This window comes from Barbus barbus, assembly GCF_936440315.1.
Source record: "Barbus barbus genome assembly, chromosome: 3".
Taxonomy (NCBI): domain Eukaryota; kingdom Metazoa; phylum Chordata; class Actinopteri; order Cypriniformes; family Cyprinidae; genus Barbus; species Barbus barbus.
The window spans coordinates 19244784-19533141 of record NC_136731.1 but is presented as its reverse complement, the minus strand read 5'-3'; the positions used below and the strand labels follow the sequence as shown (position 1 = coordinate 19533141).

Sequence of the window (288358 nt, the reverse complement as noted above, 5' to 3'; positions counted from 1 at the left end):
ACTAATAAATAGCCAATATATTAATAATAGGTATGCTAAGCAACTAGTTAATAGTGAGAATTGGTCCCTATACTAAAGTGTTACCTTTATTGCTAGAAAATTACAAAATCATTCACTGTTTTTCACTGCTAGAAAGTCAAACCAAAACAAACAAGCCTTTATTCATGCCACAAATGAATAGAAACAGGAACGTAATTTTAAATGAAATCAGGTCACTTTCTTGCGCTGCAATTATAGAAAAACTAAACTAAATGAGCGTGAAGCGTCTTACTTTGGCACCTGTAACATTACTTAAAATGAAGTTGTATCCCATCAGTTTTAGTGTCGGCAGGAAAAGTCTGGAGATCTGAAACAAATTACCTGCCTTTGTGAGAGCTCTCAGTGTTTCAGTGTGATTGAGTTGTTCTCGCTGCCGGAGGATTTGGAGCAGTCACAGTTCAGCAGAAAGAGTCTTTCCTCTCACACCAGCCCTGAGATAAATGAGAGATCTGTTGGAGAGCAAATTAGAAAAAAAAGACAGTCTGGAATATGCAGCCACAGGCAGAGGTAAGCACAGTAGAATTCGAAGAGACAGAGAATAAGATAATGTCTAAAAACAACACAACTAATTTGCCTATGCAGAGAAATACGAATTCATAGAGGCCAATCTCAGGGGCATCTCTTTAGATGTACATGCACTGAATTTATACCGCATTCCTTTTACATTTCTGCTGTATAATGCAGGCGTAGCGAATGCAGCTGTCCCCCAAGCCGTCACATAAATCTTTATTATGTCTTTGGACTCAAAGTGTCAATTCATCACACACCCCATACATAATACATCAAAATACACATTAAAAGACAAGTGTCTGCAAGTTTATAAGCTCTGCTGGAATTTTAAACTATATAACATCGATATTACCAAGAAGCTACAAGATTATGCTTACATGGCAGATATCTGACACTTGATTCCCAGAGTGAAGAGTGTATTTCCCACCATTATTCCAATGCATCAAGGGAAAGACTGTTTACGAGCTGAACAAACAAAACATAGCTCAAGGGGCAGGGAAGGTAATAGGTGACGACTGCTCGCTCAGAAATGCCTCACACGCACAAATTCATTAATATGGAAATTGGGGCAAGGCCACAATCACAACGCCTTACTGATCATGTTATTAAATTAATTTCCTCCAAACAAGCTGCTGGTGCTGCTGAAGTAGTCAATGGAGATTCCTCTTGTCTGTGAATTTCAATGAGTCTTATCAATTTCGCATTCATCACAGCTAGCCAGTGTCACTGGGAGAACGGCACTGTGGTCTCCAGCCTGTCACCACATCCCAACATACACACTGCAGTCATCAGTCCACCGCTCACACGTCATTCGTCACCGCCGCATGCTGACGACGGGCCACGCAAGACCCCCGGAGGCCCTGTTCCCCATCTTTTCGAGTCTGCTAAAGATTCCACTCACGTCTCAGGCTCCTACTCTCAGACAGTTGGTTATTTTCCTGACTTCGCTGAGGGATGCCGCAGTTCTGTCTCTGAGAGCCCATTTCCCAGGCTCTTTAACGCCAATAGAGTGATAAAAGGGTGTCAAAACGGATTCTATGCCATGTTGAGAAAGATCAAATACCATTTAGGTCTGCTGCAACAGGTCTGCTGGTAGAACTGGACGCAGACATACTTTGTAATTAGTCTCCCTGCTGAAAATTCCTACATAGCTGGTTAATCAGCATATGTTGGGTTATGGATGCTGGAAGCCTCCAAGGCACACCCACAGACTGCCCAGTCTGTTCACTGACCGCCTGATGCATACTGCACATAAAAATTGCCAGCATTTTCTTGATCTGGCAAGCTCTAATATGACTGGCTTATATGCAACTATACTAGGAGTTATAGCTCAGTCCACTTTAAAGAAAATGTAGCAGGTTGCAACATTTTAAAACGTTTCAACTTACAAAAAGTAAGTGTTTATTCTGCCTTGAGGTTTAGTTGAATCAAATACCCAAGTTGTCAAAGTTGTCACTTACCGTAGTATAACTTAACATTTCAAGTTGACCGTGTACAATAAGGAAGGCTTTTGAGAAAGAACTAAATTGCGGTGCCCCGCACATGACATGCAGGAAAAATAAGTAAAACATTCGCACAATTTAATAATTTGTTCCCTCTGTTTATTAAATCATGCACTTAATAATTGGTAACACTTTATTTTAAGGTGTCCTTGTTACACGTTACATGTACTTACTATTGTAATAACAATAAATGATGCATAATTACATGCAAGTAACCCTAAGCCTACACTGTAAAAAATAAGTGTACATTACATTTAATGTACAATAAGTGTACATTTACATTTACATGTAATTTTATGTAAAGTAATTAAGTAAGTGTAATTTTAACTGTAAAATTTAGTAAAAACGCTACTGAAAAAAACTGTTAATATGTTAACAGTGAGTTCCTGTACTATATACAGGGAAAAACTGTAAAAGACCTAACCAGACATTTAATGTAATTTTACAGTAAAATGCTGTAAATTGTACAGTTTTTAGAAGTCAAAATAACAAATCAATGTATAATTGTAAATTGCTTATTTTTGTTTACTGTGTTGAGAGGTGCTGAAATCGCGTTTGGTCTCGTACTGTATCGCGTATCTTGTCAGTGTGTGCACTTGCTTGGCCATTTTTAGTTGATAAACAGGAAAGTGGGTCCAGCTGAATTGAAATGGTGATTTGTTGGGTTGGTATAAAAAAGGTTATTATACCGCGGTAGCGGTCGCGGCAGTCGTCGTGTGAAGACCTCTTAGTGTAAAGACCATCAACTCTACCGTGCGACTGCACCGGACAGGGACTCCGGCAAGGGATAGAAGTATCGCTTTTTATTTTAGTTTTTTCATTTATATGTTTATTATTGAAATGTTGTTATATGCATGTGTCAATTTTATTTAATTTCTTTATTTTCTTAAATATGTGGGTATATAGTATTTATAGAGTTGTAACTTTTAGTTTTAGTTACTTTTTCTTATTTGTAAGTCGCTTTAGACAAAAGCGTCTGCTAAATGACAAAAGTAAAGTAAGTAAGTAATTTACAGTCAAAAACTGTAAACTGATATTCCCAGAATTCCCTGCATGACACATTAGAATGTATTTTGTTTAAATAATCATGTTTTTTAATAGTTTTTGTTATCAGTTATGTACATTTGTTTTCATAATGTACATTTCTTAATAGATTTGTTAACTATAATAAGAGAGACTGAGTGTTGACTCAATTGTAGAATTGGCATCCAAATGTTAATGGCATAGATTTTAAATAATGTGGTCCTTCACTCATCTACATGCGGTTCCAAGTCTTTCTTTCTTCTGTGAAAACACACAGACAAAAAGCTTCTTTTGTCCATACAATGAAAGTAAATGGTGACAGTCTAAAAGTCACGCCGGACTCTACTGACTTTCACTTTTACACCACTGCTTGGCATGTTAAACCAGACAGGCTGCATGTTAACATTACTGTCTTCAATTACTGTATGTTGGACACTGCAAGTGGCAACAGAATTGTGACACTGCAATGACATCTGCATTAAGAGAGCTTTGTGTTGTGCATGTGTGACACTACTGTTACTCTGCTTCCTGTGTTTGGCTTCAGGTGACCTTGGACAGTAGCTGCTGGTCTGGGACAGCTGAAGCACAGTTTGCAATCGCTAGAGCAATTACTACAAAAACACTCACTGTTTACTCTCCTATGCTAGAGGCAAACGGGATCGAGGGACTGCTGGTAGAAAGAATGGAGGAGAAGAGATGAAATCTAGTGAAAGGGCAATGAAAGAACAGGCGATATGGCACAGGGAGAGAATAGAGAAGGTGCATGAGATGAGTAAAGGGAAACATTTTGCTGGGGGGCAAAAAAATTTGGAAAAATCCACTAGAGAGGATCTGATGTTAGAGTGGGGGGGGGGGGGGGGGGGGGGGGTCCAATAATCAATATTCTGTCATACTGAGCAGCCGAATTAAAAGCCCTTTTACATGGTACATGGTAACCCAATGTTTCCAGTTTATTTCAATGGGAGAGAGGCAGCAGATGGAACTGAAAATGACAATGCTTGCTAAGATCACGCATACACCATTCACACGTTTGGTTTGGAGTCAGTGAGGATCTTACTGTGTACAGTGGTGTAGTTCAAAATAATTCCTTTTTTTTTTTTTATAAAAAAAATTAATCCTGGAAAAATTGATCAAATGCATTTTGTTTCCACAAATGTATTAGGCAGCTCAACTGTTTTCAACATTGATAACAGTAAATGTTTCTTGTGCAGCAAATCAGCATATAAGACTGATTTCTAAAGGATCATGTGACACTGAAGACTGGAGTAAAGATTGCTGAAAATTCAGCTTTGCATCACAGGAATAAATTACATTTTAAAATATATTACAATAGAAGAGTTATTTTAAGCAGTAGGTGTGATTGTACCACTAACAGGTTTGATTTTGTACATGCATTTATTTTGTTAATCAAAATAATTTTTATACAAACCCCTATATCAGTCTCTTCCCCAACTTTATTTGGTTAGTATACATGGTTAGTAGGGGTGTGAAGTAATGAATTACAAATACTCACGTTACAGTAATTAAGTAGTTTTTATCAGTAATTGTACTTTTTTATATTTAAAAATTGTGTACATTTACTTTTACTTGAGTACATTTTAAGTGATGTATCGGTACTTTTACTCCTCTATTTTCCTCCGTTTGTGGTCGTTACATGCTTATTTTAATTTTAATTTTATCCATTAATGTGATTGGATAGAGAGATTTGGTGTTTCACTGAAAACTGTTGCCGTTACTCCTATTCTTAAAAAACCAAACCTGGACCCAGCAGATTTCACCAATTATCGTCCAATCTCCAATTTACTATTTATTTCAAAAATTATGGAAAACGTTGTTGCCAATCAGCTACAGACGTTTCTATCTCCCAGTGATCAGTTCGATGCATTTCAATCTGGTTTTCACTCTCATCACAGCACTGAAACTGCTTTAGTTAAGGTTTTCAATGATCTGTTACTCTCTGGTGACTCAGGTAATCTCTCCATTCTCCTGCTGCTTGACCTCAGCTCAGCATTTGATACTGTCTGTCACAAGTTATTACTTTCCTGCCTTTCTGCATAATTATAAATCTCCCACTACTTTACTCAGTCAGGGTGTTCCCCAGGGCTCTGTTCTCGGGCCATTACTATTTATTACTTACATCATGCCGCTTGGACATATTATCCGTCGTCATGGATTTCATTATCACTGTTATGCTGATCCATCCATCCATCCATCTTCTTCCGCTTATCCGGGGCCGGGTCACGGGGGCAGCAGTCTAAGCAGAGATGCCCAGACTTCCCTCTCCCTAGACACTTCCTCCAGCTCTTCCGGGGGGACACCGAGGCGTTCCCAGGCCAGCCGGGAGACATAGTCTCTCCAGCGTGTCCTAGGTCTTCCCGGGGTCTCCTCCCAGTGGGACGCGCCCGGAACACCTTCCCGGGAAGGCGTCCAGGAGGCATCCAGAACAGATGCCCGAGCCACCTCAGCTGACCCCTCTCAATGTGAAGGAGCAGCGGCTCTACTCTGAGCTCCTCCCGAGTGACCGAACTTCTCACCCTATCTCTAAGGGATCGCCCAGCCACCCTGCGGAGAAAGCTCATTTCAGCCGCCTGTATCCGGGATCTTGTCCTTTCGGTCATGACCCAAAGCTCATGACCATAGGTGAGAGTAGGAACGTAGATTGACCGGTACATCGACCGCATTACTGCAGAAGCTGCACCGATCCGTCTGTCAATCTCCCGTTCCATCCTTCCCTCACTCGTGAACAAAACCCCAAGATACTTAAACTCTTCCACTTGAGGCAGGAACTCTCCACCAACCTGAAGTGGGCAAACCACCCTTTTCCGACTGAGGACCATGCCCTCGGATTTGGAGGTGCTGATTCCCATCCCAGCCGCTTCACACTCGGCTGCAAACTGTCCCAGTACATGCCGAAGGTCCTGGCTTGATGAAGCCAACACGACAACATCATCTGCAAAAAGCAGAGACGAAATCGTGTGGTCACCAAACCTGACACCCTCCGGCCCCTGGCTGCGCCTAGAAATTCTGTCCATAAAAATTATGAACAGAACCGGCGACAAAGGGCAGCCCTGCCGGAGTCCAACATGCACCGGGAACAAGTCTGACTTACTGCCGGCAATGCGAACCAAGCTCCTGCTTCGGTCATACAGGGACCGGACAGCCCTTAGTAAAGGACCCCGGACCCCATACTCCCGGAGCACCCTCCACAGGCCGCCGCGAGGGACACAGTCGAATGCCTTCTCCAAATCCACAAAACACATGTGGACTGGTTGGGCAAACTCCCATGAACCCTCCAGCACCCTGTAGAGGGTATAGAGCTGGTCCAGTGTTCCACGGCCCGGACGAAAACCACACTGTTCCTCCTGAATCCGAGGTTGTTATGCTGATGATATTCAGATTTATACTGCCTGCAGACCTGACTCCATTCACCAGACCATATCACTATCTACCTGTGTTAATGAGCTAAAAGCCTGGCTCAGTTCTAATTTTCTCAGTTTGAATTTAAACAAAACAGAAATTTTAATTACTGGCCCCCCTTCACTAACAAAAAATATAGTAAATGCTTTCAGTTTCAACCTTGATACTACAAGTTTTTCCATCTGCTACTGTCAGAAATTTAGGCATTACTCTTGATCCTGCACTGACTCTGGATGCTTACATTAGTAAACTATCCAAAGCTGCATTTTTCCAGCTTCGTCGGTTAGCACAACTTCGATCATATGTTTCTCCAAAAGATGCTGAATCATTAGTTCATGCTTTTATTACATCATGCCTCGACTACTGCAATACTCTTTTTGCCGGATTACTATTGCACTCTATCTCTCGTTTACAATATATTCAAAACTCTGCTGCAAGAATATTAACCCATACTAAGCGATCTGCTCACATTACCCCAATCTTATTTAAACTCCATTGGCTCCCTGTATCGTCTCGCATTACTTATAAAATTCTTCTGCTTACTTTTAAATCACTCAATGGCCTTGCTCCCCTTATCTCTCTGATCTACTGTCTCCTTACGTTCCATAGGTTGTGAACTTCTTACTGTACCTAGATTTTGTTTATCCTCGATGAGTGGCAGATCATTTTCCGTCACTGCACCTAAACTATAAAACTCTATACCTCTGGCACTAAGGACAATAACCTCCCTCTCTGTATTTAAATCACAACTCAAAACCTACTTGTTTACCCAATATTTTCAGTCATATCATGTTCTTTAGACACTCCGCTCATCCTGTACTACCAGCTGTGGTATATATGTTTTATGTTTTCTATGTTTGTATCTCTATTTTCTGTACATAATTGTACCATGATATGCAACATCAATCATGTCTATTCCCAGACTGGGCAACTGTCTACTGTCCATTTAACTGATTAATTGATTGTGAAAGGACTGTTATCATTATGTGAATCGACTGTCTTTTCTGTTTCTGCTTTTGTACAGCATCCTTGAGCTTGGGAAAGGCGCTATATAAATTAAACATATTATTATTATATTATTATTTATGTTAAAATTGTAACAAATTATCAAGTTTACTTATTATTATTTATTTATTGCAAAACACTAAAACTGGCTCCGTTTTGGAGAGAATTGGGCTCTCATTTTAACCCACATCATTGTGTGTGATGCTGAACTATGAGTTTCTAATGGTGTTGTATTTGCACTGTTCTAAACATTAATATTTTATGTGCAACAACAGCATGTTGTCTCAGTGTCCTTACACATTATTTTAAATCTCTTTTTCAAACTTTATGATTTAAATGGTGATAATTGTTCTGAGAATAACTTTCATCTTTTCTTCAAATGAATATTGTTTCCGTGCTGTTTTGAAGCGTTTTAAAGAGTTGGCAGTCAAAATTAAAACTGTTGGATAATAGATATTGTTCATTCTTTATGACAAACAAGATTTTTTAAATGTGACCATGGACCACAAACCCAGTCATAAGTGTCAATTGAGATATATACATCATCTGAAAGCTGAATAAATAAGCTTTCCATTGCTGTATGGTTTGTTATGATATATTATATTAGGGCAATATTAGGCTGAGATACAACCATTTGAAAATCTGGAATCTGAGGGTGCAAAAAAATCTAAATATTGATCAAATTGTCTATAAAGTTGTCCAAATGAAGTTCTTAGCAATGCATATTACTGATCAAAAATTAAGTTTTGATATATTTACAGTAGGAAATTTACAAAATATCTTCATGGAACATGATCTTTACTTAATGTCTTAATGATTTTTGGCATAAAAGAAAAATAAATAATTTTGACCCATACAGTGTATATTTTTGGCTATTGCTACAAATATATCCCAGCGACTTAAGACTGGTTTTGTGGTCCAGGGTCACAAATGTATAAATTGCAGTGTAGAGCGGTTATTATGAAGGGGTAGAATCCACAGCTCAGTACTCACTACTCAATACTCATGAGTACTTTTAAATAGGCTACTCTTTTACTCTTACTCAAGTAGTTTTTTGGACAAGTACATTTACTCTACTCGAACTACATTTTTGGAAGGTGATGGTACTTTTACTTCAGTATATTTTTTCAGTACTCTTTCCACCACTGATGGTTAGTAGTTCTACACTTGTTCAATCTCAACAATTTTAGAATAAAGTAAATAAACAGTGAAATATAAACTCAACCTGGATATAAACCCATTTCATGCATATTACATTTTTTCATAAATAATCAGAACAAACTCACTCTGATTTAACCCTAGCCATAAAACAAATTAGCATTTACAAAGTATTATTCTTAAAAGTGTAAACTAAACAAATACATAAAACATTATATAGTATATCACTATTATTTCACACTCTTGGCAGCAAATGTGTAATAATTCTTTGAAACCTGAGAGTGCCCTGATGTCTGTAAATGCTGATACAGCTGTGGTTCCTTTCATTTCGTGTGATGCAACACTCTGGATGGATTTCAATCAGACAAGCTCATTGTTTTCATGCCCTCTCCTATCTATCAGCACGGATGCTGGCCTGGCTGATCTGAAGGTTGTTCTCAGTGCGGCTTAAAGAGGCAGAGGTGGAGGAGGTCAGCACTCTCACTGGTGACAGAAGGAGATGTACAACCCCTCAATCTAATCTCCAAAAAGGACACAAGACTCTCTGCTGCAATCACAGGCTTTAAATCCATCTCTCCATCCTGACTTTTCCCGTACCGCATGAAGGAGAATAAGAGATGTGGGCGGGGCGACGGGGGGGGTATTAGCAATAGCCTGGAAAATCTTCATTTCCAGTTTCAGTGATTGAAACAATTGATTATACTACTGTATCTCCTCAAGAAAGGAGAAAAACACAGAATGCCTTTTCCATGGATACAGCAGGGCTTCAGCTGAGCACATAAACTCAGAGAAACACCCCAAAAAGCATTCATGGATGCCATTTTCATAATTCATTAGCTTATATTTGCAGATAGAGTTACTGTGGACACCTGCATGGGGAAGCTCCTGTCTGACTCCTGATTGGGTGGGTGGATGGATGGATGGATGGGAAAGGAGAGGTAGCATCAACTACGAAAAGGAAGGGGACTCAGTGGAACTGAGACTTGTTCTGCAGGGCAGAGATCCTTAGTGGCCATACATCAGCTTGAAACAAAATAAAAGATTTAGCATTCTGTCCTACTTACCATCAAACATCCTGGCATTTCAGTTAAATTTTTAATGCAGGCATATGTTTATGCTAAAACCGCACCCTGCTGCTTTCCCTCCCACTCTAGTTCCTCCAAAGACAACAAAATTCCCATCAATCCAACCGAACTCAGATAAAAAAAAGATTTGAGGACAAAGGACCGCATGCATGATGCAGTGTGACATGATTGCAAAGGCTCACTGCTGGTCGTGAAAGTTCAAAATATCAATAAAACAGCAGCAGAATTATGGATTGGGTTATTTTCGGTTGCTGTAACTCAACTGGTTGAGGATGGCAGCAGCAAAGCCAAGGTCACGTGTTTGATTCCCAGGGAATACACAAACTAATAAAATGTTTACCTTGAATGCTCTGCATACTCTGGGTAAAAGTGCTTGGCAAATGGATGAATGTAAATTTATGAGGGTCTCTTGACATGAGAAGAGGAGCTCTCCCAAAAGATGAAAGACTTTGATTTGGTGAAAGCTCTGGCACTCACACAGACATATACCACACATTTCTGAATGAAACATTTTGATAGATTTGACAGAGCGGGGAGAATCACTATGAACCCACTTCACCTCTATATTTTCATGTATTCCAGAGTGAAACAGAATATTCAGTTAGACAAAAAAATGTGATTTCTTTCCCATTGATAATTGATTGCATCATAAAAAAATGGATGTTGCATAACAGATCCGACTGCAAGTTTGCAGTTGATTGTGGTGGAATGCTTTTCTGAAAATGTACTCACCCTCACACCATTCCTGTATGACTTTCTTATTTCTGTGGAGCACAAAAGATGATGTTTTAAAAATGTTTTTTTTGGTGAACTATCCCTTTAAAGGTGCCATAGAATGAAAAACTGTCTTTACCCTGGCATATTTAAATAATAACAGTTCTGTACATGGAAATGACATACAGTGAGCCTCAAACACCATAGTTTCCTCCTTCATATGTAAATCTTGTGATTAAAAAAGACCACTGAAAAACAGGCGAATCAGAACATAACACCGACTGTGACGCAACAGTCGGGATCACTACGCCCCCAACATTTGCATAAACCCGCCCTTGTTCTAAGCCGGCCGAACCATCAGAAGCTCTGCAGGTATTGTAAATAAACAAGCGCGGACAACAGCGAAAATAACAAAATAAATTTTATGTTCCAGGCTGTGCAGGGGGTGTGAAGTGCAGGGATGGGTTGGTGTCTGTATTCAGAAAGGCACAGAAAGCAAATAACGCGAGCCACTAAAGGGACATGGTTAGCTCCTTGCTAGCGGTAGCCTGTTACAGTACATAAGATTTCACTCTCAGTAAGGAGAGATGAGGATGATGGCGAATGACTTACAGATCCTGAGCACCACTGACAAGCATCTGATCTTGTGAAATGTGTGGTAAGTACTGTTGCTCCATAATGTAAACATAGTTTGTGTGATCGCGTCTCTTGAAAGTGAAACTATAACGCGATCGATGGATCGTTCAAAAGCAGTTTCAATGCCTCGCATATTAATAACGGCTCCCTGATGCCCGCGTTTTATAATACAGTATAATTACCCGACGATATAACTGCGAGAGAAAGTATTTAAATATATATTTTCCTCCCTGTGCTTCCTTCTTGCTGATGAGCCGTACTGTGAAACAGCCAATCAGAGCAGATCTCATTATTATTCATGACCCTGCCAAATAAGCCAATAACAGACCGTTTCATTCTAGGGAGAAATCCTAGGGTTGTAAATGGACATGTAAAATCGTTTCTGGAGATTTTTTGCCCTTACCTAAGCCACAAACCTTCTGTGTAGATATCAGAGAACAATTTAAAATACTGTATCAATGCATTCTATGGCACCTTTAACACTTATTTTTACAAAATAATCAAAAAAAAAAAAAAATCTTTGTTTAACATTATTTTAAACAACGTTTTTTTATTTCATTTATAAAAAGTGTTAAAATTAACCATCATTAAATTAGTATGCTAAGTATAGGTAACATTTCATAAAGTTACATTGCCTACAATGTATAAATAAATGTTTAACTACTGATTAGTGTACCTCAAGATAAGAGTTTACCAAACTTTAGCGGTGTAAAATATTGCACTTTACTTAGTTTTAAAGCCTTCATGATGAGGTTGATGTACTGTTATACTCTGCTACTTTTTTAGCATCTAATTGTCAGAACTAATTATCTGAATACAAAATAAGTAAGGTATCTCACTTTGCTATAATAATAAAGAAGTTTTGATATTTTAAACTGACGTTATGAGAAACAAATCAGATCAGAGAAAATTTTAATTGCTCAACAGATGGTGCTAGTAACAACATGTTTGTTACTTACAGTATCCTGAATGTAAAATGATTATTTTATCCTAAATGCACTATACAGTACAGACAAAAGCGTAAGGATAAATATCAGCCAAAATCACAAAGACAAGGATTTGTCTCTGTAATGAATGACAAACCATTCAGTCATTTTTATAGATGCACTAAAGAAATGTGATGTTGTGTTAATGCTGATTTCTCATTTTATTGTTGACGAAGATTGAAAACTAAGCTGTTGAGGGAGACTTACTTGACAAGCTTTTTGGCAGCGAGGAGAAAAAAGCCATTTGTGCCAATGAAAACAGAACAAAATGGAGGCAAATGTGACAATCAAAGTAGCAAAACACAGAGAAAGACACATCCAGTTTGGCACAAAATGCGGGGCGAGGGATGGCAGAGAGGATGAAGAGGAAGTGATGAGGGGCCCAAAGGAGAAAAGCGCCTGATGAAATGATTGCAGGATAGAGAAAATACAGGAAGAAGGAGATGGATGCTATAGAAGTACGAGTCCCATGCACCAGCACCAGCAACAGCACGCTCTGTAATCATCGTGCCCCTCATTCCCTGCTATTCACCACCTATATTGTCTCTATCAGGAGCATCAAAAACACAAACACACTCACACACACAAACAGTAAAGAAACACTCACACATTACCTATTGTGCAGAGCTTATTATTGCAAAAAAACCACAAAACACACACACACGCAGTTCAAAACCTCAGTCCTAGCCTTCCCGAGCCACTTTAGCCTGGTGAAGAGAAGCCGCCAAAAAAAACCAACCCGGCCTGCAGTTTCTATGGAGATTTCAAACTTGATCATTCAGCTACCATGGCTTGCTCAGACAGAGCCGTCAAAGGTCATCATTTATTATATATCTCATCAGACTGGTGTGTGTGAGCCCATTCGTGGGAGTCAATGACTCCCACGAATGGCGCGGGACGTGCTTTTACATCAATGAGAGGTGGTGTACAGATGTAACTGTGTTAAAGAAGATGTGCTGCTCAGATCTAGAAACGCTCTTCATTAACTGCAAGCCGTTCTATTCGCCGCGGGAGTTCTGCTCGTTCATTCTCGTGAGTGTCTACATTCCACCGCAAGCGCACGTGAGCACAGCTTTACAGAAACTCGCTGATCTGATCACAGAGAGTGAGCAACAACACCCGTACTCTGTTTTAATCATTCTCGGGGACTTTAATAAAGCAAATCTCTCCTGTGAACTGCCAAAATACAGACAGCACATCACATGTCCCACCAGAGACAGTAATATATTGGATCACTGTTACACAACAATAAAGGACACATATCACTCTGTTCCACAAGCAGCTTTAGGACTCTCTGATCACTGTTTGGTTCATCTTATTCCATCCTACAGGCAGAAACTTAAGTCTGCAAAGCCTGTATTAAGATCTGTTAAAAGATGGACTAACGAAACAGAGCGGGATTTACAAGCCTGTTTCGACCTGACTGATTGGACTGTTTTTGAAGCTGCTGCAAATGACCTGGACGAGCTCACAGAGACTGTAACATCTTATATCAGTTTCTGTGAGGACATGTGCATTCCTACCAGGACTCATCTATTCTACAACAATGACAAACCATGGTTCACTGCCAAACTCAGACAGCTCTGTCAGGCCAAAGAAGATGCTCACAGAAAGGGGGATAAAGTCTTGTACAAACAGGCCAAATACACACTGGAAAAGGAGATCAGAGTGGCAAAGAGGAATTATTCTGACAAGCTCAGGAACAAATTCTCTTCCAGTGATCCTGCTTCAGTGTGGTTAGGATTGAAGGACATCACCAGCTACAAAACACCACCCCCCAGCACTCTGCAGAATCAACACCTGGCAGACGACTTAAACGAGTTCTTTTGTCGTTTTGAACAATCACCCCACACCCGCCCAGAACACCCCTCCACCTAACCATTCACACCTCCAGCAACCCCTCTCTCCCCCACACCTACAATTCAAATCAGCGAAGATGATGTGTGCCAGGTCTTCAGGAAGAACAAAAGAAGGAAAGCACCTGGTCCAGATGGTGTGTCACCAGCCTGCCTAAAAATCTGTGCTGATCAGCTGGCCCCCATCTTCACACAGATCTTCAATAGATCACTGGAGCTGTGTGAAGTCCCCTCATGCTTCAAACGCTCCACCATCATCCCCGTCCCAAAGAAACACAAAATTATTGGACTTAATGACTACAGACCTGTGGCCCTAACGTCTGTAGCCATGAAATCATTCGAAAGACTGGTTCTGGCTCATCTGAAGGACATCACTGGACCCTTACTGGACCCCCTGCAGTTTGCCTACAGAGCAAACAGGTCTGTGGATGATGCAGTCAACATGGGACTGCACTTCATCCTGCAGCATCTGGACAGACCAGGGACTTATGTGAGGATCCTGTTTGTGGACTTCAGCTCTGCGTTTAACACCATTATCCCGGAAACCCTTCAAAATAAACTAACTCAGCTCTCCGTCCCCACCTCCGTCTGCCAGTGGATCAACAGCTTCCTGGCAGACAGACAGCAGTTAGTAAAGCTTGGCAAATTCACATCCAGCACTCGAACCATCAGCACTGGAGCTCCTCAGGGCTGCGTTCTCTCCCCACTGCTCTTCTCCCTCTACACCAACGACTGCACATCTAAAGACCCCTCTGTCAAGCTCCTGAAGTTCGCAGACGACACCACACTGATTGGCCTCATCCAGGACGGTGACGAGTCTGTTTACAGACAGGAGGTTAAGGAGCTGGCTGTCTGGTGCAGTCTCAACAACCTGGAGCTTAACACGCTCAAAACTGTGGAGATGATCGTGGACTTCAGGAGAAATCCCCCTGTTCTCCCCCCACTCACCATCATGAACAGCACTGTGACTGCAGTGGAGTCATTCAGATTCCTGGGCACCACCATCTCTCAGGACCTGAAGTGGGATATTCACATTGACTCCATTGTCAGGAAGGCCCAGCAGAGGCTGTACTTTCTTCGCCAGCTGAGGAAGTTCAACCTGCCACAGGACTTACTGAAACAGTTCTACTCTGCCATCATTGAATCCATCCTCTGCACCTCAATAACTGTCTGGTTCAGCTCAGCTACCAAATCTGACCTCAGAAGACTACGGAGGGTAGTCCGGACTGCTGTGCGAATCATTGGTACAACCCTCCCCACTCTCCAAGAACTGTACTTATCCAGAGTGAGCAAAAGGGCTGGCAAAATCACTCTGGACCCCTCACATCCAGCACACAACCTCTTTGAACTGTTACCGTCTGGTCGACGCTACAGAGCTCTGAGCACCAGAACGACCAGACACAGGAACAGTTTCTTCCCTCAGTCAATACATCTCATGAACACTCAATAAATAAACGTGGAACACACAACTAATTCATTATCTATTCACCACCCTCACTTATTTTATTTTTATTTTTATCATTTCTAATTTGCACATACTTGACCTGTACATACATAGTCGCCTATATTATATATTATATATTGTGTATTTGTTTGCTGCTTTGTACATTGGTTATTGGCTATTTCTTGTTATTTTGTTTTATTACCTGTGTCCTGTCCTGTTACTGTCTTTCTGTTGCACTGTGGAGCTTCTGTCACTACAACAAATTCCTTGTATGTGTTGTAAGTTCCACCCATTTGGTCCAAGGAAGGTATCCAATGGTGGATGAAGGTTTCCTGCGTGTTCGGTCTTTCCGGTGTGCAAAGTTCTTCAATTTAAATTAAACTCTAATCTGACTCCATTTTATCATTTAATCTGACTCCATTTTATTCTGACCTCGTATTTAGCTTGAAATACGAATTGATTGCTTGTCTATTTCTAATTGGTATTCTTCTGATATTTGATTATTCTAGTTAACTCTTGACTTTATATTTACTCGTTCATTCGGTTGCTCATGTCTTTAACAAGGATGCAACGTAATCTACTAGACTCAATAATTACAGAGTAAAACAGAATAAGGTCAAATGTAACAATTTATTATCAGTCAGGTAAATACTGTATGTATTATGTCAATTCCACAGCAATTCAAAGAGATCGAATCATAACAATATGCATACCTGACTTTCTAGAAATAGCTACATAGTGTGAAGCATTGAGACACACCACACTATGGGCTTCCTGTTACAGAATCGCCCTGATCCTTTTGCCACATTTCCTTAAGTACCTCAAACCAAGACCAACACCCCTGAAATGTAGGCAGGAACTCACAATTTGAATTTGCTTTGATCAAGCCGAGTTAGCACCTTTTTGGGACAGAAGGTAATTTGCATGAAAACCACTGGGAACTGACCCACCCTCTACAGTATGCAAAATATCTCTGAACTCTTAGGATCTGTATTCCCTTTTAGTTTACTTCTTACAAGAATGAGACCATTGTACCAGTCGCCCTGAGACAATTCAAATGATACCAAACATGACTGTAAATAACACTTGCATTAATGTAGAATATTACATTCTTCTATTGACCATTCTGAGTGAGCTGGGTGAGGGGAAAGAAAGTGGATGAAAAGGAACTGATGCATATTTCAGAGAGGCGTTTTCCCGCATTTTCTCTCAGTGGGATGTGGAGACAGATGTCTGTATGTTAATGCACTGTGTGTGTGTTGTCCATCTCAGAAGTTCAAAGTGTCTCAGGTTCTGTAATCCCTACAGTGTAAACATACTTGGCCAATAAAGCTCATTCTGATTCTGATTCTGATTCTGATGACTTTGTGAATGTGTAGCGCAGAGTGACAAAAAATCACAGTGAATACACAGTTCTGTGTACTGTTTATTAATTGTGTTTACCACATATGGTGACTTGTATAGCCTTGCCTTCTTTGAGGAGAAAGACAAACAATAGGGAATGGAAGGGAGGGGCGATGGATGGCAGACTGAGTATGGGAAAAGAAAGGGAGAGAGGAGGAGGAGGACGAAGGCATGAAGTGAAAAAATAAGATTCAGTGATGTCACTCAAACGCCAGGGATTCATTAGTCAGACAGCAATGCAGCAACTCAGCCATGAAACATTTCACACTGGGATATTCCATTTCTTCCCACCTCTCCTTCCTTTCTTCTCCTACTAGGTTTCCTTTCTTGACAGTGATCCTGGTGAGGGTCAGAGTTTCAAAACCGAACCTCTGTTGTTCTGTCAAAGAAATGCCCAAACGAGTGGTATAGTTTTGTTTGAACATTGAGAAGGCAGGTTGGCCTGGTCAAGAAATATTATGGCTTTTGGAGCTTGTCTGGGGGAGAGTGGGGTAACATCAGGCACTTTTAAATACAGGGGTTGGACAAAATAATGTGAACACCCATTATTATAACATCATTTGTGTCTGCTACAGTGAAAAAACATTGCAATCATCTTTTATTCATTTTTTTTCAGTGACTATATTGTCTAGTTTGTAAATCGGTAAAGAGTAAGTTGTGATCAGCAGTGTTGAGTACATGGCGTGGGTGAAATGGGTGACTTGTCAGACTTGCAAAAGGACAAATCGTATGAGACTGTTTAGCTGTTTAACAACCCAATTGTTTTGTGTTTTTGTCTTTACGATTATGACTGCATACAGAAAGCATGAAAAGATTTTCAGCAATCAGCAAAAAAGAATAGTTCTTGAAAACTGAAAGTGAATGAAAGAAACCATCAAACACTAAGAAGCATTGTGTCTAAACAACACAAAACTACTGCAGCAAAGTGACAGCAAACCTCAACCCAGACAGCAAGCAGCGTCGGCTCAGATCCGCCCCACATCTGGCCCATATGGATTTCACACGGGCCAGATGTGGGCCGGATCTGGGCCAAAACGATGTTGCTGTCTGGGAATATTCATCCCGAAGATCCAGTTTCCACAAAAACTGACCACAGAGAACTTCACAAAGTCAACATCCATGAAAGAGCTGCAACTTTAATCACAGACACCAATATTTAAAAAATAGAACCAACATGAACTTAAACATCTGTCTTTGACTAATATTATCAAACCACTGTGGCCAGTTTTGGAGGCTGGTAGCTTTATTAAAGGGGTCATCGGATGCCCATTTTCCACAAGTTGATATGATACGTTAGGGTCTTAATGAAAACTCTGTAACATAGTTTGGTTAAAATTTCTCAGTGGTAGTGTAAAAAAACTAATTTTTAAACCTGTCAAAAGCAGCTCTTGTCAGAGCAAGCAGTTTTGTAGTATCTTCCTTTAAATGTTAATGAGCTCTGCTGACCCCGCCCCCACTTCAGAGCCCTGAGGGACTGTTTACTTCAGCCGCATTCATTGTGAAACTTGCTAATTAGCACATTATTAAGAAAGGCGATTTGCAAAGATTTATTAAAAACCCTTATACTCACTTCTTCTGTAGGTGAAGCTGGATCACGAATGATTCGTGTGAACATAGACAAATTTAGGTAGATCAGGGGGCGCATTCCCTTCAAAAACAAACGTAATCCACTGCGTCTTCAGCAGCTCAGACGTAAATGACGACTGCTATGTTCATTATTACATCCAACAACAGAACACCTCAATCGCTTAATCTGAGACATCTTGTCTTCCCCTGCACCGGAGTCTGACAGAAATCTCAAAACAGACTGATTTTAAAACAGGGATTTAAAAAAAAACAAACACTTTTTTATAATTTTAGGATGGATGTGTACACACACTTCCAACATACATTTATGTTCAAACAACTTGTAAAGTGAATTTTGCATCCGATGACCCCTTTAAAGGCAAAAAGTGTTAAAACACCTTAATAATGAAATATTGCATATTTCCCAGGTGTTCATATTGTGTTCAACTCCTCTGTGTTGTCATCTATACAAAAAAAAATTGACAGATGTAAAATGAATAGCTACTTCTAGCTATGTTGATTTCAAGGTATCTTTACCCCTGGTTAGTGGATAAGCTGAGCTGTTTCTAACAGATCCAAATTGTTCCTTATTTTACAGTACATGCAATAAAAAGGAAATAATTTAGAATACTTGACTAATATATTTGACAGAAAAAAAAACACTCTTTTAGGCCTAAACTACAAAACTGCATAAAGCCTTTACTAAATAGAAATTTAATCTGAAATTGTTCATGTCATATTTATTTGTTTATATAAAGCTCTTCCTCCCTAAAAAAAAAAAAAAAAAAACACAAAATTATATGAGTATATTTTCCACAGCTTTGCCTGCGTACTCAACCACGGGTGCACAGCAGTCTGTCTTTATATAGGCCTAGTCTTTATATCATAGTAACTTTGTGGGTTTAACAGGTGTGTCTTATCCAAACATAAACATGAAAAATAAGTCAGAACATTTTTGTTCTGAATTCTTCAAGAGTGTTGCAATCATGGAGCGAGACACAATATGTGCTGCTGCATGAACCGAGCACCTACACTCCAGAAAGCTCTTTGATCTATATAAACACGCAAGATTCATTTAGAGGGAATGGAAAGAGCTAGTCTGTGTCAGTTTGAAATCATTTGAATGGATTTCCAAAAGCACAACTGGACTTTGCCCCTTCATGAAAGGTCATTTAAAGTAATTCAGAGTGACTGGCATCTTGAGGTCTTGACAGAAGAGCACATTCTCCCTGAAGAGCACATCTGAAAGCTACTGAACATACAAAGCTCTCCTGCTGCTCTGACAATCTGGAAAGGATTCACAGCTACAAACAACACCAAAGCAAATGGTTTATTGGCGATTGTTCGCTTCAAAGCATTTTGTTGTGAGCTACAAAGGCTTAAAAGAAGCTAGAGAAGCAGAAATAAAAATGGGAGGCATCTGTTAGCGGGCAGATGAGTGAAAGATTGAGGTCGTCCTCCTCCAGATCCTCATTAAGTATTGAGGCTCCAAATCGGAGTCTGCAAACCCTGTCGTTCCACACGGTGTCAAATGTCTGATCACTATCTCCAGCTGCAGGCTAAGGAGTCGAGCACAGGGACCTGTTTAGCTCAGAAGCCCAGTGTTCCTGTCAGACTGGAGCTCAGACAGCCCGCGAGTGACTGAACAATCACAGACAACTCCAGCGCAGACTTACGCGCAATTTCGTTTCATGTTATACATCGAAATTCACCCCTCAAGGCAGTTCTTCCTGGGGGGATTCTGTAGAGGCACTCAGGCTTGTTGTGTTTTTGACAAACTAATGAAATGTTCCTCTGACGCCGTCAGTACCGATCTCACCGCACGTTACTGCACTATAACGGTCTTCATCACGAATATGAAATCTTAGTTTGAGATTTCTGTGGGGCTCGCTATTTTTTATGGCATATGGCAGCGAATGTATTTCGCAGATATTGAACGGCACTGCTCTCTGCTGCTTCTTTATAGGTTGATTAAAATTTCATATTCGCAGCTTTTTATCGCCATATTGGTGTGCTAAATGGCAGATATGAATTATCGTTAGTCCCCTCTAAGCTATTTATGAGAAAGCTGTTAGACTGTGTGCTAGTGGCTTGTTGGGTGTGAACAAAATGTTCTCCCATAGAGTCATAAGTCCTAATGTAATACACTGTCCTATAGCCAATCTGAGATTGAGAAAATAGCCTTGATGGTGAGCTGTGAAGGAGCCTTTAGATTGGACAAGCTCACTTAAGAACAAAGACCTTACCGAATGAGTTGGTGATTTAAACCTTAATGAATGAGTGAGTGCAGTGCCATGTTGGTTATTGAGTTCGACATATCAATCTTGTTCACACCAAGCATTGCACATAAATAAAAAATAAAAAACTAAATAAAATAAAATTCCAATTGGCTACTAAATAAACAATTTACATTGTTATAGGTTTATAGGTCATCAGTCATAAATATATAATATTTAGATTTTTAGTTTTAGTAGATATTTAGTTAAAGTCTACCAACGTTAATCTACTCTGGTTTGATTGTCGGGCAATATCCCAGCGTTATGACTGGTCAGATCACCTGTCAATCAAACTCCCTGAAATGGATTAACTGCAGCTCTTTTATGGATGTTGGCTTTGTGAAGTTCTCTGTGGTCAGTTTTTGTTGAAACAGTCTTCATGGTGAATAGTGCCATTTGCTGTCACTTTGCTGCAGTAGTTTTGTGTTGATTGGACAATCCTTCTTAGTGTTTGACGGTCCTTATTCACTTTCGGTTTTCCATCACTATTCTGTTTTGCTAGTCTTACCATGCTTATACACAGTCATAATCATAAAGACTGTTGTTTTTAAAACACGAAACAACTGGGCTGTTAAAGTTACAGATGTGTCTGCTAAACAGGCTATGGTGATTCATTGTTTTTGGAAGTCTGACAAGCCACCCATTTCACCAAGCACTTATACCAAACATAACTTAACTGATACAGCAAACAGCTCTAAAAGATTCAAAAACAAACTGTTAAAGAAACACTTGGTCCATGCTAGCGTTTTTTTTTTTTTACTGAGCATGGCCAAAATGCCTGAAAAAAATAATTTAAAAAGACACTGCGCAAAAAGAAGTGGGCCAAATTGGAGTCCATCACAAAAAAATATCTGCTCCACAATATCTCGGAGCAACCTTATTCCACCAGTGTATTGCAAGAAGCACTTTTCTGCCAGTATCCTTTGGCAGGATACAATACCTCATTCTCCGTCCGCTGCGTTCACCTTTACTCTAAGCAAAAGCTTCAGGTCATAGTTCATTGCGGCGCACTGGAACACAGGTATTACTAAAACACAAACTGCAGGGATTCCGGGGTGGACCGAATGCTCGACAGTTCGGAACAATACAAACACCTCCCCTACAGCCTCCCGATGGGATAAGCATCTCATTCATTCCGCCTGCTCAGGGTCATTGTCGCTCATGCGCATACTCTGCAAATACTGCACGCTTACCGTCAATATTTTGACTCCCACAGAAATGGAATCACTTCTTGCTTTAATTACATTGGTTTGCAGCAGTAAATGGAACACATAGCCCAACCTCAGAGCAATGTAGCCACTCACTGTGGATATCAGCTTCCGCGCACACACACACACTCGCGCCTCTCATTACACGCCACGCGCCAAAAGAGCTGGTGCACGCAGGCAGGTGTGCTACGTTCCACTCTGCCTCCAAGGAACCAGCATATTTAATTAACCTCCCAGCTGGCCTTCTACCTCTCCCAACACACACACACACACACAGCAGACATATGCTTCTTAATTACTATGCACATTTCCGTGACTGCTAAGAAAACAGTAGATTGTAGAGCAGATAGCGACAAATACTCAACATGCAGTTAAATATGCATGTGTTAATTAATATGCACGTTAGCTTCTGCTGTAAGAAACCAAGGTGTGCGTAGTACGCCTCCCGTTCTATAATATAAAGTTAGCTTTGTAAATGCCACGGCGCTCACTTGCATACTAATAAGATAAATTGAACACAGAACCCCGGAAGCCCTAATGTTGTTATATTCTCCATCTGTATACCAGACCTTTTTCATCCTTACAAGATGTTATTGATGATCCCCATTTCTATTTGTGCAAAACTAGGTATTCTGCAGTAGGCTGGCTTCGCCTGCACACAGGTTAGCCTAATTAAACGCCGTTATGAAATATGGATGTTCGCCTTATAGTTATGCTCCTTCTGTTTCATATGGTAATGCGATTAAAGTGAATGAGAAGTGGGGAAAGTCATCAATAAGAAAACAGGGGATGAGGCGAGCGGTTTTATGAGCGGAAATCAGCAGAAGCAGAGGCCGTGTAAAGCAGGAATTAGCCTTTTAAAGCTTCTTCCTGAACCACCATGCACTTAAAGCAGTTAGCGGCAACAGACAGCGCTGAGTTTTCATGAATGCCTGCAGCGTCTAACCTCACATTTACATTAACATCTGCCACACTTCCCTCCGACTGACATTTATCTGTTATCCTTCAATCATTTTAGAACAGCTCTTACAGTAGCTGGGGTGAAACTAGTTATCATTGGGCATTTTTGATTAAAGATCAAATATCGTAATGTCCAAAAGACTGATATTAACACTGAAAAGTTGCAAGGATGGCGATGAATCATTTTCTGGTGTTCAGTTCACATTTGCAAATTGTTTCTTTTTAAATTAATTGTTTAAATGGATTCACAAATCAGCCTGAATTGGTGAGAAAAGAACCACTGAGTATGAGAATCACAGACTTTGAACAGTAATGTTCTAACCCCAAAAACTAATGACATACAGCAAACCTGTGGGTCCCCATCATAAAACTATAAAGCAGTTGCCATTCAAAAGGACTAATATCATGCATGAACATTTTGTAGCTGAATAACTGTGACAGCGAGAATTAGTGTCATTATTTTTCTCTTAATTTAGCCTTTCCATGCTCTGAGTAAGGACACTGAAAGTGTCCAAAATAAAGAAAACATGGGACACATGTGGTAAGTTCTTAGAAATGTCTAATCTTTGTATTTATGTTGCTTTCATGTGGTTTTGGACTTTTAAATCATTCTTAAGAGAATATTAAATTTAATGATTAATAATGTCAGGTGGTATATATTCATTACACCTTGAATACATGCGAGAGGACACATCTTAACCATAGTTTTAATCAACTTATTATATATTTTATATATGAAGTTTTAAAAATATTCAGTGCATCAGTGAAACAATAATCTTTCACAATAAAAGATTGTCAAAAGACTTTACGGTCACTTTTGATTTAATGCATCCTTGCTAAATAAAAATAATAATAAAAAATAATTATCTCTTTCAAAAAAGATTTACCAACCCCAAACTTTTTAAGGGTAGTGTTTGTATTGTATATTTTTCAATAAAATAAATTACATAGATCAACACACCAAAACTAACAAATTATAAAAAAAACAATACATTCTCCCTTCACATTTCTGAATTTTTGTTGTTTAAAAATTTAAAACTGGCAGGCTATAAATTGTGCTGTTGTCAATCAACGTGCATATTGTTTTCTGCCGGCTGTGCACGAGAAGATGAAGATGGATTTGCTGCAAGCGCCAAATTGTGTAAATAGACTTTGTTTTCAGAGAATATATCTTGAATTAAGTCAATTTTTTTAATCACACTGGCAGTTTGGTTTTGGTTAGCTGCACACCCTGAACCTTCAGGAGCCGAAAAAAAACAACAAAAGAAGCTTCCTTATTCTATTTTTCACAGTCTTCTTAAAGCCAGCTGCACAGGGATTGACCCGGGCTATACATGGATTAATGCTAATTGACAGAAACACTGAAGGAGAAGGAGAAGTAAAGAAATAATTTAGACATTAAATACTGTGCATTCAAAACCTTCTCAAGGGCCAAATTAATAAAAATGAGCAGCAATAATAACGTTCTTTGCGAGCGAACAAACGATGCTTCATTTCTGCTTCTCGTCTCGGAAGAGACCGAATCCAAAACACTTGGCACCAATTTTTTTGTTCTGCTGCCAATAACGCTGATTTGAATTTTAACATTAGTCAGAGGACACGGGCAGAGAGGGAATGGGGCAGGGAACGAGAAAGAGAAGAACGGGGCTGGTAAGTACAATCAGCCACAGATGAGAGTCATTTGTCTCAGTCTGAGAGACACTCATTCAATTATTCCCTAACTGTTTACTCTGGTGGGAAAAGAGACATGCAGGCAGGAGTATTGATTCATTTATTTATACACTACACCATTAAACAGCAATACACAAGCAAAATAAGATTGAATTAAGGCTTCTCACTTCCACTGTAGCCACGGCTGAATTTAAGGTAGTGCTTATCCGCCGGTCACAGACTTCCTCGTGCTCTCTTTCTCTTGCCGCGTGTCAGCACATGCTATGAGGGATAACAGTAAATTGTTAGTTGTGAGACCGCCATAAATTACTGACTCACATACAGAGATGGTGCCCAATTACACAGCGGGACTACCTGGCACTCCACATCTAATTGAGCTGCTATTTGAGCTTTTCAAAGTAATTTGTTATTTCAAAGATTTTTTGTCTTAAAAGTGTACAAAGCAAACCACACAGCCGGAGCCGAGAAGCCAGAAAGGAGCTTTCTGACAAGCTTTTACAGCCCAAATTAAGTTCTTGCTCATGTTGGCAGCAGCTCCCAGCAATGTTTGTTTTCTGTTTGTGCCCTTGCATTACTTACAAAACTTTTCCATCACATAGTCTCCGCAGCTAAGAGGTCCCACATCGTATGTGAGCCGTGCGGCTCTAAGTATAATTACTCAGTCCGGCAACGGCACAAGGCAACAAACCCAATTTTCCAGAAAATGGAGATTCTAAATGGAGGTTCAAGATGTACATCCAAATGGAGGGTAATAGAGCAGATGGGCTATGATGGGATTTGAAGTGTAGCGTCGACAACAACAACAACAGGAGGTAGAACAACAGGTTTGTTAAGCAAGTGTAACGGGAACAGACCCATGCAGGACTGCTTTTCTCTCAGCAACTATAAACCAGTACTACAAACCCGATTCCAAAAATGTTGTGACACTGTACAAATTAGGAATAAAAAAGGAATGCAATAATTTACAAATCTCATAAACTTATATTTTATTCACAATAGAATATAGATAACATATCAAATGTTGAAAGTGAGACATTTTGAAATGTCATGCCAAATATTGGCTCATTTTGGATTTCATGAGAGCTACACATTCCAAAAAAGTTGGGACAGGTAGCAATAAGAGGCCGGAAAAGTTAAATGTACATATAAGGAACAGCTAGAGGACCAATTTGCAACTTATTAGGTCAATTGGCAACATGATTGGGTATAAAAAGAGCCTCTCAGAGTGGCAGTGTCTCTCAGAAGTCAAGATGGCAAGAGGATCACCAATTCCCCCAATGCTGCGGCGAAAAATAGTGGAGCAATATAAGAAAGGAGTTTCTCAGAGAAACATTGCAAAGAGTTTGAAGTTATCATCATCTACAGTGCATAATATCATCCAAAGATTCAGAGAATCTGGACCAATCTCTGTGCGTAAGGGTCAAGGCCGGAAAACCATACTGGATGCCCGTGATCTTCGGGCCTTAGACGGCACTGCATCACATACAGGAATGCTACTGTAATGGAAACCACAACATGGGCTCAGGAATACTTCCAGAAAACATTGCCGGTGAACACAATCCACCGTGCCATTTGCCGTTGCCGGCTAAAACTCTATAGGTCAAAAAAGAAGCCATATCTAAACATGATCCAGAAGTGCAGGCGTTTTCTCTGGGCCAAGGCTTATTTAAAATGGACTGTGGCAAAGTGGAAAACTGTTCTGTGGTCAGACGAATCAAAATTTGAAGTTCTTTTTGGAAAATTGGGACGCCATGTCATCCGGACTAAAGAGGACAAGGACAACCCAAGTTGTTATCAGCGCTTAGTTCAGAAGCCTGCATCTCTGATGGTATGGGGTTGCATGAGTGCTTGTGGCATGGGCAGCTTACACATCTGGAAAGGCACCATCAATGCTGAAAGGTATATCCAAGTTCTAGAACAACATATGCTCCCATCCAGACGTTGTCTCTTTCAGGGAAGACCTTGCATTTTCCAACATGACAATGCCAGACCACATACTGCATCAATTACATCATCATGGCTGCGTAGAAGGAGGATCCGGGTACTGAAATGGCCAGCCTGCAGTCCAGATCTTTCACCCATAGAAAACATTTGGCGCATCATAAAGAGGAAGATGCGACAAAGAAGACCTAAGACAGTTGAACTAGAAGCCTGTATTAGACAAGAATGGGACAACATTCCTATTCCTAAACTTGAGCAACTTGTCTCCTCCCCAGACGTTTGCAAACTGTTATAAAAAGAAGAGGGGATGCCACACAGTGGTAAACATGGCCTTGTCCCAACTTTTTTGAGATGTGTTGATGCCACAAAATTTAAAATAAACTTATTTTTCCCTTAAAATTATACATTTTCTCAGTTTAAACATTTGATATGTCATTTATGTTGTATTCTGAATAAAATATTGAAATTTGAAACGTCCACATCATTGCATTCTGTTTTTATTCACAATTTGTACAGTGTCCCAACTTTTTTGGAATCGGGTTTGTATTACAGCAGACACTACACAACATTTTGGTGCTGGAATTTGATAGGCAAACACTCAAACACAGAAAAGCTGTCCCTAGGGTGGTACCTTTTCAAAAGTTACAACTTTGTTCGTACTTTATTTCACCCAATTAGTATATATTAGTACCTTGTGTGTACATATTAGTACCTAAATGGCACGTTTTAGTACCTTTTGAAAGGGTACCACCCCAGTGACAGCTTTTGTACCATTTTTTTCTGAGAGTGCTGATATTTCATAACAGCTTGTCACTGGGGCAAGTAACCTTAAAGGGACATCTTTGTACTTTAAATAATTTACCCATACAATAATTTACCCATACAAGGTTAACAGTAGTAAATTAAATAGGTAGTTCACCCCAAAAAAATAAAATGATTTACTCACACTCAAGCAATCCTAGGTGTATGTGACTTTCTTCTTTCAGATGAATACAATTGGAGTTATATTTAAAAAAAATGTCCTGGCTTTTCCCAGCTTTATAATGGCAGTGAATGGTGATCGAGTTTTTGAAGCACAAAAAAATGCATTCATCCATCATAAAAAGTTCATAAAAAGGGGGGTGGGAATAAAGCCCTTTTGAAATGAAGCGATGCATTTGTGAATGAAGCATATCCATATTTAAAACTTTATAAACCGTAATCTCTAGCTTCTGCTAACTGTCGAGTGCGTTCACAAAGAGAGTGGCTTTCTAACAGATGATGTAGGAAGTAGGCATAGCATAAGCTCCAGTGAGAAGTGACGAACATGGAGGTGCAGAGGAAAGAGTATCAAAAAAACACTGTTCACAAATTAGAAGTACAAAACGAGGATGTTGGAGGATTTTGAGCATATTCTCACCAGAACTTACGCCTACGTCCTCCGCAGTAAATATGGATATTTTTCTTACACAAATGCATTGATTCGCTTCAGAATGCCTTTATTAACCCCCAAAGCCATGTGTAGCACTTTTATGATGGATGGATTTTTTGGGCTTCAAAATCTTGACCCCCATTCACTGCCATTATAAAGCTTGGAAAAGCCAGGACATTTTTTAATGTGACTAAGATACAATCAGGATACGATTAAGATACAATTTTTGTAAATTTGTTCTAACAGTGAAGATCCACCTCTCCTAAGACATAAATGCAGCTAAATATTTTCATGTAAAGATGGATTTATCTTGGATTATACAGATTTATTTATTTTCACATCCAAAGCAAATTACTACAAACTAAAATACTATTAAAATAATCTAGAAAATGTGATTATAGCATATGTTTTTTTTTTTTTTTTTTTAAATGGTAGTTATATGCCTAAAGTAATGTTAGGCATATAAACCTGAATAGAAACATTTTCAGTTCAGCTCAATAGCACTTTCACCTATGTATACTGTTCCAAAGCAGCTTTTACGGAGGTTCTTACAACAGCTGCATACAATATTGCCTTTCAATACTCAGTGAACAAGGAGATAAAGGTGACAATGGTGAGGAAAACTTCTGTAGAAAGATACAACAAAAGCAAAAACCATTCGTGAATGCAAATGCACATTGAAAGGAAGGACAGAGTAACACTTACAAATATATTCACAAAATTAAAAGCAAATTTGTCTGTATTTCTTGCCAGACCGTTAATGGAATAAAATAATCATACTGTTTCCAACTAGCCTTTAGAAAGCGAAGTGAAAAATGAAATTCAATTATATAAAATTAAAATTACTAAACATATTTACCTGGCATTTTAATGAATTTACATATTGTCACGGGCTGAAGAATCACACCACCGTGCAAAGTGAGATAAATTTCCCCAGATGGTGTATTTATTGGGAAAAAAGGTGCAAACAATTGTGGTGAACGTGCAGGGTGTGGAGTTCCTCTTCTGCCCGGTGCTCGATTCCCCCTTTTCTTCCTCCGGAAGCCGTGCTCGGTGATTTGGTGCAGGTGGCGGGCTGCTCGGTCAGCCAGTGCTGATTGGGAAGGGCAAGAAAACCGCACGTTAGCAGGTTGTTCGCTGGAGGCTTTTTGCTCCCCCTCTTCTGTCTTTGTAGGGCTGCCCTAAGCTGCTTCAGCTGGGCCCGATCAGCCTGCAGTGATGAGAAGCAGGTGTCTCTTCTCCGTTGCCCGGGCGACGCTGATTGGTTCCCGGGACATGCGTCACAATATTACAAAACTGATTTTCCTGTCACATTTTCTGGGGAAACCCCAACAATCCCTTTGGGCCCCTGGACTCCATTTTGAAAGCCCTTGCGTCAGTGTATTAGAGTATAAACTAAACTAAATGAGAAAACAAAAATGATGTCTGATGTTATAGAAGAAGAAAAGCAATGAAACTATCCATCTTTTCAGCAGGCACCACTTCATCAGTCAAACTACGAATGCTACATAATAAATGGGAAATTTGGGCAGCGTTGTGTAAGCTGACTAGCACACAGAAATACAGACACATTACTGTAACTTAAAAATGAATTTTATGTGACTTAATATAAAACCTATTTCTGTCTGCATTCTGGAGTATTTTGTCTACAGAGACAATATTTGCTGAAAGTGTGCACACACTAAAAGCCTGCTGTGGAGAACAGAGTTATAATTCACATCACAGCAGATGTGTTCTCCACACTTGCCTGCCGAGAGGTATTTCCACCCGTTGTTATTCTGCCACTCCCCTGTTACAGCCTCATTTATAGGCTTTCCTGCTCAGGTCAGACCTGCGGCTATCAGGGTTGTGCCAAGGGACTGCCTGTCCACACCTACCAACACAGCAACTTCTGGGGAGGTGAACTACAGGAACTTGTTTAATCGAGAAGGAATAAATGTTTGTTTCAGGGTGGGTAAGAGAGCAATTATGCTTGTGGACATGTGGTAAAAAATCAACAGTACTACAGACTTTATTAATCATTGTTGTAAAGGCCACAAACACTGTCGTGCCTTTAAAACTCTGGAATCATGTTCAGTCTGCATTGTTTGTTAGTTTTTTTTGTAATATAATAAATAGTGGTATGTGCAGGTCAAGAATAGGATGCTGGAGTCAAGTCACATTTACCATACAAAATGTTAAAAAAAACCCTACAAAAGACAACCGTTTTGGTATGATATCGTTTGTCATTTATTAAGTCGTTTATGTCGTTTGCTCAATTTTGATTTTTGTCTAGTTCGTTCATATGAAACAATATCGATTTAATTTAGTGTCAATTCAGTTCAGTTCAATAACACAGCAAAGCTCATCAACTATAAGCAGCTCTACAGAAGGCAATAGTGTCATTATTCAAGTGGGTTCAATGTTCATTAAATTCAGTTAAATAACACTGTCAATGTTGCAACGTTGCACACTGTCATTATCCAGCTCAATTCAGTTAGTCAAATCAGATGGTGTCAGTGCAGTCCAATCAATAATATTACTGAATATAGTCTTTTTAAACCCAAAAAACACATTGCAAATGATATGCTATTGCCACAAGCTTAATAAGAATGACTTTATTGTCAAACAACAGGTCAACATACTTTAAAAGTGAACATAGAAATAAAGAGCACGTTTTCCAGTATAAATATCTTCATATCTTGCTTGTCAGGTAAATGCGCCTTGTTTAAAGTGATAGTTCACCCAAAAATGAAAATGCTGTCATTAATTACTCGCCTTCAAGCCGTTCCAAACCTGTAAGACCTTCGTTCATCTTCAGTACACAAATTAAGATATTTATGATGAAATCCGAGAGCTTTCTGACCCTCCCATAGACAGTAACACTTTCAAGGTCCAGAAAGTTAGTAAGGACATTGTTAAAATAGTCCATGGGACATCAGTGGTTCAACTGTAATTTTATGAAGCTACAAGAAAAGTTTTTCTGTACAGTAAATAAATAAATAGCAACTGTATTCAACAATTTATTCTCTTCTGTGTCAGTCCTTGACTGTTCACAACAGTACCACGAGTCCACGACGCATGTGTCGAGTTGAATAAAGTCGTTATTTTTGTTTTCTTTTCGCACAAAAAGTATTCTTGTAGCTTCATAATATTACGGTTGACCCCCTGATGTCACATGGGCTGTTTTAACTTGGGCTGTCTTACCACCTTTCTGGGCCTTCAACGTTACAGTTTGTGTTGCTGTCTATGCAGGGTCAGCTTTCGGATTTCATCAAAAATATGTTAATTTGTGTTCTGAAGATGACTGAAGGTCGTTGGTTCACCAGCATGAACCAACATAATCCAGCCTGGACTAGAAAATCTAATCTGGTCTTTCCAAAGTTTTCACGTCTGTTTCATGTCCCTAGAAAATAGTGCAAATTCAGCTACTTTGAAGAGTTCTTTTCACACCTGCAAAAGCATCTTTTTTCTTCCATTCAGTGGCCAGAAATGTAATATAGAAGAGAGAAAAGAATGAACAGACATTTTCATAAAATCGTTAGTCATTTCCTGACCCCTCTGCACTATTCTGTTCTTTCTCAGTCCCAAGGGCACAAGAAAAGATTGAACAGCAGATTTCAATCATACTGTATGTGTGTGTGTGTGTGTGTGTGTGTGTGTATGTGAAGCAAGTGAATGAGATGGGTAAGGAGATAGTGGAAGTGCAGAACAGGGTCCTTGGGGTAACGTGCTGTGCTGGCAAACCAGACTTTTGATAATAAATGAGGAAATTCATGAAATAAGTTTTGAATATAAATGCTTGAGATGATAGATGGGTGATATGGGTGAATTCAACCACAGTGACACGACATTTAATTCACAGAAGAACATTTCAAGAACTGCTTTTTGTATTTATCAATGCAGTGATTATTCAGAGCAGATTTCCGCACTGATAGCCACAGCAATGACCTAAATTTTACAAAGACCGTTTCAAGGAAAGAGGAAAAGTGCCACGAAAGCATCATGAAAGGCTTGTGCACTATTTCAAGTCTTCTGAAGTTATACAATAGCACTGAGTGAGAAACAGACCAAACATATTGGCAAAGTTTTTCCCTGTAGATAGAATAAGCAACTGAAAACCTGCTGTGACCAGATGGAGTAAGTGAATGCATTTACATGCACAACAATACACCACTATCAAAAACACTACAAATCTGTTTTAAGGGTTTACTTCACACAAATCAATAAAGCAGCAATGCAAGAAATTGTTTACATAATTTCTAATCCAAAATGTCCACGGGAAACATGTCAGGAATAATACAGTACTAAAAGGTGTTTACATGTGCTGATCAATTTTTGCTTAAGCTGTTTATGACCTTTACCCAATTAGAAAACCCTGTTAAAAGTGTTAACATGACCTTGCGCATTAGCAGATTATTAAGCATTAACACTGTAAACCTTTGCATGTAAAAGTGAGAGATCCGATTCGTGAATATCAAGTCAAGTCAAGTCTGCTTTATTGTCAATTCTTCCACATGTACAGCACATACATACAGAGAATTGAAATTGCGTTACCCTCAGACCCTTGGTGTAAACAGTTAACATTAAACACGTTCGAATACAGATAATACAGTTTAAACATATGTACATACAACTCTATAGCTATACAAGTAAGGACATTGAAGAAAAAAATAAAGAAATAGATAAAGTGGCATAAGGCGCATGGCAGATAGTGCAAACCATTTAAATAAAAACAAAACTGTGCAGATATATTTGTAGTGCAAAAAGAGCTTATCAATCTGAGAACATTGTAGACAAATAAAAAAAGATAGATAAGTGACATAAGGCACATGGCAGAATAGATGGAGTGCAAACCAGTTAAATAAACCAAAACTGTGCAGATATATGTGTAGTGCAAAAAGAGCTTGTCAGTCTGAGGACATTGTAGACAAATAAAAAAGATAGATAAAGTGACATAAGGCACATGGCAGAATAGATGGAGTGCAAACCAGTTAAATAAAACAAAAACTGTGCAGATATGTGTGTAGTGCAAAAGAGCTTGTCAGTCTGTTAAATTGACAGGAGAACAGTCTTTTTATGAGACTATCCGAGGAGGTAGTTTGCAGTCAATGCTGGATGAGGTAGTGATCAGTCCAATGCTGCACAAGTGAGAGGTGCTGGTCACAGTTTGTAAGTAGGTGGGGGTGGCTGGTCCTGGGGATGTGGGAAGCCGGGGGGGGGGGGGGGGGGGGGGTCTCATAGTGTCAGAGTTCAGTGTTGTATGGGGTAAAAAGAGGGGAGGGGGTCAGGGACGGGAGGGAGTTCAGCTTCCTGACAGCCTGATGTATGAAGCTGTCCTTCAGTCTGCTGGTCCTCGCCTGGAGACTCCGCAGTCTCCTCCCTGATGGCAGCAGACTGAAGAAGCTGTGTGTCGGGTGGGTGGGATCACCTGCAATGCGGAGGGCTTTGCAGGTGAGACGGGTGCTGTAAATGTCCTGGAGGGAGGGGAGAGAGACACCAATGATCTTCTCAGCTGCTCTCACTATTCGCTGAAGTGACTTGTGGCAGGATGCATTGCAAGCGCCATACCACACAGTGATGCAGCTGGTTAGGATGCTCTCGATGGTGCCTCTGTAGAAGGTGCACATGATGGGGGTCGGGGATCTGGCTCTTCTGAGTTTGCGGAGGAAGTAGAGACGCTGTTGTGCTTTCTTGACCAGTGCTACAGTGTTGTTAGTCCAGGAGAGGTCATCTGTGATGTGCACACCCAGGAACTTGGTGCTGCTCACTCTCTCCACAGTCGCACCATTGATGGTCAGAGGGGCATGCTGAGTGTGTACTCTCCTGAAGTCAACAACAATCTCCTTCGTCTTCTCCACATTCAGAGAGAGATTGTTGTCACTGCACCACCCGGCCAGGCGGCTCACCTCGCTCCTGTAGTTTGTCTCATCTCTGTTGCTGATGAGACCCACCACAGTTGTGTCATCCGCAAACTTAATGATCAGGTTAGAGTGTTCAGTGTGATGGTGTTTAGAGACCAGTGTTCAGTGTGATGGTGCTGGATGTGTTACTGCCAACCCGTACTGCTTGAGGTCTCCCGGTCAGGAAGTCCAACAGCCAGTTGCACAGAGAGGTGTTGAGCCCCAGCTGGACCAGTTTGTGTGTGAGCTGTTGAGGGATGATTGTGTTGAATGCTGAACTGAAGTCTATGAACAGCATCCTGACATATGAGTCTTTTTTGTCCAGATGTGTGAGGGCTGGGTGGAGGGCAGTGGTGATGGCATCATCGGTCGAGCGGTTGGACCTATATGCAAACTGGAAGGGGTCAAGTGAGGGGGGGAGGACAGACTTGATGTGGTGCATGACTAGCCGTTCAAAGCACTTCATGAGAATAGGAGTGAGTGCTATTGGACGGTAGTCATTGAAACAGGATGGAGATGACTTCTTCGGGACTGGAATGATGGTGGTAGCTTTGAAGCATGTGGGGACAACGGCCTGATTTAGCGAGATGTTGAAGATGAAGACATGTGAAGACATCAGTGAGTTCCACTGCACAGTCTCTCAGTACAGGAATGTTGTCTGGACCCGGAGCTTTGCGTGCATTGATCCTGCTGAGGGACCTCCTCACGCTGTCCGGGGACAGCGTCATCACCTGGTCGCCGGGAGGAGGTGGAGTCTTCTGTGCAGTGGTGCTGTTTTGTGCCTCAAAGCGAGCAAAGAAGGCATTCAGCTCGTTCAGCAGGGGGATGGTGCTGTCACAGGTCTGTGGTGGGGGCTTGTAGTCCGTAATGGTCTGTATCCCCTGCCACAAGCTCCGAGAGTCTCTGCTGTCGCTGAAACGATGGGCTATCCTCCTGGAGTACTGTCTCTTGGCCTCTCTGATGCCGCGGGATAGGTTGGCCCTAGCTGTCTTCAGGCCCTCCTCATCTCCAGCTCTAAAGGCAGCGTTCCGAGCCTTCAGCAGTCTGTAGACTTCCCCTGTCATCCACGGCTTCTGATTGGCCCGGACAGTGATGGACTTTGTGACTGTTACATCATCAATGCACTTGGAGATGTAGGCAGTGACAGTCTCCGAGTACTCTTGGAGGTCTGTAGTGTTGTTGTATGTGGCAGCCTGTTTAAACATATTCCAGTCAGTGGTGTCAAAACAGTCCTGAATTGCCTCTGACGACCCTTCCGGCCACACTTGAATCTGTTTGTGTATTGGTTTGATGACTTTGACGAGCGGTCTGTATGCAGGCATTAGCATGACAGTGATGTGGTCTGAGGCTCCGAGGTGGGGGAGGGGGAGGGCCTTGTAAGCTCCTCTCTGGGTGGTGTAAACAAAGTCCAGGGTATTTTTTCCCCTTGTTGGAAAGTCTATGTGTTGATGTATTTTTGGGAACACACTCTTTAAGTCTGCGTGGTTGAAATCCCCGGCCAAGATGAGAAAAGCATCTGGGTGGGCTGTCTGCTGCTCACTGGTGTGCTGGTACAGTTCATTTAGCGCCTCACTCCTGATGTTGTTGTTGGAGCTGGGAGGGATGTATACAGCAACTAGCAGTATAGCTGAATATTCCCTCGGTAGATAGAACGGCCGGCACTTAATAATCATAAACTCCACCAAGGGTGAGCAGTGTTTGCAGACCACAACAGCGTCGCGACACCATGCATCATTGATGTAAACACAAAGCCCGCCGCCGCGGATCTTACCTCCCTCAACGAGAGCTCTGTCAGCTCGATAGCATGTTAGCTGGTCGAGCTGTATGGCGGAGTCCGGTACGCTGTTGTTAAGCCATGTTTCCGTAAACACAAAAACACAACAGTCTCTTACAGTCCTCTGAGTGGAGCGGAGTAGTCGGATGTAGTCCAGTTTATTGTCCAAAGAGCGTACGTTCGCCAGTACGATGGTGGGGATAGCTGGCTTGTGTGGGTTGGCCGCTAGCCTAGCTCGGATACCTCCGCGCTTACCCCTCTTCTGCTTCCTCTCACGCCGCTTGTAGCGCCTCCGCTGTGGGCGAGATGCAGTAGTGGGGGTCGGTGATGGAGTAGGCTTTCGGAGCAGACCGAGGTCCCGCAGCTCTTCGGCGTGTGCTGAGTTTAACTCAAAAAATGTGATTATGCCGACATCGAGCAGAAACTCACGACTGTATGCGCGCTTACAGACAGGTAGACGAGACGAAGATGTGCAAAAACATTGCGACTTACAAGACAAAAAACACGAAAACACCGTTCTGTCGGGAGAGAGAGAAGCCGCAGCGATTGTTCGCGCCGCCATCTTTTTTGATATCATTGAGAGCAGTTTTGTGCCCTGGATCTAGGGGTGTCCCCAACTAAGGATTTTCATAGTTGAATCGGAATTTCGAATCTTGCCGATATTCGACTGATAGTTGAATCATATGTTTGGGGACGTGGTCAAAATACATTACCAAGAGTCAAGTCAGACACACTCATAATTACTGACGTTAACACACAGGGAAAATGTATAATGTTATGTATATGACAGTAGTTATTAATGTTCTGCATTTCTGTTTTGAGCTGCGCACGCTAAAGATGACCAGCAGAATGAAGCTTTTGAAAGCAGGTTTTTAATCAATGGGATTTAACTCATCATTTATCTCATATAGAATACGCGTTATTTATACAACATAACGTTAATAGCGTTTTATTATAATAGTGTTCTTATTATAATGTTATGTGTAGATGACAGTCGCAGTCATAGTTAATATTCTGCATTCATTGTTGTTTGTCTTGAAGAGATAATCACCGTAGTACTACAATGAAGCGCTTTACTGCAGGCCAGGACAATTCAACAAAATGCATCATATATGAGATAAATAATATATACACGATATATATAAACCGGCTGAAATGTTTTGAAATTGGTCAATTGTACCCTACCTGATCGAAAAAAATCCAGTCTTTCACTCTGCCTGTGTCAATTTGAGTCTTGTTAAAGATTTAAATCCCTGCCGCCAAAATGTTCCTCTGTCTGTCACGGATTATGGAAAGTGAAACTTAAATCAATCTGGTTGAATTTATTCACGCATGTTAAAATATTTATTTGAAGCTTCTTTCTTTTCAGATTCTTATTTACAGCATTATTTTAATAGGCAGTATATTAACTTATTGGGAGAAAACTGGTAGTTTTATGTGAAATCAAAGATTTGAGCACCATATTTCCAAAATGGCATGATCATAACACCCTGCGAATATTCGACTGTAAGATTGGGAGTCGATTCAGGCTCCTCCTATCGAAGCATCGAATCGTCGACTATTCAGGGTCACCCCTACCTGGATCAAGTCCAAATTCAACTGAATCAACCAGAGGCATTCTTACTTCTTTTTAGTGAAGTTTACTTTTCTTTTCAGTGAATAGTGACTAAAATTCATATTTCACCCAAAAATTAAAATCCTGTCATCATTTACTCACCATTATGTTATTCCTATCCTAACCAATAAAAGTTTTGTTCATCTTTGAAACACAATGTTTGAGCTTCCTTTCACCATATTTGATATGCTCTATTCATGAGCCTTAATCAGGGTTTATATGTGAATGATATAAATCTGTTCATCATTTAAAGCGACGGTGTCTCGGTAACACTTTAGAATACTGTTTCTTACTATAAGAATTAATGTGTTTTGCAGTGCAGTTTCCTTGAGTTAATAGTTTTGCAGTTTACTTCAGTTAAGAGTTAGAAAGAGTTAGTTCTAGATAAGAATGTTTTCTCCTGTGTGTTATCTGCCTTTTTCAGGGTTGTCTGTCGGCAGGGAACCAGTTGGATGCGGCTGCACTCTCTTCTTTTATGTTTATTCTCTCATCCAGCTGCTCTGGACTATCTGTATTTTTCCATACCATGTATAGAAGTGCTTCTTAATTTTGTATGAACACGCCTACATGAAGGCTTATGTGAGTGTGCTGTATAAAAGATGGGATTGCCCCTTCTTTAGTAGTAGAGAACAATAAACCACTTGTGCTTACATCTGGAGTGTTGTTGTCTATTCCAAGCGCTTGTTGCTAATCCACTCGACAGACGAAGAAAGCTGCAGTGACCCAGAGTAGAGTTCTTACAATTTGGTGACCCCGACGTGATGTCTCTGATCAGGTAAGACAAGTTTGGTTGACTACCTGATTAGTGACATTATTGTTTTGATGCGTAGTCGGATAAGACAAAGTATAGTTTGACTATCTGTATACTGACGCAGGAATACCCTCAGCGAGAGGCTGGGAAGAGCGCGCTAAACAAATAGTGATGCGTAGTCGGATAAGACAAGGTATAGTTTGACTATCTGTGGACTGACGCAGGAATACCCTCAGCAAGAGGCTGGGAAGAGCGCGCTAAACAAATAGAAAACGAAATCAAAAGTGAAAGTGTGGGTCGTCACGAGTTTCGGTCTGTCTTGTGGGGAGGCTAATATCTGTCATGGGAACCACCTATCCTAAACCAACTCCTGGCGAAACACCAAATGATTGGATGAATAGATGTAGTTGGGGGTTTTATACAAATCTCTGGGTAGATAATTTGGCGGGGTGGACCGAAGCCAATGGGATGTATCCTACATATCCGCGAACGGGTTCTTTTGACCCAAATCACATGGCACAAGCCTTTCGATTGACATATAAGGGCGAGGGCGACCCTGATTGGGACCAAAAGTATATGAAAGACGGGTATGATGTTTGGTTGAAGATGCAAACTGTGTGGAATGATAAACAAGGCATTTCGCTGCCGAAATCGGTCAAGAATGTCGTGCCAAAAAAGCCTAAGGGGAAGAGCGAGAAACAATTGTAAGTCGAGGCTGAGTCGAATTTGCAGAAAACCAAATTGATAAAAGCAACTAAACTCTATCCAGAATTACCGTCTATTTCCTCATTCCCGCCATGCGCGCCGCCGTTTTACCCTGCACCCGCGCCTAGCGTGCCCGCGCCTCTTACTTCCGCAGATCACCGCGCGCCCCCGTCAGCACCCGTTGAGAAAATAAATGAAGCTCATTTGTGGATAGCAAAACGGCAGGGTCATATAGAGATAACTCCGCCGTCCGTCTCGACTTTAAAAGATATTTTGAGCATGTTACCAGAAGTGGACAAACCATTACACTTCGTGGAAATGTTGATAAAATTGTCGCGCCACAGCCAATTTACTGGTGCCGATTATAAGTTTATAATCATGTCAAAAATGGGCAATAAGTACGATGAAACGCGCTTACTCGATGTAGTTCCCTGTCTACACGCAGACAATGACGAGTCCCATACAAGGGCGGTAGAGGATGAGGAAGAAGACGGGGAGAGTAAAAAACCCTCGAGCGCTAAGAGGACCGCGAGTAGAATTTATTTTTTCTGGCGAGACAACCCTGACGCTTTAGCCACCCTCCAGAAGCAGCTGACTAAATTTCTTATAGGTAAGAAGTGACTAACTGTAAACAGGAAAAGAAAGAACCCGTGCCCGTTTTCTTTAAGAGGTTTAAAGATGCATGGATTCACTTGGATCTGATGGTGGATTCGCATTACAGGAAAATGAGCCTGCCACTCATCGCGGACGAAGAGGGGTACTAGAGACAATGCGAGATTCCAGCAAAGCATCAACACCTGCCGAGGCCTAACCAACCACTTACTGAATGGCAGGTTGATTTTACACACATGCCCAAGAGGGGACCTTTCAGATACCTCTTGGTGTTTGTGGACAAATTTTCTAAGTGGGTGGAGACCTTTCCATGTGCCAGAGAAAATGCCAACGTGGTAGTGCAGTTTTTAACCAAAGAAATCATACCCAGGTATGGTATCCCAGTGTCAATAGATTCTGATAAAGGCACACCTTTTACATCAAAAGTGACACAGCAACTAGCTAAAGAGCTACAGATTGACTGGCGATTGCACGTACCCTATCATCCACAATCCTCGGCTTTTGTAGAGAGGACGAATAGGACCATTAAACAAAAGATAAGAAAAGCAATGGTCAGTATGAATACATCTGATTGGACAAGGGTCCTTCCAATTGTCTTAGCGGACCTAAGAATGATGCCTCAGCCAAATTTAGATAATCTATCACCCTATGAGGTGGTGATGGGCCGACCTTTTCCCATCCCTTGGCGCCACGGAATGGTAGGGATAGGTGTGGTAATAACTGATCACATGTCTGAGTATGCTGTAGGCCTAATAGACAAATTAACTGAGTTCTGGGAAAGGGTTAACATAAAACACCCTGCGGTCCCTAAAGCTAACTCACACCCCTTTGAAGTGGGTAATCAAGTATTGATAAAGAAACTAAAACCTGAGGGCCTTAATGACCCTTTGTACGATGGGCCTACAGAGATACTAGCTGTGACAAGAACGGCTGTTCTAACAGATCTTTTTCCACAGTGGATCCACGCAACTCGGGTGAAACCCATGAAATGAAGGAGATGAATTGTATATACTAACTTCTTTTGTTTTCCAGAGCAATAACCTGTATTGTCCTAGCTGGATTCATGGTACCCAACGCTTCAACGGAGGAGGCCAAAAGAAACCTCTTCTGGCAGTATGCCAACTGGACAGCGCGTCAACTGACCAATGCATCTTGTGTAGTGTGTCAGGAAGTGTTCAGCTCTGCAATAACCATATCCTTAAAACCCTTTTTATATAAATGTGACAGCCCGAATTTTACTGTGTTCTGTCCAGACTATGCAGGGAAAACATACATATGGTCTCCACAATGTAGAACGGAAGAGACCACCCCTGGTGGCCGATTGAATGTCAGCCGTAGTTATTGTACAATGAATAAAACAACCAAATATAACAAAACCAATCCTGTTGATGTAAAAATTAGCTTGGTTTTACCAGAAGGTTTTATGTTTCCTTATTGTTTTAATGGGACATCAGGTAAAAGCGTAACAGGTATAAGTGCTACAAATTGTAAACAAATAATACATGAGACAGATGGAGCACGTTACTGCCCAAGGTTCAAGAGGGGTTCGTGTGAGAAAAACACGACAAGGTGTACTGAAAGGGGGGAATTCTCCTCTCGCTGTTATACTTCTAAAAACCCTTCCTGCATTTCCCTGAACTTGTACTGTGAAAAACCCTGGCCAGCGCAAGGTGCAGTACTGGCCAATGACTGGTACTGGTACTGTGGTGAGGACACTGTCAACAACAATTACGAGATGAAGTGGACAGGTCTCTGTGCACCAGTAAAGCTACAACATCGTGTGACTGTTATGCATATACAATGTGATCAGTTTTTCAGGAGCAAAAGGTCAGCTGACAACGAGGACGTCCCTGATGAACATCAGATGAGGTCACACTGGACTCGGTTCTGGAAGTCAATGATACCTCAGTTCGGCGTCTCAGACCTAATGAAACAACAGGACATCATGCATTATCGACTGGCATCATTTGTTAACAGCACCACAGTTGCACTGGCAGGGGTACAAGATGAACTGAGAGCGGTGAGACAAGTAGTGATGCAAAACCGTTTGGCACTTGATATGTTGCTTGCTCAGCAGGGAGGGGTTTGTTCGGTAGTAGGTGATAAGTGCTGCACCTATATCCCATCGAATGATGAGCCTGAAGGGTCAATTGGCACAGCAGTAACAACAATGAAACAAATCTCATCACAGATATATGAGGATGAGCTAAAATCTAGAAATAACAATTGGAATTGGGGTATTCTCTCTAGCCTATTTGGCACGCTTGCACCTTATGTCTCAATGATAATACCGGTATTACTTATTTTGTTTTTATTGTGTATTTTTGGCCCATGTATTGTGAAATGTTTTACACAACGTATGTATACTATGGTGTCTGCTATCTCTGCAGGATATCGCCCGTTGCCACAAAAGGATAGAGGAGAATCCAGACTCTAGAGGAGAGTCTGGAAGAGGGGATTATAAGAATTAATGTGTTTTGCAGTGCAGTTTCCTTGAGTTAATAGTTTTGCAGTTTACTTCAGTTAAGAGTTAGAAAGAGTTAGTTCTAGATAAGAATGTTTTCTCCTGTGTGTTATCTGCCTTTTTCAGGGTTGTCTGTCGGCAGGGAACCAGTTGGATGCGGCTGCACTCTCTTCTTTTATGTTTATTCTCTCATCCAGCTGCTCTGGACTATCTGTATTTTTCCATACCATGTATAGAAGTGCTTCTTAATTTTGTATGAACACGCCTACATGAAGGCTTATGTGAGTGTGCTGTATAAAAGATGGGATTGCCCCTTCTTTTGTAGTAGAGAACAATAAACCACTTGTGCTTACATCTGGAGTGTTGTTGTCTATTCCAAGCGCTTGTTGCTAATCCACTCGACAGACGAAGAAAGCTGCAGTGACCCAGAGTAGAGTTCTTACACTTACTTACTGCATAACTAATAAGGAATTATTGAAGAACTAACAGGTAATGATTCATTAAAACCTAACTCACTACTGTTAACTACTAAGGAAGATGTGTTAACTAATCAGTATGTAATACAATTTTATGATTGTGTTAAGTAACAGTTAGCTAAACAATAACTAATGTATTCTGTCACACCTCCTGAAGAACTACTATTAATTATCTACTAGTTAAGGTTCAATAAAAATAATTATGAAATAACTACTACTGAACAATTATACGCAAATAGTCACTATAATAATCAGGTTGTGGCCCACAAATCAAGTACTTGAGCAAAAGTACAGATACCCAATAAAATATTACTCCAGTAAAATTATAAGTAGGCCTATTAATTTTTAAAATTACTTGAGTAAAAGGACACTATAGTACCAACTTTGTTACAGTACACTACTACTATTATTAGCCTATAATGGAAATTAAATATGCATTTTGTTTGCTGCACACCCAAAAGGACTCATTACTATAATTGTACATAACGAGGGGTGAGAACCAGAAGGGCGTAAGTGACATTTTGGGTGAAATGGATATATTTAATATATATATATATATATATATATATATATATATATATATATATATATATATATATATATATATACATATACTGGCAAAAGTATACTGTCATCCATGAGTATACAAATTTTTATTATAAACGATTGAAATCAGTGCACAAAGTCAGATCAACCTATGGTAAGTTTTTGTTTTGGTCCTCCTGTAAAGTTAATGAAATGTCACTTAAGTCTTTCAGGCTTCTCACCCCTTATGTTTTTGCCTGTATGGTAAATAATTTCCTTGTTCTGTAGGAAATCTGCTTCGGAAAGGAACCGCAACTCAACTGTCTTGCCATAACTATCCAACTTACTACAGATACAGTACACTCTGTAAAATGGTGGTTTGTTAATTAATCAATTAATTTATTAATTTATTTTCTGAAACACTGGGATGAAGCTGTTGGGTCATATTTGTTTTTTAGTCTTAGGTAGTTTTTGTGTTGTGTTAATGCCTAGTTAACGGCAGTTTCCCAGAGCCCAGCTCCCGTATAAGTAATTAATTCCTTATTAATTACTAAAGGTTTCGCCATATTTTCACTTTAGAATAGGCCTAACTCTTGCAGGTTCAAAATAAGTCCTGCATAATTATTTGATAATTATTTATTAATTACTAATGGGCTCCCTATGTTTTCACTTTAGAATACTGTTTCAGGTTCTAAGTAATTCTTGAAGAATTATCTAATAATTATTTATTAATTACTAAAGGTTTCGCTATATTTTCACTTTAGAATAGGCCTACTCTTGCATGTTCAAAATAAGTCCTGCATAATTATTTGATAATTATTTATTAATTACTAATGGGCTCCCTATGTTTTCACTTTAGAATACTGTTTCAGGTTCTAAGCAATTCTTGCGGAATTATCTAACAATCCTTTATTAATTACTAATGGGTTACCTGTATTTTCACTCTCCCTCAGTCCTTGCCTTACATACAGAAATTGAATTAATAGTAATATGGTATATGCTGAGGAGGCACACATACAGTACTTTATATAAAATATAAAAACTAAGGCAAGTTATCGCATGGCACTGGAGAGGTGGTGGGGTTCCTATCGGATGCTGATTTCTTACAAAACAAACTCAAAACAATTCACTATATAGGCAAAACCTCTGTAAAATGTATTGCATTTATTAATATTGCATTTTCATACTGCTACTACTGCTAATAACATTTATATGAAAGGGTCACAACTCAATGTAATTGTGTATGACTGTTCATTAGTAGTTACTTCATAATTATTTTTATTGAACCTTAACTAGTAGATAATTAATAGTAGTTCTTCAGGAGGTGTGACAGAATACATTAGTTATTGTTTAGCTAACTGTTACTTAACACATTCATAAAATTGTATTACATACTGATTAGTTAACACATCTTCCTTAGTAGTTAACAGTAGTGCGCTAAGTGTTAATGAATCATTACCTGTTAGTTCTTCAGTAATTCCTTATTAGTTATGCAGTAAGTAAGAAACAGTATTCTAAAGTGTTACCAATTATTTTTTTTATATATATTTTTTTTTTTTACAATTTTTGTGCAGTATTTTATTTTATTTCACTTCATTTTAAAGCTCCAGTCCCAATTCATTATAATTGTACGGAAAAGATCAAGCACATTCTTCAAAATTTCTTACTTGTGTTCCACAGTAGGAAAAAAAAAGATAGAGAGAGAGAGAGAGAGAGAGAGAGAGTCAGATTTTGGGTTTGGAATGACATGAAGGTGTGTAAATGATGACAGAATAGTTCAAATACAGTTACAAGAACCAACACCGATGACAGAGAACATCTCTTCTTTTGTGTCACTGAATAGTCAGGATCAATATATCATCTTCACACATTCAGAGAACACATTGGATTGGATTGGATTCAATTTATTGTCATTGCACATGTAGGTACAAGGCAACGAAATGCAATAAAGAAGAAGAAATACAGCATAACATGAGGAAAGAGAGGAGAAAAAAATTGTCCTCACACTACGCTCCTGGACGAGAGTGCAGTGTGAGAACAGACAAAAACCTCAGCATAAAGCACAGTCAACACAGGAACATAACTTGCATAGTAATCCTAGTTCAGACGAAACAGCCATCCGGTCAGCAGCCATTACAGCGCAAACACACGGACCCGTTATCACTGACAGGATGAAGCGACGAAGGCGTGGGATGGGGGTAGGGAGGTGTATGAGTGTGTGCATGTGTAAGTTCGTGTGAGTACGTATGCCTTGAAATCCGTTTCGCCAGCACTCCAAACCAGTCGACTCAGTTCACAGGTTGTGATGCGACATAGCAATTGCCATGGAAATGACCTTGGACAGAGCACAAGCGCCCGACAATAACAAGGTGTTTGATGGGGGGAGGGAATGGAAGAAAGAGCGTCTCCCTGCAGTATTCACCGGAGAGTTGATACCAGAGCGGCCTTGCCAAGCCGTTCTGTTGTGGGAAGCCGGAAAGAGATAAGATTGTTTTGTCTTAGGGCGAACAGCTGTCTTCCAGTTTCACAGCTATTCTCATTGTCCATTCTGATCTGCTTGTCCATCAATTTTCCTTTCCAAAGCCGAGAGCTTAGCCGTGATCGAATCCATATTGCGGTTAATCGCCTCTGTCTCCGAGGCGACCGCTCTGCCTACAGCCTCCATCATGACGGGCAGCCGTGAGAGGTTTTGGATAGCCAGTCCCGTCTCCTTAATTTTCTGATAATTTAGGGCAACGCCTAATCCAAATAGCAGAAACCCAGTTATCCTTGTTCCGAATAAGAAGATGTCTTCAATGTCCTCCATGGAGAGAGCCGCCAGACACACGACCCGCCATCTCTCCCATGCGTCCATCGTGTAGCCAGCAGCAAACGTCCCAGCGGGACATTCCGGTTCTCCAGATCCCGCTTTCCTAGTCGAGAAGATGGTGTCAATTGCGTTAAGAGACCAGTTGATCAGATCCATAATTTCGGTTTTGTAAATAGTGCAGCGGGAAGTCGTGGGGGAAGTCGTGGCTTAATGGTTAGAGAGTCGGACTTGTAATCCAAAGGTTGCGGGTTCGAGTCTCGGGCCGGCAGAGATTGTAGGTGGGGGGAGTGAATGTACAGCGCTCTCTCCACCCTCAATACCACGACTGAGGTGCCCTTGAGCAAGGCACCGAACCCCCAACTGCTCCCCGGGCGCTGCAGCATAAAATGGCTGCCCACTGCTCCGGGTGTATGTTCACGGTGTGTGTGTGTTCACTGCTGTGTGTGTGCACGTTGGATGGGTTAAATGCAGAGCACGAATTCCGAGTATGGGTCACCATACTTGGCTGAATGTCACTTCACTTCACTTCACTTCAGCGAGAGTCTCTTAAGAAGGACAGGACAATACAAGAGAGCAAGCAGGGAAGTTCAGGAGGGAGGGAAGGAAGAAAAATGCGACCGCCTTCGAACAGAGCCAAACGAGAATTACATCAATATATAGTTTCAATAAGAAGTAATTTCCTTATTCAGCAACATCTTCTTAAGCACCATCAATACTCTCTACACCACAGTGCTGAACTTACAAATGATTCACATCTCAAGCATAATTATGCAGCATGACGAGGGAGAAGGAACATGTGCCTCACAATCATCCACAAACATGAAAATCCAACAGGCACTGAATCTTGAATGAGTCTAAACTCACAGTCTGCATTATGCATTTACCTCATCCTCACCCGACATGGGATGGGAATCCAGCAAAGCTTTGATGAGATCAAACCTACTGTATCTCCAGAGAGACGGGAAGCTTTTTCTTCTCATATGAATGGTTTTCTAAAAACTACTTGGAAAGTTAAAGCAAAAAATAAATAAAAAATTAAGCTTTTTCAAACACTTTGGCAAACATTTTTTGCATACAGTCTCCAGAGAATTAAAGATTGGTGCCGGAAAACGTCACTCCTTGAATGTGTGAAAGACCTTGATTAATAGTGTATGAGCGCTAATTTGAATGATTGCTTGTCTGCATGTGTTGAGTTGTGTGTTTTAGAGCGTGCCTGCATGCCCCTGCATGTATCTCGGCTCTCCGCTCAATATGTGATGGACCTCACTGAAAAGGCAAGCTAACAGCCAAGTTTAATTTCCCTGCAATAACAGAAAATTTAACTCTCCAGGAGGACCGCGGAGCCAAAGAGCTTTTCATCACACGCTCTAAAATGTTATAATATTAGCACACGTCCTGCACATATAAACACCACACACCTGCGTTTCCGTCTCGTGATGTGACAAACGCATTCTGGAGCTCGCTAGCAAAAGAAGTCGAGACGGGGGAGGACAAAAACAGCATTAGCCATCTGAGCTGGAGAAAACAAGGACATAAGGGCGGTGTAATCAGTGTAAAAATGTGTCAGAGGTGACCTTCCCCCACTTAAAAGAGCACCGAGAAAAGCCGAGAGCGATTATTTTGTGGAACAGAGATAAAACCATTAGGCCATGGAGAGATGAGACCCGGCTTTATTTGTTCCACGTCCAGTTTTCCCCGGGTGCTGTATATGTGTGTCGGAAGGGGTCATCGCTGATCCCATGGGTCTGTAATGAGGCTAAAAACATCACCTCCGCAGTGTAGCTAATGATGCGCTCACGCTGATACAGCTTCCGCTGATAATCGTGTTTCAGGCAGCCGAGCGCAGCGCCTGATCCTTACTCGCCTCCAAACAACAACAGTGAAGGAGGAAAAAGATTTTAAAAAAATACCCCCACCAACTATTTTCTGAAACTCTGAGCCGAGATGAAACTTTCATCTCGGCTCAGAGTTTCAGAAAATAGTTGGTGGGGGTATTTTGTGTGTGTGTGTGTGTGTTTTTTGACACATGTTTTGGCCTTCAGCTTCAGGAGGTTGAGGGAGGCGCACAACTCCACGGTGTTACCCTACATGCTCTGTTACATCTAAATATTCATAAATATTCATCATCTTAGCATTTACATCAACAGCCTGAACACTTTCATCACATTCCTCTCCCTCTCCCGGGATGAATCCCTCCGTCCAACTCCTTTGCCTGGAGCAGAAGGACCGTTCGCTGGTGGACTACACCAAGGACTTTATCGACCTGGCGTGCCTTACACACTACCAGGACCGCTCGCTCTGTGTTTTTTACATCGCCAGCCTGAGCGAGCAGTGTAAGGCACGCCTCCCAGCGAACGGTCCCAAAGAGAATTTCGCCGCTTGCGTAGAGTGGCTGCTGGAGAAGAATGGACTGTTTTTCTCCGCCTGCCCTGCCGAGGAAAACTCCAGCCCCACTCCCGACCCAGAGCCCAGCCAACCCTCACCATCTCGCTGCACGGAGTGTTCGCTAGAGCCCACCGCAGCCGCAGAGCCTGAGCCATCACCGGTTAAAGTGACAGAGCCACTCAACGCGACTGACCAGGTGTGTGAGCCGGCAACATCGTGCGTCGTGGGAGTCTTAGTGGAGATCGAGGGAATGGAGGATTTCCCTGCCCACACCTCCACCACTGAGGGTGAGCCGCAGCTGGACTCTGGAAACCTTTCTGAGGATTTGTTGGATGATTTAGATGAGGAGGACTTCTGGCTTCTCCCCTTCCCATTGCTCCCACCCACCTCTCCATGTTCTCTGGCCATTAGCCAGTGCTTCCCTGAACCTGTTAGCTTTAAGCAATCCCCTGTGCTCGCTTCTCCAGAGCCAGTCCGTCCAGTGCCCGATTCTCCAGGGTCAGTCTGTCCAGTGCCCGATTCTCCAGGGCCAGTCCCCCCCGAGCTTAAGCTAGCAGAGCGTTCCCAGGAATTAGCGCTGCCTAAACTCCCTCCAGTGCCTGTTCCTCGCAAGTGCCCTCCAGTGCCTGTTCCTCGCAAGTGCCCTCCAGTGCCTGTTCCTCGCAAGTGCCCTCCAGTGCCGGTTCCTCGCAAGTGCCCTCCAGCCAGCTCCTCAAGGAAGGTTTTAAGGAGTTTCCCTCCCAGCCTCCCTCTCCCTCCTCCTCTGTATCTGCCAGTCAGTCCAGCAGTCTGCCCTCAGCCACCTCAGGAAGGTCCCTCAGCTCACCCTCAGTATGCCATGTCCGGTGGATCGGTCGAGCTTCGGGTCTCCCTGGGATCAGCTACCTCGGGGTTGGAGGATCCCCAGTCTTCGCCTCAAGCCTACGAGACCCGGACTCCACCTCGGCCCTCCGATCCATCGGCTCCACCTTGGCTCGTGGCTCCCTCATCTCCACCGTGGACCCTCATTCCACCAGCTCCGCCGGGCTCCCTCGTCCCTCCGGCTCCGCCTTGGTCAGTCGTCCCCCTGCCTACTCCACGGAATTCCACTCCTCCAGCTCCGCTTCGTCCCTCCATTCCTCTGGCTCCGTCGGGTTCCTCCCTCCCTCCGGCTCTACCGTTGTCCTCTGTCGCTCCGGCTCCACCGCGTCACTCGGGATCCCCGCCTCCGCCTCACTCGCCTGTGCCGTCGGCTCCGCTGTGGCCCTCCGGCCCATCAGTGTCACCCTGGCTCTGCGGCTGCTCGGCTCCATCCTGGGCTCCTTCTCCACCGGCGTCATCTCCGGCAGTTGGCCCCATGGTGTCGGTGGTCCCATCACCACCATGGCTCCTCCCGCCATCGACTCCGCCATGGGCCGCCATCCTGGCTGGCCTCTGGACTGCCATCTGGCTGCTCCTGCTCCGGGCTCCTCCCTGGCTCCTCCCACCCTCCACTCCCCCTTGGACTAATTTTTTGGACTGTTTTTGTTTGTACCCATTTTCCTTTGCCCGGCTCCCTCCTACTCCATGCCCGCCTCCTGAACCCCCACCCTCCCCCCTCTATTGGTCTATATTTTTTCAGCGCGAGGACACGCCGTTCCGGGAGGGGGCGAACTGTCACGAGTATGGTCTGTTTTAGTTTAGTTTTGTCTATGTCCGCCCTCCTAGTCTTTCCCCTGATTATTAGTTAATTAGTTACGCACCTGTTTCTGTTTCTCTGTGATTACGTTCAGTCTTTATAACCGGAGTTCTTCCTTGTTCCCATCTCCGTTATTGTTTATGTTACTAGTTGAAAGTTCTCTGTCATTAAATATCTCTCTCTTTGGATACTCCTGTTTTGCCCATGTGTTTGTTCAGCCTGCCTGGAGGCACATCTCGTAACACCTACAGGGAGAAATACAGCGTTCCTGAATTAAATATTGAAAATTATGTTTTGTACAGAGCTGCTGTAGAATGGGACAAAATTATATCAGCTCCCTGCGCTTTGAGCACCAAGGCACAGACAAAGACACATAATCCTGCTGTTAATTTCGAAATTTGGGAGCTGAGAGGGGAGCTCAACACTGACATAATAATAGAGCCATTTCGCAGCGGCTGTTTAATAAGATAGGGCAGAGCTGACTCAGACCTCCTATTTCAGTTCAGAAATGGACTATGAGTAATGGATGGGATACATGCTGAGATCTGTAAAAATAGTCAAAGCGTAAACGTCATCCAGGCCAGTGCGAGCTGCATCTTTTAGGTCTGTTGCAGTGGTACTCAACCTTGGCTAATTCAGGAGCCAAGCTGGCTAATTTCTTTTGTTTGCGGGAGGCACGTGTTTAAAGCGTGCTCTGAACATGCCCTGAATATTCCCTCTCCGTTCTCAATGTTCTGTAATATCTCTGGTTCTGTTTTTCAGACTACATTTACAGTGAACTAACAAGCAAATTAGTTAGCCCTAGCTACTGATGGGAATCTCTTTGACTGAATATGCTTACATTCCAAACATATACACTATTAAAAACAATGCTGGGTTATTTTTTTTTCCACCCAAATGCTGGGTTGAGTCTATTGGGTCATTTTATGGGGCTTAGTTTGGGATATTTTTGTGGTAGTTATAGAATATGGTTGAATATTTGTGCATTTCTTGCTTCAGTGAAGTAAAGGTTTGTGTGCTTTTTATGTTATGCAACACAACAAACACAAGAACCAGCACAATTTCCATGGAAAATGGATAACAGAGATTGGTTGATTACACTTGAAAAGTCTATTGGTCCCACTTTATATTACGTGGCCTTAACTATGTATTTGTATAAACAAAATAAGTACAATGTATTTATTGTGTTCATATTGTATTGTAAAACACTTTTGCTGCGATTGAGGTGGGATACAGGTAAGGTTAGGCACAGGTTTGGTGGTATGGGTAGGGTTAAGGATGGGTTAACGTGTAAGGGATGGTTCAACAGTGTAGCTATAAATATAATTACAGAAATTAGCTAAATATATGTAATATATAACATAAGTATTTGTAAAAAAAAAAAAAAACACACAGTTCTTCCCAGGGGAGTTCTCCCCACCCATAGACATTTTGTCCCAGACCCAAACATGAATTTGAACAAATTTTAGTCTGTAATAGGAATAGAGATCTCCCATTCCATAAAAAAATTGCATACAGCACCTTTAATCTATAGTTCTGCTCAGTGAAGTAGACAATAGCTGGGCAGCTTTCCATCTTAAGACACACACATATCCCAAACACAAGTCCATCCACTAACGTGCCTACTTAGGATCGCTACAGGGCACACCGGCGTTCCCAGACGAGTGTGAGATTGCCTTATCTGGATGAGTGATAGCATCCGAGACTGTATGAAGCCTGGTGCATGTCCTCCTTTTTTTGGCTGCACGGCCAGCAGCTACATCTGCACATGGCAATTTTATCACTGCTGCAACCTTCATAAAGCTTGTTTGGGGACTGTATAATCTAAAAGATTGATCCCATCCCTTGCTCTTATTTTGGCTGCGTCTGTTCTCGTAGCTTTCTTTGGCAGAGAGGAATATGTTTACTGTGGCAACAAGAGGAACGGCACGTGATCGCTCAAGACTTGACACACACACATTCATTTTCAATCTGTATGGATTTGTGGCATCAAATTGGCATGGCATTCTTTTTATACATTTCTAAAGAAATTAAGCCTTTTATTGAAGTGAAGTGAAGTTACATACGGCCAAGTATGACGAGCCATACTCGGAATTCGTGCTCTGCATTTAACCCATCCAACGTGCACACACACAGCAGTGAACACACACACACCGTGAACACACACCCGGAGCAGTGGGCAGCCATTTATGCTGCGATTCAAATATCATTCACCAGAGAGCTTTGTTTGATTGACCAACACTGTAAGACTCGTCCCGCCTGCAAGCATAAAAACCCTCTTCGCACACACCTGCATAGGTGAACCTAAAGAATACAAGCCCAAGTCATTTCACCACAAAATCAAATATGTCCTTGACAGAATTTCCGGGATTCACCAGTACACACATTCCAGCAGCGAGTGGTAGACTAGGGTATATCACCATCTTAATGTATAATGTGGGCCGGCCCATTGCGTAAATATATATAAAAAAATTAATTGTAGTAAATGTACGTATAGGCTATCCTTCCATCGGCCCAGAAGAATGGCCCGTGCGGACTACTTGAAAAAAAATTATGTTAAACGAAAGACATTTATTTTCAGGAATTCAAACTGTTGCAGGCCTTTTCAAATTTCTCGTTATTCGTCACAAGGTAGCCTACATAATATAACAGTTTTCAGCAGACATGAGATAAGAGTTAGTGTATATCTCTGGCTTTCTTCCGAAAATGTTTAAAAATCTATAAAAAATATTCTCAATCTTACTGTAGAACATTGTAAATCTGAAGACTTTTGCTTTCGAGAGCTGTGCATTGGAAAGTGATTTATATTATAGGCTTAATAAAAATATAATTTGCTTATTAATTCACACATGCATTATTTTAGGTGGTTAAAATAGGTATGAAATAATAAAGGCTTTTTATTTTATTTATTTGAAATAAGATTTAATTTATTTGATCAAAAATACAGTAAAACAATAATATTCTGAAATATTACACTTAAAATAGTGGTTTTCTATTTAGGATATTTTAAAATGTATTTTATTTCTGTGATCAAAGCTGAATTTTCATCATCATTACTCCAATCTTCAGTGTCCCTTCAGAAATCATTTTAATGCTGCTTAATTATTATCAGTTATTATTTGTGATCAATTATTAATAATGGTTTTTATTACTGGTATAATGGTTCTCAGTTAAAGAACAGCATTTATTTAAAATATAAGTACTTCGTAATAAGTGTAAATATATTTACCGTCGCTTAAATCAATTTAATGCAACCTTGTTGAAGAAAAATATATATTTATATTTTTTAATCTTACCCAAGACTGAATGGTATCACATTTTCCACAAAAATATTGTTCAGCACAACAGTTTTCAACATTCATTTTTATCAGAAATGTTTCTTGAGCAGCAAATCATCATATTAGAATGATTTCTGAAGGATCATGTGACACTGAAGACTGGAGTAATGATGCTGAAAATTCAGCTTTGATCAAAGCAATAAATTATTTTACTATATATTCACATAAAAGACAACTATTTTAAATTGTAACATTATATATTTCACAGTAAAATAATTTGTATACTCTTTTCCACAATTGGAGCGCTATTCCTTAAAATGATAGATGTCAAGCTCCTGCAAAATGACAAAAACTGTATATGAATAGAAAGGCCCATAAAAACAGTCTGCATTCTGCACTATTCAAGTCCTAGACGATACCAGAGTACTGTGTCATATGGACTGATCAAATAGGCATTTAACTTTAGTAATGTTAAAATGTCCCTCGTAAAAATTCTTAAAGAATTATTTACTATTTGCCATACACCAAGACAAATTGTAATGTAAAGAAGTATGCCGGTCATTTATTGAGTGGTGCGGTGTCTTGGAGACCGGGTTTAGTGGGCCGCTCTGTGCCAAAAATCCAGGGCCACTTTTTGGCCCCAGTCCGCCCCTGCCAGTAGCAGTTAGTGTTATAACAGTAAATCCATGGTAAAGGATGTTGAGTTGTAGACTGAAAAGCCTCCCGACTGTATCGTTGCGCACAGTGTTTCTCCTGTTTGTCAGCGCTGTTTCATCTGGCTTTGAGTCCTTTGTATTCTTCACACAGTGTTGATATAAATAAATTTTACTCAGTTCTATACAACCCTTATCTTTTAAGCGATCCATATTGGTATATCCTTTAAAGCTGCTGGACTTAGTTTTAACTGTGCAACGTTCTTTATTATGTTCAATATGAACTTCACGAAAGACCTTCTGCGTGAACGAAGTTATGCGTGAAATTATAGAACGACCCGAAGGGAAGAGCATTGTTGTTGTTAATTTTTTCACTGTCGGATTATCATACAGAATGATACAGTTTTGACTGCTATGGTGTGTGCATGAATGAGTGTGAAATACCTATAATTATGTTGCGTATTCTGATCACTTATATTGGGCACTTTTTTTTGCATTTCAATTCTGACTGTTGACACTGAAAATGATGCATGTGTTTTTCGAGGGTATCGGTTAATTTCTTGATGCTGTTTTGACAGTGTCTGCTTGCATATTTTAATCATATTTGGTAGTTCTCTTGTATTTGCCCCGATTTGATACATGGGAAATTTATCTAGCATTATATTTATATTATTTTCTCAGCATTATTTCGTTATAAGGAGTTATAAAAATGGCTCTTATCAACCTTGATTTACATTATATCACATTATTTTCACAGTTACAATTTTGGGCGGTTTTGGCCGGGTTTTTGTGAGCTTTTGGGCTGGAAATCGTCCATCCAATCTGGCAACAGGCGGAAGTGGACGGTCAGAAAATTTTCGCGGGAGACCCGCGGGGAACGGTGGGATTTGCCAGTCTAGAAATGGAGTCAACACACGAAGTTGAGAAGTAAATTAAAGCGACTGTATAATTGACAAAAGCAAAGAAAGGCAAGTCAGACATCTGGAAACAGACAATTCTCAATTGTCCCTGAAAAACAACGAACATAAATCTGGCACCTCTGCCCTGAGGCGACATATTTTCTAAGTTCTAGGCCTATGTGTTTATTTATTTAATAATTTAACTTTATTTCATGTTGTGCTTTGGCTTATTTACTTAAGCTGTTTGTTAACCATTAAACTGTTTGTTTAGTTAATCGTTTGGTGCGTGCATCATGCAGTAGGTTTAAAAACTGAAGTGCCGCTAGTTGTGGCTTTGTTTTAAGGTTAATCGTTTTATGCTGCAGGAGTTTGGGGTTTCGGAGAAGCGTTTGAATGTAACTCAGTTCAATACCGAGCACTAAGATGCTTCCTTGGTGTGCATAAATTTGCTACAAAGTTAGCTGTGGAGGGGGACGCAGGTTGGGTTCCGTGCATTGTTAAACAAAGCTGTGAAATGGTGCGATTATGGAACCGTCTTGTTAGTCTGCCTGAGGAAAGGTTAACAAAGAAAATTTTTAACTGGGATAAAACTAATTTTCATCCATGGTTTAGAGATATTTCCGTTATTTTAGCAAATTCAGATATGAATATAATGTTTCAAAATAGGCTAAAATGTAATATTAATCATGTCAGACAGCAGTTGGGTGTAAAATACAAGGAACAATGGAAGAAGGATATTTGGAATAAGCCAAAACTTAGAAATTATGTACAATTTAAAATGGATTATAAAACAGAATTATATCTCCTGTGTAATTTAACGAGAAGACAAAGATCTCTCTGTGCCCAATTAAGAACTGGCACCCTGCCTTTGGCAGTGGAAGTGGGGCGATTTAAAGGAATACCTCAGTACTCACGTTTATGTGAATTTTGTGACGCTAATGTGGTTGAGGATGATTTCCATTTTATCTTTCATTGCTCCTTGTATTGTGATTTGAGAGAATCATTATTTGAATTAATCCAGTTGAAAAATTCTGATTTATTTTGGAAGCAGGAAGCTGAAATTATGTATTGGTTATTTGAAAACAAGGTCTTTGCTTTAGTTAAATTTGTGGAAAAGGCCTGGCATAGACGTCAAAGTATTCTATACCCTGTATGAGGAGTATATAGATATATTTGTGTTTGTCTGGTAATGTTGTCTTTTACTTTGTATTATGTCACGTGGCTATGATTTGTTATATGTTGCAGTGTCTAATAAGCCCTTGTGGGCTGGGCATCTATTATGATGTATGACACTTAAATAAATCAAATCAATCAATCAATTAAGGTTAATATTTTATAACGCTATTAATAATAATAAAAAATACACTATGTTTTTGTCACGTGTGGTGCTTTGGTTTAGCATTACTTCTTATTTAAACGCAATCATGCTTAAAGCCTGTTATTCTGGATGTTAACTTGATCAAATATTTAGTCTGATCGTATTTGTGTACATTTTTCACAAACTCTGAGAGAAAGTCCGTGGGAGCGGGCGGGAGTTTAAGAAAACAGTCCTGCGCAGGGCTCTACTTCACATTGGATCTCACAGCGCTTTAGAGTCATCAGCAAGTGAACGCCTCTGCTCTGGTGAAGCTTGTGCTGGACTGCCATTTGAACTGAGTCGAGCCAATATATGGTCCATGCAGCAAATGAATAGCGCTGTTTCTTTGCGCTTTTATAAAAAATTGAACATTTATTTAATTTTTTATGCCGTTTTATCAAGGAAAATTATATTGCCATAATTATCGGTTTATCTCCCAGCCCTAACTGCAGCCATTGTGTGATGAATTTGCATTTTTATCCTGCCCCTGTTTTCTTTATGTTTGGAAGCACTCTTGATGGTTTGCCATGTCCACTTTTATGGTTGCATTATAAGCGTTGCTTATTAAGCTTGTTTAGGTTTGGCTCATAAAGCAATCTACCAATCTAGCAATCTAACAATGTAGGCAGATGCGGGTGATGATATTTTGGCATGTGGCTTATTTCCAAGATAAAGTGTTTGGATTTAGGATTATTATGGGCTTGTTCTCATTTTATGTTTTTTTATTTTTCTGTGATCTAATGATCCATTACTAATGAGTCAAGACATACCTTGTTCCCTTGAATATCTCGCACCATGCATACAGAAGACACTCAACTCTGATACATCATGAACAACTAGTTGGTTAGTTCTGTTCACACTGAAAATTATTTCTGCAAATGTGGTTGTCACTACAGTACCTTCATTTTTCAGAAGTTAATTCTGTTGTAGAATGTGGTCGTCACTCTGTAAATTGCTGAACTGTGTTTGTACAGAACAAGCACTAAATCGGGACCCAATAACCTAATTTAGCTATAGTCTGTACACAGCCTATTTATTTATTTAATAATGGCAGCCATCATTTTTAATCAAAAGCTCTTCCCATCCCCCTCATTAAGACTTCTTTTCTCTAGTGGCATGTACACTTGCATGAGGGCTGAGCAATAAATTCAATGACTTCTCTCCAGAAACCTGGCACACATGAAACAATCCTCCATTTCATTCGCAGCACCCACTTTCTATGATCCAATCAACTCCCACATTTTTAATATTGTTTTTAATATGTCATGTAAAGTCTGTTTGATGTTTTACACAACAATGACTTCTTTTGGGAGTAATTTCTCAGCCAAATATGATGTGCGATTAATACCTGATTAATTCGATTCATTAATCGTCACATCATGTAATTAATTAGATAAAAAAAATTGAATCGCTTACCAGCAATTTATATATATATATATATATATATATATATATATATATATATATATATATATATGTGTGTGTGTGTGTGTGTGTGTGTGTGTGTGTGTGCGATATTTATATTTATTAATATAATCGATTATATACATATATATAAATATCGCACACACATACAAACATATATATATATATATATATATATATATATATATATATATATATATATATACACACACACTATATATGGCTTGTACATTATTTGATTCTTATATTCTGTAAAATGCATTTTATTTTTGTATATTTTCTAATTTTCTCATTTAAATATTTTTGTGAGGAGGCACTGCCCGACACGTTCTCACACAGAAATCATCGCCTGATCCACTGCATTTATTTTGTACTTGTTGCCAGTGAATAAAGAAGCGCTAGTGTCTAAACGATGAAATATTCTCTCATGCAGCCTAAATGTCAGTGATGCAATGCAGTGAGTCCCAGGGCTCTAAAGAGGGGCTGAGAGAGTAAGACAACAAGGGAAAGTCAAGAAAGAGAAGATGGGTAATGGTGATAGATGATGTAACTGCTGGGTTCATCCGTGACACACCACACTAATGCACAGTGCAGCAACCCTGAGAAAACACATATGAAGATAGATGCATTTAGTCACTAACATTCATACTCCAAGTAGACACTTTTTGTTCCTAAAGCCACTTGTAATGAAATACACAATTCCTTCTATTCTAGTCATCCAATTAGGAGCGCATTAGTTTGTGAGTGTGCGTGTTATGAATCTACTTTTGATGTTTTCTGGAACTCCTTGTGCAACAAGGATCTACTCCCAACGAATTGTCATTAGCAAAACAATAGAAATCTGTTAGCAAATGGCAAAATTAGCACTGGGCTGGAGAGCCTCAGACATATGTTTGCATCGAGCTGGATATGGAGAGCCAGCTGCTGCAGCAGGGGCTGATGGGTAACATCAGACAAGCCAAAAGAAGAGTGTTTGTGCGCAATGGAGGAAAAAAGATTGACATTATCTGAAACCAAGATGAGCATATGAGAAATAACAAGTCCCTCCAGCCCCTCTTGTCTCTGGGCATGATATCAGACTGCCAGTGAGTATGAAAACAGGTCTTGACCCACAGTGTGTGCATCAGAATATGGTGGCTAAGTAAGATAACTGACTAAAATAGCCATGCTGCTAACATAACATTTTTCAATATAATGAAAGAAGCTCAAAACAGTGCATCTTTCCCATAACGTTTTCCCGTGAATGGTTTTTTTGTCAAGTTGCATTATGAGCGAGCGAGGTGATCATCAATCACACTCACCTAAAACATCCTCTCTTTGAAGTAATATTTGAAAAGGCAGATTAATTTAAGTGAATCAGTTTGTTTGGACAAGTTTCAAACTGGTTCAAAGAAAGGTTTACCGATTCATTTGAGTCCCTGTGCAGCATCTCCTTTATGCATTGAAATGTTCAATTAAATACTACAGTCCATCACTATGTTTGACTCAGTTATATAAATGAGGGTTTTTCTTTGTTTTATTAGCTATTTTTAATGTAAATTCAAGTTTGATGTCACTCTCACTTAGATTCTAGATTTTGTCATGTAAATACTTTTGCAAAAAGTTTTTTCATAGTAGCTTGTAGCTAATTACTTAATACTAAATATTAATTCATCTTGGACATAGCTGACCTAATTTATAAGAGCACTGTGGAAGATTTTTTGGTAAACAAACAAAATTCCATTACCATTAAGCAAATACATAAAAATAGCATTCAAAACTGGTTTTGCTTTACCCTATGGTGAGCTTACAATAATCATTTATATATGGAGCGGTCAGGTTGGATTTGGTTGGATTTTGGGTTTATGTCATGTCCGTAAACAATGGGATAAAAGGTCTAGCTGCTATGGCGGCAGATATGTTACTTTCCTAGACTGCCTCGTACATCTTTCTTCTAACCATTAGTTTGTGTAGCTAGTCAGATTGGAATAACCAAATCTTATCTGACTAGCTTGAGAAGATACAGTTTCCAAACAGCTTAGTTTCAAGTTCAAGGGCTGCATGATAATGGCTTAACTGAAAAATACAATTGTTGTCAGGATTTTTTCCCTATATTTACATTTTACATGTCTCTATTAACTGCAACGATTCCAAATTATTTGATTGTTTTTCAATTTGAAAGTGAATAAATCTAATTTTATGATATATTAGCAAGTACTGATAGTGTGCAGGATTCATTCATTTTTGCTTTAATGTTTGACTTATTTTTGGCTGTTTGTCTTATACACCTATTGATCTCCTGCAGGTGTGCCAGTGTCATGGTTGCCAGATTGTGGAGAAATAAATATGAAATCCCAATAATGATAATAAAATTTTTTTAAATCATTCTAAATTTAAAAGAATAGTCCACACCAGAGCTATAAGCTTAATGATTATGAAACAATATAATAACAATATTTCTTCCACGAGGAATGATAAAAACATTGACAGTCAATCAGAATCCATCCTGCTTTTTAGAGCTAAAGCATTTAAGCTGCAGGCGACATAACTGCTGCATGTGCTTATAATTAACTAACTGGCTTGTTACCAATGCAAGATAATGCAAATGTCCAGTGGAAAAAAAATTAAATAAAAATCAGGACAGATAACCAGTGGGAAAATATCACAACCAATTATGTTTAATCAACGGAAGCAATAATTTGCGATTAAAGTACAAATTATCATTCAGGCCTATTTTCAAGATAACAAACCAATGTAAAAAAAAAAGTTAAAACAATAAAGGCCCGACTTCCGGCTGAGCATGTGAGTGAGAAGACGCGCTTGAGGTTAGCTCCCGAACATTTTGTCGATTTATTATATTTTTCAGGCTGCCTGAAACATTAAACATACTTGGTCTATTTTTCATACTACTTATTCGACGATTGCAGCTTGGAAGGACTTATGGCTTCTGAAAGGCAACGGAAACTTAAATCGTCAGCGGCTGTGACAGAGAGTCATGGCGACAAACTGCCGTTGGAGCTGGAAAATCTTCGTGTTACTCTGATTTTCGAGCTATCATCTACCATCGCAGAACAGGTAAAAGCAGCCATCGACTCTGCTCTTGCGCCGGTTGTTGCGTCCTTTGAGAGTTTTAAATCGAGCATTGAATCACAAGGACGGCACATTGACGAGCTTGATCAGCATTTGAACGATTACAGCGACCGCATTGTAGCACTGGAACAGACGGTGCTAAAGTTGACTTCGGCTAACAAGCAACTCACCGATAAAGTGGAGGACTTGGAGTCGCGCTCTCGGCGTTGCAATCTGCGGGTCATCGGCATCCCCGAGCGAACAGAAGGGAGCGATCCGGTTACGTTCATGTCTCAATTTTTCCAGGACGTGCTCGGGTCAGAAATCTTTCCCACTCCCCCGCTGCTGGATAGAGCGCACCGTATTGGCCCCGCACCTTCGGCTGACCGGGAGAATCAAAGGCCCAGAGTAATGATCGTGCGGTTTCATTACTATGGCGATAAAGAAAAGGTTGTTCGGCGTGGGAATTGGAACCAGCTCTTCTATCAGAGTCGTAAGGTCTTCATTTTTCCTGATCTCAACTCCAGCGTTGCTAAGAGGAGGGCGGCATTTTCAGCTGTGAGAAACAACCTGCGTGAGAAGAACGTGAGGTTCTCTCTTAAATTCCCCGCTCGCCTGATGATTGACCTCAACGATGAGAAGTTTCAATTCGACTGTCCCAAAGAAGCACAGCGATGGTTTAACGAACGGTATTCAACTTCCTAGGTATTATGTAGAGATAAGTATGCAAAACGACACTATTTTATAAGCAGTTGTACTCTGAGAATTGATCACTGTTAACCAAGTGAGTTTAGATAAATGTTTTCATGGTGCCTGAAATGACTGTTCTTTGTTATTCCATATGTTCGGGAGTGACTTCATACGACATAAATGGGAATAGATACAGTTTTCGAGCATCGGAGGTTCCCGAGTTTTGGTGTTCTGCCTCCATTGTTTGGGAATGGAGAGAAGAAATTGAGTTTATGGCTCAGAACGGTTATATTGACCCATGGAGACACTTTAATCCCACTGTGAGGAAATACTCATTTTACTCATGTGTCCATCAATCTTTCTCTCGTATAGATTATTTTTTTTATCAATAATTCTCTAATTCCTCAAGTTGTAAACTCTGAATATCTGCCCATTGTTATTTCAGACCATGCCCCTCTAAGTCTTGACATTCTTTTATTTCCATTTCACACTTTTCGACCACCCTGGCGGTTCAATTCTTTACTTCTATCTGATTTAGCATTCAGTGAACATATTTCTAATTCAATCGATGACTTTCTACTTACTAATCAGACCGATTCAATCTCTTACTCCTTACTGTGGGAAACTTTGAAGGCCTTTTTAAGAGGACAGATAATTTCTTACTCTGCTTATGTTAATAAAGAACGGAGGAATAGGATTAAAAAGTTATCTGACAGTATTCAAGCTTTAGATGACCAATACGCTCATAGACCGACTCCGGAACTACATAAACAAAGGCTTAATTTGCAGGCAGAATTCAATCTGTTAACCACAGGTGAGGCAGAGAGACTTTTATTACGCACGCGTGGTAATTACTACGAGTATGGGGATAAGGTCAGTCACCTCCTGGCCCATCAGCTTCGCAATCGAGCAGCTTCTCGATTTGTTACTCAAATTGCACAGCCTGATGGAGCATTATCCTCAGATTCTGTGGAGATTAACTCAACTTTTAAAACCTTTTTCTCTATTCTGTATAAGACTGAAGCTTCTGGCCATTCAGAAGAAATGAACCAATTTCTTGGGCGTATCAACTTCCCTAGGGTTGATCCTCTTTTAGTGCCTGAACTTGCTGGACCCATCACCTTAGAGGAGATCACTAAATCAATTAATTCATTACAATCTAGGAAATCCCCTGGCCCAGACGGATTGCCTTCCGAATTTTATAAGAAATTTCATGTCAAACTGGCCCCGCTTCTTTTGTCTGTATTTGAGGAATCTTTAGATCTGGGTATATTGCCCCTAACACTGAGACAAGCATCTATAACTGTATTGCCTAAAGATGGGAAGGACCCAACATTATGTAACTCATACAGACCTATTAGCCTCCTCATTGTTGATGTTAAGATTTTAGCCAAGATTTTGGCCTCTCGTTTAGAGGTAGTACTTCCTAGTATTATCTCAGAGGAACAAACTGGATTCATTAAAGGACGGTATTCATTCTCTAACATTCGTACTCTTTTTAATATTTTATACTCAAGACAAAATAGTGTTTCCTCTGAGGTGATCATTTCGTTAGATGCCGAAAAGGCATTTGATAGGATAGAGTGGGTTTATCTGTTTAGAGCTCTGAAGGAGTTTGGTTTTGGTGAGGGATTGATATCATGGATACGTTTACTATATGTTGATCCACAAGCTTCAGTTTCTACTAATAGTGTTAATTCTGAGTATTTTACCTTATCACGGGGTACACGCCAGGGATGCCCCCTATCTCCATTACTTTTTGCCATAGCCATTGAGCCCCTTTCAATAATGCTTAGAACACTTCCTATTTTTCAAGGTATAATCCGCAAGGGAATCGAACATAAATTAGCCTTATACGCTGACGACTTATTACTCTACGTTACCGATCCAATTGCATCTATTCCTGAGATAATACATCTATTAGATGATTTTGGGAAATTTTCTGGATATAAACTAAACCTGCAGAAGAGTGAATGTTTACCCATAAATCAGTCTGGCCAAAAATTAAAACAGAATGACTTACCTTTCCACTTGGAGAGTTCTAAATTCAAGTATCTTGGTGTAAATGTTACCCTTTCTTATTCTGCCTTAAAAGCAACAAATTTTGCACCGTTAGTTTCATGCATGAAGTCAGCTTTTTTAAGATGGGCGGCTCTTCCATTATCTCCATTAGGTAGGATAAACGCTGTAAAAATGAATATTCTCCCCAAATTTCTTTACCTCTTTCAAGCTATTCCTTTGTTTCTACCCAAATCTTTCTTCAAGAATATAGATAAATTAATCAACTCTTTTATATGGGCAGGTAAAACTCCTAGAGTTTCCAAAATTTTGCTTCAAAAAAATCGACTAAGTGGAGGGCTTTCCCTGCCCAATTTTATGTATTATAATTGGGCAGCAAATATTCAGAAGCTGGTGTTCTGGGTACAGGACTCCTCTTTACCATGGTGCAACTTAGAAGCTAAGTCTTGTATTTCATCATCTCTACCTGCTATGGTGTTCTCTTCTCTCCCCATGTCCCCTTCACATTACACGGACAATCCAATAGTATGCTCTTCTCTTAAAATATTCTTTCAATTTCGACGTCATTTCAAATTTACCTCAGCATCAACCATGGTTCCAATACGTAAAAATCATCTCTTTCTTCCCCCCTTCTCAGATTCCGTATTCTCTCTCTGGGAAAAGAAAGGTCTGAAATGCTTTGAAGATCTTTTCATTAATAATATGTTTGCAAGTTTTTCTGAATTATCGTTATCATTTAATCTACCTTCCTCTCACCTATTTCGATACTTTCAAATTAGGCACTGTGCCTCCTCTCTGTTCTCTGGGTTTCCCTCCCTGCCTACAAAGTCTCCATGGGAGGAGGCATTTAAATTGAATCTTCATATGGGTGGGATTATCTCTAAGATATATACAATTATCTTGTCAAAGTATAATTATCACAACATTAAAATAATCAGGGCTTGGGAAGAGGAACTTGAACTCGAGTTTGAGGATGACTACTGGAGTAGAGTATTAGACAATGTACGTACCACCACCTCATGTGCCAGACTTAGCTTTATACAATTTAAAACGATTCACAGAGCTCATCTTTCGAAGGCAAAACTTTCTAAAATATATCCCAATGTTTCAGGCTTGTGTGATAAATGTAAACTTTCACCATGTAACCTTAGTCATATGTTTGCATTTTGTTCCAAGTTGCAAAACTTTTGGAATTCCTTCTTTAAAATACTTTCTGATGTCCTAGGGGTCGAATTAATTGTTTGCCCTTTGATTGCAATCTTTGGTGTTCCTTCTCGGTGTCAGCCGTTAAGCCGGAGACAGGCTGACGTCATAGCTTTTGCATCTCTTCTTGCTAGGCGCAGAATTCTGTTGTCTTGGACCTCCCCTCAACCCCCCTCTATTTCAGTTTGGCTCAAAGATTTGGTATTCTTTCTAAAACTTGAAAAAATTAAGTACAATATCAGAGGTAGGGGGGAATCTTTTTTTGAAAAATGGCAACAATTTATCACATTCTTTAATGATTTACAAATCTTAGACGTGGATTGAGTGGAGATATATGTATACCCCTTATTGTATCATTATGTTTTTCTTAATTATGCCATGTGTGTGTACGTATAAGTGTATATGCATTTTTTTTTTTTTTTATTTACTTATTTTTTATTTTTGTTTTTTTATTTATTTATTTATTTTTGTTATTGTGTACTAATTGGGGATTGTTTGTTAGGGCTGGGTAAGATTATGTACGGTGGGTGGGGTGATATAAAATGTAAAAATGCAATTTGCAACAATAAAAATTCTATGATCAAAAAAAAAAACAATAAAGGCCCTCTTTGCACTTTTAAGCTATTCATATCAGATTAATTCATATTCCAAGTTCGAAACAAAGAGGGTAGTCATAACCATGTACCCAACAGCAAGGTTAGGCATCTCTCAATTGCTAGCTTTTGTAGCTTTTGGCAAAGCTGCATGGACTTCTGCAAAACTATCATTAGCATATCCACCGCTGCACATGAGGGCATCAGGACAGATCATTTGAGCCTTATAAATAGTGCAGTATGTCAGTGCGGCTCTATTTATTATTTTTTATGAAAGTATTGAGGACTAACGAGGCTGCAGGGTTGGAAAGGGCTCAGTAGTGAAGCTCCAACACTGTCAGGCCTGATGTTTTCATAAAGCTCATCTCAAAGCCTGTGAGCAGTTATTCCACCTCTTGAGATTATAAAAACGAGGATTATATTCATTTTCTGTCAGACTGGGTAAAGTCTTTGCACATTTGATTTTTGGTACATTCACGGCAGTCAAATAAGATGCCTGAAAGAATTGTTTATATAAATGGTAAAATAGGGCATTAGCAGATTATACAAGAATTTTAAATAATGCTCAGTGGATTTCTATGGAAAGGCTTTTCAAATAATATAAGTATGAGTAACAGTCATTAAAAAATAATACAACCCACTTCAAAATAATGAAACACATTTTTCTTTAGAGTAAATAAAAAAATAAATAAAAATATAATTTTGCAATTACAAGAAATGAAGTTGCGATTATGAGAAAATCACGATTATAAAATTCTAATTAACAACTGTTAAGTAACAACTGTGCAGCTCTGAGATATAGTCTTAAAAATTCAATAACTTCAATAACACTGCCATGTTGCAGCGAGTAGACTCTGTCACAAGAATGATCTTATTTCAAGCCACAGCCTGCCACAGATCGATCAGATTAGCAGTCATATCAAGGCATACGGTGGAACAGTATTGTGCATGTCATGTACCATATGACAAATGAGTCACGCTGGAACTGAAGACAAATAACTACAATGAAAAGATTATTATTCATCTCAAATAACTACAATCCACACAATTATGTCTTTCAAATTAAAATCTTCCACCCAGCTTGTTTTCATCCAATATAAGACATTTCTCTGTAGTTTCCCTCCTACCAATGTAAAAGTGCATACACATTATCTCTCAGAAGAATCACAGTAATTAAATGTAATCTCTTTCATCACGAGATAGATACAGTAAAGATGTCAAGTGCAAAACAATACAGTACAGGGACAGAACATAAGACATTGCAACACATGAGTAATTAGTTTCGAACCATTAGTACAAGCAGCCCAGTCTCAGAAAATATTCAAGAAGTCAAGTTTGTTATATTTAGTGCTGTCGATTTAATATGATAACTTGGTGTTAGTATTTACGGAAAAAAATTACGTTTTAAAATCTTTGACACATCTCTCTGACACATAGCAGTGTTTCGATACTGAATGAATCCACGTATTGAACAAACCAATATGAGCAAATGACATTCATAAAGTTTCACACATTCATAAAGTCACATGCTTTGTTTCTGAATGAACTAGCCATTTGAACAAATCAGTTGAATGAATGACTCTCTCATTAAAAGAGTGACTTGCCGCCACCTACTGGCAGTTTTAGTTTCATATGTAGCGTATCATTTCATTTAAAATAATAATAATAATTTCATATTCAATATTCATTTTTAAAACCCATTAATAGCATTATTTATGCCATTGTAAATGCATTCATACCAGCTCTGAACAGTGTGTAAATATACCTACATGCCACTTCAAATGCAGCTTCTGGAAGCAATATTATGGCCACAATGTAGCGTTAACTGTTTATGTGTAATAATTTCTGTTAAATCAAACTATTTCTTTCTTAGACGTTTCTTTTATGTCTGTTCAATGCTTTCATTTTTTTTTACATAGGCCGCCTTTAACTGATGCATGATACATTTGTGATTCATTTGTATTAATTTGCTTGATATTATATAAAATACTGTATTATATAGGCCTATTATATTCATTTATTTATATCATATCAAGTAAATATCCAAAATGACACTGAGGATTTCTAGGCAAACTGATTCATTATTAATTGGCATTTAAATAATTCATAATGGTGAAAATGTAATGACTTGCAGCTGTTTGCCTTCCTTCCTAACATCAGTTGCATACCGCAGTCTTGCGCTCTAAAGAGACTCAATCTGGGGCGTTACAAACACACCCACAGACAAGAGTGACTAATCTAACATGAGGAGTCATACACTGTTGTGCTTATTAAAGCATCTCAACCGGGACAGGGTCAGAATATAATACTAAGTGCATTTTCTTCTGCTATACTACATTAATGGAAACATCAACATACACCAAACAGCTGCACAAAGCAAGACAGCACAGATTTTGTTTCATGGAGCATGAATAAGGAGGCTGTTTCCTTCTTTACTCTGAAATACACAGGCCCTTCTGGTTTTGGAGTGGCCCATGACCCATCGGGCAGCTCAGAGGGGCCATCCATCACTGGGCCATGGCTGCAGCCTGGGGATATATTTGCTCTCCCCCAGCTGACTCATCCATCAGCACTGGCTCCCCTGCATACTGAAGCAACCTGGAGAGGCCCAGCAAGGCCAGGCAATGTCAACACTCTTCCAAACCTGCACAACGAGACCTGAGTGTTGGGAATATTCATATACTGTGTATTTGCATGATTTATTGCATGGCAGAATGGATGTTGCTTAAAAGTGACCACGACAAATCTGCTAGCTAATATTTCTGAACCGCACTATTTAAACACAATCCTCACTCAATTTAGTTTGATCTATAGTTAAAAAAAGATTGAGAATTAATTTTTTAAACCTTTTAAAACATTTGGATACACTTTAGTATAGGGACCAATTCTCACTATAAACTAGCATGCATAATATTAACATACTGGCTGTTTAGTAGTTTTAAAGCACAGCTACCTTACTATTAATAAGTAGCAAATTAGTAGTTTAATGAGGCAAAGTTGTAGTTAATGGTTGATTAATAGCAAGCATTGTACCTTAAAATAAAGCCTGACCAAACATTTTTATAATATTTTATAATCAGGTACTTATAGTATATCAGTGCCATAACGGTTATTAAATATATAATTGTGTGTGCTCATTTATTTTTACATTTAGATTACCTTTGCCATCATCTAACACTCACTTAATCTTTAAAAACACTTTTAATTTAATAACTGTTAAATGTTATCTTTAATAATTTTTCATACTGTACGTCTATAATAAAACAATTTATGCTCATTTCCAGCATTTTATTATTAATTTATGTTAGCATTTTACAGTAAGGTTCCATTTGATAATGTGTTAACAATGAAAAATACTTATATAAGTTACATTTTTACAATACAATAATAACAGTTGTGTTTATATTGACTAATGTAACAAAGATTAATAAACACTGTAACAAATGTTTTGTTCGTTATTAATTAATGGTATTTAATGCATTAACCATTGTTTATTAATTAACCTTATTATGTCAGTTTATCTGGACAAAATTTAGTATTAGCAATTTATGGGTCATTAAGTATATTATTAATTATTGGCTTATTAATACAGCAAGAATTTAATCAGCCTACTTTTTCCCCTCTTTTCTTCTCCAGTAAATTGGCCTTGTTTTAAGCATGTTTAGATATTTTTACTGGAAACAATTCTGATGAAGAAAACGATTTTTGCAAGCCTCTCTTTCATATGTTACCGTACTATTTCTGAAACACTACAGGAACTATCATTGCTCCAAGAGCTAACCAGAAGCGATCTCTGATGCAATCAGCCTGAAAGATGATGACGAGGAAGCAGAGAGCAGAATTTGCATGTGGCTTAACTCAAATCCAGCACATAGCCGTTTAATGAAGGAACGGTATCACAAGGTTAATGACGACGCAAAGCCATTATCACAGTGCTGCTCTGGGCTGCCATGGCGACAAAAGGTCCCGGAGAGTGTGTGTGTGTTTGTATATTTATAATGTTGGCACGACAATGTGTCCCCAAGTGTCAACAGAGCAGATGAGAAAAGTATACCGTTGTCACTGTCGGATGACACCTTAATACACACCCCCCAGCACCCCACCCACCCCTTTGACTGACAGCAAGAGGCCAGCACCGCAAGCAATTAAAAACTTGAATTAATCAGAGCTATTTAAAGATGCCCATTCATCCCCCTCGGCAGGCGAACAGATGAGAATGAAAGATAAATGGCAAAGCTCTCCCCTTTCCCCTCTCTCTTTTTCTTCCCAGCACCTCTCTCTCTCTCTCATGCCTCCATTCTGGTCTGCACGACCGGAGTGACACAATATCAGCGGCGTGAGATTTATAAGGTTTAATAAAGTAACTATATTAATCTTTAAGAGCCCAGCTGGATCACTGGAGGTCTGTAATTTGTGGTGCTTATTAAAGCAAGCATAACTATTACTATTGCTCATGCTTAGGGTGAGAGATTTGAGCAAATCGTTTGTGCTACATAGATCGTTTGTGCTGCGTGAACAATACTTCACATGGTGTGGCTGTTATTAATCTTCCAATCGATCAAGTGAACAATTTTTACCAGGTGGAGGATAAAGCAGGTGAAAGAATTCTACATTGATGGGGAAAAAATGAGACATAACTAGAGACCATATCAAAGAGACTGTGGGTGGGATATTTTGACCACCTAGCAACCGTCCAGAACTCCCTAGCAACCACCTATCAGTCTGCACTGTAGCATGCAGCACTTATATTTTCTAAAGAAGATTTTGAAGCTAACAGTTCAACAACTGGTGCATTGCAATTAAGAATTGTAGAGCTTTTTTTTATTATTTTAAATGATCAACATGCATTTGATCTTTTGGAATTGGGGTTTTGTCGCAAAGCAAATGGTCTTCATTGAGAGGTCTCTTCAGCTCAAACACAGTATGTGGGTGGTTCATCATTTACTGGCTGTCATGGCTCTCAAATGGGACGTATAGTGACTGATGCGCTCAAAGGCTGATTTGTGCTGCCCTGTGCATGGCACGGCTCACAGAGCATTGTCTTTTATCTCTGCTCTCTTAAAACAGGAACTTCATGATGAAACTGCTTTTTAAACTTTAATCAGCATTGTTAGGCAGCCAATTAATTGCTTGTTTTGTCGCAACTTGCTAATGAAAATGAGGGTGATATGGCACAAACATGAAAACACTGGCACTGAAGAGACGGATGCATTAAGAACGTTGTAAAAGGTCAGATGTTAACCTTAACACAAAAACGGTGATTTTACCTAATCCATTAATTATATTTTACCTGCAAGCACATAGGATACATAAAAGCCTTTATGACACGTTATGACAAACAGACAGATAGATAGCGAGAGAGACAAAAACAGACAGACAGATGGATGAAAGACAGATCATTTACAATAGTTGTTTTGCTTGAACTGCAGTACTGAAGGATAATGTTTGTATAGTGCTGTTCATAAGTGCCTCATTCTGTAGTTAGGAGACTAATGTTGTGTGAAAAGAACATTCAAGAGCTCTCTCAAATGTTCAGATAGGCAATTCCATCCCTGGAAATATTCAGACGCTGTGATACAAACACAAAGCGGAAATTGGTCCTTTGATAAGCTGTAAACAAACCACTCAGACATATATACAGTTACCGTATGACAATACAAGCAAAAGCGCTGCCACGAGTGTGACATCAAATACATCATACATTTACACATAAAGAGGACACCTCATCTCCACCAGCAGCTCACATGCTGACAAGGAAATGGACAAAAAAATTTAAAGTGCCAGAACAATTCACCATTGTCCCTTGGGAACAGCCTCCGTCATGCTCATATTTCCACTCTTTAGTATATGTCATGTTAAATCAATATTTTGAGTGTTCATGTGCCATGTTTTATTGAAGTTAAAATCATTAGTTGTTTATAGATTATACACCAGAGTAAATACATGAAACCTCCAGACTAGACGTATCAAAATTGCACAGCAAAAACATCATTAATCATTCCATTAACCGAATGCAGGTATTGCCTCCTAACAGATTTGGCTGTCATTTCATTTAAGCACAAATAATGCTTGCTGCATGAGCTACATTCAATAAACACAAACCTTGCGGACATACAGAGTTTATAGCACAAATAACCTTGCTGTATTACCTACAAATATCATACTGTGGCATCGCACTCATCCCAACATCAACTGTACTGCAAAAAAAAAATGCTGTTTCTTAATCAGGGTTTTTGTTTACCAGTAAAAGTTATTTATTTATTATTTCTTAAATTAGGTTTATTTTCCCAACCCCATTACGGAAATATTTTATTTCTCGTTTTATGCATAAATCTTGCTAAATGCTTCTGGATTTATGCGTAAAGCAAGCAAAAAAAGCAAATTAAGGTGTTTTGCATGTCATATTATAGTTGTAAATTCATCTCTGATTTTTTTATATTTTTACTAGAGAACAAGACAAAATACTTAAGAAATTTTTTTTGCACTGTAAGAAGTCCCTGAATGATAAGAAAATCAAACCAGTTATTATACGTATTTTTTGCTGAGTACAGAATAATCTTGAATGCTGGAGCTGATGTTTTATGTATCTGCTTTTATAAAGTGCTGGTCTTGCTATCACCAGTGAAAGAGTGATGGCTCCTGTGGTGGTGGGGTGGCTTATCTTTGTGAAGAGCCTGTTCCCCAGAAACCCCTTCTTTACCAGAGACCTATCGGTTTCAGCCAGGTTGGCACAGTGCTACGGTAAAACTGACCTTTAATGTGTTTTCGAGAGCATGCCAAAGCATACAAATGAGGTAGTACACTGCCTGGGGAGCAAACAAAAGAGACATAATAAAAGCACTGCACAACAACACAACGAAAACACAAATAAATTCAAAAAGCGTGTCAAGCTGTAAAAATTGATGCTTTAAGATAATTGCAAATTAAACCACAGCACATATGACTCAAGTGCATAATACTGAAGTTACAACCTTCTTGAAAGTGAAGTGAGCTATTGTTGAGCCATAGCGTCAAACATTTTCCACTGTTTTCAAACATGTTTCTAAGACACTCCGAGCCCCGCCTCAAAATCATAAAATGAAATAATTGAATTGTATAAAATGGAAACAATTATCCTAATAGCATGTTTCTCTGCTTTCACAGGAAATTCTCACTGAAGCATTTCTTTCGATCCGTAATTGTCTCAATTTTTTCATCCCTCATCAGCACAGTACCAAGGCAATTGCAACTTTTTAATATGTAAATTTGTGAAATGTAAAATAAAACTAAATAACTTCATATAGGCCAGGGGTGGGGAACGTTGATCCTGGAGGGCCACTGTCCTGCAGAGTTTAGCTCCAACACTGAAAAAAATATCTACCTGTATCCTGAAGACTTTGATTAGCTTGCTCAGGTGTGTTTGATTAGGGTTGGAGCTAAACTCTGCAGGGACTCCGGCCCTCCAGGATCAACGTTCCCCAACCCTGATATAGGCTACAGACGAGCTTATAGCTTCTTTATGTAATAGAGAGAATGCATGCATGCAGAGTATGTTTTAATACATTGCAGTAGGCTGGTGTCTGATAATAGTAGATGAAAGTGAAACTACTTTGGAAGTCCTCCAACCTACTTAGCCTTACTTAACATGGGTTTTCATGTCAGCACAGTAACAACATCTGCTTTATTGAATAGGCCAGCCATTATCTTCCTTTTCAACCCTACAAAGTGGAGACAAATTCCATTTAAGTATGTGTTCTGACACAACACATGGACAAGGGAGAGGAACAGCCCGGATAATTGGGTTAATTGCAAAAAGTGTGCAATTAGCTCTAACTGAAGTAACAATGGCTGTATTCAGAGGTACTGATTCACTGCAGAGAGTAGATAGAGGAGCCTATATCTTTGGGACACTTTACTGATTTCAAGTCAGAATTTGTTCCTACTTGGAATAGTGCAACAGAACGCCAGTTTTACACAGTAAATTAGAAACATACATTTTTAAACTAATAAAATGCCTAAATTAATTAATAATCTTACATGATTCCTGAATGGCGGCGCGCAGTGGTGCAGCGGCTACTCAAGCTCCCGGGATTAAGCCTTATAATAACAGTTTTGAGGCTGTTTTCAGCACTAGTTTAGCACTAAATTTGCCTATAAAGTATAGTCCAACCGAACTTATGGTCATCATGGATAGTTCGGTTATCACAATCTCACCAAAGCTGAAATCCGCACTTGGAAGACAGCGGCTTCTGAGGACAACGGAGTGGTGTAGTAGAGTACGGGGAGCAGTGGGCAAGAGGAAACGATGTGCCCGGAGACAAAAGAGGGGAAAGCGGGCGGGCGCGCTGGCACAGTTAAAGGCTCACAAGCCGCCGATTCCAACTCTTTTTCTGGCCAATGTCCGCTCTTTGGACAACAAAGTGGACCTGTTACGTCTGAGGCTGAGTGTTTCCATAGAGATGAGGAACTGTGCTGTTCTCTGTCTAACGGAGACTTGGCTAAATCACAACATGCCGGACTCAGCCTTCCAGATTGACGGACTACAGCTTTTCCGGGCGGACCGTGATCACCGGTCGGGGAAAATGCGGGGAGGAGGACTCTGTGTGTACGTGAATGAAGGTTGGTGTACAAACTGTGGACTGGTAAAAAGTTATTGCTCTGAGGTGATAGAATTTATGACAGTGAAATGTCGGCCGTACTATTTGCCACGGGAGTTTACTGCTGTGTTTATCACCATTGTTTACATCGCGCCGGGTGCAAATGCTAATGCTAACGAAGTGTTACAGGAGTTACATGAAACCATCAGCTCGTTGCAGACTAGGCACCCGGAGGCGTTTTACGTGGTTGCGGGAGACTTTAATCACGTGAAACTGACGGACACTCTGTCCAGTTTTTACCAGCATGTTACCATTCCCACAAGGGGAGATAACATTCTGGACTGTGTGTACACTAACATCCGCGGTGCATACAGGGCTCTTCCTCGCCCCCATCTTGGCCTCTCCGACCATATCTCCATCCTGTTAGCACCAGCTTACCGCCCTCTGCTGAGACGGACCAGGCCAACAAAAAAGACTGTCACTGTGTGGCCTAGGGATGCAGCCTCTGTGCTCCAGGATTGCTTTCAGTGCACAGACTGGCAGGTCTTTAGAGACGCGTCTATGTGTGAGGGAGAGGTGGATCTGGAGGAATATACTTCCTCTGTCCTCGGTTTCATTTCTAAGTGTGTTGATGATGTCGCCATCACCAGGATAGTAACATGCTTTCCGAACCAGAAACCCTGGCTGAATGCTGAGGTGAGAGCTCTGCTGAAAGCTAGGGATGCTGCGTTCAGGGCAGGTGAGGCATCAGCGCTGAAAGTGGCGAGGAAAGAACTGATGGCAGGCATTGCGAGGGCTAAAGCCACATATGCTCGGAAGATTCAGGGGCATTTTACTTCCAACGACCCCCGGACCATGTGGAAGGGCATTAAGTGCATCATGGATTATAACACCAGGGATGCACAATGCCCAAGGGATCCCTCTCTACCAGATGCACTCAACAGGTTCTATGCTCGCTTTGAGGATCCTGACACCCCTCCCCCCTGCATTAGACTCATACCATCTTTTAGTGACACGCCCCTCAGTGTGTCCATAGCTGATGTGAGGAGGACCCTTAAAGGAATCAACCCCCGCAAAGCTGCAGGCCCCGATAACATCCCGGGGCGGGTATTGAAGGACTGTGCATACCAGCTGTCTGAGGTGTTTACAGACATCTTTAACACTTCACTGTCACTGGCATCTGTCCCCACCTGCTTAAAGACTGCCACTATTGTCCCTGTCCCAAAGTGTTCGCCAGTGACAGGCCTGAATGACTATCGACCTATAGCCTTAACCCCGGTAGTCATGAAGTGCTTTGAGAGGTTGGTTATGGCCCACATTAAAGATTCCATCGACGTCACTGTGGACTCCCACCAGTATGCCTATAAGAAAAACCGCTCCACGGATGACGCCATTTCATCAGTGGTTCATACAGCCCTCACCCACCTGGAAAGTAGAAACTCCTATGTTCGTCTGCTCTTCCTGGACTTCTCCTCAGCTTTTAATACCATCATCCCACAGACCCTGGTACAGAAGCTCTCCTCCCTTGGTCTGAGTTCTACACTGGGGAACTGGGTTCTGGACTTCCTGACCAATAGACCTCAGACTGTCAGGATCCACAACACCATCTCCTCCTCCATCACTCTCAGCACTGGCTCGCCACAGGGCTGTGTGCTGAGCCCCCTCCTGTTCACTCTGCTGACATATGACTGCTCGGCAAGACATCCTAGCTGCCATATAGTGAAGTTTGCGGACGACACAGCAGTAGTGGGACGCATCATTGACAATGATGAGTCGGAATACAGAGAGGAGGTGGAACACCTGATGCAGTGGTGCAGAGGAAACAACCTCTGCATCAACGTGAAGAAGACCAAGGAGATGGTGGTGGATTTTAGAAGAGACAGGCGCCCTCCTCCTCCTTTGTACATTGGAGGAGTAGCTGTGGAAGTGGTCTCTAGCTTCAGGTACCTGGGTGTGTATATAACCGAGGACCTTACCTGGAGCACCAATACCATCCGGTTGGTCAGGAAGGCCCACCAGCGTCTCTATTTCCTCAGGAAGTTGCGGCGAGCTGGACTTGGGAGCTCAGTCCTGAGGAGTTTCTATCACTGTGCGGTGGAGAGTGTCCTCTGCACCTGTATTACGGTGTGGCATGGCAGCTGTACTGCTGCTGAGAGGAGGGCTCTGCAGAGGGTTGTAAGGGCTGCACAGAGGACTATGGGGAGCAGGCTTCCCACCATCACAGACCTCTACACAGCACGATGTAGGGGGAGGGCCCTCCGCATCATGAAGGACTCTACTCACCCTGCACACGGACTCTTCGAACCCCTCCCCTCAGGCAGACGGCTGAGGAGCATCCGGAGTAGGACCACCAGGCTCAGAAATAGCTTCTTTCCTGAAGCTGTTAGACTGTTGAACTCTAGCCATGCTCTGTAGGCATTCCATCTCTCCTTTTGAACACTTACATATACACACATACATACATACACACACTGATCTGCATTACAAACACTTTATCCACCTTAAATGTAATATTTATTATAGGCGAAATACTATCGATTATCTCCTTTTGACAATTTCCTCTTGCTTTTAAACCGGGACCTGAGTTCTAATTTCGTACCATAACATGGAAATGTGAGTTGGTATGACAATAAAAGTTCTTTGAATCTTTGAATCTTTTGAATCTTTGATAATAGAATCTGTTTAGAGACAGCAGTCTTTTTCCTCTTGATAAATGTACACCTACAAAACAAAGGCTAACGTTATCGTTTTCTGAGCATCAGACAGACTGTCGCATGTCAGAGATATCAAATATGAAAATCCCACATCTGGACTGAATGGAATGTGATTTCTAGCTACTGACATGAGTAGCCTATTTTTCTATCAGCAGCATAATACATATTTTGCCTAAAGGCTAACTAATTTAGTTGCATGCCACTGTATAAGAGGCTATATTGAGCAGAGTTAAACATTTACCACTACCTTTTTTTAACAATATAAAACTCAGTTTCAAATTTTCTATCCACATTTGATGAGCTATAGAATCATCTATGAGCTTAAATCATCATTTTCCATAAATTCACAATAAAACTATTTAAACAACTGTTCACTACAAAAAGGAGCCTAATAGGCACAAGTTCACAGCATTTGAGAGAATGTGTAGCCTATAGTATGTTACATATTTGCATGTGTTTAGGTTTGGCGCCCTCTAGACAACTGATGCTGAACGTGGAAGATGCATTCATTCAGAATAATTTCTATGAAGCGCATGATATGTCCCTCTTTATTCAGTCAGTACATAGCGAATATAGTCTGTTGACTGATGCTGCTTCATCAACGAACACTGCTGCGTTTTGGACATTTGGTTATAGAGAGCAAAACAACATTGTTTTCGTTCATTCATTCACGTATATTTTCGTTTTTGTGTGATAATGTTAGCAATGAGTCGTTCGTATTTGTTTTGGACGGTTCATATATTATTTCAACTCTGTAATGTATGAGCAAAGAGGACGAGTAGCGGTTTATATTTGCTGAGCAAATACTGCCACCTGACGGAAGCCTTCCCTAATAAATCAATGAGCCACGAGAGGTCGTGATTGCACGACGCCTATTTTGTACGAATGAAAAACACTAATGAAAGAGCAGCAGCATAAAATTAGCCGAGTAATATAGTTCATTAAGCATAATATTATAATATCCCCCCTCAGTTTTTAGAACTGGAAACTGAGCAGATGTATTTAGCACTATATATAATAGTATATGTAAACTTTATGAGTAAGTCTAGATGTTGCTGCATTATTAGTCAGTTAACAGTATTTACTCCAGAGACTGAAATCCTATTAACCAGAGCTGCCAGTCTATATATCAAGTCCACTTAAAAGCAACCTCCTATTACCAGCAGGCGGCATTTGTTAGCAACGGGAAACAATGGTGTTATGATCATCAACATGTAAAATCAATGTTTAGATTTTAAGACCTAAAAGTAGTTTAACTGCTGCTAAAGATAAACATTTCTTCTCAAAAGGTATACAAGTTTCTTAAAAATCTATTTCAACTGAGAATTTCACCAAAAAGAAAACAACAGGACATCGTGTGAACTTGGAAATGTGCTTGACATTTATAAAGACAATAAAATAGTGTATTCGGAGTATGGTACATACACAAAGTTGAAGGCACCTTGACTTAGACATACATTAACAGTTCTGCCATGGACTTGTTCAAAGACAAACCAAACAAATGCTGAACACAGAGGCTCGAACCCTTGCATTTAGAAATCTATTCTTAACTATACCATCTTTATTCATCAAGAATAAAAAGCTAATAAGACAATAGTGGTGTTGTGATGCCTAAAATATATTATTTCATACATTTATATATGAAACTCCTAAATTTGCTTTTGTCACCTAAAATAGTTTTTCTTAACTGCGAGTACACTGTGCACATGAAATCGCAAATGTGTGCAGTCAACTCTTATATCAATGTGATTGTTTATTCATTATACAAACACTTATTTATATACTCAATAAATTATATTGTTTTATTTCAACAAACTATTTATTGTACTACAGATTTGGCTTTTTTTCTGCAGATTGATACTTTGATTGTCATAATTTTGTATGTCAACTTGTGTATTGTGTAACAAGTCTTAAGAAAAAAAAAGGGAGTTATTTAATATTACTTGTGCGCTCAGTATTTTCTATACACAAAAATATTAGGTCTTACTGACTCAGATGTGGTATTCACGTTACTGCACAAGGAAGCATATGCAACACTTACTGCTGTAAAACAATTTTTGGCCACTAGGATCATCAAAGCAAGTACTTCAAGTTAAAACGCTGCTGGATTTCTGCCAGCGGAGATAGTTATGCTTTTCGCTCCAGACGCAGAATCGCATCATCAAGTTGCAGATGGAAGATCTTAGTGAGGGACACATTGAGTGGATCGTCAGACAAAATATCTCAGCCCTGCTGATAGACTTGCTATCAAAAGTCACCATCCGACCACAGGAACTGATGTGTCTGTTGAGCAACAGCTGTGTTTACATGGCACCCCGCTGCATTGTTTTTCATGCAAAATAAGGAGAAAAATTATTCCACCCTTCTCTACCTCATTTACTCACATAATACACACCCTGAGATACTCATTCATCCTTAGAGGAGGAGTGTATTAGCCCAATGTGCAGTGATTCCCCCTTAAATTATCCCTCTGAGAGGAGCAGCAAGCCATGTTGGGAAATAATGAGTGGTAATCTGAAGCTACTCATAATGTTTGGTATAGTACATCTCTGCTGCAGCGGGTGGAAAGGGGATGAGGTCATTTATTAAGAGTGATGGTAGCATAAGAAGTTGGGATGTAGCCCTCATCTCCGTTGTTCCGGCGCACTCTCGTCCATCCGTCGCCCTTATCCTCCTCCACTACAGACAGCACCTCCCCTTCCTGCATGGAGATGGTTCCCTCGCTGGAGCCTGTGGACAGATGGAGGAGAGTCTCAGAGGAAAAGAGGTGGGGACCATATTTGGTTTTTTTATTATATTTTTATCAGAACAAGGTACATTGAAAGCATTCAGTGACAGAAGCACCTTCAAAGGCATTCATTTTTCCCTTTTTTATTTTTTTTTACCCACAACAACAACAAAAAAACCTTAGGGGAAGAGGAGAGGATGTAGGTAGGGGGTAGGAGGGCTCAAAGTTGGAGGAGTACATTCTTCTCAATATAGATTATTAAAGGATCCCATGTTTTGTAAAATGTTCTGGTTGATCCTCTGATAAAATATTAGATTTTTTCAGTTTTTAGAAAAAACATTTCATCACTAAGCCATAGTGACAGTTTAGGTGGCATTGGCGATTTCCACTCAAAAATAATTATTCTTCTAGCTATTAATGTTGCAAATGCAAAGGCATTTTCTTTATCTTTAGTTATGTGAATGTCGTCACCTTTAACTCCAAACAAAGCCATTACTGGGTTAGGCTGAATTCTCACATTAAATGCAGAGTTGAAAATTTCAAATATTGAAAACCAAAATTGTCTTAGTTTAGTACATGACCAGAACACGTGTTAGATGTGCCTTAGATGCATTGCAACGATCACGTTTCATCTATGTTTGGGTATAGTTTAGCCAGTTTGGTTTTACTATAGTGAATACGGTTGAGAACTTTCATCTGAATCAGACTGAGTCGTGCACAAGATGAAGTCTTATTTATTCTTTCAACGGCTTTATCCCAAATGTCTTCGGATATGTCAATTCCCAACTCTCCTATCCATTCTGTTTTGATCTTCTCGTGATATATTCAGGAAATGAGGTGTGTAGGGGTCTTAAGAACTAAGTCCAATCTTGATTCAGAGGGCATTTGAGGAAAAGAGCAATGGGCCTGAATAAAGTGTCGAACCTGCAGGTAACGAAAAAAATCTGACTTTTGAAGATTAAATTTTGAATCAGATCATTGTAATTAGCAAAAATATTATCAATGATTAAGTCACTACATTTAACTATGCCCAAGTTTGAAAGTAGCATCTAGCTTGGCAGCTGTGAAAGTATGATTAATACATATGGGGGTTTCCACGGAAAACAGGGACCATATTTGTAAGTGCTTGTTGCGAAGCTGTATAATCATACCTGGGAAATTGTAGAGTGCTGTGCATTGTCCAATAGGTGCAGCGAGTTCCTCTTCCTCAAAGTCGTCATCAAATTCAGTGTAGATGGCCTGGGAAAAGTCAGTGTCATCTGAGATAGCTCCAGGACTAAAAAAGAGCAAAGGAAAATTCTGATTATTTAGACAATTCAAGCGGCATAGCCAGATTAAAGCTATACAATTTCTAGAATCCTGAATAAAACAGCTGACATATGCCTGTATTTATCTGAATTATATATTTGTATCTGCTCATACCCACATTACTAAGTAATTTTACAAACATTTAAGGGGTCAAAAGTATGAAGAATAAAATGTTCCATGTTCCTATGTGCAAATCTAACACTTCAGACTGTCAATTTAACAAATTTACTGATTTTTTATGTGCATAAGACCACTGAACTCAGTACAAAATCCCATAATATATTATTGCAGACTAGATGCTCTTTATCAGTTTGCACTGGCTGCTGATGGCTGCTCACATCAAATTCAAGGTACTAATGTTTGCCTACAAGACATCAATTGGCTCGTCACCAATATACTTAGACTCACGAGTTCAGACTTCTGCAAGTGAACGATGCCTCGTGGTGCCATCCCAAAGAGGCACAAAATCACTCTCACAGACCTTTTCCTGGACTGTTCCCGGCTGTTGGAACGACCTGCCTCTCTCAATTCAAGCAGCAGAGTCTTCAGCCATTTTAAAAAAATCTTTTTCATCAGCACATTAACAATTAATACTAGAACTTACCTATTCTTAATTTTTTTTTTTTTTTTTTTTTTGCCATTTTGCCTTTATTATGACTTTATTTGTTAGGACAGATCAGAACTGACAGGAAGAGAAGTGGGAGAGAGATGGAGGGCGGGATCGAGAATTGTCCTCGAGTCAGGATTCGATGTCTGGATGGCCGTAAAACAAGGGTGATGTATGTATCGGCGCCAACTAGCACTTACCCATTCTATTCGCTTTTCTAATTTATTAAAAACTGGCTATGTGTACTGTGCTAGATTAACTAAGACTTGTCAAAGCACTTGTATACTGTTGCCCTCTTGTTGGTGCTTCTATTGTTCTCCTCATTTGTAAGTCGCTTTGGATAAAATCATCTGCTAAATGATTAAATGTAAATGGATACAAGATCTTATTTTCGTTGAAATAAAACTGACCTGCTGGGGTTATGAGCACCGTTATTGTTCAGCGAGTGTGTCGAGTATCGTATTGAGTCTCCTCGGCCCCCTGCTTCTGCGAGCCAGGACTGCAACAAACCAAGACACGAGTGTGTTTAAAAAAAGTCTTTATGAAGCATATAAAGATTTACAGAGAGTATTAAACTGAAACCTCATATTTGTTGAGTTCTCCTCTCAGTCTTTCCATGTTTTGTGCCGTTTGAGTGATCTGAGGTGCCAAACTGGCAGGATCTCCCATCTGAGGGTTCTTTTCATAGACATCTTTCATTTTACCCAGAGCCTCACTGCACAGAGACATAAATATATTTAAGATAGCAATAGCTATCTTGATCATAATAAAGAAAGACAAACAGATACGGTTACTTGTAGCACTCAACACCACTGATTCCTCAGAGACCTGAAGAGCTTAGTAAACAAAGCCCAGACCCCGGCAACCCTGTGGATTCAGCTGTGGCCGGTTGTCATGGCGATAGTTATCAGAGAGATGGCATGGCAGGCGACTCACCTCTGATCCATTTCCTTCTGCAGCTCCTTGCTGATGTCATCGATCTTCTGCTGCAACCGTTTCCTGCGCTGCTCAGGAGGAAGATGGGTGAAGCCCTCTGAGTCCACAGGCTGAGGAGATGGGCAGGGAGACAGTGTCACTCACAGAGATTCACACAAACAAACAAACAGCCACCCCTCCAACACCACAAGCCAAGCAGTGACAGGCGTGAACCAGAGAAGGAAAAGCTGTACTGTAGCAATTCACCACCACGATAATTATACCACCTGTCATAATTGTTGCAGGCTGTGTGCTTTAACAAGATTTTGGCAACGCATTTTTTCATTTATGACAGGTAAGTCAAGGAGAAATGCTTAAATAAGTGATAAATAACAGTTTACTCAAAGGAACGGTCTGAGTTATATAAAATTGCACACAATCTGTGGCATGTTGTCGATTACCACAGACAGCAATTTTTTCATGGATCTATTTTGAAGAAGGAATGCAAAGCTAATATTTGCAACATGGAATATTCAGTAAAGTGTTTCTTATTTGCTCAAGTCAAAGAAACCCTTTCAGATTAGGACTACTGTTCTAGGTGCATGAAGTTCTGGTTATGCTCTGTTACTGTAACTGACATGTCACAGGGAGTTTGATTGACAGGCGATCTGACCAATCATAATGCCAAACCTGCCATTTCTGTCTGACAGGAGTGTAGATTAACATCTGTGGGCTTGAACTTGAAAAATGGTGTGTATTGACATCTTTCAACGGGTGAAACAAGATACCTTCTGACGTTCATTCATGTTTATTTTATACTATAACCAAAAAGATCATATAAAAATATTTGTATAAAAATAGAAATATAATATAAAAAGATGATCAGTCTTTTACTCCATTTACTAGCATACCTGAAAACTGGTGATCAACACCAGCGCAATAGAAAGTTTGGGCCTAAAACCCAGTTTCTATCAGCGTCAACCTGATTTTTTTTAACTGTGTGCATGAATTTTTCTGCGCAAGTTAGTTTGTTCATAAAGTGGCAACATCAGCCCATTGTTTCATGGTTGAAAGAAACAGACGAGACGTTGACCAATCCTTGTGGTCTGAGTGGCTTAAGAGATACCTGAAACTCTAGTTAAACAAATACAAAGACTGGCAAATAGTGCAGACACTAGACTGGGATTAAATTTACGTCAAGTGCTTTTTTGTGCATGCATTCGCTTCAAAACTGAAGTATACTTTGAACATTAATGTGTTTACTAGCTTTAGAGTTTGAGGTTGGACATTACTTTGAGCAGCCAGGGTTGGTAACAGCACAAGCCTAATACTAATACACACTTAATGTTAAAATAATGGCTATACTATCAAAAATGACATTTTCATATTTTTAGCATTTATTCACATAGTGATGTAGCCTTGCCCCATAGACATTCAACGTAAGTGTATTGCTGTTTTCTGTTGTTTTTACAAACCCGAGAGACAAATGAGGCCAATAAAGTTATAGGTCCATTTAACCTGGAATATTCCTTTGAGTAACCCTCAATTTATTTAAACCGCATGCAAAGATTTATCAATGCAACTTTAAAACATGTTCAATACAGTTCACCATAACAGCCTGGCTTCAACATCAGTGCATAGATTCTTTGCTTTGCAGTGTCTCACCCTGGAATGGTTAGTCACAGTTTAAAAGCCATGATGGATAGTGCACTGTAAATTAACCCAGAGGCTGCAGTGCCTTTCGTTGAAAATGGCCACCTCTACAATAGTGAATTATAGAAAATCTGTCATTTTCAGTCACGATGTGGAGGTGGTCATATGTGAAATGCTCAGACAGAAAATGATCTGATAAAAACAGGAGGAGTGAAATATACATGTACAGCTCGTACAGCCCACACCACTTTAAAATGATTACCGTGCGCTTCTCTGGAGTAAACTGAGGAAGAGAGATATAAACAGACAGTGTTTTATAAGCTGGCATCACACAAGCCGATTTCTTAGGGTGTATTCACACCTGTCTCGTTTAGTTCAATTGAATCAAACTCAAGTTCGTTTCCCCCTTTGGTGCGGACCTTTTGGGCAGGTGAGAATACAGCAATCGCACTTGGGTGCGGACCAAACAACCATACCGAGACCCAGCTGAAGAGGTGGTCTCGGTCTGCCTCCAAGCGGACTCTGGTACGGTTGAATGGATGACCTTGAGCACACATGTGGTTTTGTTGACAGTTTCTGGTTCATTTGCAAAAAGGGCAGTGTGAAAGCGAACCGCACCCAAAAAAAAAAAAAAAAAATAATTAATTAAATAAATCAACATTGCATTTGGTCCAGACAAAAGCAAGTGAACTAGCGGACATTCCTGGTGTGAATACATCCTTAGTGTCTCTCATGCCGGTCACTTTGCTTTTGTCCAGTACCACTTCTCACTAAAGCAGCTCTAACCACAGTTACAAACATTAGTTTCAGAGTTTCAGCTTTTTGGGTGACCTGCTTCTTCATTAATTCAACTGTAGGATCCTGAAGTATCAACGCAATATCATGGGAAAAAGAATCATGATACATGATTGTATTGGCACAGCCATAGTTAGTCTGCAGGATCCATGTGTCAGTCGCCATTAAGCTCTGATTCACTAAACCGATTCACTGACTTGCTACTGAACTCCTCAAATCTCATCCAAACACCACAAACGCTGGCTGTCAACTGTGATTGTGTAAACATGCATTTTTCTGGTGTTCACCCTGAACTTACATGACTAATAAAATAAATAAGAATGCAGAAGCAGAACACTCTATATTTATTCAAAGTCAGTCAACTGTTTTCACAGAAGCTGACAAGCACTGCCGGCACACACGAGTATACTACAAGCCCCAGAGGGACAAACACACAACACACTGACTTAAAGGACAAAGTTACTGCATGCACTACACTCTAATTCAATCTGCCAACTTACATTTGCATGGTGCTCCTGTTCTTATTTCAGGAAGCTTTATGTTGATTTGCTACCAATATAGGACACTGAAATGCGTGGGAATGAGAGAGAAACGTCAGAGGCAGTCGTTTAGTTTGCCACTGAACTTCCCTTCTCAATTGCCGAGCGTGACAGAATAACTGACAAAAGAGGGGGAGATTTCAGCAACAGGTGCGTTGGCTAGTTGTGACGCCAGCCTTAAATGTGAGGCAGGAATAGGTGAAGAGCTGGTGTTGTTGTGACTGAAGATTAGTAGTGAAAGAGCTGTGATTTCTACTTCATTGTGACCACTACTCAGACCCAGATCAGTGCTGCTGAACGCCTTAAAGAGACAGCCGCGCACAGGTTTAATCAATTTGCTTGATCCCTGACCTATCACACTCACCGTTCTCTTGAGGGTCCGGAAGGAAGAGATTCGGGGTTTGACTGTCTTATTGATTTCCTTCAAACAGTACGACAGGGGGTCCCGGCCAAACTTGGGGGACGGGGGTCCGTTAGCGGGCGAGGGGGTGGGGGGTGTGGAGAAAAGACTGAGTGAAGACGAGGGCAGCTGGGACAGACACCAGGCAAAAAACCCAGAGGGACACAGGGACAGGACGGCAGGAGAGGGATGGTGGGAAGGACAAGGAAGAGTAAAAACAAACAAAAAACACAAATGACAAGGGAAAAGAAAGAGACACCATCAAACACCTCAAAGCAACATCAAAACAGCAACGAGGACAACACTGGACCAACCTCAGCAAGAGCCATGGGAAGCAAGACAAAGAATACCCAAACCCAAATCCACAAGCCCAAACAACCAGCAATGCAATCAGCCAGATGAAGAAGCAAACAATGGCTCCATCAGAAAAAAAATTCTTGGCCTCGTTCAATGGATCATGTGGCTTTCAAGTGATGTTGGAATGATCGTGAAGATAAGATGAATGTACATGAATGGCACCACAAAGCTTTTCAAGTTAAGGTCATGCCAATTACACTACCATGGTGAAGCTAACTGTTATTTGTCATAATTAGTTTGTATAAACTTTGGGTATCCCTGAATACCAGTTATAAAGCTTCCCAAGAAAATTGAGGTGCCAGGATTGTGTGGTGGACTTCCCATCCTTTCCCAAACTACCTCAAAGATTTACGTAAAATACACAAACTGCATAAATTACACACTTATTGTGAATCCACTGATCTTCATCTCATTGTGCTAGTGCTAATAAGGTTCCTGTGTTTGTCAGAAAAAAATTAACAAATACTTTAATTCCAACCAATATCACTTGAAGGCACATCACATAGAATTAACAATAGCCAAACTTATAAGAAATTCCCAAGAGAATTTGTGCTGCTTGCAGAGTAAGAATCGTCAAATGTAAACAATCTCCAAAACAGAGCTGCTATTAGGTTTTATTCCCCACCCCATTATAGATCTAATAAGTGGAGCCACTTTTTGCCCAATCAACATTCAAAGGCTTCTGCTGGACTTCATAGCAACAAAAATGCCTGAACATGAAAGTAGTCCTAATATTTTCAGTGAATTCGCTATGCATACTAGCTCTGTTCCAGAACCAAGTGAGTTGTCTACAGAAATTAAAAAGATGCTCACAACTTGATACAAAGAATCTGCAATTAGCTGGCTGCTAACTTCCTATCCTAACACAAAAAACACTACACTAATACTGGATGAAATCAAGCATTAATTGATTAATTGATGGAATTATCATTATTCATGAAATTAAATTATCATTTAAAATTATTATTTTTAAAAATATATATACATATTTCATTCTGGGATTATTGTTGTAGGATAAATGTGATGCTGCTTTCAATCATGACCAAAATTAAGACATGTTACATGGCAGCATAATATTGTTCCCTACCGTTTAGGATAACTTTTACATTGGGAATGCCTATGACACTGTAAGTGGGCAGCTTACTAAGTGAAACGGAGTAAATACATTTCACCCTGATACAAGAAAAAAAAAAAAAGCTTTAAATCTAAAATTGCGCCAAACAATCCACCACAAATTTATGAGTAAACAAATGAAAGCTTGGGCCTAAAAATAAGCATTTCCCCATAATTTGGTTTTAGCTTCTCAACATTGTGACTGTCTCAGCCGGAAAGGAAACATGCACAGTGAGCAAAAAGTGAAGCAACAAGGAATGAAGGAAGATGTTTGATCTTTGAGCAGAGGACAAAGGAAGCAGATTGGCAGCATCAATTTGGTAAAAACAACAAAAACTCCATATTAACTAATATGCAAGACAAAAAAATGGATCTGTACAATGATTAGGACAGAAATTAAACAGAAGAAGACTAGACAGTTAAGCTGGCAAGTGCTGCGCCTCATGTGAAAAAGGCCTAATGTGTTGAAGCAAGAAACTAGATTACTGGAGAAGCAGGAAATGATATAATTAATATGAAGGTGAATTGTTCCTAGAAAACACTTTAGACCTACTTTGGCCTCTGGGACAAAGAGAGATCCATTTAATCCTATGCAGAGCTCTGAATCATCACATGACTGAAGAGAATGTTTTAGTAATGCTTTGCCTCCAACCCTCATTTAAAGAGGATTTTTCTCCTTAACAACTTAACTAGATGCAACCGAGCATCTATCCTGGTGGCACACAGTGCACAAAGGTGTCATTGTGATGGGACTGAAGGATATATTATACAGCATTATAATAGCAGTAGTGTATGTGTGTTAAGGCCCATGGCAGAGGGAGAAGTGTCCCAAAGAAAAGCACAGACGCAGCAGAATGAGTACTGGGTCACACGCTGAGCTAAACAACAGAGCTGGGGGCTTTTCCATCCCCACTCACAGCCAAATAGCCATGCAAAGGGTGCATACTGGAAAACCATAAGGATCTGTGTTGGGTACATCAGAGAGATTGAGAGTAAGGGGTGAGAAAGGTTGAAGGTGGATTGAACCATCATGCATCTTTCAACTGTGGCAGAGAGACAAAGGGTGCAAGAAACCACAACTTTGGATCTAATACCTTTTCTAGATAGACCTCTTAAAGACTTGCCCACAAATCAAACAATATCTTGTCCTCAAAACTTCTCAAAGCCAGTCTGTTACCTTTCAGACTGTGACTCTCCTCTCTCATCTTATAGTGCAGAAGTGTCCAATCCTGCTCCGGAAACGCCCCCATCCTGTAGACTTTAGTTTTATTAAACTTGAACCAATTATTCAAGGTTTCTAGAATCTTCCAGAAAAGCGTGCTGGAGCTAAACTTGGGATGGTGGTCCTGCAGGAGCAGGATTGGACACCACTTCAGGGATAGGTACTGTACAACCTGCTGGAAAAAAAAAAAAAAAAAAATTCACAAAAAAAAGTGGTAAAAGCTGGCAAAATAATGGTAATGGCTCATTTAGATCAGGGGTGTCCAATCCTGCTCCTGGGGGGCCACCTTTTAGCAGAGATTTCCTCCAGCCCCAATTAAACACATTTGATCCAGCTAATCAAGCTCATGCTTGTCTGCCAGTTTCTAGTGTTACTGGAGGTAAGCTCTGCAGGATGGAACCCCCCCGGGGGCAGAATTAGACAGACCTGATTTAGATGGTTGATCAGGTGGACTATCAGTCTCCCTGGTTAAAGCGGCTGGATAAAGCGGCTGGATAAAGCATTGGCAAGCTGATAGGATCTGGTTGAGTTGAGTAAACTAAGCTTTGGCAGGGCTTTTCCAGCAGGGTAACAGAGAGCTTTCCAGTTTCATCAGAAGGAACTCTGCCTTCAGAGAGTAGAGAAGCCTACCTTGCTCTTCTTATTGAACAACCGGAATGTTTTATTCTTGTTCTTGCCCAGCAGCTCTAGAGGACCTTTAGGAGTGCCCAGGCTGCTGTCCGAAGAGGCCCGGTTGATGCCCTGACTGTAATCCTCAAACTCCACATCTCCTGGTCTCTCGAAGCCAGACTTGTGTTGCTCTATAAGAACCCCAGAGTCCTGAAATAACACAGAGAAGTGTTAGCTCTCCATGTGTCGGCTTGTAGAGGGTTGACTGCTTTTTTAAAGTGGCTGGCTTAATGCAAGGTTGTCCGATCCTTCTCCCAGAGGGCCAATGTTCTGCTGAGATTAGCTCCAACCTGCCCGATCACATTTGCCTGGAAGTTGATTAAGCTGGTTCAGGTTTGTTTAATTAAGATTGGAGCTGAACTCTGCAGGACAGTGGCCCTCCCAGAGCAGGACTGGACACCCGTGGTTTATTGACAGCAGGAAACGAAAGTGTTTTTCTTAAAAGCACAACTGAGAACTCACATTCCTCTCGTTGACATTCGTGCCAGCTCTGATTATGCCCTCCAGACACTTCCCAATGATGGGCATGACGTGACGCTCTGTGTCTGCAAAAAGGATGTAACCCTGCGCCAACTTTTTGATACGCCGTTCATCCATGTCCTGCAGCCTCTACAGTGAACAAACATGCATACAGATATCAGCATGCACTCTGCAAGGGATCATTCCTACAGTAAGCTGAGAGGAACAAATGTGTCTCAACATGTTGGAACTGAGGCATGTTTCTTACATTGAAAAGAAGAGGCATGTCCGTGAAGTAGAACTGATTCTGTTCTTTGTTGTACTTCTGAAGTTGTGAAGCGTAGTCGTTTTTACACTCCTCTGCTATGTGCGTTCGCATATGTGCCTGCTGTTTGGCCTACAGTCACATGAAGAAGTAAAGATAAAAGTGAAATCAGACACCCATACATAAAGGAGGAAGAAGGAAACAACAATAATGCATTTGGATATGATGGAAATGAGTTGGTGGGATGGGAGATGTGCATGCAAGTGAGTGGCAAGACCTGTGAAACCTTTTTGGGGCAACATAAATACCTTTTCCACATCGGCTTTGGTGGCATTGAGGTCCTGATCGGTTTTCTCTGCATATTGAGCAGCCTTCTCTGCTTCTCTCCACTCCCTCTCAAATCGCTTTTTACTCTACCATGAAAATAACATCCACCACATGAATCAAAGCATTTACGTACACAATGCTCTTATTTGCATCCATTACAGGGGTATTTTACACCAAAATTAAGATTGTGCCAGCATTTCCTTTCATGTTTTTCTAAACCAATATCACTTTCTTTCTTCCACAGACATATCACTACTGGCTATGAGAAATAAAGCAAAGGCTTTTGGGGCCACTGAATTCAAGCTCGATTCTTATCCCCTATATAGCGCACTATGTACCATTCAACATATAGAAAAGAGTAAAGGAGTAAACAAGTGACTGATTTTTAGACGCAGCTGCATTTGTAGAGGGTAGAAAGCTTCAGATTCAAGAGAGCATTTTCGGAGAGAAAATCTAAATAAAGAAAATCTCAAGATCGTTGGTCTATATTGGTGGTAAAGAGAAAATACTTTTCGAATGCATATTTGATTTCAAATTTACCATTTAAATTTGTGTTCCCCACAGAACATTACTGTGAGGCTTCAGATAACTGAATATAACATCATATATAACTAACAGTGCTTTTTAATATATTTTTTGGAGCTTGATACTTTGATTTCATGGAAAAGATCAGAATGAATATTCTGTTTAACATCATTTTGTGTTCCACAGAATAAAGTAAATCATTTGGGTTTGTAACATGATGGTGGGGAAACAAATATACCGATTTTTGGGGGTATTAAAAAAAAAAACAAGATTCACAACAGATTTATATTCTATTGTTATGTGCCATATTTCTGTGAAATAGAGCAGGATATTTCACCTGATAACAATACAGGACTTTATTCAGTAGGAGTGAAACATTTTAATATACAGTATTATTATTGGATAACACTATTTCCCCACCATTGTATGACTGGTTACCACAGTGTAGAAGAAACAAAACTCTTAAAAGAACAATACTGTACAACTATGGACATTTCTAAATTAATATGATAAATTGCAAATACGTTATCTTTAAAGGGATAGCGCACCCAAAAATGAACATTCTGTCATTAAATACTTACCCTCATGTCGTTCCAAACCCATAAGACCTTTGTCCATTTTCAATTCACAAATTAAGATATTAAGGACATCGTTAAAACAGTCCATGTGACATCAGTGATTCAACCCTAATTTTATGAAGCTACGAGAATACTTTCAGTGTGCAAATATAACAAAAATATTACTTTATTCAACGATTATGTGTCAGTTACAGGGTTCCCACTCTAAGCCAAATGTCAAATTCCCTGACTTTCATTGACTAAAAAGCTGAATTTCCATGACCTATAATGAACAGAAAAACAGGCCGCTGTTATGCTGAGCACTTTTTTTTATTTTACCCGTTACCTAGCCTAACTAACATAAAGTTCAAACAAATTGCAAGTAATAGCAAAATTAAATATATAGCACAAAGATAGAACTGAAATTCAAGGTAGGTACACAAATAGTAAAAGTAAAAACAGAATGGTGTGACTTTAGCTTTGTGAAATTATGCTACGTGAATGAAACAAACAGCGGACTGAATGAGATGCAATTTCACTCTCTGATACCTTTATGGAACAGTGATACAGCGTTTCCTTGGTTACTGCTGTAAACCAGCAGCGCTGTGCGTATTAACACTCATTTAATGTGAGGTAAGATGAAAAGAAAACGCCATGTAAACTTTTCTGAAAACAGCCAGTTCCCCTCAGAAACACAATCATATAAAATGCAATAGGATTCCTATATTTTGCGCATCGTGAACAGTGATCTTGTTCTGCCTGATATGGTATTTTCTCCTCTTTGCTTCCGTCTTCAGTGTCTCTGGCCTCTGTTAATGGCCGTTTACAGACTAATTATAATAATAACTGAATATTTACATACAAATGGCATTTGGGAAAATGATTGCAGTGCAGTTTGTGTGCACGGAACAGAAGATGCTCTAATTATAAAAAAAAAATTTGACGGTCGAATGGAAGATTAATCATTCTTAAAGCTACAAAGTTACTTGCCAAGACGGGTACTTTTATACTTTTGTATGCATTTGCCCATTCAGGCACAAGAAAGACACAGAGAGAGACGTTGTGCGTGTCAGAAACGTGGCTGTTTGTGCGAGCTGTTTACACAGAGCACAGCGCGCGAGTAGCCTACTGAATGGAGTCGACAAACAAAAATCCCTGATATTCCATGACTTGGACAAAAAAAATATAAAATTCCCTGACTTTCAACGTCTGGAATAAACCTTTTAAAATTCCATGATATTCCAGAAATTCCATGACCCGTGGGAACCCTGTAGTTATGTGTCAGTTGCGTTGTTGTCTATGCATGGTCAGAAAGCTCTTGGATTTCATCAAAAATATCTTCATTTGTGTTCTGAAGAAAGAACGAAGGTCTTTGGGTTTGGAACGACACGAGGGTGAGTAATTAGTGACAGAATTTTCATTTTTGGATGAACTATCCCTTTAAAGGTTTCTAAAATATCTGCTCATTGTTAACTGGAAAATATCAGCAGCTTCAAGAGGATTTGAATGTGTGTGTCTGTTTACACTCCTGACCCTCACCTGACCAAACACAATGGCCACAGAAACGATCAGTAAACAATCACTTTCAATCCCCCGATACAACCCCTCACTGAGCAGAAACAATAGAGACAAAAGAGCACTCTCCCCACAGTCAGCGCTTACGCACCACAAATACCCCTTTTCCACCAAAGCAGTTCCAGGTGCTAGTTCAGAGCCAGTGCTATTGCCGGTTCTTAGTTGGTTCGACTGGCGAGCCCTTTAAGAACCGGTTGCTTTTCCACAAGCTAGAGAGCCAATACAGTGCCAGGTCTTACGTCACTGAATACGTTTCATGTTTCGGATCACTAGCGCGGCACAACAGGCATCTGTACAAAGCATCAGCGCCATGCAGATCGATCGATCGGCACACAACACACTAAAGCACCGCGAGAGCAATCCAAAAGCATAAAGAGCCGTCTGCTTTCCAGTCGCTCCCGCAGCACCCCGATGACTAGCACCGACCGGTCCGCACAGCGCCGATCTGTCCCGAACAAGCCTAAACAAACTATCAGCAATGGGGACGTTGCGTTGCTATTGATGTTCATGGCTTTGCGAACCTACATCGGCATCCAAACACGGCGAATCAAACGTGTTAGCGTTTAGCTGCTATTTCAAATATGGCGGTCCAAGTTTCTGTTCGTCTTGTTGGTCACGGTAACCCCGCCCCCAGCTCCTGACGCAAGCGGTTCTTTCTTCTAGCCCAGCAATGTTGTGGTGCTACTTACGAACCGCTTTTACTGGTTCGGAGCTGGTGCTTTGGATGTCGAAAAACAAAGAACCGGTTTGAAACTAGGCTCTGGCTCCGAACCAGCACTGGAACTGCCTTGGTGGAAAAGGGGTAAAAGAGAGGTAACGCAAGCCATTGACAGGGATGTAAACTCATCAAGCACAGTCTGATCTGGTTGTTCAACGGCACGCTCAAAGACACAGGGAGACACACACCACCACAACGGTCTCCATCACAACCTGTCAAATAGAGAAACTTACATTGTCAAGCTGCTTGTAGGTGCCCTCCAGAGACTGTTGTGCTTTCTTGGCTTCTGACAGATGCTGCACATTACAGAGAAAGAGAGAGAGTGGAACCATGGTCAGTGTGCTTTGGGCTTTCAGAAATAAAATAAAACATCCACATTAAAAAAAATTTGTAGAAAAACATGAGTGCTGCTTGCCTCAACTTGAAGTTTAAGTTTAAAGTATGCGCAAAATGTAAATTCACTTTAATAAATTTATGAATCTGTTCTAAATGCACGTTATTGATCTTACTGTGAAAAATTCATCCCTGCATAAGATTCGTTCTTTCTCTGTGTGTCTTTGTAATTTTTAATTTAGGTGTGGGCGATAAAACGGTATCTGTATTTATCGATGGTACACTTTCATAAAAAGATTAAAAAAGATCAATATAGCACACGATATAGGCCAAGCCAAATGTTTCCTGAAGACTTATTTAATCTGCATATAAAACATAAGAAAGGAGGTATTTGTTTAAATTTTATTTTGTGTTTGACTGTTAAAACTAAAAATTATTTGTTGTTTGTCCTAACAAATTGTATAAATTAAAAATACAGTGGTTAAATTTGAAAAAAATTCTATTGCTCTTTGTTTTAAAAAACGTTATTAAAAAGTCAATGATTATCAATATCAAACGACATGAAAAATTATATCATCTATATTAGAGATTGACCGATATATCGATTTACCGATATTTTCCCGATATTTAAGCATTTTTCCATAATCGGATATCGGTTTTGTAATATCGGATTCACCGATAAACACAAAAAAATTGCGTGCAGGATCGCAATAGCAGCGCATCTGAGGGGAGCAACAACAACGGCGTGCAGGTACTTGATTTGCTGTAGTTAGTAAACTATTTAATATTACAGTCATTAATGCACAAATTAGATGTATTACATAAATGCCTGATATGTAGTTTATGCAACTTGGCTCTAAGAAATATGATAAATAAGATACTTTGTCAAGCCCTGTCCCTATAAAGATATAACTTTGCCTGAAATAACACAGCCATGAATTAGTGCATGTTGGAAATAAACGCGCTGAATTGAATTCTCTCCGTGGTCTATTAGTCTCGTGAAGTCGGAGTCATGTAGATAATCCGTCAAGTCCTCTCCAAATAAAGACGTAACTTTGCATGAATTAAATAATACAGCCATGAATGATTACATGTTGGAAATAAAAGCATTGAATTTAATTCTCTCTCTGTTGTCTATATGCTCATCATTAGTCTCGTGAAGCCGCTTTCATATTGCAATTCACTCAGCGGTTGATGCTCAAAAAATGCTCAGCACGGCCACCGCATGTAACTTTTAACAAGATTCACTCTTTTTGAAGCACCCTAAATTGTATTAACACTTACTATATAACCATTATTTTGTTTATAAACATCTAAATTAATACAACTCTATGGAAATTCTCTGCAATCGATCGCAGATTGAGTAGCCTATAGTTCTGTGTAAATGCAAAGATAAACCGTGCTGTCAGCAGCATAATTTAGAGCATGCCAGTTGAGAAATGCAATAAAATACAATGCTTGTTATATTCCAATATTCCAGAGAATATTATTCCGTGAATTAACATTATCCAGTGAATTATTCTTCACTCTTTAGCCTATTAAACAGCTTATAAACCTACTAAAACTGTAGTTAAAAATGAAGTTGATATGACTCCTGTCCTTTATTTATTTTCTCCATTTGAAAACATTAGACATTCTACGTTTATTTTGTTTACTGCTAATATTAGTGTTGCTGCTAAAGCTTTTTATAAATAAAATGTTTTTTATTGTTGTAATACGAAGATTAAATTTAACATGACAGGGCTCTAGACTGCGACCAAAATGGTAATTTTTTGCAAGTTAAAATTTGACGTGGTCGCATTTGTACGAGTGCCAGGTCTGCGCTGCTCCAAAGCGTCTGCTTCATACAGCGTGCGCTGCAGAGCTGCAGCACATTATAGCAGGAGTCAGATTTCACTGATCACGTGAAGAGAGGTGCTTTCAGCGCGAGCGCTTCGTGGGTAGAGCCTGGTTTATACTCGCCGCGTCAGCACGAGCGCGAAGGTGCGCGTCGCAGATGGAGCGCAACGGAGGATTTTGTTTTCAAACTAAAGTAAAAGACCGCTTCTTAAACCAGAGAAGGTGAACATGCTGGTGTTCTTGTAGAAAAAACATGCAAGTCCTGTCAGCGACAGCCAGTTTAGTTTTACTTTTCTTTTTGTTTTCGTTTTGAGAAGCTTGTTATCTTTGCTGTTTACCTCACGTTACACTATGGAGGTTTTCCTTAATTAAAAAAATATATATTAATATTGCTTCCTCAGAGTTTGCTAAACATTCTGTAATATACTCTGTATATAGTACAGCATGTGATGTGTGCTGCCATGCTTCGTCATATTCGTTTTTGTTGATAAATGTTATGTAAGCTAGTTTGTCATTTTAACGTACTGTTTTATTGTTGTTGTGCTTTTTAATTAAGAATAACAATGAATCCATCTTTTGTTTTAGTCTTAAAAAATGAAAGGTGTATAGATATAAGCAAAACACAATGATCTTTTCTTGTAAAATGTGACACCAAGATCGCAAATTTGAAAGTGAAAGCACGCTTTCACGAATTCCTGTTCACAAAATTTAAATCACAAATAATACCGATGAAAAAGAACGAGTTGAATGTTGAACACTTTCATTACCATATAACTATAAACTATGATAAAAGTTCATCAGCATTATGATTAATCAAATGTTCAAATGTGCAAAAAAAAAAAATAATTGCAACCAAATGATGTGCTCGTGCGACTGAGAAAGTTAGTCGCAAAAGTGAGATCAGTGGGAAGAATGAGTCTAGAGCCCTGCATGAAAGACTGCTAATTCTCAAAACATTTTATATTAAGATGACTGAAAGGAGGAAAAACCAAAGTGAAGTATGGACTTTCTTCACGCAGTCATTTATTTACTTTATAACAGTAAATAAATATCGGCTCTGCATATCGGTTATCGGGCACATAAACATGCAAATAATCAGTATCGGTAATAAATAAAAAAAATCAATATCGGTCGATCACTAGTCTATATATATATATATATATATATATATATATATATATATATATATATATATATATATATATATATATATATATATATATATATATATATATATATATATATATATATATATATATATTTTTTTTTTTTTTTTTTAGATCTATCGCCCAGCCCTTGTTTGATAAATCCTATTGTCTACTTAAACCCGCCCTTTCTTACAATCGACTGCAAACTCGCATTTAGATCTTCCTCCATCCAATCAGCAACCAATGAAAAGAACCAAGTCCCCATCGATAATCGATTCTACAATTCTAATGCATGTCAGATTACAGCTGAAAAGGTCTCGCTCTACACTGTTTCATCGTGACTTTACAGAGTGGTTTTCCAGGGTCTTGCTATATGGTTGTGTGGGATTACAAAATTAAGAATCTGTTTAAGATATGTTGAACCTATGTTCTGACATAGCATCACATGAAAAAATAAGGTGAATTACATTGTATTTAGCATTTAAGATGAATATGTTGACATCAGACAAATGAATCTCTCAAGCAAAGTTTGTAGCTTTGTAGCCAAGTGCTTTGTCTCCATTCCTAAGCACTGCCCCCTAAAAGTATATAAACTACAATGTAACACTGCCTTAGTTAAGGCTTTTGATGACTGCAGCGCTTTCTGAATAAAGAAATCTGCTGAAGATACCCAAGAGTCTCCTGGTCTTCGCTTCTGAGTTTCCAACAGTTGCAAAGATGTTTTGAATGGACTTTCATTATTACTATGAAGCTCCTTAGGCGTTGTGAAAGGACATTACTATGCATTTGGTGCTAAGGTGCATCTGAATGTTTTATTATATTGCCATGCAGTTGCTAGGTCATATACATAGTTGCTAGGGTGTTTGTTTATTGGCCCACCTAAAAGTCGTTGCTATTCTTAGCTCTAGATACTCAGGTCCCTCCTTCTATGTATGTCTATAGGATTTTTTTTTTTTTTTTTCAACCAATTTTATTTTCTGCCAGGCAAAAATATGATCACTTACAAAAAAAATAGCACACCTCTCTTAAACGAAGCATATTTACCTCATAACTCTAATGTATCATTCATGTCTGCAGCAGAACCAGTATAATACTTAAGGTTAGTAATTTGTTCAAATCCCTAACTCTTAAGTATGAGCAAAGTTAATAGTGATGTTTGCCTTAGGAAGCACTGACAATACAACAGTACCCTATAAATTCCAAGTGACAAACAAGAGGAGACAGCTGAGGTTATATGCCGAGCATCGACTGTTCTTTATGAAGATCACCAAAGCATTCCTCTGACAGGGTGGCACAAATTAAAATGAGACTTCCACCCCAACAGACTGGAATGTTTCTTCTCAAACAAGCAGTATGACATGTTCTCCGCCGCAACTTTCATACCCACAATCCCCCTCTCTTCGTCCTTCCCGGCCTTCTGTCCCACAGCATGGTTTATTTTAAGCCTGGCCCAGTTTCTCTGTCTGCCTCTCTAATTCTCTCACCATCTTTCGCTCCTGTTTGAGCTCCTGCAGGTACTTTGTGAGCTCGATGCAGATATTGATCATCATGTTCTCAGCGATCAGCTCCCTCTGGCCCGCATAGTCGTTCATCTCATTCAGGATGTCTAGAAAGGCCTGGTGATTGGAAAACCTAAAGAAAAGTAACAGGAATGAGATACAATGTGCATGGATGGTAAACGTGACCTTTTCAGTCATTTGGGAGTACTGCAATTTTAAAAATCACACTCATTTGGACCACTTATCTTATGAATCATTAATTTCAGAGCAATTTGGGAACTGGTTTGACCAAAACACACACACAAACAAATGCATGCACGTTTTACTCAATGAATCAGATGTACACTGCCGTTCAAAACTTTGGGATCAGTAAGATTTTTTAATGGAGTCTCTTATGCTTATCAAGGCTGTATTTATTTAATTGAAAATACAGAAAAAAGACAGTAATATTGTGAAATCTTATTGCAATTTCTAATATTGGTTTGCTATTTTAATATCATTTAAAATATACATTTTATTTCTGTGACGCAGTGCTGAATTTTCATCAGTCATTACTCCAGTTTTCAGTGTTACATGATCTTTCAGAAATCATTCTAATATGCTCATATATTATCAGTGTTGAAACTGTTGTGCTGCTTAATATCTTTTCGGAACCTGTAATAGTTTTTTTTAAATACACATATATGAATATAAATAAACACTATGATTTTTATAACAGGAAAACAATAACCAATAATATCATAGTATCGTAACCAATAATATCATTAATCAGACCCTGATGAATAAAAACTATTTTCAGTTTGACTTTGAAATACGTGTAGCAAATGTAGTTTCTTCGCTGTGGCTGATTTAAATAGTACTGATTTCCATGAGTGACTTCATTAGTTTTGCTCTGTGGGAGCATACGTTAAGTCATTTACAGGTGTATGCGTTTGTTTGTTGAGTTCATGTGCTTTTGTTTGGAGACAGCAACAGCCCCATAGGTACTGCTGCTCAGGCACCGTAGCAACATCAACATAGCTCAGCGTACCACAGTGATCTGATTATAGTGACTGGGGATTTGTCAGCTTTCTTCTCTGATATCACATTGTTAAGGTTGGATAGTTCACTTGTCATCACAATTGTGATGAAAAATAAGTCATTCATACAGCTTTGGAAGCGTGAAAAATTACCTGCATTCCTGCTCTTCTTTGCTGCCTCGTTTAAGGCTGTATTTCTTGGTTAAATTCCTAGCAACCAAAAAAAAAAAAGAGATCAACTACATCATCATAATGACAATTGCAAGTACTTGGGTTTCAAATAGCAAAAGGTTGCATAACATGCCACGCTGGAGTCTGAAAACTGCAAAAGTCCTGCTGGAGCAGGTGGCTGTGAAGCATTTGCATGGGACATTGTATGCAGAGCATTTGGTTTTTCAAAAACACAGACATCAGGGTATTTTGGTTATCACAGGGAAATTTTATTGCATTTTTTCTTCCCGTAACACTAATCAGGCAAGGGACTCAAGGGAGTTTTCAGTGAGAAATTGAATATGAAAACATTGTGTGACGAGGCACGATCACAGTCAGAGAATGTTTATATTTATTTTGCAGTCATCCTTGAGCAAGATTTTGGACCAGTGAAGGTTCAGTGTGGGCAAGCACAACAATGTAGAAATACTGTAGGTATATAAGGGTCAATGACAAGACTTTTTTGTCTGGCCCTAATCAATGTATTTAAAAATACATAAAAAAATGGTATTCATACCTACAATGACTAACATGCAACTAGGGCTGGGCAATAAAATTATAACGATAATTAATCGCAATAAAATTTTCCTTCGATAAATGTCCGATATAAATGTTTGCATTTTATTAATATTAATAAAATGACTGTGCTATCAAAGCAACACAAACCTGTTTCATGATTTGAAACCACCACTCAGTGTAACATGCAGAAACTAAGAAATTAATTTCTATATTAAAGTTTATTTTGTTAAGGAAAAATGAAATTCAAGAATGAAGTTTGTCGTCATGTTCTGACCATAAAGATTCATTTAAAAGCACAATTAACAGTCTGGTTTCTACAACTTTCAATCTTCAAAGCAAAAATCTTCCTTTAAAATTTAAAGAAATAAAGATTTGAAAATTATCTAGATCAACGGATATGAAAAATATTTATATTATGATATTTGGCCATATCACCCAGCCCGACATTTTGGTGTCTTGATGTCATAATGAAGAAAAAATACTCATTAAAAAATATAGAAAAGCTTATAAAGCAGTTTGACATAATCTTTTGATTATTGTTTCCAAGAAAAAAACGGCTTATTAAATATTTGAGGAAAAAAAAACATGGATAAAAAAAATAAAACATGCAGTACAATCAACGAAGTGATGCAACCAACATACAGGGAAAAAAAAAAAAAAAAGGAAATTATAAAAATCACAAAAAGCACCCCTGCAGACTCCTATAACCCCCCAAAAAAAAAAAAAAAAAAAAAAAAAAAAAAAATTATTTACGTACACTCATTGCCACTCAAAATATTGGGATCAGTAAGATTTTTAATGTTTTTAAAAGACGTTTCTTCTGCTCATCAAGGCTGTATCTATTTGATCAAAAAAGAAAAAAAAACGTAGAATTTACTTAGAATAGAATTTATTTCTGTGATCAAATCTGAATCAACATCATTACTCCACTCTCCAGTCACATGACCAGAAATCATTCTAATATGCTGATTTATAATCAATGTTGGAAACTGTTGTGCTGTGATTATTTTTTAGAATTCTCTGATTAATAAAGTTAAAAATAACAGCATTTATTTAAAAAAATAAATTGTGTTACAATATACAATGCTATTCAAAAGTTCGGGTTCAGTACATTTTTTCTTTTTACAGAAATTAATACTTTTATTCAGGAGGGATGTGTTAAATGAATAAAAAGTCATAATAAAGACTTATATTGTTGAACAAATGCTGCTCTTTTTAACTTTGTATTCATTAAAGAATCAAAGAAAAAAGTATCACAGGTTCCCAAAAACAATATTAAGCAGCAGAACAGTTTCAACACTTATAATAAATCAGCATATTAGAATGATTTCTGAAGGATCATGTGACACTGAAGACTAGAGTAATGATGCTGATAATTCAGTGCTGCATCACAGAAATAAATTCTATTTTAGGAAGCCAATATTAGAAATTGCAATAAGATTGATTTTTTTTTTTGATCGAATAAATACAGCCTTGGTGAGCAGAAGAGACTCCCGGTTTCACAGACAGGGCTTAGACAAAGACAGGATTAGGCCATAGTTCAATTAGGACATGAAAGTCATTTTTATAATATACGTGCCTTCGAAAAAAACATTACTGGTGTCCTTCTTGAGACAAAAAGGCATTGATATATTTTAAGATCAGTCAGTACAAGTTTATTTCAGTTAAAACAGCTCAGACTTACATTTTAGTCTCGGACTAGGCTTAAGCCTTGTCTGTGAAACAGGGGGTAAAATCATACTGATCCCAAACGTTTGAGCGGCAGTGTATGTATGTGTGTGTGTGTGTGTGTGTGTATATCTTCGTGACAAAAACAGCAATCGTATGATATTGCTCTCGCTGCTGGTGTGATATCGCTTATCATATGCTATAAATATATATACATTTATTTTATTTTTCAAATATTTGAAAATATAGCGTTTATTCAAGATGTAAGGAAATTATTATAATTAATTACTAATCATTTTTATTATTTTTACTGAACTGTTATATACCACATGAAATATTTGGAGTCCTTAAAGTGATAGTTCTTCACCCAAAAAGGAAATCATTGACCCAGATGCCATCATTTACTCACTCCTATGTCATTACAAACCAGTATGACTGACTTTTGTGTTCCACAGAAAAAGATATTTTGAAGTGGTTAACCAAAAAGTTTTGGCTCCTTTTGACTTCCATTGTATTTTTTGTCTATACAATGGAAGTAAATGGGAACCAAAACTGTCTGGTTGCCAACATTCTTCAGAATATCTTCATATGTGCAATGGAATTTTTATTTTTTGGTTTATGTTCTCTTTAAATGTAAACTTTAATTGAAAAAGGTAAATACTGTTATTCCAAAACCAAGCCAACATAAATTCAAGTTGTAAATCTTTACTGTCATTGACCCATAAACCAAGCAATTGACAAAATGCAAAATGTCCTGCCATTTTTCACGGTCATTAAAGACAGAAGCTTGGACTTACATGGAATACCGTGACATGTTTCAATTTCGATTAACCAGTCACAATGGCGTAATCAAAAGAGCTTGACTACAAAACGAAAGTATTGAAACGTGTTAAAAAAGGAAGGCTCAAGGATCGTACTCAAAACCAGGCTGCATTTCTTTCCTTCGTCTGCACATGAGAAGTAGAGGCAGGCGCCAATGTTAAGCTGCTTTCCACACTTTAACTCTATCCATCCACATCCCCTCAGTCATATGCTCGTCTGCTCCCACTTCCTCTCTTTTCTCACAGCAGATGGGAGAAAAGAGAGAGGTAGTGGGTGGAAATCCGAATAGTCTGGCAGAGATCAAGCGAGTGTCAAGGCTTAGTCATGAATGAGAAGGGGTGCAGGCGCGGATATGCTTATCCTCTGGGCCGAGGCCAACGCTACAGCTCAGAGGTGCCAGCAAGTTCAGTTCTGCCCCAAATAAGTCATAAGACACGAATATTTCACAATCAGACACAGCTCTAGGAAAACACACAGCAGCATGCATACACATGTACACACTAACACACAGCTATATCCAGAACAAACTGGATATCCTAGATATTAAAATCTCTTACCTTAGCTGCTTGGCATAATTCTGTTCGATTTCGGTTCGCTCCTTTACAAACTTCACATATTTCTCCACCAGGTCCAGCCCAGATTGTGTGTGTTTATCAATGATGTCGCATTGGTCCTGCAATACAAAATCAAGACTAAGCCCTCGAATAAACACGTCAAAAATGTAACTTATTTTCATTTGTCAGACACTGATCCAGATCCATTTGAACGTGGTGATCTAACTTCACTCTTCATTCTTTTGCAGGTAGCTGTTGCTCGTCTCACAATGGTTAACATTTATTAAATGTGACCCTGGACCACAAAACCAGTCTTAAGGGACAATTTTTGGAGATTGAGATATATACGCCATCTGAAAGCTGAATAAATAAGCTTTCCATTGATGTATGGTTCGTTAGGATAGAACAATATTTGTCTGAGATACAACTATTTGAAAATCTGGAATCTGAGGGTGCAAACAAAAAAAAAATGTAAATATAGCTGCAAGCAGCGATGACGGGCCCAAGCCGTCAGCATACGCCACCCCGGTGGCATCGATAAAACGGTGCCCAGCGAGCACACGCATCACAGTAACCCTCTGGCAGTTTGGTTTTAAGGGATACGGCAATTAAAGGGTTAATCCAAACCATCAACTCTGTGAAACACACACACACAGAATAACATATAAAACTTTAAATTCTGTGAAAATATATTTTTCATTGGTAGTTCATGTTAATGCATTTACTAATGCTAACAAATGAGAAATTATTATAGTTACCAAAGGTTTTAATGATTTATAAGCATTTTTTAATGATTTCTTTTTCCATTAACTAACATGAATAATTTTTTCTAACACAAATGAATAAAGTAAAAAATATATTGTTAATATTTAATGTTATTTGTGAATTAACCAATGTTAAAAAACAACATTATTTAACTGTTGTTAATTTACATCATTAATAAATATATACCATTTAATGTTTATCAAAATCAATTCCAAAATGTGTTAATATATTATTACATTTTAAAGTTTTATCTTTTGAACATGACTATTTTTCTAATATTAAAAATATTTTGTTCATTGTTAGTTCATTGTAAGTTCATACTATCAATGAAGAATTAACATGCTGTAAAAAATATATTTTTCATTGTTAGTTCATGTTAATTAATGCATTCCCTACTGTTAACAAATGAGACTTAATTATAAAGTGTTATCAAAACCTTTAATGCTTTATAAGCATTTTTTAAGGATTTTATTGAGATGTTTAAACAGACCCTCTCTCTCTCTCCCTCTCTCTCTCCCCCTCCACACTCACTGAACTCACACAGTCAGTCACCCACCCAGTCACCCACCGCACACATTAGAAGCACAGAGACAGGAGAACTCTGATAGTTTTTAAATTTTCTCCTCCGCATAGTGTATTGTAAATTCATGAAATTAATCACATATCCTCAGACTGTATTGTTCTGTGTATGTAATTTTTTATGAAGTGTTTGGAAGCTGCTCTTAAAAGAAAAAAAAAAAAGAAAAGTTTTCTCTTTTTTACTGTAACTTTAATAAATTGCCATTAAATCATCGTTCAAGATATCCTAAATCCGTCCGCAATTTAGCATCTTCAGTATTTTGGCATCATAAGAAAAAATGTTTGGTGTGATTTACGTGTTTCTGTTTGGAGGAGCATGAATTTGTTTACAGCCTGTTTAAAAACAAAACCCACATTAAAATAAATATAGCCGACTTCCTGTTGGTCGTAGCTAATGACTGTAAATTAGAAAGTTGTCCGGATTAATAAGAACAATTTATGTACCGAGTTTGGTGTCTGTAGCTATCATTATATATATATAAACATTAATAATTATATACCATTTAATGTTGATCAATATTAATTCCAAAATGTGTTAATATATTATTACATTTTAAAGTTTATCTTTTGAACATGACTATTTTTCTAACATTAAAAAGATTAATAAATGCTTTAAAAAAATTGTTCTTTGTTAGTTCATACTATCATGGAAGAATTAACATGCTGTAAAAATATATTTTTCATTGTTAGTTCACGTTAATTAATGCATTTCCTAATGTTAAGAATTGAGACCTTATTTAATGATTTATAAGCATTTTTTAAAGATTTTAAAAAACAGACCCTCTCTCTCTTTCTCTCTCTCACCCAGCTCCTCAATCCACACAGTCACTCACACAGTCACTCACACCCCACCCCACCCCCACCCCTCACTCAGCTGCAGTGACAGGGAGCTCTCACTCAGATGCAGTCTGGCAGGGAGCTCTCACTCAAAAGCAGCTCTGATAGTTTTTAAATTTTCTCCTAAGCATAGTGTATTGTAAATTCATGAAATTAATCACATATTCTCAGACTGTATTGTTCTGTGTATGTAATTTTTTATGAAGTGTTTGGAAGCTTCTCTTAAAAGATAAAAAAAAAAAAAAATTATCTTTTTTACTGTAACTTTAATAAATTGCCATTAAATCATCGTTCAAGATATCCTAAATACGTCCGCAATTTAGCATCTTCAGTATTTTGGCATCATGATAAAAAATGTTTGGTGTGATTTCCGTGTTTCTGCTTGGAGGAGTATTAATTTGTTTACAGCCCGTTTTTAAAAAAAACCCACATTAAAATAAATATAGCCGACTTCCTGTTGGTCGTAGCTAATGACTGTAAATTAGAAAGTTGTCCGGATTAATTAGAACAATTTATGTACCGAGTTTGGTGTCTGTAGCTAAAACTAACCCCCTCATTTTTGACAAAAGGTGGCGCTATAGAGTGTCTCTTCCACGCCCGTTTATGAGCTTTTTCCAGTGTCTAACTATCATTAATACTCATATGTGTGTTGAGTTTCATGACATTCTAAACATGTTATCTGCCTCAAAATCACCAGAAACGAATTTTCAACTTTGACACGTTGCCATGGCAACATAATTTTAGATATCAATCTTCCCTTCACAGTTTTACATCGGCCGTGTTTTGACATTATTCTGGTGAAGTTTGAAGCAAATCGAGTAAAAATAAGATGCTGAATTCAAAGCATTTTGAAAACGACACACTTCCTGCAGCCAGTTGGTGGCGCTATAACTTTCAGTCATAATAGTCACATCTATCCGATCGGCATCATACAACGAACAAATCACTGAAGTTTGATCTACATCATACAATGTATGTGGACGTTATTAGGCATTTCCTGGGTCTCATTTTTCGCCATAACTTCATCGCCTCGCCACGGGCAAACCGTTCGACATATCAAAAATATCTTCGCAATTTAGCGTCCCCAATGTCTTGAGATCATGTTCACCGAGTTTGGTGGCAATCGTATGGAAATCCTCAGAGGAGTATATCAAATTCCAGAGCATGCGCTTTTTAAACAGCCCTGAATAGCCGACTTCCTGTTGGGCGGAGCCTAAGACATGCTGCACGGAAGTTGTTCAGCTCAATGAGTTCTATATGTGTACCGAGTTTCATATGAATACGTGCAAGTATGTGTGAGCTATACATCGTGTTTTCTGACAATTTTCCAGGGGGCGCCGTAGAGCCCCTGTGCCACGCCCGGGTCCCAGCCTCAGCGGCGTCCTAATGGCCGCAGGTTCCAATGTGCGTGCCAATTTTCAAGAGTTTTCGGGCACGTTAAGACCCCCAAAAGTGCCCGGATAGTCGAAATAAAAAATAAAAAAAATAATAATAATAAAAATAAATATAGCTGCGAGCAGCGATGACGGGCCCAAGCCGTCAGCATACGCCACCCCCGGTGGCATCGATAAAACGGTGCCCAGCGAGCACACACAATACAGTAACCCTCTGGCAGTTTGGTTTTAAGGGATACGGCAATTAAAGGGTTAATCCAAACCATCAACTCTGTGAAACACACACACACAGAACAACATATAAAACTTTAAATTCTGTCAAAATATATTTTTCATTGGTAGTTGATGTTAGTTAATGCATTTACTAATGCTAACAAATGAGAAATTATTATAGTTACCAAAGCTTTTAATGATTTATAAGCATTTGTTAATGATTTATTTTTCCATTAACTAACATGAATAATTTTTACTAACACAAATAAATAAAGTAAAAAATATATTGTTAATATTTCATGTTATTTGTGAATTAACCAATGTTAAAAAACAACATTATTTAACTGTTGTTAGTTAACATCAACAATAATTATATACCATTTAATGATGATCAATATTAATTCCAAAATGTGTTAATATATTATTAAAATTTAAAGTTTTATCTTTTGAGCATGACTATTTTTCTAATATTAAAAATATTATATTCATTGTTAGCTCATTGTAAGTTCATACTATCAATGAAGAATTAACATGCTATATTTTTCATTGTTAGTTCATGTTAATTAATGCATTCCCTACTGTTAACAAATGAGACTTAATTATAAAGTGTTATCAAAACCTTTAATGCTTTATAAGCATTTTTTAAGGATTTTATTGAGAAGTTTAAACAGACTCACTCTCTCTCTCTCTCTCTCTCTCTCTCTCTCTCTCTCTCTCTCTCTCCCTCCACACTCACTGAACTCACACAGTCAGTCACTCACCCAGTCACCTACCGCACACATTAGAAGCACAGTGACAGGAGAACTCTGATAAGTTTTAAAATGTTCCTTTCGCCATAGTGTATTGTAAATTCATGAATTAATCACATATCCTCAGACTGTCTTGTTCTGTGTATGTAATTTTTTATGAAGTGTTTGGAAGCTGCTCTTAAAAAAAAAAAAAAAAAGTGTTCTTTTTTACTGTAACTTTAATAAATTGCCATTAAATCACCGTTCAAGATATCCTAAATCGGTCCACAATGTAGCATCTTCAGTATCTTGGAATCATGTGAAAAAATGTTTGGTGTGAATTTTTGGTTTCTGCTTGGGAGGAGTATGAATTTGTTTACAGCCCGTTTAAAAAAAAAAAAAACACATAAAAAAAAAATAGCCGATTTCCTGTTGGTCGTAGCTAATGACTGTAAATTAGAAAGTTGTCCGGATTAATAAGAACAATTTATGTACCGAGTTTGGTGTCTGTAGCTATCATTATATATATAATCATTAATAATTATATACCATTTAATGTTGATCAATATTAATTCCAAAATGTGTTTATATATTATTAAATTTTAAAGTTTATCTTTTGAACATGACTATTTTTCTAACATTAAAAAGATTAATAAATGCTTTAAAAAAATTGTTCTTTGTTAGTTCATACTATCATGGAAGAATTAACATGCTGTAAAAATATATTTTTCATTGTTAGTTCACGTTAATTAATGCATTTCCTAATGTTAAGAATTGAGACCTTATTATAAAGTGTTATCAAAATCTTTAATGATTTATAAGCATTTTTTAAAGATTTTAAAAAACAGACCCTCTCTCTCTCTTTCTCTCTCTCACCCAGCTCCTCAATCCACACAGTCACTCACACAGTCACTGACAGCCCACCCCACCCCCACCCCTCACTCAGCTGCAGGCTGACAGGGATCTCTCACTCAGAAGCAGTATATCAACTCTCTGATAGTTTTAAAATTTTCTCCTAAGCATAGTGTATTGTAAATTCATGAAATTAATCACATATCCTCACACTGTATTGTTCTGTGTATGTAATTTTTTATGAAGTGTTTGAAAGCTGCTCTTAAAAGATAAAAAAAAAAAAAAAATCTCTTTTTTACTGTAACTTTAATAAATTGCCATTAAATCATCGTTCAAGATATCCTAAATCCGTCCGCAATTTAGCATCTTCAGTATTTTGGCATCATGATAAAAAATGTTTGGTGTGATTTCCTTGTTTTTGCTTGGAGGAGTATTAATTTGTTTACAGCCCGTTTTTTAAAAAAACCCACATTAAAATAAATAATGCCGACTTCCTGTTGGTCGTAGCTAATGACTGTAAATTAGAAAGTTGTCCGGATTAATAAGAACAATTTATGTACCGAGTTTGGTGTCTGTAGCTAAAACTAACCCCCCCATTTTTGACAAAAGGTGGCGCTATAGAGTGTCTCTTCCACGCCCGTTTATGAGCTTTTTCCAGTGTCTAACTATCATTAATACTCATATGTGTGTTGAGTTTCATGACATTCTAAACATGTTATCTGCCTCAAAATCACCAGAAACGAATTTTCAACTTTGACACGTTGCCATGGTAACATCATTTTAGATATCAATATTCCCTTCACAGTTTTACATCGGCCGTGTTTTGACATTATTCTGGTGAAGTTTGAAGCAAATCGAGTAAAAATAAGATGCTGAATTCAAAGCATTTTGAAAACGACACACTTCCTGCAGCCAGTTGGTGGCGCTATAACTTTCAGTCATAATAGTCACATCTATCCGATCGGCATCACACAACGAACAAATCAATGAAGTTTGATCTACATCATACAATGTATGTGGACGTTATTAGGCATTTCCTGTGTCTCATTTTTCGCCATAACTTCATCGCCTCGCCACGGGCAAACCGTTCGACATATCAAAAATATCTTCGCAATTTAGCGTCCCCAATGTCTTGAGATCATGTTCACCGAGTTTGGTGGCAATCGTATGGAAATCCTCAGAGGAGTATATCAAATTCCAGAGCATGCGCTTTTTAAACAGCCCTGAATAGCCGACTTCCTGTTGGGCGGAGCCTAAAACATGCTGTGCGGAAGTTGTTCAGCTCAATGAGTTCTATATGTGTACCGAGTTTCATATGAATACGTGCAAGTATGTGTGAGCTATACATCAAGCTTTCTGACAATTTTGCAGGGGGCGCCGTAGAGCCCCTGTGCCACGCCCGGGTCCCAGCCTCAGCGGCGTCCTAATGGCCGCAGGTTCCAATGTGTGTGCCAATTTTCAAGAGTTTTCGGGCACGTTAAGGCCCCCAAAAGTACCCGGATAGTCGAAATAAAAAATAATAAAAAAAATAATAATCCTTAGAAGAACAATAGGGCCCTGCGCCTTACTGGCTTGGGCCCTAAATATAGCTGCGAGCAGCGATGACGGGCCCAAGCCGCCAATGCATACGCCACCCCCGGTGGCATCGATAAAACGGTGCCCAGCGAGCACAAGCATCACAGTAACCCTCTGGCAGTTTGGTTTTAAGGGATACGGCAATTAAAGGGTTAATCCAAACCATCAACTCTGTGAAACACACACACAGAACAACATATAAAACTTTAAATTCTGTGAAAATATATTTTTCATTGGTAGTTGATGTTAGTTAATGCATTTACTAATGCTAACAAATGAGAAATTATTATAGTTACCAAAGGTTTTAATGATTTATAAGCATTTTTTAATGATTTATTTTTCCATTAACTACCATGAATAATTTTTTTCTAACACAAATTAATAAAGTAAAAAATATATTGTTAATATTTAATGTTATTTGTGAATTAACCAATGTTAAAAAACAACATTATTTAACTGTTGTTAATTTACATCATTAATAAATATATACCATTTAATGTTGATCAAAATCAATTCCAAAATGTGTTAATATATTATTACATTTTAAAGTTTTATCTTTTGAACATGACTATTTTTCTAATATTAAAAATATTTTGTTCATTGTTAGTTCATTGTAAGTTCATACTATCAATGAAGAATTAACATGCTGTAAAAAATATATTTTTCATTGTTAGTACATGTTAATTAATGCATTCCCTACTGTTAACAAATGAGACTTAATTATAAAGTGTTATCAAAACCTTTAATGCTTTATAAGCATTTTTTAAGGATTTTATTGAGAAGTTTAAACAGACCCTCTCTCTCTCTCTCTCTCTCCCCCTCCACACTCACTGAACTCACACAGTCAGTCACCCACCCAGTCACCTACCGCACACATTAGAAGTACAGTGACAGGAGAACTCTAAGTTTTAAATTTTTCTCCTCCGCATAGTGTATTGTAAATTCATGAAATTAAGCACATATCCTCACACTGTATTGTTCTGTGTATGTAATTTTTTATGAAGTGTTTGGAAGCTGCTCTTAAAAGATAAAAAAAAAAAGTTTTCTCTTTTTTCTGTAACTTTAATAAATTGCCATTAAAACACCGTTCAGGATATCCTAAATCCGTCTGCAATTTAGCATCTTCAGTATTTTGGCGTCATGACAAAAAATGTTTGGTGTGATTTCCGTGTTTCTGTTTGGAGGAGTATGAATTTGTTTACAGCCCGTTTAAAAAAACAAAAAACCCACATTAAAATAAATATAGCCGACTTCCTGTTGGTCGTAGCTAATGACTGTAAATTAGAAAGTTGTCCGGATTAATAAGAACAATTTATGTACCGAGTTTGGTGTCTGTAGCTATCATTATATATATATATATAATCATTAATAATTATATACCATTTAATGTTGTTCAATATTAATTCCAAAATGTGTTAATATATTATTAAATTTTAAAGTTTATCTTTTAAACATGACTATTTTTCTAACATTAAAAAGATTAAAAAATGCTTTTAAAAAAAATGTTCTTTGTTAGTTCATACTATCATGGAAGAATTAACATGCTGTAAAAATATATTTTTCATTGTTAGTTCACGTTAAATAATGCATTTCCTAATGTTAAGAAATGAGACCTTATTATAAAGTGTCATCAAAATCTTTAATGATTTATAAGCATTTTTTTTAAGATTTTAAAAAACAGACCCTCTCTCTCTCTTTCTCTCTCTCACCCACTGCCTCAATCCACACAGTCACTCACAGCCCACCCCACCCCACCCCCACCCCTCACTCAGATGCAGGCTGGCAGGGATCTCTCACTCAGAAGCAGTCTTAACAGCTCTCTGATAGTTTTTTAATTTTCTCCTAAGCATAGTGCATTGTAAATTCATGAAATTAATCACATATCCTCAGACTGTATTGTTCTGTGTATGTAATTTTTTATGAAGTGTTTGGAAGCTGCTCTTAAAAGAAAAAAAAATAATAATAATTCTCTTTTTTACTGTAACTTTAATAAATTGCCATTAAATCATCTTTCAAGATATCCTAAATCCGTCCGCAATTTAGCATCTTCAGTATTTTGGCATCATGAGAAAAAATGTTTGGTGTGATTTCCGTGTTTCTGCTTGGAGGAGTATTAATTTGTTTACAGCCTATTTTTAAAAAAAACCCACATTAAAATAAATATAGCCGACTTCCGGTTGGTCGTAGCTAATGACTGTAAATTAGAAAGTTGTCCGGATTAATAAGAACAAGTTATGTACCGAGTTTGGTGTCTGTAGCTAAAACTAACCCCCCCATTTTTGACAAAAGGTGGCGCTATAGAGTGCCTCTTCCACGCCCGTTTATGAGCTTTTTCCAGTGTCTAACTATCATTAATACTCATATGTGTGTTGAGTTTCATGACATTCTAAACATGTTATCTGCCTCAAAATCACCAGAAACGAATTTTCAACTTTGACACGTTGCCATGGCAACATACTTTTAGATATCAATATTCCCTTCACAGTTTTACATCGGCCGTGTTTTGACATTATTCTGGTGAAGTTTGAAGCAAATCGAGTAAAAATAAGATGCTGAATTCAAAGCATTTTGAAAATGACACACTTCCTGCAGCCAGTTGGTGGCGCTATAACTTTCAGTCATAATAGTCACATCTATCCGATCGGCATCATACAACGAACAAACCACTGGAGTTTGATCTACATCATACAATGTATGTGGACGTTATTAGGCATTTCCTGGGTCTCATTTTTCGCCATAACTTCATCGCCTCGCCACGGGCAAACCGTTCGACATATCAAAAATATCTTCGCAATGTAGCGTCCCCAATGTCTTGAGATCATGTTCACCGAGTTTGGTGGCAATCGTATGGAAATCCTCAGAGGAGTATATCAAATTCCAGAACATGCGCTTTTTAAACAGCCCTGAATAGCCGACTTCCTGTTGGGCGGAGCCTATGAAATGCTGCGCGGAAGTTGTTCGGCTCAATGAGTTCTATATGTGTACCGAGTTTCATATGAATACGTGCAAGTATGTGTGAGCTATACATCAAGCTTTCTGACAATTTTCCAGGGGGCGCCGTAGAGCCCCTGTGCCCCGCCCGGGTCCCAGCCTCAGCGGCGTCCTAATGGCCGCAGGTTCCAATGTGCGTGCCAATTTTCAAGAGTTTTCGGGCACGTTAAGGCCCCCAAAAGTACCCGGATAGTCGAAATAAAAAATAATAAAAAAAAAAAAAAAAAAAAAAATAATAATCCTTAGAAGAACAATAGGGCCCTGCGCCTTACTGGCTTGGGCCCTAATAATCCTTAGAAAAACAATAGGGCCCTGCGCCTTACTGGCTTGGGCCCTAAATATTGAGAAAATCGCCTTTAAAGTTGTCCAAATTAAGGCATATTACTAATCAAGAATTAAGTTTTGATATATTTACGCTAGGAAATTTACAAAATATCTTCATGGAACATGATCTTTACTTATTGTCCTAATGATTTTTAGCATAAAAGAAAAATGGGTCATTTTGACCCATACAATGTATTTTTGGCTATTGCTACTAATATACCCCAGCGACTTAAGACTGGTTTTGTGGTCCAGGGTCACAAATTATTATAGCGAGGCATAACGCTTTCACTGTATTGATTTTCACCATGCCATACCCTTCTCTAAAACTAAGTATTTTCCACTATAATGTATGTGAAAAATATAAGAATTGAACCGCTAAGCAAAAAAAAAAACTGTCTCTCATGACCTGTCAGCCAAAAAACTGGCGAATCACCTCAGCATCATAGGACACACAGTCTGATGAATAATTATGACACATGACGTGTCATCGATGTAAAGTGCTTAGCTATGCCGCATCCTGTAATGTTGAAACACTGTAGATCAGGGGTGTCAAACTCAGTTCCTGGAGGGCCACAGCCCTGCAGAGTTTAGATGCAACCCTAGGTCCTTCAGGCTTAATTGAAAACTGCATAGTATGTGGCCGTTTCTCAAACTGAAGGCTGCATCCTCCTGAGGTCGCATTTGTAGGCTGCATACGTCATAAAGAAGATCTTATTTTAGAATATTAACAGTTATAAATTTGACCATTATTCTTAGTTGTGTAAATTGTTGCAATATGCTTTTAATTCGCGAATGTAATGCTCAGTTAACTGAAATAAACCAGGCTTGATGACGTATGCAGCCTACAAAAGCAACCTCCGGAGGATGCAGCCTTCCGTTTGAGAAACGTTCTGTGTGTTGGAGCAGGGTTGGAACAAAACTCTCCAGGAACCAAGTTTGACACCTCTGCTGTAGATTTTAAACCTGGAAGATAAAAATTGTACAAAATAAAATCCAAAATTAACCTTTTTAAACGAATGCTAACAATGTTCTCTATGATGTGCTATAATGTTCTCTAAACCCTGGAGTTTTGGTAGTACCTAGTGTAGCAAAGTCCACTAAACGAGGTAGAGCTTTTTCGTATTTGGCTCCCAAACTCTGGAATAGCCTTTCTGATAACTTCAATCTAGATTAAAGACACATCTCTTTAGCCAAGCATTCACATAATGCATCTCATAACCATGTATTTCAGTTATATCTCATCAAATGCCCATTGTCATTCTTTGCTTGGGTTGAACACATCATTTTTTGCTTGGTTGGAAGAGCTAGGCTAATTTTTCTCCATTTCCTTCTCGGTTTCTGCTACAGGATTGGCATCCTGAAGTAACTAGGAATTACACAAACTTCAGTCTGGATCCAACCCTTACAAAGATCTGAGATGACCAAACACAGAGAGATTATGCCAAGCCCTCAGAGGACTTAAGATGATGCCAACCCCGAACCAGCTTACAAAACTACCAAATTTTGGTAGTCTGATCGCAACATATAAAAATTGCTGTTAATAGTGTTCACCGTCTGTTTGATTACATGTCATTAACTAACTGCATGATTTTTAAAGTAAAGTAAAAAAGTAAAGTCGTGACGTATTGTCAAGTATGGTGACCCATACTCGAAATTGGTGCTCTGCGTTTAACCCATCCAAGTGCACACACACAGCAGTGAGTAGTGAACACACACACACACACACACACACACCATGAACACACACCCGGAGCAGTGGGCAGCCAGTGCTGCGGCGCCCGGGGAGCAGTTGGGGGTTCGGTGCCTTGCTCAAGGGCACCTCAGTCGTGGTATTGAGGGTGGAGAGAGCGCTGGACATTCACTCTATTCACATTTACTGTACATTTCTGCCGTATATACATTAGTAATTAATCGCATTTAAAATAAAATTGTTACATAATGTGTGTGTACTAGGGTTGTGAAGGTGAGGAAATTTTCCCACCAGTTAATCGACGTGTGACAACACTGGTAATACCGGTATCACCGTGGTGGGGGATTGTTTGAGTTTTCCCTCTTTTTCTCGCTTTCCTTCGGTTTTAAATGGCTTGTAAGAGCTCTGTGCGCGTTTTACTTTCACTTTCAAATTAGCAGCAATTCGGTTATTTGTTTTTAGTTTGCTAGAGTTTTCCCTCTTTCCCTCCGCTTTTAAATTTGCGGCAATTCAGCATCAAGCAGTTGTTTGTTTTTAGTTCCTTTGAGTTTTCCCACTTTCCCTCACTTTCCTTTGCTTAAATAGATTGTAAAAGCACCGTGCGCATTTTACTTTCACTTTTAAATTGCGGCAATTCGGCATCAATTGCTTAAATTCAATTAAAGCAACAAGAAAATACAACATAGGACATATAACTTTTATTAACAAAAATAAAAATACACCACGTTATATGCTTAATATAAAATAACAAATAACTTACAAATTTTAAATAGGTATATGCGAAAAATATCACAGTTTAAATAAAATAAAAATCAGCAAATACTGTGGAACCAAATAAATGAGAAACGAATGTAAAAAAAAAAAAAAAAACCTTCCAATATCACCTTAGATAAATGGCAGGTCAGCAGGCTAAATATTTTTAAAACAGGGGTTTTTACATTTAGTTTTGAAACTTTTCTGCCGTCGTCTTGTGTCTCTCACCTCACTCTTCTTGTCAGTCAGCTCGGCTCACTCTCCTCACGTGATAAATTAAATCTGATCTGTGATGCGCGACTGTCGTTAGTTTGGTATTCTGCATTGAGCAGCCACGTTCAGTTTTAATTGTAGTGTCTGTTCTCTAACTGAACTAAATGATTTTTATTACTATTAAAAAATCAAAATGACGGTGAGGGACGGTGCCACGGTGGGCAAGTGATGTAACCGGTGTTGTGGCTTAACACCGGTATCACCGCCAACACCCGTCTATTGCAGCAAGCCTAGTGTGTACTCTGTTATATATATATATATATATATATATATATATATATATATATATATATATATATATATATATATATATATATATATATATATATTATATTATATTATATGAATATACATACTCATGCAAATGCATGTAAATATTTTCAAAATACATACGTGTGTGTATTTATATATACATAAATATACACAGTACGCACACATATTATGTAAGAAAAAACTTTTATTTTGGATGTAATCAATCGGGATTAATCGTTTGACAGCACTAATATAAATCAGCTTGACAGTCACCAATGATAAGATACTCCTGTATATAAATGTAGAAACTTTAATTTTCTGTGAAGCTTTGCAACGACTTGTATTGTAAAAAGCGCTACATTGTGGAATACACCTGTTAGGTGCTTTCCTCAGTTACTCCAGGTGTATTCCCAATGTAGAAAACATTAAACAATGTTTATTTGTATACAAATAAACGTGAACTGCATTGAATATGGATTGAATCTGCAAAACATTTCTGTTAATGTCACAGAAAATGTAGTTAATAACCCTTTAAAAAACATGGTCTAAATACATGCCTGCCAAAAAATGGAACAAAACACTCCTGAGATGTTGAAACACTGCACAACTGTTAATATGAACCAGAAAACACCAGAAAATAGGCAAACCACGGAGATTTGGTCAGTTAGAGGCCTAAAGATGAATCAGAATTTTGAGCTTTTTGTTTCCAGGTAGTTGATTTATAACATCTTCCTGATCTTTGTTTTAAAGAAACACTAAGATATTATCTCAGGTCCACGTTTTTCACCATTTTCAATACCTTCGCTAGTTACAAATGATTTTGCAGAAATTAATGTTTAAAAATACAAATTTATATTACATGTAGTCTCTCATTTACTATGAGCCAGCAAACGCTGTAATTCTAAAATAGAACTAGTAAAATGATGTTTAAAACAGCTTTAGATTAAATATACCACCACAAGACATTTCAACATCTGAAAAGGTTTTCATTAGTAACAATGAACATGCATTCATACAGTGCTTTTGAGGGTTGAGCTTTAGGAGATCTTGTCCAAATTCATGTAATCATGAAGATGTTGCATCAAGATTCATGCAGGGCAAGTAGTTTGACTAACCTCAAACAGTGGTCAGTACTCCGCATGACACATTTAGAGCAGAAAGCTTGCATCAGATTATATAAAGTGATGGCCTGGCCATACCAGCTTCCTCACTGGAATCAAACAAACTAATTTGAGAACAGAGAAAGTGAAAAAGAGGAAGAGCAGACAGCCCATGGAAGAGTATGCAGTTTCTACAGAAACAGCTGTCAAATTGTAACATTAAATGCACATAAATTATAAAACTTTTGCACATAAATTATAAAATACCTTAATATTAAATATAATATAAAATGTGGATATAAATTACTTATATATATATATATATATATATGCTAAATGACAAAAAAGTCAAAGTATATATATATATATATATATATATATATATATGTGTGTGTGTGTGTGTGTGTGTATATATGTGTGTGTATATATGTGTGTGTGTGTTTATGTATGTGTGTGTGTGTGTGTGTATATATATATATATATATATATGTGTGTGTATATATATATGTGTGTGTGTATGTATGTAGTTAGTTAAGTGGTTGGAATCAATTTATTTTAACTGCATTTAAATAAACAAATCTAGTTGACTAACTTTCAACTAAAGGTGTTTATTTAAAATGTAGCTAAAATAAATTGCTTGCAACCACTAACCTTAAAAAAAATTAGTAGCATTTTTTTCAGTGATGGTCAAAAGTTTGAAATTATTAAATGCTCAACAAGGCTGCATTTATTTACATAAAAAAAAGTCTAAATTTTGTAAAATATTATTACTAAATATTATGTTTTCAGCTTTAATATATTTTGAAATGTTATTTATTCCTGTGACTCCAAATAAAACTATTTGTTTATTATTCGTTTTTATCTTACCCCAAACTTTTAAATGGTAGTGCGTGACAAAATTGTTTCCACAATTTATAAATAGAATATTAAGCAGCAAAACTATTTTCAACATTGATAGTAATCAGAAATGTTTCTTGAGCAGCAAACCAGCATATTAGAATGATTTCTAAAAGATCATGTGACGCTGAAGACTGGAGTAATGATGCTGAAAATTCAGCTTTGCATCACAAATTTTTTTTTTAATTTTAATATAAATTAAAAAATAGAAACCGTCACCAAAACAGACACCAAAATAGAAAACAGATCTTTTAATAATTCATAATACTACTTTTTCACTGCTTTTTTCAAATAAATGCAGGTGAGCATAACAGATTGCTGTATAAACACTTTGAGAGCAGCTTCTGGGACGGTTCACAAATGTGCTGGTGTAAACCCGAGACAAGCATTTACTCGAGTGGCCACGATCAGCTCCGGTTCCCGTGTCTGAGCCGTGACGCGCCGCAGACTTGTGCAGAGTGAACGCGATCATTCCTTCCTCTGTACTACTACTTTTAACGCAAATAAACATGACTGAACGTGCCTCATGTAATTGCTCAATCAGTGTTTCAAACGCGGAAAGACATCAGCAAAACAGCGTGGAAATAAAATGTCACGTAGCATTTCATTTACCTCAGCAAGTCATTAGTGTCCACAGCTCGTTAGTTCACTAGAGAAATGAAGTCTGGAGAGGAGCATTTTGCTAAATATTACACCATATACTCATTTTACTAAACCTGTTAGTCTTAATTATTTAATGTATGTTTAAATGAATCTGTAATGAAACATACGATGACAGCCAGTGTATAATTGAATATATTTTAACAAATTAACAAATCAGTGTTTGCATACAATTTTCTTTTAAAGTTGAGTGTTGATCATCTATTTAAAAAATAAATAGTAATTAAATTTAAGTTTGGACTAAGTTGTTAGGCCTAATTTTGCCGTAAAAATGGGTGCGGCCATTTGTAAATTCTATGGGTCTAGCTTCCGGTCTCATCCGCATCCAGTTTTGCTTCTTTATATTGAAAATTGGTGTCGTATCATATTATTTTAATGTATTTAAATATACAAATTTAAATATTTAAAAATCTTAATTATGATCACACTGATTTGTAGTGCAAACAGTTTTACAGTTTACTGCACGTCGTTATTCTCCTCAGTATCACATCTTTCAGTACTTCACAGTTAGTATGCAGGGCAGGGTTACAATGTTTTTTAGTCCATGTTGCTTTAAATGCTAATGAGCTCTGCTGACCCCGCCCCTCTCTTCCGTGGAGTGACGAACAGACTGTAAACTTCAGCCACGAAACTAGCACATTATTAGGAAAGGCAATTTGCAAAGATTCATAAAAACGCTTATACTCACTTCTGTAGATGAAGCTGGATCATGAATGTTTCGCACGAACAAATGCATTTAGGCAGATCAGGGTGCATTCCCATCAAAATGAAAGTACTGTTAATGCTCTGCGTCTTTAGCGGCTCAGATGTCAGGAGTAAATGACGACTGCTATGTTCATTATTACATCCAGCAACAAAACACCTCAATCGCTTAATCTGAGACATCTCGTCTTCCTCAAGATTCGACTTGTCAATCAACTATTGTGGGAGCGGCCTGTACAGAACTATGTCATTCTGACAGGAATCTCAGACAGCCTGATTCGAGAAAGAGGATTTTAAAAAAAAAACACTGGGTGGATTTTTATCATTATAGGATGGATGTGTACACACACTTCCAACACACATTTATGTTCAAACAACTTGTAAAGTGAATTTAGCATCCGATGACCGCTTTAAAACCAAGGTGCGTAACGAACCATCATATTAGTGTACCGTTACATCCCTACTAAGGACTTAATTTGGACAACTTTAAAGGTGAATTTCTCAATATTTTGATTTTTTTGCACCCTCAGATTCCAAATTTGTATCTCGGGCATATATTGTCCTATACTAACAAACAATACATCAATGGAAAGCTTATTTATTCAGCTTTCAGATGACCTTTATGACTGGTTTTGTGGTCCAGGGTCACTAATACTAATATCATGCCATCTGCAATGCTGATGCGAGTTAACGTGAAAGTGCCTGCATCTGCCCACACACAGAGAACATCCCAGAGATTCCCTGCCTGTTCACAACCCTTGACCCTTTAAAGTTATCTGTGGGAAGCAGGGGGTTCCTCAGGGCTTTAAACTCATCCTGCCACAAGAGTTTGAGCAGACAGGACACAGGAAGTGGAAGTCTTCTCTAATTCCTGCTGTATTTCAGTGGTGCTCAACAAAAATATGAATATCACATGCTATTTCCTACAGCATGCCCAAAAACAAAAACATACCTAAGGACTAATTTATCAAACATTTTTCAGCATTTTCCCAAAGAACAAAAATATTTTAAACAGTCCAGTTTAGCTGTATTTTTCCCTTTTCCCAGTTCCTTATTTGGTGGGGCACTGTGTTACATTTCAAGTACGGGCCTGACCATTTGAGAGTGCTGATATCTTAAAACATTCCCCACCCCCTCAGTGCTACCTCCATCGGCCTGGATCTAGATATGCATTTTGAAGTGGGAAGGAGGGAGGTGCCTTTGGGATGACATTCCTAACAAGCCAAGCCATGTCCTGACTCCACCTACTCCTCCTCTCTCCTCAAAATGGAGTCCATTAATATAGAACAAGAGAAGAATTCTCTACCCCCTCACAACCCACTCACTCGCAAAAATAGAGTGCCTTTCAACTTCATTCAAAACAAAGCCTCAAGAGGCAGTTGTTTATGTCGACGATAATCACAAGCTAAGCTTCTGTTTGTATGCAAATATTTCTACAGCAAATTTGTACGGAAATGTTTGTGTTGACAAACTGGAATGCCAATGCTGTAAAAAAAAAAGGAATGTCACAAAGAAATCTTCATATACAACTGTGATGTATATTTAAAATGGCATTTAAGATATGATTTTATTTATTAATTTATAAATTAAATGCTTTTTTTGCATTACAGAAGGCTACTGAGAATTTAGAGAAAATAATCTTTAAAATATCTGAATTGTCTTAAAAACAGGCAAAAAATGTTTTCATGCAATTGCTTGTATAACCAAGGAATTTCTTGATTGTTTGCATGAAATTCACATGAAGAAATTAAGTGTTCAAGAGTTACTTCATCCAATTTTTGTTATTTTGATTTTTTTCATAATTTACTAACCCTCATCTATCCAAATTCACAATTCCCAATATTTATCATTTTTGTCTTTCTGTTGAAAGTCTAAATTCTTAAAATCAACTAAAATCAACATTTACAAATTTTAAAGGGATCGTGTGATGTGATTTCAAGTTTTCCTTTCTCTTTGGAGTCTTACAAGCTGTTCGTGCATAGATTAGATCCCTAAAGTTGCAAAGACTAAAGTCTCAAACCCAAAGAGATATTCTTTATAAAGTTAAGACTAGTTCACGCCCACCTAAAATGGCTCATTTAAACACGCCCCCACATGTCTACATCACTGTGTGGAAATATTTGCATAACACCAACCAAATGTAGGCTATATGCAAAGAGAGAGAGTGTGATTTTTATTCTGGCTGTAGTATTGCTGCTGCCGCCGGCGCCATGTCGTGGATACGCTGTGTTTCGTTGTGAAAGCGAAACTACTTTGTTTGGGCTTCCAAAAGAGGACACAACTAGAAATTGGTTAAGTTGTATTTACAACACTGTTCCAGAACAGTTCAACCCAAATATTAGAGTGTGTGCAGCGCATTTTACAGAGGTGTAACGTTATTTCCTGAACCTGGGTGAGTAGCCTACAATGCCAGCTGTGCACAAAGGCTGTTTCTATAAAGTGGGGCAATTCCAACTTTGCAAGGACAGTCTGGCGCTTATGACTCACAGCCTGTTGGTACGTTTTTTTTGGGGGTTTTTTTTTTTTAAGAATTTGTCACTGAATATTCAAATGCAAGTTGAGCAGTGTAAAGTAGTGCTTGTTGTTTGTCGTTTCTACGATAACAAATGCAGACATGGTAATGCAACGCGTAAAAAGACAGTATAAGTCATTATAATCAGTAATTAAGTCCACACTGGATACAACAAATGCCTCTTTTATAATGGGTTTTGTTGTTTTTGTCTTGTCGCGCCATGACACGCCATCACAATACGGTAAGGGGCGTAACATTTCTGTCTCATGCTTGAGGTATTCGGTCAATCACAACGCACTTGATAGCTGGCCAATCAGAGCACAGAGGCATAGAGGAGCAACAATAATGTACAGTATGTGGAAAATAATGTGTTTTTTAACCTTAAACCGCATAAACACATTGCATTACACCAAATACACAAAATAATGTTCTTTTTAGGAAAATTATGAGAGAACACTAAAAATGTCTTTATTTTTGTTCAAAGATTAGCAAAAAAACTAACTGGTTTGTAATGGTTTTCTGGTTGAACTAAAACTATAATGTAGTTTATACACTAAAACAACTCCCTTAGATTTGAATGAGTGGTGGCTTCAATCAAACTTCACACCAACTGCTATCATCACAATCTTAAAACCAAAAGAGATCCCCTTTCAAAACATCCATTGAAGCTATGAAAACAGTCCTGGGGGCTGTTTCATAAAAGACGCTAAGAAAAGCGGGGATTAAAGTCCAAAACCTGACTTGAAATAACATAAATCAATCGGGACTAAAACGGTTTCATAAATGACAATTCAAGTTCACGCAATCTCACTAATTCGATCCAGGTTTAATGAGTCAGGGTAATTTAACGTTCACGCTTATTCGTATGCAGCCCTTAATGTCGATCATGGATCAAATTGATCCACCGTGGCAAACAGGGAATATTTGTGCTGTTTAATGCATTTGAGACATTGTGTTTTCCTCAGTGCATAACTAACACGTCACAGGTATATTTTTCATCTGTAAATGTTAGAATGTCATGCAAATATATCCATTTTACTGTCAGGAGTGGACGAGGCTACGCGAGTGAACGAGCATGCGCGCTACACAGACGGACACAGCAGAATAGAATAAAAGCGCAAGAGTTCTGAATAATTCTGCTAAAATATTTGTTGTTGGACATTAATTGTGACATGCAGAATTTTAATCCTACATATAAGGGTATTTTTATGATAGCAGTAACTGTAAATCAAATGTAAGCTGGCTAATGCAGCCATACTAGCTCAAATGAGTTAAATGTGTGTTCCTCTTTTCAGTTAAAATGTAGTCTGGTTTCTATTTTTTATTTTCATTTTTAATTCAGTGATTTTACTTTGCTATGGTAATTTTGCTTTCGGAAACCAAATCAAGTGAAAATAAGTCAGAATTACTGAAATAAGCCTGGCTTATTTGGTAAACTTGTTTTATGAAACAGCCCCCTGGGTTCCTCTTATCTGTAGCATTGTATTCAGCCCAGTCCAGCCATCATTAACTCCTCCTTCCCCAAATGCAAAGCTATTCTGCCAGCCTGAGCAGAGAGTACCAGTCTACAACCTCCCCAATACGGGAGTCCGCAGTGAAATGCCACTGTCCTTCGTCATGCTCTAATGACTTAATAAGGAGCCTGCTGTGCAGCATTTCTCAAGACATGCCGAAAGAATTCAAGCAAACACTAAAACCAACAAAACAATTAGCCACTCTCTCATCAGTAAACGGAAATCTTGAGCTGCCAAAAATAGCTAGTGGATTAACAGCAAAGGAGCGGACAGATGCCACAGTGTAGCCATGGGAATGCCACTTAATGACTATCCCAACCAAAACCAATTAGGTTAGACATTGCTTAGAGTGACGGTAAACCAATGCTAGACTAATGAGAAACATTGTATGCACTTCTCACGAGGAATGCCTGAAGCATCTGCACCGGAGAAACAAGTCCTCACCAATCCCAGCTTTCACTTCTGTTTACTACCAAGCTGAAACTACTGTAACTTCCCTGGCTGGCAGTGGTGTCCCTCAGAAAGCACGGAAAACGGAAACTTTCTAGTGAAGCAGAACACCAAAATAAACCGTTATGTGGACTGGATGATGCGTTTTTATAAAATTCGGGCTAAACTAATTAGGCTGGTGCAGTAGAAGATGGAAAGGGGACAGCGGACAGAGGCCTAGGGGGAGCGACAGCAACGAGGTCAAACAATCCCCACCCACTTCAACGCAACGCTCCATTTACACACTGCAGGCATGTGGAAAGGTCTGACGGTGTAAAATCTGCCTTTAGTCAAAAGAGGTGGGAACCTCTGTGTGCAGATGGGACGTTATGGGATGGAGGTCAGGGAAATGGGACAACTTAAACAGGCAGGATGAAGTACAGGTGATGATGATGATGCAATGAGAAACTTGTGCTGACTCTATTTCTCTAACCCAGTTCTACATTTGTCAAAGTGCTTCGAGTGACACAATGTTGCGTGGTTGCTGGAGACAATTTTGGGCAAAAACCAATGCTTCAAGCAAACCCAGTTGGTGTCACTAAACAAAGATCACCATTTCTTTGTCAGATGTCACTGATAAGCAGGGTCTTCTTATTAAACTCCTCTAAATCATCTATATAAAAAAATAAAAAACACTGAAACCAAACAGCAGGCTTTGTAACAAGCAGCTAGCACTTCTCATTAGCAATACACTATTAAGCCTGTCTGAGAAGGTAAACAAAGCCAAAACACCTTTCCAAAGCAGCCTGAGACTTAAAAAAAAAACACTAAACATAAAATAGTGATATTAATATAAAAAGCTGTTGGTTATACCTACCTATGCGTAATTAAACAACTAAACAAATCCCTCAAAATGAAGAAATAATAATTAGCTAATGCTGTAGCAAAACGATGATAGATAGATAGATAGATAGATAGATAGATAGATAGATAGATAGATAGATAGATAGATAGATAGATAGATAGATAGATAGTTAACGGTGATATTGCTGCTTCTGTTGTTGCCATGATTCTGCTCAACTTTGAGTTTAAGCGGATGTTCACATTAAACGTGGCAATTAATCGAATTAAATGGTGACAACTGACATCTTCGAAAAAATAGGGCATACATATGTTTAACAATCTGCCAGATGGTCTTTTGATGCATTTATCCTCTTCCGTGTTGGTCATAAATCACGTTAATTTACGCAACAAGTATTCAGTTGAGAAGATCTTGGATCGCACTGCATTGAATATATTTCTGGGAACAGAAGGATGAAAGATAAACCATAAAAGTCTATCCTCCGAACTTAACTTACCCAAAGCTCAGTGCCCCAGTCCATGTTCAGCTCTCCTAGCACTCCACTCTATTAGGCTGAAAAGTTATCCCAAATTACAAGAGTAACAGATGTTCAAAATAGGATCAAAGAAAGCGAGTCGTATCTTTTCCCACATTCACGCGCAACTCTGAACAAATCGCGACGGATCTCCAGCGGACTTCGCGGTGGCACAAATACTTCTCGTCGCAAAGCGAGAGAAAGATCAACTGGATTTCATTGCCTTGTCACTCCCAGATCCCTAATTCTTAAAGGAGCCGCCGGATCCAGTTTCCAGCCTTCAGATCTGCCTGTCTGCAGGAGTGAGAGAGAACTTCAAAAACACAGAGGAAGGACATGACCTTTATTAAATTATTAACACCACACGGTAACAATCATTAACAATGCTTCTAAAACATAAGTGCTGAAAACATGTTGTTCATTGATTAACATGCATTTTGTTAATAAGGAAAATACAAAGCATGTTGCTGTTTTATACATAAGATATCATACAAGGGTCAGATTACCGTGTCTGAATCTATTAAACCATTCAAAAATACATATATTTTTTGGGGGGGGGGGGGGTTTAAAAAAGACTGAAAATGAAAAAAAAAAATAAGAATAATAATAATAGATCTTATTAAAAAGCTCCAAAGAGGGAAAACATTTTTTTTTTTGGCATAAGTATCTTGGTATAATCTTTCATTATTTTGTTTTAAAATAGGCCTATTTTATTTAAAAAAACTTCTGTACAGCATTATTGCATCATTATTATAAAATTTAAAAACAGGCACTTTACTTATAGAACATCTCCCAATACAGACTAAAGGGGGGGAAATGCATATAAAGTTTTGTCAAAACAAATTTCTGGCCTAGAGATTGTCCATCATCATCATCAAAAAAAAAAAGCATTAAATGTGTAACAAACTTTTTTCTTTTCACATATTTAACTAAATTTGATAATCTCTCAATACATACTGTATGGAACACATTTGTACAGCAAATATCCATAACCAACATACAGAACAACATTTTGTTGTCATGTGACAAGATATCTTGATACGTTTTAAACATTTCTTTATTACTCATCTCAAACATTCTTCCTTGTTACTGAAATAGGCCTATCACCCATAGGCCTAGTCACACAAGGGAAAAGTGCATGCTGTACAGTATTAGCTTTCACACGTTACACCACAGATACTTATAGAATGTATTTATTTATTGTAACCTCAGTGATGTTCAGTATATTGCCTTTTTTCAATGTAAGCATATTTCAACTTATTACAACAAGGTAAAACTCACTTAGGGCCCCCATTGCTTAAGGGCTGCATTTCATGCTGCTTCACTGATTGTATTTCATAACGTCCTGTTGATTTGCTCCTTCTCCGCATTAAGAACCACACCAAGAAAAGGGTGATTAAAACAAGCGGTACCAATACTAGTAAAACAATTAAACTAATGTAGCTGTAGGAGTGATCTAAAAAGGAAAAAGCACAAAAAAAGGTGTCAAGCAATTAAAAATATATCATTTAATATCATATCATATTGTTTTCACACTCAAAGCCCAAACCTTTTATCTCCACTATGAAGGTCTTGTCACTGCGTCCGAATTTATTTGTGGCACTGCATGTATAAACTCCAGCATCGGTAGACGTGGCTCTCTCAATGTTTATGTGGCGCCTCCCACTGGAGATATTCTTGTTTTTGAAGCTCCACCACACCTCAGGTTCTGGGTTACCAGTCGAGTAGCACTCTAGCGTTATATTGCTGTCTTCTCCCACAACAAATTTTTCTTGGCTGTCATAAAACAGTGGGGCATCTGTGTTAAAAGTAGAAGTTGTCTTTGTTAATTCATTGGCAAAGGTTGTTAAAGAAATATACATTGTAGACCATTTTCTCTTACATAGGATGTTGATGGTGAATGAAGAATTAATAATTCCGTGTTGGTTATGTGCAATTAACTGATACTGGCCACTATCATTCAAATTGGGATAAAAGTCATGCTGGATAATTTGTCCATTTTTGTAGAGGAAGATGTCAGGCTTTGGTAATCCATCGGCTATGCAAGGAGGATGGAAGAGTATTTTTTCTTTAACTTCATAGCTCTTGTTGCAGTTCAGTTCTGGAGGATCTATTTTGGGGAGAAAACAATCAACTTAAAGACACAATCAGAGATACAAAACATCAGGTTTTAATGCAGAAGTTCCTGAAGAACTCTCACACTTACACTCGACTGTTATTTCCATGAAACAACTGTCAACATTAAGATCATTTCTGGCAATGATTTCATATTGGCCAGAATCATATTTGGTAAGCGGCATAGAGGAATTGACTGATGATGATTTGTGTCTCCAGGAGATGTCTGGACGAGGGTTACCCACAACAGAATATAAATTTAAAGGATATGAATCCAATGAGGTCTCTGTCAAGGGTGACCAGTCGCTACAAATTTGAATTTGTGGAGCAACTGGAAAAGAAGAACATAGAAGAATAAGAACAACATACTTATTTGTTTGTATTTTGAGAGAACTTCTTGCTTCTTCACATGTGTGGAGACATTAAACAATATTTTGTTCACTAACAATGTACAGTAACGCCGAGAGGATTTGATGTTTTTGTAGGATGAGGTTGAGGTCCTTCTGCTCCCAGATCCAGCTCTGCTTCACACCTGTATTGAGCTCCATCATCAGCTCTGTCTGGACGGATCAGGAGTGTGACAGTTTCATTCACTGGAGTCTCACTAGTGTCAGTGAAAGTGATTTGATCCAGCAGAGTCTGTCCTTTGTACCATTTGACAGCGAGATACTGAACAGGAGCCACATCGTGAACATCACACTGGAGCTTATACTGCTCTCCCTCCATCATTGGTCCGCTGTGATCCACAGTGCTGATGGACACACTGTCTGGAGTCTCTGTGGAGGAAGATTTACACACTCTGAAATCTGCTGTGATCAATGAACATTTATTAGATATTTCTGAGAATGAAAAGACAAAAAATATCAGTAACAGAGAAACTCACTGTAAACAGTGACTGGGAGCTCTACTTGACACGGAGCCGGATCGCCTATTTTATAGTTTATGAAGCAGTATGGCTTTATGTCCCATTCTGTCAGTTTTGACACATTCCATGTGATCAGATTCTGGTTTGTGGTCTTATGCACTGCTCCCTCACTGGCTTCCCATCCCATCCCTTGATGCAGGACTGAAGTTTTGCAGTCAGCAGAAGCATCGTCGCCGTACCTCACAACAGCTCTCCGTGGGATGATTTGAACAGGACATTGATTGTCTACAGAACAGGATGTGATTGAAAACCAATGAAGCTCTATCACAGAATAACAGCATCATTTACAAATCAGTTTGGGCATTCATCTCTCCGTACAGTACTGTGCAACAGTCCTTCATATATTTGGCAATGCAAAGCATAAATTAAATCAATTTTCAGAGGTATGAGTAATAAATCTATGCCTTAGTGGCTTTTCACACAGAACGCGTTTTTGAGTTTAAAATCATGAGAGGCAGGGCAGTGGGGGAAAAAAAGAACACATTTGTTTTTAACATTGTGGTATTCCTCTTTTAGGGTTCACACTTGTAATCATCGGTAGTCAAAACAAGACAGAACACAATAAACATAACATATTTGTATTAAGTGAATAAACTGTATTTTGTTTTAATGATATTTGGTGTTTAATATTTCGTAGTTTGAGGGGATTACATGTACTAGACAACACTGACTTCTATCTATCTATCTATCTATCTATCTATCTATCTATCTATCTATCTATCTATCTATCTATCTATCTATCTATCTATCTATCTGTCTATCTATCTATCTATCTATCTATCTATCTATCTATCTGTCTGTCTGTCATCTATCTATCTATCTATCTATCTATCTATCTATCTGTCTATCTATCTGTCTGTCATCTATCTATCTATCTATCTATCTATCTATCTATCTATCTATCTATCTATCTATCTATCTATCTATCTGTCTGTCTGTCATCTATCTATCTATCTATCTATCTATCTATCTGTCTATCTATCTGTCTGTCATCTATCTATCTATCTATCTATCTATCTATCTATCTATCTATCTATCTGTCTGTCTGTCATCTATCTATCTATCTATCTGTCTGTCTGTCTGTCATCTATCTATCTATCTATCTATCTATCTATCTATCTATCTATCTATCTATCTATCTGTCTGTCTGTCATCTATCTATCTATCTATCTATCTATCTATCTATCTATCTATCTATCTATCTATCTATCTATCTATCTATCTGTCTGTCTGTCATCTATCTATCTATCTATCTATCTATCTATCTATCTATCTATCTATCTATCTGTCTGTCTGTCTGTCATCTATCTATCTATCTATCTATCTATCTATCTATCTGTCTGTCTGTCTGTCTGTCATCTATCTATCTATCTATCTATCTATCTATCTATCTATCTATCTATCTATCTGTCTGTCTGTCATCTATCTATCTATCTATCTATCTATCTATCTACTAGACAACACTGACTTCTATCTATCTATCTATCTATCTATCTATCTATCTATCTATCTATCTATCTGTCTGTCATCTATCTATCTATCTATCTATCTATCTATCTATCTATCTATCTATCTATCTATCTATCTGTCTATCTATCTATCTATCTATCTATCTGTCTGTCTGTCTGTCTGTCTGTCATCTGACTATCTATCTATCTATCTATCTATCTATCTATCTATCTATCTATCTATCTATCTATCTATCTATCTATCTGTCTGTCTGTCATCTGACTATCTATCTATCTATCTATCTATCTATCTATCTATCTATCTGTCTGTCTATCTATCTATCTATCTATCTATCTATCTATCTATCTATCTATCTGTCTATCTATCTGTCTGTCTGTCATCTGACTATCTATCTATCTATCTATCTATCTATCTGTCTGTCTGCCTGTCTGTCTGTCTGTCTGTCTGTCTGTCTGTCTATCTATCTATCTATCTATCTGTCTATATATCTGTCTGTCTGTCATCTGACTATCTATCTATCTATCTATCTATCTATCTATCTATCTATCTATCTATCTATCTATCTATCTATCTATCTATCTATCTATCTGTCTATCTATCTGTCTGTCTGTCATCTGACTATCTATCTATCTATCTATCTATCTATCTATCTATCTATCTATCTATCTATCTGTCTGTCTGTCTGTCTGTCTGTCTGTCTGTCTATCTATCTATCTATCTATCTATCTATCTATCTATCTATCTGTCTATCTATCTATCTATCTATCTATCTGTCTGTCTGTCTGTCTGTCTGTCTGTCTGTCTATCATCTATCTATCTGTCTGTCTGTCTGTCTGTCTGTCTGTCTGTCTGTCTATCTATCTATCTATCTATCTATCTATCTATCTATCTATCTATCTGTCTATCTATCTATCTATCTATCTATCTATCTATCTATCTATCTGTCTGTCTGTCTGTCTGTCTGTCTGTCTATCATCTATCTATCTGTCTGTCTGTCTGGACACACGGTCTGGAGTCTCTGTAGATTTCAGAGATATTGAAATTCAGTTGTGAGTGAATTCAAGAAAATAATTTGTTTTAGGAAAAAAAAAACTCACTGTAAATAGTAATTGGAAGATCCTGTGAACAATGTGTTTCATTAGAGTACATGTAACACATTAGAATCATGTTCCAGTCCGTCACTTTATCCATAATTCTGGAGATCTCTTTCCAGCGTTTTGCTGAACTATATTTTTGGACGCGTATGAACCGTTCCAACACCTGAGATGTGTCTGATGTGCGTGATTCATATGCAAACGTTTGTTTACATTACATTATCGTTTGAGAGATGATGAATGGAGCTTCTGACTGTAGCTGCTCGCTGGACTTTATTTAAAATTAACGACTATTTGCATTTTTTCTTGACCAAGAGCTCTCGTCATGCTGGTGAAGTTTCAATATCAATGAGTGAAGAAATTTGTGGAACTGCTTAAGGATTGTGCATACACCTCCAGAGTGAGGAAAAGGGCTAAGAAAGTCACTCTGGACCCCTCACACCCAGCTCACTCTCTATTTGAACTGTTGCCCTCTGGCCGGCGCTACAGATCACTGAGCACCAGAACAGCCAGACACAAGAACAGTTTTTTCCCCCAGGCCGTATCCCACCTGAACAACACATAACACACCCCGGTACTGTACATCTGTAAATAACTCATCAAACCTTCATCTGTACATAGCACACATGCACATTCACAGTTCTGTCTATGGTCATGTCTCTTTTCTGTATATTTTTATTTTTATTACTATTGTTATCCTTAATTATTGTATATTCTCTTCATTAGTGTTCTTTATCACCTTAATTATATGTTGTCTGCACTATGTTTGTACTTTCTGTACTGGAAGCTCCTAACACCAAGACAAATTCCTTGTGTGTGCAAACACACTTGGCAATAAAGCTCTTTCTGATTCTGATTCTGATTCTGATTCCAAGTTTTTCTCAATGAAGTGCTACTGCTTAGAAATTAACTAATTAAAACCAGTCATATAGCAACCAAACTTAAGCTGATAATAAAATGTCCACAGGGCTTTTCAACGTTTTTCTATTTGCTTTTAAATCACTGAGATTTTACTTAAATATATAAAAAAAAATTAAAAAAATAAGTGAGGTCTGTATTCATGCTATTGTTAAAATCACTTTTCAGTTAAAAGACACAGACAGCGAGAGGACACAAACTGAATGCAGCTACATTTAAGATGTCCAGAAGAAATCTAGATGTTATCCATGTTTTATATCTAAATGACATGCAAGCAAAGAACCAAATAAAGGATTTCAAGAGGAAAAAAAGGTATTCACTTCCTTCCTGTCATATGAGGCTGTCAACTTCCTACCCTTACTTCAGGGAAGCATGGTGAAGGCAACCCCTTCCAAAGAAAGATCATTTTCATGTTACTAATAAATATTTTTTGTTGACATATCTATATAATCATGAAGGTCTCTAGAATCATCCAAATAAAACACATCTTACAAGAAATCTATAGTTTTTTGTATACTTGGTCAAAAGTTCAATCGGCACCTATTTGCCAGTTGGGAAATGACTTGTAAGTATATAACATAGATCATGGGGAAATGGGGTATACTGTTGCTAGCATTATGCTACTCATGTTACCTTCTTGTTAAAAACACGTTAGCATCATGCTATCAACATGTTAACAACATGTTAATCATGGCAGTATGTTGTTAGCATCATGCTAATCACATTAACAGCTTGTTTATAACATGCTTGTTTAAAACTCCCCCCCCCCCCCCCTCAGCAAAATCAGAGAACAAGCAGTTTTAGCTTAAAATAATAATGAATTATAAAATTATAATAGCCTATTTTAAACATTTTGTTTGCTGATGCTAACTGGCTAGCTCACTAGCTACCTGATGCTAACTTTAGGGAATTTTTAAATATAAAATTTCAACCAACAAGTTAGAATACATTTGATGGAAAAACAAAGGATTTGATGTTCAGAACAGAATAACTACAGTAATAACCCATTGGCACCTGGGGGCGTTTTATCCCACAAACTATTAGCTAGATGCAGCTTTTTTGGGTTTGCATCGATTGTTCTTCGACTTTTATACATAATATATTTGTTTATGAATAAAGATTGGTCTTTTGAAAGCAGTTATTTTGAGTTAGATTCCAAATGTACTCCTCCTATTCAAATTTGACATTGAGGGGTACATACAACATATTTGCCCACCGGCAACTATAGGTGCCGCACATTCAAATATAATTTAAGAAAAAAAAAAAAAACTGGGGAAAATAAATGCAGAACATGTTCACATAAGACACTTTTAACAACTATATGCATGAAACCATTCAGAACAATTTGGGTACAAATGGGTTAACAAAAACCCACCAATTCACTCAATTCAATCTCAACAAATTAGAATACTTCATAAGACCAATAAAAAAAAAAATTATAAAAAATAATTTTAGTGAATTGTTGGCCTTCTGGAAAGTATGTTAATTTACTTTATATGTACTCAATACTTGGTAGGGGCTCATTTTGCTTTAATTACTGCCTCAATTCGGCGTGGCATGGAGGTGATCAGTTTGTGGCACTGCTGAGGTGGTATGGAAGCCCAGGATTCTTCGACTGTGGCCTACAGCTCATCTTTTGGTCTCGTGTTTCTAATTTTCCTCTTGATAATATCCCATAGATTCTCTATGGGGTTCAGGTCTAGTGAGTTTGCTGGCCAGTCAAACACACCAACACCATGGTCATTTAACCAACTTTTGGTGCTTTTGGCAGTGTGGGCAGGTGCCAAATCCTGGTTAAAAATGAAATCAGCATCTTTAAAAAGCTGGTTAGCAGAAGGAAGCATGGAAGTGCTCCAAAATTTCTTGGTAAACAGGTGCAGTGACGTTGGTTTTCAAAAAACACAAATGGACCAACACCAGCAGATGACATTGCACCCCAAATCATCACTGACTGTGGAATCTTAACACTGGACTTCATGCAACTTGGGCTATGAGCTTCTCCACCCTTCCTCCAGACTCTAGGACCTCAGTTTCCAAATGAAATACAAAACTTGCTCTCATCTGAAAAGAGGATGTTGGACCACTGTGCAACAGTCCAGTTCTTCTCCTTAGCCCAGGTAAGATGCCTCTGATGTTGTCTGTGGTTCAGGAGTGGCTTAACAAGAGGAATACGACAACTGTAGCCAAATTCCTTGACACGTCTGTGTGTGGTGGCCCTTGATGCCTTGACCCCAGCCTCAGTCCATTCCTTGTGAAGTTCACCCAAATTCTTGAATCGATTTTGCTTGACAATCCTCATAAGGCTGTGGTTCTCTCGGTTGGTTGTGCATCTTTTTTTTCCACCCTTTTGTTTCCTTCCACTCAACTTTCTGTTAACATGCTTGGATACAGCACTCTGTGAACAGCCAGCTTCTTTGGCAATGAATGTTTGTGGCTTTATCCTCCTTGTGAGGGGTGTCAATGATTGTCTTCTGGACAACTGTCAGATCAGCAGTCTTGCCCATGATTGTGTAGCCTAGTGAACCAAACTGAGAGACCATTTTGAAGGCTCAGGAAACCTTTGCAGGTGTTTTGAGTTGATTAGCTTATTTGCATGTCACCATATTCTAATTTGTTGAGATAGTGAATTGGTGGGTTTTTGTTAAATGTGAGTACTTCAGTCTGCGTGCATTGAATTTATTTAATACACGAGTTTCACAATTTGAGTTGAATTACTGAAATAAATTAACTTTTCCACGACATTCTAATTTGAGATGCATCTGTATAGAAACACTTCACACGTTCTTTGAAGGCATCCATAATATGATAGTGTAAAAGGTTTATCTGTAGCCCTGTATGAATTAAGCCTTGACAGACATGAATCAGGAAATTATTTTGCTTTTCTCTCTTAGTCACCCTCAAGATCCTCAAACATCACCACAAGTACTCATTCTTTCACACTTTTCAGCTGACCATAAAGAGACAGAGCAGTGCAAAATCAATAGGCATCAGCCAGCAAAAGCTTTAGCATAGATGCTAAGGCTAACAGGTATGCATTCATGTTTTTCTTAACATTTGATTGGTCTGTGTAATAATTCCCTTCCATCATTTTACTAGTCTTATTGTTGTCATGTTTAATCAGATTGTCCAAGACACCCTGGAAAAACAATACAGTGATGAGGCAAACTTGTGCACTTCCATAAGGTAAAACTCAGAATATTGTTGCAAAGTTTGTTTTTTGTTTTGATGAAAGGGTTAATTTACTGAAATCCAAGTAGTCATGTACTCACCCTCATGTCATTCCTAACATTTCTGTCGCTGCATTGACAGTCTACACAAATACCACTATGATGGTTCAGAAAGTTCATAAAAAGATTGTAAAACTAATCCACATGAATTGAGTAATTTATTCTATATTTTCTGAAGAGACTTGATCGCTTTGTATGATGAACATATTGAATTTAGGATTTTTATTCACATAAACATTTATCAACACGCATCAGATATGGTAAATGGAAGGAACTGTTTTGAATGAAGTGAAGGAACTTTCACAGGAACTGTTTGTTTGCTGATCACAGTTTGTGAATAGAAGCCTAATTTCAATAAGAGAACCATGTCTCGTCAGAAAATTTGGACAAAACTGCTCAATTCCTATAGATTAATTTTATACTCTCTTTATGAACTTTTTGAAGCATCAAAGTGGTAGCTGTGTGGACTCAATGGATGGACATAAATATCTGTTTTCACTAAAGTATATTCACTTTTGTTTCAAAGATGAGCAAAAGACTTACGGGCGTGGAACACAATGAGGGTGAGTAAATGATGTCAGAATTTTCATTTTGGGTGAACTAACCCTTTAAAGTACATTTCATCATCAAAGTTTATACATTCATCGTTGCACAGAGTAATTAACTTTTCCACTCTTTTTTCTTTAAACAAATGTTTATTTTTGCTGTTTACAGTCCCGCACCTGCACCAGTATTGAAACCCATCTCAGTCAGAGGGAGGACCTGCCATACCTACTGCTATTGAGAAGGATCATCTACTTGCAGGATCATCTTATGTGGTCGGACAAGCTTCTCATCCCTTCTGAAGGAACCAGCTCCTTGAGTACTATTGAACTCTAAGTCCACTATGTTTTCAACTTGTTGAGCAGGTCCTTTTCAATGTCTTTATCTTCCTGCTACACTAGTCTACAACATTGATGTTGGTCATACCAGTGAGTTGCCAAGAGTAAAGGAATTGCATGCAAAGCATTGACAAACCTTTGACAAAACATTTTTCAGAGCATCATGTATTTTAATTACAAATATATTTAAAGTTGAGAGTACTTCTAACAGCCAGCATTTTGAAGTTTTACAGGTCTTTTGGGTATGAGTCTTCTCCTACTTGAGTTATCTAGATGTATACAGTCTTTTAAATGTACAAAACAACTGAAATAGGCTTTAGATAATCAACTTAAAATAACTGAGTACATTTCAATAAAACTAAACTCATTGTTTCATAAATTAAATCATTTAGGAGATTTTACATGATTTATTCAGATAGAATTCAACCCTTAAAAATGACTCAAAAATATTGCTTTTTGCAATTAACAGATATGGGGATAAGAGTGTTGTTGGTGTAATCAAACAACGGGTGCTTGGCAACCATTGGTTTTACTCTAACTATTACACTTTGGTGCATAATCCTGAACCACGACAGACATTAATGACAAATCATGTGGTTTGTTGCTATTATTTTGCCAAACCACCTACATTCCCTCGCAGAGTATCTTCAGAGATGCCCTAAAACCATTCAAAACACCATAGTAATCACATTCATATCAAAAATGTCTACTTATTAATTCAATCAATATTCAGTTTCTTTAAAAGTTTTCATAAATGAAATGGTCTCACCCTGTGTACAGTAGAGAAACAAAGGTCAACATGTCCTAAACATTTGGGCGTTAGAAGTGTGAAAGCTACTTGAAGGATTGCCGACATGTGGCCTAGTTTCTGTTCAGCCACTAACACTCACCACACCCTCTAACTATTTTTAAAAAGTCACAACTTTTGACAAATAAAAAGTTCATGGTCTCTGGCTTTAGAAATGATCACTTTTCAAATAAAATCAGAAAGAACACTTGTGTCAGAAACCACACAACTGATTTTAACACTTATTTCTAAATGAATATGGAGGTCCATATTTATTTAACCACATCACCTTCGACATCATAAAACAGCTTCAGTGTTAGTAGAAATAGGGCTAAAGAAAGAAAGAAAAATATCTAAAAACAAAAGAAATAAACAACTGCAAAAATGATGAACTCCCTCCCTTGATGATTTGCTGGGTTTCTAGTTGTCAAAATAATTAAAAAGTTGAAAGGATCCACAGAAAGACACACTGAAAAGACAGAATGGTGAGAACTTACCGCTATGAGCAAGGCTGGTCAGCAAGAGAGCGATCAACAGCTGAAACAGAAGCATTGTCAAGCAATGATGCTGGTAATGCTTGAGATGGATGATAGATGCAATCTCCTTTTGGTGTTGTTGGTGAATATATATATTTTTCTCTTACTTGTGATAAGCATGGTATGAAGTGTCTGAGAACAGGAAATGCTGTCTCTTAACTCGCAGTAAGAAAGAGGAAAACCACATGTGAGGCAATAAAAATGACGCAAAACGACAAAATATTAATAAAAGTTTTTTTGTTTAAATGAATGCTGTTGTAGTTTAAAGAAATAAAGTAAAAAATATATATTTTAAACAACACTCTGATAGTGACAAAATATGTACAGTATATTATGCAATTTTCCAAAATACATAATTTTTTTTTTATTTCATACATGAAAAACAATTCAATCAAATGTAAATATTCCAAAATACAATAATGCATCTGAATAAAAATATTCAAATCAGGTCTTTGTTCGAACAATATTAATAAAACTTCAAGACTAGATCGCTTACAAAATAACCTGAAGCTCCTCAAAACATTTAGTGCTCATTGTCACATCTTTGTGTAGAAAAGGTGGCAAAAGTGGCACTCAGTCTAAGTACTCTCAACTCTCTGGGTAATCTGCTGGTTTGTTTGTGTGGCTGTCAAGCAGGCTTGATCATCATGGCCACTTTCTTTAGGGAGTACGAGCCTCCGTGGAGCTCTGCCCAGTAAACACCATCCTGGTATCGACTTCTGTAATGGCCTCCTCTATACCACACCCCATTCAAGTTGGAGTGGGCACACATGTGGTACCACCAGCCACCCTTCTGGTAATGAGCACAGTTACCTATGGAGGACAAATAACATGTGGCTTAAAAAAAAAAAAACAAGACCATACAAATGATGTGAAATACAAAGAATAGACCAACACCTGAATAAGCATCCTTATCACGGTCCAGAGTGGTGAACGCTTTATTATTGTGCCATGAAAGGGAGTCTCCTGCATTGCCTTGATAACTGCCTAATCGTAGACGATACCAGTCACTCTCTCGTTCCACCTGAAAGCTGTCATACTCTGCAAACGCCTCGCGTCCTTGCCAGTCTTCCATGGATACTCGCAGTTTGTAGGTGGCCTGAGAAGTGAGCCAGTACAGGTGCTCCAAACCCAGCCAGTATTCTCCATCCAGATTCCCAAAGCCTTGCTGTATATAGGCAATAGTCATGTCATTTAAAGAAATTCATTTATTTTTGCATGAAAATCTGCTTTTTATTACGCATAAGGGTGCTCATGAGTGCCCCCATGGACCCTATTTTACAGCTTATGTGGCCCACAATGCCTGTCAATTGTGAAGAGTCATGGACTAAACCTGGACAGACATTTCTACCCAAGGTTATAGGTGTGAGATCAAAGATGGAATACACTATATGACTGAACAGATAACCTGAACCGATTTTAAAACATTGGGTATCATATACTTGCCAACTTTGTAAATGGTAACAGAGGAGAAATCTTGGCATAAGTCATTTAGTGTAGTGTATTCTCGCCTTTAGTGGTTGGTATATTCCAATGACTCTTTCTACACTATACACAAGTAGATGGTGACAAGTGACCGTCTTTATGAGTGAGTCATTGATTCATCCATTCAACCGATTCGATCAAACACACTGATTCATTCAGGAACTATTGACTGTCCCCGTGAGTGAGTTATTGAATTATTCACTCGAACGATTTGTTCATTGATTAATCCAGAAACTAGTGCTGTCAAACGATTAAATCGCATCCAAAATAAACGTTTTTGTTTACATAGTATGTGTGTACTTTATACACCGTGGCTGCATCTGAATAGACACTACTACATATTAGGTGAAAGGCAGTATGTGAAATGAGTAGTAGACCTATGTCGGAATTAATAGTAACAAAGAAAAAAAGGAAACTGATGCTGGTAGGTCACATGACAATGACAACATGTCAATATAGTACGGATTACATTCATACTATAAAGCACATACTTTTTAGCTGTCACAAAGTACTCTTACTAAGAGATGTGCGATGTTTTTTCTCAGTTGAATTTGTTTAGAACTCGTTGCTTTGGCGGAAATGTTACACCAAGTTCACTTAGCACAGATCCTACATAGGTTTATTTACAGGCCTACTATAATCAACTTTACCACATAAGTAATGTTTTGTTTCGTGCACCTTGTACTGTTCCCAGGTCCTGAAAAAGTTGACGGAGCCATCCTGTCTCCTCTGGATAACGGTCCAGCCACCCTCAGCTCTGCTTTGGTCACACCAGGCCTGCAGAAGCTTGTTAGTATTGCGCGGTCGCAGCAGGTAGATGCCGCTGGTCTTCTCTCCTGACTCCAGCACATGATGACAGTCATTCCACGGCCCTTTAAAAGAGACCATATACTATTCAGTACATTTTCATGCCCCTAATACATTTAAGGTGGCAATTGAGTATTAAATGACAAAAGCCAATTAATAAATGACATTACCATTCCAGAAAGTAACAATTTGTGGTGGGAAAACAATCCGATGTTTCGTGGTATTAGTTGTCTTGTCTCACTGGTATATCATCATTAAATTTCAAAAGACAGTTTTTACAAAAGCTCTTCAACAGATCTGAAGCTTTCAGAGAAGCTAGTTTCTACGTTTATAATTTTCGATTTAGCATTAGAGTTGAGTACATGAGCTGTGTGGCAGCACTCTATAATGAACAGATAGTGAAGAGGAGCTGGATGGATGTTAAGGAAGGGATGAGGTTCTGTTGGTTCAGAAAGCAGCAAGGTCATGACCTGTATACTGCCATCTCTCAGCCTTTACTTATCAGTTCAACATGGAGGAATTCACATTCCTACAAACCACCAGAAGAATTTGACCTACTGCACTCACTGGCATGTTCCATACATCTGTACCAAGACAGACTATGGTACCATACAGACTAAAACCTAAAAAAAAAATGGTTTGCATTGTTAGATTTGAAGAACATAATGAGATGTATTAAAGAAAAAAAAAAGTTATAAAATTTTACATTTAATTTAAATTCACTCGGTAAATGCTTCCCTTTTAAAGCAACAGTTCACCCAAAAATAAAAAAAAACTGCTGAAAATGTACTCGCCCTCACCCGCATTTTAGCCAGAAGCCATTGTTTGAAGTTAAAAACGTCTTAATGGATTTATTAAAAACAGACAAACATCTTTATGCTTCACAAAACATTAACAGATGGACTTGAGTTGTGAGAATTACTTGTGGATTATTTTGATGTTTTCATCATCTGCTTGGACTCCCATTCTGATGGCACCCATTCACTAAATTTCTCTAGATCTGTTCTGATGAAGAAACAAATTATCAACATCTTGGATGGCCAGAGTACATTTTCAGCAGTTTTTTTTTTTTTCATTTTTGGGTGAACTGTTGCTTTAAATACAAAGATTTTTTTTCTACACAAATATCGAACTCGAAACCCAATTTCAAATTGTAAATGTCAGCATAAGTGTGCTTTAAAACAATTTAGTGGCTGCCGTAACAGTGGCTGTAATTTGGGTCTGTTAAATGGAGTGGACGTGTGTCCTTTAATCTCACACCCGAGTTGGTGGAGGCAAAAGCACTGCATTGTAATTCTAGGGTTGTGTCACAAAGCTTTTATAAAGGTGGTGATTAACTTGCCTCTGCTATGTGCATGTGTGTGTGTACTCATGCTAATATACAGCTTTCAGCCTGAGCACAGCTCTCACAGTCCTGTGAAGAGTAATGAGGGTCACCATCTCTGATAAGACACTGTTTGGAATTCTCAGAGATAAAGCTTCCGGACTAACAGTGTTACTGACACCCAGGGCTTCCGAACTCCTACGAGGGAAACACAGGCGCGACTCGTATCTGGAATTTTTACTCTTCTGCTAAGACAAGGATCATCATTACTATTTAGGTAAAGGATTTATACAAACTCATAATTCTACATATTAAACTTTGGTGCGTAACTCATCTTGCACCATTTGTGCTGCAGACATGAATTACACTTCAAATGTGGTGGCTTGTTGAAGCGGGGTGACCATTTCCTAAGATTTTCAATTGGAGGATGATAAAACCAAAAAAGATGCGTCCACATCAAAGGAGGGATAACATTGGGTCATTTAAGTAATTATTAGGTCATTCTGTGCACTGAAAATCCTAGAAGACTCAACAGGAACACACTAAAAACCACTCAAAACAGCTACACCCTAGCCTTTAGGGGTTTTTAGGCTACCTGGAGATTTAGTCACAGGGTAACTGGTGAAAGGTGTGTTTGTTGGCAGACTGGGCAAGCCATCGAAGTTCTCCAGCAGTTCTGGAGGACTCCGTTCCTGGTGCAAATGGGCATTTTGGTCTCTTTGGACATTGCTGGCAACTTCTTTAGGCTCCGTGTTCACATTCACCAACCCACTTGACTGTTGAACCGGAAGTGATGTGGTTTCCTGTAAAGAAGTTCATAAGAAATGTTACTTGGTTTTGGGTGGATGCACCTGCTGTTTGTTTGAGGAATATCCAAAGTGAAACCTGAAAGCTCAGACTGTGTCGCAGAGGGAGAACTTAGAGTTGAGGGACAGTTGGATCCAAATGCAGACATTGTTTATTAAAACAATAACAAACACAAGAAAACCACAAAACCAGACGCAAGCCACTGGCTGAGCTCACTGACTTCACATCCATTAGAGAACAACATCAGGCTATGGCCCAATCCCAAATGGCACACTTCATGTGCATTTGCGCTGTAGTTGGCCGCCGTGTGTGCTGCGGTTTGTGGCTGTTGTGCACTTTCTATGCCCACTTTTTTTAAACCTGCACTGAGACGAGCTCCAAAGCAAACTTCTACCCTACAGTCAAAGTGGCATTTTGTAACGAACATGCGGCCTCAGAAGATGATCACAAGGTGCCATTTTGGAACAGGGCCAATGAACACAGGAAACACAAGGGCTATAGACAGGGGTTAACAAGACTAACTAAACACAGATGGAAACAAGCAGACTAATGACAAGGGGAAATAGGAAACAAGTAAAACTACAACATAACAGTCCACATTACAAAGCAAAAGCACAAAGGCACAGAATACATAACAGATGGCTCTTACCTGCGGTGCTTTAGTGGGGTTCTTGAGCTGGCACTGTTTCTCCAGATGTGTGATTAGTTGGCTCTGGTTGCTCACTAGAGAAGTGAGTGCATCATACTTCTTTTCCAGGTCTCTGTAACTGCTGGACACCTGAAGCACCTATCAGGATTTGCGAGAAAGGGAAAATAAATAAATCAAAACATTTTAAATGTAGGAAACTTATTGAGAGGTCCAAATAATGTCCAATAAAATTAATGCATCAATACGTTCCTTGTGAAAATCAAGTTTGCTTAATAGTATTAAATGTGCACTTGTAGTGTACATCAAATCTTTAGAGTATTTGCAAAAAATGTACGCAGATAATATAATCGTCACGGTGCACACACACGAGGATGAACACGAGACGAGGATGAAACTCAAAATAACAGTCTTTAATGAAGACAGCAAGGCAAGGCAAGGCTGACACAGACAGGAAACAAGGGAATAATAGGTAGACCAGACAAACTCAAACTGAATGGACAGAACTATAAATACACAGGATAATCATACATAATTAGACAAACACAGCTGGACAAGAATTAACTAATAATCACACTAGACGAGGACAGGAAACAAACCAAATACGGACACAAGAGGCGGGAACACATGACACACGACAGAGGACTGACAATAATAGTATATTTTTAGTGTAATACAATATATTTGTATTATAACGTGTATTGCAGATAATATACTATTAATTAAATAAATTAAGTGTGTTTAAAGAGACTGTACACTTTCATTACTGTTTTAACACATTTAAAGAGTGCTTTGTAATAATGTCAGAATAAAATTTTAACTTTACAGTATTAATTTATAGTTTTAATAATATTGTGCCATGCTTTAAAGAAGTGTGTTATGCAATATTACATTTAAATATAAATGTAAAATTAACCTATTTTAAATGTACTAAATTACAAATTCGTTATAACAATTATGTGTTTACAAATATACTGAAATACAATACATATACATTTAAATAGAAATGGCATTAACATATTTTTAGTTCACCATAAATCCTTGTCAAAAGATGTGCTTAAGTCCTACATAAGTGGGTCAAAAAATCACTCAAAAGTTCAACAAATTGCTTCACTTAAGTATATATTTTTAAAGTATATTGTTTCCATAAAAATGTATTCTTATTAAAAGTATGCAAAAAATGCACTTTTTCCTTTTTCTTTTAGTTTATATTAAAATCTATGGCTTTTCATTGCACATTTTGGTATTGTGACAAATGTTTGCACAGTTGGAGACATTCCCAGTGAAAAATCTGAGAAGCAGGAGACTCCATTGTTCTCCATTTAATCTCACTTGCATCTGGAAGGAACGGCTGAGATAATGATGATGTTTCTTTACAGTAGGGAACACTTTTAGCTACCTGGGCTGTTGCATTAAGCACCAAACTCTCAAGCTTCCGTTGCTCCAAAGCCTGATCCTTCTTCTGAATGATCTCATTCAGTAGTTGGGCGTAGAGTTGGGTGATGCGGGCGTTCATGTTGACGCTCTCCCTGCGCAGAACTCTCATCTCATTGGCCAGTGCGCCCTCCTGCTCCAGCTGCCCACGCACTGTGTCCAGCTGTTCTTGCTGCCGGTCCAGCAGCGCGCGCAGGGACGCCGTCTCAGTGCGGTTGACACGAGCAGTCTCGGTGCTCACGCAAAGCGCCCCCGTTAGCTTCTGTTGAGGTACGATGAAAGTGTAGGAACAGCGGCTCGGCTTATTCTCTGTTGCTCGAGAAGGCCTTTTCTGACCTGCATCACCCTTGGAGGTGTCTGCATTTGAGGCTTCTTGGCGGCCGTCCACACAGCAGGCCCCACCAAAAACCAGCAGGAGGACCAAGGCACAAGTCACTGGAATTTCCATAAGTGTTGTGACTGAGCCAAGAAACTGTCCAATATGATCCTAACAAACAAATAATACAAAATCTTAGCATTTAACAGACTGTACAAATTCATATGAATTCGCCTCCAATTCACCTAAAAAATAAAATAAAATAGTTGCAAACTGCCATGAGATTGTTGTTCAGACTTGATCAGACTTGTGAAAAAGTAATAAATGATTGTGACCACAAAACCTGTCATAAGGGTCCATAAGGGTCAATTTCATCTGAAAATTTTCACCTGGAAGCTGAATAAATAAGCTTTCCATTGATATATGGTTTGTTAGGACAATATTTGGTTGAGACACACCTTTTTGAAAATCTGGAATCTGAGGGTACAAAAAAATCTAAATATTGAGAAAATCTGAGAAAAATTTACTAATCAAAAATTACATTTTGATATATTTACGATAGGAAATTTACAAAATATCTTCATGGAACATGATCTTGATTTTTGGCATAAAAGGAAAATGAATCATTTTGACCCATACAATGTATTGCTGCACAGTAAAATCATCAGTGTTAATTAAGCAGTGTTACTCTCTGTTTACTCTTTAAGAAGTTAACTTAACAACAAATAGTGAAAAATGCCCCCCAGTGTTGGTGTTGGTGTATTTGGGAAAAACAAGACAGAATATATCAAAAGGAAAACAATGATTAGGGACCCCGCTGAAGGAGTCTTTAATGCTATTGATTTCACAACTCTTAACCAAGTGTTTAAAATCACCTGGGTCAAACAATGGATGCTTGGAGGAAATGCTCCCTGGTTTTTCATTCCAAACGTATTATTTAACCGTTGTGGTGGTTTAATGTTTTTGCTAGGTTGTACTTTTAAATGTAATAAGTTACCAGTCAAGCTATCAGATTTTCACAAGCAAGCACTGGATTCTTGGAAACTGGCTTTTAAGCATAATTTTTCACCTCACAAATGTATTGTGTGGAATAATCAATATATTCTGTATAAAAACAGGACGATATTTAATAAAGACTGTGTAGAAAAGAATATCAAATTTATTTCAAAATTCATAGACATTGATGGGACTATGATTAGTTATGAAAAATTCTGTAAGGATAACAGTATTGATATTACTCGTATAGAATTTTTGAGAATAATTAATGGCATTTCACCTAAGCTTCTACAGTTTATTAAATCATCTTTACGGTACTCTTCTGTAAAGGAAGACATTCCCCGTTTAATGATAGGTGGTATTGATTTGTTGGATAAAAAGTGCAATAATATTCATATCAGAAGAGCATTACGCTCTATAAGCAGTATTGGCCCTAAAGCACTCTTTTCATGTATCCTTCTTTATCTTTGTGTAACATATGGTCTGTTCATAATAATTTTGTGATACCAAACAAGGTTAAAGAAATTCGTCTTAAAATCCTGCACAATTTTTACCCCTGTAAGTTATTTTTATCTAAGTTTATGGATATTCACCCAGAATGTTCTTTTTGTGGATCTGAAAATGAAACAATTCTTCGTTTGTTTTTTAGATGCCATTTTGGACTGAGATTTCAATTTTGATCTTTACATCCTTTAATACCCTCATTGATATTACAGAAGAAATGGTCCTGTTTCAGTTGTGTAATACTGGCTCTGCTCTCTTAAACAATGCTGTTAAAATCCTGTGCTTGCTTGGAAAAGGTCATATTCACAAGTGTAAAGTTACTGCCTCCAAAACAAATTTGATAGTATTTTGCTCTGAATTAAAAAGTTTTGCTGATTCACTGTGTAATTTAAAAAGAAACAAAAAAGCAGTTAAAACATACCAGATTTTAAATAAGATTATTGATTCGTCTGTGAACAGAGATACATTGTTTAGATGAGGTTTCTTACTCCCTACTTGAGTCAAAACGAGAAGTAAACAAATTGTTGTTGTTTTTTTGTTTTGTTTTTTTATTTGCTATTATTATCTATGTATTCATTATTTAGATTTGTTATATTTGTTATTGTTCTTTATCTTCATTTATTTTATCTTGTTGGTTTATATACCTTATGTTTGTTTGATCATTTCAATCCCTCGCAATAGGTTGCTTGTTCTTACACATTGTTAAAATCCAAATATCTTTGTACCGTAAAGTATGTTTTCAAACTAAAATGGTTACTTGCAAAATATTAATAAAATTTTTTTTTTTTAACTTTACTCTGTTAAGCTCCGCCCTTCAAGACAACCCCGAAGACTAGAGCAAAAGTTGTCTCGTCGCCATTTTCTTTTGCCTTGCGCCAAAAGGTAAGCTCTTTTAATTAATTTGTTAAAACATAAGTTTAATATTTGAGGTTAATAATTGTGCTACTATTAACGCATAAGTTGTAGTTATTTTTAACTTTGTGTAATTTGATTGGTTTAAAGTCAGTATGTTGGACAAATGTGCTTTTTCATCTCAATGTGGTAATGATAAAGTTTAAATGATGTCCGTAATCTTACTTAATTAGATTTTTAGCTGTATTTAGCTTCATTTGTTTTTTAAACGTTGAATTATGTAAGGTCACACCTTAAGCTGACTCATTTTTATGTATTGGACGGTCGAAATCTTCTAGGTAGGGCTGTGGCCCAAGTAGCACTTGCTGCATCCTGCAGTGGACATCCAACCCCGCCCACATCCAAGTGTGACATCATATTGGTAGGTTTAGGGGTGGAGATGGGGTGGGTTTAGTGATCAGGGCGTGGAGATGGGTAGGTTTAGGTAAATGTAAGCTGGGAGGAGTTGGATCTGGATCTTGTGGGCTACAGCGAGACGCTCCTCCTGTGGCCAGGGTTTGCGTGAGGTTAGAATGTAAGTGTAATGAATAGCACGTTATATTGTTGTGGAATGAAATGTCTTATAGCATGTCCTACGACGTTAGATACGCAACTCTGAATAAATTATATGATGTTATGTAAACCGCTGGAATGTTATATAAACTCTATATTTGCTACTGTTCAGCTCACGAAAGACTAACGTTAAAAGTGTCCAACGGTATTAAAGGAACAGTGCACTTTTTTGGAAATAGGCTCATTTTATTAATCCCCAAGAGTTAAAAAAGTTGAGTTTTACTGTTTTTGAATCCATTCAGCCGATCTTAGGGTCTGTCGGTAGCACTTTTAGCTTAGCTTAGCATAGATCATTGAATGGGATTAGACCATTATCATTTTGTCATCAAAAATGACCAAAGAGTTTCTATAATTTTCCTATTTAAAACTTGACACTTCTGTAGTTACATCGTGCACTAAGACCGATGGAAAATGACAAGTTGCGATTTTCTAGGCTGATATGGCTAGGAACTATACTCTCGTTAACTGTTGGGGAGTTGTACAATGAGCCTATTTCCAAAAAAGTGGAGTGTTCCTTTAATTTCCCCCAGTGTTAAACTCTGCTATTCAGTGTTACACCATAAGAGTTTAAATGTACTCCGTAAGTAATGTATATATTTCACACTTTAGAAAGTGTTATTTTAACTCCACAATGGAGGGAGTCATATATACATTTGAGGAGTGTTAAATTTGACTCAAATTGAGTTAAATGTACACTGGCTTTTTTGCTGTGCATGAACTGAAGAGGTCTACAGTTTTGATGCAGGCCAGATGTTCATGTGGGAGGTAAAACACAGTTTTGACTTTTCTTGGGTTAATTAGCATGTCAACAGAAACAGAGCCAATACTGATGAAAATTACAGCTTTGGTACACATCATAAATGTCATAAGCAATTAACAAATCTAAACATTGACTGAGGCAAGTACTGAAAACAGTTAAACAAAGGCACTAAAAAGAACAGTGATGTCTATTAGAGATTATTAATACCAAAGTTAAAAGTAATAGCAGCTTGTTGAAGCAAATGTATCTAATGTAATTGTGAGCTATCAATTAATAAATACTTTGGAAAAGTTTCACTTATGACTAAAATTGCATATATATATATATATATATATATATATATATATATATATATATATTATTTGGAGGCTCATTAAAATACCAAAGTAATACTTATGGGATATTTCAATAGAAGAATACATAATTGATATGCATATTTATATTTACAGTAGTTAATAGAGAAAACAAATAACATTATGAACATATTTCTCTTACCTCCTTATATCACCAGATAGTCTTCTCTTTTTGGATTTGGTCTCTTTTTAACTTAATGCCTTGTCCTTCGACTGATGCAAACAAGATATTAAGCTCCAAGCTTCTGATCCGCGCTCTTTATATCTAAAAGATTAATATCAATGAAAAATCATCATCATAAAGGAAAACACACCTTTGCCATTAATAATTGAACATAATGAGGTCTGGTCAGTGCTCCAGCTGGTCTTCAGTGGAGATGTTCAAAGACAGTGGGCAGTGGGAGACACCCAGACTGACAGTAAACTTTTAAAGCAGGAAGATCAGCTCCTGTCAGAGGATCTCTAAACAAAGAAGAGTGTAATTACAAACCATCCTAATGAGACCAGCCCCCCTCCTTTCTGGTCCTACACAGGCCTGTCCCCCACACACAAGCACACCCACCACCCTCTCCTTCACTCCCAGTCATTGTGCAGACTGACCATGACTGTGCAATATGTGACCCTGGACCACAAAACCTTAAGTAGCTCGGGTATATTTGTAGCAATAGCCAACAATACATTGTAAGGGTCAAAATTCTCCATTTTTCTTTTATGCAAAAAATCATTAGGATATTAAGTAAAGATCACGTTCCATGAAGATATTTTGTAAATTTCCTACCTTAAATATATCAAAACGTAATTTTTGATTAGTAATATGCCTTGCTAAGAACTTCATTTGGACAACTTTAAAGGCGATTTTCTCAATATTTAGATTTTTTTGCACCCTTCCAGATTTTTTAATAGTTGTATCTAGGCCAAATATTGTCCTAACCTAACAAACCATACATCAGTGAAAGCTTATTCATTCAGCTGTTAGGTGATGTTACATCCTCTACCCACACATCTAATTCTTGAAGCTAAAATGAGATGGTTTACAAGAAAAGTGTGAGAACTAAACAACTAGGAATAAAGAAAAACCTTAACAAGGAAGAGAAAGAAAGCTGACAATACTTTAATGATTTACAAAGGTTTTAACTCACATAGAATTCTGAATCAGATCATAGAGTAATTAAATGAAAATGAATGACAGTAATCAGAGTTCAGCAGTGGATATTTGCATTAAATTGGATTTAAGGCTAGTGGGACATTCAAAACTTAATCTAAAGTTTAAAACCTACCTAGAATGTGTATGTGCTGAATTCAACCTACCAATGCAGCTGCATGTAGTAATTCATCCCATCCAAAAGACGGCGCGTGTAAAATCAAACATCCAGCGTGTGCGTGTCGTGTAGTACCCTGCTTCTGCGCATGCGCAACCACGCCACATGGTTAGCAGTAGGGATTTCAAGATGGATGCTGGTTAAATAGACATGTGAGATATTTTAGCTCAGATATAATCGTGTTAAAATCATATCTAGTCAAGTTCAGCTTTGCGCTCTCGGCTTGCATAAGTTGTATTGTCCTTTACAAAATGGGGAAAAGAAAGGTACGTGTTTAACTTGCATCCAGAGTTATGAAGTAACTTACAAGTCCGTCTGTATTTATCTTTGTAAAACCTATTAATTTCGTTATTTGGAATGAGATTCGGTGATTATATATATATATATATATATATATATATATATATATATATATGTATATATATATGTATATGTGTGTGTATAGGTACATATGTCAGTGTTCTAACGTTTGGCAAAATAATGTATAAGATCTTTTCAGCTTGAACACTTAAGACGATACAAATTGAAGGTAAAATAATTCGATAAGCTACTTCTCTGTTTTTGTCTCATAGACTAAGAACCAGCAGAAAGGCCGCGAGGCCGCCAGAAGTGTGGCCGAGGAGACTTACTCCACTGTGCCGCACACCTTCGTGTTTCACCGCGGACAGATCGGCATGAACGTCGCTCAGCTCGTGGCAGACATGAGACGAGTCATGGAGCCCTTCACTGCCAGATCTCTGAAGGTGCTCCTCACGACTGCTGCTGCTGCTCAACTCTGCTGTCGAGTCCTGTTTTACCCACTGACACTGTTGTCTTGGTTTGCAGGTCCGGAAGAATAACGCCTTGAAAGATTTTGTTGCAGTGGCAGGACCATTAGGAGTCACGCACTTCTCAATATTTACCAAAACAGAAAATACTATAAACATGGTGAGTGTATTTGTATTATGTAAAACAGATAGGGTGGTTCCTGGATGATTATTGGTCAATACAATAGTAGTAGCTACATTGATTCTTTCGCTACATTCTTTTTTAGGAACACTTATAAGGATAGTTCACCCAAAAATGAAAATTCTGTAATTTATTCACTCTCAAGTTGTTCTTAACCAGTATGAGATTCCCTCATCTGTTGAACACAAAAGAAGATATTTTGAAGAATGTTGGTAACAAAACAGTTGACTCTAGCCATTGATGTCCATAGTTGGAATGGCTACCTTCAACTGTTTGGTTACAACATTCATTAAAATGTCTTTTTGTGTGTTCAACAGAGAAAAGAAACTCATACAGGTTTGGAACAAGGGAAGGGTGAGTAAATGATAACATAATTTTTATTTATGTGCGAGTTGTCCCTTTAAAGGCGGCATGAAATGAACAACAACCCTGTCTGTTTGAATGTTGTTGTTTTTTTTTACCTTATAATTTTTAATCAATGTCATAACTCAGTCGTCCGATGAAAATGATAGTCTTCTCTCTGAAATATGCCAGACTTCTTCACTTAAACTTATCCCCTCTCTTAGTCAACTGCAAGCTCAAGCAAGTGAACATATGCCTCTATACAATCAGCTAACCGAAGCACAGAACCAAGTCCCTGCCAAGCATTTTTTTTAATCTGTTTCACTTGAATGTATGTCACAATACAGAAGAAAAGATGTTGCTACTGCCATTGCATCGTGAATTTAATTCCATTTTGGAAACACATTTATCTAAAGCATTTTCATCACTTCTTGCTTTCTAAGATGGGAATCAAACCCATGACCTTGGTATTTCCTAGTACCATGCTGTAATGTTTGAGCTACAGGAATGTTATTGTGTACTACCAATTAGATAAAACCGATATGGCACTCAAGACTATGACTTTGTATTATGTAGTGCATAGTATGTCTTCCTACATTAAGCAGTAGCGTAAAGATAATCTTCATCTATTGAAGTTCATGGATTAATCAATCTCATTCGTTTTGAGATCAAATACAATATTGCCTGAAATTACTCTCTTTCTCCACAGAGGCTTGCACGTCTTCCCAAAGGTCCAACATTATATTTCCATGTTGCAAAGGTATATAACTGCAGTACTTTTGACCTGTCTTTGGTTTGATTTCTCATATCCGAGGGCACAAATGATGACACTTTAGAATTTTGACTGTTGAGTGATATTTTTTCAAAGTAAACGCACTGATGTGTCTAGTCTCACACTGATTATATTATGAACATTCTTGTAATTTGTTCTAAAAGTTAATTGTCTCTTTGTTCCAGTACACCCTCATCAAAGATGTAGTTTCGTCTTTAAAGAAGCACAGGATGCATGAACAGCAGTTTTCCCATCATCCTTTGCTAGTGCTGAATAATTTTGGCATTGAGGGCATGCACATCAAACTGATGGCCACCATGTTCCAGAACATGTTCCCCTCGATCAATGTGCACAAGGTAATCTACTCGCTCTGAACTATGAAATATTTCTCGACATGTGATGCAAGTATAGTCTTCTGAGATTTGTGATGTGTACAACCATCTGATGTTATTGTCCTCTTGGTGGTGAGAAGATATGAAGGTTCGTGCATGTTTTGATCATTTAACTCTCGTTTCTCAGCTCAACCTCAACAGCATAAAAAGATGTGTGCTGTTAAATTATGATCCTGTGTCCCAAGAGGTGGAGTTTCGTCATTAGTAAGTAGCTTGGCTTTGTTTTCTTGTCTCCAATTTAAAGGTGCATATGGTGCAACTTCTAAACATGACTTTCCTATGATTGTTTTCAAAGTAAACGCACTGATGCATCTTCAAACAAATGCTATTTTGTGAGGTTTCTTACAGTATCCGCTAACCCTCTCCATGTCCTCCTGCAGTAGCTTGAAGGTGGTGCCCGTTGGCATGAGTCGAGGGGTGAAGAAGCTCATGCAGGAGAAGTTCCCCAACATGAGCAAGCTGGAGGACATCAGCGAGCTCCTTATGAAGTTAGTCTTTCACAAGCTGGAGATCCTTCACAGAATTTGATGTGTATGATGAAATGTATTATAATTGACGGAACAGTGATGTTTTAAAGTAAACGCTCTGATGCACCAGCTTCATACTTGTGTTTGTAATGTACGCAAGTGATTTTACAAGTCACGCTTTGCACTTTCTGCAGAGGTGTCAATCTTTCAGAGAGCGAGGCAGAGCAGGACGGAGACCACAACATTACAGAGTTACCACAGGTGTACTCGGGTCGTGGAAACATGGCCTCGCAGCAGAGTGCAGTTCGGCTGACTGAGGTGAGGAAAACCCATCATGCTGTGCTGTTTTTTAAACTCAAGCTATTGAGTTTAAAAGGGATGGCTCACACAATTTTAATTCTGTCATTAATTACTCACCATCATGTTGTTCCAAACCTGTAAGACCTTCATTCATCTTCAGAAGACAAATTAAGATATTTTTGATGAAATACGAGAGCTTTCAGACCCTCCATAAACAGCAGCACAACTGGGCCAAGTTCAAGGCACAGAAAGGTTGTTAGGAAGGACATCGTTAAAATAGTCCATCAGTGGTCCTACCTTAATTTTATGAAGACACGAGAATACGTTTTTGTGTGCAGAGAAAACAAAAATAACGAGACTATTCAACAATTTCTTCTCTTCCGGGTTGGTCGCTTAATTCACATGCATTCACGAGAGTAACACGATGCATGTGTGTAATGGTCCTGTCGTTAACACGCATCATGGACTGACACGGAAGAAAAGAAATTGTTGAATAAAGTTGTTATATTTGTTTCTTTTGTGCCGTTCTCGTAGCTTCATAACGTTATGGTTGAACCCCTGATGTCACATGGACTATTTTAATGATGTCCTTACTACCTTTCTGGGCCTTGCTGTCTATGCAGGGTCAGAAAGATCTTGGATTTCAACAAAAATATCTTAATTTATGTTCTGAAGATGAACAAAGGTCTACGGGTTTGGAACGACACGAGGGTAAGTAATTAACGACAGAATTTTCATTTTTGGGTGAACTATCCCTTTAAATACTACTGGCTGGATTCTCAATTCACATTAGTATGTTGCTATGCTAACAGCACATGCTCAATCACAAAAAACATTGGATGCGTAACAGTTTGTGCCTACTGAGAAATGATAGGTGTCTGTTCTGCTACAGATTGGCCCCAGAATGACTCTGCAGCTAGTGAAGATATTAGAAGGCATGGGGGATGGAAAAGTGCTTTATCATTCCTTTAGTAAGTATAGTTTTGTGTAAGACCATTTAGAAACCCAAACTAGTTATTATCGAGCGTATCACTAAACTAGTCCAAAATGTGCTCCGTCTGCAGTCTCGAAAACAGAAGAAGAACTTCAGGAGATGCTGAACAGGAAGGAGGCCCGTCTGAAAGAGAGAGAAGAACGGAAGAGAAAACAAGAACAGAACATTGCCCTAAAAAAAGAAAAGCGTGACCAGAACAAGTGAGTAGATCTACTGCTCTGGTGGCGATGAAGAGCTTAATGTGGTACAGGCTGTTGGTTTGAAAAGCAGACCCAAAGACACACGTTAACCGTGGAGATCCTTTGTTTTCCGCAGAAGTAAATTTGGTTACGGTGTTTTGAAATGGGTATTCTGTATTTCTGCTACATGGTTGCTGCCCATTACTTCAAAAACATCTTCTCCAATAAAAAGCTTTAAAACATCCCATGCTAAAAAAAATTTACATTTTATTTGTATTTTGAGGTTGTTTTTTGTCGTTGTTTTCCAAATTAAAAATAAATCAGAATACCATAGCAATGCACTCAAAGCATCTTTTTAAATGTAAGTTCTATTGTATTTGTTCCAAAAATGTTTTAATTTCTTAAAGGCAAAAGAGCTTGGAGGGTATCAAGAGAAAGCGTCAGCAGGAAGGGCAGGTGTCAGATGATGAAGTTGAGGATCCTGGTAAACCGGAGGACCAGGCTCCAGCCGAGGAGTCTGAGGACGAAGCAGAGTATTACAGACAGGCTGTGGGGGAGGAACCAGATGAAGGTATCGTGTCATACCAAAATTATTTGGGAAATTTTTTGCAGTTTGCACTGTTTCTAATTCCTTCTTTAACTCCACAGACATGTTTCCTGGTGCAAAAAGGAAGCGTGGTCCTGGAAAGCCTCCAAAACCCTTTAAAAAGAGGAAGCTGTCACCGGGGAAGGGCCCTCCTCGTGACAAAAAGAGTTTCAAGTCGTTTGACAGGGGAAATAAAGATGGCAGAAAGCGGTTTGGGGATAGAAAACCACTAGAGGGGAGAAACCGGTTTAGGAAGAGCGAAGGAGGCAATAAGTTTGGCCAAAAAGGGGGAAAAGGCAATAGATTTGCAGGGCAGAAAAAAGGAGATACTGGTAAGAAGTTTGGCGGACAGAAAACGTTTAAAGGACGTGCTGTTATGAAACGACAGAAAGGTGCCGGAGGAAAAAAGGACTTTAAACACAAGAAAGGGAAAAGCTGAAGGAACTCAAAGTGAGGTTGGTTGGATCTAAACTGCTTAACCACAAGATGGGACTGTTGCTTCACTGATGCGTCGTGTTATATGACTGATATATATCATCATGCATCAATGCAAAAACATCAGATCAATGCTGCTTTATGTTAGACTTGTACCTTGTGTAAATTTTCATAAATTTGGATACATTTTACCAATAAATCCTTTCAAACCATCAAGCGGCTTGTAATCATCTAAATGCTTTAACTGTCACGTGTGCTTGACTCGTTGGTCTGTTTTTTTTTTTTTTTGAAAAAGTGCACTCCTTGCATGAGATAGGAAGTTTGGTACTATTTCACGGGTGACTGTTGGAGCAGTTAGTCAAGCAGACTTACTTGGTAAGTTTTATCGACTTGTTTGACATTTTTAAAAAATGTACAAGAGTGAGAGTTTATAAACTATCCCATACAATTAAAAATAACAAAACATGGTTTTGTTATGATCATTGTGTATAAACAATGCTGGGAATAGGTGTGTCGAGGTGTATTAACAAAGGATATAATATGTATTTTGAGTAAAATATTGTAATTGATATTTAGCTGTACTTGATGTGGACTTCTTGGGTTGAATACATTAAGGTATTTGTCCATGGATCTTATTTGGTGAAATATCAGTGTTTTGTTGTTTTTATCAAATTTGTGAGCGCTTAGACTGTTTTTAATTGCTGCAAATTTGTAAACCCATTAACTCGTATCTTAAAATAAGTAACTTTGCCATTAGCAAAAAAGGTAAATACATTCTTCACCTGAATATCATGAACAGTTTTGGATGTAAAATTGTTTATTAGTGCTGAAAAGATTATAAACGACTTATTTTACAGTGTACTATACTTACTGTTTCCAGCTATAACACTCTTGAACAATGCAGGTGTGATTTCCTGCAGACAGAACTTAATGTTTGTGCGCTGTAAAACTCCTGAATTATGTGACATCTGAGCAGAAGACAGTTAATTGTATTGAAGTATTTTGCTAGCTACTGTTTTTTAATGTTGTCAGCAACTACATAAAACTGTTTTTTAGGATTCATGTTATAAAAAAATATATATAAAAACAGGTAAAGAGCTGAATCACAAACTAGGTAATTTATAACCATTAGTTAATCCATAATGGTAACATACAACTTTAAATTGCAAAAATATATGCTGTAAGAGTATTAGGCTATTGTTAGTTCACTGTAGAACCTAAAACAAGAAGGGATGGTGGTTCCAAAAGGGAACCTTTTTTTTCTTAGTGTGAAGAACTTTTTTTGTAACCTGAAGAACCTTCTGTGGAAGGGAAAAGTTTGATGGATGTTAAAGGTTCTTCATGGAACCATGGATGCCAATAAACCTTTATTACTTATGAGTGTCAAGTCGTATTGGCAATACTGCCCAAGTTGTGAAGTTTACCAAACAACAAAATAAAACCTAAACTATGAAATTACCACATTCCAACTGTAGGTTTACCGTATATAAAAAGCTTCTCAGCATCTGTAGCAGTATTACGCAAGACGCTAATATGAAAAGCCTGAGATAAGCTGCAGTGCGGTGGTATATTTCTTTTGTGAGTGCTAAACAGTTTATATTTCGGTGAAAAAAAGATTCAAATGTTTTCACATCATCGTCTTGGATTCACAAGTTTTTTCCAAAAACTTGATTTAAGATTGATGCTACATACTCTTGTTTGTATTTTTCAGGGGTCAGAGACCACCAGGGACAATGAACAGTAGTTCATTCTGCAATTCTACATTTCAAATCGGATTCCTCCCCTCAATGTATGGCATTGAGATGTGTGTGGCTCTGGTAGGGAATATATTTGCCCTGTGGCTCCTGGTGACCAGAGAGAGGCAGAACTGGCACACCGGAGTTGTGTTCTCCTGTAACCTGGCCATCTGTGACATTCTTTATGTCCTGACCTTGCCTTTGCTCATCATTTACTATGCCAATAAGAAGCAGTGGACCTTTGGAGATGCTGCATGCAAAACCGAACGCTTCCTCTTCAGCTGCAACCTCTATGGCAGCATTTTCTTCATCATGTGCATTAGCGTCAACAGATACATTGCCATTGTTTTCCCCTTCTTCACCCGGAGCTACGTGCAGCCTAAACAGGCAAAGATCGCAAGCATGTTGACGTGGTTCATCGTGATCATCGCTTCATCTCCAGTCCTCAGATTTGCTGGAACTGAAGTTGAAGAAAACCTCACTCTTTGTGTCTCATGTCATGATAAAACCCTAAGAATATCCCATTTTAAGTACACCCTATTTCTTATGGTTGTAGGGTGCATGATTCCTTTCTTAGTTACCTTTGCATCGTATTTGGGTGTGATTTGGGCAGTTCTGAAAAATAAAAATATAACCTTGCTAGAGAAGAGGAAGGTGGCTCTGATGGTTGCTCTGGTCTGCATCCTTTACACCACGTCTTTTGTGCCCTATCACTTTCTGCAGACGTACAATAATTATCTGAAGTCGATTTCATTTATGAAGTGCTGGGTGTATAATTCATATCAAGTGTCAAAAGGCCTGGCCACCCTGAACATGTGCTTGCATCCGCTTCTATACATGGCTGTTTTTGACAGCATACGGACAGCTTGCTGTGAAAAGAGCTCAGATGACTAACCTTCATACATACAGTATCTTGGCCAAAACCGCACGCTGTGGCTTCCTGGGTGTAAATTAAGTGTAGCATTTCTGTTGATGGTTGTACTCTTTTCTTGTACGTCTGCAAACCACAAACCAAATGAAAATTATTTTCTTTGTGTTCAAAAGCAAACAAGAACATATCAGACAGTAAAAATTGAACATTAAAATGCTTCTACTCTAGCTGCAAAAAATACCAATTAAAGATATTTAAGAGAAGACTGGCTCAGTTTTATTTATTTGATAGTTATTCTTCATAATGGTGGCTTTGAGGTACAGTGCCGTGAAAAGGTTTTTGCCCCCTTCCTGTTTTTTTATTTTTTGCATATTTGTCATACTTAAAAGATTCAGATCATCAACCAAATTTTTATATTACACAATGATAATGCAAGTAAATACAAAATGCAGTTTTTAAATGATGATTTCTTTTATTAAGGGGAAAAAGCTGTCCAAACTTACCTGGCCCTATGTGAAAAATTGCTGAGTTAAAAAATTGAAAGCTGAGTTAAATTTCACTAGCCAAACCCAGGCCTGATTACTGCCAGACCTGCTGAATCAAGAAATCACTTAAATAGAACCTTTCTGACTAAGTGAGCATGCTTAATTAGCAACACATAGGGGTGTGCGATATGACGATTTTTGATCGTGGGCGATAAAACTGTCTCCACGATCTGCTTTTTAAGAAATGTTGTAGTATCGTGCTACAGCGCACATTGTCAAATACAGTTCGCCTCTGTCTCTATATACTGTACAACACGACATACAGCAGTAGAGTTACTCTGACAGGACACTGCACTTAATCGCGATCGCAAAAGTACATTATTTGCACACAAGCCTTGTTGGTTAAATGTTTAATTCGCGCGCTGGTCTGATGTGCGCTTTTTCTGAGCGCATACACCTGAAGCACGCGCACTAAAACCCTTTCAAACAGCACCTGATTACGCAACTAACTTATCTTTTGCGCTAATACTGTCAAAACACACAAGATTTACATACAGACTGAGTTGGTTATCTCTAAAATGAAAGTAAATAGTTAAGAGTGAGACGGATGCGTGCCTGAATATTAAAATCGTAGATTGCAATTTGCATGTCATGGAAGAAGCTACTTTGACATTTTGTGGGCACATATTTATGAAGGCATTTGTATTTGTTCCTACGTTCTAGATGCTTTTTGAAGCCGTTCTTGAACGTGCTCTGGCCTTTTAGCTTGATCTCTATCGTGTTCCTTGTCTAGAAGTCAATCCTATCACAGCAGTTCTCCCTCTCTTCGTATCGTTTTCCTCGCGGCAGTCCTCCGCTCGCACAGAGGCGCTGTAGCGGCGCGTTCTCTCACCAAAACCAGCCCCGGGAGACGCAAGACAACCCTAAAGATGCCGTCGATCGAATTCGACGAGTAAGTTCTTCATATGAATGAAACCATAGAGTTTTATTAGTGCTTATTCCATCTTAACAAGCATCTGATATTGTGTTTTCCACAGCTCAAAGCCTAGCTGGGCCGATCAGGTGGAGGAAGAGGGAGATGAAGGTAACGCACGAGGCCGCAGCGCAGCCTCACGCACGTGTTTAAACGCTCGTTAATTAAACTACACCCATTACATTAAGCGATGTGAGAGCATACTTCAAAGTTATAAAACATACTCTACCTATATTGAGAGTTACAGTCAGTGAGCGGGATGTCAGCCTGACAGAAAAAGGCAGCTGGTGCTTTGGCTAATGTTCTGTATTATGCTATATTATATGCTATATATACACACATGCACTGTACTATATTACTTTGTTTTATGTTATACTACATCCGGCTGTAATATATTTTTCATCGTGCTGTTATTCTTCGGTTATTTTACATCGTAGCTACTGTGTTGTGCAGCGTATGCTACTATGCTAAATTGCACCATACTGTATGCCAGTGGTGACCAAAAGAGTAAAAAAAATAATAAAGGTTTTTATATTGTAAAGAGTTAGGGCTGCAAATAACACTTACAACGGGGTGCATGTTTTTTTTTTAATTCATTAACTTAATTTGTGTATGTGACAACAGTAAACATACTAATATTCCAGTTAATGTAGTTTGTATACATGCATACTGTGACTGCTTAACATGCCATATAAATTAACTATAGTTATTTATTTATAACTGATCCATTTACTTACAATTTTCTTCAACAGGTTCACTCCCTTCACCAAAAGAGACGGTCAAAGGTAACATCAAGACTGTCACAGAATACAAGATTGATGAAGATGGCCAGAAGTGCAAGGTCAGCAGAGTTTTTCTTAATATGATATACTACTTGTCAAAAGGTTTCAGAAGAATCAGGTTCCATATTTGTCTTTTGATCCTCTATGATCAGATTGTCAGGACGTTCAAAATTGAGACACGGAAGGCCTCCAAAGCTGTTGCCAGGAGAAAGGTATGTCTTAATTTTCTGTAGTATATTGATTTCTCCATTAAACATATTGTTTATGGGGGATTAATTGATATTTCATCCAACAGAACTGGAAAAAATTTGGCAACTCAGAATTCGATGCACCAGGTCCCAATGTTGCCACCACCACAGTGAGCGATGACGTCTTCATGACCTTCATCTCCAGTAAAGAGGTACGATGATGAGAACTTGAAGTTTTTGCACCATATTAAAGAGAGTTCACCCAGACATGAATATTAGCTGCAAATGTACTCACCCTCAGGCCATCAGCGATTGTTGATGAGTTTGTTTCTTCACGGGAACAGATATTTAGCGTTATTTATATTTAGCGTACACTTGCTCACCGACGAATCCTCTGCAGTCAATGGGTGCCGTCAGAATGAGAGTTCAAACAGCAGTTGTGTTTGTGAAGCGAAAAGCTAAATCCATCAAGATGTTTTTAAACTGTTGCTTCTGGCAAAAATATGAGTCATCTATCCATTATATTGCTTTATCCAGTGACTAAGTAGTCCTATCTGAATCAGGAGAGAAATATGCATAGATCAAGCATGGTTTACAATCCAAAACAGTTCTAAACCTTTTTGGTGGGTTTTAATGTGAGATGACAACATTATGGACTTTTTGTCACTAGTGGAATAGTAATTATGGATTATAGACTAGTATTTTGGTCAGAAGCAATGATTTAAAGATAAAATGCCTTAATGGTGGATTTCCACTTCTTGAGACGTTTATTGATGGAAATAATGAAAAATGTTTCACTTCTGTGTTGTACCGATGCCAACTTGAAGTGATTCTCCTGCTTGTTTTACAGGACTTGAATGCTCAAGACCAAGATGAAGATCCCATGAACAAGCTGAAAGGACAGAAGATCGTGTCCTGCCGTATCTGTAAAGGGGATCACTGGACCACTCGCTGTCCGTACAAGGACACACTTGGTCCTATGCAGAAGGAGCTGGCCGAGCAGCTGGGTCTGTCCACGGGAGATAAAGAGAAGGCAGCAGGTACGAAAGCTTCATGGTGTGCTGTTAAGCATATTTGGTGTGTCAGGTTTTTTTTTTTTTTTTAAATCAAAATGATTTTACTTTATCTAGAGCCTGAGCCTGCTCAACCGGTCCAAAACAAGACGGGGAAGTATGTTCCCCCCAGCCTGCGGGACGGTAGTACGCGCAGAGGAGAGTCCATGCAGCCTAACCGCAGAGGTACGTGTTTGACATTCAGATCTCAAACAATGATGTTCTCAATCAAGAGCCTAATGGTAATGTGGTGATATTTTCTCTGCAGCTGATGATAATGCTACAATCCGTGTGACCAACTTGTCTGAGGACACCAGGGAGACAGATCTGCAGGAGCTTTTCAGGCCTTTTGGCTCCATCTCAAGGATTTACCTGGCTAAGGACAAGAACACAGGCCAGTCTAAGGTGAGAGATGTGAAACACAGCCGAAAGGGATTCATGAGCAAATGACAAATAAAGCAATGAGAAGTTACCAAGATTCACGTTGACTCATCTACTCAGTTTAAGAACTAAACAGGAACATTAGTGTGATTTGCTAATCTTAAAATAAACTTGCTTACATTAGTTGTAATAATATGACCGCATGAGCCATACGAGCAATGATTGTTTTCAGAAGAACAGCTCACGTATGACTTCTTTCCCCATTACTCCAGGGCTTTGCCTTCATCAGCTTCCACCGCCGTGAGGACGCTGCCAGAGCCATCGCTGGTGTGTCTGGCTTCGGATACGATCATCTCATTCTCAACGTGGAATGGGCCAAGTGAGTCCTCCTGAAACAGTCTAAAACGAGCAACAGCCATGCTTTCTCTGATCTAATCATGTTTTCTTTGTCTTTCCAGACCCTCCAACAACTGAGAGAGCTCCATAAATATTCCAGGAGGACTAGATTTGTTCTACCAATTGTATTAGGCATTGATCTAAATAAATGCAAATGATAAAACATCCAGTTGTCTAATGTGTTTCACTCTGTGGGTTTGTTCTGTAATCTGTCTTCAATTAGCTTGTTTTCGAAGTACTTGCATTTAAGTATACTAGTAAAGCTGCAAGCAACTCTAAAGCTTGCCAGTGCTTTACTTAGAAATAATGGGGAACTAATGAAGAAATCAAGAGGAAAATGTAGATATTCCTTTGCAAAAGGTTCTTAGAAACGGTCTGAGGTATCCTGTAAAAAGTTTGCCAAATGCAAAGCTTCTGATTCATTAACCGCTGTCGGTAAATAACTAGAGGAATAACAAAATGCAAGAAATGGTAACAAACACTAGTTTGCCAGTCTAAAACACCAGTAAAAATAAGGTGGATAGAGGCAGTCTTAAACATCACTAAAAAGGCAAGACTATAAACATCCCCTCAATCTGGTCAAACTGTCCCCCTAGTATTTAATATTATTGATGTTGCAGGTCACTAAACATCGCTTGCTGTTAGGATAAGTTAATGTTTTTAGGATGGTCTTCCTCAGCAGTATGATAGTGCTTGTCAATGGCCAATCAAATAAAAAGGCAAGTTTTCTCTTCACCGAACCAGAACATTCCAGCACAAAGATTTAATAGGTGAAGAGGGTATGGTAATCTACAAGTAGCTAAACATGTATAATTTAAGTGCTTCATGATAGAAATGACTGAGTGATATCCAGTGTTGTCGTTTCAAATTGAAAATACAGATTACCTTTTAGTGATTCATGTAATTCATGATTAAAAGTGACAAGACCATAAATTAACAGAACAGTTTTCAATGCATTACACAAAATACAGTCCCTACCCCACATCCAAAAAGCTTTGACTAGTGCATCAAGCAGGAAATAAAGCACAAACACAGTGCTTAGGATTGGCATGTTCATTTTTTTTTTTTATCTGTGTATCAGCATTTTTGACAAGCAGTCATATAGCACAGAACGCAATTTGAACATTGGAAATATGCAGTGCATGTTAGTTTGTACATGGCATAAAGAGTAAAGGCACTGCATGTTATATGGAGTAAATTTTACATCAAAATATTCTTTTGGTTACACTTTATAAGGTGTCCTTGTCACAGTGTAATTATACATTTAAGTACCAAATAATGTTTGGGTTCAGGGTTACTTTCATGCAACCATGCATAATTATATTAGTAAGTACATGTAATAAGGACACATTAAAAATAAAGGGTTACCCTTTTTCCTAAATATTTAGGACAATATTAACTGAAGATATTAGATAGTTAACTGAAGAACCCATGTACTTCAAAAAAAATAAAAAATAAAAATAAAAAAGTTCTCCTCTCACCCACTTGTCTGGTAGGGTGCTATTGCAAGTGTAACTTCCTTTTCATTACACCGCAAGGAGTGAGCACACATTGCAGTAATTGACAGCATGCCAAGAAAGTCAACCGCCCCCTCCTCAAACACTCACCCGAAATTTCACAACCAGTCACAGCCTACACTAAAGTTCACTGAGGTCTTCGATGATGTGCAATGAGTCAGCATCACTCGTGGTCAAACACGCATTGTTCAGAATCGAAGGGAAGAAAAAAAAAAAAAAATTCCCTTTGGACCATTTACCAGATTTCAGACACTTAAACCATTGAATAAGAGCTTTATTTGAAATTACAACACATAAAAACTACATAGAATTTAATACCACTGTCACAGAGTGGATAATTGCAAATACAGTTAAAATCACATAGAAATTGATAAAACATCACATAAATGGCACTGCACAGACTGTCCATTGAAATGCCACTCAAGTGGCCAGCTCTGGACCAGCTTATGGATAAATGGAATGAGTTTAATGGGCTGATGCGTCAAGATGTTCCCAAACACTGTAAATGTGCGACGGTTTTATGGAGATGGCTTTAGTTGCAAACCTCCATCTTCTCCTGCTTCACAGGCTCTGAAGTTGAACAACAAAGTAGTTATTTTTGATCTCGCTATTAGAATAAAGTTTAATTCATTTAAAAATAAAAAAATAAAAAAAAGTCACCTGTAGCATTCTCCACCTTTCCTTGCACACACTTCTTGATTTCCAGACCAATGGCTTTGGAGAGGGGTGGAGGCACAGCATTACCAACCTGAGAAACACAAGGTCATGGATTAGTGATATGACTCCCCACCCCCACCAAAAAAAAAAAAAAAAACAACATTTTAGCACAGGCATCATACCTGTCTGTGTTTGTCCAAGACGTTTCCAAAAAAGCGGTAGGTGTCCGGGAATCCCTGGGAGCGTGCACATTCCCTGACACTCACCACACGGTGCTGCTCAGGGTGGAGGACACGTCCCTGTAAACAGTTACCAGTATAATTACAACAGGGTACAACTTTTACCTAACTTTTATTAGCGCTACAATTCATATCGTGATTGGTAGCATATGGCAGGGTTGACAATACCTGCTTGCCCATGGGCTCAGGATTGGTAACTGTGGTGCTGAAGAACCCGTCCCATTCCAGACGGCCGTACAGACCGGCCCAGTGATTGTGGCGGTTACCCGTGTGTGGCAGACACCAGGGAATCAGCGTGTTGAACTGCCTGTCTGCAGGGTCACACTGTTTTCCTAGTGCAACGAGAGACAACCAGTCAGGATTTCTATCATTTGAAACAAAAACAAAAAAAACCCCTCAATCTCATATTGAATTATTGGGAAGGACCAACCCTCAGCACAAGAACACACTCCTCTCAGGGCACCGGTGCCACTGCGGCCATTCTTTTTGTCAGAGTGGGTGTAGCGAAGCTTTTTTGTGGAGGTACCATCCCGCAACCGCACCTCAATATTGGGCAGATCCCTCCAGTCAGAGCCAGGAGCCAGAGGAATGTGGCGCATACGGGCCGCCACCAGGGCGCTCATGTCCTACAACACAACCAAGAATTTTAGCCTTGAGAATTTTATCTTCCTGTAGGTCTCAAAGGAAATTTCTTACAGAACAACTGCAGCTTTGATACAAGTACACCCTGCAAGTCAAATGCAAGAACACTGGATTTCTGAAAGCCACTGATGAGTCACAACTATTTTCCAAATGCCAAAACACCTTCAAGGTGAAGGAACTGACCTTACAGATGTGGTCCCTGAGGATGGGCTGGTACTGAGAGCCACGAATGTGCCTCTGGAACCAGGACTGCGGCTCGCCGTTATAGGAGATTTCCAGAGCTGCGGCTCCATTACGGATCTCTGGGAGGTCAGACATTGTGTCCCGCACTGTGATGGTGCGATAAATGCCTCCGTTTCCACTGGACAAAATAAAATGGTGTGATAAGATTAGAGCAGGAACCACAATTTGTTTGAGTGACGACACAACTGTCAAATGCTTACCGAGTGACATTGCTGACATATTTCTTTTCATCAACCACCACACTAAGAGAACAAGCACGTGGGGCGAACACATGAAGGGGTTCAGGGAAGCGGGGCAGCTTTTCACCTGGGGCTGCAGCCAGGACGATCGCCCTGCGTCTGGTCTGGGCCACCCCATACTGCCCTGCCTGCAGAAGTCAGACATTAAAACAGACAAATTAAAGGTGATTAAAAAGGGGGAAAGATGATGATGATGATGATGATAATGCACAGTCCCTTCCTTAAAGTTATATCCCTTTATTTAAAAAAAAAAAAAGAAAAAAAACAAAACACGTTGAGATCACACAACGACTTCATTATTACTTTAAATAAGTCTAACTTGCCTGTAGCACACCAAAGGTGCACTGGTAGCCCATGCGAACAAGACAGCGCAGCGTGAGCTTCAGGACCATGGAGCGCTTGAATGACACAAAGTTCCTCACGTTCTCCAGCAGGAAGAACTTGGGTCTGTAGTAGTCACAATAACTGTGGCGGAAAAAATAAAACAAAATCACAATGGTAAAATGCATTCAACAGCATGTTTCCAAACAGGCAGAACAACCTTTTCACAGCAAGACTCATTCTGCTAACCTCAGATATGAGACAACCAACGAGTTCTTGAACTTTGAGTACGTGCGCGAGTTAAAGCGGTTCATTCCACTGAAACCCTGGCAGGGCGGCCCACCGCAGAGCATCTCCACATCCCCCTTCTGCGGCATCTTCTGTCCAAGAGAGTTGGTCTTCTCTCCAGACATCACCAGCTTCAACAGGACGTTACAGTCCTCTGTGAAGACTGTGGTGCCTGGGTTGTTCAACCTGAACGCCTGAGCAGCAGGATCCCACATCTCTATGGCCCAGTTTGTCTCAGAGATACCTGGTGTTTGGGAAAAGAAATTTATAAAATACAACACAACAGTGGTCCTCGGAGTGGACTGTGGTCTGGTTCTGGACTCCAGCTTACAGTTTCTACATTCATTCAAGCCCTTTACGCTCAGTGTGCACTGCTTCTCTCAGCCGCTAAAGACGTAAAAGCACTAAAGTTACAGATTGAAGCAGCTGTTTTTTTCCAGGTGTGACCAGACACCCGAACATTGGAACATCTGTATTTTGCTAGGTATCTATTAAAAACAGACTTCAAGAGGAAAACCCTGAACCACCACATTTTTCTCAGCCTTTTTAAACTCACAGCTGATTAAATACTTTGACTATTTTGACGGTTAAGGATCTTTTACAAAAGCACTTCAACTGAAAACCCCTTCAACACAATATAGTTCCAGAAACCGGTCTGGATAGAGGACCAACCTGCTTGATGGAAACCCTCAGACAGACCACCACAGCCAGAGAACACATCCAGTGTGCGCAGTTTGGGGACTGTCCTCTCTTGGGGCTCCTGATCCTGCGATTCCTGTGAGGCTGCTTTAGCCTTCCCTTTACCTGCAGAAAACCACAATACACAAATGACTTTTAAACCATATTGCATTCATGATGGGCAATTTCAAGCCAAAGAAACTGTTCAGAGAACTACAGGTGCTGGCCATAATTAGAATCATGAAAAAGTTGATTTCAGTAATATCATTCAAAAAGTGAAACTTGTATATTAGATTCATTCATTACACACAGACTGATATATTTCAAATGTTTATTTCCTTTAATTTTGATGATTATAACTAACAAATGAAAGTCCCAAATTCAGTATCTCAGAAAATTAGAATATCAATTAAGACCAATGCAAAAAAAAAATATTTTTAGAAATGTTGGCCAACTGAAAAGTATGAGCATGTACAGCACTCAATATTTAGTTGGGGCTCCTTTGGCCTGGATTACTGCAGCAATGCGGCGTGGCATGAGTCGATCAGTCTGTGGCACTGCTCAGGTGTTATGAGAGCCCATGTTGCTCTGATAGTGGCCTTCAGCTCTTCTGAATTGTTGGGTCTGGCGTATTGCATCTTCTTCACAATACCCCATAGGTTTTCTATGGGGTTAAGGTCAGGCGAGTTTGCTGGCCAATCAAGAACAGGGATACCATGGTCCTTAAACCAGGTACTGGTAGCTTTGGCAGTGTGTGCAGGTGCCAAGTCCTGTTGGAAAATGAAATTTGCATCTCCATAAAGTTGGTCAGCAGCAGGAAGCATGAAGTGCTCTAAAACTTCCTGGTAGACGGCTGCGTTGACCTTGGACCTCAGAAAACACAATGGACCAACACCAGCAGATGACATGGCACCCCAAACCATCAATGACTGGAAACTTTACACTGGACCTCAAGCAATGTGGATTATGTGCCTCTCCTCTCTTCCTCCAGACTCTGGGACCTTGATTTCCAAAGGAAATGCAAAATTTACTTTCATCAGAGAACATAACTTTGGACCACTCAGCAGCAGTCCAGTCCTTTTTGTCTTTAGCCCAGGCAAGACGCTTCTGACGCTGTCTCTCGTTCAAGAGTGGCTTGACACAAGGAATGCGACAGCTGAAACCCATGTCTTGCATACGTCTGTGCGTGGTGGTTCTTGAAGCACTGACTCCAGCTGCAGTCCACTCTTTGTGAATCTCCCCCACATTTTTGAATGGGTTTTGTTTCACAATCCTCTCCAGGGTACGGTTATCCCTATTGCTTGTACACTTTTTCTACCACATCTTGTCCTTCCCTTCGCCTCTATTAATGTGCTTGGACACAGAGCTCTGTGAACAGCCAGCCTCTTTAGCAATGACCTTTTGTGTCTTGCCCTCCTTGTGCAAGGGGTCAATGGTCATCTTTTGGACAACTGTCAAGCCAGCAGTCTTCCCCATGATTGTGTAGCCTACAGAACTAGACAGAGACCATTTAAAGGCTTTTGCAGGTGTTTTGAGTTAATTAGCTGATTAGAGTGTGGCACCAGGGGTCTTCAATATTGAACATTCACAATATTCTAATTTTCTGAGATACTGAATTTGGGAGTTTCATTAGTTGGCAGTTATATAATCATCAAAATTAAAGGAAATAAACATTTGAAATATATCAGTCTGTGTGTAATGAATGAATCTAATATACAAGTTTCACTTTTTGAATGGTATTACTGAAATCAACTTTTTCATGATATTCAAATTTTATGACCAGCACAAGTAAATAAGTGACCATGACTTGTCACCTCAAAGTTATAAATCAAGTGTTTACCTTTCCCCTTTCCTTTCCCTTTGCCCTTATGCACTGCTGATCGGGCATGATTGGGAGGATCCTCAAAGCTCTTAGTCCTGGAATTGTATGCCTAAAGAAAACAAACCTTGAAGACAAATTCTCTCCAATTCTTTAGTGAAAGTCTGCCAGATCAGCTGGGAAGAAAAATGGGTGCACCATGGCTCATTGGATCAATGCCACCATCTTTTTGCTTTTTAAACACCCATCCCTCATCCTCACCTCTAGGAAGTAAAAGCGATCAGGTCCTCTGCTCGAGTAGTCCTGCACGCTTTCCACCAGGTCCTCTGCATACTCCACCTGACAGCGGCCCAGCACCTCTGCCATGTTTGCAGTCACCTCTTCATCACTCCAGTAGAGCTGGTTTATGTCAGAATGGTAGGCACCCTTTGGTCCTTTATGAGTGTTTTCAGGCCTGAAAGCAACGGTTATCATGAAAAGAACTCAGGCAAGGTTTATACAACTTTAGTGGAAACTTGAAGCTAAAGGCTGTACTGATGTTAGCCAAGGGAACTGCTTGAAGAGAGAAAATGTCTCACCTGTAAAATTTATAGAGGCGCAGTTTGATCTCCATTCTGTCTGGCTTTCCATCACTGCGTCTGTTGCAGAAGATTTCTTTGATGCGCCCAACACGGAAGGGCTCTGGTGCATCTAGGTTTGAGCCCTTGATGTAATCCGAGGACTTCCTATAGTATTCTGGGTACAGATCTTCATCAACATCATCCTTCCTGTGAGAACGCTTCACTGGGCTTGCAACCTTCACCCTAAAAGGGAAAACATACCTTTAATAAAACGGCTCAACCTCAGAATACTTTTAAAGACGAAAAAAACTTACGCAAAATTAAAGGCCTCCGGGGGAAGATAGACACTGTCCCCCACTCTGTAATGCTCGCCCTTCAGAGTTGCCAAACCATAGAAGACTTTAGAGTCCCTTTCCTCATCCTCCAGGGGTTCACAGACACTAGGCACTTCCTGAGCCTCTCGTTCCTTATTCCTTACGCAGCTGGCACAGAACCTGCCATAAAACGTGTTAAAATGCATGCACAGAAAAACTGATCTGTAAGAAAGACTAGGTCTAAAAGGGGCACTCACTTATACTTGCGGTCCTCTGGCGGTGTGACTTTGGGAGGAGACTCAAAGCGAGCACATTCACCATCATACAAAAGCTGATAAAAGAAGCTTTTGCCATCATCTTCGATCACTTTAATGTCATCATCCATTCCACCCTGAAAGCATACAAATATTAATACCTCCTGCCCAGTTTGTTAGACAAATGTAGAGTAGACTTCAGCATCTGTACCTCCATGAACCAGTTTTCAGATGGAGCCTTATAGAGGACGTTGACCTTGCCCTGGACGAAACTCAGCTGCATATCTTCACACTCATCCACAAGGAAGAGCTCAAGAGGGTCCGATGACGCTCCAAGAACTGTATCAGTACCACGGCAAAACCAGTGCGCATGAAACATCTTCTCACCGTCCTCCCACAATGCCGTAATCCTAGAATCACAAGGAAAACGTTGGTTTACCAATTTAAGGCAATATGCTGCCAAGAACCCAGATTTGCTTCAATAAAGATTACCTGGCCAAGTAGAGGGGATGTGATGGGTCAGCAGGGTTCACAGACACACAGTCTCCCACTTCCACCACCTCATTCTCCACACGCACTTTCATGTAGTACTCCTTCCTTCCATCAGTCTGAAATGACATCAATACTTAAAGTCCTGGACACAGACATCTAGGTTCTCTCTGCAAGTTACAGATCACATACCTTGATGGGCTCGCCCACCCAGCTGATCTTATTCTTAGTCTGTTTTTTTTTCTTTGCCTGAGACATTTTCTTTGTCTCCTTAAGAACCGGCAACACTTCCTCCTCATCCATATTCTCATCGTCCTCAGCTTCTTTCACTGCCAGGTTGGGACATCTGGACAGGGGACAAGACACCCATTTAGCTTTATTCCAGCAAACAAATCCAAGGCCATTGAGCTGGATAACAAACTGGCAGGAAATAAAGTGCTTCTCAAAAGGGTTTTCCTATGCTCACTCTGTACGACAGGGGGCAGCACACTGATTAAAGATGATTCTGCGCTTTATTAGCATTAGTCACAGCACTGAGCAGATATGAAACAGACACAATGAGGCACTACAAAAGCAACAGTAAGGGCAGATTGAAACGACTGACTTGAAAGCACGTCAAAGTCTGTTTCGGACAACAAAAGGACAATGTATCAATTCTTGCAGTATCTGTAGGACAGACACCCTCACTATACAAATTTTTTTTAAATCAATTGACGTAAAAAAAGTAAGTAAATCAAAGAGATTTAGAAAGAACAGGTCAGGTGAATTTGTAGCAAAGACATGAGGGAGCTAGTAAAGATCCATCCTAAACAATAGTAGTGTTAGTCACTATTAGAAACCAACTCTAACCACTGACTGACATTTACTCACATTTCACAACACATGGAAACAAGACATTTTCACAGAGCAGAAGGATTACGCAAGTATGACAACCGGCCACAGTTAGCATACCTCCTCTTCTGACAGGCCTGTTTACTTCTGCCACTGCCTCCAAACTTGATCATATCCTTACAGGCTGAACACTTGCCACAATCTGGTGCTTGACACACCTGAAAAATAAAGATATGATGCCCGTCTGGGTCACACGGACATTGCAAGCATAGTTTGCAATAAAAGGCAATAAAAAATTTTTTGGACAACCTACCTCACAGACACCACAACGGTGTCTCTTCACACCACCTCCATCCTTATTGTTCTGGTCAATCTGATCGGAGAAAAATGTGTCAAAGATTTGATAGACCAGTTTAGTGGTGGTGGCTTTAGTTGGGCCCTTGCTGTCCTTTTCGATCTTGGTGGGATGACGGATGGCTTGTCTTCTGGCTGCTCTCCTGAAGAACAAAATGTGTAATAAAGTTACAAATACACCATTTTAGATAGAAACCACTAACAGCCAAGAAAAAAAAAAAAAAAAAAAAAAAAAAAAAAAGAGCCATGCATGAAATGTGGATGTCACAGGACACTGAACGTATTGAATCGGTCAAGACTGGGTGATGCAAATTTCTCACTTCAAAGTCAGTTTTAGAGATCCGAGCAGATCGGCTCTGTGCTTTACAGAACTAGGACATTCAGTCCTTTCAGAGGCTTAGCTTTTCCTAAATGGGCAACTTGTAAATTCAAAGAATGGGAGCACAAATTAACATCTGTTATGCAGAGCCATGCAAGTCAGGGAGGAAGGGAAAAAAAAAAAAAAAAGCTATGGAAAATGTTCTTGTTCTAATCACCCACCCCTTTCAACTAGTGAAGTAGTTTACCACCAACACAGGCTACTGCAGTTGAGCGTATGGGAATATAGATAAACCAAGCCACACACACACACACACACACACACTACAGAAACACAAGCTTCACATACCAGTACAGCTGCCTGCTGCATTTGGAAAGGTTAGAGGATTATTAGAAGCATGAGGAGATCATGCAACAAGCACAAGTGAACCTTAACATCCCAACAAACCATTGAACGAACCATAGCTTCAAGAAATGGTTCGCACAAAAGAAAAAAAAGTTACTGTATTCAAAAGCAATTATCCACTTTACTAAAAGGTAATGTCAAATTTAACAAGCTGTGTGTCGTTACAATGTCGACAGTATATGTAATAGGGGTGGGAATTGCAGGGTAGCTCACGATACAATATAATTACGATACATGGCTCACGATGATATCATGATACATTTCTAGAAAATCCTATAATGATACATCACGATATCTCTAAACAAAATGCCTGTGAAAAGGTTAAGTGCAAGTTCCTTCAAGTCCAAACTGTAAAAAAATAAAATAAAAAGTTCTGTAAATCAATTTTAACATGTTGAGTAGGCTAAATTAATCATTGTATTCTTGGACTTATTAAAATGTTACACTTTTCTTTCTCTGTGTAAACAAACACATTTAACTGCTTATCAAACAGAGAAAAAAATATATATAAACCTGGTACATCTCAATGGAGTGCTCTCAACCCTTCTACTCCTCATATCATAAAAACAGAGTCACACACGAAGAAATAGCCGTTCTCATTGCGTCTTTTGCACGCTCAGGTTCATCATTTCAAATCTAGATGCGCAAGCATACACACTTCTGCACCGCATCACGTATGCCATAGGTGCAGATTTATGTTTCTGCCGGTCGGTGCCCACTGTTCACTCGGCATAATGCGCACTTGTAATATCTGCGAGAGAGGGAGAGCATCCAGTGTTGTTCACATAAAACTGGACGCACCGGCGGCGCTCTCACACGAGCGGAGACTGACTGAATATGCACTCTGCAATAACGTGATTGCACCCATGTCCATGCTGATAGCTGTTCTGGGGCAGCTAGTTTTCATCTCCATAAACACATACTTTCATATATACATATAAATATTAAGAGAAAGAGAAAGAGAGAGAGGTCAATCAATTGAATAACATTTACTGTCTTAAAGATTAGATTCCCAAACCAGCACAATCAGACCCAACCAAATCAGTTACAAAAACAAAACTACATCGCCTACTGGAAAGATGTCACTAAAATACAAAAGATGGAGCTGTATTTACACCTGAAAAGAGACTACAAACCAGCAGAATACCTGATCTGTGTAAAAGATCACAAATTAGACACTAACAAAATACAGACTGAGTGATCACTGTCTGGCTATAGAGAGAGGACGGCACAGACATAGATGGCAGCTACGAGAACAGAGACTGTGTTCACTGTGCTCGCAGAAAGAGCTGGAAACAGAGGAACATTTCTTACTGCACTGTGATTACTATCACAACATCAGAGCTGCATATTTCACCAAATTGTATGGCATTACCAAATGCAGAAAAATTAAGTCACATTTTAGGAGAAAATTCCAAAATGATCACAACAGCAGTAAGATATGTATCAGCCTGCCACAAACTAAGACTATCAGCCAGTGGACAAAACTGAAGCAAGATCATTTCTTACATGTTGTACAAAAGGTGTTTTTTTATTTTATTTATTTTTTTAGCAATGTCAAATATTTTTCTTGTTTGTAAAAAAAAAAAAAAAAAAAAAAAAAAAAAATACATGTGCATATTTACTTATTTTACAGACATTCTTGTTCTATGTATTATATAATTGTTTGTTCCTTATTCATGTAATGGACAATGCTTTGGCAATACTGTGCAGGTCATGCCAATAAAGCTCATTTGAATTTAATCGATTAGATTTTTACAATGCATTCTTTTCAATCCACCAGTTCGCATTTACAGCTCTGCGTGTTTGCCACGTAAAAACAGGTTGATTTTCACATTGGTCTAAAACAGTAGACGTCTCATTGAAAATGTGTATTCCTTCAGATTAACATGTATAAATAACAGTTAACATGCCAATAATAATCTCTGTTTGTCAGTTTATCAAAGTTTCATTAGCATTGGATGTCCAAGTACATAGATGTGCAAAGGACCTACTAATGGGTTTTAATGCTCTCTAAGAACAGAAACACCCATCATTAAAGCTGCACACATCAGCCACCTTTTGTATTATAAGCAGACCCCATTATACGAGTCATTCATTACTCGGTGTGCATAATAACATCCAGAAGTTTCACTCTATGAAGCTTACCTCTTGCCCAAGGTAACACCAGCCAGCTTGATCAAATCTCTCATACAGGGAGTGATGATGATAGGCTGCTCGTCTGAATCTCCAGCCTCATCATAGCTCTCCACCTGCTCCACCACAAACTGGGCATGGCGCAGTAGTGTGTCCTCTGTGAAGCGGTTGAAGTTAAGCCCAGCAGGTGGAACAGTAGTCTAAAGACATGAAGGAACGGTTAGAAGCACTGCTTCTAATGGGACCAGACACACACACACTAAGACCATGTCAATCAGCTCACCTCAATTTTGTTCAGCAGATCCTCATATGTGGCATCTTGGTTCTTCTGGAGAAATTCAACCACAATCTTGCTCATGTATATCTTCTCCTGCATCAAAGCAAAAATGGCAGAGTACTCCTCACTGGGGTCCATTAGAATGTAGTCAGCAAAGGCTTTGGAGAAGAAATAAAACAGGTCGGATCTCATGTGCATGGACTAATCTGACTAGGATGAGACTGATTACTTTAGGAAATACTTACCTGTGGTGAAGCCAATTAAAGCCTTCTCCCCACCATCAAAACCAGTGATCCACCAAGCATTGATGGGACCAAGCTTCTTGGCAGGAACCCCACCTAAAGAGAAAAATTGCAAACAAATTAATCCACACTTAAACCTAAAGTGGCAAAAATTGTCAGTGTTCACTGTAAAGAAACTTGGGACATACCATCCATGCACGGGTTGTCATCGTAGATGGGCTTAACAGCACAGCTAAAGTATAGCTCCACATTTTTCTCAATGAGGCCAGAGTCAAATGGACACAGGTGTCCACGCTTGTCATACACACTGTGAATGAGAATTGTAATGTCAGTCAAATAATTGGAGAAAAACAATATGAATACCATTCAGAACAAATGCCTTTCTCCTCATTACCTGAAGTTAGTAATCTTGTGCTGGGGCAGATCTTCATAGCTTTCAAAACCATCCTCATTGGCATCAAAGAGGGATAGACGCTCATCAGTCAACATCTCAGGTTCATCCAACTGCCATAGACAAATTGTATTCAATATTAGTGTTAAAGGCACAAGTCAAATTTAAATTGTGAAGGGACATACTGCCAAGTACGGTGACTCATACTCGGAATTCGTGCTCTGCATTTAACCCATCCATAGTGCACACACAGCAGTGAACACACATACACATACCGTGAACATACATCCGGAGCAGTGGGCAGCCATTTATGCTGCGGCGCCCGTGGAGCAGTTGGGGGTTCGGTGCCTTGCTCAAGGGAAAATTGCCACCATTTACTCACCCTCATGTCATAACAAATCTGAGTTTCTTCTGTTGAACACATTTTTAAGAATGCTGGTAAGAAAACAGTTGATGGTCCCCATTGACTTCCATAGTATTTCTTTCGCTACTAAGGAAGTCAATGGGGACCAACAACTGTTTGGTTCTTCGAAATGTTCTTTTGTGTTTAAAGAAACTTACACCGATTTGGAACAACATGAGTGAGTAAATGGCAAATTTTAATTTTGGGGTGAACCCTTCCTTTATATAACCAATTTAACAGACCTTGATTGGCAGCAGCCAAACAAACTAGATATCAGTTCAAGGTATAACAAAACTCACGGCATCATCAGGATCTCCCTGGAAGAACTTGAGGTCTGAATCATCTAGATACTGCCTGCAGTCAGGACATTTTGGTGGAGGGGTCTGAAATGCAGATTAATGAGATTCATATGGTGCATTAAAAGGAAAGCAGCAGCATAAATTGGGAATGAAATGAGCATCACCTTGGCTGCGGACTCAGGCTTGATATTGCCATTAGTAGTGTTTTCAGTATCAGGCCTGAAAGATGTAGGGGATAGGACTTATTAAAAATCACAGATTCATTATATGGGGAGAAAGGCTAGTTTCATTTGACTTAACGTGGAACTCACTTCTCAGCTTCTATTTTAAGGCGTTTCTCTTCATGGACCTTGACCAGAGGAAGAAAAAAAAAATTGCTCCTATAAAAATTTCCATGGATATCTTAAAACCACATTAAATGTAAAAAAAATCTTACCTCCTCTGTAAGATCTTCCTCAGGCTTCACTTCTGCCTCCCCATTTGTGGCTTCTCCATTCAGCTCATCAGACTTGCGTTTTGGGCTATTGGACAAGGGTACAACAGCCATTTATAAAAGACACTAAAGATTAATACAAACTAAATCAGATTTCAACTGCCATTTCACAGATTTGAGGACAACACTTAATGTTGACTTACACTCTAGAGAACATGGAAAGGATAGTTGGCTGTTTTCCAGAGTTACGTGTGACCCTGGTACTGGCTGGAGATTCTGTGGGGGAATAAAATACACCAATAATAAAGACTAAATATTCTCACGCAACGTAGAGATGCAGCTGTTGTAACATATGGAGGGCAATAAGCTTTAAACCCATGCAACTCACTCTTGGGCTCAGAGTCTGCTTTACTGCGACGTCCACCCCTTCCCTTCGGGGCGCTGGGAGACTTTATAGCATCTCCTTCCTCCTGAGTATCCATGGCTCCCTCCTGCTCGCCCTTGTCTTTGTGAGATCCATTTTCAGAGAAGCCGTTTGAATGTCCATTCTGCCCCACTCCTTCATCCTCTTTGACAACTCCCAGAGCTTTCTTCAGCACAGCCTTCACCTCTGACATGTAAACCTCCTGAACAGAAAGACATTCAAGTTGAAGCACAAGTTCTCAACTGTTGCAGACGGGAGAGCTGAAAGTGCAGCATTACTCACAGTGGAAAGCTCGGAGCTCTTTAACTTGTCCTCAAGGATTTTGAGTTGGTTCTGAGTATCAGTGAGCAGGAACTCCTGCAGTAACCTGAGCTTTTCCTTTACACACTCCTACACAATGAATAACAAAAGCTGTGCAGTCAAGCTACAAAAATGTTGAAACTCACTCATGCATTTGGCAGATGCTTTAAAATCAAGGTACACGTTAACATTATCAGTTCTTGCTTTCCTTAGAAATCAAATCCATTAACTTAGCATTGCCATGTTCTACTGTCTGAGCTACAGGAAAGCCTGTGGAACTCTAAATAAAATATGTCTATACAATACTTCACACATAAATCTAAGACATGTTTTTATTATCTTAAGACATTTTGATATAAATGGCAGGAAATGAGACTACCAGACACAAATTGTGCCTATAAGATTTGCTAAAACAACATTAAGAGGATGTGTCGGACCAGACAGAGGTGGCCAAAATTGTTAGAACACTAGGCATATTTAAGAGGTTTCAGTTGTTTTTGTTGAACAGGTCATTACAATACCCATAAAACGAACTATTGCCAGAACTACAAGCAACTAAAGGAATCTGTTGGAACATTGAAAATGGACTGGCCCCCTCAAAGCCCAGACCTCAACCCCATTGAGCAAATTTGGGGTGAGTAGGAAAATAAACTGGACAGATCTATTGCACATTCAAAGGAAAGCCTTTGGCTTGAGTTGCAGAAGATATGGGATAACGAGTGTTAAATTTAATATTGAAAATATGCCAGAGACACGTGCTGCTTTAACTTCTGCAAAAGGTGGACATACCAAATAAAGTCAAAAGTGGATAAAAACAGTATGACTCACTTCATCTGATTTTGTTGTGCTCGGAGCAACCATTTGAATGTTTCATGAACATTATAAAATTAAATCATGTTTTGGAGGCAAATAAAGTAAGTTTTCAGATCTGTCATGTGGTCAAACAGTTTTCGCAACACCAAGACTTATAAAAGTACTAACGTACAATACATGAAGGGCACGGTTTTTGCCAGATTTCTGGGAGATGCCTACATGTACAAATCACCAACAACCCTCACCTCATCTGACAAACTGTCTCCACCTTCATCCAGCACCTGCAGCCTGGGGAAATGAAGGTAAACATCTCATTAACCTTACACAACACCCAACATCAAAATGACTCGACATGCAATAACGTCAGCTGACAGTTTGTCTCAGAAAAGTGATGCTATAATAGGATTAGGCAAGTAAACAAGCACACACGCATGCAGAGAAAGTGGGTGTTTATTTTGTTATTAACATCACTTCTGATGATCCTGTCCTGAATAAACTACACGAAACGCAAGACGACTCAATAGTTATGAGTCGAATGACGTTTGCATTGACTGAGCAGAGGGAGACAGGACTCAGGAGGCGGGCAGAGCTATACTCGGAGACATGTAAGTTATATTTGGCGCCAAATGCAGTCAGACTGACACCTGCGAGTTCGTTCGTATCAAAACAACCAGCAGCCGCAGGTTTTACCCTCCACACGCGAGCTGACGGCGGGTAACCTTACAGCATCTGTAGCACGGCTAAATGCTAACTAGAGTAAAAACTTAACATGTTTTACATCTCCAAACAGCACATCATACAGCGGCCGTTATGTGACGTGATCAACGTGTAATAAAGCCCGCGAATGCGCAAACTATGAAACAGTCTATCGTTATAGTTGCATTAAAGCAAACACAGCACCGTACCGTTCCTTGACATCCTCTGGCAAAGACAACGAGGTCCTGGTAGGCATTTCAAGTTCGAGTTTGATCAAAGAAAACGACTATTTAAAAACACGATTTAAAACAACAACAGATAAAAGCGGCGATTAAGATCTGACAGCGTTCGCTGGAGGGACTTTATGAATTGTCTCTACTAGCGGCTGAGAAATACGCGCGGGCCGCTTTTTCGCGCGGAAACGCGGGGTGGGTTGGACGCTACCACTAATTTAAAGTCGGCCTACGGGGGTCGAATGTGTCAAATGAGTTGTGCGTTTCTAGTTTTGTTTAAAACTAGTCAGTTGCATTATTTTGAGTATATGGAAACTGTCGTAGTACTGTGAAATATAAACTTTAAGAGTGAAAGAATAAGATATCTTAAATTATTTTCAAGGATTATTTTCGCTTACACCCCTTCTACGGCTTCAGAGACTCAAGCTATATGGGATGTACCACATTTTGCTCTGCCTCAGGGGTGCAAATTCACTCATTTTCATTAACTCTTCCAGTGTAAATATTTAGCATTGCCGGTGACGGATAGAAATCTGACACCGAGCCGACCAGTTCGATTGGTCTATTTAAATTAAGTTTATATAGTTTTTAGATAGTATTTATATTTATAATGTATTAGAATTACGTGTTATATTACTTAATTAATTTAAACATTTAATAAAGTATACAAATGACTTCTAAACAAACATATACAGGTGCAAATGCAGTCCTTTGAAATAAAGGTACCCAAAAATCAGTACGAAATAAATGTAACCCTAAGATGCAGTAAAGAAACACAGTAACAGCAGCATTTCCTGCATGTTTATTCAGAAAGTTTTCAGGTTTGTTCAAATGTGTTGTAATTTTAATTTTCATACTGAACTATTCAAAAGAAACGATGTCACACAGATGTACTTATTTTCAGTAATAACTAATTTTATCATAAACCAAAATCTACAGGTGTACAAATATCTACACGTGTACAAATATAGCATAACTTAACCCATTTAATCCCACAACAGTGACCATAAAAAAAGTTTTTTTTATAAAGCTCTAAAACCCTTACTGACTGATGTTTTAGTGCACCTCCTGCAAATATGGAAAAATAAAGGGTCTCAATTAAATATGTGCAGTTTCACACGATTAGTGCAAATTGTCACATGGCCAGAGCAGTTTATTTCCTGTTTGCACCTTGAGAAGATGATAACTGCATCAAAGCTCCAAAACGAAAGGCTAGTAAAGTGTGTTAAGATATGACAAAGATTTTTGGTACACATTATCTTTAAGGTGTCTAGTACAACCCAAATTCCAGAAATGTTGGGAACGTTTTTTAAATTTGAATAAAATGAAAAGTAAAATAATTTCAAATCACATGAGAAAATATTTTATTCAAAATAGAACATAGATAACATAACAAATGGGCATCAAGGTTATGAGTTTCTGGAGTTTTGGTGTTAGAATTTGGTCCCATTCTTGTCTGATATAGGTTTCCATCTGCTGAAGAGTTTGTGATCATCTTTGTCGTGGCCTAATGGTTAGAGAGTCGGACTCGTAATCCAAAGGTTGCGGGTTCGAGTCTCGGGCTGGCAGGGATTGTAGGTGGGGGGAGTGAATGTCCAGCGCTCTCTCCACCCTCAATACCACGACTGAGGTGCCCTTGAGCAAGGCACCGAACCCCCAACTGCTCCCCGGGCGCCGCAGCATAAATGGCTGCCCACTGCTCCGGGTGTGTGTTCACGGTGTGTGTGTGTGTGTTCACTGCTGTGTGTGTGCATGTTGGATGGGTTAAATGCAGAGCACAAATTCCGAGTATGGGTCACCGTACTTGGCAGTATGTCACTTCACTTCACTTTCACTTGACGTATTTTTTGTTTAATGATGTGCCAAATGTTCTCTATAGGTGAAAGATCTGGACTGCAGGCAGGCCAGTTCAGCACCCGGACTCTTCTACTATGAAGCCATGCTGTTGTAATAGCTGCAGTTTGTGGTTTTGCATTGTTCTGCTGAAATACACAAGGCCTTCCCTGAAATAGACATCTGGAGGGGAGCATATGTTGCTCTAAAACCTTTATATACCTTTCAGCCTTCATAGTGCCTTCCAAAACATGCAAGCTGCCCATACCGTATGAACTTATGCACCCCCATACCATCAGAGATGCTGGCTTTTGAACTGAACGCTGATGATTTGTAAACCCTTTGCAATTTGACTTTGAGGAATGTTGTTTTTAAAGTATTCCACAATCTTTTTACACACTCTTTCACAGATTGGAGAGCCTCTGCCCATCTATATGGGAAAGTCGTAGCCTAATGGTTAGAGAGTTGGACTTGTAATCCAAAGGTTGCGAGTTCGAGTCTCAGGCTGGCAGGGATTGTTGGTGGGGGGAGTGAATAACCAGCACTCTCCACCTCAAAACCATGACTGAGGTGCCCTTGAGCAAGGCACCGAACCCCCAACTGCTCCATGGGTGCCGCAGAATAAATGTCTGCCCACTGCTCCGTGTGTGTGTTCACTGCTGTGTGTGTGCACTTTGGATGGGTTAAATGCAGAGCACGAATTCTGAGTATCACTTTATACTTCTGAAAGATCACTTTATACTTCTGAGAGACTCTGCCTCTCTAAGACATCCCTTTTATAGCTAATCATGTTACAGACCTGATGTCAATTAACTTGCTAGCTCTCCCATGTTCTCCCAGCTGAATCTTTTCAAAATTTCTTGCTTTTTCAGCACTTTGTTGCCCCATGCCAACTTTTTTTTAGACCTGTAGCAGGCATCAAATTTGAAATGAGCTCATTTAGTGGATAAAAGTGTAAGATTTCTCCATTTAAACATTTGTTATGTTCTCTTTGTTCTATTGGGAATAAAATATTGGCTAAGTATAGTGACCCATCTGATTTGAAAGTCTTTTCGTTTTCATTTTATTCAAACAAAAACAAACAAAAAAAAAACGTCCCAACATTTCCGAAATTCGGGTTGTATTTATATATGAATTCACATATATTCAGTTTTGTTGAGTGTGGTCACAGAATGAGTAAACATGTTTATGGTCACAATATTGGGATGAGAGTGAACTTAGGTAAACAATATAAATAAAAATATCGAATTGCAGTTGTTAGGGAAAATTGCAATAAAATGTTGCAATGACAAAATATTGCACTAAATTAAAAATTCAAATGTTACAAAAATTTACAATACTTATGTTGTAATACTGGTATAGCACTAATATAAAAATTTTATGTTATATGCTACAAAAAAGTTTAAAAAACTGAAATGCGTTGATGGTGGATATTTAATTTTTTTGTGTTCCTATCAATGTTGTATAAGGTTTTTTATGCATAATAGTCACCCTAGATTGTGATCAAACAGTTTAAAATAGCTGGGCTAAAATGTATAACTATTTTTATGACTGCAGAAATAGGTTAATTCAGTATAAACAATAAAATAACAATAAAACACAATTTTCACACTTTTTATGAAATTTAAAAATCATAAAAATCACTTTTTATGGATTATTTCAAAGGGTTACAGATGACACATAATTTGGATATTTTCATGTCTGGGAAAAATAGGTTTAAATGGGTTAATAATAAAGTAACAGTTAAAAATCATATTAGTTTAGATTTTAATTTTAGTCTACTCTATTTTTTTTATTTTATGACCAAAAGCAAATGTTGCATTATATTCAACTGTATTATATTATAATGTTTTAATTTTTTGACATTTTTAAATAAACAAAACGTAAATAAATTTTCCACCTTTTTAAAATCAAATTGACTTTATATTGTTTTTTTGTAATACAACAAAATATGTTAAAACAAAAATATAATTAAGAAATTAAGGTATGCTTCAATGGCATGTTTTTCTTTTTTTTTCTTTCTCCTTTCTTTCACCTCCTCTTGTGATATGGCATGACAGACCAAAACAAAGATCACCAGGGCCCTGGTTTTGGGCATCGCTGCTTTAAAATAACTACAATAGTTTAACAAAATCATTCTCTTTCTATGATCATAATCATGTAATCTCAGTTTATCCTACAGATGGCGCAACAGACCAGTACATTTTTTAATCTTTTCTTTCTTTGCTCCTCTGGTACAGCAGTTGTAGTTACTGCTATGGGTGCGCGTCTTCTCAGAATAAATGTGTTCTCACATATGCTGGGTGGAGTGGGAGTACAGAATGCTCATTAATCACAAAGACTGTACTGTAAACAACTGTATATGTTTGCAGCTGTTTCAGTATGGCTGATCTCACTTCCTGCTAACTCTTGGCCATATTCCCAGCCGTGTTGTCTCCCAGGGCGGATTGCTGTTCCCACCCAGGAATTCTGGATGTTTGACAACAACCAGGCCAGACCATCCTTAAACCCACTCAGTCAGAGTTCACAATATTTTTTTTAAGGTCATGCCGACCCAGCCAATGGCCCCCCAGACACCCCTTTCCCATAATGCCATTCATATTGAGCTTTCATCACACTGCCTTCTTTCCCATAAAACCCTTCGGCTAAACATCTGCACTCCCACAAAAACTTGGAACTGGCACTTATGGGACTGTCAGAAATCAAGGCCAGGTGTTCTAAGAAATATTGTTAGCGAACAGATTCATGTCCTAGCGAGTCAGGCCTTAACCATGTTCATGCACGTTAGCATTTAATTTCCCTTTTTTATTGTCTAGTCAAGATTTCTGTAATATGTAGGATAAAGCTCTTGTGATTGTTAACTCAATACTGCGTAGGACTGAAATTCAAAACAAATTACACAGTGGCATTATTCACTTCTGTCTCACGCACACAACCACTTCAGCAGTTACTTTTTTTGGTGCATGCTAATTGCTAAAAGCATGTGTGAAACTATCAAGATATTTTCAGCTACAACCTTACAAAATATAAAACCGAGAACAACAACAAATGACACATTTTTTGTATTTAATTTCTTTTCATTAAAAAAAAGGAATGAACTAATGTGTATGTACCTACATTAGTGTTTGGGATTGTACCAATTTAGCACAGGCAGATAGCACACGTATGTCTGCAAGATGTCTGTTAAAGATCTCTTGATCTGGAAAGCATCTGCGATCTACAAACGTCTGGCAGACGTCTTTCAGATGTCAGTTTTACATACATTCTAAATCATAAACATCTTAAAGACATCTAATAGACGTCTATTTGACATCTAAAAGGAAACGTCCTATAGACGTATTGCAGATGAGCAAACACCCTAAATAATACGTCTTGCAGATGTAAATGCAGACATCAAATAGACGTCTCGGAGATGTACGTGTGCTATCAGAATTGCTACTAAAACACAAGGCTATTGCACACAAGACATTTTATACGTATACACAATACATACATACTGTACACAGATACATACATACTTTCATATATTTATCATATAAAACAAACATTGTTCCACAGGGTAGGCAATGTTTTACATTGAACGGAGTGATGGGGATGCTCACACAGGCTTAAACTCTTCATGCATAAAAAAAAAAAAAAAGGAAGAAAAACCAAAATACATTAGGCCGGTATTGGAAGAGCTGCCAAAGTGCTTTCTCTGCTGAAATAAGGCAATCAGCAGAGGAAACCAAAACATGTTGGGATCAAATGGCGAACAATTGTGCGAGTGAAAGTGTCAGACTGATGATATTAATGAGAACATTAAAGGTCAGTCCATAATATTAGGAAGAAGAATAAGAAACACCAGACTTCCTGTGGTTGCAGGAAGTTTAAAGTTTCTTCAGAAGACTTGTGACCTATTAAAAGACAGCATATGTGCCTTTAAAATTGATAAACGCATGCTCAGTTTGTCCTAATGTCAGAGTTTCCTGTCTTATCAATGGCGTATCGATTTCAGTTAACTTTAAATGTCGTTAAGACTTCACAGTGAGTGCCCGTTCTTGTTGCTGCAAGCTCAATAATCAACAGGAGAACAATGATGTTCGGTAATACTGTCGATCAGCGAAAATGTTCGCTCGTAACACTTCATTCTTATATTCAGTACCATCCGTCAAGAGGGCACTAAACGAAGCACACGCTGCCGCAGCGACACTACGGCATTGTCATGCCAACAAAACCAGCGTTTACCTCGAGAGAAACTCATATCAGGAATTCAATAATCACATTCTGATTGTGCTTTCCTCATAGGAAAAATTAGGAATGTCAAATAGTAAGAGGCAGTGAGTTTAGATGGACAAGATGGACAAAGAGGAGTAACACTGACAATTGTACATAGGCTTACCATACATATTAGTTTTTACACAGGTTAGACTTTCATGCATTACAATGAAGCAGAATACTTTTATTGTCAAACGGCAATCACAGGGTGTTATGTATATCAAATAATTCGATAAATATGTTCTGCAAGCATGCATGGAAGTTTGGCTCACATGGAGTGCATTGTTGATCCTTACATTTCATCTGTCCACTCGAATCTCTGAACCAGTCTACTTGAGGATAGGATACAACTTGTATGTGACTTCTGGTAGCTTGGTCAGCATATGAGAAACATGCAATCCCAAGTTACCTAGAAGTCTACAAAGTGCAACTTTGATTTTTCATGTTTTGTCAAAGAGCTTAAACGCATATTCCCATTTGAATTGGGCTTTCTTTCATTTGCTTTAAAATGCCAAATACCAGGTAAGGTCTTATTCTGTGATGGTCAGGAACTTTTGCAAGGACAGAAGCAACAAAGGACACATGGGAGTTCTGGTAGCACAGTTGTGATATCTACTCTAAATGTCCAAGAGTCCAAAGACATTGATTTTGATTCTCGTTTCATCCATGACGTCTCTGAACACTTCCGTCTTCTGTGCCTTGCCTCCAAGATAGGGTCTCCCCTTATCTTCAAACACCTGAGGAGACGAAATCAAACAGTAGTACAGTCCTGCATGATGGGAATTGACTGATGTTCGTGTTTGTTGGTGCAGTGCTCCATTGAACTCGAGCTCTTGAGTGGCACCATGCAGCGGTGAGGAGGCCGGCCACAATTGAGCAGCCCCCAGCAGCAAAGCACCCTCAGGAACTCCCTCCTCATGTCCTTACTCCTCAACGTGTAGATCAGCGGGTTCAGCGCCGAATTCAGTGTGGTGAAGCTAAAGAAGACGGCAGAATTGTGGAGGATAGGGCATTGTTCCATCGTACAGGAAGTGTCCAAGAGAAGGATGGTGAAGGCAGGCAACCAACAGATGATGAAGACGCCCAGCACGATCGTAACAGTCTTCAGGAGAGCATAAGCTGGAGAATTGGTGGCCTCTTGGTGGCTCGTACGCACAATAAGGTAGATGCGAACATAAAGGATCACAATGGACAGCAAGATGACGGTAAAGATGGTGACGACAAACAGGATGTAGTATCGGGAGTTGAGAGGCAGGACAGCGGAGCAATCCCCCAGGTTATTAATACAGTTCCAGCCAATAATGGGAAGACCTCCCAGAAGGATGGACATCACCCAGCATGTTCCGATCAGAAGGAACATGCGGCATGTTTTGTTGGAGCCGTAAACTTTGACCTTGGTGATGGCGATGTAGCGCTCTATGGCGATGGCCAGCAGGCTGAAAACTGAGGCAGCCAGTGCAATGAAAGCAGTCCCTTCTCGTATGAACCACTGGACAGGCACCAAATGAAATGTCCTAGAGCCTGACAGGAAGATGTTAGCAATATAAGCGGAGCCAGCCAGTAGGTCAGAGAAGGCCAGGTTTCCAATGAAGAAGAACATGGCTGAGTGGAACTTCTTATTGCGAAACACGGCAATGAGCACCAGGAGGTTTTCCAAGATGATGATACTGCAGATTATGACAAATAAAATGTTCAGGGTGCTCAGGCTTTTTTTACTCTCAATGCGTTCTTTTAATTCCTTCTGGCTCATGTTCTTGGCAATGCGATAGTGGACCTCTATGAGGGTCTTGTTGAAGTACTGAGAGTATTTGCTCATGGTGACAGTTTGGCAAAGCCCTGCAACGGTACGGCCAGTAGTCATTCAGAGGGCAGCTTGTCTGGGCTTGTCTGGGCCAGCAGGGGCACAGGAAATGAGACGCCCAGCCCGAAGTCACGTCTCAGTGGCCCAGGAAGCTCCTTGGTGTCGCCTGTAAACAAACACAAAACAGAATGATTACTGCCAGGCCAAATGTAAAAAGGGAGCAATCACAAGTCAAATTTAAACTTAAAAGGGCTGTAATTTTTGCACCAAACGATCTGTTTGAGTGGCATAACAGGCATAACATTAACCGATTTGGACAGGACTATCTGTGTGTCCAAACAATGGAAGATGGTGGAGTGTGCATGATTTTCGTCTACAACGAAAACAAGATGATAGCGAAATAAAAACTATATTTGAATGACAAAAACAATGACAAAAATCTATTGACATTTTCGTCAACGAATAACAATGAGATTAAAACGTTAGGGAGGGACCATTGGATAGAAATCCAGTCAGAACAAATCTGCGTGGAAAGGAGGGGAGATGCGCACATTAAAACTGTAACTCTCTGATCATAAGTTTGCATACACCTGCTGCACGTCTCACAAAATGGAAAAAATGTGACACTGGACCACAAAACCAGTCATAAGAGTCAATTTTTAAAAAGTGAGATTTATTAATTATCTCAAAGCTGAATAAATAAGCTTTCCATTGATGTATGGTTTGTTAGGATAGCACAATATTTGGCTGAGATACAACTATTTGAATATCTGGAATCTGAGGGTGCAAATTAACCATCAAAATACTGAGAAAATCACCTTTAAAGTTGTCCAAATTAAGTTCTTAGCAATGCATATTACTAATCAGTAGGAAATTTACAAAATATCTTCATGGAACATGATCTTTACTTAATGTCCTAATGATTTTTGGCATAAAAGAAAAATCAATAATTTTGACCCATACATTGTATTTTTGGCTATTGCTACAAATATACCCCAGAGACTTAAGACTCCAAGGTCACAAATGTCAGCGCCTGGGAGTAAGAAAGAGCAGATATATGGATAAATTTGAAAAGGGTGACGATGTGAAAGAGCACTTAATTTGGTCCGGTGTTCTTAGCGCACAAATCCAAATCCCGCACAAAAGCGCCTCTCAAACAGCGCACGATTACTGAATTCAGTTCTCTCGCACGTCTTGACTGAAAAATACACACAAAATTATCTCAAATTGTCCGTTTTGATGAGTATTCACATAAACACACCTGGTTACATCTTAAGTGAATGCAAACTGTTGGGAGAATATCGGATGCGAGCACCACTATTTTGAATACCATTATTTTTCATTTGGTCTTAAAGGGACAGCAGACTAATTTATTTGCTGTTGTCTGTGTTCTTCTTGTTAATGAATCAACAAAAGAAAGAGATAAAATCACTAACTGCTCTTGAATTAATCACTAGTAGCCGTAATAAGGATTAATCTAATTGTAATTTATATAAGTAAATATGTCTGCTTGAAAGATTGAAGGATGTTGTATGCACATTGTATTTCATTTGGTATTTCAAAAGAAGACCATGTTCTTGTTTCTTTATGAGAAGTGGTTTTATTTAATTTTGAGATAAAGACATGTTATGTGTCAAAGCAGTTAAATCTGTGCCTACACTGCATGTTCAAATCATTCATATTACCAGATGTTTTCTCTGGGAATAAATTTTGGATAATTTGGAAATTTTAGAGAAATGCTTAATAAAAGCATCACACTGTAACTAAACCCATTAGATTTTAGTTGACTAAATCTACTGCAGATTTAGTCGACTAAAGTCTTACGATATTTAGTTGACTAAAACTATACTAAAACTATTCAGATAACTAAAATGTGACTAAAACTAAATGGCATTTTAGTCCAAAGACTGTGACTAAAACTAAATCAAAATTTGCTGTCAAAATTAACACTGCTGGTCACCTGTGCACATGAGGTCCTGTTTCCCCCTGGTATCAAGATGTGTTTTCAGTGATCTGACTGCAAATGGTCAACGTAGTTGCATTACCATTTCCACCTGGGATTAACATGCTTTTCTAATGTGTCTCCACTGACCACTTGTGTTCAGATTTCATCAACACACTCCCCTCATATTTTGTCACACTCTACTTCATTTTCACAGGACTGCCACATGTATGTGACTGATTGAACAAAGTTTTGTTACACATCTTACAAGTTAGGGTAACACTTTAGTATAGGCACCAATTCTCAGATATTAGCTGTTTATTAGTACTTCTAAAGCACATATTCTTCATGACCATATTCTACATCTCTAATCCTACCCAATACCTAAACTTCGCAACTACCTTACTAACTAATAAGCATCAAATTAGGAGTTTGAGGCAAAAGTCATAGTTAACACTTTTTTAATAGCAAGAATAGAACCTTAAAATAAATTGTGACCCAAGTGAGTGGGAAAGGAAGAGAATGAAAAGTACAAGAAGTGGGAGCTGCAATTTCTACCATGTTTTGTGAAGTTTAAATCACTTGTTTTGGTGGACTTTCTCCGAACATGTCCTAGAACTAACGTGTTAGTTAGGTGAGTGGATGGCAAGTATGCAGTGTTTTACTATGGTCTGGGATTAAGAGTGTTTACACTACACATATGTTTTTGACTACCTCCATATGTGGTTTCAGTGATAAAATGACAAAGCTTTAAAGAATAAATCTGTATTTAGCGCTAAACACTTGTAATTGGAGCACAAAAAAACATCTTAATATCAGGTGGAAACACAGCCTTAAAGACTTGTTTTCTCATGTTATGTTGCACCTTATACAAAATCACAGACAAAAAGTCACTGAGTAACTACGATTGCTCACTGCTGCAGCTTGTTTAGAGACAGTTTGAATGGAATCAAGTTTGAAAAGTGTTGCAGCGTCTGTGACTACTTGAGTGTGCACACTAGAGGAACGTCTGTGACTAGAATATGGAGCCTTGTTGTGCAGACATTAACAACATGAAAGTCTAACAAGCTTCCTTCTGGTAGTGTGCGCTAGGCTTTATCTAAAGCACAAGTAGTGGTCCTGCATTGATCAGACACATGTTGGAAACCAAAAATAGCTCAAGTAATGTTCTGGAATTTCCCTTCTGAGTAAAAGCTACATGCCAGAATTGTCCTTCAGCTACAATCTGTTCTTTCCCCATGAACTAAGATAAAGTGAGAGTTTACGTGATACGCAGTCTTCTACACCTACACATAAAATTACGCAATGCTGGATGCTTAATATTACTATTTAATGACCTCACATCACGGGACGTGTAAAACAACTTGACATTGTAACCATCAACTTGTTTTTTCAATGTCAATCGCATTTTACAAAACTCACCAAGATCTTTGAAACCAGTGGCTAGTGTGTCATTTCCACCAGGCCACAAAGGTTATAAACAGCATTTGCCTAATCTAAAATCCCCTTTTAACTGCTGATGACTAAATAAACAGAAAATGCTGAGAATAAGGCTAGACAGTTGCTGCATTCAGATTTCTGCTGCAGAATAAATTGTGTTCAAATTTGTAAAAGTTGCCATACAATTTGCTTTTTGGTTCTTTTGATATAGTACACATCTTTGAAATTCTGTTCATCTGAAATAATGTGGAGAAGTGACATGTAATGCAATGAAAACTAGAACTACTTTGTAGCCACACGATTGTGGAAACTGTAATATCCAACATAATATTGTGTTCCCCCACCTATCAGAAAAGTGCTAGACCCCCTGAAATATTTTTTTCCAAGAACTACTGGTAAAAAAAAAAAAAAAAAAACAGTTTTCTATATGCATCTTAATGATCTTACTGTGAACAATTCTTTTGTGTTTTAATTCTTGATAAAAACATGAAACTTAAATGTCTTAACCTGAACTTCTGGTGAAACAAGATTTCTCTGTGGTGATGTACGCAATAAATATACTGCAAGGTGTGTGGCCAAGTATGGTGACCCATACTCGGAATTTGTGCTCTGTATTTAACCCATCCAAGTGCACACACAGTAGTGAACACACACCCGGAGCAGTGGGCAGCGAATAGTGAGCAGTTGGGGGTTCGGTGCCTTGCTCAAGGGTCTCATATCAGTCGTGGTATTGAGGGTGGAGAGAGTGTTGGTTATTCACTCCCCCCACCTACAATCCCTGCCGGACATGAGACTCAAACCCACGACCTTCGGGTTACAAGTCCAACTTTCTATCCATTAGGCCACGACTGCCCCCTAAACTAATGGATAGAATAAACTCTGCAGTCTACAGTTTTTTCTTTTGATAGTCCATTTTACTCTAACGTGCCACATTACAGAGGATGTGGTACTACTTCCATGACATTGCGACTTTAAATTATAGACTTATGACATTTACATGAAAAACACAATCTTGTCATTTACTCACCCTCATGTCATTCCAAACCTGTATGAGTTTCTTTCTTATGTTGAACACAAAAGAGGAATTTTGAGGAATTTTAAAGAATTAAACAGTTCCCCCTGTATGGAAGCCACTGAATAAAAATAATTAAAAAAAAAGGTTATTGAGACTTCTCATCTCACAATTCTGACTTTTTTCTCAGAATTGCATGATATAAACTCACAATTGCGAGTTATAAAAGTCAGAATTACAATTTATAAAGTCACAATTGCGAGATAAAAACTCGCAATTCTGACTTTTTTCTCAGAATTGCATGATATAAACTCACAATTGCGAGTTATAAAAGTCAGAATTACAATTTATAAAGTCACAATTGCGAGATAAAAACTCGCAATTCTGACTTTTTTCTCAGAATTGCATGATACTTGCAATTGCGAGTTAAAGTCCAACTTTGATGAGAGGAAAAAGACTGATATGTTCTCAGGATTGCGAGTTTATATCTCACAATTATGACTTTTTAATTCGCAATTGTGAGTTTATATCGCGCAATTCTGAGGAAAAAAATTCAGAATTGCGAGTTTGTATCAGGCAATTATGAGAAAAACAGTCAGAATTGTGAGATAAAAAGTCGCAATAACCTTTTTTTTATTTTTTATTCAGTGGTGGAAATGGGCTTCCATACCATTGACTTCCATAGTAGGGAAAGAAATACTATGGAATTCAATGGGGATCATCAACTTTTTGATTACCAGAATTCATCAAAATATCTTTTTACGTTCAACATAAAAAAGCAAAAATACTATATGTATAGCCATGGCATTTTGTCACGTTATGATCTCATCGTCTCTTAAACTCCACCTTAATTTCCTGTTTGCTCCCTACTGTCACGAATGACAGAAACCCAAAAAGTGCATCTCACAGTACTACAGTCTGAGAACAGAATGTGCTTTAGTGTATACTTATGCACTTTGGTTACTATCTAACTATATACTATAGACAAATCAAAATATTAGGCCACAGTATCCCTTGGCTGATGGTTACACAGAGATATGACTGAAAGATTGATCAAACGTAGTTGTTCTTGACAAATGAAGACCACTGCCCAAGACACACCATCAGCACACCCAAAGCCTTGACACCGAAAGACGCAAATCCTCCATCAAGCCAGAGTCACTGTAGAGACCTTGGAGCCATGTGGAATGGCATCTGGAGACAAAGGCAGGAATCTGAGACATCTGTGTTACGCACACACCTCACTTCAAATCACTGTTTGCTGCACACAGTTCAAAACCCTTCACATACATAATCACAGATGCCGACTTATGTAAACATACCAGGAAGCGTGTCTCAGTCACCTATAAGAACACAATGAGCTACAGCTGCGTAGACAGTGGCAGAAATCCTGCTGCCAAATGCCAATAATATCCAGGCAAGGCCATTTCCTTGAGCAGCAGTGAAGAACAATGGCCTCCTTGTCCAGGTTGTGTCTCATTTGATACTCTCTACTGGTACACTGGTCCAAAATGACACCAAACGCGGGCCGTTCCATTCGAACGATTTTCAGTAAACACATTTTTCACACTGTAAACAATCAACAGTTTAGACTGTCAGACCAAAACTTAAATTACCCATCAAAATGTGTGAGTCGCCTTCTCAGAAACCGACTGATGCGTTTCAAAACAGCTCTACTTCCACCACCCACGGAAATTTCACTCTCGGAACAGGTTTGAGTGGGTAGTTTCGCTGCTGACAACTCATGTTCATGATTTCACTGGGCCGTCTGCAAGGTCCTTGCAGCAGTCTGGGCCTCAGTGTGGAGACCTTTGGTGCCTTTCATCTAAGGATTTGACAGCATGTGAAACCTGATGGTCTGGTTTGTCGGCAATGCCGTCTCAGGCCTGCCCCACTTCACTATTACCCCCGCCCCGCCCCGTCCTTCAACGGGACGCCAGGTCATCCTGTCTAAATAATGAATTTTTTGTCTCTTGTTATTCATCATACTGAAAGATAAATGTGACCCTGGACCATAAAAAAGGGTCAGTTTTTTGCAATTGAGATTTATACATCATCTGAAAACTGAATAAATAAGCTTTCCATTGCTCTATAGTTTGTTAAGACTGTCTGTTGACAATATTTGGCTGAGATGCAACTATATGAATATCTGGAATCTGAGGGTGCAAAAAAAAAATCGAAATATTGAGAAAATCACCTTTAAACGTTGTCCAAATGAAGTTCTTAGCAATGCATATTACTGATCAAAAATTAAGATTTTATATATTTACTAGGGATGGGCATTTTCCAAAAAATTTGCATTCGAATATTCGGGCTCATAAAAAAACGAATATTCATTTATTTAAATGAGGTTTGATGAGAAAGACGTTATTTTTAATTATCAAGTTTTTGTCATGATTTCTGAACAAGCTTATGATTAGCCATTACTCAACAATGTTCTACAACAACGTTACGTTATATCGCAAGGTTTTATTTTGGTTGAAAACGTGTAAGCAACAATAACAAAAAATACATTAAAAAAAAAAAAAAAGCATTCAAGATCAAGCAGAGCAAACGGAAAAATCAAGCAGACTTTTTCAATTACAATACAGAATGTAGGCTACATATACTCGAGTCAGCCTATATTTATTGTGTTTAAATTGTTTCACGTATTAATTCTGAGAGAAACAATAATATCCACATGCTAGTGTGAAAGTTTTTTCCTCAGTCTGATAACAATAAGAACGCGCTGACAAAGATAATGTGTGCTAACAGTTTCTTAGCGCTTTGTGTTAAACCACTCTCCCTCGAGAAAACTTTATATGTCTGAAGATCCTTTCGCTATCAGATAAACTCTTCTCGGCTCAATCGGAGTACAGCTGCGCTCACCTGCAGTCGTGAATGCAGTGATGTACAGCTGTCTTTCCTCAGTCGACTGTGTTTGGATTTCATGTGATTTCTCATTGTAGTGGTGATAGTACAATAAATCAGTTTCACTAAGTCATCTGATCAGAAGTAATTACATTTAGTAAGATCATTTAGATCAAAGTAAATACAAACTTCTCGAGGCAGATGACAACGTTCTGTGATCAAATACTATCAACTTAACACGCTCCACCGCGCCACCCAGTGAATGTAGTTATAATTGCTTAGGATTTATCATGATTCCCTGCATTTACAGCCAGCAAATTAACACATAGTAAAATTCGAATAGTGTTTTTATTGTTCGAATAATAATTACAGACCGAATATTTGAATGTTCGTGCACACCCCTAATAAAAAATATTTACGGTAGAAAATTTTCTAAACATTTTCATGGAACAGGATCTTTATTTAATATCCTAATGATTTTTGGCATAAAAGAAAAATGGATAATTTTGACCCATACAATGTATTTTTTGCTATTGTTACAAATATACCCCAGTGACTTAAGACTGGCTTTGTGCTTCAAGGTCACAATTAAGACAAAGGACAAGTAGACAAAACAGTGACTGCATCTCCAGTAGCAGGTCTCCACAGTCCAGCTGGCCAACAAGAGCAGTTTTCCTGTACACAACTACACTGCTATAGGCCAAAGGAAGTGCTTGTGGTGTCAGAAGACTAACATCCTGTTCAGACTTGATAGCTGACTGGTGGAGCGCAAGACACAATGCGGGAAAGGTTTGGTGGAGGCGAGAGACACAAAAGCAGAGCAGAGGAAGTTTATTCGGATTCTTACAGGTGTAATACGTGCAGCAGGAAACGTGCTGAAGCACAGCAGCAAGCCGCTCATTTTGTGGCAAAGTGCAACGGATACACATAGCTTAGAGAAATCGTTGTAGATTAAATTGTTGTAGTTCAGAACTGACTCATCATAAAGGTCGCTCTTACAGTTCTCATGACAAGCATTATGATTTTGTTACCGACTTCAGTGAAACCTGAACTTAGGACCCCAGTCTCAGGCAGGACCCCGCCCACATCCCCATGACAGTTCGACAAAGGTCCCAGGTGTTGTTTGCGCTTCCCAGCAATACCTGATAAGCCCCAATTAGTAAGCGGCATCTGAGCAACCGTGTTTCCCACAACGCACCTGTTGCCTAGCATCGGTTGAGCACCATTTGCCTTGTTCTCCAGAGAGATCTTTGAGACAACTTTACAGGTTGCACAAACTGTCAGGAACCACGCACTTGGAAAAAACCCAGACTAAACAACACGTAACTGACAGATGTTTCACTTCAGCTATGTCTGAAATCAGGTTTGTTTACGTGTTGTTTGTTAGCACCTTTTTTTTCATTCTTGCTTCGTGCCACCTATTTTAATCGTGCTTGTATGTTAATCTGTCTGCGGCCTGTTATAAATGTATGAGTAAAGTTCTCTTTATACAAAATGGTTCTGTTGCGCTCTGTAAAGTGCTTCAGACACCGGCACGCTACCAATTCTACATCCTGTAGTCGTCGTGATAAGTATAACCATCCACATGACCACATTTTTTTCACCTCTACCTCAAATGCACCATTACACAGAGCTTATTCTTGGGGAATTTTATAATACAACAGGTTAATACAAAACATAGTGAACCACAAGTCATGCTAAAGAGCAGTCAGCGGTGACATTTAACAGAACAACAGTAAGGCGAATTTGCAACCTGTACACTTCAAAAAGTTTGAATGCAGTGTAGGTGGACACGTGATCATTAAACTCATTATACCTTGCCCCGGAGAGCTGTACAATTATGTCATAGATAATTGCATTTATTAGCTGGCTAGGGCTGGTTCTATAATATCAGATGTACAAGGGTAAAAAACAGAGCACATACAGGAGGGTGGGAGGAAACGGGGGAGGAAAGTTCCATCTATTTCGTTAAGCCAAAAGAGTCATGAGTCAAAGCTAGTCAATGCAGCGAAGGTGATACAACACAGAGTCCCAAGATCACAAAGCTCTATTCAACACACTCTCATTCCACCCTGCTAATGACCCAGCACTGATATGTACTTTACAGTCGCCCAATTCTATGACTGGAAAAATCTGGCTTTGCCAGTTAATAAACCAAATAGCTCTGGTAATGGATTCTGATTGGTTAACACCATGTTCCACACGTGCTATAATATATAATACAGTCACAGTGAAACACCAGTCCACCATATCACTGCACAGCGCCCACAGGATTGTTATTTCTGTTGCATTTCTATAATATTTTTTGAAGTAAGGATGGATGTGCAATATAGCTATATTTTTATTGGTTATCCATTGATATTGGTCAGTCCTGGATATATATTGGCTGGTTTTGGATATTTCATTATGCATGCCCAATTCCCAAATTTTTCCATTTAGATTACCAAATAGATAATGAATTAGGCACTTTGTTGAGCCATGCCTAACAATGTCCTTTAGCTGAGATATTATTCTCAAAATAGCCCAACATTATAGCACCTTTTTGCTTAAACATAAAACAAAACACAAGCAGTTTAAAAAGTTTCATCTAAAAGGAACATCACAGGTTAAATTCAAGCCAAGATCTTTACCTGTGGCAAGCTGTTTATTACCACATAATGCTTAGTTTGAAGACAAAAAAAAAAAAGGTACACACACTACCACTTAAAAGTTTGGGACTGCTCAGATTTTTAATTGGAAGAAGTCTCTTAAGCACACCAAGATGCATTTTTTTGATCAAAAACACTAAAAACAGTAGGCCTAATATTGTGAAATATTATTATAATTTTAAATAAGTTGTTTCTACTTTAAATTAAATCTTTTCAAATGTAATTTATTCCTGTGATGGCAAAGCTAAATTTTAAGCAGCCATTACTTCAGTCTTTAGTGTCATATGATCCTTCAGAAATCATTCTATGCTTCAAATTTTTGTGGAAACCATGATACAAATAATCTTTAAAAGAACAGCATTTATTTAAAGGTGCCATAGAATGCATTGATACAGTATTTTAAATTGTTCTCTGATATCTACACAGAAGGTATGTGGCTTAGGTAAGGGCAAAAAATCTCCAGAAACGATTTTACATGTCCATTTACAACCCTAGGATTTCTCCCTAGAATGAAACGGTCTGTTATTGGCTTATTTGGCAGGGTCATGAATAATAATGAGCTCTGCTCTGATTGGCTGTTTCACAGTGCTGCTCAATGTTGAGCTCTGCTCTGATTGGCTGTTTCACAGTACGGCTCATCAGCAAGAAGGAAGCACAGGGAGGAAAATAACGTTATATATTTAAATACTTTCTCTCGCAGTTATATCGTCGGGTAATTATACTGTATTATAAAACGCGGGCATCAGGGAGCCGTTATTAATATGCGAGGCATTGAAACTGCTTTTGAACGATCCATCGATCGCGTTATAGTTTCACTTTCAAGAGACGCGATCACACAAACTATGTTTACATTATGGAGCAACAGTACTTACCACACATTTCACAAGATCAGATGCTTGTCAGTGGTGCTCAGGATCTGTAAGTCATTCGCCATCATCCTCATCTCTCCTTGCTGTGCGTTCACACCGCCGCCGGCGAGAGCGTCAAAATTCGCCCTGGCCGCCCTGACTGAGACGCTGTAGAAAAGATTCGTGGACGCGCTGACGCTCTGACGTAGATTGAATGCTCGTCTTGTATTTAAAGGAGCCGCAAAGGAAACAAACAGGTTGATCCAATTAAAAGCCATTTGTGTGGTGTGGATTTGTGTTCATGGTTAAGTGCTAGTCTAATTTCAACATTATAGGAGACATTTACTAGCCTTGGTCTTTAATTAACATTAATTTGTGTGCAGCCTACATTACAAACTGTCCAGATTGAAGTGTAAGTTAGCCTTAATGCAATTGGTCAAATCGGTGTTGTTTTGAGCAAATAAATTGCATTCCCGCTGAAAAACAAACGTTGTAGCGGGAAAATGTCCCCTATAATTTTTATTTATTTATGTCCCTGTACACAAACAGGGACATGTCAAATATTATCGGGAAACCCGCCACAGCAATAATTAATCTCTCTTCCATTTTGCTTGGGAACTAATGTGGTCGGAACCAAAGTTTACAGGACTGCGTTCTTTGGAACCCTCTCAGGCGGAGGACTTCTACATTCCGATTGGTTGCCGCCCAACCGCATCATAGCTCATTACCATAAAGTTGACCTGATTTCAACTCTCCTCGACGCTCTCACCGTCCAAGACTCGCCGCGCCGCTCTCGCCGGAGCTCGCCGCCGGCTCTCATTGAAAATGAATGACTTCCGGCCACTTTGACGCTCTCGCCGGCGGCGGTGTGAACGCACAGTTACTGAGAGTGAAATCGTATGTACTGTAACAGGCTACCGCTAGCAAGGAGCTAACCATGTCCCTTTAGTGGCTCGCGTTATTTGCTTTCTGTGCCTTTCTGAATACAGACACCAACCCATCCCTGCACTTCACACCCCCTGCACGGCCTGGAACATAACATTTATTTTGTTATTTTCGCTGTTGTCCGCGCTTGTTTATTTACAATACCTGCAGAGCTTCTGATGGTTCGGCCGGCTTAGAACAAGGGCGGGTTTATGCAAATGTTGTGGGCGTAGTGATCCCGACTGTTGTGTCACAGTCGGTGTTATGTTCTGATTCGCCTGTTTTTCAGTGGTCTTTTTTAATCACGAGATTTACATATGAAGGAGAAAACTATGGTGTTTGAGGCTCACTGTATGTCATTTCCATGTACAGAACTGTTATTATTTAAATATGCCAGGGTAAAGACAGTTTTTCATTCTATGGCACCTTTAAAATATAACTATTTTTTAACATTATAAATGTTTTTACTGTCTTTAAAAAGACAGACTTTTTTTCTGACTCTCAATGTTTGAACTGCAAGTGTATGTTACAATGGATGTCTTCCATGGTAAGTGCACAGCTGTCCACAGATGTTGGTGTGACTTTATAAACTGAGGTACAAGTAAAAATTATGTAATGTGGTAATCTACAACAATGCTACTGTCCATAGAGCCTAACTGGAATTTAACCAGAACATTCCTTCATAAACCACAGCAAATAAAACATGAATGGGCTTATACTGCATTGTTCGGTAGAAAAAAGTTTGTGGGTGAAGCTTTTATCCACAAACACATAGAGAAACCATTGATGTAATGTCTTCAGATTGCACGCTGACCCATAATGCAATACCACCACAGCTAGCTGTGCTGCATCTGACGCTGCATGTAGCCCCATTATCACGAGTCAAGACACATGTGGGCAGGCTGAAGCAAGTCTTAGCGCAAATGCATGCCGACAAGCCTTGTGCGCTGGTGCCACCGCTCTACAACAAGCCTGGGGCCTGCTCTAACTCTTTCACAGCCATGCATCGATTAGCTCTGTGGAAGCGGCAACTTTCCTAGAAACAAAGTGTATTTTTAAAGTTATTAACGTCAGAGTTCTCAGACAGAGACAGGACTCCTACAGCGCTGAGAGACAGACTGTGATGTAACAGATCTGCCTAAAACCAAATCATTGGTAATGACGTTAGTAATGAAAAAAGGGGTACAGCAGGGGTACGAACCTAGATATAAAAGCAATAAGCTATAAATTAAAATGTTCATGTTTTTTTACGTTTGTTTTCGATCTATTATAATTAAATATATTATAATTAGACTTTATATTGTAACTGTACTCAAATCAAAGCAAATTATCAAAATATTACTTAGCAAAAATTTACTTTGTATGTGTTGAGAGTATTTTAGAGCAACAAACAATCTTAAATGATTACTTTTAGAGTAATGTTAAATGCATACATTTAAATATATATATATATATATTTTAATTTGTATAGCATTGTATACCTTTCCAAAACAGTTTTATGGAAAATATCATCTTACAACCATCAATAAGCAAGTTATATGCAATAAAGGTGTCTCTTCCCTATGTAAAAATCACTATATAAGCAAGCAATGCTGCTAGGAATAAAAGCATGCAAATAATAATTAATAATAAACTAAACATTTTTTTCTTACTCTAAAAAACTGAAGTTGTCAAGAGAATGAAATACTCATTATTAATCTAATGGCTTTTGACCAGTCGTTAAAAAAAACAAAAACTGACTGGAGTAGTAGTTGCCATGTAAGTTTATTTTTGTTTTGAAGTTTTTCCCCTTATATTTTCCACACACTCTCTACTAGAATCATAAAATACTTGCTTATTCAAAAAAAAATTTTTTTTGACAGAACATACATTACATGTTTTGTGTGTGAGCAAGTTTTGGGAAAGTTTTAGGGAGTCTGGGGAGATTTTACTCTTCTGACTCATCTGTCCTCAGCAGCAGACAACCAGCCTCCCTTTCAATTATTTCCAGGACATGGATGAGCACCAGGCGTTTAGATAATACAGAAGGGCAGATGTCTCAGACATCTCAGAAACAAAACAGAACACAAATGACAACGTTATCCGTGTCTCATCTGTACATTAAAACATATAGACATAGCCACAACACTTCAGTAAAGACGTACACAAAACTACACGATATCACTACTGTTCATCCTACTGCAATTTTTAACAAGTTACTATATGTTGAGAAGCAGTATCTAGTGGCATTCTGGGAAAAAACAACTCTGAGATTTAACCACAGATACGACGCTGGTTTCAGATGCAATACACACTCAAACGTCTTCAAAACGGCAAGAAAGTGGCAAAAATCTTTGAACAGCTCCCAAGTGCTTTGCTATGAAGTTTGAGCAGATACATGTGATTTGAGAGGGTCTGCCACATATCACGTACATGAACTCTGTCTCTGAGAGGAACTCCATAGATATTTTCTGAAAAAGCATAAAAAGCAAAAAAAAAAAAAAAAACATAAGTTAAGTAAGCAACATACAAGTACTGATGCAATTATATAGAGCTACAGTAGTGTGATTAAAAGTACCTCTAGAGCATGCAATAGAATTAGAGAATAATATTTTCTCTTCTGGTGCCATTTTTAGATGTGTATAATGACAGATGAAACAGGAATTGAGAAGAGGAATCGTGCAATAATACCTGACAAACTTGGGTGATTGCAATAGCATCATTAGTCAACGTATCAGACCATGTGGCCACCCACTAGACACTCTCTAGAGTCTAGAGCCACCCACTAGAGCCACAGAAAAGAGTCATTTAAGTAAAAGTTTGGTATTCTGGAGAAAATGTAAGGAATACACACACACACACACGATCACTCTTAAAAAATAAAGGTTCTTTTTCGGCATCAATGGTTCCACAAATGGCTTAAAGGGATGGTTCACTCAAAAATGAAAATTTACTCACCCCCACCTGTATGAGTTTCTTTCTTATGTTGAACATAAAAGAAGATATTTTGAAGAATGCTGATAATCAAACATTTGATGGTCCCCATTGACTTCCATAGTATTTCTTTCTCTACTATGAAAGTCAATGGGGACCAACAGCTGTTTGGTTCGTCAAAATATCTTCTTTTGTGTTCAGCATAAGAAAAAAAACGTATACAGATTTGGAATGATGTGGGGGTGAGTAAATGATGACAAAATGTTCATTTTTGGGTGAACTATTACTTTAACATTCATAGTTCTATTGCACAAAAGTTCTTTAGAGTGGAAAGAAAATTTGATCTTCACTGCAAAAAAAAAAAAAAAGGTAAGCAGTTCTTTTGGAACCTTTATTTTTAAGAGTGATGCTGGGGTGATATTTGGTAGTTACTATGCAGTAACCGAAGTGTGTTTATAGTTTGTTTGCTAGGATGTTAACTGGCTTCAAGTCAAAATTCTCCAAGTCTTTAAGACTTCATTTGTATGAGACAATCATAAAACATTGTATGACCCAAATCTAAACCTGACCATATAGTCCAACCCCTTCCCCAAACCAATTTGCCAGTTGCTACAACTGCTCATGAGTGTGCTGGCCTTTAGATAAGGGTTGTTAAACCCAAAGTATACTTGAGTTTTAATGCGTTTGACACATGCGAACTAGAAAGTTTCGTCATTGTCTTGTCATTGTCTAGTCACAGAAGTGCGGGTGTGTATTATTGTTGAAGTCTCTATTAGTTTGCTGCTGTTTGGGGTATCATTCACGTTCATAGTCACGCACTGACAATTAATAAAGTGTAAATGGGTTTATTTAAATCACTTATCTTCTTTACTATAGGCAACACAAATTGTGACACTTGACTTAGTACTAATTAGTTTCTTATTTCAAAAGACCAGCTTTGCCGAACAAACTGACATCAATCTACATGTCTTTACTTCTCTCAATTAATTTGGCTAATTACGCCTTTACTTTGACTTTATGTAAAGCCCAGGCACCCTTTCATGGCCAGGAGGCAGTGGCAGGGTGCCACACAAGACTGTGTTCTGCTATAGTAATATTTGGAAAGTTGGGTATACGATTGTCCTCAGCCGCACGGGGGAGGGAAGGAAACAGACGGGGGAGAGAGAGAGAGAGAAATCGAGAGCTGCTATTCCACTCAGCTTACATTTAGCCCCATTATTTCCTCTCAGTACATAAGTCAATATTGTGTGGCTCAAGTCTATTCTTCACTCCTTAGTCTCTTTTCCTCCTCTGCGAGGCATAAATAAACAAAAGCCCATTCGAACTCATGGCTCATGGTTTATATTTGTCATCTCTGTTTATTTGCTGATGCGTTTCTTTGCATGTGGGCACAAGGTGACAGGAAACGAGGAGCTGTGTATAAAAAAAACATAGTGGGATGGAGAAACCCCCAGAGTGTAGCACATTTTGGACAGTCAGGGTAGAGCTGGACTATGCATAAAATATACATAGTAATAGATATTCATTCCGGTATATTTACAAAAGAATTTATAGAATATGCATCATACAAACACTACAGTTCAAAGGTTTATGGTCATTAAGCAACACAGGTAACATTTTTATCCTCACCAAGGCTGCATTTATTCGATCAAAAATACAGGAAAACAACTGTGAAATTGTGATATAATATTACAATTTAAAAGTACTGTTGGTCACACAAAAATATTTTAAGGTCCAATTCTCGCTATTAACAAATCATTAACTACGACTTTTGCCTCAGTAAACTCTTAATTTGCTGCTTAGTTGTTAAGTTTTGTTATTGGGTAGGATTAGGGATGTGCTATATACGTACTAATAAACAGCCAATATGTTAATAATAGTTATGCTAAGCAACTAGTTAATAGTGAGAATTGGTCCCTATACTAAAGTGTTAGCATGTTTTCTATTTGAATATATTTTGAAATGCAATGTATTCCGGTAACGAATCGAATTTTCAGCATCATTTCTCCAGTCTTAGGTGTCACATGATCCTTCAGAAATCATTCTGATATGCTGATTTAAAAACAGTAACATTTTTGTGGGATCTGATTTTTTAAAATCAGGATTCTTAAAAAAAAATAAAAACAGGATTTATTGGAAATAGAAATGTTTTGCAACATTATAAATGTCTGCACTGCAACTTGATCAATTTAATGCATTATTTATAAATAAATGTATTAATTTAACTATTAATTAAACTTTAGCTGATTTGATCAAATATTCTTCATTTAGTACAAATACGACATAACTTAAAATAGAACTTTATTATTTTATACTATACATTTTTCACTTTTCGCTTTAAACATTTTAAATCTATTTGGCTAATGGCTGAGAAGTCTTTTCCCTTTTGTGATCCCGATTCAGATTCGTGACCGGTTCTTTGTCATCCCCCAACCCCCTACGGTTTAATGTCTACTGCGCAGATCAAAGGAAAAGCCCACAAAAGGGTGATTAAAAAAACATAAGGAAGGATTAATTTAGAAGCACAGCCATGGTCTCGCCGTCTCTAGTGCTCATTAGATAATGAGCTAATGCAATAGTACTTCATTATTTAATCTTCCAGAGAACTTACTGCCCGTTAAGGCATGTCTAGACGTTCAAGGATGAGATCTACACATATCAGCAGCAGGGCACAGGAAGACCAAGTAAATAAAAATCTAAATTTGCTGAATTATCACTGTCAACCATAAATTAAATAAATAACAACCAAACTGACAAACTAAGAGAAATGGTTTAACGCCGCAGCAGGCTACCGGTATAAAGGCAAGAATCAGTTAAATCTAAATCACAGATCATCAAGTTTCACAAGTTCATTTTTTTCCTCACACTCTATGTTGTCCCTACATAGGAGGTATCCTTTAATGAAAGGTCCTAGAACAGAAATCACGCTTGCTTTGTTCTACAGCCCTGTTCCTGTTCCCCCATTACGCAAACCCCACCCATGCTAATATTGTTCCGCTTTATTATGGGATGTGTGTGTGTGTGTGTGTGTGCGCGCTCATGTTCTAGACAGACGAAACACTGTCAGATCTTCGTGACAACATCTTAGCGTTGTGCAAATGTGGCCTGCAAGTGTTCCTCGTATGCGTCATTTGTGTATGGGACAGTTGAGAGGTGATAATGTACTGTATGTGCTTGTAGTTGGGTGCGTTTGGGGGTTGAGGGTGTGAAAAAAGAAGGGGAAACTCCACAAAGGAAACAGGCACCCACACAGATGAACAAAGCAGTCTGGATTGCCTTTTGTGATACGATGCTGTATTATAATCTGGCACCTTTCATCCAACAATGATGGAAGGGATAAGAAACAGGGTGGGGGAGAACTGGCCAGTGTGCCTAAACTATAACAGATCCACTCTGAGAGACTCCGTATTCGTGTTTCTGGGTGTGTTTACATTTAAATATTCTTTGTATTAAATGACGATAAACACAAGTATTGGCTTTGTTTCAAAAATGCACAATGATCTTCCATCTTTCCCAGACCCTCCTGACATATTAGAGCACGTCCCTTTGGGACTATAAAGACTGGATTTCCTCACAGACTGTCTGTCATGGTAAAAATGAAAGTTTTACTTCCTTTTCTATAATCTTTGACTATAGTCTGAAAGGGCACGTGCCTCTTTGATTTTTGAGCTGTGACGATTCTAAATGCAAATTCATTTAATTATTATATTATATGAAATATAACAGCAAATATAAAATATAAAACATATCGTATACTATACATATCATCTTAAACTGTTATCTTATACTATAAATAATACAATTGCATGATTATCATTGGTAAAAAGACACATTCCAGTCTAACTCACCCATTCAATTGTTAAAAGTTAACTTTTACAGCAGTGCACATCATTGCAGTTTTATTTTAAATACTGGTCAGTTATCATGGCAGACATTGTTTAAGAAAGAAAGAAAAATTGTTGCCTTTATCTGCTCAGTACAGGTTGTACAGCAATTTGCAAGTCTTTAAATCTTCTTTATAGAAATAGAAACATTTGGACTTTTTGGAATCGAAAACACTACTCAAATAGTGGGTAGATATATAGTGCCAACTACAATACAAAGGAACTATTTTACAGATTTTTTTTGACAATATAAAATCAAACTATTAAATTTTGAAAATAACATCACGTTCTTACTATTTTACAGAGTAGGAATGCATTTAAAAATATATAGCTTGCAGGGATCATCTTATGTTCAGGTCCTTTGCTACCAAAAAGCTTGAAACACTCAAAACTAGACCATCCTATTTTGCATTTACATTAAACACTATTACATAGTTAAAAAGTGTTTTGTTTTGGACATACCGTCATTGATTATATCTTTGAAGCATGACTGCCACTGGCGCCTTCAAAAACATCTTATGCATGTCATTTTATTGCCCATAGGGTGTGGTTTAGTTATCGATCCAAAGCAGATCAAATTCAACAAGCTAACTAGTGCAGGATATGTTACAGGGGGAAGTCAGAAATCATATCATGTGGGCCTTTAAATGTATTACTGGCACAGCAAGCTGTAAATTTAATATATGACATTGTCTGAATATGTTTTTCTGCAATATTGAGTTTCAGGGTCTGGGCTTTGAACTGTCTGTGCATTTGTGTTTTGTCTTACCAGTGACCCATGCGTTCGCTGTGGATCATTTCAAAAGACATTTATAAAAAACCCTCTTCTCATCGTCAAGGGAGACCAGATTTACCAATAACAAAACATCAGCGCTTTATTTGACTGTTTAAGAGAAGTGAGAGACCATTTCCCCCCCAAAAACATCGTTTTAGTCTAAATGTTCACCACAAGTTATGCAAGACCGCCAACCGTTTAATTTTGTTTCAGTAAAAAGACGAGATAAAGTTGTGCAACATCTATTTCAGCAAATGATTGCAAAAAAAATAAGTGAATCCAACAACGTCCCACCAGAGAGCACAGATCTGGGCCATTCTCATGCAAAAAGCCCCTGTGTGGGCAGGATCCATGTCTTTCTCATGGACATTCATGATGGCGTTAGCATGAGGATGGGCCTGATCCTATCACAGATGCCACGACTGAAAGAGCAGGTTTGATGGACAAAGCCCCCCCTCCACAATTTAATCTGCTGAGGTCTAGCGAGCAATCCAGCTCTTCATTCCAACAGGGCTTCCTCAGTGGGCTTCTTCCAGGTGCACAAACAAAGGCAGTCAGGGTAACAATACGCTGTCTATCACGAGGGGGAGGGTGTGTGGGTCTGGCATGCCGTTATCTCTTTCAGTACCTGCTGGAAACTTAATGCAGTTGGACAGACTGATGCCCGGTAGACGTTTGAAAACTACACTGTGACCACATCAATACATATCCAGTGCTTTATGGAGTACTTAAAGCCACAAATCAGCCAGAAATGATTTACGGCTCACTAACACAAAAATGATCTCCAAACCTCTTAGTGGCCAGTAAAATGGTTAACATTATCATAGCACGAGAGAGAGAGATTTACAGAGGAAACGCTGCTGTTGGAAGGTTTCTTTAACCTTGAAACTGCTTTGTTATTTCAACACTTGGTTTCTCACTTGGTTTTGCTTGGCCAAGTCTCTACACAGTACCAAAGTTAACCCAAAAAAACACCTGTAACATTTACTCATCCTCATGTCATTTCAAGAAATGCCAAAGAAGATATTTTGTGAAATGTCTCATACAATGGAAGTCAATGATCTCCAATGCTGTTTGGTTTCCATCGTTCTTTAAACTATCTTCTTTTGTGTTCAGCAGCCATGAAGGTGAATAAATAATGACAGAATTCTTAATTTTGGGGTGAAAATCATACCTTATGATTTTTTTTAATTAACATGCATAATCTCAAAAATATGCAAAATTAACATGTCATTAACATAAATGTCTCATGAATTTTGATGATTTCATGCTCTCGGCAGCCAGTAATTCACTGTACAAAAACATACTGTGGCCGACACAAACCATGACTGTCCTTGCAAGTTAACCAGAATTCATTCTAGGCTAGATCGTCATTTTTTATTTTACAAAATGCTGTAAAGTTTGAATAGATGCACATTGACATCGATAATAAAAAGTTATTTAAAAAATTCAGAATTATTTTGCTATTCTAACTATGCACAATTATATGATTACTTGCAGTTTATTGTTTGAGTCTGCATTTTTTTTTCCTATGTAATTTGCAACACTTTCGGGAACTGATGTGTGACCCATTTTTAGGTCATGAACCACTGAAACATATTCAATGCAATATATTTCCCAAAATACAACTTTCTCTTGCTGATCTGAAGATCTGTGTACACCTGCATCAATGTTAAGCCGGATCTGCTGTTCTATTGTATATGGCAGATTTATATCAGTCAGGTGATGTTTTGCTAAATTAAACCCATAAATAGTGATTTTGCACAGATGCAAGACATGAATAGAAAGAGAGACCTTTAGAAGTTCTTCCATGACTCGAAACGCTATCTGTCCTAAAATGGACAAAGTCTTTCCCCTGACTGAAACGCTGCTCAGTAAATATTTAGAAAGTTTCCCCTGAGCCTTGTCTGCATGTGTCTGTGTGAGACAGACAGATTGGGCTAAGTGACTGTGCTGTATACAACATACATTACTGAATTGTGTTTGTGATTGTCTCAACATTAAATATGTACGCTACTGTACAGTTGCATCAAACATGCAGACTGTGTGTATGTTACGGAGAAGGTTAGCAGCACAAGCAAAGGCAATGTATTGCTGCGACACTCGCAGTTCTTGGCACAAATACTACAAGCTCCATATTGCCGGCTGTGAGTTGTAACTTGCTCAGCAACAGCCTCAAAAACAGAAGTCGTTTATTTCGTCCCAGCTGCCACACCCAGCAAAAGTGTTTTTCGGCTGAGGAAAGATGGCATGCTGCCTTATAACAGCGCAAGCCCTAAAGCACTGGAAACCCCGGCCTCTATTAATATCACCAAAGATGATTTATTATTGATTGGTGTGATTGAAAATGAAAGAAAAACTGCCCTGGTTGACCAGGCATGCATTGATCTCTGAGCGTCATTCTTCCCTGAACAACAAAACATATTGGTTTGCCAATGATGACTATCTACCACAATACCTTCAAGCACAAATATCCTTTGTCCTTAAAGAAAAAGTACACACAAAAAACGCATTATTTTCTTAACTGCATGTTGTTTTAAACAAGGTGATTACCCTAGCCTCTCTTTTCAAACTAATGAAAATTAATGAGAACTGTCAAGCTCCATAAAAGACAGAATTGTACATAGTACCACCCTATTGTCTATGGCATCGCTACAAAAACACAATTTTGGAGCCTCTATTTTTGGAGCGTATTGACTGAAAGTCTTCAATTCACCAATTTATGAACAAATCTTTTTTTTGTTATTTTCAATCTGTTCAAAAAATCATTTATGAATTGAAAATCATTTGGACTACTTTTTTGGTGCCACTTTTATTTATTACTCTTTTTATGTCATTTTGGAACTTGACATCCCCAACTGGTCAAAGAGCAACCAGAACATTCTTGAAAAATTCACTTTGTTTTCCACACAGTTAATACAGGTTGGGAACGACATGAGCATGAGTACGTGATTTCATTGTCGGGTGGACTATTATTTAAATGCTCTGCCTGACATGAGGGATACTGTCTTCCTTAGTGAAGTCTCACTCAGGATGTGCTGCAAGATTTCTGTGCCTGCTGCCAAAATGCTAAATGCAAGAGTCCTTGAGGGATCGCTCCGCCCACACTGTGACCTGGTCCCTCCCTTAACCCCTCATGTGACTAAGCCCAAAAATCCCACACTTCAAGTTCCCACCACCGCCTGCGACATTTATTTATCTTTCCGTTTGCCTAGATGGAGTTTATTTATTCACTTTTTTATTTAACTTCGCCTCTCAAGCACAATCCCTCCTCACTGACGTCTGAACACACATACAGTATGCGACCTGTGGGCATGCAGAGCCAAGTCATGGGGAACAAACCTCATTCTGAAACATGTGCTTCTGCGACAGAGTTGAACTTAAGGTCAGGAGAAAACACCAATCAGGTAAAAATCAGACAGTTGGCATGCAATCTCACTAGCCATGGTGAAAATGTCGTCATAATGAATAGTACCACTCATATCTAAAGGCGAAGGCTTTGCTGCTTCATGAAAGTTTGAAATGAATTCTGAAAGAAAACTATGAGAGGCTCAGGCTGAAACGATGAGTCATAGTTATGCCTACATTGAATCCGTGCCCGCAGAACTATGTGGAAAGCTCAGCAGACTTCCACGGAAATTAGAATGCACATTAATTCACAAAGCTCTTCACATGTTTGGGCTAATTTGATCATGCTTTCTGCTACCAGCTAACAATCTTCACCATGCTTAAATGCTTTCCACAGAGTTACATAGATTTCCTGCAAAATCTGAAAAAAAAGTACAAAAAATCCAGGATATTCCATGTTGGCCACTCTTAAAAATAAAAGTTCCAAAAAGGTGTTCACAAAAATTTAACCATTTTTGGTTCCCCAAAGAACTTTTCAGTTAACAATTCTCAAAATAATCTTCTTTTTTTTTTTTTTTTTTTATTGGTGTGAAGAATTTTTTAAAAATCGAAAGTAACTTTTTCCTCTATAAAGAACCTTTTGTGGAACTGAAAGATTCCATGGATGTTGAAGGTTCTTCATGGAACCATCAATGCCAATAAAGAACCTTAATTTTTAAGAGTGTAGGGTCCATTCAAGGCACAGCGGGTAATATTAAATAAAAACCACAGCTGAATCTTCTCTCACGTTGACATGGCTTGAGAGTGTGAACTTGAATGAAGAAAGCTGGTGGTGGTCAGCGGAGACAGCGTGGCTGGTTTTGTTCTGGTTTAATGAAGCATGGCATCACATGATGCCAACGTGGACTACATGCTGCGCATATCAGCTCTGTCTACAGATCGGATCCCAGCGTGATGAAAGTCTGCTGTTTTTACTACACCCCACCATCACCTGAATAGACCCCACTGAATAGAAACTCTGCCCTCTCCACATCCATCAATAGATCCAACGCCTGATATTCCTGCTCGGCTTAATTTTCCCACTTTAGTAATGCTGTTTCCATCCAATAACTAGTTAGCTCTCCTTTAAAAAGCATGCAGAAATTCCCATGTGCAAGTGCAAAGCACTCAGTCACAGAATAATTGATAATACAATCAATCCATTTAGAGCTTTTAGAAGAATACCGTGACCACGCACACATTTCACATCCACACTTGAGAATGATGGATGGACAGCTCTCAATGTGATAGCCAGCGTTTCCTCTTACATATCAGCTTATCTTGCAGAGGGAGGCATTGTGTACCACAAAAGCAGATTACAAAACATCTCAACCCCAACCTCTTTTCTTGTCCTAGAGAGAATGTACAATCATAATATACAGTCAGTACCTCAGAGAGGTGCTGTTAGTGAATGACGATGGCATTTTGGACTAATGGGACGGATGCATTTCATAGCTTGACCTAAATTCAGAAGCCAGCGCAATGGCTTTTCAATGTAGCTTTGGATTCCAGGGGAGACATAAATCAGTATATACAATAGAGCTGACCTACATCTCTGCAATTGGCTGCTTTCATTAAAAAAAAAACAAAAAAAAAACACAAAAACCTTAAACGCGCAACTGGTTCTTGTATGTCTTGTAACTGATCGTTATGCAGGTCTCACCAGTGCTCCAGACATGCGTAATCTCTTCAGAACATTTAATTCTCTCCTCTGTCCCCCTCCTCCACCACTTTGATAACCGCTGATGACTTTGCTTCTTTTTTCACAGACAAAACTAGAACAATCAGTAACCAGTTCTCAACTCCACAGGACCTCCAATCAACCACATCCACTGCTCTAACTCCCATCTTCTCCTTCGGTCCCGTCACCGAGGCAGAAGTATCCAAACTTCTCTCCAGCCATCTTACAACATGTCCCCTCGACCCAATCCCCTCACACCTTCTCCAAACAATCTCTCCCACACTCTTACCGGCACTCACACACATTATCAACACATCTCTCCTCACAGGCATCTTCCCCACAGCAATCAATCAGGCTCAGGTAACCCCACTGATCAAAAAACCTAGATTAAACACTACTCTTTTAGATAACTACAGACCTGTCTCTCTCCTTCCATTCGTAGGGAAAACACTCGAACGAGTTGTCTTCAACCAGCTCTCACGGTTTCTTTCACAGTACAACAAACTGGATGCTAAACAGTCAGGTTTCAAGAGTGGCCATTCAACAGAGACTGCGCTACTCTCAGTCGCTGAAGCCCTGCGAACTGCAAAGGCTGATTCCAAATCGTCAGTCCTCATTCTGCTGGATCTTTCTGCTGCTTTTGACACTGTCAATCATCAGATTCTCCTGTCTACCCTCTCATCACTGGGATTCCACTTCGCTGGTTTGAATCCTATCTCACCGGTAGATCCTTCAGGGTGGCCTGGGGAGGGGAGGTATCCAAACCGCATCAACTGGTCACTGGAGTTCCTCAGGGATCGGTTCTTGGAGCCCTCCTCTTCTCCACATACACTACATCGCTGGGTCCCATCATACATGCACATGGCTTCACCTATCACTGCTACGCCGATGACACACAGCTCTATCTCTCTTTTCAACCAGATGACCCAACGGTAGCTGCACGGATCTCAGGCTGCCTGGAGGACATCTCGGCATGGATGAAAGAACATCACCTACAGCTCAACCTGGCAAAGACGGAACTTCTGGTCTTCACTGCTACTCCGACTCTACAGCATGACTTCACGATTCAGTTAGGCTCATCAATGATTACCCCATCAACTTCGGTCAGAAATCTTGGTGTAATCTTTGATGACCAGCTGACCTTCAAAGAGCACATTGCAAAGACTGCTTGATCCTGCAGGTTTGCACTACACAACATCAGAAAGATCAGGCCCTTTCTGACAGAGCATGCTGCGCAACTTCTTGTCCAGGCCCTTGTTGTGTCTAGACTGGACTACAGCAATGCTCTTCTGGCTGGTCTGCCATCAAACACAATCAAACCTCTACAAATGATTCAGAATGTAGCGGCACAACTGATCTTCAACGAGCCCAAAAGAGTGCATGTTACACCTCTCTTCATCTCCTTGCACTGGCTACCAGTGGCAGCTTGCATCAAGTTCAAGACACTGATGCTTGCGTACAGAACTACTACAGGCTCAGCACCCTCCTACTTCCACTCACTATTACGATCCTACATCCCCTCCAGAAGTCTGAGATCTGCCAGTGAGCGACGCCTTGTGGTACCATCACAGAGAGGCTCAAAATCACTCTCCAGAACATTCTTGCTCACAATTCTTGGCTGGTGGAATAATCTTCCCACCCCTATCCGGAATTCCGGATCCCTGGTAATCTTCAAGCAACAACTGAAAACTCATCTCTTTCAGCAGTACTTGACTTCATCCTAAACTCAAAAAAAAAAAAAAAAAAAAAACTCTTTCCCTCTATCTTTCTCTCCGCTTACTAGCTTGTACTGTACTTATTTAAACAATGACTGAGACTTGGTGTTACGAGCACTTCCTCTGTCTGATTGACTCTTCAAGATTAATCGCTTCTTGTATTCCCCAATTGTAAGTCGCTTTGGATAAAAGCGTCTGCCAAATGACTAAATGTAAAATGTAAATGTAAATGTCTGAATGTGTGCAAGCATGAATGATGTTTGAGATCAAACAATGATTTTCAAAAAATAACTAGGAAAATTAAAACTCTTGTCAAGAATCATGTTTCAAACCCGTATGACTTACCTTCTTGCGTAGAACACAAAAGGTGATGTAAGGCTGAGCAACCAGGCCTCAGCTACCATTCGCTTTTATTGTACAAAACAAAAACAAAGCAAAGATATGCAATGAAAGTAGCACAACCTGTTGTGTCCACATGAAAGGAAGTAATAGGGGATTACAACAACTTGAAGATGAGTAAATGATGACAATTCACATTTGTGGGTAACTGTCCCTTTAAGACTCATTCACCACAAAGTGATAACTTAAGTAGGTTTAAAGTAAAAATCCCCTAAACATTTCGTTCCAAGAAGCACAAGACAAACAAGTAAATGATGACAGAATTGTAATTTTTGTGTGGGCTATCCCTTTAAGAGACAGACACCAGTCTCAGAGCACTCTGTCCAGCAGCATAATGCCATAATAGAGTCTTTGTCTTATTAATTCAACCTTTAGGAACAATGCCATCCTTACAGTGACGCATGGACAAATCCTCAACGGCTACAAATGTCGCAAAGCTCCCTGCGTGCTATGAACTCAGCAAGAGCCCGTCCCCAGTACCTGTTGACAAATGAAGAGGTCCTGCAATACACATGAAGTCCAGCGAATCTGGATGATGCAGGTCAATGTTTAACTGCGCGCATGTTACACATTACATCGGTGGGCAAACATTTGCGGGCTACTTTCTCATAAGGCATGCAAAACATATGCAAGTCACACTTTATATCTAACTGACACTAGAGGAATATGCATGTGTCGAAAGCTGTAATAAGACTATCTCACGCAGCTCATTATCAGATGAGTGCATGCGAGAAAGATCAGTGAGCTGACGGTGATAGAAACGTGCCTCTGTTGACAAATAAACACATCACAAGTTGCTGTTAAAATGTGAGATTTGAGAAGGGCTCACACATCTGTCTTAAGCATTTGCATAAGAGTGATAATTAAAATACACAGCTCTATCGCGCTGCTATGAAAATCAATGAAGACACAGAACTATTGTAACACTAAGGGACATCTGACTTCAGTTAGAGATATGGTTATTTCAGTGCTGGGAAACTTACCCCATGTGCGATGCTTGGCAGAGAGAAGAAGCGAGTGTCGATGTTTTTAATCTTCGTTTACATGAGATGCCGTAATTCCTGATTCCGCCTGATCGAGTCGCGAAGGATCCGTCGGGAGAGCCAAAAATAATTGATGTTACAAAAGTCAAAACTTTCGCGGAATCACTGTGGCATGTAATCTAATCAATAACGCAGCCATGGTTAAGACAGACGCCAAAAGGCAAGAAAAATACTCTCTAGGTTTGCGTTAACGTCCCAAGGACGCGTCGGGTACGGCTGTATTTTCCGTTTAATTCAGAAATGTGTAATCCACGCGCTGTTCAACAACAACCTCTCGGTCTGTGCGCGGCGACGCAATACACACACTCTCACTCTCTCTCACTCACTTACTCGCTCACACTCTCTCACACACACACAGTAGCAGCAGCACGGAAGAGCGCAGGATGGCTGGGTAATGATTTTTACACCCATAATTTGCCTGTTAACGAAAATACATGTATTACAAAAAACATATATTGCAGACGGACGCAAAAAGATTTCACCACTCGATTAAAATGTTTGGGATCAAAAAGGCACATTTGTGGTAGTATTTTAGCTTCTCTCGTTAGAAATTAGGTCCAGATGTTTTTAGTTTTTTTTGGTTCCACCTCCTCACTTCCTCTGAGTTGTTTAGAGTCTTAGTTTTCCCCATTTTTCTTTTTCACTGGATTTTATAATGACTTTTATCGTGGCAAAGCCGTAATTTTTACTCAAAGAAATGAAATGGTTTAGTATATGGAGTGATCTGGTTGTCAAGAGACTTGGGATTGTTATTTGTTTGGGTAATGGGCATGTCCATTGTCAGTTACACTTGGCCACATAAAAGTGTCTATGCAAGACATAAATCTAGTCATGTTTTTCCCACAATATATTCGCCCAATTAATTTCCATGATGCAAATTTTGAGTGATGATATGGCGGTTGGCATTTGATGATGTTCCTCATCCCCTTTTCCTGGCTTGCGTTTATTTCGCGGCACTTCCTTATACTGATATTTGGGAGGAGTGATGTTTATGCATTTGGCCAAGTCATGCCTTGTGCTTCATGAGGTGGTTTGAGAATGTGCTTGGGCAGGCATTTATTTACACTTGGTTTCTTATGGCATTATCTATGTTACCTTTTGGCTTAATGAGCCAACTTGAGGATATCAGAATGTTTTCTTTCTTTACATTTTTGTATTTGCTTTGAAAAAATCGGCCTACTAGTCATTCGGCTTATATGGGAAACATCCTAAACCTGCACCCTAATCCTGGCTCTGATGCCTTCAGCTGCAAACTTTGTACGCTTAACACAAAATCATCTTGTTTCTTTGACCTACTACTAATGTCGAGATTGGATGTGGTCAGGCGCACGTTATTGGTTGACATCTGCACATATATGTAAACCACCTTCGCTGAGTCACTAGAATCAGTTCAGCGGTTTATTATCATGCCTTTTTTGTCTTGATGAACACGTTTCGCCTCAGGTGTGTGCCGTTTGGTCTAGGCTTGTTTGTCATTGGGGCTATGTTGTATCGTGTTCACACAGGGAGGGCAGGTATGAATCATAAGAGATTTATCTCATTGAACACTACATTTAAATGCGCTTTCTGGTGTGAAGAGCCTGTTAATACAAGACAGTCCCATTTTAATAAGGACCATGTGCTTCATTTCATCCTGTTTTGAAGATAAGCCCTCAAGCATGTATGGAAATCAATGAGTCATCAAGAATAACGACGCATCCACCTGAAAGTGATTCCTGTTTCAGTTTATGAGTGAGGTGATTTCGCCATTGTAAATAGTAAAATTGTGTGCATGTGCGTGAAGGAAATTCACCGTCAGTTAGTATTGATGCAGAAGTTTCAACGCCATATGCTTTGACAAACAGATTGATGTGTCTCAGAAAAGTCCAAGCGACTCTGGTTTGAACTACATATCTGTCAGTGTGGGGGAGGGATCAGGAACCCTGACCTCACTTCCTGTGGCAACTTCACAAGCCGTGCATTGTGTGTGAGAATGTGACAGGGCTCCTGGGACTCCTCCACATCTGGCAGCTGTTTTGACCTCCCCCATCCCTTTCCACCGCCAGGAAGATCTATGTATGTTCCTGGTACTCACCTCAGGAACTCCCCCAAAATAACTCCACAAGTTTGAACTTCATCTCCATGCCGTTATGTACCTCACACATGCTCAGTTAAGCTCTGACACATCGTATTTGGTCTGCCACACTGGTTTCCACTGTCAGGTTTACCCAGAGTTCCGGTTTTGATGTGGGTTTTGCCAATGTCTTTTGCAAGTGCCTCACCCTTCAGAGGACAGATGCTGGCAGTCATTGGCAGAGTTCCTCTTAGTAAAGGAGAACAAGTGTGTTATTTAGAATCATTGTCATTGGTGTTTTCCCATCAGTGCTTCAGGAGTTATTTGGAGTAATCAATCACTTCTTATTTCAGCTTTTGATAAATACCACATTTGTGTCATAGTCTTTCTCACGGGGGCTTGACACGCATGTGCTTTCACTAGGTGCTCAGAGAGGATGCTGCTAATTTTAGATCCGTGTCTTATGTTGAAAAAGTAATTGCATGTAGCTTCCTGTTTTACATTTGCATATGAAAGGCTAAAATATTGTTTGGAACATGTAGAAATAATTCCATATATTTTAAAAATGTAATTTAATAGTTTTTCTTTCTTTGCGAAAACCTCGCTATGCAACTCTTTCATGTTAGGATGTACAATACTATTATTATTTTCTACAGGGGTTTCAAATTTTTGATGCAAACTACATGTAATGATCTTCTTGCAAAGGGACCCCCTCCTAAAATATGAATCGGTAATAATAATAAAAGATTTATATTTATGAGCAAAAATGTTTATACTGAGAAAAATATTAAGAGTGACAACATTTTGTTTCCAAAATTGAATAATTAGCTTTTTACATTAAGCAAACTGTTAATATAATATCTGTGAAATATTTTTCCTTTTTTAACTGACAGATTTAATAAACATTAACCCATAGACACATGCATGTATTGTCACAAACAAACAAACAATAAATACAAATCTGCTAAATTTTTTTTTATCCCGAAATACTCCGTTCTGATTGGTCAGTCACTGCATTCTGTGGTCAAATATTTTTTGTATAAAGGTTGTTTGTTACACTTTATAACTGACCATTGTGCCAACTAAATAGCTTTGCTGTATTAGTCTCTTCTAGCATTGTGCAGTCTCTTGCCACATTATAAAATAATTCAAACTCCAATCAATATTTCACATCCATTTATGTATTTATAATGTAAGTAGGAAGTGAATAATGTACAGTCAGCTGATAATAATCACAAAATACACCCTGACAGGGTGATCAAGATCTTGATGCAAAGTGGATCATCTGTAATGATCAGCTGATTGTGCATTATATCTTATATTTGTATTGTAGTATCGGTTGTCACTGTAAACAGAAGTTAAACAGAATATTTAGTACATAGATAGTCAGAAGAAACATTATCCAGGCGTGAAATACAGAACTGTGCTCACATTCATTTCCTCTCAGTAATAGAGCGAGAACACCTCCAGCATTGGCGGACTGACGTACCCTTCCTCTTTTTCAATCTTCAAAACAGACTATGTGTATTTTTAGAACATCTGTCGATTCTTTTTTCTGTCATGTGCTCTGCAGTTCTGTGATCCAGTGAGTCTGATGTCTTGTGATGAGTCTACAGTCATAGTGGACTGTATTTATTTATTAATTTCACGTTGCATTGCAAGTAACATTCTTCCAAGTATGGTGACCCATACTCGGAATTCGTGCTCTGCATTTAACCCATCCAACATGCACACACACAGCAGTGAACACACACACACCGTGAACATACACCCGGAGCAGTGGGCAGCCATGTATGCTGCGGCGCCCAGGGAGCAGTTGGGGGTTCGGTGCCTTGCTCAAGGGCACCTCAGTCGTGATATTGAGGGTGGAGAGAGCGCTGGACATTCACTCCCCCCACCTACAATCCCTGCCGGCCCGAGACTTGAACCCACAACCTTTGGATTACGAGTCCGACTCTCTAACCATTAGGCCATTTGAAATTATGTGTATTGTGAAAAGAGCTAAATAAATTGCCTAAATTTAACTTGACTTTTTAAACATGTCTAGCTAAACTCATCTATAAGGTTTAAAACACACAATAAACAAAATCAAAGCATTTATTTAAAGGCCTTTATTGGAAATCCTGCAGCTGTCGACTCTGATTGGACAAGGGAAAAAGGGGGCTAGTTTTCTTTCCTTTTGGGTGAGTTTTGAGTAAGCGTTGAGTTGGAAATGTTTCTGTCCTATCAATCCCCCGCATCAACACACTACAGTATGAACACTGAAACTTTGAAGACAGTATATACCGGAAGTGACTTTTGGCACTTAGCTTCAAAATATGATCATAATCATAATATTGGCCTTACAGTATAGCTGTTTCTTTATATGAAACTAGCATAGGAGCTAACTATGCTATACTATGCTAAACTAAATCATTTTAAACAGCAACTTTAACCAAAATCATTAATAGGTTTTCATGAAAGGCTTTGTTTAGCTAAATTCTTAAGCTAGCACTTGGTAGGCAACAATATGTGTCATGACTTTATCTTTTCATGACTTTGTGGACAGTTTAGAGCAATTCACACCAAAAATGATAACTATAGCATCCACACCAAAGCATGATAACGCTCTGTTTATTATAAGCACACACAGCAGTTTTAGCACCTGCTCCTTGAAATGCTCACTCAAGCTCTTAAAACTGAATTCTGATTGGCTGTCAATGTTTTATCATTCATTAGCCATAAAAAACATTATTCTGAAAGTGATTTCAGTGATATAATGCCTCTGTGTTGTTATGGACTTCAGTATTCTCATAGAACTAGCACGACTGATAGTTAGAGTTATCATTATTGTCGTCGGTGTGTACAGCCTTTAGACACCATTTTGAATTTGAACATTTATTACACAGAAACACTCGATGGTGAGATGTCTGTTCTTCCACTCCTTCTCTTTCAGCCATTACTTAAAGAGTAAATAATGGCACCTGGAGTCAGGATGGCTGATCTCTTTTCTCTCCTAATCATCCATTAGTGGCTTAAGTGTCAGCTGCGCCACATGTCTAACAGAGCTCACAAGTTGAAATCCCTCACGCCCCCTCACTCTATCCTACCTTTTATCACCTGCTCATTTTCCTTTTTTAAAATCCCAGCTTTGTTTTAAGGGATGGTGCTTATGAATAAACTCATCTAGCAGGTGATGACCTTCCTTATCAGTGATTTGCCGTGCTGTCTTGATTCAGATTTCAGCGACTGCATCCAAACCATTGTATATGATAATCACTAGTTGCATCTCCCCTGCATATACTGATATATTATTATAGCAGAGCACAGAAGTCAGTTTCCATGCTCCAATATGTGTGCTTTGTGTATAATATTTATATTGGGTTTAATTATGTGAACATACTTGTTTGTAACTCAAAGCAGATATAGACAGGCCTCATGAGGAATGGGGTAGGGTTGTGTGGCTTCCTGGAGATTAGGCCTTTATTTACAGAGGGGTACTCAAGTGTCCTTAACACAACACAATACTAATCCACAAGTCCATTTTTACGCTGTTCTTTATTAACTATATGACTGAGAAGACCATGTTTTCCCTAGGAGGGCCAGTCATTTGCATGGTAATACGAGCCCTGTAATGTGATTTAGCAAGGATTTCGAAGTCCCAGCCAGTCAGGACTTGCAGTCGATTGTATCAGGGATTTAAAACGTGTGAAAAGTACAATGAGGCTGGTTTGTACTAGTTTGAGGAATAGGTGATACAACAATAGACATATGGGTAGGAAAAGAGACACTATATTTTTTGCCGATACTTTATCTTCACAAATTCTGAAGGCAAAATCTGTTGTTTTGACCTCTAACCATATGGCAGCCATCAGGGCTGTGGCCCCTTTGGCTTGGACACCCAACACTGACAGACGTTCGGTATCACATTCATTATCTGACTTGTGCTGGATCAGAAGAAGGTATTTGAGTCTGATTCCTGTGTTCTGCTTTGCTGAAAAGACCTGCATAGCTGGTCACCAGCATATGTTGTGTTCTTGATGCTGGTTCCCAGCATGGGTGCTGGTTTTCCCACCAAGCTTCTTAACTAACTTACCCAGCAAGACTTCCTTGGACAACCGTCTTCACCAGAAAACCATGCTGATGCACCAGCCAAGTTTTCAGTGACTGTGGTTTTAAGTAGAATGTGTTCATGGATCAACTTCCTTGATGGTCCTGGAACAACATTCCTATTTTAGGGGTAGTTAATGGCAAGGGTTACGCCATGCTTTCACTGCACACAAGCACTTAATCGCTCCCATTATAATCAGCAAAACTGTCCGCACTGCAAGCACCTGATGAAGCACACCACATTGCAAGCCTTTTCGTTTTAGATGTGTTACATAGCTACTTCAGCCATCTGTCTTAGTTTACTAAGTTAAATGATTTTTACCTTTTATTCATTATATTGTTACATCAAAGGCAGTTTTGATTTAAATCATCTTTTAGTCTGCGCAAATAACTAAAATATATCAATTATGCTCACCAAGACTGCAGCTGCATTTCATTTATAAAATATTTTATTTGAATATTTTAGTAATTTATTCCTGTGATGCAAAGCTGAATTTTCAGCAAGAATTGTTCCAGTCTTCAGTGTTACATGATCCTTCAGAAATTAATCTAATATACTGATTTGGTGCTCAAGAAATTTTAATGTTAATGAATAGAAAGAATTCAAAATAATATTTTTTTTATAAAACTGTAAAAGTATTTTTAATTTGTAGCAATTTAATGCATCATTGTACATACTTTTATAAAAGTTGAATAAATGCAATTAAAGTTTTTAAAATTTTTACTTTTTGAATGGCTGTATGTATGTGTGTGTGTGTGTGTGTGTGTGCAGTAAAATATATAAATAAAATGAATTTATAATATAAAGAACCCATTTACTGTTGTTGTAAAGCCAATTTGACTGAATTGGCCACACTTCAAAAGAATTTGAATTGGACGTGGAATAACAGGAAGTGCAGGAAGTGTATAGAATTACAATTCAGAGATTCAAAAGCTTTGTCAAGCCATCAAAGTGTGTCTTGACAACCTTTCTATTCTAGTTAAAAATGACACTTTTTCCTAGTTATATGAACGTCTTTCTATTTCTGTTCATTATACAGTAAATCAACTTCCTCAGCTGAATTCCTTTTTCTTAATTCCATTCTGTGGCACACAACCCTGGTCTGTGGTTATTCATCATAGTAACATGACGTGCAGCTTCCCAATTCATGCACAACCTCAAGTCCCTGTGACATGCCATATTAATGTTAGAGTTAGGATACAAGATATTGCAAAACTATCACCAACCAACCAATAAAAAACAGAATAAAGCACCTCGGACAACACTGCTGCTGGTCTAAGTTGTTTTTATTCAGCAGGATGCTTGCATATAGGTATTAGAGAAATCAAAATATCTCATGCAGATTTCCAGTCCCTCCATATGGATTTGCACTACACTTGCTCTCCGCAAAGGAGCCCAAGGGCGATTGTACGCCATGCAAGATCATGTTCACAGCATGTACCTAACATACGGGGCACTCTTGACCCCTTTGATCTTCCAAACATAACGGAGATCCTCGTGTGGCCTCTCTACATGGATTACCATTAGAAATCACTTCAACAGACACTCGTGTGCTAATCCAAAATACTCCCAGTGGGACATGTTTTCACTCTTTTTTCAGAAGATAAAATGACCGCTCTAAGGTTCTGAAAAGTTCTTTGAGAAGCTAATTTGGACAAACTGAATCCAGGTGCACTATGCATCCAATGTTTTGCTGTCTTAATGAAGCACAGCAGTATGCAAACTGAGGCATAACTGAAAAGCATTCATGCAAATTGACCCAGAACTCCAGAGAGGTCAGAGGCAGAAAAAGAAGTGATGGAGGAGAGAATCAAAGAATGCTGGGAAGGAAATGAAGGAACAGCTGGACACAAGGTTGTGCTCGTGCAGGCGGAGGAGGAAATGCAGTGAGGTGGATCAGTAGAGGGTGAAACAGGCTTCCATAGAGCAGGTCATGCATTCAGCAGCAGAATCACAAGAACATCACAGAGATGTGCTTTCCATCATTCAACTCTTATTAATATAAAACATTCTGTTTAAAAACACAGACATTCACATTTTACCCTTTACTGGCCTTCACTCAAGCCGCCCTGAGGGCAAAGCTCAAAGTCAGAGGTCAAAGTCAGGGGTCAACAGATAGCAGGAGGATATGACTCAGTCGAGTAAATTATAGCTTAATTGGCAAAGCAGTACAGAAAACATACACTTGACATACTTTGTGTGTTTTATGTGACTAAAAAGTGAATTTTCAGTTCCTAAATAGTTTCAAGGTTTATTCTTAATTAAACTGCACCAAAGCAACATAGATTTTGAACAATACTTCAACTTAATTTCATTATAATCAATCCACTTACATCTGAAAAATTATATCATATTTTCTTACGTAATTTTCAAACTGAAACTAGACAGTGTACGTCTAGTTCCCTGGACTGAAACTGAAATTAAATGCTAATTTATGTGTTTTCTGAGTGAAGGGAAAGATTTGTCAGTGTTTCATGCTTAGTTACATCAGGATTAAGAAGAGTTTCTGTTGTTTGGGGGTGTTTGTGGTTATATTTGCGCTAAGAGTGGAGCTTATGCTTAGGCTATGGGCGGCTATATGGTGTTAGTTGCGTCACTAGTGTGAGTGTGGTGAAAGATCTTTACTGATACTCCCATGCATTACATTTAGTTTAAAAAAAGTGTTAAAGCATGCTATGCTGACATTTAGCATATAACACTAGCTTTTTTTCATTGAAGCAGTTAAAGTTTGATTTGATCAACACTGAATGACTGAATCATTGAGTGAATTATTACTCACAGAATAATTCAAATTAAATAGATATGATCTCATTAAAGTGAGATGAAAGTGCATCAAAGTGTAAACGCTCCATAAGTGTTGGTAAACCAAAAACAGACCTGTCTAATTATAAGTACAGTCCACCCAAAAGTGAAAATTATGGCATAATTTATGTAAAATTCTGTAGCCAAACAGTTAACGGTAGCCATTAACTTCCATGGTACTTTTTTCCATACTGTGGAAGTCATTGGCTCCCAGCAACTGTTTGGTTACCAACATTCTTCAAAATATCTTCTATGTGCTCAACAGAAGAAATAAACTCATAGAGGTTTGTAACATTTTGATTAGAGGATGAGTAAATTATGACAGAATTTTTATTTTTGGGTGAACTATCTCTTTAAAATAGCATTTCTTGACCTCAAACTATGCTTAAAGTCTTATTATTGTTGAGGTCCTCAAGATTTGTAGACCAAGCTGTAAAGTGTATCCAGTCTTTCTATTAGAAAAGGGAAACCATTTAAACAGAGATCGAGCTGAAGATGATCTGCACAATTTGAACAAAATGAAAACTAATCTGATACATCAAATAACTTAAAATAATGCAGTCACAAATAATGGGAAATTGAGTTTTCAAGCTTCAAAAATTATACAAAAGCACCATAATACAAAGCTTTATACTTTCGTATCCATTTCAAACCTTGAAATCTTCAGCAAGCAATCAGCGATCGGCATAATCTACATTCTACAGTATATTTCTCCTTTTGTGTTCAAAAGAAGTAAGAAAATCCAACGGGTTTGGAAAAAACATGAGTGTGAGGTTTTGATTTTTGGGTAAACTATTCCTTTAATATTAATATCTCTGCTGTGTGTATATGTGGGTGCAATTAAATGAAATATTTAGTAATGTAAACCCCCTGTTTAGCATACCTGTACAACCTCTTTGATTCTTGCAAAGACTAATGCAAGTATCATAAAATAACAAAGGCACCGAAAAGAGGAGACTACGTGGTGTCTGGACTCTGAATGTCACACTACCCTGACAGAGGTTCCAACAACTCTGTCTACACACCGAAGACCTCCTCGGGATCCAGACAGTCAGACAGAGATGTGACTAATGCTTTGCTGCAAACTACGTTCCCTGCGGTTTTTTAGTGCAGATACTTGAGAAACGAACTATTGCACCAGTGGTTTTGGGCTGAGCATGCATTAGTTTTTACACAATAAGTGTGATGGTGAAGGGGGAAAAAAATATATCATGAAGTATTGCCTAAAGGCAAATGCACTTCCAGATAAGCGCACCACTCAGCAATGACATCTTTATTTTGCACAGATCAGCATTCAGTGGTATTATACTTCTGCCTTAAGGGTTTTAGGGTATCCAAAAATACAAGTAGTTAGTGATCGCCGTTCATTTCAAAGAAGACTTTTTGTATGAACAATGAATTATGTGTAGCAGGGAGTGGACACAGCCCTGGAAAAGTTTGCTGATGTTATTACAGCTGTACCATAACTAGAATATGACTTCACAGACCACAGCCAATCAAAACTAAAAGAACTCATTGGCCAGATCCAATCAACAGTGCAATAACGCCAGCTATTGAAGTCGAAATTATTGCCAGTGTTAGAGGGACGGTTTAATTTTTGAACATTTGGCAGTTAGGTTCCACATATTAAACTGAAATAGCAAAAAGTTAACTTGCAGTTGCTCTATTTGGAGTAACACATACAAAATTAAGGAAGAGTGGACAACATCAGCTTTCACCAATGCCCTTTTCCCCACTAATGTTAGATTAGTAGATTGTGGCAACATTCATCTTGTTTGAACAGAAGATGATGATGAGTTAAACATAGAGCCGTTCCTATGATTAAATATTTGATAGGACCACAGTGTCAACCTGAGATGAGTATAGTCTATGATCAAGATGCCATGATGATTTACAAGCTAATCGTACCAAACTTTAGTTAAAGTTAAAGACCATGTTGATTGCTATTGTTTGGGAAAAAAATAAATAAATATTTGATCTAAATCTATTGTCAAATTGCACGATTGCACAATCTAAAGTGATCTAAATGACCTTGATAGAATCCAGTGCATCGAATCCAGCTCTGGGTTAATTGATGATCATTGTTGATGACTCTAAATGTGCAGGGAAAAGAGGCATGAGCACTGATCCCTGTTGTAGACTAATGGGAGTTTCCACATCTGGCAGGTTTTAGGAAGGGTGAAGTGAAAAACAAGGGATAACACCTAAATCAGCCCGGTCTGCTCAAGTCTTTGTTGAATATCAGCCTTCTCGTTCTTTGTCTGGCTAAATCTCTGTGTGTTTATGTGTCTGCCTGTGTCTTGTGTTTATATCATAACACAAGCTTTTTTGTGACTGTTTACTGACAAGTTGAGTAAATTCCAAAGTTTATCTAAAAGTTTGATTTTGGCATGTTGCAGCTGCTGGGAAGAATGCTTCATAAATTGAGGAACACCATCGCTTGATAGCCCCACAGCTTTTAATCATCTCGCACAGGAATCCTGACAGGGTTGTCTGTGCTGCTAAGTGAAAGCAGATTGATGCTGAGAGTCCATGTTAAAACAGCGGAACGCCTTAGATTACTGACTGTGGGTGATTAAAAATGGGGGATTGTTATTTTATTGCGTCAAGTATTGGCGTGAATGCTGACAATTATTTTGTTCTTCTTCTTTTGCCTGAGATCTCAAAGGACAGAACATAACACAAAGCGGTTGTACTTACTCTTGCAAAAAAAGAATGGTTTTTATTTTCTTGATACCATGTTCAAAAGCCAATAAGGAATGTCCTTAGGTATTGTTTCCTAAGTTATTGTCACACAATTGCAAAGTGATCCCATTGCCAGGTCATGCTTCGGTTGTATTCTTTGACGATACACCCCTTGTCCTTCAAAAACAACCAACTCATCCTGCTTTTCCGTCTCAAGGGTGGCTGATTCCCTATGCTCTCAAAAGTCGAAACAAATGACTCCAATTCAGGAGAATATAATGGTCAGTCTTTAAACAAGCAAATCTTTCACCACAAAGACCTTTACCTCGCCCTTTCTGGCTCTCCGCACTACTATGGGTCACTGCTTGAGGCATGTTAGAGTTTACACTTAGGAGCTCCAATCTCAAATGACAATCTCTTTGGCTCTTCAAGGCTTAACTCGGTGAGGAAAATGGGTCCATCAGGAAACGGAGGGTTTGTAACAAAAAAACAGTGGACAAGAGGCTGTTGTGCACTCAGTAGGCCTCGATAAACTTTCACGCATCTGGGAGCCGATTGATTTAATGGCCAAAAAGAAATATGGCCTCCTTCTTTCTTCAGTGTGTGCTCACCCTTTGAGCCTCCCCACGCTCCTCCAAAAAGACTCTGGATTCCAGGAAAGCTGAAGTGGACTCAATAAATCAGCCTCCCCCTGTGACAGAGGAACTTGGGGTGAGACTGAGAGCCCTCCACCCCTGTTTCAAGAGGGGAACGGGATGTCTTTTACACGCTCCCTGCCTGAATTTCCTCCTCAAGCTCTAGCGTGTCTAGTATCTTCAGTGTTACGGTCTGTAAAGCTTTTTATAGCACAAGCCAAACTGCCACGGAGGTGTCAATGTCAAACCACTTCAAAAACAGACTGTATTCTTTTAGCCATTAATGTCGGTCCATGGCCATGGTGCCGTTACTACTTTACTGCCTATAATCAGCAGAGCTTCTGCTCCCTTTACCAGCTCTGGTATGCCTCACTGATTGGACAAAAAGGTGATGACAGCAGCTCCAGACGCAAGAGATGAAGGAGGACTAGATGCGTCTGGAAGTCCAGGAAGGCTGAGGTTGATTTTAATGGAAGGTGACTGCATGATTAAATAAGGTGTGCATGTTTCAACAGGGATAATAAAAGAACCTTCACACTGTGGAAGCCAAGCCCATGTGAACCGTAACTTGTCCTCACATGCAGATTAAACTTCGAGAAGGCAATTAGTAATGGGCAAGGTTCAACTGTGGATGACACATCCATCAAAGCATGTGCACTCAGTAACACAAGGCTGAAATTACATACATAACCAAAAAAACAGTGAACATCCGTACACAGTTCTGAGGTCTTCTCGCTGTTCTTTTCTTACCAGGACAGGGGGAAGGGTGGGTAGGTGGTGGTAGAGAAAGAGCATGAAACTTTGCAGCTGATGTTCTCTGTTACGTGGCCCTGTGGGGCTGAGCTGCTTTGGCCTGCCCCCTCTCTCCTATGGGACGTACTGCCTGTGCAAACAAACCGACCCCCGGGCCTCTGGTCTAATGGGAACCAGACTTACCCCACAACCAAGGCCCAGCAAACTCCCCTCGTTTTGCACACACAGGCATCAAGTCTATTTGCACTATTTTGTACATTGATAGTCAAGTCTGTCTATCTATCTAGCTAGACTAAAAACAAAGGTTCAAGGGAGGAAACAAACAATGTGTTCAATATTTTTCTATGTAATGCATATATTTATTTGGTTTTATTACCTACACTACTGTTCAAAAATCAATATGATTTTTTTAAAATAAATTAATATGTTTATTCAAGAAGTTAATTTGATTAGAAGTAACAGAAAATACATTTTTTGTTTTAAAAAATGTTTAATTGTTTCAAAACATACAGTTTCAACACTGGAAATATTAACAGAAGTTTCTTGAGCAGCAAATCAGCATATTAAAATTCAGCTTTACCATCACATGAATAAATTCCATTTTAAAATATATTAGGGTAGTTGACAAATAAAAATTGAACTGTGTCCTATGGTGTGATACAGCAAAAATGTAGAAAAAAACTTAACACAAATAACATGAGAAAAATGTTTTTTTGTAAAAAGAGTTTTTTATTTATTTATTTTTTACATTTTTCCGTCACACCATAGGACACATTGATATAATATTTCACAATATTACAGTTTTTATTTATTTTGGGTTTTCTAAATCAAATAAATGCAGCATTGATGAGCATATGAGACTTTCTTTAAAAACATTTAAAAAAAATTACCGACCCCAAACTTTTGTGTGTGTGTATGTATATATACTGTATGTATGTATATGGGTGGGAGACATGACATGCAATTCTACCCGTCCATGATGTCATAACCTAATAAAAATGGGTATTTGTTATAAATACATATCTTCATGTTGTTCCTCTGACAAGATATTATTACAGCATACCATAGCTGTAGTTGGTGTATAAAGACCTCTACTTCAAATTTTTATCTAAACATCAAAATTGTCATGTGGTGTGACTGTCCGGCATATGTGTGACCTTACTAATATGACAACATATATCAGCAAAGTATAAATAATTGATAGATTTACAGTTTAAGTAACAGAATTAGGCAGACACAGAAAGTGTTGATGTCTGTGTATGATTTTAAAGCAAGTTCTGGCCAAACACATTTTGTCCGTAAAATGGGCGTCATATGGTGTGACACTGCAATTTATATTTTGAACGGGCAATAATTTGGACATCATTATGATGAAGAGGTCCACACTCAACCAAGATGTTGCAGTGTCATCTCTGGAGTGGTTTGCAAGGTCAAGAGGTGAGTTCTGGCTTCTTAATTTTTAATTAAAAAGCTCTGTATCTGATATGCTCACTAGTGGTCAATGTTTTGTGTCTTATGGTGTGACATTATTTACATAAAAATGAAACACTTTTATACGAATTTTACTTATTAATTTTTAAAAATCATTCCTGCCACGTAGCAATTTACATGCTAAGTATAAGCTAGCTGTTTTTAGTTAACCAAGAGATTAGCTTAACTGAACAAAACGTCATATGGTGTGACACCGTATCATATGGTGTGACTGTTTTTCTAAGTCACACCATATGATATATTTGTCACACAATATTACATACACCTTTTTTAATGATAAATAAATAACTATTCAAAACATATTAGATTAATTTAATAGTGAACATTAAATTACCTATACAATTAATGTATTTCTTTTCAATTTTATACTTAATTTAACCATGTTTCACCATATTTGCAATGCTTTGCCTATTAAAAGATGCAATGTTTTGAGTGTGGGCTCACATCAAGCCAGTTACAGAGGGCTTTAAGGCCAAGAGTGATCATGAAATTGATACACTCCACATCCTAAGTGATGGTCCTGCAACCCAGTATCGTAATCGTGCAAACTGCTTTCTTCTTAGCAGCATTCCATACTCTTGGGGTTTCAAAATGGTTACCTGGAACTTTTCTGAGAGGTCACATGGCAAGGGGGCTCCTGATGGAGTAGGCGGAGCTCTCAAACGTATTGCTGAAAAATATGTCCATGGAGGTGGAGATCTTCAAACACCTAAAGATTTGTTCAACTATCTTTGCCAAAACACAGAAAGAGTGACCATTGAATGGGTTGAAGAAGATAAATGGATAGCTTGCTTCCTTCAACAGTGTGCCCAGTGGTTGGAATTAGTAACACACACCAAGTGCTCTCCTTTTCACCTGGGGAAATACTATATAGACGCCTGAGTTGCTTTTGCAAGTACCCAGAAATGTGTCTTTGTTATCAGCCGAAGAAACTTAACATTGACGTCTCTGCTTCTAAAGCTGGCAGTGCCAATGTGGAACAGCAAAGTGCTCTTCTCCAAGATGTTACCTGTGTGAAACCAAAAGAAGCAAACCACCCAGCTGAAGCAGAATGCACTGATTCTGATGATGACACCAGCTACACTGTTGGAAAGTTTGTCATTGTCAACTACGATGATAGGCCATATGTGGGCCAGATCATGAAGATATGTCACAACGAGGCTGAGATTAATTGCATGAAGAAAGCTGGTGACAAGAATAACTTCATCTGGCCAAATAAACCAGACTGCATATTTTACAGCTGTGATCAAATAGTTTGCACAATATCTGAGCCAGAACCTCTTCACAGGTCTACCAAGCTTTCTAAGATTGACTGGCTGAAGTTTAATATGGTCTGAAATGTTATCGGCTTTCGGCTTTTCAGCTTCAACTGATGTTTAAAGATCCCATGTGAAATACACATTTTTGTTTTTGTTTAAAGATTCATTGGATAATTCATATGCAAATTATACATTGTATGTTTTTTACTGTATCTGGTTTTACTAATATCTATGAATTTTCAATCTAAAACATTCAACTAATTGTAAATTGATTTGTTTTTTACTGTTTAACAATTAGAATTGTTGTTACAACACACACTCTCCTCTAATTTGAAATTGTTCATGCTGAATGTTCTTGAAGTGAGATGGTGTTTGATTTACTCATATTTCTGAGTTTCTTATCATTTTAAAAGTTTTAAGACAATGTTAGCTTGTTTTTTTATTTTTTTTAATTATTAATGTTAACTTAATTGAATGTTGAATGCAAATAAAATAAATTTTTTTGCATTGACAAATTGTGGAGTGGTGCAGTTCATCATATAGCGTGACACTATATAATTTGGTGTGACATTCAGAATTGTGCCAGTAAAAATACTTTCTTAATTATAAATCATAAAAAACTCAACGGAACACAAGAGAAATAGTATCAGCAAGAGTCACAAGAATTTTCATAGATTTATAACCAGGTTTAACATAATTAATCTAAAATATCTGGAAAGGCTGAGGAGAGATGACTTACTTTGCATGATAATTTAGAAAAACAATACAAAATCTAATGAATCTGCACAAAAGAAATGTTAAATCTTAAGATAGTAATGATAAAGATTCATGTTGAAGTTAGTTACTTAGGGAGAGTATATCCCATTTTCATTTTATATAGAATAACTTTTGTCACACCATATGACAATTTTAGGCACGAATGCAACAAATTGGTGAATAAATCCAATTTCAAATACAAAATCTAAAAGACCACATATATTTTGGGAAATGCAAGAGTCAGTACAACACAACTCAATATTTTTTATGCCTAATATTTGAAGTAAAAAATAAAAACTTTTTTCAGGCTTATATGTCTCCCACCCATATATATATATATATATATATATATATATATATATATATATATATATATGTGTGTGTGTGTGTGTGTGTGTGTGTGTATGAGAAAATAGGCTCAATGTAGGTGTTAATATGAAAGAATTGTCTGTATTCATTTTTCTCTGGCGTTTTACCTATATTTTGAAATACACAGTGTATTATGTTGTTATTTAGGGTTGAGGGAAGATGGAAAGATGTATTTTCTACTGTTTTTTTCTAACAGGGAGTACTGCAAAAAGTTTTAGCATGAGTCAAGACCACCACTGGAGCACCCTCAAAAAATAAAGGTGCATGACGCCTCTACATAGAGTTGTCAATATCCGTCAGCCCTTCTAAACTTATCAAACTTTCCATCTCCAGTCACACAAACGCCATGTTCTTTCCTGCTTCTCTCCTTTCTTCTCTAATGATTCATCTCTCTCTAGTTCCTTTTTTCTTACTTTCTCCTTTTTATTCAGCCATCTCTTTTTCCATCTCACTTTTTTCTTCCCCACCCCCTACATCTCTTTGGTCTCCTTCATCTCCCTCTCCCCTGTTTTTCCATCCACCACCCCCGTTACAAAAATTCAGTTTCAGTTTTTATCACGCTAGTAAACTAGTCCAAAATGTGCATGTGTGTTTGTCCTTGGCCCAGTGCTGCTCTTACTTTCCTAGTAAGATCATGGGTTTGTGGAGGAGGCCTTGTGAGTGGGACTAAAAGACAGCAGCTGCAGTGTAATGAGTTGAGCGGCAATCTAATGTCTAATACATTTCACTAATTTCCAGCTCCAGACTCCCTGGGCACAGGGCAGTACAGTCCATCATGATTTTAGATTGTTCACTGGATGATATGCGCTGAATGATCTCATTGTCGGGTTTATGGGTTATCTCAGAATGTTCAGCCAGGTTTTGCACTGCTTTTTATTTGAATGGCCCATTTCGCAACTGACTGAATCACAGCACAGAAGAAACTAAGTTGGAAAGTCCTACACAACACAATAAGCCCCCACATTCGATACGCTGTTATGCAGACACAGGGTTTTTCCCTCGTGTCTCATTAACAGAAAGTCTTTTATACATTTTTTTACACCAAAAATCGTTCTGCTGATCAAAGATGCCACTCATACTGAATGCTTTCACTGGTTTTTGGTCTACAGCCCACTTTTTGTAGTCACGCTGTGTGTGGTACAGTTGTGGTGTGGTATGCCATATATATATGTTCATTTCAAACTGTGTATGTTTTCTAAGAATAAGCATTGGATGACATCTAAAACATATTGAGGTTTTGAGATATAATGTAATGTTTTAATGTCAGTAAACTGGGAGATTATGTCTTTTCATTGTTTCCTCTGTATCTGAGCTCAGACCAGTCCTGGCAAGCTCAGATAGATTTTTTTTCTTTTTTTGCTTTCACTCTCTCAATTGGTGTGTTTTTCGAGCATGTAGGAGTGGCCTAGACCAGACTTATGCTCATATATTTGTGTGTATGATTTCTTTCAGCGTCAGCAGAAAGGCTGATAGAAACCTGCCTGCATATAATCGTCACTACCTGGCTGTGGTGAATTATCGAATAAAGGGCAGGTGTCTGGAAAATAACCTGTGGCTTAGTGCGTTCATCTGAGCTGTTTCTCTAAGAAGGTAAAGTGTAACCTGAGGCTTTGGATACCAGTTGCCTTATTGGTCTGTATTATCATAATCTCCTTAAAGCGTCAGGAAACTCATTTGAGATCAATAAACTCCTTTGTCTCTTTCCTATTTGTGATATCTGTTTTTTTTTTTTTTTTTACAAACAAATTAAACTGTTTACTTGGATTTGGAACATAGTGTTTAATCATTGTAATGTAATCTTCAATTTAAAGAGAACTTTAAACTTACAAAAAATTTAGTTTGGATGCTTAAAGGCAAAATACAGCTCAAGGGAGTGTTTAATAAAAGTTTAAGCTGGGGGTGTTTTCAATCTTCTCCCAATTGAGTTCCAATGATTCTGCCAAGAAAAGCTTTCATGCATGCGATGCATAAAAATGTGCTTTGGTAAATAGTTTGCATGTGTGTTTTTCTCTTTATCCAGTATTCTCTTTCTGCATCTATAGTCCCATCAGACTAGTGCATAGCAGCCTAAACCGATGCAACTAGGTCCATTTCGAACGAGTGTAATGCTCCCCCAATGACATTTCTGAGGCATGGTCCCCTGGGAGAAACAAACGAAACACAAACAAACAGTCTTGAGCACCATCAGCAATATGAAGCTCTAGACATTCTGTTTCTCTCATTAGGGTATTATTAGACCAGACGTGCTCCATCAGTGCAGCGTGAATACACAGTGTGATTTGTTCAGAAACGCGTCCGTCGAGAATACGACTTCATTACAACATGTCTTCTGGCCTTCCTTTGTCATTCTCCTCTTACACAGGCTTCTCTAGCTCTCACCACGTCTGCTGCCACGTTTCCAGATGCTACAGAGCCCAGTGTTGAAATTATTTTCTTTATGAGGTGAAGAAAATGAAATTAGCATCCAACACTGACGATGTGGCAAAAGTGAGAAAATACGAAGTTGGGGCTCTCTAACACCCCCGAATCCATCTCCCAATGCTCTACTGGCCCCCACCACCACCAGATTAAATATTCAGGGAAGTGTGGGATTACTTTCACAAGGAGAACTTGAACCCCTTGACTTCCTGCCTGGTGATGAGGTCACTAGTCTCTGAGGGAGTGTCTGTTAAATGCCTCCCGCTCAATAACAGCCCAGCCAAGGCAAGAGAAGAGCGGGGGCTGGTACATTCAGAGACTCTTGGGAAGGAGATGGAAGGGATGAACGAGGGGGGTGGGGGGTGGAGGAGTGACGCAACTGGACTCGGCACGGGGGTTTAGAGGTGACGGTGAGGACCGTATCGTCCAGGCTCTGGGCATTCAGCCCAAACTCAGTGTGATTTCACATTATGGGGTGGAAATTTTCAGTAACACTGAGTGTGAGATCAAGTTGTGACCGTCCGCCGTCACAGATGGGTCCTCGAGCGAAGCCTTAGAGGAGGGAGGGTCCATATAGCTGACGGATATATTGAAATAATGAACAGCGCTGCAGTATCTTACCATCCGCCCCTCAGGCTCAAGGCTTTTGATGCAGATGGTGTGGGACAAAAACGGAGAGAATACTAAGCCTTTTGACAAATCCAAACCAGATGAAGGCCAAATGGCTCGCATGAATGTACTGTTTGTGCAACGTTCAATGAAATCAGCCCAGTTTCAGACTCTGTACGGGGCGTCCTGTCACAGCTGGGCTGATGTCGCTGAGGATGAAGGCCGAGCACCTGGCACGCCATGCCAGCGGGCGGCTCCTTTTAGGTGGGGGCGAGTCAAGCATACAAAGCCATCTTGTTCGAGCTCGTGGTCCAGATGGAAGAGCTCTGTTGCCAAGGATGCCGCTTTCCACTTCCTGCTCCAAAATGAAAGTGCTAGTCCTTCAAACAAAGAGTCATACACAGACGCGTACGTATCTCTTCATTTGTTTCGTACGCTAGCTGCCTCTCACCCACGCACATGTGACCTCACACTACTTCAGACCCACGCTGCAGTGGAATAATGACTGGAGAGAGCCGCACTCTCCCCATGAGATAGGCCTTCTCTCTCAGCCCTGCATGGGCAATAATAGACTAATGCTTTCCAGATGCACTTTTTAATGGCCGTACCCAGCATTGGAAGCACCCCTCTTGCGGGACTCCTAACGACGCCTTGGGGGCCCTTGAGAGGGAAAGGTTTGAGTCTGTAATCTCTTTCCCTTTTTACATACTTGTCTCCCACTGCAATCACAAGCTGCTGATCCCTGATCAGAAGGGCTGAAGGTCAAAGGGACAGAGAGAGAAATTCTTTTCTCAATCTGGTACAGCTTGTATTCCGATTCCCATGCCATTTACACCACAAAGTGAACCTAAAGAGGTGTAGATGTGATTTTAAAAGGATGGCCCTCTTTATTAATGGCTTTTCAACAGGCCAGATCTCTAATCGTCAGATAAACTCATGGGAATGTGACCTGACCATGTGACCTGTTTGTTTTATTAAGGCTGCGGGGAGGGCGATCTGAGGCTGGGAGGCAAAGCATGGGTATCCGAGCTGTGCAAAGTATCCACTCAAATTTCAGGGCTCAAATGGTGTCCATTTGCCTCAAATTCCTCCAGTTCCAAAGTCAACTGCTCTTGTAACAGGCCCTGAGCTGATCTTTAGGTGATGCTGTTCTGACTTTTCTCCTACACCCATTTCCATGATCCTTCTGAGGGCTGTATCGTCAGAGACAAGTGCTGCATCTTCCCCAAGGGAGAATCCACAGCAGCTCTCAAGTGCAGGTCCGTTTGACCTTGCTTTCTCCCTCGGAGAGAGTGCGAGATCTGTCTGAGACAGAGTGTTCTCACAGGAAGAAGAGAGGGTGGGATTTAGTCTTAGTCTGAGAAAAACAGGCCCGTTGGCTTTAATCTGCCTCAGCGCAGGGCTGGAAAGGGCCACTGGGGAATGACCAAAGCCACAAAACCTTTGGCCTGTTGGCGTACCATGTTAGTCGTTCTGATAAAAACCAGCACCTTTCATTCAATCTTTATATATATTCATAACTGATATGGTTGTAGGGAGGCATATCAATGAGTTTTTCTTCAAATCAGACTGAGTTGGGCCTTTTCTAACAAATGGCATTAAGATACTTTCAGGAATGTGGAAAAACGACGGTAGAAAAAAACATACAAAATAGCAACTCTTTGGCATGGTGTGAGAGTAAAACTCATATTAACGGGATGGAGGGACTCCGTGAGAGTATGTCCATCTGCAACACACACTGTGGAGCCTACCCAAAACAAACAAACAAAAGTTAAAGACACTCTCTCCGAGTTTAAGGGGCATTCTATATTTAGGGGTACATTTCATGTCAGCCAGAAAATCAGAAATTCAGTATTCTTTTTTGATAAATAAACTAGGTGGTTGAATAATATATCCACTTAATGTGCTAACTTAATTATTTGGCAAGCTTAAGCTCTAATGACTTTTTAAATATGTTAATGAAAATTAATGTTAGATTCATTATTTTGTCAACTGTGCTACGGACAAATGCTGTGTCAAATGAAACATGAATGAAGTTATCACATGTCTGATAACACATTTTTGAGTCTATTGAGTCTAGGTTATCTGTCTAACTGATTTTAAAATATGAATTTGGGGCATCATAATGGGTATTCTGTGAGATGCTATCATGAAGGATGAAACTTTTCTTCAACGTAAATCCACAGTATGATGAATTTAGTGTTATTCACCATTCTTACCAAAGACATCCATCTCCAGAGATATCCCCATCTTTTTTTCTGACAGTTTAGTTCACATTTAAAAGATTTATAACATAAAAACCACACATAACACAGTTGACAAAGTAACACAGTTGACAGGTATGAACTTAGTATCCATAAAGCATTTTAAACACACACACACACACACACACACACACACACATTATAATTATATATATTATACCGTTAATTAATATATTATATAATTACAAAGGTAAATTAAGTTTTATAATGCATCATGACACTTCAAGTTGTAAAGACTTACACAATAACATCATAACACTTTATCAATCATAAGAAAGCGGAAATAGATATATGCCAAATCTGTAATATTATATATCTTTGAGTCAATCATGAGGAATTCTGAATGCTTTATAATCCTTGACAAATGTGAATATAATATGTTTATAATAATATGGATACTTTGTTCATAGAAAGTTTGGCTGTGATTAGATCAGTGAAGTTTATCCATTGTAATGCAAATCATAGTTTTAGGCAATTCCTGTGTAATTTCTGTGTAATGACAATAGTTTGTGAATATTTATTTTTTTTATCAACAAGTGTGAGTATAACTTGACACTGAATTGCCGGGTAACACAGTTGACATTTTGGCCATTTTAGGGCCTTGTGCAAACTGCTGACCTTTAGCACATGACCTTGATTAACTTGTGTTTTTATATTTTTTCTCTACGTATTTATACATTTGACATGTGACGCAAGTTCACCAGAGCATGTTGAGAACACTGTTGACGGTCAATTAATCTACTCTATGTGCAGACAATCATATAGACAAAATATTGCAGGGGAGAAGTTATGACTTATGACTGGTTTCCAGTCAAGAATAGGAGAAACTTGTTCATGCCTTTATCACCAGCAGGGTGGATTACTGTAATGGTCTCCTCACCGGCCTTCCCACGAAGACCATTAGACAACTGCAGCTCATCCAGAACGCTGCTGCCAGGATTCTGACTAGAACCAGAAAATCTGAGCATATCACACCAGTCCTCAGGTCCCTACACTGGCTTCCAGTTACATTTAGGATTGATTTTAAAGTACTTTTACTCGTTTATAAGTCACTCAATGGCCCAGGACCTAAATATATTGCTGATATGCTCACTGAATATAAACCGAACAGACCACTCAGATCATTAGCATAGAGTCAGTTAGAAATACCAAGGGTTCACACAAAACAAGGGGAGTCTGCTTTTAGCTATTATGCGGCCCGCAGTTGGAACCAGCTTCCAGAAGAGATCAGATGTGCTAAAACATTAGCCACATTTAAATCAAGACTCGAAACTCATCTGTTTAACTGTGCATTTGTTGAATGAGCACTGTGCTATATGTCCGAACTGACTGCAATGAATTTTATGTATAATCATTTTCTTTAAATTTATTTTAAATCAATTTCTATATCATTTTAAAATTCCTTGTTTATTATTTTTATTTCCATGTTTTTATTGATTTTTAATGTCTATTTCACTTTCTTTTATGTAAAGCACTTTGAATTACCACTGTGTATGAAATGTGCTATATAAATAAACTTGCCTTGCCTTGCCTTGCACATTGTCTTCAAATTTCCCTACAAAAAAGGAAAATACATCACTTGTTGGACATGTTGGACATGTGACTTTGGAACAAACCATTGCTGATTAATAGTGGGGGTTATAGGGAGTAACACAGTTGACACTGATTTCTCGGATGTACACAAAATGGATGATTTAATGTAGATGTATGAGCAAAATATTTTTTAAAACACCTTTCTCCTAATTTAATGATTATTTTGGACAAATATTTGTAAGAAATATATACAGAGACATGTATTTTAGAGCTAATCTGAAGAACAAACCCACATATTTAGGGTTACACTTTAGGGTTACAATTTTTTTTTTTTATATTTTAAAATGAAACAATATGTTATTTGAACAATTACACCTTCCTGAGCCATCATTGGTATTTTTTTTGTTTGTTTTTTATTAATTATATAGAATTCCAAGTACCACATCTATGAAAAAAGGCCCATGTTTAGTCCACTGTTTCTTTTCAGTTATCAGAAATTTTCTAATTTATCTCATGATTTCATTCAAAGCTTTTAGTTGATGTCACTGGTGTGACCTATTTATTGTTAGGGAATTGTAAAAAAAAAAAAAAAAAAAAAAACTATAATACAAATGGATTAAACTACTTAATTTAGTGAGTATACCATGATTGACAACATGTGGTTTGATACCTTGCATTTTTCATGAAAATTGTCACTGGTGCTACTGTCACTGGTGTTACTGTAGTGTTTTTGTCTGTCACATTAAATAAATAAAACACAATCTACTTATTTCTTGCATTTTCATAATTTTCTGTAACTGACTACATGTGCTGAAAAAATATCAAGAAATAATATTTCATAAAACCTTTTAATATTGCTAAAGAAGGTAACACCAGTGACAACAAAATGATACATGTGGTCTTGAAATAATTGCACAGAAATTAAATAATCAAGCTGTCATTTATATGTATTCATAAAGTCAAAAGTTAATCTAATAATGTGGGCTAAGTTTAAATGTTAAAAAAAGAAATACATTTTAAGACATCTTGCCATACCAAAAGTGGACGTTTCTGTAGAATGACCCATTTACCAAATCGGACAGCACAAAAACAGCAAATTCCAGTATATATAGAATATGCCATTTTTGCAAGAAAAAGATGGATATCTGTTGTATGTTTGTATTAAATGAATCAGAAATGTCCCCTGATATAAAAGTGATCAATGCTTGAAGTGAAAAGGTAATGAAAAATTTGTAAAATTGATAATAGAGTCCATGGACATGACATGTACTCCTAATTATAGAATGACTAAAGTATGAGAAGGATAAAAACAGTTCAATATGTTTAGCATCCTGTGACACAACGTCCTCCTCAATAATAATGTTTAATTGCTATTTTGGGTAAAACTTGTGAAATTTATCTATATTTCCAGTGGTAGATATAATCAGCTTGAACTACTCTGGGGGTTGTAAGTAGTGGAAACTGCTAAATCCTCTGCACGTAATCTCAGTAGGCCTACTGTATGTCAATCATAAGTCTGTTTTATAGAATGCTTATGAATTAGATTAAAGAACTTGCCCGTAAAACCTGAAAATATTTGTCATGGTTGAATCACAACAGATGGCAAAAATGGGTTTTGAGTCTCTCAGATAACTATCAGCTCTGCATCGCTGAGGTAGAGCATAAAAACATTAAAGACATGAAAAACTCACAGAAAAGACCTGAAGAAGTCTGTTTGACATACTTAATCATGTCCTCATGAGCCTAACCACACTTTCACAACCAGAATGGTTATCTGAGGTTCTTGTGGTTGCCATTGCTGATGTTTCCTAAATCCTGGAGAAACATGAAACTAGGATGTTTGGATCACCCTATACTATTGGCCAAACCCACTGTTAGCAACCACCGAACCAAATCACAGAAAGTTCATTCTGTGGAAAATATGTCACGTAAATCTGCAACATATGTATTAGTGACCGTATTGAGTCTCAGCATACTGGCGCCATCTTGTGTCGTGAAAATAATGTATTATTTCTGTCCTTGTAGTTTATTGCCATTATTCGTGTTTAAAGCGTGATTCGGCTTCAGTTATCGTTTTGTTGTACTGCACAGTATGCACACAATTAAATAATATTTTCACACCTTTGCATAATTTGGCAAAATTACAGTTTAAGGGGGAATGTAACTATATAGCCTATGCTATAAATTGAATGTCTAGGCAATTTTGGGTTAATTAAAATGAGCACATTTAGCATTAGGGATACCCCATCAGCTTAAAAACAACATTTAAAGCATCAGAACAATGTCCATGTAGGTTTAGGATGTAGGCTACAAACAAAGACGATAGAAATGCAGCTATGAAGCTTTAAAAATGTACATTTTTAACTGTAACCGCTAGATGGACCCATTGTTCTGGATATCCTTGTAGAAGGTTTTCATGAACAATCCTTGTATTCATGTGTCTTATATGAACTGCAGCTGTACATCCCCTATAAGACTATGAGAGTTCAGGCTGGTTTCATGTTTTGTGAAACTGAAAGGTCATATTGTGCATAGCTGCTGGGTAGCATCTGACACAAGAAAAGCCCTTTCAGAAAATCAACTATTGTAATGAAGGTTAAACTATGAACTGTGAACTTCTCAAGACAATGGTATCTTTCATAAATGTGAGTTTGGGGAAGATTGTCGTTTACGCTTATGTATAAATTGTATACATTCACTATTTATTAATTAGAATATTTGTTAGTCTAAACACTAATTTTGTCTGTTACATTTGACTTTTTGCTGTTTCATGAATTGTTTATTAAATAGTAATCAGTTTTACTTATTGAAGCTAAAAAAGTGATTTTCAAAAATATATCTTGCCTGAGAAATATTCACTAGAATAAAAAGTGTAACAACTTTTTAAAAAGTCCCCAAAGTACCATGGAACTGCTACAGGGACTTCTCCCTATCTTTTTCACAACAGACTAAAAGCACCAAAATAATGCTTCAGATTTTAATAAGATTTTAATCAAGATATAAAGCAAAAACACTTTTGTTTCAATCTGTATTTAAAAAAGCAAATACATTTCTTGAATATATGTAAAAGAGTCTTTAAACTGAAACATGTGAAAACGAAACTGAAACAATGTTTTTAAGGCACTATTCTCATAATTGCATCATAAAAAATGTGATTGTATGAAATATTTTGACCAAATTTTTACTTAATAAAATATGACAAAAACATTTAAGAAATATTGTTACTACTATAAAACTGTAATAAATGAACAAAATCTCCCCAAACAGCATTTCTGAATCTCATTTCTGTTGTCACCATTGTCCATTGTCTGTGCTGACATCTTTGTTCTTTGTATGATGGCAAAAAAAATCAAACAGGATTGTGTTTACAGTCAAAATGGAAAATAAAACATCATGAAAATCACATGTTTTCATGTCAGTGTTTTCAGTTTGAGTCATCACATTAAGAGTGAAAGGGGATTTTGGCAGGATGTCCTTTATTAAGTGGCCTCTCAGCAAGCCCCCTTTCTTGGCTCAGCCCAGCTTGTTTTTAATGCTTTATCAGAAAGAAGATAATAAAGGGAAAGGGTGTATATAACAAAATAAACCTGTAAATCAAAAGGTATTTCCTGAAAAGTCAAGGGAAATGAAATCACAGCATGGGCTTAAATATAGTTTCATACATATTTTATTACTTCAAGGATCTTTGACATTCACCGAGGGGGGGGGTTAAACATCCCGTCACCTTAGACCTAATGTAAAGTCTCTGTATACACTTCATATTTTCCAGCAGGTCTGACTACTGTCACAAGACGAGAAATTCTTCAAAACACACAAGCTTTCATGATCCAAAACACTGAGCACATAGATGACAAAGAATGACAATTGAGACCAGACACAGAGTCAGGGAAGCACAGGGCTTAAGTAGGGGAGACTAAACGAGGATAAACTAGATAATTAATAACACACACCTGGAACTAATGAACTAATGAACCAAAACGGGGGCAGGAACAGGAACCAACCAAATATGGGCACGAGAGGAGGGGAAACACAAGACACAGAAAGACAGGACTGACAACTACAGGTGCATCTCAATAAATTAGAATGTCGTGGAAAAGTTCATTTATTTCAGTAATTCAACTCAAATTGTGAAACTCGTGTATTAAATACATTCAGTGCACACAGACTGAAGTAGTTTAAGTCTTTGATTCGTTTAATTGTGATGATTTAGACTCATATTTAACAAAAACCCACCAATTCACTATCTCAACAAATTAGAATACTTCATAAGACCAATAAAAAAAAAACAGTTTTAGTGAATTGTTGGCCTTCTGGAAAGTATGTTCATTTACTGTATATGTACTCAATACTTGGTAGGGGCTCCTTTTGCTTTAATTACTGCCTCAATTCGGCGTGGCATGGAGTTGATCAGTTTGTGGCACTGCTGAGGTGGTATGGATGCCCAGGTTGCTTTGATAGCAGCCTTCAGCTCATCTGCATTGTTGGGTCTGGTGTCTCTCATCTTCCTCTTGACAATACCCGATAGATTCTCTATGGGGTTCAGCTCAGGCGAGTTTACTGGCCAATCAAGCACAGTAACACCATGATCATTGAACCAGCTTTTGGACCACTTTGGACCACTGAGCAACACCCCAGTTCTTTTTCTCCACAGCCCAGATAAGACGCTTCTGACATTGTCTCTGGTTCAGAAGTGGTTTGGTAGCCCTTTTCCTGAAGACGTCTGAGCGTGGTGACTCTTGATGCACTGACTCCAGCTTCAGTCCACTCCTTGTGAAGCGCTCACAAGTGTTTGAATCAGCTTTGCTTGACAGTATTCTCAAGCTTGCGGTCATCCCTGTTGCTTGTGCACCTTTTCCTACCCAAATTCTTCCTTCCAGTCAACTTTGCATTTAATATGCTTTGATACAGCACTCTGTGAACAGCCACTCCTTTCAGTAATGACCCTCTGTGACTTACACTCTTTGTGGAGGGCGTCAATGTTCGTCTTTTGGATCATTGCCAAGTCAGCAGTCTTCCCCATTATTGTGGTTTCAAAGAACATGAATTTATACTGTAGGGATGGTCATTAATTGAAACGCAAATGTAAATATTTTAATATTTTGAGATACTGATTTTTGACTTTCATGAGCTGTAAGCTCTAATCATCAAAATTAAAACAAAAAAAACTTGCAATGACTTTACTACATGCAATGAATCTAAAATATATGAAAGTTTCACTCTTTGAAATAACTTACAAGAAAAAATTTACTTTTTCACGACATTCTAATTTATTGAGATGCACCTGTATATCCTTCTTTCCTCAATTAATTCCATTAATGCAGCATGGAAAAAGTTTATAAGAACAATGAAAGTACATAAATACAGCGAAGCATTATCTGTAAGTGCCAACATGACATTCCTGTTTGAGTCCTTTTAACAGGAACTGTGTGAAGGTGGAAATAAATCTAAGTGGGACACTCCCAAGGATATGCTGGACAGGGCTTTTCCTGGAAAATATAAATGATGCTCGGGATGAATGAAAACTCACAGTGTAAGACCTGAGATAACGCAATGAAATTAGATTTTTTTAGTCAATGAGTGTACAGCCTGATATTTTTCAAAAGAAAATGTGAGTAGTGCTTCCTGTGATAATGTTAAAGTCACAGTGCTAAACTGCTATTGCCTCTGTGTTGCCATATTGCTTTTATGGGTGGATATTTAGTGGTTGGTTTTTTTTTTTCTCGCTGATGAAAGATAAAAACATTGACAGCTAGTCAGAATTGGCCCAATATTAAAGAGCTTGAGTATTTAAAGCAGCAGATGACATAACTGCAGTGCACTTATGATAAACAGAACAATATTGTGTGTTGCCATGGATGCTAATACAGTTATTGTTATAGTTGCAGTTCAAACAGAGCAGAGCGAGTTACACGCCAAAGTACTTAATGTTTTGTTGAAATCTGTATGAGCAATAGACCTCAATCAGGTTAGACGCCATTTTGAATTCAACATGGATGAAAATTATGCTGAGGGATAGTCTTTAAAATGGCACACCCTGCATAAAGGTCCTTCTTAAAGGTTCAACTCTCAGTGGATTTTAGATTGCTTCATTTTCACACAACAGCTCACAACTTTCGGTTTTATTGAGTTTTTGTGAAAGTTTACTGAAAGTTTTTTCAGAAGATGTTTTGTCAGCTGAACAATCAGTAAGTAGTTAAACAGCAGAACAATACATTGAACGCACTGTACTTCAGTCCCTCACAGCCTCATTTTCATTCCTGTCAAAGACGAAAAATGGCACTACCTTAAAGTCTATAGTAATATGGACACTTGCCTTAGCAAAAAACAAAAATCCCAGTAGAGGGCTTCATATTGTCTTAACATTAAATTACTAAATATAAAGAACCATGAAGTTTATAAAGTTGTGGGGGATGAATGCAGTAAATGTTACTAAGCAAAAACAAACAAGAGCAGTGAAGCACACAAAGCTGTGGGAAACAAAAATTCTGACCCTGATGGTGGCTGTTTATCTGAGAAGTACACTGTATCACTGCTCTTTATCACTGCTATGTCCTCAGCAAATGACCCTCAAATGGCTTAAAAGGACATATTTGTTTTGGCTGGAATACACTATAGGAAAAAAAAAACAGGGTTTTGCCCTGAATTTGACCAGTCTGAGGATATCAAACATGTTCAGTTTTGAGTTGATTTAAAAAAAAATGTTTTCATTTCATATACATCCTTTAGCAACAAGGCTCATGTTTCTGTGTGAGATTGTTGTGTTTGGAACGACTAAAGTCTGGTAGTATGTGATCCTCAGTCATTTAGTGTATGATGTCCTTTTTTAACTACAAAAGTTGGCAAATGTATTATACCTGGAGTTTCGAAACCTGCTCAGATGTTAAAAATCAAGTACACTCTTAAAAATAACGGTGCTTCACGATTCCACAGGATAAACTTTTTTGTTTAAATGATTCCATAAAGAACCTTTGACATCTGAAGAAGCTTTCTGTTTCACAACAGGTTCTTTGTGGCAAAATTAAGGTTCTTCAGGTTATAAAAAGGTAAGAAAGAGATGGTTCTTTAAAGAACCTTTGACTGAATGGTTCTTTGTGGAGCCAAAAATGGTTCTTCTATGGCATCGCATCTTTAGTCTATATTTGTTATTCCTTTTGTCAGTTTAGTTTTTTGCTATGCAGGATAGTATAAGTACACCTTAATCAGTATATTCTAGTGCCCAAATTTTAATCCAGCATAATAGTAGTGGCGAGTTTTTTTTCAGTGACTCTTTCAAAAGATTCCGTTGTTTTTATGTGCAAGTCGTTGAATCATTAATTCAACCATTTTGTTCAAAATGCTGATTCATTGGGAAATGAAACACCACTTGTGTGTATTGCTATAGTTGATTTTATTGTGAATTTGTATTTTGAAGCAAGAAGTAACTGTCAATATTGTATTTGAATGTAAGTCATTCTGTTGTGTACTGAAGTGTTGTATAAAAGCATTATCACACTCATAATCATGCTGTTGGTCCCTTGCTGGTGTGCTGTTACTTGTGTAGAAACGCAGGAATTCTGTCTTAATCTGTTATCTATCCTGTTGTCTCAATGCATTCCATCCTCCCCCCTCAGACTATAAAGCCCTCCTCTCCCTGACATCAAAGAAATAAACACATATTGCACTTATGCTGCAAGCCTTATTAGAGTTCTTATGCTGTTTGCTAAAAGACAACTCATTATGAGTTGTCCCTTCGCCGACATGTTTTAACCTAAAGAAAAAGCTGACGTTAAAGCCTACTTTTGAGATGATTAGTTTGGTATTAAAGCTTGTAAGGCTATGGTTGCCTCAGTTCACTGAGAAGACACAGGGCACTGCGTTATTCGGTGAGAACTCAATAGATTTCAGAATCTGAGAGATTTTGGTGCTTCCTGCTTCTTATCAGGATCAACTCAACTTCCCCCACACCCTTTCTGGATTCTTGTGGAACACTATTTTTTTTTTCATCATGCACCCATAGAAATTAACCAGAACCTACAGAAACATGTTTGGGAACTGCATGCTTTTATTTAAAAAAACACAGAACAAGTTGGCAATAGATCAGAAAAACTGCAGCAACTCAGTGTCTAGCCAACACTAATTTAAAGCACAATTCACATTCAGTATGCAAACATGTTATGAACATGTCAACATTTATTAAAACTTGTATGAATAATAGTTTTGACAGTTCCGCATTGTCATAAAGTGGATCTAATAAACAGGAAAGGCCAGGAGCACATTCACGCTCACACCGGTGCCTAACGTTTTGCTCCGGTTTCCAGGTTAAACGACATGTTTCCTGGAAACGGTGTGCAACGGGGTTTGAGATTCGTTTTCTCTTGTTTGGTGGGTGTGTCAAAAATGTCAGCCCAATCAGCTGCAGCATGTATAAAATCCACACGGCATTAAAGAGACAGATCGCACAATGGGTCCAAGTGAAGTCATTTAATATGTGTCCGCTGCAGCTCTGTATATGAAACAACTGAAGATATTAGAAGACATGTTTGTTGTAAGAGTTTTATAGTAACATAGCATATCAACATGATGATGATGAATTTGTAAGTAAATGTAATTAACATCTAAATAAATTCACAAGAGCAAGTATATTGTTTGCACATGTTTATTTACATTAAAGGCAAAATAACTGAAATAATAACAGCACAAGTATAGATCTGGAACTTCTTTAAGTCTGTCTAAATATGTAGTAATTGCAATGTCTTCTGGTCCATATCCTTTCCTCAGGAAGGTGTGCTGATTAATGTTACATAAAAATACTATACATATTTATATATTTTGCTATTGTATTGTGGAGTGACACTTTCATAAACTTTTCTATGCTCCTCGGATTATATAATGGTAAATATTACAATATCATAGCACAACAACGGTGATCAGCAATAATGATAAGCCTACTCACAATAAAAATAATGTCATAACACAGTCTCGGAGGTAAGAAGTGGATTATCCTTCACCTGAAATGTGAGGCAAATGTTGGATCACAATAATTAGGAACCACAGTTTCCACAAATCCCTTCACTCGATTGGGATGTTCTCTTTTATTCTGGAAGGCAGGGGCAGTGAAACATCGAGCATATTTTGCAGTATTAAACACGTATTTATACCGATTTCACCAGGCTCTGAAAATTCACGTACATCTCAGAGACGTCTATTTGATGTCGGCATTTACATCTGCAAGACGTATTATTTAGGGTGTTTGCTCATCTGCAATACGTCTATAGGACGTTTTCGTTTAGATGTCAAATAGACGTCTATTAGATGTCTTTAAGATGTTTATGATTTAGAATGTATGTAAAACTGACATCTGAAAGACGTCTGCCAGACGTTTGTAGACAGCAGATGCTTTCCATATCAAGAGATCTTTAACAGACATCTTGCAGACGCACGTGTGCTATCTGGGTATTGAAAGTCATTTTCTCTATGTGCTTATGCTATAAAAGTCTTGGTGAGACATGTTGTGACACGAGGTCAGCAAACATCTGAAAATTGGTTTTTAGTGGGTATTGTCACGGGCATGTTACGCGTCAGGTGAGCTCAGGTGTGTTAGTGGTTCCATCTGCAAGGTCCAATTGTATGACAAGAACAGTTTTAGTTAGATCGTCATCTGCTTGGAATAAATTGGACTTAACAATAAGGCATATATCCAACATATGTAATTTTAAGAAGACTCTAAAACAGATGACAATTAATAGTATTACACCAGTTAATTTGTGACTGTTATAGGTACTGACATTTTCAAATGCTGTATGTGTGTGAATGTGTATATGTGGATAAATGCATACATGGTTATGTTATATGTATGTTATATTTATGTATGTTATATTTGTGTATTTTAACTGTATACACGTTTCAGCACTTTTATGGGCCCCAGGAAGACTAGCAACCACATTGTGGAAGCAAATAAATCAAATAAATAAACAAATAAACATCTGAACGTATGTCAATGGTTTTATTGTGTTCACTGTTTAAGCGTATTTGGTTATAAAAATGAACAAATATAATAAATATAATACTAATTTAACAGAGTTTTGAAATTAGTGATAGCCTAATAACATACAGAACCACTGCTAAAGAAAACAAGCCAGTTTTACTCACAGCCAACAAAAATCTAGCCCCATTCGCCGGTTTTTAAACAGTACAAAAAAAGACTGGAAGTCCCGGTAAATTCCCGTGTGTCATAGTCATCAGGGTCATTGTGAATGTACAAGTGTAAGTGAATCTGTGTGAAATGTGAAAGAGAGTTAGATCCAGTGGCTGATCCCCACTCCTCACATCATCTATACCCAGGGGACAGGGCAGTTCTGCTGACCGAACACGTGGTCAGCCTCGCTTTTAATCTCTCGCTGGTGAAGTGTATTGCAGAAGGACATACCCTTTCTAAAGCGCAGGACTGGAGTTTAACATTGTTTTAAAATGCAGAAGGGGTCGTTTTCACTCACCACATCTTTTCAGGTTTTCTACATGCGACTAACATTACTCGGATTGTGTTTCCTGTACTTCTCACTAGTCGCAGGTAAGTGTTTTCAAAATATTTCGTTTGATTAGTCTACAAAATGCCGAGAATAAATGCGCCACTCGCTTTCTTAGTTCGCATGCTTTGTATGTCACCGGTTCAATACGGAAATGTTGACCGACAATGGTGCCTTTGAGACTGCCATACTATTTTAATGCTATGTCTGTCAAATTAAACGCATTATCACGAAACAATCTTTAACCATAGGTTGTGTCTGCCCGTCCAGTAGCTTGATACTTAAGTGCCCTCTGTTCTGAATTAGCTCACATATAAGGTTGCTTACAGGCGATATAATGACTTTCAGAGGAGTCCGATTATCTAAAATAACTTTTCAGAAATGTTAGTCGATGACGATGTACCGCCCAGTACTAGTCTACGTTACGACCTAACGGAAAAGCTCGAGCCTGTTGCCATGTTTACTTCATCAGTCGACCGCGTCTGCTGAAAACACGAGTTTGTCAGTTTTGTGTGCCTAAACACTTAAAGTAAAGCCATTTAATTCGTATAAGTGCTTTAAAGACCAGGCTACTTTTGGTTTTGTCTACACCTAGAGTAAGTTAGAGTCATTCATCTGCGTTTGGCACCGGACGTTTGGACCCATTCCAGTATTTGAAGAAGATCGCCAGAGGAGGGCGCAATACGCGTTTTCAAATCTCTTTAAAACTTTAAACAAGCAAGGTGAGGAGATGGTACTCACTGCAGACCACAAGATCCAGCTCACCCCCTGATCCCTAAACCTACCGATCTCCACCCGGGCCCCTAGATGTGGGTCCATCCACGCCCCCTGGATCTTGTGCTCTGCAGTGAGGGGCTACTAACTTACTACTGAGGTAAGCTGCATGTTTTAAAGGGTCGTAAACCCCCCTGTTTCAGCTCTAGTTCTGGCCACAGTTTAAAAAAAACACAAAGTTACAAGTGGGCGAGGTGCGGAGCGGGAAGAGGCGAGACAGAAAACACACAGCTATGGGTTCAGGCAGTTTCATTTCGCTCCCATCGAGTTAAAAACACAAACACACTGCATCCAAAACATTTATATGAACGCCGTGTTGCACCTCTGATAACTTGTTAGGCTTATTCTGCGGCGTTTATATAAGTCTATTGACGGTTTGTGTCACGGTCCACGGAGCTGTAAAAACGGTTACTTTCACTCACCAAGTGAATGAAACGCGTTTGTACCGAGCTCTTATTAAAGCACAAACACACACTCCTTCGATCCATGAACGTTTCTCCCAGTTAATGTATGCGTTCTGAAGCGTCTGTTATAGCAAATCAAAACACGCTGTTGTGAATAATTAAGCGACGCGTCTGCTCATAGGATAAGAACATGTAGTCTCATGAATAATTAAATAGACACTAACGCCACGTCACTCAATTTTAAACCCGGAAGATGAAAATAGCGCAAAAAGCTTAAAGGAACAGTCCACTTTTTTTGGAAATAGGCTCATTTTACACCTCTTGCGATTTTCTATGCCGATATGGCTAGGAACTATACTCTCGTTCCGACGTAATAATCAAGTAACTTTGCTGCCTTACCATGAGTGCAGCAGGCGCAGTGATATGACGCAGCGCCTGAATGATGTAACTACAGAAGGGTCAAGTTTTAAATGGGAAAAATATTGAAACTCTTTGGTCATTTTTGAGCGAAATGATAATGGTCTATTCCGATTCAATGATCTATACTAAGCTAAGATAAAAGTGCTACCGCCAGACCCGGAGATCAGCTGAATGGATTCAAAAACGGTAAAACTCAACTTTTTAACTCTTGGGGAATTGGAAAATGAGCCTATTTCCAAAAAAGTGGAGTGTTCCTTTAAAATGAACCAGTTTTCTCCAACAGTTAAAATGATCAGATGTTAGCATTGTCTTCTATGATGTGCAACACAACCACCTCTGCTAAAATCTCAGAAAAAGTAGTCTGGGGTTTCATGACCCTTTAAAAAGGCCCTTAGAGGTACTGAATGGAAAAGTGTAGGCTATTAGAAACACATTTACGTTACCTCATAAAGCACATACAAATGCAAAACGTTTAAAATTCAATCTATCCAGTGCCATAACATTAACCCTCTCGCTAAACATAACTCCACCCATTACGCTCAGAGAGGGGGAGTTGGATGTCCTTTGGCTGGAGTGTGCACTACTTGTTTTGTGAAGTGTTGTTGTGGGTTGATTTGGTACGCATTCCACTTTCACTACTTGACCTTCTTTTAAGTTCTTGTTTATTTTTCCACTGAAAAGGATGAGTGATAAACCGATTGAAATTAAACTAAAATGAATAAAAAAAAAACTAAATGTAAAGAGTTTTACAAAGAATAACATATTAAATGAAGTGGTCAAAAATCGTGTTTAACCCACTCCGAGTCTTTCTACATTTTGTTTTACTTCCCATGACCTGCCTCTTATGATGACCCCATCTAGGTCGCATGTGATCTATTTATATATAAAAAAATTAAACAGAATATTAAATCATAACAATATTTTGACACACACTAAATAATTTTATTTACTTCCGGCTTTGCTACTGTTCGGACGCTCTTGCTTATTGCTCTGCGCTTTGCTCCCTATTTTTGCATTTTTCTCATATCTCTCCAAGATTTTAACTTCAGCAGATCAGCACAGTGCTCAGACAACACATTTTTTGGGGGGAAAATTAAGACTTTCTCCCAGCAGTTTACACTCCAGAGACGGAAAAACACAGCTGTCTACATTCAAACAGACGAGAGAAAATGCCTCTCGTGGAATCTACCTGCTGCATAAACTGCCACAAACTTCTACAAAGGATTGCGGTTCTTGAAACAAAGTTACTTGCTGGACTTCCAAAACAGGCGGAACACACAGCAGACGGTCATCACGGACCCCCTCAGCATACAGCTGGTGAGTCCTCTGAATCTCAAAAGTTTATACAAAGTGTAGAGGAAAAAGCCGAAACAGATCGACAGACAAATCGATGGCACAAACAGGGAGCGAGACCTAAAGGCAATCGAGACATCAGATTATCACGAGTATCTCGTATTGCTGCCGTAGCATCCTCTACCCCAGATACGGCTATGACAAGACTTGTAAACACTGGTATCTTACCACCCCCTTTACATCTTGAGATCAGATTTGAAGCATTAATGAATGTGGGAGAGAAATCCGCAAATGTGACTAAACACGGATCGAATCAGCCAGCAGCTAACATCGCTACTAACAGGCGCTCAAGGTCGAGCAGACAGTGGCTTTCAGCTCAGAGCACAGCCGAGCCCAGGACTCTGATAGTGGGTGATGCTATTATCAGAAACATCAGTAGCAGGACTACAACTACATACTGCCTTCCTCAAGCAAATGTCTCTGATGTGAACAAAGAACTTCGGAACATTCTGATGAAGCACAAGACTGCAAATCGCGTCATCATCCATGTGGGGAAGAATGATATTCGGAAGGAGCAGTCAGAACTCCTTAAGAAGGATTTCAGTGAACTCTTTGAAACGCTTCAAAGTCTTGAAGTTCAGTCGTTCATCAGTGGACCACTCCCAGCAAGGGGAACTAACATGTTCTCACGGTTGCTTGGGCTGAATACATGGCTACAAAGGACCTGCAGTATAAAAGGAGTCAACTTCATCGACAACTTCAATCTTTTCTGGGGCCACAGACAACTGTTTAAACCGGATGGCCTCCACCTAAACAGACTCGGTGCAAGAGTGCTTAAGGACAATATCTATTTCTCCCTCTGTCATCCTTCAGCGGTGTGTGCCAATCTACTCGGCCTGAATGGCACACACACACCTGGACAGTATATGAGTGACCACAGGAATTCATGTCAGCTTCTGAGTCAACATGTGGTTGACACATCCCACAAGGATACTGATAACACCACGCAGCCACAACAAGCATGCCCACAGAGCTCATCACATGCAGACTGTGACGTACTACAACAGCTCCAACAGCTCCAAGACTCAGCACCCAAGGACGACTTTCTGGAAAACAGCATCTCACAGCCACCGGAAACACCAGAGCCAGAGCCCTGCTCACCAGACACACTTTCCCTCTCTCCAGAATCTCCACTTCTAAGCTTCTCACAGAAAATGGAGGAACTGGTGTATGCTGGGACCAAACTCTCCCACTCTTTCGCTGCAAGCCCCCAGATATCAACTAAAAAACGGCGGCCCCCACAACCACCAAAGACTGCAGGCCCAGCTCACCCTCCTCCTCCTGCGAGAGCTCTCCGGCCGCTGCCACAACGCCAGGGCCCAAACCCCTCTCCATCTGGTGTAGGTGAACCAAAAACAACTGATAACAGCTCTCAGTGATATGTGTCGGGTCCCCGCTATATTAGCCACAACATTCACAAATGTTTACAGAACAAGCGGGAACCCAGTGTGCCTGTAGCCTCCTCTATTTCTGTTTTATCACGCGATAGAAAGTCTAAGGCCTTCTCAAGCCATACGGCTGACCCATCTAACCTGCGGCCTATAATGCATCAATCTAAGATTGCTGTAGAGACAAAATGTAAATCCATCAAGTTAGCATTTTTAAACATTCGCTCACTTAAAAATAAATCATTTCTGATCAACGATTTAATAACCACAAACAACCTGGATTTTATGTTTTTAAATGAAACATGGTTAGAAGACAGCTGCAGTTCAACAGTCCTCACTGAAACAGCCCCTCCTAACTTTAATTTTATAAGTGTCTGCAGGACTGTTAGGAGAGGTGGAGGTGTAGCTGCTCTGTTTAAAGATGTTTATCAGTGCAAGCAAATGTCATTTGGTCAGTATTCATCTTTTGAATACCTAGGTTTTGTGCTGAAAGGTGCTCCACGCACCCTGTTTATCATTATTTACAGGCCTCCAAAATATTCTCCAGCCTTTGTTGATGATTTCACTGAACTGTTATCAATGATTTCCTCAGAGTTTGACTGTTTTGCTATTGCAGGGGATTTTAATATTCACATAGATAATGCAGAAATCAAAACTACAAAAGAAATTATAACTGTTTTAAACACTTTTGACCTGAGTCAGCATGTGCATGGACCCACACACAATCGTGGACACAACTCTAGATTTACTCATCAGTAGAGGTCTAAACATCTCATCCATTGTAATCAAGGATGTAGCACTATCTGATCACTTCTGTATTTTCTTTGATATATTGATCTCAGTCACCACTGAATCTAGATCTGTCTCTATCAGAAAGAGATGCATTACCGAGAACACTGGTGCGCTATTTATGGAGGCAATATCATTAACACCAAGCATTTCTGCAGACTCTGTTGATCTTCTCCTTGAGTCATTTAACTCAAAAGTTAAGAATGTTATTGATGATATTGCCCCGATAAAGGTCAGCAAGAAGACGGGGAAACAGAAATCAATTTGGAGAAAATCAACAGCAGTTCAGAGCATGAAAAGACAATGCAGAAAAGCTGAGCGGATGTGGCGGAAGACGAAACTCGAAATCCACTATAGCATCTATAAAGACAGCCTTCATGCTTTCAATGTGGAACTAGCCACAGCTAGACAGACTTTCTTTTCAAACCTTATAAACAGTAACTTAAACAACACTCGCACTCTTTTTGAGAGACTGACAAACCCCCCAAGTCAGATTCCCAGTGAAATGCTCTCCGACAGCAAATGCAATGAGTTTGCTTCCTTCTTTTCTGAGAAGATCAATAATATCAGAAAGGAGATTGGCACATCCTCAAGTTATGCAGAGGTCACACAGATTCGACCGCAATTTAAAAAAGAAGTGACTATGTGTGTTTTTAAAGAAATTGACAACAACATTTTGGAAGAAATAGTACAGCACCTTAAATCTTCAACCTGCTATCTTGACACACTTCCCACATCCTTTTGCAAAAATGTGCTTAACTGTTTAGAAGCTGATCTCTTAGAAGTGGTGAACGCCTCACTTCTTTCTGGGACTTTTCCAAACTCCCTTAAAACTGCAGTTGTTAAGCCCCTTCTGAAAAAGCGCAATCTTGATAACACCATGTTGAGCAACTATAGACCCATATCAAATCTTCCTTTCATAGGTAAGATTATTGAAAAGGTAGTTTTTAATCAGCTGAACAACTACTTAAACTCAAATGGATACCTGGACAATTTTCAATCTGGTTTCCGAGCACATCACAGCACAGAGACAGCACTCATTAAGATAATAAATGATATTCGCGTCAATTCTGATTCTGGCAAAATATCAGTGCTGGTACTACTAGATCTTAGTGCTGCTGTCGATGACACTGTCGATCATAACATACTTCTAGAGAGACTGGAAAACTGGGTCGGGCTTTCTGGGATGGCACTCAAATGGTTCAGGTCATACTTAGAAGGGAGAGGTTATTATGTGAGTATAGGAGAGCATAAGTCTAAGTGGACGGCCATGACATGTGGAGTCCCACAAGGCTCAATTCTTGCACCGCTCTGGTTTAACCTGTATATGCTCCCACTAAGTCAGATAATGAGGAAGAACCAAATTGCCTATCACAGCTATGCTGATGATACCCAGATTTACCTAGCCTTATCTCCAAATGACTACAGCCCCATTGACTCCCTCTGCCAATGCATTGATGAAATTAACAGTTGGATGTGCCAGAACTTTCTTCAGTTAAACAAGGAGAAAACTGAAGTCATTGCATTTGGAAACAAAGATGAAGTTCTCAAGGTGAATGCATACCTTGACTCTAGGGGTCAAACAACTAAAAATCAAGTCAGAAATCTTGGGGTGATTCTAGAGACAGACCTTAGTTTCAGTAGTCATGTCAAAGCAGTAACTAAATCAGCATACTATCATCTCAAAAATATTGCAAGAATTAGATGTTTTGTTTCCAATCAAGACTTGGAGAAACTTGTTCATGCCTTTATCACCAGCAGGGTGGATTACTGTAATGGTCTCCTCACCGGCCTTCCCAAGAAGACCATTAGACAACTGCAGCTCATCCAGAATGCTCCTGCCAGGATTCTGACTAGAACCAGAAAATCTGAGCATATCACACCAGTCCTCAGGTCCTTACACTGGCTTCCAGTTACATTTAGGATTGATTTTAAAGTACTTTTACTCGTTTATAAGTCACTCAATGGCCCAGGACATAAATATATTGCTGATATGCTCACTGAATATAAACCAAACAGACCACTCAGATCATTAGGATCGAGTCAGTTAGAAATACCAAGGGTTCACACAAAACAAGGGGAGTCTGCTTTTAGCTATTATGCGGCCCGCAGTTGGAACCAGCTTCCAGAAGAGATCAGATGTGCTAAAACATTAGCCACATTTAAATCAAGACTCAAAACTCATCTGTTTAACTGTGCATTTGCTGAATGAGAACTGTGCTATATGTCCGAACTGACTGCAATAAATTTTAGGTATAATCATTTTCTTTAAATTTATTTTAAATCATTTTCTATATCATTTTAAAATTCCTTGTTTTTATTATTTTTATTTCCATGTTTTTATTGATTTTAATGTCTATTTCACTTTCTTTTATGTAAAAGCACTTTGAATTACCACTGTGTATGAAATGTGCTATATAAATAAACTTGCCTTGCCTTGCCTTGCCTTGCCTTATTGGCTACAAAAGAGGCAAGCTGTCAATAATGTAAATATTATTGTAAGAATGTATATTTGCAGCGATACTTCTGTAAAGCATAATCTGCACTCTGGATTTTAGACAAAATATTCTTACAGTCTGACTGAGGTTACAGTGATTTTGGTGAGCTTCTTTAGTAAGGTTTCTGTTTTGCATGATCAACAGTGATGAGTCTATGTTGTCAGAAAGCAAATGATCACACACACATACACTTATGATATATGATAAACAGGTTATATAAAAAAAAAAATTATAATGTAACAATTTATTATGTTTGGTTATCATGCTACTACTCGCAAAAACAAAACACTCAAACCATCTGAAAATGTATAGGTGTGTAACAAATATTCAGTGCTCGAATCCTGTCTGGAAAGAGGACAAGGGATCATATCACTCCTGTCTTGGAGTCTTTACATTGGCTCCCTGTCCCCTCCCTGAGTTTAAAGTGTCAGCATTGAGTTTAAAATTCTTACAAAGTTTTGCATGGTTTGGCCCCTCATTATCTCTGATCTTTTAGCCCCCTACACACCAGCATGTGTAAAGCTGGCCTTTTAATTGTTCCATTTACTTTTATTTTCAAAATCGATCAAACTTTGGATTTTTTTGCCTGCCGAGATTAGGCAAGCAGAATCCCTTAGTATTTTTACACTTTCCCTTAGAGCTTATTTTTTGGGCTAGCTTTTACCTGATTATTTTGTAATTGTCTTATTCGTTATTTACTTGTTAAACTTTTGATAGTTTGCATTTTATCTTTGTCTGTATTTCACTTTTATTTATGCATTGTTTGTATAACTATGTCTTATTTGATCTTATTCTTGTGAAGTGCCTTTACTTTTAAAAGCCCTATAGAAAGTTTATTATAAATAAGACATTGATTCACCATTAAGATTAGCTGGATTAAATTAAGGTCAGATTTATAAAAACAACCCATGCAAATTAAAGTTTTATGTTAAATCACTGATTTATAATGACTGGATCGCTAAAGTGCCGACAGGCAGCGAAGCCGCTGGAAATGTTCGATCCGCCATCTTACTATTCCCTACCGGCAGAGAGCACCATTGAGTCACAGCTAAAACACTGACCTAAAATGACCCGATTTGAAGCGAATCAATCACACGGGATTAGTTTTTATGTTAGGTGTAACTGTTATGTAAATTATTTTTACTTCAGATGTTATCTGCAATGTTTATGGTATTTTTGGGCAGGATATGCAATATATTTAAATCGTTTAGGTGGGTGTGTCTGCTGTGCACTGCCAACATTGGTAACGTAAAGTTAACTGATCCAACACTAAATATAGCCAATTTCTTTATGTACATGATTATTCAGGAATTATTAAACATGAACGTATTAGTATCAGAAATTGATATGAATAATACAATAGCCTCTGTTACTTTATTGCTCTGTGTTGTACTGAAATGAAACGCTTAACTTACCATCCATCATCTTGGAAATAAAGCCTAATGTCTTTAAGTCCGTACTGTATGTAGTCAGTTATTTCTCAGAATAAATTATGATGTGTGTATTTTTAATGTCCTGATTGAGCAGCATCTATTTCAGACTCTCTAAGATCACGCAAATATGTTTACTAGCATTACCGTTTCCATGTAAAATGTTATGTATATGCTAAATTAATAATTAATTGCACTGTTTAAATCATTATCTGCTTCAAAACGAATGCTGTTAACGAAATCATTGTTGAAACATTTGTAGTAAGCCTGCTGTAGGAATAAAAACACTATAACAAAAATACAATAACAATAAGGCGAATGAATATGAAGGTATACAGGTGCTGGTCATAAAATTAGAATATCATGAAAAAGTTGATTTATTTCAGTAATACCATTCAAAAAGTGAAACTTGTATATTAGATTCATTCATTACACACAGACTGATATATTTCAAATGTTTATTTCCTTTAATTTTGATGATTATAACTGACAACTAATGAAAGTCCCAAATTCAGTATCTCAGTAAATTAGAATATCAATTAAGACCAATGCAAAAAAAAATATTTTTAGAAATGTTGGCCAACTGAAAAGTATGAGCATGTACAGCACTCAATATTTAGTTGGGGCTCCTTCGGCCTGGATTACTGCAGCAATGCGGCGTGGCATGGAGTCGATCAGTCTGTGGCACTGCTCAGGTGTTATGAGAGCCCATGTTGCTCTGATAGTGGCCTTCAGCTCTTCTGAATTGTTGGGTCTGGCGTATTGCATCTTCCTCTTCACAATACCCCATAGGTTTTCTATGGGGTTAAGGTCAGGCGAGTTTGCTGGCCAATCAAGAACAGGGATACCATGGTCCTTAAACCAGGTACTGGTAGCTTTGGCAGTGTGTGCAGGTGCCAAGTCCTGTTGGAAAATGAAATCTGCATCTCCATAAAGTTGGTCAGCAGCAGGAAGCATGAAGTGCTCTAAAACGTCCTGGTAGACGGCTGCGTTGACCTTGGACATCAGAAAACACAATGGACCAACACCAGCAGATGACATGGCACCCCAAACCATCAATGACTGGAAACTTTACACTGGACCTCAAGCAACGTGGATTATGTGCCTCTCCTCTCTTCCTCCAGACTCTGGGACCTTGATTTCCAAAGGAAATGCAAAATTTACTTTCATCAGAGAACATAACTTTGGACCACTCAGCAGCAGTCCAGTCCTTTTTGTCTTTAGCCCAGTCAAGATGCTTCTGACGCTGTCTCTCGTTCAAGAGTGGCTTGACACAAGGAATGCGACAGCTGAAACCCATGTCTTGCATACGTCTGTGCGTGGTGGTTCTTGAAGCACTGACTCCAGCTGCAGTCCACTCTTTGTGAATCTCCCCCACATTTTTGAATGGGTTTTGTTTCACAATCCTCTCCAGGGTACGGTTATCCCTATTGCTTGTACACTTTTTCTACCACATCTTGTCCTTCCCTTCGCCTCTCTATTAATGTGCTTGGACACAGAGCTCTGTGAACAGCCAGCCTCTTTAGCAATGACCTTTTGTGTCTTGCCCGCCTTGTGCAAGGTGTCAATGGTCGTCTTTTGGACAACTGTCAAGTCAGCAGTCTTTCCCATGATTGTGTAGCCTACAGAACTAGACTGAGAGACCATTTAAAGGCTTTTGCAGGTGTTTTGAGTTCATTAGCTGATTAGAGTGTGGCACCAGGGGTCTTCAATATTGAACATTTTCACAATATTCTAATTTTCTGAGATACTGAATTTGGGAGTTTCATTAGTTGGCAGTTATATAATCATCAAAATTAAAGGAAATAAACATTTGAAATATATCAGTCTGTGTGTAATGAATGAATCTAATATAAAAGTTTCACTTTTTGAATGGTATTACTGAAATAAATCAACTTTTTCATGATATTCTAATTTTATGACCAACACCTGTATGTGTAACTGTTATACAAAGCATAAATCTTCAGATTTCAGAATGAGCAATTTGTCATTTGTTATATGTTGAGGTCTTGTCCGTCTAATGTTTATCATGCTCGCTACTTTAATGAACGTAACTTTTTAATAAGCAGGGGAAATCCCGACATTAAAAAAAACTCTTTATGGCTAGGGTGTTTGCATTGTAAGAATGTACTTTGTGTGTTTTTGTGTTACACTTATTCCTGTGGATGTGCAGACCAATGATGAAATAAATTATGCTTATTTAAAGAGTATAAGAAATCTAATTAGTATGTAAAACGTGTTATTGTATTAATATATATTTCTTCATCTATGTTCATCTATTATTGACATTTTAATACAATATTATGTTAAAATATAAGATACAATATGCATACACAAGTGAATATCAATGAATGCTTGAAATGGTTTTAGCCATTTAAAAAAAAAAAAACATCTAAAGACATCTTTTTCGCCACCATCTGTCCAATTAATACTAGCACTTACCTATTCTATTTATTTATTTATATTTATTTTAAAAAAATCATTGCTATGTGAACTGTGCTAGACTGAGACTTGTCACAGCACTTTATTTTGTTGCTCTTTCGTTGGTCTGTTTGCTTCTACATTGTAAGTCGCTTTGGATAAAAGCGTCTGCTAAATGACTAAATGTAAATGGAAAAAAATGTAAATTTAAGTTTTGCAAATACTTCAAAATAAAAAAGGCAACCAACTGTATTCATCAAAATATTTTATTATATAATATATCCACGTTATCTAACCGCAGATATAGCATATACTGCCTATTATCTAAAAATAAACATTAACTATAACGCGTTTCATAAAATACAAGTACTGGTCAGATTTCCGAGAGGTAAACTAATGCATTAAAATGGCAAAAAATATTGTATTTTTCTCAAATTTCTGGCGTCTGTGTTTGAAAAGCATTGAATTGAATGGTCTTCAATGCTGAAACTATCGGTTGTTTGGAACTATTGGCTGCTCCATGACACGCTTTACTTCCGCATTCCTAAGTTCCTATGGAAGCCTATGGGAGTGTCGCAACTCTGTTTCTCAACGACTCTGGGTTTCTAGTCTAATAACTGGGTGTCATCACCCTAGGGTCTGATGTTGCTGTGGGAGATCACATAAGTAGTTTCAGCTTCCTGTTTTTATCTCTGGAAAATATTTTAAATATTTCGGCACTAATGTGAATAACGTTAGGTGAAAATAACTTACAACTCTCCAGCTGATCTGCCACATCCCGTAGCAAACTGGACAACGAATTACTATCTTCTTTATAGCCATTTTCTTTGAAAACTCTCATCTCTATCGCTTAGCTGGCCTGACGATTCGACGCGTGAGCTCTCAACCAGTGATGCAATGAAGCTACACAAGGACCACCTTCCTCATTTCCATGTGTTCCACAAGGAAAAGTAAAAATAAATAAATAAATCTAAAAATAAATACATGTGGGAATAAATCATTCTAAAGAAAAAAATTTATGCATAAATCTAAAAATAAATGTATAAATAATACAAATAAATAAAAAAAGAATTAGTGAAAAAATAAAAGTAAAAAAAAAGTTTACAAATGTATAAAAGCAGAAAATAATTAAGTTATTAAATTATTTTATTACAAATTAATCATATTTATTTTATCAAGTCGTTTATTCATTTATTTATTTTCCTATTATCACATTTATTTATCTATTTATTCATTAATATATTTATTTATTCATTTATTCATTCATTTATTCATATTTAATTTATGCAGGTTTGGTCCTCCATAGTTAAGTGCATTAAAAAGGCAATTGAAAGGCAGTGACTTTACTTTAAAGGCACTGTGTGTGTATACATGTATTGTGTAGTACATTGTGGTTTTGTGTAGTTCGTCAAGCCAAATGAAAATATGTTGAAATGTTTGGAGGAAAAGATCTCTGGCATTTTTGCTTATGTGTTGTCCGATTAGTAACATGACGTTTGTTTATTATAACAGTATAAGTGATTAAAATACTGTCCATCACAGCCTACTCTTAAATGTGATTAACAGGTGCACAAGCTGAATGTCCTGTTCAGCTCAACCCACGGAGAGCTGTTGTGAGGTACGGCGATTCTGTTGCAGTTACCTGTAACACTTCAGTCCTGCATCAAGGGATGGGATGGGAAGCCAGTGAAGGAGGAGTGCCTAAGACCACAAACCAGAATCTGATCACATGGAATGTGTCAAAACTGACAGAATGGGACATAAAGCCATTCTGCTTCATAAACTATAAAATAGGCGATTCGGCTCCGTGTCAAGTAGAGCTCCCAGTCACTGTTTACAGTGAGTTTCTCTGTTACTGATATTTTTTGTCTTTTCATTCTCAGAAATATATAATAAATGTTCATTGATCACAGCAGATTTCAGAGTGTGTAAATCTTCCTCCACAGAGACTCCAGACAGTGTGTCCATCAGCACTGTGGATCACAGCGGACCAATGATGGAGGGAGAGCAGTATAAGCTCCAGTGTGATGTTCACGATGTGGCTCCTGTTCAGTATCTCGCTGTCAAATGGTACAAAGGACAGACTCTGCTGGATCAAACCACTTTCACTGACACTAGTGTGACTCCAGTGAATGAAACTGTCACACTCCTGATCCGTCCAGACAGAGCTGATGATGGAGCTCAATACAGGTGTGAAGCAGAGCTGGATCTGGGAGCAGAAGGACCTCAACCTCATCCTACAAATTCATCAAAACCTCTTAATGTTGAAGTATACTGTAAGTTTATTATTGCTAAGCTAGCCATATAATTCAGTTTATATTTCTGAATGGCCTTCTAGTGTGAAGGATGTGCAACTGTGTCATATTTAATCACACGCAGAGATTTCCATATTAATTTAAATTATTTGATTAAATATTACATGTGAATTGAATGAACACAGATCAAAAGGTTTCAGTTGTGCAGTATTTTTAGTGATCTGTTAATAACAGCTGCTCATCATGATGCTGTTGTTCTGAGAAATGTATCTCTGTCCTCCTCAGATAAACCACAACACTCCAGTTCAACAGAGACCATCATAAAAGACGATGAGGTTATTCTAGATTGTACAGTGAAGGCAAACCCGGCTCCTAGGTACACATGGCGCTCAGATCATCTGAAAGAGCAGATCAGCTCCTCAGTGCTCAAGTCCTCCACACTCAGTCCAGGAAACTACACGTGCACCGCTACAAACACTCAGGGAAGCGACAGCAAAGTGTTCATCGTTGAATCTACAGGTCAGTGTTAATCAAAACATCAATCTGACACTTTGCTTCAATGTTTCTCTCAATCTCAGTTTGAAATTTGATTTAGTGTTTTTTACATCCTTAGTCTATTCACACAGAATGTGGTTTTACATTCCCCTTCGCTACTTGTAATGCTCTGCTTGCAGTGTTCGTGACACTTTGATGACATTATGGCTTATTATGTTTAAGTGTTATGGCTTATGTCATTGTTGTCTTGCATGGGTTTTTCTAGACTTATTTAGATTAGCATGCATGATGCAGGATAGAGATCTATCCCAAGTTTTGGTTGCTTGGATTTCATTCACTAAATTGCCGATTTACTCATATATTTGTTTTTATTTTTGACACAGAGAATTACATACCCATAATATTAGGCATTATTGTTGCTATAGTGGTGGTCATCCTTGTCATCTGCATCTACATCTACTTGACCTACTACAAAAAAACCAGGATGGGCCATTATGATGTGAAGAAGCCCAATGCACATAAAGAACTGTTAGCGCAGCCAGAACAGTCCCTGTGAAGGAACTCGGTCAGAGCAATATCTCTGCTTTGGTTATGTTTCCCTAATTCTGGATCCATCTGCTGAGCCTCACTGTCCGCAGTCAGATCAGTCGGATCAGATTGTGACGAGAAATCATATGGATCAGTGTTATTTCACTTCACTCAAAGATCCAGCTGACAAGCTTGTTGAGCTACTAAAAATGGTTGAGTAGCATCCTTATTAGGCTTTTATTGGATTCTTGTATGCTTTTATAAAGATACTATAAGATTTTATTCTTACAAGGTCTTACAATAAAGAACAGGTTGTTTCAATAAGTTTTTTATAGTATTTTCTTTACTCTTTAATTCAAAATCTATGTCTAAAGGGGTTAATATTTTATGAATTTGAGTTTTGAGATGTGGGAATTCACGTTGAAGAGAGAGAGAGCAAACATTTTGCATTTTAGTTCAGCATTGCCGTCTAATCAGCCAAAATCCAAAGTCTTAAACATCCTGCATAGCACTTCATCATTTATAACATGGGATTTTGACCAAATACATTCAATATTGTTTTTTGTAATATTGCAACAAGATGTTATTTATTTATTTTGTTGTGTGTGAAAAATTACAGTTTTGGACATATAAGGTAATAAAACATATTTGAAAAAATACCTTAAAGTAACTACAAATGAGCATGTAAAGCAAATATCTTTAAAAGAATATCTGTCTGAATAATGTCTATCTGTCTGTCTGTCTGTCTGTCAACCTCCCAGCAACAACCTAGCAACCACCCCAAGTACCCTAGCAGCCACATAGTAACACCTTAGAAACCATCCTGAGAACCCTAACAACCACCCCAAATACCCTGGCAACCGCATAGCAACACTCTAGTAACCACCCGGGTACCCTAGCAACTGCATAGCAACACCATAGCAACAACCCCAGGTACCTTAGCAACCACTCCAAGTACCCTAGCAACACTCTAGCAACAACCCCCGGTACCTTAGCAGCAACCCCGAGTACTCAAGCAACACATAGCAACAGCCTAGCAACCACTCTGAGTACCCTATCAACCGCATAGCAACCTAAGCAATCTAGCTTTACTGTTGTTTATTCAAACTTCAGACCTATTCTTAGACTTGTTTAATTATAAAAACACTAACACTAGCTTCTCTATTCTTTTTCTATCTGTTTTCTTTTTATATATTTTATAATTAAACGAGTTGCGAGTACTGCGTTAAGCTAACTGAGACCTGTTAGAGCACTCTTTGCTCTTTTGTTGATTTTGATTGCTTCCTCATTTGTAAGTCAATTTGGATAAAAGCATCTGCTAAATGACATGTAATGTAAATGTAAATATATACTGTTGTTTACTGTTGTCAAACTTCAGACTTATTCAACTGAACTCCTTCAAATTACATGTTTTAAAACCACTTCGAACAGGTCAAACTGTCTCAAGCCAACTTCAGTGTTCACAAACTTTACTTGTCTAGTTACTGTTGTCATACGAATTGCCTTATTTACAGCTGTATGTTTCACTCTTGTTCATTCTGACACTGAAACTGTTAAAAAGTTACCAAGAAAGTAAAAAGAGTGGAATTTAACTAGTTGTGTGGTTTTAAAATGGTGGCAAACTTGTGGGCCAATCCTGTCTCTAATAAAATAACTCAGTTTCATTGCATGTGGATGTACATCATTTCAAACCTGTCAGAAGTACTATTCATTAGCCTATTTTAGCTGGTGAAACTGTTACTTGGAATTAGTTACAACTACTAGTTGTGTCTTCTTTTGCACTTGTATGATTCTACAGCGTCATTATTTGTAAGGCACACGTTACTGAAGAACACAACTGAATGCTCTATTCAGCTCGACCCGCTGAGTGTTTCAGGCTGGTACAACAGATCTGTTTCTGTTAACTGTTACAATTCAGTCACAAGGACACTTATGTGTGGTTGCACACTTTCAGAATCTCATGTATTCAGTCTTTTCTGCATACTGTATAGGGAAGTATGCTTTAATCATGACAGTGTCTGTGGGGGTCCACTGGCTCATATTCTGACACAGAAAGCTTTGTGGGATGTGATATGAAACCGCATGTTTTTATATAGACCCACCCCTAATTATATCTGAGCTCGAGGATGTGTTGACAATGAAGGGAAATGGGGTGAAGTAAAGAGCTGTGTTTTTTTTTTCAAATGAGGCCTTTAAACACTTAATGCGATGTTCAAAACGACTTTGCTTTATCTAAAAGACAGGTGAATGAGTTCTCTCCATTTCAGTCCCGGTTTTGTCGTGACAGGGTGCAAATGAATAAAGTTGCAACGTGCACTTTTAGAGAGATGTGTGGGGGAGGGATAACATTAACTAAAACAGGCAGCTATGCGAGGGCAGATTCAGACTGGGCAGTGGTTTCCTGCGATAAAAGAAGGGTCCGAGACTGTGTGTTGTGTTACTGTTTGAACGATTGAACACAGTTAGCTGGTTAAAAACGGTTTCGATACAGCGCAGACACAACTAAACATGACGGCGCGGAGCGATCGGATCCTCTTCACGTGTCTCATCTTGGATCTGCTGTCGCTGCGGTACGCGTTGGATGGTAGGACATTTATATAACGAGTGATGAATTCTTTCAGTCCAGAAGAAAAAAATATATATTTTCAGGACAGTTTTCCATGTTAAACTTGGGAAAGTGGGTTTGAATAAGTTAAAGAGTGATTAAAAGGCCCCGGTGTGTTATTTCCTCCGCTGTGAGTCGCCTCTGAAAAGACTGAGTAACACTGTTTAAATAGCGATAGAATAACGTTGTCAAACAAGATAAATACACTATGTTTGTTATCATTAACAGCCTGCATTTAGCAGTTTAACCACAGTCAGTCAGACATAAAAGTAGTCTGTCAGAAATCGCAAATATACCGTCGAGTTAAAATTAACTGTATAGTTACCGTTAGACTGAAGTTAGGGGTCTCCTAGAGCTAGTATTTACGAGGAAACATCACAGTTTTGTTTAACTGTGGTTACCCCTTACAGAAAAAACACATGAACTTCACATGTGCAAAAACTCATGTGATCACATGTGACCACATGCACATGTGATTTTGCAAATGTGAAATTTAACATGTAAAAACATGTGATTTTGCACATGTGAAATATGTGGATCACATGTGAAACATGTGTTTTGCACATGGGAAATGTGTGCTTTTGGAACATTTGCACATGTGAGTACATGTGAAACACATGTAATCACATGTGAAACACATGTAAATCACATGTGAAACACATGTAAATCACATGTGAAACACATGTAAAACATGTTAAATTTGATCACATGTGAAACATGTTAAATTTCAATTAGAGCCCCATGAGAAACCTATAAGCACATGTGAAACCCATGAGATCACATGTGAAACCTATAAGCACATGTGAAACCCATGAGATCACATGTGAAACCTATAAGCACATGTGAAACCCATGAGATCACATGTTAAACCTGAAAATTCCCATGTGAAACATATAATTACATGTGAAACGTAAAATTCCCATTAGAGACCCATGGAATAACATTTGAAACCCATCAACAATCTATGTTAAACCTACACCACATGTAAACCTGCAACTTCATGTGAAACCCATGTAAAAATCATTCAGCAAAATACCACAGAAAACGGTAGGCCTACCATGTTCTTTTGTAGGGCCTATAGCCATGTTTCCCAACATTAAAACAAATAATTCAAATTGAGCTTTTATTTCATTTCAAAAATATGCAGTACAAATTGAATGTTTAAAACAAAGCAAAACCAAATTAAAATTATACATTAAAAAAAAAAGCCTCTAAAACGATTATGTATAAGGGCATGTGTGTGTATTGTGTGTTTGTGAACGTGTGTTGTCTCAGTCCTCTGTGCCTCCTTCAGCAGGCATCCTGTTTTGGGATAGAAAAACAATCAAAGATTAGGGCAGTGCAAACACAAGTCTATCCTGATAAACTAAGCAAAGTAAATAGGGTCAATCAGAGCAAATAATGCAAAAGTGCTGCTTCAGGGTGTAACATCTCGGTGCTCTTTGGTTGTTTGGGATAATTAAGATATAAGAACTTAGGAACTCCAAGGCACCCGAAGTAAGTAGAAAAAAGTTAAAAAGCCTTTATTTCATTCATGGCTTAAACATTAAAATTGGTGACAGATCCACCTACGTGTTGGGTAATTTTGGGGTAATAGGGTCAATTTTGATTTCATGATATACGTTTTATTTTAAGGTTGAAAAAACGGTGTTTGAAGCTTTTGATTTTCACAGATGACTGATTTGCTGTGTTCGGATTTAAAGACTGTTAGCTATTAAGCCTATATATTTTTAGTGATATTATTATTATTAATTTGTAATTGTATTGTTAATAGTGTCATTAAATGTTTTGTGAATATGCTATGGAAACAAAAAATGCTGGTGAACAGCAATGTCGTTTTCATCTTGGCTTAAAACAACTGTATAAGAGTGATGCGTCTCTTTTATAAAAAGCACTTTTGACAATTTGTGAATAAATCACAAAATAGACTGAGGAATAGACTGATGTTGGATCATCTGAAGATTACCTTTCTGCTCGTCTCCTCAGATCTTTTAACTTCTGTGCCATGCAGACCTTGATCTCAGTGCCTCCGATGCCTGGGTGTGTCTTTTTGACATGGTCTGTAAGAAATGAGATTGATAATATTCAAATTTGAAAACAAGTTTGGAGTTAGTTGCCAAAGAGAGCCTAAATAATACAATAATCCATACTGTGTAAAACAGATGTCAGTGTTTCATCCAAGAGTGCAAAAGTATTATTTTCATTAGAGTATGACCTCTCTTTGCTTTGGAGATGTGAAAAATAATTTTTTTGTGTGCTAAAGGAGTCATGTGTACTAAAGGAGTCATGAAATGGATAATCAAAATATTCTTGATATATACACATTTAAGAGGTGAGATTAGAAAATGATATTTTTAGTGCAAAACACTTTGCAAACTTTATGAACTCCAGGAACAAAATATAAAATACCAAAACTGCATTTAAAGTGTCAACGATTTTGATTTCTGACCATTAAGGAGAGAATGTACAGTGAAATGACAACGCGACATGATGTGACATAACTGCCAGATTCAAACTGTGCTTTCGCATTATGGTTGGTGCTGAGCCAAAGACGGACGTGCTCAGCACTTTTCATATATCACAACTATTGATGTGCTGCTCCTTTAAGAAAGCAGGTAGAAGAATTACTACACCGTGTTGTTTGTCTCTTCAGACTTGCCGTAGTTCTCAATGCATGCAACAACCCTGAAGCACAGCTGAGCACTTTTCATCATCTTTTACACGTTTTGTCTTCATAACTCTGAAGAACTTATGTCTGTAAGTGATGGTTAAAGTTGCATTTTCATGACAACCTTAATTAAAGACCGTTTGAATTACATATTTGTGTGAAACCTGTTAAAAACAAACTATAAACAATTTATCTTATTTATGCTAGATCATCCATGTGTCAAAGATTCAGCTCTCTAATCAATCAACTTTTGAGCCAGTCCAAAGAAGTATTGAATAAGTATCAAGAAGTATTGAAATAGTACACTTACAAGTATACTACTAGTACAGGGCTTGACGCTTACCTTTTCCCCAAGGAGCACATGTGCTCCTAAGTCAAAAAATTTAGGAGCGCATTAAAAAAATTTAGGGGCGCAATGCAAATTTTTCAAATGAGGTGTTTTAGCTTAATAAGGGGATACAAAGAGACATTTACAAGCACAATTATTTAATTTATCAGAATACAGAAAGTACACAAGGTTTACTTCAGACACTATTAAATAGGCTAATTATTAGTTATAATCCTATTAAACTGTGTCGGTATAAAATTTTCACAATAATCATTGAAACTTTTGTCACGGTTTTTGTTTTTAAATCACTATATATAATTTCTAAGTGAAAAAAAGTGTTGTCCTCCTAACAGGTTAAATAACTTTATTAAAGATAATTTACTAAAAGACTTTTATAAAAAATACATAAAAATATAAAGTAAACAAGTGTTTCAAGATTAGAGTGCAAAAGATTGTTCAAATGAACGAAAGAACAATAGGTAAGTAAGTCCCATTTGTTAACATTAGTTAAAGCAGGTTAACATTAACTAAAAATGTGCAATAGCTAATTGTTGCAGTAGTTAATATTCTTTGTTAATGTTGATTAACTAACATAGTTGTATTTTTTTATTAATGTTAGCTCCATTGAATTATATTAAGACAACTTTTGATTTTATAATGTATTAATAAAAGTTTAAATTAAGATAGCATTATTAATAAATGCAGTTATTTGTTTTTTTCATGTTAACTAATGGAACTTGTGTTACTGAACAATAATAACGAATCAGTCGTTGATATATAGATAGACCCACTGTTCTCTATTATAGATCAGTGGATGGGCCATGTTTTAGGTTAGAAAAAATGTTTGAAAATAAATAGTCATTAAGTCTTTAAGATTTATTTGATGCTATTGTGAAGACTAAAGCGAATATAAATATCTAAATGACTGTGAGTGTGAAACATTATTTACACAGTTTTAGGAAAGTAGCGCAGCTGATTTGTTTACTGGGTTACCGGGGTAACGGCAGCCTCATTCAGCGCGTCTTCACTTTAACTCGCTCCGCTTTTCTTCTCATCTGTGCTCATTTAAATTAAACCGTTGCCTTTTTAAAGTTCTGTAATCATATGAGGCTGCATCGCAATTTTTCCATAAATAGAATAAATTAATACGTTTGTTATAGGCTACTGTATAAGTTAGGCTGTTTTGTATTCGCACTTGTGCTCCTAAATATATTTTCCAGTTCGCACACATCTATTTTTAGTCGCAAATGCGAGTGAAATGCTCGTACTGTCGAGCCCTGTAGTACACTGATATTTGTATACTTACTACATAAAGTATGCTTAAAAATATACTTGAACTTTACTTAAGTATACTTAATAAAATTAATTTAAAGTATACTTCTTTTTGTAAGGGTAGTTTTTTAGAACCAAAAACAAAAAAGTGCATATTAGATGAAACCATGGTTTTTAGATGTAGTAATGTATTGCTTGTTGAACATAGCTTGACCGATGGAATCTGTACTATAACCACTCACCACGTACTCCTGAATGAGATCTTTAGGGTCCTCATTAAGATAGATACAGAGTCCTTTGATGGCAAGTTCACGAGCTGCATCAATGTCATCCTTAAAAAAATAAGCCAGAGCAGAAAAAGAAAGGTTAGTTACAGACATTACTCAAAACACAATTAAACAAAAGAGCACAATAGGTCTCATTCACTAAAAGTTCATAATTTATATTATGAGTATGGCAAACATGCATGTTATATTCTAGAAAACAGATAATAGCTTGATATTATGATGTGAAACGTAATGCAATTAACATCAAGTACAAAAAATAGAGTATGAATACATGCAAATAATTTCTAGTGTGCTAACCTGAAGCTAAACAATGCATTTTTTAAAATCAGTTTAATCTACTGAACATTTAATGTCATGTCTGATGCAAAATTGGTTAAGGTGGGGTAAATAATGAAGAAAATACAGCTAGACTGACTGCTTTACACCTTATCATATCATGTTGTGTGATTCAATGAAATACTCTTGACCCATAAATTTAGCAGTCTGACAGGCAAACCCAATGGAAAATCATTCACTAAAAATAAAAAATGCATTAAAAACTTTAAGAGAGACCTCACATGGGTCATTTGAATCACCAAATGTTAACATCAGTGCTATCAGCATAGTAAAAACCTTTGGTAAAAACTTGTCCATATGCTGTGCAGACACAGTGGGAGAATGGCAGGTACGTTAACCAGCTGGAACCTAACTTTCCCCTTGAATTAACGTTACTCACCCTCAAGTCGTTTGACAACCCTAGGACATCCGTTCATCTTTGTAACGAGCTTTCTGACTCGCGCCCATAGACAGCAATGTAACTGACATTCAAAGCGCAGAATGTCAGTTACGTTGCTGTCTATGGGCGCGAGTCAGAAAACCTACATACACTGACGGAGCATGGAGCGCTTTTGTCCATTGCTGTGATAAGACAACGGCGACGAACCCCTCCCCCACCTAAATACAAACCTAAAGTCAGTGGAGGGTAGCTCAGAGGTAACACAGATTGTCGAATCTGGTCCTAAAAACACATATCAGTGAACTTGGAAGCAGCGGGTTTTCTGACTACAAAGCACAACAACGTTGACATATTTAAGACATTTTTTTTTAACCAATTTCAATGCTTTACGTTCCATGTAAAGTGCAAAAACGTTTAACGTCAATCTCCATCTCGATATAGTTAAGACTTGTATAATTATTCTTTGTCATAAGGTATTATTAAACCTTGCTCTTATGAAGCATTAATAAATTCAGTTAGGTTTCCCCTTGTTACACATAACGTACGTTACGCATTCTTTCCTATCAACCCTCAGCACAAAATTCCGTTAAATATTTATAATCACTGATTCTGAAAATCTAAGTTAACTCTAAACGCTGTGAAATGAACACTTTTTAGCCAATGTTGACGGGCATTAGCCTATTAATCGCCTGATGAAAACTTAGTATCCATTTGTGAGTGATTTAATTGCAGTTTGGAAAATTACGAGTAATATTTAACCTTATAGGCCTAACGTTAAGTTACCTCAAAAAAAAATTCTGCGATTACACTCGACGAAATATGCCGTCGATATGATTTAAAAGCGTGTGGAGCTATCTTAAAACACTATTGTTGCATTTAATCTGACAATGAATGCATTTTTAGTATTATCATACGATTTTTTAAAATGAAATTCTTACCTTTTAACGAGCTTTGGAAACATGTCAGTCAGTCCCCTCAAGTGTGCTTTCCCAGACCAACGGTTCTGCTTTTCAAAGCGCATGAGCGGATGCTCTCGTGCACGTTGCTCCCGCGTAAATGATAAGAGAACTTCACAAAACTGAATTAGATTAATTGTACACAATGGAATTAAATTGAGAAGAAAATGTAAAGTAATCGTGTGACATGAGCTCATTTTAATTAAGTAAATCAAACAGCAGAAAAAAATAATTTTACGTGATCACCATTTGTTGGAAATCTGAATCAATTTGAACATTTTCTTGCAAAGTGATTATATCATGTTTTGATGACTGTTGAATTTCATTTAGACTTTACACAATAAAATTATGTTTGCATCTCAAACATAAATTTATTAAGTAGACTGTAAGTGTATTGTTTAAGTGAATTCAGTAAAACTGCTTTTCCTTTTTTTCAGTGCGGGTCTAAACACGGGTTTAAAACAATCATGTGCAAACGTAAAAATATATGCATATTTTTAGGAACACATCTACAAAAATATGCCTGTATTTGAAGTTGATCAAATAATTTAGAAATAGACGAAATTGCGTGGCATATAGTGTTGTAGCCGCGTCTGTTCGATTTGTAAAATGTTATAAGGCTACTCAGTTTCGTGGTAATGTTAGCCATGTTCTTCATGTAACGGCCTTTTGACAGCTTTGGCTGAAGTTGTCCTTGTGTTAATGGTCATGTAATAACTTCTGTATGACCTGGCAATAAACATTTTTGTAAGTGTGTCTATAATATGATAGTCTAAAATGATTTTATTTCGGTTGCGGGTCGGGTGGTCGGTTCTATTTTAAGCGGGTCGGATGCGGGTGCGGATTTACAAAATCGGACCCATGCAGGACTCTGCTTGTCAGTACTTACCACTTAATTATCACTTTTGTATCCGGCACTAGACTGCATAGCTCAGCTTATGGGGATGAATGAAACATCAACATCGTGTAAGTTGTGTTTGGGTATTTGTTCATTAACATATAACATTTTAATTATGAATGAGTTTCAAAAAGATCAGAGTCAGTAAAATGATCTGAACTTCCCATTACAATGAAGCTGAAAATGTACAGTATTTGTGACGTGTGTAACATGATTCACATGTTAAAACCTATTAAAACATGTTCAAATATATTTCACATGTGCTCCATATTATAACCTATAGTAACATGTTTTCCACATGTGCTCCATTATGTTCACATGTGGTGACATGTTGTTCACATGTGGTGACATGAGGTCACACGTGATCACATGTAAAAAACATGTGATAACATGTGAAATTCATGTGTTTTTTCTGTAAGGGACTCCCTTACGGAAATTAACCATGGTTTTATTGTAGCAAAAGTGTAGTAACCATGTTTTTTTTTTGGCGTATTGATTAGGCCTACAATTTGTATTACCACAGTTTTACTACAAATGGTTAAACTTTGGTTAGTGTAGCAAAACTATGGTTAATTTGTGGTTACCGTGGTTTTACTATAGTAACCTTTTTTTGTAGTAAAACCAGCTAGTGTAGGCTGGTTTAAGAGTTTTTAGAAGGGGTGTAGCTAATGAAAGGTGTGTAGATCTATGAAGTGCAAAACATCATAGCCCGCTGGCATTTGGTGGAAATACCACACTTACAATACAAAATAGTAAGTTGAATGTACTGGCTGTGATATAATTATTTACTTAAGTGTACTGGAAAAATAGATAAGATGGTGATTCTGTTCTGAAACATGGTTGGTGGTCCTTGGTGGTCAAAAAGCAATAGCTGCAACATACAGTACCAGCTAGAAACCTAACTTGGGCCAAAACAACAGTCACCAGTCAACAACTGTGCATTTGTTTAAAAAAATTAATTTCTCAAGTACTGTCAAACGATTAATTGCATCCAAAATACAAGTTTTTGTTTACATAAAATATGTGTGTGTACTGGGTAGGCTATATTTATTTCACATAAATGCATGTATACATTTAAGAAAAACAATTATATGTATATAAATATATATGCAGGGCTCGCAAAATCGCTAGCCCGACGTCCTGGGGCTATTGTGTTTTCCAGTCGGGCTACCAAAATGTATCACTGCCCTGCCCGACGGGCTACCTTAAATACAGGGCTCCCACGCAATGCTCCCTCTATGCTGAGAGCGCGCGCGACCGCGCTCTTCTTCCACCAAGGCAGCTCAAAAGAAATAATGTGCCTCGCGCACACAAAAATGAGTTGGGAAGCCATTTGATTGAATGCCACAGTAAAAGGGAAAGAATAGCAATGCTTGGGCAAACCGCTATAGAGCTGATGTCACGACAGAGTTTTAGAGCCGGTGAATGCGGTTTACAGGTTTCATAGAAAGAGAACGATATGCAGCAAATGAGTCGCTGTAGAAACTCAATACTTCAATGGTTGCGGTGCGCTCAACACGAGAGACGACGCAAACGCAATGACGTGTGAAATAAAACGTCCTCATGTATTAAAGAAGAGTGGCTTGATTAAGTGCTGGAAATAGCGGAGGATGGGCAAAGAAAGTAACAAAACTTTATTATCAGTGTTGAAACTGTTGTGCTGCATCATATTTTTTGGGAACCTGTTACTTTTTTCTTTGATTCTTTTATTAATAAAAAAGTTTAGAAGAACAGCATTTATTCAAAATAGAAATATTTAGTCTTTACTATCAATTTTATCCATTTAACACATCCTTGCTGAATAAAGCTTATTGAACTTTCTTTAAACTTTTTTTAAAGTATCTTTAAAAAAGAAAGAAAAAAAAATTCTGACCCCAAAATTTTGAATAGTTTATATTGTAACACAAAATCTCTATTTTGACTAAACACTGTTATTTTTAACTTTTTATTTTTTTTAAATATCACAGGTCCCAAAAAATACCGTATATATATATATATATAAAAAAACAGTACAACTGTTTCCAACATTGATTAAAAATCAGCATATTAGAATGATTTCTAAAGGATCATGTGACTCTGAAAATACTGCTTTGCTTCACAGGAATTAATTACATTTAAAAGTATATTAAAATAGAAAACATTTATTTTAAATTGCAATATTTCACAATATTGTTTTGTGAAATAATATTCAGTATTTTTATCAAATATATACAGCCTTGATGAGCGTAAGAAACTTCTTTAAAAAACTTTATTGATCCAAACTTTTGAACTGATTTAAGATTCAAGATTTTTATTTGTCACATACACAATTATACAGAGTATAACCAGCAGTGAAATATAAGTCAGGTCCGCTCCAAGGACAGTGCAATTGTATAGAATACAATGTTAAGAAAAAGAAAAGTAGAAAAAAATAAATGAATAAAATAAAATAAAATATAAAAAAATATAAATGTGCAGGTCAGTGTTGTTGACATAAATAGTAATATAACAGGAATGTGCAAAAGAATGTGCAAAAAAAGTTGTACAGGGTATTTAAATAGCAGCAATATGAGGTAGAAAAAAATATGAATAGCTTATTGATTTAGTGATATTTACATGGAGTCAAGTGATGTTATAACTGCAAATGTTTTCTCAGGTAACCTAAAATGTACATCATTTAGTTATATCAAGGGTCAAATCAAATATAAATAGCACATGAAAGTTAAAAGTTACACACTTTATTTGTGTGCGTGCTGTACAGGTCTGGTATAAAGAATGCTTTTGCTCAGGTGCCCGAAATGTCCTCCCAATAGAGAAATGTGTTGCTCAGCAAGAAAAAAAATTAGGGGGAACATTGCTCCCACGGGTCCTTAAATTTGATACAACTAAACTGAAGAGTTTTTAAGGTTTTTAAATACGTTAAATGGCATAAGAAATAATTTTTCAAATTGCCTCGGAAGATACCTTGTAAATAGAAAAATAAAACTCTTTCCTTTATTCCTTGATATTTGTGTATTGAAAATGTTTTTGATTGACATTTATGGTCTTTAGTATAGTCGTGACGTATTGTCAAGTATGGTGACCCATACTCGAAATTGGTGCTCTGCGTTTAACCCATCCAAGTGCACACACACAGCAGTGAGTAGTGAACAAATGCACACACACACACACACACACAATGCTGCTGCGCCCGGGGAGCAGTTGGGGGTTCGGTGCCTTGCTCAAGGGCACCTCAGTCTGGACATTCACTCCCCCCACCTACAATCCCTGCCGGCCGGGGACTCGAACCCGCAACCTTTCGATTACGAGTCCGACTCTCTAACCATTAGGCCACGACTTCCCCACAAAAAGGGGAAGGGGGAAAGGGACGTTCTCTGCATTTAACCCATCCAGATACACCTGGAGCAGCGGGCAGCCATCAATGCGGCGCCCGGGGAGCAGTTGAGGGGTTCGGTGCCTTGCTCAAGGGTCTCACCTCAGTCGTGGTATTGAGGGTGGAGAGAGTGTTGGTTATTCACTCCCCCCACCTACAATCCCTGCCGGACATGAGACTCGAACCCACGACCTTCGGGTTACAAGTCCAACTCTCTATCCATTAGGCCACGACTGCCCCCCTTTATTTTATTTGGGCTAGTTAAATCTGAAGAGTACCTGCCCGAAGGGCTACCAGGGATTTAGAAATGTTGTGAGCCCTGCATGTATACATGTAAATATTTCCTAAATATATACTATGTGTGTATTTATATATACATAATAAATATAAACAGTACACACATATATTATGTAAACAAAAACTTATTTTGGACACAATTAGTTGAAATTAATTGTTTGACAGCACTAAATGTGTAATGTTTTTTTTCTATAAATTCAAATAATTTGTATTTTGCACTTATTTGAAGTATTTGGTATTTCAGCTACTCTATTATGCTTAATGTGTCTTCCAGGTATTTCCATCAGCTTTATGAATCACAGTGGACCAATGATAGTGGGAAAGCAGTATGAGCTGCTGTGCTTCATTCAGAATGTGAATTCATCTAAGATTGTTGCTGTGAGATGGCACAAACTGAGTCTAAACAACTCCACTGGTATCTTCAACACTTCAGTCAGTAACACATCTAAACTCCAGATCAGTCCAAACAAAACTGATGATGGAGCTCAGTACAGGTGTGAAGCAGAACTGGAAGCAGGAGGACCTCAACGTTATATGTCATCAGAACAGCTCAGCATTACTGTATATTGTATGTACAATAATTTCTCCAGGTTTACTTTGCAGGTATTCCAGTGGTAGTCCAGGATTTTTATCATGTGAAACCTGTTTTCCTCTTTGCTCTTTCCTGTAGATAAACCGATCATCAATGTGACAAAACTGCCCTCCAAAGTGCCTGTATTTCGAGGTTATACAGAGGTGCTTGTTTGTGAAGCCGAGGGAAACCCAAAACCAACAATCAGCTGGACCCCAAACGATATAGCATATAATGAAGCTCTTACTATATCAGAGTCAACACCTGAGAATGTGTACTGCACTGCAAACAATTCTGTTGGCTTGACCACCATACAAATAAAAGTGGTATTAAAAGGTAACTATGGATTTTTTGGGGGGGGGGGGGTTACATGTACTTTTACTTTAAAATATGGGGATGTTTCATAACTTTAATTTTGATCAGGCCAAACATGTCTACAAATAAAATGCATGATGTTCAGATGTTCATACTTTTCAATTCGATTTTAGTCCAAATATGCAAAGAAAATAGTAAATCATATTGAAAACAATTAACCAAATCATTAAAAATGATGTAAGAGACACTTAATGATGTGATTTATAGTGCATTTAATTATTTTGATTACACATGTACACTTGCTATGATTAATCATTTAATTTTGCTTGTTTGCTTCTGATATGGAAAATCATGAAGTATTGTTTTTTCTGCAATTTTAGTCTTTTTAGACTGTTTCTTGTCTGATCTTTTGGTGTGCTTTATTTCTCTTGACACAGAGGACTATCTGCCCTTAATAGCAGGACTTATTGCAGTCATTGTGGCGTTCATCTCAGTCATCTTCATCTTCATTTACTCCATCTACTACAAAACAGCCAAGATGGGCCATTATAGCCTGAAGGATGCCAAGCCTAGTCCACAGCACATAGCACAGAATGGCAAACACAACCCTATTCCTATGAAGAAACTCTCTCAGAGCAATATCCTTGCTTAGGTTACGGAAGTCCTGGGTTTGGAGTGGCTACCGAGTGCCAGTGTCCACAAAGGGATTTTTGCACTGGCCCTCTACTTTTTGGCTAGTTTCTTCATGGCTTCATTATTTTTTATTTTATGGAGCACCTGTTCATTCACTCCACTACTTGATACAGTTTTTATCAACTGTTAATTACATCACAAGATAAACTTTTTAGATTTCAGCAATCTAATGGACCAGAAGAAAATATGTGACAGAACAGATGACAAAGAAATGCTGAACGATTTCAAATGAATGGACCTGATGTCTGCAGTGGACGTTTTCAGGAATCTACGATCTTGATATAAGTGAATGTTCATTAGCTACTAAGTCACATTGTTTGATTGAGTAATATTTGCTTTGTATGTCTTTTAAGGGAAAGCTCTTGTTAAATTGTGTAACAGGACTATTCTTTTGTCTCTGGCACATTGGTCAGTTTGAATATTTGTGTTTTGTCAAAAGCTAGTATATATTAAGAATGATGTTTGATCAACAACGTTAGGGAGGAGCACATTCAGATAATCAACAAATTAAGCACAATAGTAAATATATATACAGCCAACTTCTGTTTCACGACAGATTTCAAGCATCCCTCCTCCACCCCAACACCTCACTTCTAAATATTCCTATCCCAGCTTGGGAAGTCGTGGCCTAATGGTTAGAGAGTCGGACTCGTAATCGAAAGGTTGCGGGTTCGAGTCCCCGGCCGGCAGGGATTGTAGGTGGGGGGAGTGAATGTCCAGCGCTCTCTCCACCCTCAATACCACGACTGAGGTGCCCTTGAGCAAGGCACCGAACCCCCAACTGCTCCCCGGGCGCCGCAGCATGGCTGCCCACTGCTCCGGGTGTGTGTTCACGGTGTGTGTGTGTGCATTTGTTCACTACTCACTACTGTGTGTGTGCACTTGGATGGGTTAAACGCAGAGCACCAATTTCGAGTATGGGTCACCATACTTGACAATACGTCATGACTTTTTTTTTTTTTTATATGGGGGAGCCCTCCCTTCAGACAGCATGCCAAATAGAGATCCTGTTTGCTCAGTCTGATTATATGTAAGTGTGACTTGTGAAAGATGCCATAATTGAGTGTGTTAATTCGTTAAACAAAGTATTTGATCCCCTAAAATCCACACTTTACAGGGTGGAAATATAGCACACGGTGACTGTGAAGAAGTGAAAGCTTGGGTTTGAGGTTTCTCAAGCTGAACCTGTGGGAAAATACTTGGATGAATTTCTGAAAATTCTCTCAGGCCTCATAGTTTGTAAAAAAAAAAAAAAAGGAAAAAAAAGTGATGCTCAACATAAAATAAGTTTGCCAGTATTATGGCTCAAGCTGTATAATAATGTTAAGAGCACAGATTAACCAAAACAACAGTTCTGTCATTATTTACTCACCCTCATTTTGTTCTAGTCTTTTTTTTTTTTTTATCATCATAAAGGTAGCCCATATAACTATGTTCTAAAACAATATGGATGTTTGTCTGTTTAATATGTGTGGTCACTATCAATTGCTGTTGTATGGAAAAGGATTGTGTAAAGATTATTAAAAAAATTCACCTTTTAAGTTCCACAAAACACTTAAAATCACACAAGTTTGGAACGACATGAGGATGAAAACAAATGATGGCAGAATTTCCATCTTTTTTATTTTGTCACTGAATCTCTATGTGTTTAAGTTCGATTTGAATGTAATCTCACCCATTTTCTGGTGGGTTTTAAATTTTGTTAATGGAATTTATACCTTCTGTCCTTGCACATGACATCTGAATTTTGATGATTTGAATTTTTAAATGAAATTGTTGAGAACATTTTAGAAATCATTCATTTGTAAAAAAAAAAAAAAAACCTATAATAAAATAAATATTCTTTTCACAGAATCGTTTTCAATCTTCGGCAAAAAATAAAGTTGATCTGTTGTGTATAACAACTGCATAATTAATAACAACTTTTAATTTACCTCAGGTGCTTTTCTATTTGGTGTTTTATTTTTATTATTTAAATTTTTTTAAGTTTTTTTTATAACAGTAAATCGAGCAGGTATGTTGAAACAGATGCACCGTTGTTTGTCTTTCGCGATTAGCATTTTTAATCTAGTTAAATCTCAAATAATTACACACACACACACAGTGTTTACGATATTCTTAGGTTGAATAAACATCAGACGCTTCGCTGCACAGCAGGGACGATGCATCGACTGTTCCAACATGCATATGTTTCGATTAAATAACTTTCTGAAGTGCTAACCAAACAGTCTATGTTCAGCTCTGTCCTGTTTAAAGAACCAACTTAATCCAGCCCAAGATTCAAGTCTGGCTGTAGCTGGTTTAGCATGGTTTTAGAGGGATTTTGATCACTGGGAGACCAGCTGACCGACCAACAGGCTGGTTTTACCTGTTTTTTTGTTTTATCAGCAGGTGAAAATGTCGTATTCTGTCGGTGAGAAGGTTTGTACCACTTTAATAATGCGTGGTGTTTAGGGGGTCAGATTTGAAACGGTTTAGCCACTGGATTAATTTCCCTCAGAAACTCGTTTGCGCCTGTAGGTTCTTCAATGTGAACTGCCGAAATGGTTTCGTGTATAGGCGCTTGCGTTGACATACATATCCAGTCGTGATTTGGGTGGGGTTCCTCTGGAGCCACTGGACAGTCACGAATCTGAAGGCAGAGGCAGAGGCGACCCATTTATTTATTTGCACGCCTTTGTCTGGTCTGTGGTACCCTCAAACACTTACAATATGCTGCAGTGTTTAACTGGACTTGTCTATCTTTCGGCAGTTTTAACTTTTGCGACTCTCACAGGTTTGTATTAACTTATTTCCCTTTCATTCTTTCGATACGTGAAGCGAAACCGATAATTAATTAGTAGCATACGACCCTGAATGTGTTTTAAACATTTACTTTCATGTGAGTGATTCCGAGCGTCGTTGACCTCTATTGTCTCTGCGCTAAAATGTTGACATATTTGAGTTAATTCATTAGGCTACTGTACACTAAAGAGTCCCGCTACTATCTACAGTAGCGCTTGTAATATGACCTGTGTTTGATAGCCTACTCAGTATTTATAGTGCTGGCTAACTCTTCAACAGTTCATGTAACAGTGGATTTCTATAGACATGTCCTTTAAAAAGGTAGGAAAGTTAGTAGTTTTACAGTTCATTTAGCCATTACTAATATTGCGTTCACAGTCATTATGAAAATTCTGACAAAAGCTGTTTATTATATATTATTTAATGCTGATATTATTACAAATATCTTTTTTTTGTACTCACGGAGTTTAGATAGGTATTCACGGGGTTAGTCCTACTGACAAACGTTAATAAGCGACAAAAAAGCAAACATTTGCCTGTCTGAGAGAAACCGATAATGATTATGTTAGCGTAATAATAAACAGGGTTGAAACCTGTGGAAACTATTTTTTTTTTGTTTCTAAATTATGAATAAAATTGGTCTTCTAAATTATGAATAAAATGTTTGACAACATGTTCTTGATTGCTAAAACAGAAAGGAAACTAGGAAAGGTTGAGAAGGCGGGACCAGGACAGGACAAAATGCATACTTGTGGAGAAATAAAATGAAAATTGGAAATAAATGTACCGGATTTGTCTTTGACGTCTTTGAAAAGATAATAGCACATGGTAAAAGGTTATGCCCTGCTGTGTCAGTGAATTTAGTTTCATTTCCCAGATGGTAAGAATGGATGAGCCTCTTTGTTTTAAAAGAGTCATGAACTGTCATAGACCGATGGTCTTCTACAATAGCCAAAATCATTATTTTTTTTTTGTTTGCAGTTTGTATTTCTTGTTCGATGCAGTTGGTCAATAAACTCAATAAAATACCAAATCCTCACCATGAATCTAGACTGGTCATTTTATTGCAAGTCTTAATATGTGATAATTGGTTATCTGTGTTCAGTCTGTCAGGTAAACAATACCCATTGCAATTATTCTATGTTCTTAAATGTGATTAACAGGTGCACAAGCTGAATGTCCTGTTCAGCTCAACCCACGGAGAGCTGTTGTGAGGTACGGCGATTCTGTTGCAGTTACCTGTAACACTTCAGTCCTGCATCAAGGGATGGGATGGGAAGCCAGTGAAGGAGCAGTGCCCATGACCAAAAACCAGAATCTGATCACATGGAGTGTGTCAAAACTGATAGAATGGGACATAAAGCCATACTGCTTCATAAACTATAAAATAGGCGATCCGGCTCCGTGTCAAGTAGAGCTCCCAGTCACTGTTTACAGTGAGTTTCTCTGTTACTGATATTTTTTTTCTGTTCATTCTCAGAAATATCTAATAAATGTTCATTGATCACAGCAGATTTCAGAGTGTGTAAATCTTCCTCCACAGAGACTCCAGACAGTGTGTCCATCAGCACTGTGGATCACAGCGGACCAATGATGGAGGGAGAGCAGTATAAGCTCCAGTGTGATGTTCACGATGTGGCTCCTGTTCAGTATCTCGCTGTCAAATGGTACAAAGGACAGACTCTGCTGCATCAAACCACTTTCACTGACACTAGTGAGACTCCAGTGAATGAAACTGTCACACTCCTGATCCGTCCAGACAGAGCTGATGATGGAGCTCAATACAGGTGTGAAGCAGAGCTGGATCTGGGAGCAGAAGGACCTCAACCTCATCCTACAAATTCATCAAAACCTCTTAATGTTGAAGTATACTGTAAGTTTATTATTGCTAAGCTAGCCATATAATTCAGTTTATATTTCTGAATGGCCTTCTAGTGTGAAGGATGTGCAACTGTCCTATTTCATCTCACACAGACATTTCCATATTAATTTAAATTATTTGATTAAATATTTCATGTGAATTGAATGAACACAGATCAAAAGGTTTCAGTTGTGCAGTATTTTAGTGATCTGTTAATAACAGCTGCTCATCATGATGCTGTTGTTCTGAGAAATGTATCTATGTCCTCCTCAGATAAACCACAACACTCCAGTTCAACAGAGACCATCATAAAAGACGATGAGGTTATTCTAGATTGTACAGTGAAGGCAAACCCGGCTCCTACATACACATGGGGCTCAGATCATCTGAAAGAGCAGATCAGCTCCTCAGTGCTCAAGTCCTCCACACTCAGTCCAGGAAACTACACGTGCACCGCCACAAACGCTCTGGGAAGCGACAGCAAAGTGTTCATCGTTGAATCTACAGGTCAGTGTTAATCAAAACATCAATCTGACACTTTGCTTCAATGTTTCTCTCAATCTCAGTTTGAAATTTGATTTAGTGTTTTTTAAATCCTTAGTCTATTCACACAGAATGTGGTTTTCCATTCCACTTCACTACATTTCCATGTTTTATGTAAATGTGATACAGCTTTTGAAGCATCTCGCATGACATGGTGTTCAGAAACGTGGCGCTTAACTTAAAAAAACGCATCTCAAGACCTTGCGTTTCTTCCCATTCCACTGCCCACATCTCGCATTGTTCAAAGCAAAAACGTGTTCTGTGTTCAATATAGTTCTGCAGTGATGACATATTTTTGTAGGCCAACTCAGAAGTTATCATTACCCTGGTTCTTCCTGTTTTTTCTTATGGTTTTTGGATTATTGCAGAAAATAAGCTCTGTGACCAACACAATTTTATGATACTTTCACATCTTGTTCATCATGATAACCTTAACAAATGAAAATAACTTTATGAAGCTTAAATATAATTGGCAGGAAAAAAAGCTAAACAAAGGCTTTAAACTTCAACGTCACCATCACTATGCTTCTGACGACTTTTAGTCTCTTTATAAAACATTTTCCCTGAAAGTTTGAACCACCTTTTTCAAGACAAATAGAAGCTTTATAAATCACAAGGGGTTATTACACTAATGTTCTATGTTGTAGAATAATATGAATATAAAACATGAACATAAATATCTTGAATATAAACATGAATATATTTTGAGCTTGTGTTAAACACAAATCTTTTTTCAGGCAATTAACCAAAACGTACGGTGGCCGAGAGAGCTCAACGTGCTGCAGCTTCAGAAAACACGTGCAAATAGTAAAAGCACCTGCAAATCAAGAAAACACCTTCATCAATTTGACAGCAGGTGCTGTAAATGCTCACAACTCAACCAAATAAAGAAACGCACTGCAAATGCTCACAACTTTTTTAATTTAACAATTTTATTTGCAGTGCGTTTCTTTATTTGGTTGTGTTGTAAGCATTTTCAGTGCGTGTGTTGTCAAATTTTCTTGTTTCTTGTTTTCTTAATTTGCAAGTGTTTTTTTCTATTCACAACGCGTTGAGCTCTCTCGGCCACCGTAAAAAAGCCATCCTGAAAATGAGAAAGGAAACATGCATGTGTTTGTGACATTTATCTTATTTATACAAGTCGATTATCTTAAACTATCAGTATTGACATCCCAAAGTTCATTCTTTATCTGGGGTGTTTTTGTGGTCTTGAATAAGTTTCACATTTGCATTTAATGATTCATCAGGCACTTTTATGTAAAATGAGGAATAGTGCCACAATGGTCTCTTGTAGTCTCCTGTACACTGGTGCTGTGTTCCCGCCAGGCCGCTGCAAGACTGCTGCTGGCAGTGTGTGTTGTACAACCAACAGAGTCACACTTCTGTTGCTGAAGTTGTTGATTGATTCATTTGTTTTTAAAATCATTATTGTCTTTTCTCCTACAGACAGAACCACATTCTGGGCTATTGTTTTATCTGGCGTGGCGGTGGCAGTGACGTTAATTGCCTCTTATTTGATATTCAAGTTCTGTTTTTCCAAGAATTCTGTCATTTGATGGACAAGAGATGACACCAAAGTGGGACACTCCTCAGGGAGATCATAAAAAAACTTGATTATTATGGGTTGTTTTTAAAGGAATAGTTCACCAGGCCATCTCAGGCCATCCAAGATGTAGATGAATTTGTTTCTTCATCAGAACAGATTTGGAGAAATTCAGCATTACATTACTTGCTCATCAATGGATCCTCTTCAGTGAATGGGTGCCATCAGAACGAGAGTCCAAACAGCTGATAGAAACATAACAATAATCCAGTCCATCTATTAATCTTTTTTTAATCCATCTATTAAGTCTTTTTGCATCTTTAAGGCTTTTAACTCTAAACCATCTCTGCTGGCCAAAATATATATTAAATGGTTAAGTCACCCAAAAATGAAAATTAGCGTAACAGAAACACCCGCTGACTGCAATGATAGAGTTTAGAAGAGCCAGGACAATTTGAATATAACTCCAATTGGATTCATCTGAAAGAAGAAAGTCATATACACCTAGGATGGCTTGAGGGTGAGTAAAACATGGACTAATTTTCATTTTTGGGTGTACTAACCCTTTATTAATAGAGTCCATAATCTATAACAACACTTCCTCCAGTGAAAAAGTCTGTCCGCTGTTGTCCTCTCACATTCAAAATGCACCAGTATATTTGTTTACAACCATTTTGGACTGTTTTACTTGCAAAGCAGATTTTTATTATTGGGTGAACTATTCCTTTAATAAACTGACGTGATTTTGCATGGTTTGGGGTGTTGCATTACTGGGAACTATTACAGCACTTTTTTTTAAAATCATATTTAGCTTCAAATTAGATTTATTTTTATGTGTGCTACTAATTGTTCTTGTCCTGATTATGATTCTCATAACTGTCATTAAATATAACCACTTTTTTTGTGGAAATCCCATTACTGTACAACGCTACATTTTTGATCAATAAGCTTTTTACTATTAAATGTACAGCATGTTTTTCTATGGATTTTTATAAAATATAAGGCTTGATCATTTTTTTTTTTTTTTTTTTTTGTGGTGCGTAAGCGATCAAGAGCATGTTATTGAACGCTTCAAATATGCTGTTTGTTTCAACTAACCCGAACTGTAATCTTAACTAGCTAAAAAGTGCTAGCCAAATTAACCTAGTAACTGCAGGCTAATGCATTAACATTAACAAGAATCCAGTTGTTGAGAGTGGAGAAGATAAAACAAAGATTGCTGAACTGACAAAATGAATATTGATGTCAGCAGCTGACAACCATCATCACAAAGACTGCACAGAATCTCCATAATGCTGATGAAATAAAAGAAAAATTGGTTACCTCAAATAATAGTAGGTACTAATCAAGGGTGTTATACATCCTTAATTGTAGTCCTATGTATTGGTGTGCAAGTGTATAAAAAGTTCCTTTTCAGTACTGAAAGTTGTGTTCATTTCTCTTTTCCTCTTCAGCTAATGGCATGATGAGGTCAGTGGAAGAACAATGATAACACGCTTATTTTTCACCAAATAATTGCTCATAGCTATAGTACTTTGAATGGTAGATATAAAACTGAAGTTGTTGATTGAAGCGTCACAGTGTTGGTAACACTTCACAATATGGTTTCACAACACTACAAAGTGAACGCAAAAGCATGACAATGTTAAAAAGTATGGGACCTTACTGTAAAGTCTTATCGACATTTTTCGTACTCTGACTACTTTATCACGTCTGAATGTCTTTGAATAATGTGGGAGGACACACAAGTTCTAGTATACGTCAGTGTTTCTTCCTCTGAATGTATGATAGCATTGCTTTTTCATGTTTGTTTTTGTCGGTGTGCTTTTGTGTTATTTTATTAATACAGAATTTGTTCAAAAACCATTGCCTCAAATATCCTTTTTTTTGTTTGAAAAATGAGTATCTGCATGACTAACTATGACTAGGATTACAAAACGTCTTCAACGAAATTCTTTATCCAGAGGAGGTGTCATTTGTTAGTCATTATTTACAATGCAAGCACAAATTGTTCAATTTCTACTTAAATGAGATCATTTGAATTGGTCAAATGGTCTCTGGCTCTACGTTGTTTAGTACATGTAAAGCTAAAACACACTTAAACTATGACTTGTTTGTCAAATGAGCTGTCTTTGTGTAGGCCTGTGTTTTTCACAGTGACCTGAGAGGGTTTACTGCCAAAAATATGTGCAAGTCTAGAGTGTTGCTATAGCAACTGCTCTACAGGAACGAGCTTAGAGCAGCAGGACTGACTGAAACCTCAACCAGAGACTAATAAACACGTCTCATACAAAAGTAAACATGGCATTTAACAGTATAAGAGTGAGGTAGTTGCATTCAAGTGCACAATTTCTCGAAATAGGGAGGTCTATTTCTAGGACAAACAAAAATACAACACACAGGAAATAAATGTGACTCAGCCAAAATAAGAGACGAATCACAGCATTCAACATCCACTACCTCACATTCAAGACTGCACATGTTCACAATAATGGACTAAGTTTGAATACAAATTAATATATTTCTGAGGTGTGCGCAGGAAGACCCGCTAGCTGTGCAATAATGATTAACTAGGGATATACAAGCACAAACTTGAAACCAGGAACAAGACACTTTCGAAATGAGGCCAGACTTTGTCCTTCCCACTCAGGGAAGAGTATTTGAGTAACATTACATAAAAAATACGCATGGACTGCCGCTGACGTTTTTAACTGGAATATAACCTTGATACAACGTTGATAGAACGTTGATAGAATGTTGATAGAACGTTGATATAATGTTGCAGAATTAAGCAATCATGTTTATAACGTTAGATTGTTGTGGCAAATAAAACCATTGGTCCAAGATAAGATAAAATGCCCTTTCAAAATGAGTAACAGAGGGATCAAATACAACAAAATACATGAAATCAAAATCCCTGTGTTGGAGGTCACCAATTGGACTACTATGTTGAGGCCGTTGATTAGCAAATTATGTCCATTGCTGTGGCATCTTATTGTATTATTATTATTTTAAATGTCCTGCCCATAATTTATTTAGGCTATTATACGTTTAATATACTAAAGAACAAGAATCCAACAGCCTACCTCATACTCCTGAAGTAATTCAGTGTTTAAGTCTCCAAAGTTTGCTAACGGGTCTTGAAAGAGAGTTTCATGTGGCATTCAAAAATAAAACACTTAAACAAACGCAAAAACAAACACTTTGTGACATCTACTGGTCACGAGTGGAAATTCGTTGTTCAAATATTACAGCTGAATAGTGATCCACAGAATAGCATAAACAAGCGGTTTTATTATGCCATGTTTGCTATTATTATTTTATTTATTTATTTATTTGTGGGTTACACAGTGTGTAGTCATTGTGTGGCTGAATCATGTGCCTTAATCTTTGTTAAAAAAATTTTTTTTATCTTGTTTTATGTTTCTGCTTCATGGATTACCTTGACTCACATTTTGATCTCACATCAGTCACACAGCTGCCAGTCGAACATTTCCTGTTTTCTATAGTGCCCTATAATTATGGCAAGAGAGCACTGGCCAAAAAAAAGAAGACATTTTTATATTTTCTATAGTTCTGTGCATTTTTCATAGCAATAAACTTAGTTTAAGTGGTAATTAATTGATTATAACTACACAAATATAATTTAGTACCATATTAATATTAAATAAAAACATATTGAACTAAAATATATTACATTACTTTCAATATTTTTTCCTCAATAAAAGAGACTGCAGAGGAAGAGACAGTAGTAATCTTACATTGTTTTTTTATGCCAATAACTGAATGAACAGAGGGACAGACTGAGAGCGAAACAGAGATATAGTAATGAAAGTGCGGTGCTGAGGCTTGTGGTTTGGCATATCAATACCCTTGCTCTATATAATCCTCGACCAGCCTGCAGCATTCCTCCACTCATGCCTCTGTGTGTGTATATACACACAAACAGCCAACTGACAGAAATAGCAAACGGTCTTCACCCTGCTGAGATGAAGCAGTTGGTCTCACTTAAGATGCATGCTTCACCCATCTATCTGAGTTGTGTTCATGTGAGCAAGGCAAATACAGTGACTTTCAATGAAACTGACATCTCTGCATGCATATGCATATATATATATATATATATATATATATATATATATATATATATATATATATATACACACACACACACACACACAGGTCCTTTTAAAAAAATTAGCATATTGTGATGAAGTTCATTATTTTCTGTACTCAAGCAAGAGGGTAAGACACAGAAAGAAATTTCTGAACGAATAGGCTGTTCCCAGAGTGCTGTATCAAGGCACCTCAGTGGGAAGTTTGTGGGAAGGAAAAAGTGTGGCAGAAAACGCAGCACAACGAGAAGAGGTGACCGGACCCTGAGGAAGATTGTGGAGAAG

General features: G+C 38.4%; 10 protein-coding genes and 1 long non-coding RNA gene across 15 annotated transcripts; 5 read left to right on the top strand and 6 right to left on the bottom strand.

Moving 5' to 3' along the window:
• Positions 1-77280: 77280 nt before the first annotated feature.
• On the bottom strand, positions 77281-124979 carry LOC306856239 (cdc42-interacting protein 4 homolog). Of its 2 annotated transcripts, XM_079395388.1 has the most exons (15): positions 124664-124979; positions 102269-102384; positions 98646-98702; positions 97459-97606; positions 92888-92950; positions 89261-89365; positions 88956-89084; positions 88691-88837; positions 88190-88378; positions 84832-84996; positions 81502-81611; positions 81148-81280; positions 80976-81064; positions 79802-79926; positions 77281-78652 (listed from the first exon to the last, which is right to left on the bottom strand). In XM_079395388.1, the coding sequence occupies exons 1-15, from the start codon at positions 124685-124687 to the stop codon at positions 78501-78503; spliced, it is 1752 nt and encodes a 583-aa protein (XP_079251514.1). In that variant the 5' UTR covers positions 124688-124979; the 3' UTR covers positions 77281-78500. The 2 variants fall into 2 exon arrangements, with proteins under 2 accessions (XP_079251514.1, XP_079251515.1); XM_079395389.1 differs by lacking the exon at positions 84832-84996.
• A 25-nt stretch (positions 124980-125004) lies between these two features.
• Positions 125005-136796, bottom strand: LOC306856190 (contactin-6-like). Its single transcript, XM_079395274.1, has 7 exons — positions 136596-136796; positions 127680-127946; positions 127243-127572; positions 126888-127127; positions 126564-126791; positions 126231-126479; positions 125005-126137 (listed from the first exon to the last, which is right to left on the bottom strand). Exons 1-7 carry the CDS (start codon positions 136648-136650, stop codon positions 125959-125961), a joined length of 1548 nt encoding a protein of 515 aa, XP_079251400.1. The 5' UTR covers positions 136651-136796; the 3' UTR covers positions 125005-125958.
• Positions 136797-136858: 62 nt separating this feature from the next.
• On the bottom strand, positions 136859-148985 carry LOC306851178 (angiopoietin-related protein 2-like). Of its 2 annotated transcripts, XM_079387315.1 has the most exons (8): positions 148839-148985; positions 147673-147795; positions 143103-143624; positions 141707-141844; positions 140846-141053; positions 138798-138991; positions 137532-137802; positions 136859-137447 (listed from the first exon to the last, which is right to left on the bottom strand). In XM_079387315.1, the coding sequence occupies exons 3-8, from the start codon at positions 143583-143585 to the stop codon at positions 137263-137265; spliced, it is 1479 nt and encodes a 492-aa protein (XP_079243441.1). In that variant the 5' UTR covers positions 143586-143624; positions 147673-147795; positions 148839-148985; the 3' UTR covers positions 136859-137262. The 2 variants fall into 2 exon arrangements, 1 of the variants encoding a protein (XP_079243441.1); XR_013782485.1 differs by lacking the exon at positions 148839-148985 and having other exon boundaries at positions 137311-137447; positions 137532-137798; positions 147673-147790.
• LOC306851169 (suppressor of SWI4 1 homolog) lies at positions 148928-154478 on the top strand. Its single transcript, XM_079387304.1, has 12 exons — positions 148928-149115; positions 149422-149592; positions 149675-149776; positions 150849-150899; positions 151097-151267; positions 151431-151507; positions 151684-151791; positions 151965-152088; positions 152963-153041; positions 153135-153264; positions 153651-153814; positions 153892-154478. Exons 1-12 carry the CDS (start codon positions 149101-149103, stop codon positions 154266-154268), a joined length of 1569 nt encoding a protein of 522 aa, XP_079243430.1. The 5' UTR covers positions 148928-149100; the 3' UTR covers positions 154269-154478.
• Positions 154479-154551: 73 nt separating this feature from the next.
• On the top strand, positions 154552-157126 carry LOC306851189 (P2Y purinoceptor 11-like). Its single transcript, XM_079387331.1, has 2 exons — positions 154552-154639; positions 155976-157126. Exon 2 carries the CDS (start codon positions 155998-156000, stop codon positions 156892-156894), a length of 897 nt encoding a protein of 298 aa, XP_079243457.1. The 5' UTR covers positions 154552-154639; positions 155976-155997; the 3' UTR covers positions 156895-157126.
• An 815-nt stretch (positions 157127-157941) lies between these two features.
• On the top strand, positions 157942-161304 carry LOC306848334 (eukaryotic translation initiation factor 3 subunit G). Its single transcript, XM_079382816.1, has 10 exons — positions 157942-158308; positions 158394-158440; positions 159082-159170; positions 159264-159323; positions 159407-159511; positions 160150-160339; positions 160430-160537; positions 160620-160756; positions 161005-161111; positions 161191-161304. The coding sequence occupies exons 1-10, from the start codon at positions 158286-158288 to the stop codon at positions 161204-161206; spliced, it is 882 nt and encodes a 293-aa protein (XP_079238942.1). The 5' UTR covers positions 157942-158285; the 3' UTR covers positions 161207-161304.
• Positions 161305-162168: 864 nt separating this feature from the next.
• LOC306857987 (DNA (cytosine-5)-methyltransferase 1-like) lies at positions 162169-178139 on the bottom strand. 3 transcript variants are annotated; one of them, XM_079398311.1, is made up of 34 exons: positions 177921-178139; positions 177261-177303; positions 176185-176292; positions 175867-176104; positions 175682-175754; positions 175482-175566; positions 175357-175394; positions 175210-175264; positions 175046-175129; positions 174347-174456; positions 174141-174259; positions 173956-174048; positions 173717-173868; positions 173446-173633; positions 170533-170716; positions 170340-170437; positions 169581-169734; positions 169392-169507; positions 169111-169309; positions 168903-169036; positions 168646-168825; positions 168350-168574; positions 168033-168225; positions 167793-167883; positions 165947-166078; positions 165236-165518; positions 164985-165130; positions 164627-164789; positions 164367-164544; positions 163972-164167; positions 163710-163873; positions 163485-163601; positions 163306-163393; positions 162169-163215 (listed from the first exon to the last, which is right to left on the bottom strand). In XM_079398311.1, the coding sequence occupies exons 1-34, from the start codon at positions 177965-177967 to the stop codon at positions 163178-163180; spliced, it is 4512 nt and encodes a 1503-aa protein (XP_079254437.1). In that variant the 5' UTR covers positions 177968-178139; the 3' UTR covers positions 162169-163177. The 3 variants fall into 3 exon arrangements, with proteins under 3 accessions (XP_079254437.1, XP_079254436.1, XP_079254438.1); XM_079398310.1 differs by having other exon boundaries at positions 164627-164793; positions 164989-165130; XM_079398312.1 differs by having other exon boundaries at positions 164627-164793; positions 164989-165130; positions 177261-177296; positions 177921-178126.
• A 3661-nt stretch (positions 178140-181800) lies between these two features.
• LOC306849694 (sphingosine 1-phosphate receptor 2-like) lies at positions 181801-213652 on the bottom strand. The gene is made up of 2 exons (XM_079384932.1): positions 213237-213652; positions 181801-186001 (listed from the first exon to the last, which is right to left on the bottom strand). The coding sequence occupies exon 2, from the start codon at positions 185893-185895 to the stop codon at positions 184786-184788; it is 1110 nt and encodes a 369-aa protein (XP_079241058.1). The 5' UTR covers positions 185896-186001; positions 213237-213652; the 3' UTR covers positions 181801-184785.
• Positions 213653-247223: 33571 nt separating this feature from the next.
• LOC306856173 (intercellular adhesion molecule 5-like) lies at positions 247224-279075 on the top strand. The gene is made up of 7 exons (XM_079395256.1): positions 247224-247559; positions 260559-260831; positions 260939-261268; positions 261533-261766; positions 275923-276216; positions 276319-276555; positions 276972-279075. Exons 1-7 carry the CDS (start codon positions 247460-247462, stop codon positions 277184-277186), a joined length of 1683 nt encoding a protein of 560 aa, XP_079251382.1. The 5' UTR covers positions 247224-247459; the 3' UTR covers positions 277187-279075.
• Positions 265268-271179, bottom strand: LOC306856182. The gene is made up of 4 exons (XR_013782982.1): positions 271084-271179; positions 269386-269475; positions 266842-266935; positions 265268-266177 (listed from the first exon to the last, which is right to left on the bottom strand). It is a non-coding gene; the product is annotated as an uncharacterized lncRNA (long non-coding RNA).
• A 595-nt stretch (positions 279076-279670) lies between the features above and the next one.
• Positions 279671-285816, top strand: LOC306856170 (intercellular adhesion molecule 2-like). The gene is made up of 5 exons (XM_079395251.1): positions 279671-280003; positions 281175-281447; positions 281555-281884; positions 282146-282379; positions 283862-285816. The coding sequence occupies exons 1-5, from the start codon at positions 279940-279942 to the stop codon at positions 283969-283971; spliced, it is 1011 nt and encodes a 336-aa protein (XP_079251377.1). The 5' UTR covers positions 279671-279939; the 3' UTR covers positions 283972-285816.
• The last annotated feature ends 2542 nt before the right edge of the window (positions 285817-288358 follow it).

Excerpts from the sequence above, each read along its gene's own strand:
- LOC306856239 (XM_079395388.1), bottom strand. The coding sequence starts at position 124,687 with ATGGACTGGGGCACTGAGCTTTGG. Across the intron at positions 89,085-89,260 it reads CCAAAGCCGATGTGGAAAAG|GCCAAACAGCAGGCACATAT; the intron begins GTATTTATGTTG and ends ATGTGACTGTAG. Across the intron at positions 79,927-80,975 it reads GGTGCTCATAACCCCAGCAG|TCCTGGAGCTATCTCAGATG; the intron begins GTCAGTTTTATT and ends GCTCTTTTTTAG.
- LOC306856190 (XM_079395274.1), bottom strand. The coding sequence starts at position 136,650 with ATGCTTCTGTTTCAGCTGTTGATCGCTCTCTTGCTGACCAGCCTTGCT. Across the intron at positions 127,573-127,679 it reads GCTCCCAGTCACTGTTTACA|AGACTCCAGACAGTGTGTCC; the intron begins GTGAGTTTCTCT and ends CTTCCTCCACAG. Across the intron at positions 127,128-127,242 it reads TCTCGGCGTTACTGTACATT|TTGCTCCACAAATTCAAATT; the intron begins GTTAGTGAACAA and ends CTTCTTTTCCAG.
- LOC306851178 (XM_079387315.1), bottom strand. The coding sequence starts at position 143,585 with ATGGAAATTCCAGTGACTTGTGCCTTGGTCCTCCTGCTGGTTTTTGGT. Across the intron at positions 141,845-143,102 it reads TGCTTAATGCAACAGCCCAG|GTGCTTCAGGTGTCCAGCAG; the intron begins GTAGCTAAAAGT and ends AAATCCTGATAG. Across the intron at positions 137,803-138,797 it reads GGACCTGGGAACAGTACAAG|CAAGGCTTTGGGAATCTGGA; the intron begins GTGCACGAAACA and ends GCCTATATACAG.
- LOC306851169 (XM_079387304.1), top strand. Across the intron at positions 151,268-151,430 it reads CCTCGATCAATGTGCACAAG|CTCAACCTCAACAGCATAAA; the intron begins GTAATCTACTCG and ends CTCGTTTCTCAG. Across the intron at positions 153,042-153,134 it reads AGTGCTTTATCATTCCTTTA|TCTCGAAAACAGAAGAAGAA; the intron begins GTAAGTATAGTT and ends CTCCGTCTGCAG.
- LOC306851189 (XM_079387331.1), top strand. The coding sequence starts at position 155,998 with ATGAACAGTAGTTCATTCTGCAATTCTACATTTCAAATCGGATTCCTC.
- LOC306848334 (XM_079382816.1), top strand. The coding sequence starts at position 158,286 with ATGCCGTCGATCGAATTCGACGA. Across the intron at positions 159,512-160,149 it reads CCTTCATCTCCAGTAAAGAG|GACTTGAATGCTCAAGACCA; the intron begins GTACGATGATGA and ends CTTGTTTTACAG. Across the intron at positions 160,757-161,004 it reads AGAACACAGGCCAGTCTAAG|GGCTTTGCCTTCATCAGCTT; the intron begins GTGAGAGATGTG and ends CCATTACTCCAG.
- LOC306857987 (XM_079398311.1), bottom strand. The coding sequence starts at position 177,967 with ATGCCTACCAGGACCTCGTTGTCTTTGCCAGAGGATGTCAAGGAACG. Across the intron at positions 169,310-169,391 it reads CATCCCCTCTACTTGGCCAG|GATTACGGCATTGTGGGAGG; the intron begins GTAATCTTTATT and ends TTGTGATTCTAG. Across the intron at positions 163,394-163,484 it reads TCTTGGACAAACACAGACAG|GTTGGTAATGCTGTGCCTCC; the intron begins GTATGATGCCTG and ends TGTGTTTCTCAG.
- LOC306849694 (XM_079384932.1), bottom strand. The coding sequence starts at position 185,895 with ATGACTACTGGCCGTACCGTTGCAGGGCTTTGCCAAACTGTCACCATG.
- LOC306856173 (XM_079395256.1), top strand. The coding sequence starts at position 247,460 with ATGCAGAAGGGGTCGTTTTCACTCACCACATCTTTTCAGGTTTTCTAC. Across the intron at positions 247,560-260,558 it reads GTACTTCTCACTAGTCGCAG|GTGCACAAGCTGAATGTCCT; the intron begins GTAAGTGTTTTC and ends TGTGATTAACAG. Across the intron at positions 261,269-261,532 it reads TCTTAATGTTGAAGTATACT|ATAAACCACAACACTCCAGT; the intron begins GTAAGTTTATTA and ends TGTCCTCCTCAG.
- LOC306856170 (XM_079395251.1), top strand. The coding sequence starts at position 279,940 with ATGCTGCAGTGTTTAACTGGACTTGTCTATCTTTCGGCAGTTTTAACT. Across the intron at positions 281,885-282,145 it reads TCTTAATGTTGAAGTATACT|ATAAACCACAACACTCCAGT; the intron begins GTAAGTTTATTA and ends TGTCCTCCTCAG. Across the intron at positions 282,380-283,861 it reads GTTCATCGTTGAATCTACAG|ACAGAACCACATTCTGGGCT; the intron begins GTCAGTGTTAAT and ends TTTCTCCTACAG.